We start from the raw sequence: 245,965 nt of genomic DNA, 5'->3' as shown, positions 1-245,965 counted from the left end.
TGATTAAAACTATCCAAACTGAAGCATAGAAAAAAAAAGTAAAACTAAAACATAAAAGAGCATAAGACATAAATACAACACACATGAAAGATCTATCATAATATAAATATGGTTTGAGAAAGAGAAAATTAGGAAGAAGCAATATGTTAAGCGATAAAGACCAAAACTTTTCTGAATCTAACAAAAGACATCATACTATAAATTCAATAAGCTCAGCAAACCCAAAACAAAATATAGACAAACGAGCCACATTAGAGTACATCAGAATAAGATAGTCAGAAACCAAAGGCAAAGAGAAAATTTTAAAAGCACCATAGGACAGCCAGGTGCAGTGGCTCACACCTAGGATTACAGAATCCTAGCACTTTGGGAGGCTGAGGCAGGAGGATTGCTTGAGCCCAGGAGTTCAAGACCAGCCCGGGTAACACAGCAAGACCTCATCTCTACTAAAAATCAAAACAATGAGCCAGGCATAGTGGCGTGAGCCTGTGATCCCAGCTACTCGGGAGGCTGAGGTGGGAGGATCGCTTGAGCCTTGGAAGTTGAGGCTGCAGTGAGCTGTGATTGTGCCACTGCACTCCAGCCTCGACAACGGAGAGAGCCCCTTTTTCAAATAGAAGTAAAGTACCACAGGAAAGATGTATTTCCTTGAATATTTACCCTCACCCTCATCCCTAGAAATAGCAGCTGTTATCTACTTTTGTTTGTTTTTGAGACAGTTTTGCTCTGTCTCCTAGGCTGGAGTGCAATGGCATGATCTCAGCTCACTGCAACCTCTGCCTCCCAGGTACAAGCTATTCTCACGCCTCAGCCTCCCAAGTAGCTTGGATCACAGGCATCTGCCACCACGCCCGGCTAATTTTTTTTTTTTTTTTTTTTTTTTTTTTTTTTTATAGCAGAGACGGCATTTCACCATGTTGGCCAGGCTGGTCTCGAACTCCTGACCTCAAGTGATCCTCCCACCTCAGCATCCCAAAGTGCTGGGATTACAGGCGTGAGTCACTGCACCCAGGCTTTACTTTGTTATTTTAAAATTCCTTCAAGTCCTCCCTTACCTCCTTAGTGGTTAACTACCATGTTTCCTTTTCTCTTTTTAAAAAATTTTCTTTGAGAGAGTCTCACTCTGTTGCCAGGCTGGAGTGCAGTGGTGTGATCATGGTTCACTGAAGCCAGGACCTCCCGGGACCAAGCAATCCTCCCACCTCAGTCCCCCAGGTAGCTGGCACTACAAGCATGGACCACCACGCCTGGCTAATTAAAAAAAAAATTTTTTTTTTTGAGATGGAGTCTTGCTCTGTTGCCCAGGCTAGAGTGCAGTGGCATGATCTCAGTCCACCTCCCAGGTTCAAGCAATTCTCCTGCCACAGCCTCCCAAGTAGCTGGAACTACAGGCATGCGCCACCATGCCCAGCTAATTTTTGTATTTTCAGTAGAGACAGGGTTTTACTATGTTGGCCAGGCTGGTCTCGAACTCATGACCTTGTGATCCACCTACCTCAGCCTCCCAAAGTGCTGGGATTATAGGCATAAGCTACCTCGCCTGGCCAAAAGATAGAAGATTTTTTTTTTTTTTTTTTGGTGGATTCTCGCTCTGTTGCCAAGGCTGGAGTGCAATGGCACAATCTTGTCCACTGCAACCTCTGTCTCCCGGGTTCAAGGGATTCTCCTGCTTCAGCTTCCCGAGTAGCTGGGATTACAGGCGCCTGCCACCATGCCCAGCTAATTTTTGAATTTTTAGTAGAGACGGGGTTTCATCATGCCACCCAGGCTGGTCTTGAACTCCCGACCTCAGGTGATCATCCCACCTTGGCATCCCAAAGTGCTGGGATTACAGGCATGAGCCGCCGCGCTTGGCCAAAAAAAAATGTTTGTTTTGTCAAGTCAAGATCTCCCCATGTTGCACAGTCTGTTCTTGGCTCAAGCGATCCTTCCTCCTTGGCTTCCCAAAGTGCTGGGCTCACAGGTATTAGCCACCACATTTGGCCAAGTCCAAGCTTTCAACTGCACCAGCAGATACAAAATAAGGTTTTCAGGTTCTGTCTGCTGTTCTTTCCACGGAGGCTCACTGCTGGGGACAAACTGGGCTCCCGGCAAAGAGCCCTTCCCACTGACTTCCTCTTCTGGGAGAAGAAAAACAAGAAGGACAATGAAAAGTGGGACAAGCTCAGCTATTCCTACCATCTCTTCCCACCCCCTGAATCTCACCACCGAACAAGCAGCTGCAAGAGAAAAGGACCGGCCTTGTCTCGCAGGGGTCCGTCGTGCAGAGGGTGGGCTCACGATGCCAAGGGAGAAATATGGTGGTAACAGCATGGACTGGACCTGGGTTGGGCCCCAGGCACTGGCTTTTATTTTATTTTATTTTATTTTTTTTGAGATGGAGTTTCACTCTTGTTGCCCAGGCTGGAGTGCAATGGTGCCATCTCAGCTCACTGCAACCTCCGCCTCCCAGGTTCAAGAAATTCTCCTGCCTCAGCCTCCTGAGTAGCTGGGATTACAGGCATGCGCCACCATGTCCAGCTAATTTTGTATTTTTAGTAGAGACAGGGTTTCTCCATGTCAGTCAGGGTAGTCTCAAACTCCTGACCTCAGGTGATCCGCCCGCCTCGGCCTCCCAAAGTGCTGGGATTACAGTTGTGAGCCACCACACCTGGCCTGGCACTGGCCTTTTAAAGGGCAAAGCCATCCAATCCTCCAGGAAAACATGGGGAAGGAGAGTTCCAACATTTCCTGAGCACCTCCATGTCCGGCACTGAGCACATTCCATCTGTTCTCTCATTTGCTCCTGACATTGACCTAGAAGGCCTGTCTGACGTTAATTCGCCCTGGAGGCCTGAGGATGGTGTCAGCCTGCAGACTGCTGCTGTTTCTCAGCTCTCTTCTGCCCTGCTCGCCTCCCTCTATAGTCCTCAAGGCCCATCTGCAACCACTATCCCATCCATACCTGAGGTTGCCCTGGCTCTGACCCTTGCATGACATTTGGGAGCTGCTCTAATGCCACCTTCTGGCTGGTACTAGAAAGACGAGGACCTGGCCGGGCACAGTGGCTCACATCTGTAATCCCAGAACTTTGGCAGGCCGAGGGGAGCGGATCAACTGAGGTCGGGAGTTTGAGACCAGCCTGGCCAACATGGTGAAACCCTGTCTCTACAAAAAATGCAAAAATTAGCCAGGCATGATGGCACATGCCTATAATCCCAGCTATTCGGCAGGCTGAGGAAGGAGAATCACTTGAATCCGGGAAGCGGAGTTTGCAGTGAGCCAAGATTGTGCCATTGCACTCCAGCCTGGGTGACAGAGCAAGACTCTGTCTCAAAAAAAGAATAAAGGAAAAAAAGACGAGGACCTGGTTGTGGCTTCAGCCTCTCTGACCCAGGCCAGAGGGCCCAGCAATCCAGTTGTACATTGTCTGATTGGTTGGTTGATTGGTTGGTTTGCTCCCTGCCTTGCTGCAGAGAGGACCTCAGGCAGCTTCCGAGGATGCGCGATACACAACCAGAGCAGAAAAAAAGAGTAGGGGGAAAACAAGAAAGTAGCACAAGGGTGGGAGCACAGAGGATCCAGGAACAAAGCTAAAGTGCAGAACATAAGGATCTACTGTGGGGGAAACAGACCACAGACTCAGGATTTTTTTTTTTTGAGATGGAGTTTCACTCTGTCACCCCGGCTGGAGTGCAGTGGCCTGATCTCTGCTCACTGCAACCTCCACCTCCCAGGTTCAAGCGATTCTCCTGCCTCAGCCTCCCGAGTAGCTGGGATTACAGGCGCACACCACCACGCCCAGCTAATTTTTGTATTTTTAGTAGAGACGGGGTTTCACCGTGTTAGCCAGGCTGGTCTCGAACTCCTGACCTCAGGTGATCCACCCACCTCGACCTCCCAAAGTGCTAGGATTACAGGCATGAGCCACCATGCCCGGCCCGGATTTTTTTTTTTCTAACTTCTTAATTTTATTTTATAAAGAGAAGGGTCTCACTGTGTTGCCCAGGCTGGTCTCAAATTCCTGGCCTCAAGCTATCCTCCCACCCCAGCCTCCCAAAGAGCTGGGATTACAGGTGTGAGCCACCTGTAATCCCGGCCAACTCAGGTAATTTTGAAGATGGCTTTTATGGTCTACTCGGGCACAAAGGAATGCGGGGAACATCCACCAGCCATGGCTGGGTGACAACTCATGTTCGTTCTCAGCCTATCAGTTTTACATGTTCTCTTTATAAATGATTTCACACACACACACACACGCACACACATACATACACTCACCACCTCCTTCTGGAGCTCATGTTGAGATGTACAGGGGAGGGAGAACCTTGTAACACAGATTTGAAAAATAATTCAGATATGCATCTTAAAAACAAGGAGAGGCCGGGCGCAGTGGCTCATGCCGATAATCCCAGCACTTTGGGAGGCTGAGGCAGGAGGATCACCTGAGTCCAGGAATTTGAGACCAGCCTGGGCAACATAGTGAGACCTTGTCTCTACAAAAATTTAAAAAGTTAGCTGGGTGCAATGGTGGGTACCTGTAGTCCCAGTGACTTGGGAGGCTGAGGCGGGAGGATCACTTGAACCTGGGAAGTCAAGGCTGCAGTGACCTGTGACCAGGCCACTGCACTCCAGCCTGGGCAACGGAGTGAGAGCTTGTCTCAAAACACAAAACAAAACAAACAGAGTTTCAGTAAACAAAATAAAGTATTTATGTGAAAAAAGATTCAGATACACATTTGAAAAGACAGTATTCTTTTGGAAGACAAAGGGAATATGATTCTGAAGGAGTGAAACATGAAGGATATTTCTGTTGGTTTAGCTTGTAACTTTTGGGCCATGTGGCATGACGTTCTTTTGCTATGAGGGGCTGTATTCCCTCATCACTATACTTTTGCCACACATTGACTTTAAGCTTCCTAGCAAGTGGTGTGAAAAGGGAAATGTGGCCACTTACACAATGTCCAAAGTCTAGGAAGGATGACAAACCAATTGCTTAAGAGAAGCAGGACGCTGGTACTGAGATAGGAATAAGGTGCCCCTGGGCCCAGTGGAGGGTTCCAGGGGAAGATGACAGAGCGGAGGGTGAAGAATGCCCTTGGTGACAGCCTTCCCATCACGCCAATCCAAAGACAGTACACCGCTTCCAAGGAGGCCAAGACCATGTGGGCTGCATGGCCCACTCTCTGCTGGCCTAGCCTTACCCCTGGAGGTGTTTAGACTATCAAGATACAGACCCTATCTCTACAAAAACAACAATTATAATTAGCAGGCATGGTGACACACACCTGTATTCCCAGCTAATTGGGAGGCTGAGGTGGGAGGATTGCTTCAGCCCGGGAGGTTAAGGCTGCAGTAAGCCATGATCATACCACTGCACTCCAGCCTGGGTGACAGAGTGAGATCCTGTCTAAAAAACAAACAAAAAAATCCCCCCCACACAAAACTATCAAGAGGGTTGGTTCCCCTTCACAGGACTTGATTTTTTGATTTATGGGACTCTGTGAGTACTTTGAGTTTGTGGTCCCTGTGGAAGCCTGGGAACTGAGTCTTTCTCTTAAGCCCCGAGCTGTCTGGAAAGGTACAGTCTCATTCATCTGCCTTCCAGCATCACTAGCTCCAGGGCTCCTCCCTGGAATGGAGGCCTCTGTCACCCTGCCTGGGTGGTCCTGCTATCAGGACACTGTGCCAGGCTCCGGTGAGGGTCTCAGCCCCATAACCACCGAGTCACTGTCTCAGGCTCTCGGTTCCTTCCAGGCTGTGGTGAGGTCCCTCTGTTTTGGTTTGGCTGAGGTGGTTGAAATGAACAGGACTGCTCCTACCAGCTCACAGAAGGGGAAGTGGATGGCACGAGCACAGGTAGGGCAGCCAGGGAGCAGAGATTCTCTCAACACCCCCAAATCTCCAAATCAGGGTGCCTTGGGATGCAAATGGCAAAAATCCCAAGCTAACCTCGAGCAAAAGAAGGAAGAGGAGGAGGTATTGGCTTATGCTGGCTTCAGGTACTGCTGGATCCAGCACTCCATCTTGCTTCCCTCATCTGCCTCCTCCCTGCTCATTCAACCTCTGGCTCAATCCCACCCTCTCAGCTGCCAGTGAGCAGTTTTTCTCTTCTTATCAGTTCTAACCATGGTCCCAGCCAGACACAAGTCTCACTGAGCCAGATGAGGTACCCGGCCCTTCTCTGAACCAATCACCACAGCCAGGGGGAAAGAATTACACTGATTGCCTAGGTCTGTGTCTCCACCCACTTCTAGGCAACTCAATCCCCTAGACTAAGGTTTTAGGAGTTCCTTATGGAAAATGGACATCCAGAAGAGAGGCTGATAGGCAGAGACAGATCCATCCTTTCTATCCAGGAAGCCCAATACCGGTGGGCTCCCAGAGCCAGGGAGCTGGTGGGGGGCTGAGGTGGGCCCTGCAGGGCTATGGCATTCTGCTTCTCTCCTGTGCCTTTCCTCTCCTTTCTTTGGTGGCCCTTCTATTTCCCCTCCTAGTCCCTAGTCTGCCAATATGGAGACCCAAGTCACCCCAGGGCCAGGTGACACAAGCTCATGGAATCAGTCCATCTGGGTTTGAATCTTGGCTCTGTGTTTCTTAGCTGAGGGACTTGGGACACTTCACTTCATCCATCTGAATCTCATTGTCCTCCCCTGTGAAGTGGGCCAGGACAGGGCCACCCTCGTGGGTGGTGGCTGCCAGAGCTTCATGAGATAAGGCATTAAGAACACTTAGCAGAAGCTGCTGTGGAAAACAGTCTGGCGGCTCCTCAAAAAGTTAAACATAGAATTACCATATGATCCAGCAATTCCACTCTTGGCTATAGACCCAAAATAATTGAAAGCAGGGACTCAAACAGATGTCTGCACACCATCATTCATAGCAGCATTAGTTACAACAGCGAGAAGGTGGAAATAACTCAAGGTCACCAACAGATGAATGGATAAACACGATGTGCTAATATTGACAGGGCTCAGGGCAGGATACCCCCAATATGGCATCTTGGCTTTTTTTTTTTTTTTTTTTTTTTTTTTTTGAGAAGGAGTCTCGCTCTGTCACCCAGGCTGGAGTGCAATGGCATGATCTTGGCTCATTGCAACCTCCGCCTCCCCAGTTCAAGTGATTCTCCTGCCTCAGCCTCCCCAGAAGCTGGAATTACAGGTGGCCGCCACCATGCCCAGCTAATTTTTTGTATTTTTAGTAGAAACGGGGTTTCACTATATTGCCTAGATTGGTCTCAAACTCCTGACCTTGTGATCCACCTGCCTCGGGCTCCCAAAGTGCTGGGATCACAGGCGTAAGCCACTGCGCCAGGCCCATCTTGGCATATTGACTATTTCAAGCTGAAGGAATTTGAGAAATGGCATGTTCAGGAAAGACTTTCTGACCTTCCCCTGATCAGGTCATAAAACCCACTTGTGAGAGGTGCCCTCTCTACCCGGAGGAAAGGAGCCTCCTAAACTCTGAAGATGAAAGGATGTCAAGAGGAATCTGAATGAACAGGCCTCAGTAAATTTCCCCTAGCTGATTACACTCAGCTCTTTGTCTATCCCATTCTTCCGTGACTTTCTGCTTTGTCGAACCTACCATAAAACCAGCCTGGGCAACACAGTGAGACCCCCATCTCTACAAAAACACAAAAATTAGCTGAGTGTGGTGGCACGCACCTGTAGTCCCAGCCACTCAGGAGGCTGAGGTGGGAGGATCACTTGAGCCCAGAAATTCAAGGCTGTGGTGAACCATGAGTGCGCTACTGCACTCCAGCAGACAACAGAGCAAGACTCTGTCTCAAAAACAAAAACAAAAAAACCTAGCATAAAAACAGTCAGGTTTAATGGCTTCTTTGTGTCTTCATTTCTTTATGAAAGCTCCTGTATTACATAGAACTTACATAAAACTCATATGAAATAAATTTATATGCTTTTCTCTCTTTTTTTTTTGAGATGGAGTCTTGCTCTGTTGCCCATGCTGGAGTGCAGTGGCGCAATCTCGGCTCACTGCAACCATTGCCTCACGGGTTCAAGCAATTCTCCTGCCTCAGCCTCCCAAACAGCTGGGACTATAGGCGCAAACACACCACCATGCCTGGCTAATTTTTGTATTTTTAGTAGAGACAGGGTTTCACCATGTTGGCCAGGCTGGTCTCAAACTCCTGACCTTGTGATCCGCTCACCTTGGCCTCCCAAAGTGCTGAGATTACAGGTGTAAGCCACTGCACCTGGCCCTGTTTTTTTGGGACAGGGTCTTGTTCTATCACCCAGGCTGGAGTGCAGTGGTGTGATCTCGGCTCACTGCAGCTTCTGCCTCCTGGGTTCAAGAAATTCTCCTGCCTCAGCCTCCTGAGTAGCCGAGACTACAGGTGCCCGCCACCACACCCGGCTAATTTTTTATATTTTTGGTAGAGACAGGGTTTCACCATGTTGGCCAGGCTGGTCTCGAACTCCTGACCTCAAGTGATCACCCTGCCTTGGCCTCCCAAAGTGCTGGGATTACAGGCATAAGCCACTGTGCCCGGCCAGTCTCTCATCTTTAATATATACATACACACACATACACGCACACACACACAGACATATAAATTCGTCAGGGTTCTCCAGAAAGACAGAACTAGTAGGATACGTGTGTGTATGTGTGTGTGTGTGTATACATATATATATATATATGAGTTTATTAGAAAGATAAACTTTCAGTTTAAAAATCAGGAAAGTCCTGGGCAAGGCGGAGTGCTTGGTCACCTGGCCTGCTGCTCAACTCTCTTGGTTTCCCAGTTCCACAACTCAGCAGGATATTGGTTTGGTTCAGCTCATTTTTCCTAGCCAAGCCACTCAGGTCACTAACAGACCTGCAAGGGTGTCCTTGGGGCAGGGGCTCATGCCTGGTAGGGGGCCTAGGGTCACGTGGTGGGGCTTCCCTTTGAAAGGCCTGTGGGTGAAGCAGAAGCAGAATGGCTTCAGGGTAAGACCCCACCTGGGAAGGTTGGTGGCCACTGACCTCAAAGCTAGCACTTTGGAAAGCAGCCCAGTGGTGAGAGCAGGGGGACATCAGGCTTTCAATCTGCCCAGCTCAAGCCTGTGTTCCTCAGCCAGGTGCGGTGGCACCTGCCTGTGGTCCCATTTACTTTGGAGGCTGAGGCATGAGGATCACTTGAGGCCAGTTAGAGACCAGCCTGGGCAACATGGGGACACCCTGTCTCTACAAAAATTTTTGTAAAAATTATCTGAGAATGGTGGTGCATACCTGTAGTCCCTACTACTGGGGAGGCTGAGGTGGGAGGATGATATGATCCCAGGAGTTTGAGGCTGCAGTGAGCTGCTACACTCCAGTGTGGGGGACAGAGCAAGAGCCTGTTAAAAAAAAAAAAAAAAAAAAAAGGCCAGGTGTGGTGGCTCAAGCCTATAATCCCAGCACTGGGAAGCTGAGGCCAGCGGATCACTTGAGGCCAGGAGTTTGAGACCAGCTTGGCCAACATGACAAAACCTTGTCTCTACTAAAAATACAAAAATTAGCCGAGCATGTTGGCAGGTGCCTGTAATCCCAGCTACTTGGGAGGCTGAGGCAGGAAAATTGCTTGAACTGAGGCGGAGGTTGCAGTGAACCGAGATGGCACACTGCACTCCAGCCTGAGCAACAGAGCAAGACTCCGTCTCAAAAAACAAAACAAAACAAAACAAAAACATGCTCCAATTCGTTTACCGGTCCCTTCCCCCACCCTCCTTTGCCCTGATATCACAACTTTGCCCAGAAAGGACTCAGAGACCCCGCCCCTGTACTTGGGCGTGACAGTGCCCTGGTGTGAGGGGGCATCTTCCGCTGACCACCCGACTGACCCCATCCTCTGGTCCCTACTGTACGCTGTGAGTTACAACAGTGACCATGACCATAGGGCCTACTATGTGCAGGGTGCTCAACAGCCCTCACATAAGTGTCACAACAGTCCTGGAAGGTCCCTCACAAGCGAGGAAACTGAGGCAGGAGCCACGAGATCACTGGCCTGTCTGTGGCTGAGCCAGACTTGAACCTGGTCTGTCTGACTCCAGAGCACGTGCTTTTTCCGACACTTCCTGCCCCCCAGAGTCACCCCACTCCGGAATCCAGGCTCTGGGATCCCAGGGCCTCAGGGACTGGGCACCCTCCCCCCAACCACCGCCGAGGAGTGGGCGTTTCTACAGCCTTCTCCGTGGGCCTGCGACCCCCAGTGCGAGGGGAGGGCCGCTGGGGGCTCTGGAAACCCCCTCTTCCATGGGTGGGAGGCGAGGGGTTGAGGCGCAGCGCTGGGCTGGGCCCAGGCCGGCTTCGCCCACACCTGGGATGGAGGCGGAGGCGCTCCGGGTGTTCTGCAGGCGGGAGGCTTTCCACCCCGCTGGCCCCTCACGTCGGCGCATCCTCATGGGATCCTCACGAGGAGCGAGTGAGGTGGGCTCCATTCTTACTCTTTCCCCTGGCAGGAGACGAGCAGAGGCTCGGACTCCACAGGTGGCGCGTGGTGAGTAGCCAAGATGAGCTCAGGCAGCCTCTCCAAAGCAGGGGCGCTAACCCGGCCACCTCTCACACCCTGGCCCCCTGCCGGCCCTCTCCACCCCTGCCCGGTCCCTAAGGCCACATCTCTCCCCCGTCCTCGGCCAGCTCAGCCCAGGCCGTCCCTCCCTATGCCCGCCAGGGGGAGTGCGAGCTCCTTGCAAAGACCTCAGGAGGCCGCTGGGAAGGTCTGGACAGGCCAGGAGGGGCGGGAAGCAGGTGGACCCGCGGGGCGGGGACCGGAGCCGCTGGGAGGCCGCCCAGCTTGACGTCCTGCTCCTGCCCAGGCCTCGCCAGGCCCCGGCCCTCTGCAGGCCTCAGTTCCCTTGTCTATAAAATGGGAGGTGGAGCCCTCGGGAGCAGAGCTGCTCACCTTTTAAGAGCATGTGAGTCACCTGGGAATCTTTTTAAAGGCAGATTCTGATGCAGTGGATCTGGGGTGGGGCCTGGGAAGCCGCATTTCTAATGAGCTCCCAGGTAAGGTCCATGCTGCTGGATCCTGGATTCATCTCTCTTTTTTGTTGTTGTTGTTTTGTTTTTTGAAACGGCGTTTCACTCTGTCGCCCAGGCTGCAGTGCAGTGGCGCGATCTCGGCTCACTGCAACCTCTGCCTCCTGGGTTCAAGTGATTCTCCTCCTTCAGCCTCCCGAGTAGCTGGGATTACAGGCGCCTGCCACCATGCCTGGCTAATTTTTGTATTTTTAGTAGAGACGGGGTTTCAGTATGTTGGCCAGGCTGGTCTCGAATTCCTGACATCAGGTGATCCACCCGCCTCGGCCTCCCAAAGTGCTATTACAAGCTTGAGCCACCGCACCTGGCCTCTGGATTCATCTCTAAAGGACCCGCCAGCTCCGATGACAATTTGTTTTTTTGGGTTGAACGAGGAAGACCTGCCTGTGTCCCAAACCCTTCTGAAGAAGTGGCTGTTCATGTGGTCATTAACTTATTCCCTCATTCATTCATTCAACAAGCATCCTCTGAGCCTCTGTGACAGGTCCTGCCTGGTGCCAGGGATATAGAAATAGACAAGATCCTGTCCTGCCCTTGAGGAACTCATGGACACAAGAACCAGAGATTAGCACCCAACGTGATCAGTGCTGGGGGAGAAGAAGCCCAGGGCAGAGGTGCGAGAATACCAGAGGAGCCCCTCACTAGACGTGTGAGGAGGTCAGGGAAGGCTTTTGGGGGAGAAGACCCCTCCCCCTCACCCTCCTTTGTTTTTTATTTTTGAGAAAAGATCTTGCTCTGTCACCCAGCAATCACTGCTCGCTGCATCCTCAACCTCCCAGGCTCAAGCTCAGCCTCCTGAGTAGCAGAGATTACAGGTGAGTGCCACCACCCGGCTAATTTAAATTTTTTTTTTTTTTTTTTTGTAAAGACAGATTCTCACAATGTTGCCCAGGCTGGTCTCAAACTCCTGAGCTCAAAGGATCCTCCTGCCTTGGCCTCCTAAAGTGTTGGGATTATAGGTGTGGGCTCCACCTCCTCTTGATGAATGGGCAGAAGAGCACCAGGCAAAGGGGAGGGGAGGGAAAGGGTTTTCCAGCAGAGGAATGGGCATATACGAGGCCCTGAGCAGAGAAAGCCAGGCCATGGGGGTAAAGTGGTTATGCAGTGAGAGGGGCTGCACACAGACACACAAGAACACATAAACCCCTCACACAAAGCAAACACACAAACACACCAGCACATACATACACCCCCTCAGAGGTGCAGATGTGGGTAGGAAGCTGCACCCTGAAAGAGAAGAGAGTTCTTATTCGGGAACTTCAATGAGCTCCGATTGGAGTGGGTTGTTGTAGGATGGTTTCCTTAGCAACCCCCTGCTTTCCTCCCCAAATACTCTCCAAGGACCGCTTCCAGGGCTCTTTCAGCTCCACCGCTGAGGCTCCCCTGGCTGCCAAACTCCAGAGTCTACCCCTGCCCCATCTCCCTTCTCCACTCCCATCCTCAACTCCGGGCCCCCAGCTCTGAAGAACTGATCCCAGGGAGTGTCCTGTCACATACGGGCCCACTCTCATCCCCACCCCTCTCTGCCCCTGTCGCTACCTGCTTTTCCCTACCCCTGGCCCCATGCTGTCCCTCCAGCAACTTTGAGAGGCAGATCTGATTTGCGCCTTTGTTTTTGTTTTTGTTTTTGTTTGAGATAGGGTCTTGCTCTGTCACCCGAGCTGGAGTGCAGTGGTGTGATCTAGGCTCACTGCAACCTCCGCCTCCCAGATTCAAGCAATTCTGCCTCAGCCTCCCAAGTAGCTGGGACTACAGGCTTGTGCCACCACGCCCGGCTAATTTTTGTATTTTTAGTAGAGATGGGGTTTCGCCATGTTGGCCACGCTGGTCTTGAACTCATGACCTCAGGTGATCCACCTGCCTCGGCCTCCCAAATTGCTGAAATTACAAGTGTAAGCCACTGTGCCTGGTCTAGGCCACTGGTCTTACTGTTTGTTTTCTATTTGTCCCACTTACATGGTTATTTTTCTCTCTTTTCTTGCCTTCTCTTGCCAGCCTACACCAACGTACCCAGCAAAAAATACTCTTCAAAAACAAAGGTGGCCTCTTCTAGAAGATCTGATTTTATAAAAAGAAAAAGAAATTTTTTTTTTTTAAATTCAAGTGAAACCGAGACATTTCATACGAATAAAAATGGAAAGAATTTATCACCAGCACGTCCCCATCAAAGAATTAGCAAAGGGTGATTTTCAGGCAGGAGAAAATGGATCCCAGATGGAAACTTGGAGATTTGGGAGGAAATGAAGGCCAATGGAGAGAGAAAATATTTGGTTAATCTAAACAAATATTGTCTGTATAAAACAATAATAATTAGGTCTTGTGGAGTTTGAAATATATAAAGGATTCAAATAGCAGATGGTAACAGATGACAATAGCATCCAAGTCAGGAGGGGGTAAATGGAGTTTTAAGTGGTCTAAGCTTCCTGCATTTCCCTACGAGCAGTGAGAGTTTGTCTGTAGCAGACTTTAATAAGTCAAGGATACGCATTATAATCTTTAGGATAACCACTAAAAGAAAGGAGTACTAACCAATTAATAAAGCAATGCCATGGATTAATTAAAAGTACTGTATCAGTCTGGGCTTGGTGGCTCACGCCTGTAATCCCTGCACTTTGGGAGGCCGAGGTGGGCGGATCACTTGAGGTCAGAAGTTCAAGACCAGCCTGGCCAACATAGTGAAATTCCGTCTCTACTGAAAACACAAAAACTAGCTAGGCGTGATGATGGGTGCCTGTAATCCCAGCTACTCAGGAGGCTGAGGCACGAGAATCGCTTGAACCTGGGAGACGGAGGTTGCAGTGAGCGAGATCGCACCACTGCACTGTAGCCTGGGTGATAGAGCAAGACTTTGTCCAAAAAAAAAAAAAAAAAAAAAAAAAAACCCACCAAAACAAACAAAAAAACCCATATAATCCATAATAAGGTGAGAAAGGAGGGAAAAATATTTTTTTAAAAGAAAGTTCAGGGTAATTAAAATGTTCTTAAATTGGACGGTGGGCACACAGTGTCCCACTTCAACCTGATTCATATACTGCACGTATATTAAATAATTTTTTTTTTCCAGACGGAGTCTTGCTGTGTTGCCAGGCTGGAATGCAGTGGGGCGATCTCAGCTCACTCACTGCAACCTCCGACTCCCCAATTCAAGCAATTCTCCTGCCTCAGCCTCCCGAGTAGCTGGGATGATGGGCACATGACACCACGCCCAGCTAATTTTTGTATTTTTAGTAGAGATGGGGTTTCACCATGTTGGCCAGGATGGTCTCGATCTCCTGACCTCATGATCCGCCCACCTCGGCCTCCCAAAGTGCTGGGATTACAGGTGTGAGCCACCAAGCCCAATCTAAATAAATATTCTTTTCTCCGAACTCCACAGTTGATAAAAATGTTTAAAAAGCAAAGCAAGTGGCAGAACATTAGGCATATGCAATATGACCTCATTTGTGTGCGTGTGAATATATATTTGTGTGCGTGTGAATATATATATATATATATTCTTTCTGTTGAAGAAAATCTGGGCTGGGCATGGTGGCTCATGCTTGTAATCCCAGCACTTTGGGAGGCTGAGGCAGGAGGACTGCTTGACCTCAGGAGTTTGAGACCAGCCTGGGCAACAGAGTGGGACCCTGTCTCTACAAAAATAATAATAAAAAAACTACCTACATATGGTGGTGCGTGCCTGTAGTACCAGTTACTTGAGAGACTGAGGTGGGAGGATTGGTTGACCCAGGCAAGTGGAGGCTGCAGTGAGCCATGACCGCTCCGCTGCACTCCAGCCTGGGCGACAGAGCGAGACCCTGACTTAAAAAAAAAAGAAGCCAGAAAAATAATCTGAAGCCTGTTTGCCAAAATGCAATCAGAGGTTGTGGTGGGATGGAATTCTGCAGGGAAGCTGCCCATGCCTGCCTTTTTCTATAGTCCATGGAGTTTGCATGTTGTTTTCAGTAAGTATATTATTACTTAATAATTACAAGTCACAAACAGGCCGCAAATATGTTTCCGTTTTGAAAAAATTAATTTGAAACTATGTGATGAGAATAGGATCGATGGCTGCCGTGGGGTCCCCAACGCCTGCCGATCCCGCGGTGTCCTCCGCTCTCCCCAGCACCAGCACCTCCAGCTGAGCGCCCCGACCACCTGCCGTCGTGACCCACCTCGCCCACACGGTGGCGCTGCGGGGACGGCCCAGCCTCTCCAGGCTCCGAGGGCAGGAGACCGTCGTGGCAGGGAGGGGGCGGCGTGTCTTCGGGAACTGATTGATTTCTTTGGCCTCCCGCCGACAGCCTTACCAGGTGGCATCCGGAGCGCACGCTGGCAGCCAGTCAGTCGCCTCCGTGGGTAGCTCCGGAGCATTCACGCGGTGGTGCCGCCCAGCCCACCTCGCCCCCCGGAGTCAAATGGGCTCGTGTCTCCCGGCGACAAGACTGGATTCCCAGAGCAGGCTTGGAGGGCTCTCAGGGCACTTGTTAGGACAGGCTTGGGGCCTGCCTCCAGAGGACCTTAGGTTCGGGTCCTTAGGGGAGTGCAAGCCGTGTTGACCCACCTCACACGTCAAGGGAACTACAGAGGAGGGAGAGGGGGGTCTTGCCTGGGCCCCTCTGGGCTGAGGTTGAGTGTTTCTGATCTGTCTCTGAATTCTCCCACAAGCAAATCTGAGCAAGCCACTCCCTGCCTAAGACACGCAATGGCTCCCTATCGCCCTCAGGAGAAGGTCCAAGTCCCTAAGCCTGACTCCTGAGGTTCCTTACCACCGCCAACACCCAATGATCCATCTCACTTAATCCCTTCATTCCCTTCAACCTGTCAGGCACTTTCCTACCTCTGAGGTTCCCACATGCCATTCCCATTCACTCAAACACCTTTTCACTCCTTTTTCTTCTTGGCTAACTCTGACTCATCCTTCAGACCTATAGTTTAAATGTTGCCTCCTCCCGGAAGCACACCCCGCCGCCCAGCCCCCAAATGTCCCCCAGGCTTCCCTTTCTCAACATCACATGGAGTCTCGCTGTGTCACCTAAGCTGGAGTGCAGTGGTACGATCTCTGCTCACTGCAACCTCTGCCTCCCAGGTTCAAGCGATTCTCCTGCCTCAGCCTCCCAAGTAGCTGGGATTACAGGTGCACACCGGCTAATTTTTGTATTTTTAGTAGAGACGAGGTTTTGCCATGTTGGCCAGGCTGGTCTCGAACTCCTGACCTCAACTGATCCTCCTGCCTTGGCCTCCCAAAGTGTTGGGATTACAGGCGTGAGCCACCACGCCCTGTGTTCCCTGCTGTATTTTCAGTATCTAGAACGGTATCTGGCATGTAGTAGACCCAGATAAATATTTGCTAAATAAATGAATGAATGAACAAGTGCCTCCTTCACCAGACAGTGAAGATTTAAATGGCAGACACATGATCGTACTCACCACCATAGCCCGAGTACTTGAACCTAATCAGGGCTCAGGAAATACTTGCTGAATGCATGGGCAGATGGATGGATGGAAGGATGGATGGATGGATGGATAAACTGTCCCCAAGGGCTTCTACCAAGACAGGTACCTGGCCCAACTTTGCAGGAGGAGGCAGGTCTGTCCACCCTGGTGATGCCTGAGCCCTAGAGTCTCCTAGGGGCATCTGAGACACTGAGGTCTCAGTTCCTGACCACCCCACAGGACTTCCCCAGGTCCCAGAGGGTTTGCAATGCTTGTTCCTGGCAGCAAGACAGGAAACTGCTACAGGATGCCACGCTGATCCAAAACTTCAGTTCTTGTGCCCTTTAACACAGCACTTTTGCTTCAGAGAATCTTTTTGACTAAAAGGCTGGCAACAGTGCACAGAGTTAGAACCGCATGTTGTAGGGTCACAGCAGCATGGCTGGTAATTGCCTAGAGAAGGGAGCAGCCTGGATGCCCAATGGTAGGGGACCACCTGGGTGCAGGGTGGCACAGCCTGCCACGTGATGCTTGGTGGTCAATACAAAGATCAAAGAGGATGGATCCAGGTGCTGAGATGGGAAGACACGGGGGAGTTGCTAAGTGACAGAAGCATGTCACGGAACCACCGTGTGGAATGAGCTATGTGTGGTGTGAATAATGAAGCTTGTGGGTGCGTGTGTGCCCATGTGTTCATGTCTGTGTGCATTGGAAAGGGGCTGAACTCACAGTCACCCACCTGGATGGGGAGTGGTCACCCCTGGATGGGGAGCAGGATTTGAAAGGACACTTCCACTGACTGGCTTAGATACTTTTTTTTTTTTTGAGATGGAGTTTCGCTCTTGTTGCCCAGCCTGGAGTGCAATGGCACCCTCTTGGCTCACTGCAACCTCTGACTCCCAGGTTCAAGCGATTCTCCTGCCTCAGCCTCCCTAGTAGCTGGGATTACAAGCGTGCACCACCACGCCCAGCTAATTTGTGTATTTTTAGTAGAGATGGGGTTTCACCGCATTGGCCAGGCTGATCTCAAACTCCTGACCTCAGGTGATTCACCCGCCTCGGTCTCCCAAAGTGCTAGGATTACAGGTGTGAGCCACCATGCCCGGCCCTTTCCTTCTTTCTTTCTCTCTTTCTTTCTTTTTGGAGACAGGGTCTCACTTTGTCACCCAGGCTAGAGTGCAGTGGTGTGATCTTGGCTCACTGCAGCTTTGACCTCCTGGGCTCAAGCAATCCTCCCCGCACCTCAGCCTCCTGAGTAGCTGGGACTAAAGGTGTACACCACTTTGCTTGACTAATTTTTGTATTTTTGGTAGAGAAGGGGTCTTGCTATGTTGCCCAGGCTTGTCTCAACCTCTTGAGCTCAATGGATCTGCCCGCCTCAACCTCCTAAAGTGCTCAGAATAGCACCTGGCCGTTTTTTTTTTTTTTTTTTTTTTCCTTTTCTTGATAGAGTGGCTCACTCTGTTGCCCAGGCAGGAGTTCAGTGGTATAATCATGGCTCACTGCAGTCTTGACCTCCCGGACTCAAGCAATCCCCCCATCTCAGCAGTCTCCTAAGTAGCTGGGACTACAGGTACATGCCACCACACCTGCCCGACAAATTTTTTGTTTGTTGAGACAGGGTCTCATTATGTGGCCCAGGTTGGCTTTTTTTTTTTTTTTTTTTAAGAGACAGAGTCACCCAGGCCTTAGAAGACAGTGGCACAATCATAGCTCACTGTAACCTCAAACTCCTGGGCTCAAGGGATCCTCCTGCACACAGCACACCTGAGGCTAACTTTTTTATTTTTTGTACAGATGGGGTCTCACTATTTGCCTAGGCTGGTATTATTATTATTATTTGGAGATGGAGTCTCACTCTGTAACCCAGGCTAGAGTGCAATGGTGTGATCTCGGCTCACTGCAATCTCCGCCTCCCAGGTTCAAGAGATTCTCCTGCCTCAGCCTTCCAAGTAGCTGGGACTACAGGCACACATCACCAAACCCGGCTAATTTTTGTATCTAGGCTGGTCTTGAACTCCTGGCCTCAAGCAATCTACCTGCCTCAGCTTCCCAAAGCTCTGGGGTTACAGGCATGAACATACACACAGGGCCTGTTTTCACATTTTTAAATGGTTGGGGGGAAAAATCAAAATAATACTGTACTGTTTTATGACACAAGAAAATGACAGGAAATTCAAATTTCAGTGTCAACAAATAAAGTTTTATTGGTACACAGCCATGCTCATTCATTGACATATTGTCTATGGCTGCTTTTAAGCTACAGTGGCGAGTTGAGCAGTCGCATCCGTGACTACATGGCCTGGAGCACCTAAAATACCACCTGGCCCTTTACAGAATAAGTTTGCCAACCCCGACATATAATATATTGCTTGGGGCCAAACAGTAGCTCTGTGGCCTGTCTGGCTTTTTTCTCTTGTGTCCACCTATCCTAAATGCCCTCTCTGTCACTGGGAAATTAGCTACCCTAAAGGATCCTTTCAAACCATCCCCTCCACCAGGTGGGCTCACTTTGCTGATCCAGCCCCCTCCTGGCTGATGCCTCGGGTGTCCCTCCCCACCCTCCCAATCCCCGTCTGAGTGGAGAGCCTCACGGGCAGTGACTGACTGATTCATCTCTGTGTCTCCAGCACTTGGCATAGTCTCTGGTGAAAGTTTGCTGAATTGCATAAACTGCTGTCATTGCCGGGTTGGTGAAATGCTTCCAAGCTTCTTGAGGTTTATCCTGACTGGCCACAAAACCTGAAAACTAGCCAAGAAGCATGGGGAAGGGTGGCTGGGGAGGAGGGTCAGGTGGAATGCAGAGAGCTGAGCTCATGTGGGGAGTTCTGATGACCTCAGGGGCTTCCCTGGGGCAGAATCACTCCCTGTGACCACAGAGAATAAAACTAGGATGAGAGATTAGTTACTGAGTAAAATGGATGTTGTTCGCCTGATGGATACCCCATAAGTATCCCTGACTTGACCACTACACAATCTATGCATGTAACAAAATTGCACATGTACCTCATACATTTGTACAAATGGAAACAAAAAAGAAAAGCTAGGGCGGGGTGTGGTGGCTCACGCCTGTAATCCCAGCACTTTGGGAAGCTGAGGCAGGTGGATCACTTGATGTCAGGAGTTCAAGACCAGCCTGGCCAACATGGTGAAACCCCGTCTCTACTAAAAATACAAAAATGAGCCAGGCGTGGTGGTGTATGCCTATAGTCCCAGCTACTCAGGAGGCTGAGGCAGGAGAATCGCTTGAACCCAGGAGGTGGAGGTTGAAGTGAGCCGAGGTTGTGCCACTGCACTCCAGCCTGGGCAACAGAGCAAGACTCTGTCTCAAAAAAAAAAAGGAAAAAGAAAAGAAAAAGAAAAGCTAGGACCAGGATTGCCTGGAGGTAGGGAGTTCCCCATTTGAGGAGGTAAGCAAGCGGAGTTTAGATCAAGGATGTCAGGAGATTGCTGCCCTGTTGGAGGGTTTACTGGATGAGATCTCCAGCTGCTTCCAACACAGAGCTCAGGAAGCCTGGGGTTCTCTTGGATGATGGCCAGGCCCTTGTGCCTCACCAAGGCCAAGCTCTGGGGGCTGGGAAAGGGGACAGAGGGCCCTATTCCTGCCAGCTGCTGAAGATCCCACTCCATCCACACAAGCCTGTGTCTCATCCCTGCCTTGACCTCCTACAATTGTGTGCCTGCTACGGGAATCCAGGGAACAGCTTCCTGGAACACGAGGCAGAGCCGTGGGACCCAGCAGCCAACACATCTCAAGTCCAGCCCCACAGTTCATCATGAAACTGATTGATGATTTCCAGGAACTTTGAGGACCCTAGACCATCATCTCCGTCCACTCAGCCCTGGAAATCCCCCAACTCCAGGCATTTATTTATAGCTTGCCTTCTTTCCTGGAAAGGTTTGAGGTTGTTTAATAATTCCACCTCACATTTGTGCGGCACTAGGAGGAGGCCACAGGGCATTGTGGTTGAGAGTCTGGGCCCTGGAATCAGCTGTGTGTTGGGGGAGGGAGTGCCAAGTTATTTAACTTCCCCAGCCGCACCACAGCGGAGGACTCAAATTTCTAACCCAGCCCCAAAGCGTGGTGCCTGTCACATCCTCCCTCTGTGAGGCTGATTAGCCACTTCCTCCTCTGAGCCTGGGTTTCCTTGGGACAGTCGGGATTCCCTGAGAGGACGTGGGAACTCACGAGGACCCTAGGCAAGCACACACATGGGGCAGCTGGCTGTCTGTGGCCCCTGCTTGCCCTGGGGAGCCGATGACAGGGCCGCCGGCAATGCACCCTCGTCCCCTGGGGCTGGCTCAGAATTCCTAAGGCGGTGCCAACCCTTGGTTCAAGGCCTTTAGATGAGTCAAGAAAGCCTCTGTACAACAAACCCCTGTGACATGAGTTTACCCATATAACAAATCTGCATATGTACACCTAAACCTAAAATAAAAGTTTGCAAAAATAATAATAAAGCAGAGACCACCGCCTCCCTAAATGCGGGGGCTGGAGAAGGGCGGTTGTGGGAGGGGCCCGGGATGTAAGGTGAGACCACCAGGGAGCAGACCAAAGCCTGGCTCAGACATTCCCTCTTTGAAGGCCCCTTCCCACCTCCACACCTCCCTGCCACCCCCACCCAGACATACTTCTGCCCTCCTTGGCTAAGAGGCACTGGGTGTTTACTTGGGGCGAATAATGACTTCCTGTCAGGCGGACTTGGATTCAAACCCCAGCTCTGCTGCTTCTCAGCCCCTTGAACGCCTCTCAGTTTTCCTATCTGTGAAATGGGGCTCAGAAAACCTTTTTAGAAGGTTGATATATGAGGTGCATGGAGAGTACCAGGCCTCTCTGAGTACAAGACCCTCTGGTCTCCCTCCTCCCATTCTGGCCCCCGGGTACCAGCCCTGAATGAGAAGTGGGGAGGACCCAGTCCAACCAGAAAAGCATTAAGATGCAGGGAGAGCCAGGCGCGGTGGCTCACGCCTGTAATCCCAGCACTTGGGAGGCCGAGGTGGGTGGATCACTTGAGGTCAGGAGTTTGAGACCAGCTTGGCCAACATGGTGAAACCTTGTCTCTACTGAAAACACAAAAATTAGCTGGGTATGGTGGCCTGCACCTGTAATCCCAGTTACTTGGGAGGCCGAGGCAGGAGAATCGCTTGAACCTGGGAGGTGAAGTTTGCAGTGAGCCGCGACTGTGCCACTGCACTCCAGCCTGGGTGACAGAGAAGGAACCCAGTACCTCAATAAGGGCTCCTGGATGGAGTGCATACAAGGCGAGAGGGACTGGGGAAAAAAAAATAACAACTCAGCCAACGCTTAGTCATTCCACAGATACTTTTTTTTTTTTCTTTTGAGCCAGGGTCTTGCTCTGTCACCCAGGCGGAAGTGCAATGGTGCAGTCATGGCTCACTGCAGCCTCAACACCCCAGGCTCAAGTGATCCTCCCACCTCAGCTTCCTGAGTAGCTGGAACTACAGGCGTGTACCACCAAGCCCGGCACATTTTTGTATTTTTTGTAGAGATGGGGTTTTGCCATATTGCCCAGGCTGGTCTTGAACTCCTGGGCTCAAGAGATCCACCTGCCTCAGCCTCCCAACATGTTAGGGTTACAGGCATGAGCCACCACACCCGGCCAAATATTTTATTCAATACATGTTTATTGGGGGCCCACTGTGCTGGGCACAGTTCTAGGTGCTGGGGATACAGCCTGGAGCTTCCATGAAAGCAGGGGCTGGAGAATGATACACAAATAAATATATAAATAATGTCAGGTGGGATCTGAAGGGCCAGGAAGAAAACTAAAGCTGGGACAGGGGCGGACAAAGCAATGGGAGGGGCAGGGATGCAGGGGTCATGATATCTTAGAGAGGGTGATCAGGGGAGCCTCTAAAGGAGGCAGCATATGGCCAGGACCTGAACATGGGGGAGGGGGCTCTCACCCCAAGCAGAAGAAATAGAGGGACCTGTAATCCCAGCATTTTGGGAGGTGGAGTTGAGCAGATCATCTGAGGTCAGGAGTTCCAGACCAGCCTGGCTAAAATGGTGAAACCCGTCTCTACTAAAAATACAAAAATTAGCCAGCCATGGCGGCACACACCTGTAATCCCAGCTACTCAGGAAGCTGAGGCAGGAGAATCACTTGAACTTGGGAGGCAGACGTTGCAGTGAGCTGAAGTCGGGCCACTGCACTCCAGCCTGGATGACAGAGCAACACTCTATCTCAAAAAAAAAAAAAAAAGAAAAAGAAAAAAAGAAGAAATAGGGAAGCCCTGAGGTGAGATGCACCTGGCAGTGCAAAGAAAAACTGGGAGGCCCGTGTGGTTGGGGGAAGGGGGAGAGGGAGAGGGAGAAAGGAAAAGGAGAGAAGGGAAAGGAGGAGAGAGGGAGGGAGACAAGGAGAGAGGGGAAAGAGATGGGAGGAGGGGGAGATGAGGTGGTGGGCAGATTTTGCAGGGCCTGGCAGGCTGTGCTATGGGCTATGGATTTTAGATTCACTGAGCACCTCCTCTGGTCCAAGTTCCATTTTTTTTTTTTTTTTTTTTGCGATGTAGTTTTGCTCGTTGGCCAGGCTGGAGTGCAATGGTGCGATCTCAGCTCACCGCAACCTCCACCTCCCGGATTCAAGTGATTCTCCTGCCTCAGTCTCCTGAGTAGCTGGGATTACAGGCACCCGCCACCATGTCCCGCTAATTTTGTATTTTTAGTAGAGACAGGATTTCTCCACGTTGGTCAGGCTGGTCTCGAACTCCCGACCTCAGGTGATCCGCCACCTCGGCCTCCCAAAGTGCTGGGATTATAGGCATAAGCCACCTCTCCTGGCCCCAAGTTCTATTTTAAGTTCTACCTGAATTAACTCATTAGTTCTCCTAATGGCCCTCCAGGCATGGCCTATTTTTATCCTCGATTACAGATGAGGAAACAGAGGCACTAAAGAGTGAAATCACTTGCCCAGGGTCATCCAGCTGGAAAATGGGGAGCTGGGATTTGGACCCAGGCAGGTTGATGTCAGATCCTGAGCTCCAAATCACTAAGCTCTGCTACCTGTCCTCGGGGTGAGAAACCCAGTCGGGAGGCACCGGAGCCAGAGCCGACGCCGGATTCCAGCCCACGTGGGTCTGGCTAAATGGCTAGGGTCCGTGTCCTGCAGAAGTGGTGCTGGGTTGAGGAAAGTGCCCCCGCCTTAGGTCAGTCTCCACCCTGGCTCCGAATCTCAGGAAGAGTAAGACATTCTGAGCCCTCTATGGGTTCCATTTGGCCTTCAATAGCAGGATGTAGCTAGAAAATCAGTGGCTTACTCATTGGCTTACATCTGTAATCCCAGCACTCTGGGAGGCTGAGGCAGGCAGATCCCTTGAGGCCAGGAGTTTGAGACCAGCCTGGCCAACATGGTGAGACCCCATCTCTACAAAAAATACAAAATTAGCCAGGTGCAGATGCGTGTGCCTCTAATTCCAGCTACTTGGTAGGCTGAGGAATGAGAATTGCTGGAGCCTGGGAGGCGAAGGTTGCAGTGAGCTGAGATTGCGCCACTGCACTCCAGCCTAGGGCACAGAGCAACACTCTGTCTCAACAAAACAAAACAAAACAAAAATCAGAACTCACAGCAGGAAAATAACCTGAAAGCATACACAGCCAGGCTGTCACACATTTGCATGCCTTGATACACAGTAGTGCCACATGCCCGTCCTCCTCCAGTCTGCCTGATGAACTCCTCTTCATCCCTCATAGTCCAACTGGGCTGGCCCCACCTCTGCAAAGGCTTTCTGGATCCGGCTGAGCAGATCGCTCCTCTCTCATGCTGCTCCTTTACCCTAGACCTGTCTTCTTACAGCTTTTAGGCCCCTGGGTTTTGGTTTCAATTATTCCTTTGTGTCTGGCTCCCCCATCTCCACCCAGCCCAGGCCTTGGCAGGGGCAGAGGGGGTGAGTGGGGCAGATGCCACGTCTTGCTGTGCCACCCTCACTGGCCACATCCTCCCCAACAGGGCAGCCAATGAACAAGCTGGCCACCAGGTGCTGCTGTCTCTCCCTGATGCCCACTGAAGGACCCTGGTCCACCCACTCCCTCCTGCTGACATCCCTCCACGCAGCCAGACTCGAGGGGCCAGCTGCCACCAGTGACTCCTCAGCTCCTTCCTTTACATGGAGTGACAGGTCATGTCTGGAACCTGGGAATTCCTGCTGCTGCTGGAACAGGATCATGTAGTGGGCTGGTGGGAGCTATGGCTCCCAGAGCTATGCCCTCTGTCCCCACCACTCCACTGAGCTCTGATCCCGCAGCCAGTAGTGACCTGCCGGACATCGCCACATGTCTGTCTACATTTCTCAAACTTATCGTCACCACAGCAGAGTTCCCTCTGCCCAGCCCTACCCCTCTCCACCCAGCCTCTCCCAGCTCCATGGACCAATCCACTTGCTCAGGCCAAGAGCCTCAGAGTCTGCCTGGACATGTTTCTTTTCTCTTCCTCCACATCTGTCAGGCTGTGCGTGAGGTCCCCACATATATCTTTTTTTTCTTTTTCAAGACGGAGTCTCACTCTGCCACCCAAGCTGGAGTGCAATGATGTAATCTCAGCTCACTGCAACTTCCGCTTCCTGGGTTCAAGTGATTCTCCTGCCTCAGCCTCCTGAGTAGCTGGTATTGCAGATGCCCATCATCACACCCAGCTAATTTTTGTATTTTCGGTAGAGACGAGGGTTCAACATGTTGGCCAGGCTGGTCTTGAACTCCTGACCTCACGTGATCCGCCTACCTCGGCCTCCCAAAGTGCTGGGATTACAAGTGTGAGCCACCGTGCCCGGCCCCCACATGTATCCTGAATCTGTTTACTTTTCCCCACCTTTGCTACCAACACCCTGGTTGAGGTCTTTCTCCTTAGGGACCACAGCAGTGACCCACTGGCCTCCTGCATCCTCTTTGGCCACTCCTCCGGCCACCTTCCCCTTGTAGCCAGGGAACCTCTCATGTCACTCTCCTGCTTCAACCTGCAATGGCTCCCACATCCCCTGGCCCACAAGGTCCTTGGAGAGGTGGCCTCTGTGACCTTCCCCTCTTCTCCTGGACTACTCTTCCAGCTGTTCCCAGCCCTGGCCATGCTGGCCATTGTTCCTACCCTCCTGCTCAGCCAGCTCACTCTCACCCCGGCTTTGCAGCAGCTCTGCCCACTCCTGGATGCTCGGCCCCTGAACTCTGCATGGCTGGCTTCTGCTTGCCTGGCAGGTTGCTGCTTGGATATCACCCGCTCTGTTGTGCAGCCCCCATTTAATTCTCTGAATAGCACTCCTTTCTACCAGACAGCGTGCGTGTCTCCCCCCAGCTAGGGTGGAAATTCAAAGGAGCAGGGACACCCACCATCCCAGGCCTTCTACAGGGCCGGGCACAAAATCAGACTCAACAACAGCTGGTGGAATGAATAAAAGAACAGAGGGGGCTTGCACGCGCTTTGCCGCCACACTGGGAATTTTGCAAACACAGGCGCCTTTTGACCCAGCAAGTTGATGTCTAGGGTTTTCCCCTAAGGAGATCAGTAGACAGATGCGCACAGAAGTACAGTCAAGATAGTCCTTGCAGCGTTGCTTGTCATCATGACTACTGGCAGCAACCTAGGTGTCCATCAATAGGGGATTGGCTCAAAGCAGGTGTGACACAGCCAAAGGGTGGAATGTTACGCAGCCACTAAGTAGATGGGTCTCTTATCACAAAGGGAGGGAAGCAGAGCCTAGTGCCCGATGTTCAACACGATTAATCCCTGGAGGGTAGGAGCTCTGGTTGTACTTAAACATGTCTAATTCATAACAAGAGGGAAATGGATTGGGAGGTGGGAACTGTCAGGGTCATCCAAGTCTGTACCTTGACTGGTGAAGAAAGTGAGGCCCAGGGAAGCAAGACCCTCTCCCTAGGTCACAGCACTGCCTGGAGGCACAGCCAGAGTTGGGGTCCAGATCTTCTTCCCACTACTTCTGCTCTCAGCAGTTTCTGGGGGTACAGCCAGCCGAGTGAAGGGTGCATCCTGAGCCTCCATGTAGACCCTCAAGTTGAGTCCTTTCTTTTGGAGCCTCAGTTTCCTCATCTGTAAAATGGGCCCATGTTCTCCCACGCTTCCTTTACGAAGCTGTGGAGATGATAAAATTTGTATGAGGAAGAGCACTGCCCTTTACTGAGTGCTTAAGACACACCCAGACCTGCCCTAAGACTTTGATGCACATTACCCCATTTCATCTGCACAATAACTGTCTGAAGTAAGGGCTTGAGTAGCCCCATTCTGCCAACGCGACTCACAAGAGTTGAGTAACTCACCCAGTGGCACCCAGCTAGTTGGTGGCAGAGCCTGGATATAAATCCAGATGGTCAATTTCAGCCCCATCCTGCTAACCACCACATTCTATCTGAAAAGAGACCACGTGTGCATATGTACAAATGGACACGCAGATCCCCTGGGGCCTTGGAGGACTAGGGAGACCTGGACCTGAATCCATCCACTGGCTAGTGGTCCAAGGACCTGATTTCCCCCTTCTGCCTCCTCAACCCCCCGTCTGCCCTACCCACTGATTAGAGCCAGGGAGCCTGGTGCCTGCAGCTAGCCTGGGTAGGGCCAGTCTCCCTGTAATTAAGGCAGCGGGAGGTTGGGAGCTGGGATCCCTGTCATCCGAGGTTGGGGAGGAGGGGTGACGAGTGACTGAAGGAACCTCCCTGTAGCCAGGCCAACCACGTCAGCAGCCACTGGCTGCTCTGGGCAGCAGTAGGTGGCCAGGAGCAAGCCCGGTGGGTTCTTACCTCCCTGCCACCCCTGGCCTGGACCCTCCTGTTAGCCTCCTGCCTTCACTCCCTGTCTCCCTGTATCTCCCTTCTCTAAATGTCTCCTCCACCCCAGCACCAGAGCCATGTCTCCAAAAACCAGGTCACCAAGGCTTGGCTTCTAGTGTTCCAGCCATGCTGTGGGGATAGAGGATTTCTCCTGCTTTCAGAGCAGAGCGTTAAGAAGGCTGCGGGGAGCCACTTGCAGGAGCTCCCAGGCAGCCATTGAGAAGGAGGTCATTTCCCTGGAACAAATGCCTGCTGGGGCTGTGTGTCACCCTCTGGAACACACCCACACCCCCAGGCTGGCACTCCAGGCCCTTTCTTGATCTAGCCCAAACCTGCTTATCAGCCCTGACTTCCTCCCAGTCACCTGTCATTTCCATTGTGTGTTACCTTCTTGCCTCCACGCCTTTGCTTGTGCCATTCCCTCTAACTGGGACGCCCTCACTTTTCCCTGCTTGGCCCATCAAATTCTGCTCTTCTTTCTCTGCCCAGTTCAAACACCTCCTCCTCTCGGCAGCCTTCCCTGGTTGAGCCCAAATGAAGCTGTCTCCCATAAGCCCACGGTACTGCCCTGTGGCCTGGGTGGGCTTGTGGGAGAGGAAGATGCAGATTTTTTTTTTTTTTTGAGATGGAGTCTTGCTCTGTCACCCAGGCTGGAGTGCAGTGGCACAATCTTGGCTCACTGCAACCTCCGCCTCCCGGATATAAGTGATTCTCCTGCCTCAGCCTCCCAAGTAGCTGGAATTACAGGCACGCATCGCCACACCAGGCTAATTTTTTTGTATTTTTAGTAGAGATGGGGGGGTTCACCATGTTGGCCAGGCTGGTCTCGAACTCCTGACCTCAGGTGATCCGCACGCCTCAGCCTCCCAAAGTGCTGGGATTACAGGTGTGAGCCACCACGCGCCTAGGAGATGCAGATTGAATGCAGATTGATTGAGATGCATCTTTGTCCTCCCCACCATCCCAGCACCAAGGCTGTGCACTCTCTGGGGTCCAGACCTGCCCTGGTGGTCACTCACAACTGTGGCCTTGGTCAAGTCACATCACCTCTCTAAACTGCATTGTCCCCATCTGTAAAATAGGAGAACTAGAGTTTCTCCTGGAAGGGACCATAGTGAGGAATGTATGAGACAATGTGGGCAAATACTTGAAATGGTGCTCACCTCTGGTGCCTGCTTAATAAATAGCACCCAGGGTTCCTACAGCTGTGGCCGTGGAGCCTGCATCTCCCTCTCCCCTGGTGGTCTGGTGGCTTCCCCTCTTTTACAAGGTCACCAGGGAGGCCTTCCCAGGGGACAATCCAGATCATGTCATTCTCACAGACCCTCCTCCAGGCAGGCCTGGAGTCATCCCCAAAGGCTCTGTCCAACCCACTCCTGCCTCTCTCCCTGGCTCCCCCGTCCCATCTCTCACCAGCCTCGCGTCATTTGCTCTACTCCAACCACCTGGAACTTATTTGGGGGGCACTGAACGCCCCACGCACCCTTTCACCTCAGGGCTATTGCACAGGTCACTCCCTCCTTCTGTACCTGGCTAACTCCTTCTCATCCTTTAGGCCCCAGCTTACGTGCCCATTCCTCCAGGAGGCCTTCCCTGACCACCTCTTCCATCCAGGTGAGGCGCTCCTTCTCTGTTCCTGCAGCTCTTGCACCACACACTGCGCTGCAATGACCTGCTTTCCTGTGAGCTCCAAGAAGCCAGGCACTGTGCCTCGCTCCCTGCTGCAAACTCAGCACCGGGCACGGTGTCTGGTGCAGACTAGATGCTCAAAAAATATTTAGTGACTAACTGAATGGATGGATGAGTCAATTTCTGCATCCCCCACACTGCGGGAAATGTCTGTAGAACAGATTTGAGTGGGAGGTTCCAGCAGGGCCTGGGAGAAGCCCTTGGGGTTTGGGCACTGGGGGTAAACAGAGCAGACCCCCCAACCCCTCCCCTGGGGGGCTGGGCTCCCCGCTTCCTGCAAACCCCCTGGGCCCCAGAGCCGGCTTCCAGATGCTAAGCCCGTCTCAGCCTCACCTCTTAGCTTTTCCATCTGCACAGCCGGGCCAGATCCCCGCAGCCAGCATCACGGGCAGCCAGGCCAACCGTCCCGGCGTCTTCCTATTTTAGACATCTCGCTGCCTCAGTCCCTTCTAATGTTTCCAGCCAGGCTGCGGGGGGAGGAAAAAGAGGTTACTGCTACTTTAAATGTACTGTATGAAGGCGAGGGCTGGAAAGGGGCCTGCTTGCAGGAATACCCAGTCATCTAGTTGGAAAAGCCGCCAGATGGAATACAAAAGGAGGAACCCAGATGCTCATGGAGACAGCCTCGGTTCATAAATCAGGTGGGGCCAGGGGCTGGGGGCCCACACGCCATGGAGCCCGACTCCCTTCTGGACCAAGACGACTCCTACGGTAAGACGGTGCCAGCAAAGTGCAGAGTTGGGGGTTTCAGCCTCTCTGCTCAACAGACTTTTCTCTGCTATAGGAATCTGAGTTGAAGCAGGGAGGCAGTCAGGCATCTGGGCACTGTCTGGTCTTGGGACCCATGGGTGGGCATGGGTGCGTTGGGCTATGAGACTCAGGGCTGGAGGGTCCCTGGAGCGGGCAGCCCCTCAGACTCCAGGCATTGACAAGGTCCAGGGGAGGGAGAGAGAGTTTCTCAGCTGCTTCTGTTTTGCTCCTGGCCAAGAAGGAAAGGAAGGAAGTTTTGCAGCCCCCCTGCCTGTCTGCCTGCCTCGCTGTTCGCCAGGCCTGCCCTGTGCTGTGGGGAATTCAATTAGTGCGATCCTGCGGATAAATATAGATGGAAGAGGCAACAGGAACATACCTTGTAATTAAAGGCCAGGGCTCATGCTGAAAGCACTCCCCGTGTGACAGGGCCCCAGTGGCTGCCACCGGAGAGCTGCCCAGGCCACTGGAAGCTCTGCATGCATTATTGGGGAAAAGTTGCTCGGGACAGAGCCCATGCAGAGTCTGGAAGAGGGATTTATAAGACTCGGAAGGGTTCCTTCGTGGCGGTTTCTGCAGGCCTGGGGCTCCAGGGATGCAGTAACTCAGCTCCTGCACTACTCAGCCTGGCCAGAGAGCTCACATTTGGCTGGGATGCCCGGCACAGCCTGGCTGTCTCTGGACAACCAAGGAGGGACGCAAGAGTGCAAGAGTGTGGCCGAGGCACCGAGGCTGGTCATGGGGGGGTGGGGCAGCAGGTTTTGGGACTCAGCAGGGAGAAGTCCTGTTGGCCTCGGAAGAGGTGGTAATTGCAGGGCGACCTCATCCCAGCTTGGGTCAGGTCAGCCTTCCAGGGGTTCAGGTCCTCCTGAGACCACAGTTCTACTAAGAAAACCAAGTTCTTGTTTCTCCGGACTTTCCCCCACCCCATCCAGGCCTGGCTGCCTGGCACAGATTCAAGGCCAAATTTCCTTCCTCCTGCAGGAGCTCAGCCCTTTCCAAGGAGAGGGGCCCTTTGCCACGTTTGGAGCTGCAGCCCTCAGGGAAGCTTGGCAAGGCCCAGCCCACAGACCTGGCATCTTTGGGCCCGGGGGACGGGGGGGGCAGTTGATGCATGCAGAGTGACCTCCATGTGCCAAGCCCTGTGTCAGGGTCAGGGATGTGTAGGAATGAGGAACTCAGTCCTAACAAATAGTTGGTGCTTAGTGAATGGAAGGAGGAGGAGAATACAAAGGGAGGAGAGAGGGAAAAAAATAGGGAGAGCAGCCCTTGGCCTGGAAGAGCTCCCAGTCTAGAATGGGAGACAGACAAACGATCCCAGACTAAATTCAGAGTGATGCGGTCCTTGGGGAGGCCAGGGGCAGACAGCCTGAGGGTGTGGGACAGGCCTGCCTGCCTCCAGAGCTGTTCACTGGAAGCTTGGCATCGGGATGCGTATGGACTCATTGGATGTCTGGATGCTCCCCTAGGGAGGGCACTGACCTTTGAAGAGGCAGGCGAGGGGATGGGAAGGACCAGCCCCAGCCAGGGATATCTCAGGAACCCACAGTCCCCACTTGCTGTCCTCCAGATTTGCTAGTAGCAGCCTCTGGGCTGGGCAAGGCTGGAAACTGAGGCTGCCTCCACCCTCATGGAAAGGCCCCATGCACAATCAGCTCCTTGTCCTGGCCTGTCACGAGGCCGGTTGCTGATCTCCTGGAAGCTGGCCAGGCAGGGAGGTAAGGGATTCAAGAGGAAGAGGAAAGGGACAGAGGGGGCCTTAGGAAAGGGACAGGCAGGCATGGAGTGGAGCCCAGGCTCTCTGGGAGCAATCCCAGGCCCAGCTGGAGAGGGGTCTGGCTTTTCCAGCCAAGGTCTCCCACCCAGCCAGCCTCAGGGGTCCAGGGCTGAAGGAGGCCATCCTGGGTCAGGGCAGCACAGGAAAACTGCGGTCTCAGTGAGTCACTTCCCCAGTCTGAGCCCCGGTTCTACATTCATCAATTTAACAATTACTTTCAGGTTCTGGACTGGGCTTTGGTGTTCAAGAACAAATCAAACTTTGTGACTTTCCTAGGCTAATCTGAGAGAGATGCAGGGGCACTGATGGGGGAAGTCAAGGCGTGTGGAAGCCCTAACCCTATACTTGGAATCCAGAAAGGCTTCCTGGCAGAGGTGACTCCTCCACTGAAGAAGTCAATGATTCCCTCTATATTGGTCAGCTCAGGCTGCTGTAACAAAATAGACAAGGTGACTCACACAACAAAGATTTCAGAAACAGAAATTAAAACAGAAGGCTGGGCGCAGTGGCTCATGCCTGAAATCCCAGCACTTTGGGAGGCTGAGGCAGGTGGATCACTTGAAGTCAGGAGTTTGAGGCCAGCCTGGCCAACATGGTGAAACCCCATCTCTACTAAAAATACAAAAAATTAGCCAGGCGTGGTGGTGCATGCCTTTAATCCCAGCTACTCGGGAGGCTGAGGCATAAGAACCACTTGAACTCGGGAGGCAAAAGCTACAGTGAGCCAAGATCACGCTGCCGCACTCCAGCCTGGGCGACAGAGAGCGAGACGCCATCTCAGAAGTAATAATAACATTTTGCAGTGATGTGGTCAAAGATCACTGCAGCCTTGAACTCCTAGGCTCAAGGGATCCTTCTGTCTTAGCCTCCTGAATAGCTGTGACTACAAACATACGCCACCACACCTCACTAATTAAAGTTTTTGTGCATGTGTGGAGATGGGGTCTTGCTATGTTGCCCAGGCTGGTCTAGAACTCTCGGGCTCAAGCAATTCCAATGCCTCAGGGTCCCAAGTGTTGGGATTCTAGGCGTGAGCCACAGCAGTCAGCCCTTTTCTCTCTCTCTCTTTTTTTTTTTTTTTTTTTTTTGAGATGGGGTCTTACTCTGTCATCCAGGCTGGAGTGCAGTGGTGCAATCTCAGCTCAATTGCAACCTCCACTTCCCAGGCTCAATCCATCCTCCCACCTCAGCCTCCCGAGTAGCTGGGACCACAGGTGCACAACACCATGCCCAGCTAATTTTTTGTATTTTTGGTAGAGACAGGTTTTCGCCATGTTGCCCAGGCTGGTCTCGAACTCCTGAGCTCAAGTGATCCACCTGCCTCAGCCTCCCAAAGTGCTGTGATCCTTTTGTCTCTTCTTATAAGGACACTAATCCTACTAGGGCCCCATCCTTATGACCTCATTTAACCTTAATTACTCCTTAGAGGCCCCATTTCCAGACAGAGCCACACTGGGAGTTCAACATATGACTTGAGGATGGGAGGGATACACATGTTCAGTCCACAACACCCTCCTTTTTTATTGAGACAGGGTCTCACTCTGTCACCCAGGCTGGAGTGCAATGGCATGATCACAGCTTACTGCAGCTTCGACCTCCTGGGTGTAAGCAATCCTCCTGCTTCAGCCTTCAGAATAGCTGGACTACAGGCATGCACCACCATGCCTGGCTAATTTTTGTATTTTTTGTAGAGACAGGGTTTGCCCACGTTGCCCAGGCTGGTCTCAAACTCCTGGGCTCTCTCAATCTGCCCGCCTCGGCTTCCCAAAGTGCTGGGATTACAGGCATGAGCCACAGTGCCGGCCTGGCTTCTGGGACAGGCTGCTCTCGGGGTTTCCTCCCATTATCTCTGGCTGGCCCCTTCTCCTGGGGCTCTCTCTCCTGCTGCTGCCCACAGGGTCCCTTTGCCAGTGCCTGCCTCCTCTGCTCCTTCATGATTGAACTCTTCCTCCTTCACCCCTCACTCCCTCGCTTCCCGCCATCGGATCTGACCTTCCTCACGCCCCCAAGCTGTCTCCCCTCAGGGCCTTTGAGCATCCTTCCTCTTTCTCTTCCCTGAGCTAATTCCTCCTCCTCTTCCCAGTATCAACTGAAAAGTCACCTCCTCAGAGAAGCCCTCCTTAAACCATGTTCCCCCAATGCATCACTCTCATAGCCCCTCTTTTCCTTTATGGACGTGTTCATATGTGCACTACACATTATTGCATGCTGATGTGTTTCACCTGCATCTCCCGTGAGTCTCTAAGCAATCTGGATCCCCAGAGCATAGTTCTCCACCTGGCAGGAGTAAGCATCCAACAAATGCTTGTTGAATGAGTGAGTGAACAAATGCAGTTGGTGCAGGCAAAAAGGCAAGGAAAGGCATTCCAGGGCAGAAGGAACAGCAGGTGCAAAGGCATGGAGACTGGTGATGCTTTGGAGCATTCTCTGATACTTACAATCTTGGTCAGGGGTTGGCAAGCTGAGCTCCTTTAGGGGGCTCAGGAACATTGATGGGGATGGGGAAGGGTTGGGAGCTGCAAAGCTGGGGGTGAGGCTCTGGACATCTCTCCCTGCTTCAAGCTGAGCAAAGCGCCTTTCGTCTAGTGAAGACCCCAGTTCTGATTGCATCCATCAGGTGTTCAGAGGCTGAAAGGGTTCAGCCATGGCATGCTGGGGGATCCGCAGCCACTGGCACTGAAGTTCTGGAGGCCCAAGCCTCTTAGCAGGCAGGACTGAGCAGAGCCCTATTGGGTGGTCTGGCGGTGGGAGCCCCTTAGAGCATGGCCAAGAAGGGCTCAGACACAGCTGTAGTGAGGAGCAGACATAGGAGCAGAGGTTTCTTTTACAGGACAGTCAGAGGCAGGAAGGTGAGGAGAAGGGGAGAGCTCAGAAACTCGGCACTAACCCCTGCAGAGCCCTTGTGATTGGCCTTAGTTTCCCTAGGTGTAAATTGGGGTGACGGCCAGACAAGATGTGACTGTCCCCTCTGGTGCCAGCCCCTTGGAGCTGTGTGAAAAGTCCAGCTCAGAGAAGCATGTCCTTTCCGTCTGCCTTGTGATTTCCAAAGAAGGGGGCAAGACGGAGGCCTGGCAGTGGCCAGCATAAGAGAAAAAGTCCTGCCCTGCAAAATATGCTTTCTCCGGGTTCTTCTGGAGTCCTGCTATTTCTCCACTTCGTGGGTACCGTCCTCCTACCAGGACAGCTCCTGGTGCTTCCTCCGCCTGGGTGTGTTTTCATTGTCTGCTCACCGGCCTGACTCCCACATGAGACTATAAGGCCCTTGAGGGCAGGGGCTGTATCTTGTCTGCCACTGGGTTCCCAGGGTGCTGCACAGCACTGGTCCTGAGAAGGCACTCAATACATACTCAGTGGATGAATGAATGAATGAATGAAGGAATGAATAAGTGAGTGAGAGTGAGTGAATTAATGAGTGGCATGAGCTGGATCCTGCCCTTAACTTGCTCTGCATCCTTAGGCATCCTCCCCGACTCTGGACTTCTGGTTCCTTAGCTGTCAGCTGAGGGTGCTGGGCCCCATGCCCCAAGAGAGCAGGCCTGCATCTCATCCCAGCTCTCTCGGTTATTGGGTGGCCTGGACCAAGTCCCTGCCCTGACTTAGCCTCAGCTTCCTCATCTGACAAATGGGCAGACTCAGCCCTGCCCTGCCTGTTTTTCAGGCGGTCTTGGAGCTCCGGAGGAGTAAGGAGGCAAAAGAGTGTGAGGCTGGACACCTGTCAGGGGAGTCTGTGACTCGTACAGGAGGGGGGGTTGGGCTCAGACAGCCCGCTGGGATAAACCCTCCAGAAGCGGGTGGTTGCTTTCGATATCATGGAGGTGGAGCAGGCAGCTCAAAAGCTCAGAACTTTCCATTTCTTCCTGATGACAACCAGCATGGGCATCTACCTCAGGGTTGTTGGCAGATCCCAGCAGAGAAGCAGGTGGATGTGAGTTTGTAAACTTCCAAATGCTACTGCTGTAATAACTGTTCGGTAAGCACCTACTCCATGCCAGGATCCAAAGACACTTTATCTACACTGTCTTCTGTTTTGGTTTGTTTGTTTGTTTGTTTTTGAGATGGAGTTTCGCTCTTGTTGCCCAGGCTGGAGTGCAATGGCGCAATCTCGGCTCACTCCAACCTCTGCCTCCTGGGTTTAAGCGATTCTCCTGCCTCAGCCTCCCAAGTAGCTGGGATTACAGGCATGCGTCACCAAGCCTGGCTAATTTTGAATTTTTTGGTAGAGGCGGGGTTTCGCCATGTTGGTCAAGCTGGTCTCGAACTCCTGACCTCAGGTGATCCACCCGTCTTGGCCTCCCAAAGTGCTAGGATTACAGGCATGAGCCACCATGCCCAGCATTTTTTTGTTTTGTTTTGTGTTTTTTGAGATAGAGTCTCACTCTGTCGTCCAGTTTAGAGTGCAGTGGCATGATCTCGGCTCACTGCAACCTCCACTTCCCGGGTTCAAGCAATTCTCTTGCCTCAGCCTCCTGAGTAGCTGGGACTACAGGCGCGCAACACCAGGCCTGGCTAATTTTTCTGTTTTTGTAGAGATGGGGTTTTGCCATGTGAGCAGGCTGGTCTTGAACTCCTGACCTCAGGTAATCTGCCCACCTTGGCCTCCCAAAATGCTAGGATTAGAGGTGTGAGCCACTGCATCTGGCCTACATTGTCTTCTGAATCCTTGCAATACATCTGGTGGGTTGCAGTTAGCCTTATTTTCCAGATGAGAGAATTGAGGCCCAAGGAGATTACGTGACTGGCCCTGATCACGCAGTGAGTGCACTGATTTGAACCCAGCTTTCTCCAGCTACAAAGCCTGATATCTTTATTTTGCTGCAGTCCTGAAAGCCATTGTGTGCCAAAGCTGCCACCTGGAGGCCCCTCCCTGTGCCTGTGGAAAATCCTCTCTCCCGGGGAGCGTTCACTGAAGCAGCTCAGAGATGTGGCAGGAGCCATGTCAGCTCAGCTGGCCAAGGCGAGAGGCAGACTCAGCTGTGGGACAGGGATGGTCTGAAGAGAGGACAATTTGAGGCCAAAATAGCCTAATGTCATCAGGGGGCCTGATATCATGACTCCCTGGGCCTTCCTTTGAGAGGCAGAGGGATTAGCTTCAACTGGTGACAGATAGATAATAATTGTAAAAAATAACAGCTATGTGTCCAGCCACTGGCCTCCCATCCATCGTCTCGCTTCCCCTGCTTAGGCCTGCCCTCCCTCTGAGGCCTCCTCCTGGCTCTGCCACTCGGCTCACTCAGCAGGTGCCAGCCAAAGACCTGGGCTCTCATCGAGCCTCCATTTCCCTATCTGTGAAACTGACACCAGCCTAGCCTGCCTGGAATGGGGAAGGGACGCCAGAATCTAGGTCCCTTCCATCTTGTTCGAGGGCTCTGTCCTAGACCCGGCTGCCTGGGCCTCAGAAAAATGAAGGAAGAGAAGCCACATTCATACCTGGAGCCCTTCTGTAAGTGAAAAAATTAGGCCAAGGAGGCAGAGCTGGGGTCCTATTTATGAGCATTTACTGTGTGCCTGGCTCACTGCTAAATGTTCTCCACTGACTCCTCACAGAGGAAGGAACAACCCCACAGCTCAGTGGAGACAGTCAAGGCTCAGAAGGGCCCTGCCACGCAGCGAGTGAGGAACACTTGTGATTCAAACCCAGGACTCCCAGGATCCTGTGTGCTTTCTCCACTTTGGGCTGCTCCCACCACCCCACTGGGTCTCCTGGCCCCCAATCCAGGGCCCTTTCCCATGCCCAGGGGGGCCTCGGTTCTGCTGGCCAGCCATGCGGGGGGCTTCTGAACTTGCCCAGCTGGGCAGCTGGATGAGTGGTAGAGCCACACGCCCCCTCCCCTTGCCCTGAGACTCTGGGAAGAGGCGCAATCAGGAGGAACAGACAATAAACAACAAAGAGGCCAGCTCGGGAGGGGCTTAGGTCATTTCCACACACAAGCCTGAGCAGCTGGCCTCATAACAAGGTCAGGGGCTGAGGCTGCAGTGGGGGTTGGCTGGTGAGGAGGGAGCCCCTGTGCCTGGAGCAGGTCGGGGAAGAGCCAGGATAAAGCTCAAGAGAGAAGAGTTGGTTTCCCCAGAGAGAGGGACAGGGAAAGGGAGGGAGCACCTGTGTGCATAGGACGCGGACATTTCACTTCCCATAGGCTCCTGGAGAGCCCCTCCTGAACTGTACTTAACAACCCCAGGCCTGGGCTTCTATCTGCTGCGCCTCCGTGTGACCTGTGAGCCAGGCCAGTTGATTCTCAGAGCCTCGGAGGGATGGGGACAGCAGCAGCCACCGGGCAGGGCTCCTCTCTTGTGAGGACTAAGCAGGATAGATCCTTCCTTCTTCTGTGGTCCTGGACAGCCACTGCCTCAGGCTGGCTCCTCCGCCACGGGACCTGGTGCAGAGTCGAAGATCTTTAAGTCAATCTGTAGCATGATCCGGGTCCCCTAAGCTTTCCTATCACCGAATGTGTTTCTCGGTATATTGTTCAATTCCTGTTTTACAGAGGAAGAAACTGACACACTCGCTTGAGTATCGGTCCTTCAAGTAATGTGGCCTGACTCATGCTCAGGTTGCTGGATGGCTGCCACAGCCCTCCTTATTCCAAAGAGGCAGGTGGACCCCACACATCAGGCCCAGTGTGTCCCCAGCTTCCCCTCACTGGCCTCCCTGGGCTGACTGCAGGATATCCAGAGTCTAGCCCTCTGCTCCCACTGCCCAGTCTGTTCCTTCTGCTGGGTGGATACGCCCTGGGCTGCTGAGCCCACCCTGGGCCTTCCAAAGCCAGAGCTGTGGTCTTCCCAGCTGGGATTCCTCCCAAGGTCTCAACTCTGGAAGCCCAGGGAGGCTGGAACAAATAGCAAATGGCCAAGGTGTAGGGAGACCCAAGGGGAAGGGTCTCTTGAGGTCCTCCTGTCCATTCTCTGTTACATCATGGGAAGATGGAGGTCAGAGAAGATGAAACCAGGCCCACTTACGGTCCATGCTACCTCCTAAGAGGTCCAGAGATCCACCCCGACTCTCCATCTCCAGCCTCCACTTCAGGCCAGGCCTCACCTTGGACACCTGCGCAGCTGCCTTGCCTCTTCCTGGGGCTGTCCATCTCTACCTGTCCCCCCAACTCATCCTTCGTGCACAGCCAGAAGGGGCCACTCATAGGCATTCAAAAAACTTCACAGGGCCCACCGCTGCAGCAGGATAAAATCCAAACTCATTAACAGAGCTTAACGCAGTTCATGGTCTGACCCTGCAGATACACTTCTGCTCTCATCTCCAAGCCACACCCCACTTTCTTGCCACTCCCATCATCATGAATTAATTTCTGCCTTGAATCTTCCTCTCTCTCTCCCTTACCTTTGCACTTGCTCTTACCCCTGCCTGAAACACTCTTTCATCTTAGCCTTCCCTACTACCCCTCCAGCCTGGTCAATCCTGCCCATCTTGAAGTCTCAGCTCAGGTCACCTCCTCCAGGAAGCCTTCCCTGACTAGCTTGTTCGGGCTGCCTAGGCTCCCTGGGCTTTCTGCTATCCCACTGCACTTTGATGAGTAAAGTCCATTTGCTTTACTGCTTGTCCCCATCTCTGGGCTGTGAGCTGCTTGGTGAGCCACAGTGAAAACTTGGAGGGGAGGCTGGGTGGGTAAAGAAAGAAGTCAGGATAACCCTGATCTCTGGCCTGTGTGGCAGGAGATGTTGGTGTCCACACTGACATGGGGACCTGGGTGGAAGGGCAGATTCTGGGGGGGAAGGGGAAACGATGTTCTGGGCTTGCTGTGCCTGAAGGGCCTGCAGGGCCATCCAGTGGCTATCTCTAGAGAAGTTGGTGACGGTCACCTTTGAGAGAGGCCTGGATTCCAGAAGGGAGGGAGGGGAGCTGCTGGGGCCTTCCCAGCGTGTGTCAGAACCACTCCCTTTCCCAGGCTTGCAGAAGCCCTCACTCAACTGCCCAACCAGGGTCCTGTCACCTCCCCCAGGAAGCCAGCCTGGCCCTGACAAAGCAGTGCTCTGTTCTCCCCCTTGACCATTACTCGCCTCTGGTCTGAGGACATCTCTCGGGCTCTGCCTTAGAACTCTTCAAGGTGGGAGCCACATCCCTCCATGTCTTGTAGACTCCACATCGCCCAGCACAGGGACAGACACAGAGAAGAAGCTGCATGGACAAGGAGCCCTGCCCCCTCCCCTGGACACAGCCCCAGCCAGTGGGATTCTGGGGAAAAGAAAACACAAGTCTGAGGAGCTTTGGGTCAGATTGTCTCCGGAGAGTCGGGGAAGAGGCGGGTGGAGGGGGGGTGGATTTCTGTCCAATCTGGAAGCCTGTGCTGGATGGCCGGATCGCCAGCACCCCAGGCTCGAAGCGTTCCAGCCGGTGACCTACATTCCCAGGGCGCCTCTGTGTGTGCGCACACGGGCAGGCGTGCGTGAGTGCAGGAGCTCCACGGTGTGTCTGCCAGTGGGCCTCTGTCTCGGCAGGCTGTCTCCTCAGGAGCCCGTGAGTGAGCACGTGAGGGCGTGGGGGGCCCACACTCCCGCTCTGGGGTTCCACAGACTGCACCAGAAAGAGTTGGTCTGTGCCCTAGAAAAGCCACGGCCAGGGACTGCAGGGACTGACATGGCTGGGGGTGGCTGTCCCACCCGCAGCCCTGCCCAAGACCCTCTCTCTCTCCTCCCATGCTCTCTCTGTGACAAATGGCCTCACACTGCTCTTTGCTAATGGTGGGGTGTTAGGCATGGAAAATGGAGGGCACAGCTCTTAGGTGGCGGTGGAGGGCAGGGACCTCAAACAACAGCCCGAGGCAGCCAGAGGTCAGTAGGGTGGGTGGCTCAGCAGAGGGAGCAGGCACCAGGCTCTAGGCCCTGCAGCCTGAGGTCAGGGCGTCACTCAGGGGTCCTTGGGGGCTGTCCCGGGTCGGGATCCTCCTGCCTCCAGGCGGGGGTAGAGGTGGAGATCTCTCCCTCCTGGGAAGGCCTGTGCTTGACTGAGAAGCTAAGCTGACTCTATGGCCCTGAAGCCAGGGCACCAGGGAAACCGGGGGGTGGGTGCCCTGCTCAGAGCCCCTTTAGTCTCTCCTTTGCCAGTTCTGTGGTGGGTGGGGTAGGGGTGGCTGTCCCCCAAACCCTTCTGAGCCTCTTCTTTCAGACTTGGTCCCTGACAGCAGGGAGGGGATGGGTAGTCCTTTCAGAGACTCTCTCTGGGTCTATCTCTGTCTCTGTCTTTCTGTCTCTCTATCTCTGTTCCTATCTCTCTCAGTCTTTCTGTCTCAGTCATCTCTATATATCTCTCTGTATCTCTGCCTCTCTCTCTCTCTTTCTCCCTCCTGCTGGGCTCCCCCTGCTCCTCTCTTCCCTCCTCTCCCCCTAGTGACTCCTGCAAAGCTCCCCTTCCCCAGCAGAATGGGGAACACAGACTTGGCTGAGGGCCTACCGTGCCCGGCAGCAAGAGAAAAGTGAGGCTCGAGCCCCCGACAGCTTCTCCGTGGCCCTTCCAAGCCCCGGGGGATTTTTGCTTCAGTTCTCCTCTCCCTCCGTCAATTCCCTAGCTGAGGCCAACCTTGGTCCCTGGGCTCTGCACCTCCTGCCCACCCTCCTGCCTGTATGAGGACCCCCCGCATCGACCTCCCTTGCTGGCCCTTTCTCCGGCCCTGCAACGGGCCCAAGTCTCTCCCATCCCATCCTCACTGCCTCATCCTCTCCGGCCTATGTCTTTTTTTTTTTTTTTTTTTTTGAGACGAAGTCTTGCTCTGTCACCCAGGCTGGAGTGCAGAGGCATGATCTTGGCTCACTGCAACCTCCATCTCCCAGGTTCAAGCTATTCTCCTGCCTCAGCCTCCCGAGTAGCTGGGATTCCCAGCCCATGTCCTTCTGATCTCTGCTTCCCCACTGGCATTGTGCAACTCAACACCACTCCCTGCCCCAAAGCTGCTCTGAACAGGCCCACCAATGGAATACCAACTGCAGAATCCAGGGCTTTCTCTTGGGGCACCATCTTACCAGTCCTCTCGGGTGAGGCTCTGGTTGGGGGTAGGTCAGGGCAGGGTCCCTGGAGCCCCGCACCATCAGATCTCTGCCCCTTACCAGGGGAAATGATGTAACTTCTCTGAATCTCAGTTTTCCCACCTGTGAGATGGGATGGTTACCCTGGTACTCCTGTCACAGGTTATTGAGAGGAGTAACAGTGTTCATGCTTATTTAAAAAATTCTGAGAACTGATCTAGCAGAGAATGAGGCCTCAGTTGATCTTGGCTGTAGTTATAATCATTTGTGTTTGCCATTGCTTGAATCTCTCTCCTACCCCCCCACCCTGAGGACCCCACAGTCTCCTCTCCTGGGTTTCCTCTCGCCTGTCTCTTCATCCCCTCTCGGTCTTTCCTGTAGGCTCCCAGCTAAGCCACCAGATGACCAGGCCAGGCCCTCTGCAGTCCCCACCATCCCTCCTCACATCTGTGTGTCCTCACACCCCTGCCCACTGCAGGACCAAATCCACCTCTGCCACCCACACCTTTGCCAGCCCCTACCTGGACCTTCTGCCTTGCCGGTACCACCCAGACCAGGGGACCTCCCCAACATAGGCTCAATACCCTCCTCCTCTGTGCCCCTGACCGGTTCTGCTCAGGGCTCTGGGGGCAGCCCTGTCACACCTTATGGCCTTGTCCATCGATCTGTCAGTCCACGTGCCTGTCTCTGCCACACACCTTGGAGCTTCATCTCTGTGGCCCTGGCACTTTCTGCTGCATATTTGTTGAATGAATAATGAATGAACGAATGACTTGATGCAAATCAAAGTACTTTGCAAGCTATAAAGCGCTCCTCCAATCAATGCCACACACAGTGGGGTATTAAGGAGCACTCAAAGCCTCCCGCAGGACTTGGCCTCACCTTGCCCACTGCACCTGGGTCGGGGGAAGGAAACCTCAATCTTCCAGAAAGTTCTAATCCTTCATCTGCCTCAGGATCATTCTGGGTAGGAACGATGCCCAGCCTCACCCTAGAGATTTGGATTCAGTTTAGTCTAAAGGAGGCCTGGGCGATGGAATGTATAAACCCCTCCTCCTTTTTTCCCTCCTCCCCTGCCCCACCAGGTGACTCTAAGGGGCAGCTGCTGGAATTGGAGGAGGATTGTTGGAGCCCTGGTCTTTGCTCCCTGCCCAGGTTCACTTCTTTTAATTTGTGCCTTCTCTGTGCTAGCTCCATGCTGGGTGCTAGAGGGGAAGCATGCACCCAGGGAGGCATGAGGCTGGGTCTCTGCTTTAGGGAAGAGCTTAGAACAGGCACTCAAGGCTACAGTGACATCCCAGGGTGGAGAGACCTCTAGGGGTAGGTGGGAAGGAGAAGATGCTGACCTTAAACATAACCAGAGACCTAAGGCCAGGTACAGTGGCTCGTGCCTGCTATTCTAGCACTTTTGAGAGGCCAAAGGAGGAGGATCGCTTGAGATTAGGAGACCAGCCTGGGCAACACAGGGAGAGCCCATCTCTAAAAACAAAGCAAAACAAAATACGGAGGTTGGCCTGGTGGATGGAGGTAGTGAACAGGCAGAGGGAACCACAGGGGAAAGGCCTGGAGTTGAGAACTACAGAGTAGCCCATCTAAGAACTTTTTTTTTTTTTCTGAGATGGAGTCTCACTCTGTTGCCCAGGCTGGAGTCCAGTGGCGCGATCTCAGCTCACTGCAAGCTCCGCCTCTCAGGTTCACGCCATTCTCCTGCCTCAGCCTCCTGAGTAGCTGGGACTACAGGCGCCAACCACCACGCCCAGCTAATTTTTTGTATTTTTAGTAGAGACAGGGTTTCACCGTGTTAGCCAGGCTGGTCTCAATCTCCTGACCTCGTGATCCACCCACCTTCGCCTCCCAAAGTGCTGGGATTACAGGCGTGAGCCACCGCGCCTGGCCGCCCATCTAAGAACTTTGAGTGATTCAGTGAGGTTGTACCCCAAAATCCAGGTGCGCAGGCCTGGAGAGGTCAGCTGGGCTGGGGTAGCGGCCTCAAATGCCGGGATCAGGAGATTGGGCTTTACCTTGCACTGGGAGGAGCCATGAATAGTTTCAGGCAGGGGAGGAACAGGGTTGTGCTGGGTCTTCCTGGAATTGCTAAGACCCAAACCACCCCTGAGGCAGCTCAGGTGAGGCTGGGTGGCTGCCCACCTCTGGGAGCTCACAATCCCAGCAGGAGAAGCCTAGCCCAAGGAGGGAGGCCAAGAAGACCCAGAGCCAAGGGGGTAGTGGGGTTCCTGGACTGGCTACCCTCGCCAGACCTGCTCAGCCTCCAGTTCCCTGTTTTGTGGCATTAAAGGTCTCCATCCCCCAATGTCCTTGGCAGCCCAGTGCACGCTCAACTTGTGGGGGAGCAGGAGGAGGGCAGCTCTGACTATCTTCCTTGCACCTTGCACCTTCAGGAGGGGAGCTGGTCAGACTCTTAGGGAATAAGAGAAAGAGAAGGGAAGGTGCATGAGCATTTTGTGCCGGAGCTCATAGAACTCTGGCTGGAAAACGTAGCCCCATTTTACAGGGGAGGAAACTGAGGCACACAGAGATTTGTGATTTGTCCCTGGTTGTACTACCAGGAAGTGACAGAGTCAGGATTTGAACTCTGGTCCTGCTGGCTTCAAAGCCTGCGTGCTTCCCACTGTGTGCATCCCTGCTCTGAGTCTGCACTGAGCAGCCCACGTGCCTAGTCCTGCTCCAGGGAGAGGCAGGAGAGGCTGTGTGAGAGCTACAAGGAGCCTGGGGTCTCTGCTCACCTCAGCAGTCCCAGTAAAGTAGGCAGGAACCACGGGAGAGATTTGAGCAGAGGAGGGACAGGTCCAAAGCTGCAGCCAGAAATCGCCTGTGCTCCAGCCCCTGTCCCCAGCCCCTCAATGCCAACTCCCCATCCTTCAGCTGACCCCGGGCTCATTAAGTGCTAGGAAACTCCACCAGCAGCGGGTGCAGGGCTGAGGGCCAAGCTGCCGGTCGGAACAAAAGAGCTTGTGTTTGGGGATAGGACCTCCCCCTCCTTCACCACGGTTGGGGGCCGTGGGGGGAAGTGAGGACAGTCATCTGGGGCCAAGAGGGGCTGCAGGGCTGGGGAAGGGGCTTGTCAGAGCCAGGATTCAGATAGAAAGGGCTGAAAGGGGGTTGGAAGCTAATCTGCCTGAGCACCTCAGCACAAACGGGCCATTTTCAGAGGGCCCAGAAATCAAAACATCCCAGCTGGGGGAGAGCAAGCTTTGAACTTTTCCTGACTCGTGGTCCTGGGGGTGAAGAGGTCAGGGACTGCCTTGAGGTGGGGGCCAGGCCAGGGTGGGATGAGCAGCCGGCAGCCCAAAGCCCCCTTCCTTCTGTCCCCATGCTGAGTCTCAGAGGGAACCAGGGCTGCTCGGAGCATTCAGAGGAGGGTGCGGGCTGTGGGGGGTGAGAAGGAAGGGAAGCCCCATTTTCACTGTCTCCTCACCCCCAACTGTGGGCAGCCAGGTGTGCTTCTACATTGCAGGTCTGGCCCCACATCCCCTGCTGCAAACCTCCACTGGCGCCCCCATGACCCTCAGGATCTGTTCCCAGCTCTGGAACAGGCTCTCCAGACCCCTGGCCACTGGCACCCTGGGCAGCTTACCTCGTCCCACTCCTGATAGCCCCCCAATGACCACTTTATGCTTCAGCCAAATCTAGCTGTTGACAGCTCCTCAAACGCTTGGGCTGGCTAAGCCTCTACAGTTTCCATGACTCTCTTCTGAGCCGGAAACACCTGCCTCCTCCCTACGTGCATTCATTCCCACCCCCGAAACGGGACAAACTCCTACTCACATGCTAGTGCCCTTTTGCTCACCACTGCCTCCAGAAGCCTTCCCAGCCCCTGTGAATGAGTTCTTAGTGCAATGGTGGCCACAGTCACTGCAGGATGCAGCTGTCTCCAGGTGAAGGCTCTGCCCTGGGGGCAGCCCTCATGTTTGTCTCATTCCCCTGTAGCCTTAGGCTTGGGACAGAAAGCTTGAGACCAGTAACCAGCGAGCATTTGTTGAAAGAAGGAGAAGGGGAAGGAGAAGGAGCCATGAAAACAGAACAAAACAAAACATAATTTTAGAAAAGGGAGAAGCTGGCCGGCCGCGGTGGCTCACCCCTTAATCCCAACACTTTGGGAGGTCAAGGTGGGTGGATCACTTGAGGTCAGCAGTTCAAAACCAGCCTGGCCAACATGGCGAAACCCCGTCTTTACATAAAATACAAAAAAATTAGTCGAGCATGGTGGCAGGCGTCTGTGGTGTCCCAGCGACTTGGGAGGCTGAGGCAAGAGAATTGCTTGAACCTGGGAAATGGAGTTTGCAGTGAGCTGAGATCACACCGCTGCACTCCAGCCTGGGCAACTGAGTGAGACTCTGTTTAAAAAACAAGAAAAGGGAGAGGCCAAGAAAGAGAAAACAAATGGGTAACAGGGGTAGGGGAGGAGCCGGCTCTTCTGGCCACTGAGGAACGTGCCAGAACAGACAGACTGCACACCCTGAGCATCAGAGCAGATACTATTTCTCTGTGGTGAGACCCCTGGACAGCTCAGTGCCCCAGAGGCAGGGTCCTGGGCACAGGCTGGCTTTGCTGGCAGGCCCCTCTACAGTTTAGCCAACAAGGCGGGACAGCTGTTGGGGGGATGGGTGGGGGGTCCCAGGTGGGCATTTAGCTGCCCGCATAGCACTTCGGCATCACCTGCCATCCGTGGATCCCAGATTCCTGTCTCTAAGAGCCCCAAGAGCCTATAGGCTCTGTCTAGGCCAGTGGTTTTCCCGTTGTGTCCAAGGAGAAGCTCAGAAGTTGGCGTGTAGGAGACACTTCCTTCCTTGAACCCAGCTTGGACTAGAGCAGCTCACCAGCATCCGATAGAATACAAACATTGACGCCAGGCATGGTGGCTCATGCCTGTAATCCCAGCACTTTGGAAGGCTGAGGTGGGAGGATCACAAGGTCAAGAGTTTGAGACCAGCCTGGCCAACATGGTGAAACCCTGTCTCTACTAAAAATACAAAAAATAGCCAGGCGTGGTGGTGCACGCCTGTAATCCCAGCTACTCGGGAGGCTGAGACAGGAGAATCACTTGAACCTGGTCCTGTGGAGGTTGCAGTGAGCTGAGATCGTGCCATTGCACTCCAGCCTGGGCGACGGAGTGAGACTCTGTTCTAAATAAATAAATAAATAAAAACTTTTTTGAGATAGATTACAGGTGTGAGCCACCACGCCCAGCCTCAAAATAATAATCATAATAATAATACAAATGTTGGGCTTGCCTGAAAATTTTCATTTAAATGACGGTTCTGGATCACTCGAGCCCAGGAATTTGAGGCTGCAGTGAATTATAATGTGATCACGCCACTGCACTCTAGACAGGGCAACAGAGCAAGACCCTGTCTCTAAAAAAAAAAAAAGTAAATAAAATGAGAGTTCCATGGCTCAAGTAGTTTAAAGAACACTGGTCTAACCTCTTCCCCTTGTAAAGACTAGAAGACAAGGCCTAGGGACAAACAGGTTTCATCCCAAGTGCCCAGGGAGGACAGGGTGACAGAGCTACCTCTAGCTCCTGGCCCCTCCTGCTGGACCACACAGCCCTCTGTTGAAAGTATAAACATATGAGGGAATGATCAGGAATCTGAAAGTAGGTTTTGTTGGGTAACAGGGAATAGCAACAAAGGACACTTAGTTTCTGGGGCAAAGGGTGGGAAGTAGGGAAGAGGACCAAAGTGGGAAGCAGGGCGCAGAGTGGCTGGAGGGGGATTTGTGGGAGGACAATCACCGTGCACTTACTTAATTAATGATAGCTAGGCTGCTGCCAAAGCCATTCAAAAACATGCCATAAATTTCCCAGCTTTGGACAAGGCAGCACTAGGTTTATTTTTATTTATTTTTACTTATTTTTAGAGGTGGGGTCTTTCTGCATTTCCCCAGCTGGAGTGCAGTAGCTATTCACAGGCACGATCCTAGCCAACTACAGCCTTCAACTCCTGGCCTCAAGCTGTCCTCCTGCCTCAGTCTGCTGAGTAGCTTGGACTACAGGTGTGTGCCACTGTGCCCAGCAGCACTAGGTTTAGAATCAGAATCTCAGGGTTCAAGTCCCAACTCCTCCATTTATCTACTCACTGCATTGAACTTGGCCAAATCAATGACCTCTTGAGACTCAGTTTCTTCCTCAATAAAATGCGGCCAACAACACCTCTGTCCCAGAATGGCGAGGGGTCAATGAGAGCACAGAGTCGAGGCTGAACAATTCCTGGTGGGCTCAGGATTCTTCCTTGCATAGGAACTTGGGGAAGGTTCAAATCCCAGCTCTGTTCCTTACTAGATAGATATGTGATTTGAGGCAAGTTTCTTAACCTCTCTGCCTCAGTTTTCTCATCTGCAAAATGAGGATAATAGTAGCATCCACCTCCCTCACAGGATGTAATGAGTTGATACGGATTAAAGCACTTAGAACAGGGCTGCACGAGGGTTTGTTATCATTATTTGGACTCTATTAATAACTGCAAAGATTAGGTCTTGCCAAGGAGAGATGGTAGAAATAGAATAAAAGAATGCACAAGATTGGCTGGGCGCAGTGGCTCACGCCTATAATCCCAGCACTTTGGGAGGCCAAGGCAGACAGATCGCTTTGAGCTCAGGAGTTCGAGACCAGCCAGGGCAGCAAGATCCCTGTCTCTACAAAAAAAATACAAAAATTAGCCAGGCATGTGGTGCATATCTGATGTCCCAGCTACTCAGGAAGCTGAGGCTGGAGGATCACATGAGACCAGGAAGCAGAGGTTGCAGTGAGCTGAGATCGTGCCACTGGACTCCAGCCTGGGTGAGGGTTAGGGATTTTAAAAAAAAAATTAGAATGGGTTAATGAATGAATGTAAGAAAAATTAGGGTTCTACCAGGAACCCTAGTTACGGATCTAACTTGACCCAGTCCTAACCCATCAGTGGCTTCCAGTCGTTCCTCTGGGCTGGGAGCCCACCCTGGCTCCCTGTCGCTGGGCCTCTCCCTGCATTTTTCTGCACACACGTAGAGGTAGGCTACCATTTCGCCCCTAGATGACTTTGGGTGATAAAGAAGTAACTTCAGCCTCCTTGAATTGAATCTTCTATCCAGAACGTGTAACAAACCTGGAAATTGGAATTGCCCTGAAGCTGATTATTCTGGGAGGGCACCTCCTGGCATTAAAACTAAATTAGATCAAGGTACCTCTGTTATTAGCAAAATAATTCCCTATGATTACCGAACACAACCATGAATCCTGATGGCAGATGAACTTCAGGTGACTTACTTGAGACAAATAACTGTGCGAAAATCACAGGCTCATCGAATCGCTTCTCTATAGCGTTGCAGTTGGGTAATTAATGCTAATAGTTATAAGAAATCATCCTTTGTGGTCTAGGATTGGGAGGGCTTGAGACGGAAACGTGAGTGGCAGATATTACCTGCTTCCAGTTGGAGAGACTGGGTGCCATGTTTGGGTCCAAAATGGGCCCTTTGCAGGGAGCTGGTTTGTCCCCTGTCTACAGGGGAGAAACCTGTTATGCAGCCTGAATTGCAGTGGCCTGGCACCTTGGGAGGCTGAGGCAGGCAGATTACTTGAGCCCAGGAGTTCGAGACCAGCTTGGGCAACACAGCAAGACTCCCTTCTTTACAAAAAAATACCAAAATTAGCCAGGCAAGGTTGTGTATACCTTCAGTCCCAGCTACTTGGGAGTCTGAGTTGGGAGGATCGCTTGAGCCTGGGAGGTGGAGGCTGTAGTGAGCCATGATTGTACCACTGCACTGCAGCCTGGGTGACAAAGTAAAAAAAAAAAAATTGCAGTGACCTCATTAAGCATCCCTTTTCAGATCATCTTAATACAGGAAATTGAATTTGTCCAAGTTCCACTGTTGGGCATGGTAATTCCAAGAAGCAAGTTAAACTGTAAAAGCTCAGGACCTCTGAGTCAATTTGATTCAGCAAACATGACTCTGTGCCCACTGGGTGCCAGGCAGTGATCTAGGCACAGGCAGGGAGGGTGTCAGCATTCAAGGGTGTGTGTCTGATGCTTTCTTAACAGTCTCTTGTCCCTTCAGTAAACTGATGAAAGAGACAATATTGTGCCCATTTTAGAGACAAGGAAATGAAGGCTCAGAGAAGCGAACTGGTGCTACTGCTGATAATCAGTGGAGATAACTACTTCCATCCACCCACAGGGAATGTAGATCTGGGAGACTTCCTGGAAGAGCGGATTTGGGAAAGTGCAGTGTAGGCAGAGGAAACAGCTTGAGGAAAAAACCCGGAGGCAGGGGATTAAAGTAGGGGTTCAAGAATGGGGTTGAGGCCAGGTGCAGTGGCTCATGCCTATAAATCCCAGCACTCTGGGAGGCCGAGGCGGGCAGATTGCTTGAGCCCAGGAGTTCAAGACCAGCCTGACCAACATGATGAAATCCTGACTCTACTGAAGAGACAAAAATTAGCCAGGCGTAGTGGCACATGCCTGTAGTTCCAGCTACTTGGGAGGCTGAGGTGAGAGAATCACCTGAGCCTGGGAGGTTGAGGTTGCAGTGAGCCAAGATCTCATTACTGCACTCCAGTCTGAGCAATCAGAGTGAGATCCTGTCTCGAAAAGAAAAAAAAAAAAAAAAATAGGGTTGAGAGGGTAGCTGAAGGTCAAGAAACAGAGGGCCTCAAATGACCAATTGAGGGTTTGGACAATGGGGAGCCACCAGAGGTGGTTGAGTAAAGGAGGAGTAAGATGGAACCTGAGAATGCCTGGGTGGGAGTGTGGGAGACCCACTGGTAGATAAGGCTGCTTCCAGGGAGGGCGCCAAAAGGGGATAAAAAAAATGGGTAGTTTTTTCAGTATAAGTGTGTCCCAAATATTGCATAGGATATACTTACACTAAAAAAAAATTCATTGTTTATATACAATTTACATTCACCTGGCATCTTGTATTTCATCTGGCAATCCTACCCCCATCTCCTCACATCAGTGCCTAGCTGGGTTCTCTGCCCATGATGACTTTCCCCTGTGGGCACACAGCCTGGTAAACTCCTATCCATGCGTTGAAGCCCTGAACTCCTTACCACTGCTGTGGCAATAATTATCATGCACTACAGTGATTACTTTCTTAGGTAATTGTTTTACTATCTACCCATCCCCTTAGCAGCAAACCTTACTTCTGGCTGCATAGGGGAAAAAATGTCAAGACCGTGAGTCCTTCCATTTCCTGACCTCCTCCCCACCCCAAGTTGCTTCCAACTTCTGCTTCTGTCTCAAGAGGAGCCGGCCTCTCCATCCTTCCTGCAACCTTTCCTGATCCCTTGAGATCAGGCACCTCTTGAGATCAGTACACCTCTCTTACTGGCAGCCCCAAAATCAGACATTCTGCTGGGTCATTCCCACCAGCTGGGCACCTAGCGAGTGCTTCCCGTCCTCCTCATCCCTAGTGGGGTTCCCCAGGAGCAGGCTCTAAGAGGTATTCGTGCATAGGAGATCCATCAAGGGCTGCTCTCCGGCTCAACACCTGTGGAAGGGAAGGGAAGGGGGAAGGGGGAAGGGTGAAGGGGGAAGGGAAGGGAAGAGAAGGGAAGGGAAGGGAAGGGAAGAGAAGGGAGCAGGACTGGGCAGAAGGAGGAACTGAGCTTCCATGCAGTCAGTGCAAGCCTCAGCCCACCCTACACCTGGAGCTGGGATGGCCCTTCAGAGTCATCCTGAGCTGTGCCAAACTTTTATGACCCTGGGTTGGCCAGTCACTGGATGTAGGACACCCCAGGAAGGAGGTGTCACCTCTGGGGAGCTGGCTGTCTTCAGCAGAGGCAACCCTCAAGAGCTAAGCACTGAGGGACTACTTCTAGCAGCCTCCCAGCATGGCCAACATGGTGAAACCCCATCTCTACTGAATACAAAAATTATCTGGGCATGGTGGTACACACCTGTAACCCCAGCTACTTGGGAAGCTGAGGCAGGAGAATCACTGGAACCCGGGAGGTGGAGGCTGCAGTGAGCCAAGATAGTGCCACTGCACTCCAGCCTAGGTGACAGAGCAAGACTCCATCTCAAAAAAAAAAAAAAAAAGAAAGGTGGCAGATCTTAAGCTGGGTCAGCTTCCTGTCTGGCTTGGCCGTTTGCATGGGACAAAGTGCCCCAGTGGCTAATGTCCATGTCACCAGGATAATATTACATTGTCCAGAGAGAGCTGAACCAAAGAGGATTGGCACATTAGCTCAGAAAATCTCATTGGAACCCTTGAAGTACATGTTGTTCTTTTCCAGTGACCATATAGCCCTGTCAACTTTATATATTTGTTAGCTTGTACAACATGTAACATTAGCCAATTCATCGTCTAGAGTCTGAACCATAAGCAATTTGCTATCCTGTATGTTGCCTTGATAGAAGAACTCGACCAGTGGACATATGTGGATTTTGCAGATATAGTGCAGACGATGCCTTTGGCAAATCACTCCAGACACATCCCTTGGGGAAGGTGCTGCAGGCTCTGTCGCCCCTACAGATGGAAGCTGGCAAGGCAAAGACGGGTCCAGATTGGAATCCCTGGGCTACATGTGAGAACAGACTGGAGGGAGCCAGAGAGGATGGGCAGACAGAGAGGAGGGTCTATAGTTCTAAAGTGTTGTACAGCGCCTCACCCAGGGGGTGGGACAAAGGACAGGAGGAAAGAGCACCAGAAGCACTAACTTCATGCATATTTTTGACCTTCTCATCTCCTGGGCCAGCCTCCCTGGGTGTGTTTTTGTTCAGAACTGGAGAACGCTCCTGAATTTTTTAAGTAATTGAGACAGGGTCTTGTCTGCTGCCCAGGCTGGAGTGCAATGGCATGATCATAGCTTATTGCAGCATCAAACTCCTGGGCTCAAGAGATCATCCTGCCTCAGCCTTCCAAGTAGCTGGGACCATAGGCGTGCTCACCACTGTGCTTGGCTTCTCTTGGAATTTTATTGTTGTTGTTGTATTTCTTGAGACGGAGTCTCACTTTGTTGTCCAGGCTAGAGTGCAATGGCGTGAACATGACTCACTATAGCCTTGACCTCCTGGGCTCAAGTGATTCTCCCAACTCAGCCTCCCTAGAAGCTGGGATCACAGATGCATGCTACCATGCTCGGCTAATTGTCTTTTCATTTTTTTGTTGAGATGGAGTCTTGCCATGTTGCCCAGGCTGGTCTTGAACTCTTGGGCTCAAGTGATCCTCCTGTCTTGGCCTCCCAAAGTGCTGGGATTACAGACATGAGCCACTGTGCTCAGCCCCCTGGAATTTTTGATCAGCCTCCCACTTTCTTTCTTTCTTTATTAGTTTTATTTTATTTTCTTTTTCTTTTTTCTTTTTTTTTCTTTTTTTTTTTTTTTTGTGACAGAGTCTCACTCTGTTGCCCAGGCTGGAGTGCAGTGGCATAATCTCGGCTCACTGCAACCTCCACCTTCCAGGTTCAAGCGATTCTCCTGCCTCAGCCTCCTGAGTAGCTGGGACTACAGGCATGTACAACCACACCCAGCTAATTTTTGTGTATTTATTAGAGATGGGGTTTCACTATTTTGACCAGGCTGGTCTTGAACTCCTGACCTCAGGTGATCTGCCTGCCTTGGCCTCCCAAAGTGCTGGGTTTACCGACGTGAGCCACCATGCCCAGCCCTCCCACTTTCATAGTAACCTGATCAAGTTCCTTCCATCCTCCCCTGCAAACAACTTCCTCTTGACCATAGTCATATAACTGCTACCTGTACCAAGAAAGGAGCCATGTATTTTGCCACTATGATCTCATTGAATCTTTATAATAACCCCTTGTGATAATCTCTAGTCAATGTTGGCTGTGTAAACCCAGCAACAGGCTCAGAGGGATGTAGTAGCATGCTCTAGGTCACACAGCTGGCAAGTGGGTCAGCTTGGATATGAATGCAGCATTTTTTTTTCTTTTTGGAGATGGAGTCTTGCTCTGTTGCCCAGGCTGGAGGGCAAATGGTGCGATCTTGGCTCACTGCAACCTTCACTTCCCAGGTTCAAGGGGTTCTCCTGTCTCAGCCTCCCTAGTAGCTGGGATTACAGGTGTGCGCCACCATGTCCAGCTAATTTTTGTATTTTAGTAGAGATGAGGTTTCACCATGTTGACCAGGCTGGTCTTGAACTCCTGACCTCAGGTGATCTACCCGCCTCGGCCTCCCAAAGTGCTGGGATTATAGGCCCCGAGCACTCTTTGACTTTGAAGTTCACATTCCCATCAAGAACACTCAATGAAGACCAAGCAGTCAGTCCAGCAGGTGGTGGGGTTGCTTTTTCCTTTTGACAGTTTAGAATGATCCCTTTTGGTTTCTGAGTTTTTGGGTCACTCAGTCCTTTTCTTCATTCAATAAACCTTCCTGAGGCCAGGCCTCGTGCAGGTGGTGGGGCTGCAAGGTTTGTGACCTGGAAGAGCTCACAGTCTGCTCCAGGACACAGACCCATAGCAAGGTGCAACAATCTACAATATGATAAATATAGACGGTGGAGTGGGTGGGTTCTGTGGGAACCCTCTGCTTTCCATGGGCTGGAATGCCTGAGCTGGATTATAATAGGAGAAGTAGGCACTGACTGGGTAGAGATAGGGAGGACAGGCATTCTAGGAAGAGTAAACAGTGTGTGCAAATTCCTGGGGCATGATAGAGCTTGGTGAACTTGGGAGACCTGGTTGTATGGTGGTGCTTGGGTGGGGGCAGTCTCACCTGACTGGGACTAGGGTGTGAAGGACCCCAGTGAAGATTGCAGACTGGGCTATTCATGTTCTTAAGATTTACTGAGCACTTCCTCATGAGCCAGTCTTTGTGCTAGGTATTTCCCAGAAAGGATGACCAGGTTATTAAAATAAGGAAACTGAAGTTCGGAGTAGGACTGGGTTTTATGTGGCCTCCCACCATGACTCTCTGCACCTTAAAAAAAAAAAAAAAAAGTGATGAAGAATAAAACAAACACTGTGTGTCTCCTATCCTGGTCAAGAAATAAAACCTAGCATGAGCATGGTGGCTTATACCTGTAATCCCAGCACTTTAGGAGGCTGAAGCAGGAGGATCGCTTGGGCCCAGGAGTTTGAGACCAGTCTGGGCAACATAGTGAGACCTTATCTCTACAACAAACAAACAAACAAACAAAAATTAGCCCGCCATGGTGGCGTGTGCCTATAGTCCCAGCTACTCAGGATGCTGAGGTGGGAGAATCCCTTGATCCTGGGAGGTTGAGGCTGCAGTGAGGTATCATTATGCTACTGCACTCCAGCCTGGTTGAAAGAGAGAGATGCTGTCTCAAAAAAAAAAAGAAAAGAAGAAGAAGAAAGAAAGAAAGAAAACCTTACTAAGATGTGTGAATGTGTGAAGCTCCTTCCTATCGAACATCTCCCTCTATCCAGAGGTAAAAACTTTGCAGAATGGTGTATTTATCATTCCTCTGAATGTCTTTATACTTTTTACCATATCTGTGCATTCCTATGGAATATATGGTATTCTGTTTGGCATGTTTAAAGAATCTATACGAAGGCTGGGCATGGCGGTTCATGCCACCAGTCACATAGTTTGTGGAATTACAGGAATAGAACTTGAAGCCAGGGTAGGCACAGTGGCTCACATCTGTAATCCCAACACTGTTTGGGAGGCTGGGGCAGGAGGATCGCTTGAGCCCAGGAGTTTGAGACCAACCTGGTCAACATAGAGAGACCCCTCTCTCTACAAATAAAAAAATTAGGCCAGGCACGGTGGCTCATGCCTGTAATCCCAGCACTTTAGGAGGCCGAGGCAGGTGGATCACCTGAGGCGGGGAGTTCGAGACCAGCCTGACCAACATGGAGAAACTCTGTCTCTACTAAAAAATATAAAATAATACAAAATTAGCTGGGCATTGTGGCGCATGCCTGTAATCTCAGCTACTCGGGAGACTGAGACAGGAGAATCTCTTGAACCCAGGAGGCAGAGGTTGCGGTGAACTGAGATTGCGCCATTGCACTCCAGCCTGGGCAATAAGAGTGAAACTCCATCTCAAAAACAAACAAACAAACAAACAAAAAACTAGCTGCATGTGGTGCCACTGCACCTGTGGTCCCAGCTACTCAGAAGGCTGTGGTGGTAGTATTACCTGAGCACAGGAGTTCGAGGCCGCAGTGAGCTATGATAGCGCCACTGCACTCCATCCTGGGCGACAGAGCAAGCCTCTGTCTCAAAACAAAACAAAACTATATGAATGATATTATAGAAATTTGATCTTCTGCAACATGTTCTCCCTCCCCTTATTTGAGATTTGAGATTCATAATGAATTTCTAATCATTTATTTTTGCTGCAGTATAGGATTTTGCTGACTACCCCACAATTTGTTTATGCATTCTTCCTCTGTTAGGGATGGAGGCTGTTTCAAATTCCTTACTAGTATTATCATTATTGCAATGAGCAAGAGGTTCTCTATGTCAAGACTCTGGGTCACTGGGGTATGTGCACTTCAACATTTCTAGATGCTGCCAAATTGTTTCCCAGAGTGGCTGTACCCATTTCCACTCCTGCCTGCAGCACAGGACAGTTCTCCAGACTCCAGGTCCCTACTGTCCCACTTCTTTGTTTTTGCACCAATCTGACAGGTGTGAAGTGGCACTTTACTGGGATTTTGTTTTATATTTCTCTGATTACTAGTGAGACTGACCATCTTTGCATATGTTTATTGGCCATTCATGTTTCTTTTTCTGTGAATTGCCTGTTCATATATTTTGCCCAATCTCCTATTGCCTCTTTAGCAAATTGGTTTGTGGAAGGCCTTTGTATATTTTGGATATTATGTTGTAAATATCATCTTTTGATAAACAGAAGTTTTGAATTTTAATTAAATGTATTGATGTTTTTCTTGATGATTTATGCTTTTGAGGTCTTAAGACATCCTTGACTATCATGAGTTTTTTTTGTGTGTGTAAGTTTTCAGTACACCTGGAACTGATCTTTTATGCATGGTGTGAGGTAGGGATTCAGCTCATCTTTTTCTAATATGGACATTCTATCGCTCTAGCACCATTTATAGAAAAGTCCACCCTTCTCCCACTGACCTGCAGGGCCATCTCTGCTACATATCAAGTTTCCATACCTGTATGGGTCTATTTTTGCAGCCTCTATTCTAGTCCACTGGCCAATTTATCTACCCTTGGGCTAATACCGGATGCTGTGATTGTACATTTTGGGGTCCTTAGCACCTCCTCTCTCGAATTAGAGGAGTGCTAGTGACTTCCTGAGAGTAGAAACTTGTGTTCACCTTTGCAGCTCTCTCATCACGTTTTACATGAACATCTACATAATGCTTTTGTTTACAAAAGGATTTCTTGCATACTATCTCTTGGAGTTCTAAAACTCCCTTTTTGCAGAAGATAAAACTGAGGCAGAAGGTAAAACTGAGAAGATAAAACAGAGGTGAGATGATTTGCCAAGGTTGCACAGCCAGAAAGTGTTGGATTAGGGGTTCTATAAGATTTCAAAGCCACCCTGTGCATCCATCGCATATGCTCCGAAGACTTCCACTGACCCTGGTATCGGATTTCACTCCTTCCTGCCTTCATTCAACAAGTAGCTCCTGAATGATGACCGTGCCAGCTTCTGGCGGGTGCTGGGGCTGAGACCCCATTTCTGGGAGGCTCTTCCCAGTGCTGGAGACCGGTGGGAAGGGTGAGACAGTAGATGGACATTTTATGGGACATCGTCTGCGGCTTGGCATCAGCATCAAGTCGCGCCAGGTTTCAGAGCCAATTTAAAGAGCCCCATTTTTGGCGTGCAGTTGGGCCCAGGCGCTGTCTTCAGAGAGGACGCTGGCTTCCCCCTGGAATTACAGGCGTCCTCCCGCCCTCCCGCCTCGAGAGGCAGGAATGCGAAGGATCAGCTTTCAGCAGAGCTCCGGCTGCCGGCTGCCGTTCGGGGAGTTCACCGTGCAGGCCCGTCCCCAGCGGCCGAATTAACTGGTTCTGTCTGTACGACTGGGAGAGCAGCTCTCGCTAAAAATAGCGCCCTGCCCAGCTCGACCTGCGAGCAGCCGTTGGATTCTGAGCCGGGACAGCTCTAGGAGCCGGGAGCCCTGCACACCCCTCACCCCGGGCCTGGCCCGGGACCGACCCCGGAGGCGGAGGCCGCGGGCACCGCGCTGGCCCCACAGGTGCCGCGGAGGGTGGCAGGCCCGCTGGCCGAGGCACTGCCGAGGCCGTCCGAGATGGGAGCCGGCGGTGCCTCCTTCCGCGCCCTCGCCTGGGCCTCCCTGCCCCTGCTGGGGCCTCCAGCCTGCGCGCTCTGCAAGGACACGCTCTGCTGCGGAGGTAAGGCCGTGCGCCTCCAGGCGCGCCCTCGCCCTACCCGGTCACTTGCCCGGGGCCTGTTTCTCCTCCTTGGCCCCAGATCCGCGACTGGCGGCAAGGTGAGGACGAACACAGGCATCCGCGTAGGGCTGGGAAAAGGAGGCAGGAGCTCTCAGCAAACCCACCTTTAGCTGGAAAACGTCGCTGTCCCGCCACCACGGTCCGAAAAGCCTTCGCCCCGCTCTGGCCTCAGTGTGCCTATCTGGGAAATGGGTCAATAAGATAGTCACGCTTTAATATTCAGTCACGCTTGCTGAAGCGGGTCGCAGACGTTCGCGGGACGTTCCCTCCAGCCAGCTGGAGTCCTCGGGAGTTTCTGTTGGTGGGAGTGCTGGGGTGCCTTCCCTGTGACACCCCGCACTGTCCCTTCCAAAGCTCTAGTTCCCCCCATTAGTCCCCGGCTCCTGAGGTTGGAGATCCACGCAGGGCGCACATAAAAGTTTAAGGGGTCAGCGGATGCGGGAAGATTCTAGCGGGAAGGGGAGCTCTAGGGTGGAAGAGGGATAAGTAAAGCAAAGTCGCGGCCCACTCCTCGGTCCCGTACCCTCATAGCGCCGAAACGGAAGCAGAGGTTATCTCTGGACTCCTGGAGGCCTGGGGACTCCGGGAGGGGAGGGGGCGTGTGGTCCCGCCGGCATCTCGGGCCCGCACCAGGCTGGGGAGCGTGTGCTCGGAGCGGAGGGCCTCGGCTCTGCCCAGTCCGGCCTGGGCGGGGCGGTGGTGGGGAGGTCGATTGACCAAACAGGTGCGCCCCCGCCCCTCCGCTCCCCGCCTGCGCTGGGTCCCGGGCCTGGCGGGCGGAGCTGTGGGCGGCTGGGCCTGCGATTGGCAGGGCTGGGCAGGCCGGGTGGCCGCGGGAGCCCGGGAGCCGTAGAGCGGCGGCGCCGGGGGAGGCGCGGAGCCGGCCGTAGCGCGCTCCTGCCTGGCCAGCCGCCTACTCCGCCCGCCCCGCTCCACTCGGCCCAGCTGGCGCGAAGGAAACTTTCCTGCAGCCGCCCGGCGACACCGCGACTCCGCCGCTTCGCAACCCTGGCCCTGGGCCGCTCAGGCTCCGGAGCCTTTGGGATGGCAGCGCCCAGCGGCCCGGCCCGCGCGTAGAGGTAAAAGCTGGGGGCCGCGGCTCAGGTGGAGGGGGGCTCGGTGGTTTGCCGGGATCCGAGCGGCATCCCGGGTTCGAGAGGATCCGGGGGCTCCGATGCGAGGTGTTGGGGTAGGGGACTGAGGAATGGGCGGCGACTTTGCTTTATTTACCCCTCTTTTCCCCTACAGTCCCCTCTCCCGCAAGGAAATCTGCGCGATGCATTGAGCCTTTAAACTTTCCTGTGCGCCCTGCCCAGATCTCGACCGCCGGGACCCAGGGCTAGCGCTGGGTTCTTGGGAGAGTACAATACAGGGGATCGCGAGGAAGGCGCCCCCAGCTGGGGCCCGCGGGCGGCGGGAGTTGGGGGTGGGGGGTGCCAGCCTACCGATCCCCAAGGCTTCCAGCGGTCTCCCAAACTTCAGACCTTCCTCAGCTCACCCTGGGAATTGGTGATAGGGCAGCCAACCAAACCTCTCTATCCAGAGCCAGGCACCCCCTGGGGCACCCAAGTTTTGGGTGTTTTTGTTCAATCCTAGCCAATCCTAAATTATCAGGGAGGCGATTGGCAGGGCTGGGTCGTTGAAGTGAGGTCTCTTTTCCGTTTCCTGGGCTGCTCTGGACCCCACCTTCCGTGAAAACACCTTGGGCTAAGCAGAGTGGGAACAGGGACCAACGCCACCTGCTTCCAGTGCTCAGCCTGGTGGGAATGACTGCAGGGTGTTCTGGTCTCAGGATGGTCCACTCTTGAGCTATCTGGTGTGAGCCATATGGAAACTCCTCTCCCTCTGGCCCCTTCTGCTATTAAGGAGGGAAATTTTACCTTAATTTTTTATTGTGAGTGGGTGAGTAGGTAGCTTGTCACCAATAAGGACCAACCTTTAACATTATTCCTCCCTAATGTTAACTCCTTTCAGTGTTTTACTGACCCAGGACAGAACACCTAAGAGTAAAAAAATGGAACCAAACACCTAGCTCTGGAGCCCAGGGAATCTGGGTTCCAACATCAGCCCCTGCTGCTCACTAGCTGTGTATCTGTGGGCAGGTTTCCTAACCTCTCAGAGCTCAAGGGCCCCGTCCAAGGGGGATATAGGGAGGTTTTTTCTAGGTGAGGCGTGGAAGGTGCCTGGCTCGTAGGACAGCCATCTTAAGCAGCCGATCTATACCCTGGAGCTTGTGCCCTCTTGCTGTCTGAGAGAGCCAGCATCCTCATGCCTCAGTTTCCTCTCCCCCAGAAAGTTGGTAAGGACCAGCCCCTCTTAATCAGCCCTTTTGAGAAAAGTGCACAGATGCACACACCCACAATTTTAGTGGGTTTGTAGGCTCAGGTTTAAACAGCCTCACACATTCTTATCCCTGCAATGAACTATTCAGAATGTACAAGGCTTCTGTCTATCTTGATCTTTCCCCCTTTCCCCACCCCTTTTAGACACCTGGAGGTAACTATTGTAAATGGCAAGGAAGAGCAAATGAACTAAATAACCAGCATGATGGGGAAAAGGGCTGACCTGCAGAACCTGGCCCAAAGTCACCTTCAAGATCACCTGGCCCTCCTATCCCCCCATTCTTCCTTCCCTGGTGCTGTGTCCCCACTTGGTGAACATCTAGTCTTTTTTGCTAGGATCCTCTAGTGACGGTGAGTTCACTAGACAGTTGGTTTCATGATTGGGAAACTCTTGGTTTCATGATTGAGCAACATTCTTCCGGTTTGGGACAGAAATCTTTGTCTCTATGACTTCTATCCACTGGTTCTGGAATAACCCTTGGGGCATCTCTTACTGTCTCAATTATTCACTGTGGTCCCCTGGTGCCTGGCATTCTGTTCCGTCCCTTCAGCATTCAACACACAGGCACTAAGGTTGGTAATGATCATAGCACTATTTATTGAGTGTTTATTATATGCCAGACCCTGCCCTGAGGACTTTACACATATTATTTTCTTGCACCCATAAAACAAACCCATGAGGTTGATTATTTTCTTATCCTCATTTTGCATATAAGAAACAGGTTTAGAGAGGTTAAGGGACTTACCCAAGATCCTACAACTGGTAAGGGGCTGGCTGGGCTGTGCACCAAACTCAGCATCTGTATCTGTCTTTAGAGCACATGCTTCGCTTTTGATCCTTGCTTGCATACATGCCTTTGTGTGTGTGTGTGTGCGCGTGTGTGTGTGTGCTCCTGGGACTGGTGTGTGCCAGCAATGCTTTTATCACAAGCACCTAGAGCACCTGTTAAAATGCAGATCCCTCATCTCTACTCCAGGCCTGGGATCTCCACTTTAAACCACCCGCCACTCCCACTCCCCCCCAACCCAGGCCATTTTCCTGCAGGTCACAGTTCGAGGACCATAGCACTAAGGTACTCTTAGGAAGAGAACGTGGAATATAGTTTTCAACAGATCTGAATTTAGTCTTGGCTTCACTCTCTGGAGCTGGTTACTCTTTCTTTCTAGGGCTTTCTCCCAACTTAAGATGGGCATGCTGTTCCACCCACTGGTGGGTGGAATGGAGCAGGCCCTTGGCTGACGGGAGCCCTGGTGAAGTTTCTCCTGCCACAAGTGGGTGTACTTGCGGGCAGACCTGTGGCACCCCCAAGATCACTGGCCTCTGCTTTCTAGGATTGGTGTGCCTTAGACGAGGCCCTCGTGCTCAGGTTATTATATTTTGGAGACAGGGTCTCACTCTGTCATCCAGGCTGGAGTGTAGTGGTACTATCATAGTTCACTAAGGCCTCAAACTCCTGTGCTCCAGTGATCCTCCCACCTCAGCCTCTTTAGTAGCTGCGACTACAGGCACATGCCACCATGCTCAGCCAATTTTTAAATTTTTTTTGTTTTGTTTTGTTTTGTTTTTTGAGATGGAGTCTCCCTCTGTCACCCAGGCTGGAGTGCAGTTGTGTGATCTCAGCTCACTACAAGCTCCACCTCCTGGGTTCACGCCATTCTCCTGCCTCAGCCTCCCAAGTAGCTGGGACTACAGGCGCCCGCCACCACACCCGGCTAATTTTTTGTATTTTTAGTAGAGACAGGGTTTCACTGTGTTAGCCAGGATGGTCTTGATCTCCTGACCTCGTGATCCGCCCACCTCGGCCTCCCAAAGTACTGGGATTACAGGCGTGAGCCACCGCGCCTGGCCAATTTTTTAATTTTTAGTAGAGATGAAGTCTTGCTATGTTGCTCAGGATGGTCTTGATCTCCTAAGTTCCTGATGCTCCTGCCTCAGCCTCCCAAAGTGCTGGGATTGTAGGCATGAGCCACTGTACCCAGCCTCTGCTCTGTTTTTTCACCCAGAGTGGTGAGGACCCTGGAGGGGTTGGCAGAAACCTCTCCCTCCCCTCAACACCTTCTTCCTCCATCCTCCTACTGTGGCCTCTGGCCCTCCCAGCCAGAAGGTGCTGGGCCTGCATCTCGTGGGGAGAGGAGCGGGGTGGTTCTGTTGTGCGTCTATCTATGTTTTCAATCTCCATCCCTTCCCTTGGAAGACCGCTCTGTGGGCCATTGGGCAGCTTTGGGGAAATGTCTGGCCCGAGGCTGCCTGGCCTGGGCTGACTCACTAGGAGAGATACAGGGTAAAGGAATCGCCTGCATAGACCCCAGCTGTATCACAATTCTGGCCTACCACCTGTGCTGTAGACAGGGTGCTTGTTCTGCCTTGGACCTATTTGATCCTGCTGAAAGCACAAATTATTAAACACCCATTTTATGAAAGAGGTCACTGGAGTCCAGGAAACTGCAGTGACGTGTCCAAAGCCCTAATGTGTGTATGTGGGCAGGGGAGGGAGTGGTGATAAGAGTCAGGACCTAAATCCAGGTGCCTTGACAATAAGGCACTCTGGCCTTTTTTGCAGTCTTTTTCATGCCTCACTATTTTTCTGCCCTATCTGGTTGTGGCTTTGGTGCCAGAGCCCTCACCTGGAAGCTTGAAGACCTGGGCCACGATCAGGCTGTGTGATCTTGGGCAGGGCTGGTCATCTCTTAAAACGTTAGGTTTCTTTTCTGTAAAGGGGCTGAAGGTGGGGCTTTTTGTCTAGATCTTTGAGGTTCTTTCCCACCTTGACATTTACAAGTTGGGCTCTGTCTGCATTTCCTGTCTGGGTTTCTAGGGAGAGGTATTCATGATGGGCTCAGGGCATGGGTGAGGGGTTGAGTTGGGCTGGAGGGCAGAGTGCTCCATGGGAATTACTATGAAAGGGGCCAGAAAGGCTCTTATGGGAATGGTGGCCAGTGGGGCCAGGACACCTGGGGGCAGTCCAGAGGGGGACAGGTAGTGGAGGAAGCCCAGGGAAGGGGGAGGTCACTTACCTTAGAATTACACAGTGTTTTGCACCCTGATCCTTGCAAGAAGGTGACGGTGGGAATGACCGGGGGTCAAGGGCAGGAGCCAAGGGGGAGCGTGGGGGCACTAGGGCCAACCCCACTGCAGGCCCTATCAGCCCTGGGTAGTCTTGACCAGGAGACAAGGGGGACATGTGAGAGCCTTGTCTCCCTTCCAAGCCATCACATGTCTCTCCTCTGGGCTTCCTCAGCCTTTCCTGAATCTGACCTGAACGGTTCTAACCTCTCCCTGGGGCGAGCAGCTGGCTGAGGGGGTCCAGCTGCCTGTTTCCCATCCCAGGTGGGCCTCCAGCAACCCAGCTTCCTACAGTAGCCCTTAGTAACCACAGCCTCTGCTGGCCATTTACTGTCATGTGAGTGGCTTCCTGTTAACCACGAGATCAAAGCCAAGCTCCCTGGCCTGGCAAACACGGCCCCATGTCTGGCTCCAGTTTTCCTCCCTGCCTCTTCTTTCTCTGCTCTTCAGGTTTTATGTTGCCTGGACTTGGCCTGTGACTTCCAGAATGCCCTTTTCTCTCTGCCACTGCTTACTGCCCAAATTCTTCCTGCCCCTCTGGGTGTAGCACCAATTTCACCTCCATTTGTTCTCATTGCCCCCGTAAGGGTGAGCTGTTCCTCCGGGCTTGTAGCTCTTTCTTACTAACTGCCCTGCTTTGCCTGTCATTGTCCGCTGCCTGTCCCCCGTGATGGGCTCTGGGCTTTAGAAATTGCTCTAGTGAATGCCCTAGTGAATGCTTGGAAAGCTTTGTAGAGTTGGACTAGCTTTGAATCAGGCATGATTTTTCCACTCCTGCTCCAACTGCCGTGCCTGCACCCCCCTCCTCAACAGAGTCAAGTGGAGAGCCTCGCAGTCTGCTCTGGGCAGGGCTGGCTCTAGCAAGGGACAGAAGAGAGATGCCTTTGGTTTGCAGAGAACTTCTCTGCCTCATTTGGATTTTTGTTTTGTTTTGTTTTGTTTTTAATTGAGACACGGTCTCCTTCTGTCGCCCAGGCTGGAGTGCAGTGGCGCGATCTTGACTCACTGCAACCTCCGCCTTCCAGGCTCAAATGATCCTCCCACCTCAGCCTCCCAAGTAGTTGGGACTACAGGTGCTCGCCACCATGCCCAGCTAATTTTTGTATTTTTTGTAGAGACAGGGTTTCCCCATGTTGCCCAAGCTGGTCTCGAACTCCTGAGCTCAAGTGATCCACCTGCCTCAGGCTCCCAAAGTGTTGATTACAGGCATGAGCCACCATGCCCGGCCCCATCATTTGGATTGTTCTTGATCTGCTTCTTAAAAAAAACTTTATTCTGGCTGTGTGGCATCAAGGGGGACCGGCCTAAAAGCAGGTTAGGGAAAGCCACCTGTCAGTGTCAGTCCCCACCTGCAGGCTGAATTTCAGGTCTCAAATGAGAATAGCCAAATTCACCTGCTTCTTTAGAATTATTATTGGTTTTTTTTGAGACAGGGTCTCACTCTGTCACTCATGCTGGAGTGCAGTGGCATGATCTTGGCTGACTGCAACCTCCACCTCCTGGGCTCAAGTGATCCTCCCACCTTAGCCTCCCTAGAGTATCTGGGACTACAGGCGCTTGCCGTCATGCCTGGCTAATTTAAAAATTTTTCTTCTTGTAGAGATGAGGTCTCACTATATTGCGCAGGCTGGTCTTGAACTCCTAGGCTCAAGCAATCCTCCCACCTTGGCCTCCCAAAGTGCTGGGGTTGTATGCGTGAGCCACCGCACCCAGCTTCTTTAGCATTTTCTTAAGAGTGTTTAAAAAGTACTTGTGAAGGGCCTGTGGGGGTTATTGGGATTGTGTCGGGGGCCCACAGACATGGTCCCCACAGACATGGACATCGAGGAGTCACATAACTGTTCTGGGGTTGCACAGTTATTTGTGGCCAGAAAGTCCACAGAAACATCTGTCCCTGAGTTCAGAGAGGGCTGTTGAGCCTCAGAGGCCAAAAGGGAAAGAAAAAAATGAGGATCAAAAATATATACTAAGGTTGGGTGTGCTGGCTCATGCCTGTGATCCCAGCAGTTTGGGAAGCCAAGGCGGGGGATCACCTGAGGTCAGGAGTTCAAGACCAGCCTGGTCAACATGGTGAAACCCCGTCTGTAATAAAAATACAAAAAGAAAAAAAATAAATAAAGAAATTAGCCGGGTGTGGTGGTGCATGCCTGTAATCCCAGCTACTCAGGAGGCTGAGGCAGGAGAATTGCTTGAACCCAAGAGGTGGAGGTTGCAGTGACCTGAGATGGCACCACTGCACTCCAGCCTGGGTGACAGAGTGAGATTCTGTCTCAAAAATAATAATAATAATAATGTATGCTACAACACAAAGCATTTATATCACACTTTCTGGTGTGCAAGGTGCTTTCTGCAGAGGGTCCCCTCCCAGTCCCTCTGTGACTTTCTGCTGAGGAAACCAAGGCTCTGAGGAAACACAGCTCAGCTCCCATGGCTGGAAGGATGCAGCTCAGGACTTCCCTGACTCCCCTCACTCCAGGTCCAGTGCTCACGGGCAGGGCTCAGAGTGGCTGTTGGAAGGACGCTCTCCTTATTGACGGCTCCCAATTCAGAGTGAGGATTTTTTTTTCTTTGACATTCTTGTGTTGGAATCATTTTCCCTGTTACCATCATTGGATGAGTGTGAACTCAGGCAGTGGGGGGTGAGGGAGGTGGGACCAGGGAGAATGGCAGCATTCTTTGTTTTTTTTTTTTTTTTTTTTCTTGAGATGGAGTCTTGGTCTGTTGCCCAGGCTGGAGTGCAGTAGCGTGATCTCAGCTCACTGCAACCTCTGCCTCCTGGGTTCATGCAGTTCTCCTGTCTCAGCCTCCCGAGTAGTTGGGACTACAGGTGCATGCCACCACGCCTGGCTAATTTTCATATTTTTAGTAGAGACGGGGTTTCACCATATTGGTCAGGCTGGTCTCAAACTCCTGACCTTAAGTGATCCACCCACCTGGGCCTCCCAAAGTGCTGGGATTATAGGCATGAGCCACCATGCCTGGCCGGCAGTGTTCTTATGAACGTAGCGAACACCTGCGCAGATGGGTCAGGGGACCAGGTCAGAGATCTCTGTCCTGAAGTAGGAAGCCCCCTCTCCTTGTAGGTGACAGTGGCTGATACCTAGTAAAGACTCATCTTGGAGTGAGGTCTGATGGATGCTAGGGTACTGGAGGGAGAGGAGAGAGATTGATGATGGTCTGGTTTTATGTTCACATACTCCTATCATTCCTTTGGGTTTTTCTTATTTTTTTGAGATGGTGTCTTGCTCTATTACCCAGGCTGGAGTGCAGTGCCACAATCATGGCTCACTGTAGCTTGAACTCCTGGGCTCAAGCAATCCTCCCATCTGAGCCTCCAAAGTAGCTGGGACTGCAGGCAAGCACCACCATGCCCAGCTAATTTTTTTATTTTTTGTAGAGATGGGGTCTTGCTGTGTTGTCCAGGCTGGCGAACTCCTGGCCTCAAGCAATCCTCCCACTTAAGCAATCTTCCCACTTTGGCCTCCCAAAGTGCTGAGATTACAGACATGAGTCACCACCCCATCGTTCCTTTGTTACTTCCTGTCCTACTTACTGTTGCCTTATCAGTTTATCTGTCTCTGCCCCTGCCCCTGTCCTTAGACAGAGGCATCCTAGCACAGGTGCCTCATGGTTTTCCCCTCTGGGTGACCCTGGAGCAAGACCAACCTCTTAAGAGGGGAGGGGAGGGAATGTGAATAAGTAAATAAATAAGCAGATGAATGAGGGACTCTTCTCAGCATCTTTGGTGACCCTGTCTGACTATCACTGGCTGTAGAATGTGTGACAACTGAGTCTACCAGGCAACGGCTGTTTGCCGGGAGCAGCAGGACCCAGCCAGAAGACATAATGGAAGCAGGCCCTGGCCAGAGCAGGGACCTCAGAGCCTTTCCCGGCAGAGGGAACGCCATCAAAGCTGGCGCTGCTTCCGGGAGGAGAGAATTCCCAAAAGGCTCTGTCAGCCCCTCTGATAGGGATCTGCAGGGTGTGTGAGAGATTTGTTTTTCAGCCAGGATGTGGGGAGTTAAAAATAGACACCCTAATCCCTTGAGTTCGTGTCACACTTGACGCTGTGCAGAGCCCTATGGCTCCATTATCTCACTTGAGTGGCTCGGCAGCCTTTGACATGGGGAGAGGTTGCACTGCCCGCTTTATAAATGAGCGTGTGGAGGTGCGTGCCCAATTTCTTACTTGAGACTGTACCCCAAATTCAGTGGCAGAACCTGTCTGATCCTCAGCCCCTGAGGTCTGTGTTTTATATTCTTAGGAGAAGCCAGATGAGAGTCAACAGGCTCCAGGAGGGAAGCGGGTTGGTGGAAACAATAGGGGTAGATTTTTAAGCAAAGCAGCAAGGATGGCAGGGAGACTAAGAATGAATTGAGGTCCCAGGGAGCAAAGGCTCATGATGGGCTTGGGGAGCAGCCGAGGACTGTAACTGGTTGGAGCAAGAGTTGGGGGGGTAAGGTAGTGATGGGAATAAAGCAGAAAAGTACCATCAGGACCCCAAATCGAGGACCTAGAATGCTATGATAAGGATAGTGAACATAAAGCTATAGGCAATAGGGAGCCATTGAGGATTACAGAGCACAGTAGCTTCCTGCTGTAACAACCATGCATTGCAATGATGTGCTAACTGGCTTTGCTGTAGGTATTACTTTATGGTGTTTGACAGAATATATATTTTTTAAACCCTCAGAAGACACCTGTCCATCCTGACCTCTCCTTATGGAACCTTGCATCGTGCTAGGGGGAGCACCCTGTTTTCTGCTGCCTCTTGGTTTGGGGAGGAGCCCACTCTGGGGCAAAGTCTGTAACTAGGTTTCTCGGCTTTTTCTAGTTTTTGTTTGTTTGTTTGTTTGTTTTTGAGACAGCGTCTCGCTCTGTTGCCCAGGCTAGAGTGCAGTGGCGCAATCTCGGCTCACTGCAACCTCTGCATCCCAGGTTCAAGCGATTCTCCTGCCTCAGCCTCCCTGGTAGCTGGGACTACAGGTGTGTGCCATCACGGCCAGCTATTTTTTTGTGTGTTTTTAGTAGAGACGGGGTTTTGCCATGTTGGCCGGGCTGGTCTTGAACTCCCGACCTCAGGTGCTCCGTCCGCCTCGAACTCCCAAAGTGCTGTGATTACAGGTGTGAGGCACTGCGCCCAGCCTTCTAGTTTTTAATCTAGGTGCTCCTGGTTGTCCATCTATCTGTCCTCCCCATGGTGGGAGGAATTAAGTGACAGGGAGGAGGTAGTGGCTGAAGTTCTAGCCCGACCTGACTCACTGAAACTTTTACAGGCTGTCTAGTGCATCTGACACCCTGCCACTGACAAGCTCCCAGACCACCAGGATCAGTTTTCTCCACTTCTCACTTCCATCCCTCCCGCTTTGGGACCCCCATTCGGCTTCCAACTTCTCCAGGCATCCTGCACTGATTGTTCCAGCAACACTGACCTTTTCTGTACATTTTAGTGCCCATGGCCCTCTAACTTGTATGTTTATTAACTCTTTGCTCCTTCCCTAGCTAGGCCAAGGCCCCTGGTGGGCAGGACAGGAGCTAAGCAAGATGTAAGCTGGACAGACCATTGGAAATCTTCTGGTGCAATCTATCCATTTTAGAATTAGGGGGATAGAGGCCTGGGTTTGCCTAAAACTTCATGACAAGTTCCTGGCAGAGCTGGGATTCAAACCTGGATCTCCAGGGCTATCTTGGTCCTTGGCTGCAACATCACCCACTTCTCAGAGCCACCCTGCTTCTCAGCTCCAAGAGCCAAGAATTCCCGGCTCTGCAAGAATCCCAGTTTTGCAGCCTTGGCTCCTCCTGGGGCTGGGAGCCAGCAACGCCAAGCCTGCAGGTTCCCAGAGAGGGCTCCTGGCGTCGGTGTGGCTTAGTCACAGGGATGAGATCACTACTCACCTCTGGATAGGGGAGGATGCCAAAGTTTGGGAACTTTCACTCTGAGCCACTTGATTTTGTGTGTGTGTGTGTGTGTATAAGAAAAACAAACCTGTTGGTTGGGACTTTGTACTTGGCTCATGAACTGTGGGCTTGGGGAAGCTGCTGAGCCATGATAAGCACTTGTACTGTGCCATCTCACAGCTTCCCAGGATAGTGGCTCTGTGTTAGGAAGGAGCTTGGACCAGAGCCAGAACCTGGTGTTAGCATTTGCTCTGCCTCACATTGGCTGTGTGACCCTGAGTACGGTGCATGGCCTCTCTGGGCTGTAATGATAATACCTAGCAGCTCACACTTTCTGAGTACTTCCCATGGACCAGCCACTCGGCTCATCAGCCCATTTAGTTCTCACAATAGACCTGTGAGATCCTGTTTTCACCTCTGTTTTGCAGATGAGGAAACTGAGTCCCAGAGAGGAGGAGTGACTTGCCTAAGGTCACCCAGCTGGGAAGGGCAGAGCCAGGGTTTGAATGCAGGTCTTCCCAACTCCAAAGCCTCTCGTGTCAGGCACTCTACTGCCCTGCCCTCTAGCTGCAGGGCTACCTCCTAAGGGATTGTGGAAGTGTAAGTATGGAGAAACCAGGTGTAATTAAGCACGTGAGGGGTGGGAAGGTGATGGATGAAGGGTCTTTTTCTACACTGATATCGTTCTCCGTCTCCCCACTGTCCTTGAGTAGTGCTGTCCTTGAATAGTCAGAGGGGGGCGCAGAGGAGAGCAGGTACAGCGGTATGCAGGCTCCACGAGAGGAAGGGCATATTTGAAGATGATTTCACGGACCGCCAGTCCTGGGCCCATCTCTTTCCACCCCCTGTAGGTCACTGGCTTTGTGAATGTTGATTGTAATTCCTTTCCCATCCTCCCCTAGAAGGTATCTTCAAGGCAGGGGCTTGCTAAGGGATTTCCTTTTGAGTGGAGTGACCATAAGATTTGTTTGTTTGTTTGTTTGTTTGTTTTTGAGACAGAGTCTCACTCCATCACCCATGCTGGAGTGAGTGGTGCAATCTTGGCTCACTGCAACCTCTGCTTCCTGGGTTCAAGCAATTCTCCTGCCTGAGCCCCCTGAGTAGCTAGGATTACAGGTGCCTGCCACCACGCCTGGCTAATTGTGATTTTTAGTAGAAACTAGATTTTGCCATGTTGGCCAGGCTGGTCTCGAACTCCTGACTTCAAGTGATCTGGCTGCCTCAGCCTCCCAAAGTGTTGGGATTACAGGCATGAGCTGCCATGCCTGGCCTTGACCATAGGTTTTGATTCAGATTTGGAACAGAAATCTGTTGATGGCCACTGAATCCTGGGCTTGGAGTAGGAGCTAGGGGAAGCACCAAGTAACTCGTTCCCACCCCAAGGAAGCTGAGTACAGCAGACAGGCTAAGGGTGTGTGTGTGGTCTAAGGTCCATCAGACAGACCTGGCTTTGGGTTCTGGCTGCTCTACCTACCAGCTGTTTGACCTTGGACAAAGTTATCTTATTTCTCTGATCCTCAGTATTCTTAACTATAAATTGAGGATAATAATACCTATTTTTTAGGGCTGTTATTATATTATTATTATTTTTTAATTTTTTGAGACAGGGTCTCACTTTGTCGCCCAGGCTGGAGTGCAGTGGTGCGATTTCGGCTCACTGCAACCTCTGCCTCCTGGGTTCAAGTGATTCTCCTGCCTCAACCTCCTGAGTAGCTAGGATTATAGGTGTGTGCCACCACAGTCAGCTAATTTTTGTATTTTTAGTAGAGACAGGGTTTCACCATGTTTGCCAGGGTGGTCTCGAACTCCTGGCCTCAAGTGATCCACCTGCCTCGGCCTCCCAAAGTGCTGGGATTACAGGCATGAGCCACTGTGCCCAGCCTAGATTAAAATTATACATGCAAAGAAAGAACACAGTACAGTGTCTGCACATCATAAACATTTAATAAATGCTACAGTTTTGTTATTACTTATTATTTGCATTATTATTACTGATGGTCTTCTTAATGCACTTTATAGCAGTCTTGGGATCCTCTGGCCATACCCCTTTCCAGAACTTACTGCCTTTGGTGAAGGTAGTTCTGGGTAGGGGAAGATCTGAATTAAAGAGTCAATCTACCAGCCTGGGAAACATAGGAAAACCCTGTCTCTACAAAAAAAAAAAAATTACCTGGGGCTGGTGGTGTGTGCCTGTAGTCCCAGCTACTCTGGAGGCTGAGGTGGGAGGATCGCTTAAGTCTGGGAGGAGGTTGAGGCTGCAGTGAGCCGGAGCCATGATCATACCACTGCACTCCCACTTTGGTAGCAGAGTGAGACCCTGCCTCAAAAAAAAATTATTATTTTTAATGTGAATGATTTTTCTCTTGGAGATACACAGGGTCTCAAACTGGCCAAAAAAAAGGTGTCTGAACATGGGTTTTTAAGGGAGCTGCTTTGATCAATAGAGAAAGGGGATAATAGAGAAAAAGATTTCTTTAAGGTGCTTGAAATTTATCTTTTGCATGGTATCCACAGTCCCCGTGAGCTTGTTTCTGCTGTGTAAGTCACCGGGGTGAGTGTTTGTTGAAGCAGGCATGCGGGGTGAAGGTGGGGCAGGGCGGAACTCCAACAAGTCTCAGCTGCTGCTCCTCCCTCTCTCCTTTCCGAGAACCGCCAGGGTCCTCCTTAGAGAGAGAGCCTGCTCAGCCTTTGGGGAAGCCACAAATTGGTGAAGTTGCTGTAGACAGCAGTGTGTGTGTGTTTGTGTGTTGTGTGTATGTGTTGGTGGGGGGAGGTAAGAGGTCAAGTGGGTTTCCCAGAGGAAGAAAGGCTAGAGCCAGGCCCAGGAGGACAACTGCTCAGGTTTCTGCAAACAGGATTGCAAAATCACTTTTCCCGAGCTTACCCAGTTCTCCATCAGAGTCTTGCAGCCAGGTCAGCTGGGAGCCCCCAAGCTTGGCAGTTAGGACACTTGGGGAGGTGGGGGGAGGGGGGATGTCAAATCCTGCCTCAGTTTCCCCATTTGTCCTGGCTATTCCTAGAGCCCCATTTATCTAGGCTATGCTTTTGGACAGGAAACAGAGGGATGTGGAAGGAGAAGATGCAGGTTTGGGATAAGAGTTGAGTCTGTCACTTCCCACTGTGTGCCCTCAGGCAGGTCCTTCTGCAGCTGCCTGGGCTCCTCAGTGTTTTGAGGCTTCGGTGAGGTAATGTGTGTAAAGCGCTTAGCACAGAGCTGGCATGAAGTAGTGTCTGTAATTATAAACCACTTTGGCCACTGTTGTTTTTAGCTTGGGACCCACCTTACCCCGACCTGACCGCCCTCGCCTCTTGCCTTCCCTGGAGTTCCTGTTTGTTGTTGACATCCTCCTCACCAACTAGCGCAGGGATTTTTAAAGTATTTATATCCTTGCTGGAATTTCTCTTTGCATTGTTTAGTTAATTACCAAATTGAATTACGGCAAATAATTTCACTTCCTTTCCAGTGCTAGGGCGGGAAGTGGCCCGGTGCCTTTTTTTTACTGTGATTGAGATGATTATTGAGATATCTGATGATGATGATGTCTCCTTCCCCCGAGAGGTTCGCTTCCTCTTAGATCAGCTCCACTGGCCCCATAAATCAAGGCAGCAGCCACGTGCTTGGAACATAAATCTTGTCGAGGATGTTGATGTGTTCGGCCACATGTGGTTTTTGGTGTTTGGGCAACTTCTCGCAAACTCGCGGAGGGATAGTTGAAAAGGCTCCCTTTAAATACAGAACAAATGACCTGTGCACTTATTGGAGAAGTGCTGGGATAGTTGAAAAGACTCCTTTTAAATATTCAGAACAAATGACCTATGCACTTGTTGGAGAAATTCTGTCCAATGGCATACAAATTAAAAATCAAGGCACAGGGAGAAGGCTTCAGATGGCAAGAAATCAGTGGCTCTTCTCCGCAGCTTGATAGTGTTGATGGTGTTGGCTTCTGCCCTGTCCCTCATGGCTCTAGGGTGGAGAAGCAGATTGGATAAAGACATGGGGTTGAAACTGATGTGCTGGGGGGCTTCAGATCCCTGCCCTGCCACTTAGTAGCTGCGGGAATTAACTGCGGCCACTTAATTTTCCTGGGTTCTAAAACAAGGGATACAAGATAACCAGCTTCATAGGTCTATGTTGTAATAGTTTTGCTTCACACAATGCCTGGCACATGGTAAGCACTGGTAAGTATGCCATTACTTTTAACACAGGGATCCTCATCATGTTCTTTACCCAAAGACCCTTCCCATCCTACCTTTCTAGCCTTGACCTCCTTCTTGCAAGATGATAACCAGGACCTAATGTGTCCAGGACTCTCCCACCTCTGCACTTCTTTCTTTTCTTTTCTTTTCTTTTTTCTTTTTCTTTTTTTTTTTTGAGAGGGAGTCTCACTCTGTTGCCCAGGCTGGAGTGCAATGGCATGGTCTCGGCTCACTGCAACCTCTGCCTCCTAGGTTCAAGTGATTCTCCTGCCTCAGCCTCCCAAGTAGCTGGGATTACAGGCATGTGCCACCATGCCCGGCTAATTTTTGTATTTTCAGTAGAGACGGGGTTTCACTATGTTGGCCATGCTGGTCTCAAACTCCTGATCTCATGATCCACCTGCCTCGGCCTCCCAAAGTGCTGGGATTACAGGCGTGAGCCACCACGCCCGGCCCCACCTCTGCAATTCTGTTGTGCGGTTTCTACTATTTGGAACATCCCCTATTTGGTCTCTGCCCATAGAATCCTTTCTTTTTCTTTCTTTCTTTTTTTTTTTTTTTTTTTTGAGATGGAGTCTTGCTCTATTATCCAGGCTGGAGTGCAGTGTTGCGATCTTGGCTCACAGCAACCTCTGCCTCCCAGGTTCAAGCGATTCTCCTGCCTCAGCCTTCTGAGTAGCTGGGACTATAGGGGTGCACCACCGCGTTCGGCTACTTTTTGTATTTTTAGTAGAGACAGGGTTTCGTCATGTTGGCCAGGCTGGTCTTGAACTCCTGACCTCAGGTGATCCACAAGCCTTGGCCTCCCAAAGTGCTGGGATTACAGGTGTGAGCCACCGTGCCGGGCCTCTTTTCCTTTCAGAAGTTATCTCAAGCACTGTGCCCTCCATGAAATTTCCTATGGCCCCTCAACCTTAACTGCCTTAGTGTATCCTTGTTACGCCTTATGTCTGCAATAGTTGTCGGCCCAAGTATGTTCCATGGAATGGTAACCTGGTAAGATGCTTTGTAGAAAAGAAGGTTAAGAAAAGGCTGCTGAATACTTTATGTACCTATTTTGTATAGTACCAATCCACATGAACAATTTTAAAGGTTCTGAGAAATCCTGCAGTAAAGAAACCTGCTGAGATTTGTTTACTCCAGAACTTTCCAAACCTCTGACTGTAGAACACTTTCTTCTTGGAATGCCTATTGATAAGCTTTGCGACACTCCTGGAGAGGTGGCGTTGTAGACATCTATATAACAGTTTGATGCTATCTCCTCTTATAATGAAGGAAACCAAAGCCCAGAGAACTCAGTGACTAGCCTCAGGTAAATCCCAGTGTCTACCACTCCATCACCTCTTGGGTCAATTGGCAGGTCCTTTATAATGAGTGTCCAAGGCTGGGTGGCAAGGAAGGGCTGGACATGGTAGCCAAGGACCTGCTTTCAAATAACTTTCTTTCTTTCTTTCTTTTTTTTTTTTGAGACAGTCTCACTTTGTTGCCCAGGCCAGAGTGCGGTGGCACAATCTCAGCTCACTGCAACCTTGGCCTCCCTGGTTCAAGCGATTCTCCTGCCTCAGCCTCCCGAGTAGCTGGGATTACAGGTGCGCACCACCATGCCCGGCTAATTTTATATTTTTAGTAGAGACAGGGCCTCACCATATTGACCAGGCTGGTCTCGAACTCCTGGTCTCAAGTGATCCACCTCCTTTGGCCTCCCAAAGTGCTGGGATTACAGGTGTGAGTCACTGTGCCCGGCCTCAAAGATCTTTTGGCCTTGTCGAGGTGGCGAGATGGACATATGGAATAGAGACAGATTAACTGCTAATCTTGTGTCCCTGGGCCCATGTGTAACAGGAGCCTTGGGACCCTGTTGTGTCCCTGCCCAAGAAGGGACATGAGAGTCAAATGTCCTTTGAGAACCCAGCCCTGTCCCTGGGCCTGGGACCCCAAAATTCGACCCCACCTTCCTCCCACCCTGATCCCTGGGGATTCCTGTGGCCCTATGTGGTTGCCTCCTGCAGGATGCAGGCGAGGGAGGGGCGGGAAGGCTGCAGGGAAGAGAAGAGCCTTCTGTTTATTGAGGCACAGCCTTCTCCTGCCTTTCTGGGGGAAAATGCTCTCTTTTAGAGTCCTCTTTTTTATCTGAAATTCTCTGGGGAGCAATTACCTGACAGTGGGAATTATCTGCCGTCTTTATTCTAGTGCCTGTCTGCCTGAGTTCCTTCTTGGAGTAATTGATTTTGGTAATTCAGAGCTTCTGAACGTTTCTTAGGGGAAGGTGTGGGTGCAGAGGCAGGGGGATACCCACATAGGCGTTTTTAAAGGCGTTGGCGGCTAGCGGCTCTGCTGGTGGTGGTTGGTGACAGGGATGGAACAGTATTTTTTAGCTTTGAATTTTTCCCCACTTATACGGAAGGTGTGTGGGTTGCATGGGAGCGCTCCTGCCTGTGGAACTGGGGCGGGTTTGCTGAAGGGAAGTAAGGAGTTGAAAGGCAAATTGTCAGGTCTGATGGGCTTGATCACTCTTCGCCACAGGCAGGTCAGTCCTGAGTACCGGCCCTGGCCCGACCCTGGCCCTCACCGTCAACCTTTGGTCTGCCAGGGAGCCTGGGAGGTGGCAGAAACTCCTTGGAGAGCCTTTAAAGAGAGCAGCGGCTCCCAGTTGGCTTGACCTTTCTGCTGGGCAGACCGAGGTACTGGCTCCAGACCCTGCTGCCCCAGGCACTGCTGTCCCCTGGGAGAAGAGGGCTGGCCAGGGCACCTGGCTTAATAGGGGGACAGAGAAGGTCATGAAGGGTGGACCTCAGTGTGAGGGGCCTGGGTGACTGGAGAGGTTTATCTGTTCCGTGAATAAAAAGGGAGTAGGGTGGCCAGGCACGCTGGCTCATGCCTGTAATGCCAGCACTTTGGGAGGCCGAGGTGAGCAGATCACCTGAGGTCAGGAGGTCGAGACCAGCCTGGTGAAACCCTATCTCTACTAAAAGTACAAAAATTAGCCAGGCATGGTGGCACGCACCTGTAATCCCAGCTACTCAGGAAGCTGAGGTGGGAGAATGCTTGAACCCAGGAGGTGGAGGTTGCAGTGAGCCGAGATTGGGCCACTGCACTCCAGCCTGAGCAACAGAGCAAGACTCTGTCTCAAAAACAAAACAAAACAAAAGGGTGAGGGGAGTAGCGAGTAAATTTGCTCCTAGAAATGCTCCCCTAGCTAATTCCCCAATTTCAATTGAGTGAATACTCTGGATGTGGGAGGAAGAGCTTGGACTAGAAGCTTCCTCAGGCTCTCTCATCTCAAGCGTTCTGTGGGAGGGACAGCCCAATACAGCGGTTTCCGTGGAGTCTCTCTTCTCTGCACCTCACCCAAGGGAAAGGAACCTGTGGGGCACTGGTTTGGGTCCAGCCCCAGAGGCAGCCTGTCCTTTGTCATAGTGACCACCCTCCCCACTGAGGTCTGGACACTGCAGCTCCATTCCATGGCCTTCGGCCTGGTGTTACTTGGCGTTTTCATTCCTATTTTACAGATGAGGAAATCGAGGCCCAGGGTGATTGGTTCACACCATGAGTTAACAGTGGGGCAAGGCCTCATACCCAGTCTCCTGATAGCTGGTCCAGGATTCCTGTGAGCCTGAATGGGGGGTCAGGAGCTCATCAGATGCCCAGTGGAAGAGCGGGGTGCATACTCACATGGGAGGGGAGCTGGTTTCTCTGGTTCCATCGTAGCTCTTAGCTGGATTTTCAACTCCATGGCTGGTTACTTGAGTCTATGTTTAATCACCTGCTAGACTGAGAAGCCCCTAAAGGACAGGGACCTTTTGTCACATTGGGATCACCTTTTGTGGCCAGCTCAGTGCTTGCATGAGGTCAGCCAGGGCGCTTTAGGTACAAGACAGAAGGCCCCCCTCAAGCTGGCCAGAGTGGAAGGGATTTTATGGGCTCACCTACCTAAAAACCCAAGGAGGCCCAAATGGATTACGATGGGATTATCTGTCTGTCTGTCTCTCTCTTCCCATTTCCCCCCAGTTCTGGGTTCAGTTTCTCCACTGAGCTGGGAATGGGGAAAGGGGAGTCCCCAAGGGAAATGAGGGTGCTGGCCCCAGAAGAAGGAGGGAGCAGACACAGGCAAAAACAACAAAAGCCTCATAAACATACAATGTGCATGTCATGAATGGTAAATTCAATGGATTTTTTTTTTTTTTTTTTTTTTTGAGGCAGAGTCTCGCTCTGTTGTCCAGGCTGGAGTGCAGTGGCACAACCTCGGCTCACTGCAACCTCAGCCTCCCAGGTTTAAGCGGTTCTCCTGCCTCAGCCTCCTGAGTAGCTGGGATTACAGGCGCCTGCCACAATGCCTAGCTAATTTTTGTATTTTTGGTAGAGAGAGGGTTTCGCCATGTTGGCCAGGCTAGTCTCGAACTCCTGACCTCAGGTGAGCCTCCCAAAGTGCTAGGATTACAGGCATGAGTCACTGTGTCCAGCCAAATTCAATGGATTTTTGTAGAAACATTTTTTTTTCTCCCAAAAGGAATTCACGCTGTAGGCGTGACATCCAGGTGCACATCAGCTCCTATAACTAAACAGAGCAAGCCCTGTGCATTGAGAAAGATTCTGAAACCACATCTTGGCTCAGCAGAAAAGAGCATCATAATCGGTTTAATTATTTGTGCCTTTGCCTTGGTGGTGGGGGTGGCGGGGCAGGGGCTGTGTGTACGGCATCCCTAATCTGGTCCCAATTTTGGTGTTGTAGAAGTACTTTTAAGAGTTGAAAACAATTGGATTGAACCTAAATGATGTTGCAAGATTTCCCCAAACCTTAAAGAGCCAACTATATGTGGTTGGGAGCCCTTTCTGACCGGCTGTGATTCCATCCTAAGGACTGACAGATAAATTATTATGTGGAGGCCATGATGAAGGGTGATTGTTGGAAGGTGTGGCTCTTGGCACTCTGATGGCTCCAGGGAGAGCTTCGTGTCCTTTGTATTGTTTTGTTTTGTTTTGAGACAAGATCTCACTCTCTTGCCCAGGCTGGAATGCAGTGGTGTGATCTCAGCTCACTGCAACCTCTGTCTCCCAGGTTCAAGCAATTCTCATGCCTCAGCCTCCTGAGTAGCTGGGACTGCAGGTACGCGCCACCACATCCCGCTAATTTTTGTAATTTTTGTAGAGATGGGGTTTTACCATGTTGCCCAGGCTGGTCTTGAACTCCTGGCCTCAAGTGATCCTCCCATCTCTGCCTCCCAAAGTGCTAGGATTACAGGCGTGAGCCACTGAGCCTGGCCTTCATATCCTTTAACTGTGACAAGAGTGAGCTGCATGGCCCCTGCCTGTGCTAACGGTGTCAACACATATTTATTCAGTGCCTACCATGTATCAGGCACAGTTTTGGGGCAGATTGAGATAAATTTATCCCAGATTATATGTCACACTTCTGAAAGAGGAGATGTTGGAAAAGGAGGTAACTCTTAAGATTTTTTCCTAGTTGGGCCTTGGTAAGAATTGAAAATGTCCTTACACTTGGGTGGAGTATGTTGTGATCCCAGTAATGATTTTCGGGAGCACGTGTAAACCACCTCTGGTGTCTGAAATTCCACCATTAGTGATTCATTCCTTTGGGGTAAGCATTGCCGTTTCTATTAATAGCTTAGGTATTAGGTACTAATGGGATACTAAATAGAGATCTCATTCATCGCTAAGGCCTCCTTAGGTAGGAAGTTATTCTTTGTTTTTTCTCCCATGACAAGGCCCTAAGAAGAGAACCCCTATTTGGGTGGAAGTGGAAATGGAGTTAAACTGGGATACAACATTGGGTTGGTGGTGGAAGCCAAAGTATGTGCATTATAAGACGTGGTGCCTGCCCCACCCAGAGTGCTAAACTTAGCAACAGTCAAAAATTGTCATCATTGAATCACTTTTAGTGGTCATTGTTCTCCAAGTTTGGATCCTGAAGGCAGAACAAGAACTAAAGGTCCTTCCCGGCTCTGACCCCCTGCTGCAGCCTTCCGGATCCAGCCGCTCAAATGGGCGGCTCCGACTCCCGCTGCCTGGGCCAGCTGCTGGAGGAAGTTGCTGGAGCCCTGGCCAGGCTCCCCTGCCCTCCCACCCTTCCCAGCTGGAGGTGTGGCTGTTTGCTTCCACCTGTTTACTTTCTGGCTTCTAGCAGCTCCTTCCACACTGAAAATGCCAGCCACTGACTGGTGCACAAACGCCGACCATCCCCCTGCTCCACATGCAGTGTGGTTAAAGGTGTGTGTGAGCTCTGGAGTCTGAATGGGTTTAGGATGAGGCTTGACCTGCTGAGTAACTGAGCTGCTCTTTGCTGACATTCCCATCTGTAAAATGGGATAACAGTGCTAACCCCAGTAGGTTCTTGGAAGTATCAGTGAGGTAGCTAATACATATCAGGTCCCTGGTTAAAGACCTGGCATGTAAAAGGAGCTCAATATATGTAAACTTTGATATTATGTTATTGCTTGGGGCCTTGGCCGCCACCCTGGGGGGGTCCTGCCCCTCCAGCTGCCCTCTCTTGCCTTCCCAGACACTGTGCTCTTCCGGTGGCTCAGATGTTTCTCTATTGAGACTTCTCTGTTGACACCGCCTGACCCTCTGAGGTCCTACCCCGGGTACCCTCCTCACCTACCAGCTCTCACCTGGGAGCCCCACCCATGCCCAGGGCATTAACAACCCCTGAACCTGGGCTACTCCCAACACAGTCTGTAAACCTCCCCTGAGCTCAGATGGAGAGAAGTGCTTTTCACTGGCTGCTCTAAAAGCACATCAACCAGCCCAACATGAAAGGCCCTTCCTTTCTCCTAACAACCACTTCCTCTCTCGCGTTCACCTGCTCCCCCAGGTCCCAACTTTCCTCTTTGAGGGGAAGACCGCACTGGCCAGCCCCTGGGACAGGGAACCACACCCAAGCGTTTCCTTCCTTCCCTTCCCTTTTTCCTACCTGCAAGTCTGGTGGTTCCCCTTGGGCACCATCTCCTACACCCCATCCCTGCCCTCACTGCCCATTAGGGGACAGCCCAGCCACAGCCCCTTCTGGTGCAGCTTCCTGTTTTCTCCACGCTGCCTCCAGGGGGAGTCCCTGGACCTTGGTCTGAGGGGTCCCTCCCCTGCTCAAGGTATAATCAAGTCCCTGCTTGAGGGACTCCCTATTTTCCCTGAGATATAATCCAGACTTCTCAGCTCGGTTTTCAGGGCCCTTCTTCCAAATTCCAGTAGGATCCTCCTTGCCAACAGTTCCTTCCTATGTGCCCAGGAGCTCAGCTGACTGAACAGCCCACTCCATGGCCTCTACCTGTTAGACTGCCTTGCCTGTGTTTCTCAAAGTTCCCCTGCCTGGTGTGCCTTCCCCTCAGCCCGGTGCCTGCCTGTGGATCTGATCACATTCACAAAGCCTGCAAGGGACGTAGGTCCTCGTGCAGTCCAGTCCCCTGTCTCCCATCAGAATATCATGGCTGTTTGTATTTCTTTTTTTCCTTTTTTTTTTTCTTTTTTTTTTTTTTTTGAGACCGGTCTCATTCCGTTACCCAGGCTGGAGTGCAATGACACAATCTTGGCTCACTGCAACCTCCACCTCCCAGGTTCAAGCATTTTTCAAGCAATTCTCCTGCCTCGGCCTCCCAAGTAGGTGGGATTATAAGAGCATGCCACCACACCTGGCTAATTTTTTTGTGTGTGTGTGTATTTTTAGTAGACATGGGGTTTCACCATATTGGCCAGGCTGGTCTCGAACTCCTGACCTCAAGTGATCTGCCTGCCTTGGCCTCCCAAAGTGTTGGGATTACAGATGTGAGCCACCATGCCTGACCCTGTTTGTGTTTCTTTTTCTTTTTTCTTTCTTTTTTTTTTTTTTTTGAGATGGAGTCTCGCTCTGTCGCCCAGGCTGGAGTGCAGTGGCGCGATCTCAGCTCACTGCAACCTCCGCCTCCTGGGCTCAAGCGATTCTCCTGCCTCAGCCTCCCGAGTAGCTGGGACTACAGGCGTGTGCCACCACGCTCGGCTAATTTTTTGTATTTTTAGCAGAGATGGAGTTTCACCGTGTTGGCCAGGATGGTCTCGATTTCCTGACCTTGTGATCTGCCTGCCTCGGCCTGCCAAAGCTTTGGGATTACAGGCGTGAGCCACCGCACCCGGCCCCGTTTGTGTTTCTTACCCTCCCCTTGGCTCCTTCCATAGAAGCAATACTTTTTGCAGTCTGGGAATCTCTGGGGTCTACAAGAGGGGGATCTTGCCTTCTAGGAAAACTGCCTCTCAGGGGCAAGATGGCTGCCTCCAGAAGTGTGTGCTTTGAGGAGGCCAGGATGGGGACCTCCAATACCTGACACAGGGCAGAATTCTATTCCTTGTGACTCACTGTCTCGAAGGTTACGTGGGTTTTGTCAGATACGCTGGGCTCCATGGCCGGGAGCCCTCCACTGCCCTCGTATCGGGGCTCTGCTTTCCTATCTCTCTGTCGGGAGGTAAGATTTCTACTTCTCAGGGCTGGGGCTGCCGGGTGGATTGAGCAATGGTGTGGGTGAAAGCAAAACAGAAGTACACAAACTAATAATTAACAGATGTCAATTGTTAATAGCTGAAAAATACCACCACCACCGCACCCCCTGCCCCCAGGAGGGAGGACAGCAAATGGTCACTTGATCCCTTGGAGGAGATTATTTCACAGCCAGCTTGCGGCAGGTTTGGCCAAGACTGTGACAAGTACTGTGGGGTTTATGGGCAAGGGGGATGGGAATAGTGCCATTGCCAGGGCTTTGACTTACTTTGATTCCCTTGTTTAATGCTCACAGCCTTAAGAGTCAAGGGCAGAGGCATTCCTGAGAATGAGCATGTGGGTGCCTGGGGGTGTGCACGTGGGGCGCCCTGGGTCCCATCTGCCGAATCTGAGCCTTGCGCCATCTCTCTTAAGCAAGTGAGATGCTTACTTAAGAGAGCAATTTTGCTCTCTTTCTCACCTCAGTTTTGCAGATGACATTGGCTTGACATGCCTGAGGTCAGCCCCAGATTGCCAAGCCAGGGTCCTCGCTGTGACACGGCATGGCCAGTCCCTACCCTAGACCCAGGTCGCAGCCCCACCAGATTTAACATCCAGGGGTGGTGCAGGGCCAGTGGGGACTTTACCTAGCTTGAGAGGCCTCCTCTTTGAGGCAGGGCAACCCCAAGGGTAGGTTTTAAGCTTTCAGGTTTAAGAGTTCAGTTTTGTTGTTGTTGTTGTTCTTTTGGTGGGGGGTATAGGGTCTTGCCCTTTTGCCCAGGCTGGAGTGCAATGGTATGTTCACTGCTCACTGCAGCCTTGACTTCCTGGGTTCAAGTGATCCTCCCACCTCAGCCTCCAGAGTAGCTGGGACTACAAGCATGCACCACCACACCTGGCTAATTTTGGTATTTTTTGTAGAGATGGGGGTCTGGCTATGTTGCCCAGGCTGGTCTTGAACTGCTGGGCCTCAAGTGGTCCACCCACCTGGCCTCTCAAAGTGCTGGGATTACAAGCATGAACCACCATGCCTGGCCAGGGTTAAGGTTGTTTTGTTTTGTTTTGTTTTTGAGATGGAGTCTTGCTCTATTGCCCAGGTTGGAGTGCAGTGGTGTGATCTCAGCTCACTGCCACCTCCGCCTCCTGGGTTCAAGTGATTCTCCTGCCTCAGCATCCTTAGTAGCTGGGATTACAGGCACATGCCACCATGCCTGGCTAATTTTTGTATTTTTAGTAGAGATGGGGTTTTGCCATATTGACCAGGTGGGTTAAGGTTTTGAGTTTACTTCACATCTGTAAGCTGCTTCTCTCCTTCCTTTGCCTCCATGTTTGTACATTTTCTAATGAGAGAAACCATCCATTTGTTCTCTCACCTGCCTTGGGCCCAGCCCAGTTAGTTCTGTCTGGACTGCAGTTCCCACCCCTCAGCCCCAAGACTTGGAGGTACCTTAGATTCACTCCTCTCCTAGTGCCACCAGCTCACTACCTACCTGTGCACCTGTTGGCCCTGGCTCAGGTGTCACCTTCTCCATGAAGCAGCTTTTCCAGGCAGAGTCTATGGTTGTCTGTGCCACGGACCCAGTGGGGCTGCCCAGAGGCAGGAGCTGGTGTTGTTCCTGGTGTCCCCAGGACTGACCAGGTTAACACCTGGCAGCTTGTAGGAGTCACAGAGGTTCGTGGCAAGGAGGAAGGCACGCACCTGAGGAGCAGGATGGAGTGGTGGCTGAGATTGCTGAAATAGCCTACGGCCAAATCCAGACCATGCCACTTACAAACCAGCCTTGGACAAGTCAGATCACTTCTCTGAGGCTCAGTTTGCTCATCTGTAAGATGGGGAGGTAAAAATACAGTCATGTGCCACATAATGATATTTCGGTCAAGGACAGACTGCATATATGTTCGTGGTCCAATAAGATTTAGCACCATATTTTTACTGTATTTTTCTATGTTTACATACATGAGTATTTACAATTGTATTGCAATTGCCTACAGTATTCAGTACAGTAACATGCTGTACAGGTTTGTATCCTAGGAGCAGCAGGCTACCCACCATCTAGCCTAGGCGTGCAGTAGGCTACACCATCTAGGTTTGTGCAAGTGTACTCTATGATGTTCACACAACAACAAAATCGCCTAATGATGCATTTCTCAGGACATATCTCCATCATTATGCAACACACAACTGTACCTACCTTCTGGAATTACTGAGAAAGTTAAAAGACAGGAACGTACGTGAAGCATTTAACACAGTGCCAGGCACGTAAGTCTCAATAAGTATTCATTTCTGTTGTGGGGATTTAGGGGGCTGCGAGAAGAGCACGCTGCTATAAACAGGCCTTCCTGGGCCAGGATCTCGGAGGCTAAGCACTCGCACTGCCTGCCCCATCCAGGGCATGGATGAGGGGCTGAGATGGGGAGGGAGGGGCCCTGCTTTGGCAGTCAGCCCCTCTGTGACGTGTCCACATAACATCCGTAGGAAGTTATTGTTTTTCCCCATATTTTACAGAGGAGGAAGTAGAGGCTCAGAGAGAGAGGCTCAGAGAGGTGAAGTCATTCACCCCTGTCACACAGCTGGGAGCTGCAGTGCCAACATAGATGCTACCAAAGTGGCTGGGCTTTTTTTTTTTTTTGACACAGAGTCACTCTTGTCGCCCAGGCTGGAGTGCAGTGGTGGGATCTTGGCTCACTGCGGCCTCTGCCTCCTGGGTTTAAGCGATTCTTGCGCCTCAGCCCCCGAGTAGCTGAGACTACAGGTGCGCACCATCATACCTGGTGAACTCTTTTTTTTTTTTAATTTTAATTTTAATTTTTACCTTTTTAGTAGAGACAGGATTTTGCTATGTTAGCCAGGCCGGTCTCAAACTTCGGACCTCAGGTGATCTGCCTGCCCCGGCCTCCCAGAGTGCTGGGATTATAAGCGTGAGCCACCACGCCTGGCCAATGGCTGGGCTTTGAATCTCCCTTTGGCAGTGAGGTTTGGGTTCTGCAGTGAGTAGGTTTTGGAGTTTGGGCTGATGGGATGGCAGGATCAGGAGGGCTTTCTGCTTTTTTTTTTTTTTTTTCCCAATGATGCCAATTCTGAACTGTTGCTTCCTGGGGCACCACAGGCAGGGAGTCTGGGCCAGTCTGGCCTTCAGCCCTATTTGCTGTGACCTGTATGGTGTGTGTTTATTTTAATATGTGATCTAGTTGTCTCCATTGAACAATCAGGATTTTACATCCAAATCTGGTAGCTTCTTGTAAACTTGATCTTCCGGCCATCGTGGGCCCACATTCCAATAGGACAGTGTGGGCTGGAGTGTGTTCCCCATTTAGCCTGCCTGGCCAAGCCTGCTTCTCTCCTTTCCTTTCCCTCCTGGCTCACACTGGCATTTGCGTTTGTGATTCCTGAGCCAAGTGGGCTATAGGGCTGGGGCACACATGGGGTGTGGGCCCTGGGAGCCCCCTCTGAGGAGCTCCCTACTAAGAAGGGCAGGCAGAATTATGATTCAAGGCAAGATGAGTGGCCCCAGAGAGATGTCTAGACAGTGCTTGGGGCTTTCAGAAATGTTAATGTGTTCAGAGGAGGGCATCCAGTGACTTGGCACACGTTTAATGAGCTCTTGCCTTGTGCCTGGCACTGGGCATCCCTGGAGGCTGCAGAGATATATTCAGGACACAGACTGTCCTCAGAGAGCCTGTGTTTCTGGGGGTGAGGGCATCCAAAATGGGCTTTCATGGAGCAGGATATTTGTATTGGTAAAAATGAAGATGTGAGGCACTCTGGGCAGACAAGATAGTGTAGACCAAACTTCAGACGAGAAACCTTTTTTTTTTTTTTTTGAGGTGGAGTTTTGCTCTATTGCCCAGGCTGGAGTTCAGTGGTGCGATCTTGGCTCACTGCAACCTCCACCTCCCGGGTTCAAGTGATTCTCTTGCCTCAGCCTCCCGAGTAGCTGGGATTACAGGCACCTGCCACCATGCCCAGCTAATTTTTATAGTTTTAGTAGAGACAGGGTTTCACCATGTTGGCTAGGCTGGTCTCAAACTCCTGATCTCAGGTGATCCGCCTGCCTCAGCCTCCCAAAGTGCTGGGATTACAGGTGTGAGCCACCGCGCCCAGCCAGAAGAGAAACCTTGACAGCACCCCCTGGTTTGAGCTTTCGGAGAGTGGCTCTTGCTCAAGAATGACGAAGGCACAGGAAGATTCAACCTGGAGAAGCACTGACTTTGGAGGAAAAGGTTCTCTTGTGTTTTGAATTTCTAAAGACTTTTAATCTATTTTTTAAAAAATAGCCTTTATTTTTTAGATCAGTTTTAGGTTCACAGCAAAATTGAGCAGAAAGTACGAGATCCCATCTACTCTCTGTGCTCACACAAGCACAGCCTCCCCCACCATCAACATCCTGCACCAAAATCTGCTTCTTAGTCTATAAAAATGGCATGTCATGATTTTGTTTATTAAAAATAAAATCAAATATTATAGACTGAAAACTAAGCCTTTTTTCTTCATCCCTACTCAACACACACACACACACACACGCACACACACACACAGAAGCATATGTAAGAATCTATCCACCCGGGAGATCATCCCACACATCCTGAAGTATCCCGTGCATCTTCACCTCGAGTCCATGGTGTCGGTATACACATTTCCACCTCGCGCTGCAGAACGGTCACACAGGATTCCATTTTCAGGAGAGACTATAATTTATTCAACCAGGCCCCCTGTGACGGACACAGACGTTGCTTACAGTTTTGGTGCTTTTTTTTTTTTTTTTGTCTGCTGCTTCAAACCGGAGTGCATAAACATCCTTGTACATCTGTTCTTACATGCCTGTGAGAGTTTATCTGAAGGATAGCATGTAGAAGGAGAATCTATGAATTTAAAATGGACGTTTATGGATTTTTAACTTTTGATCCATGTTGCCTACTCACTCTCTGCAAAGACTGTGGCTGTGTACTCTCCTGGCAGCAGGATGTGAGAGTCGGTGGGTCATGATCTTCCTGTGTATGAAGAGCGGGGCTGGGCTAGGGCTGAGGCAGAGTTGGGGTGGGCCCCTGGCAGCAGAGTCTAGCCAATGCGTGGGAGGCCTTTGGAGGGCATTTTTCTCAGTGCTGCCTTGCACTTTCATGCACATGTATATATCCATAGAATAATATGATTCTGTTTAAATTTCTTTTTTAAAGTCATGTATCGTTCTGCAACTTGCTTCTTTCGTTCAGTAAGATATTTGGACACATTTTTCTAATTCAGCTGTAGAATTCCACCTCACTGTCTCTATCTGCTGCGTAGAACTTTCTGCAGTATGAGATTGACTTAGCCACCCCTCCGTGGGGGTTCTGCTTCAGGGAACATCCTTTGTGGGTCTCGTCAGGCTTGGGTGCCAGCATCCCTCTGTCTGCAGGAAGCACATTTATGAGGAAAGTGGTCATTGCTAAGAACGACACTGCTGTTATTCCTGCCACGCACCTGGAGCAGAGGTTGTGGTTCTTGCCTTGGCCTTGGCCGTGGGCCTGGCCCTTCTCTGAGTTTTCTCAAGCTCCATGTGGGTGCAGTGAATCTGCTGACTTTGTTCCTGGAGCTGAGTGGAGATGCTGGCTCAGGGCTTCTCCTAGCTCAGAGAGTGGCTGTGATGTGATTCCTAGCCCCCCTTAGTCATCCTAGCAGACTGGATTAGGTGGGCACACCCCCCATCCTAGTGATCCTGAGGCAGATGCCCCCCTGCCCAGGTGTGAACAGACTCTGCCTCTGGGTGGAAGGTTGGCACAAGCCATGGGGTCACCCATTTATCTTCTAGCGAGATCTTCCTCCAGGTTTAAAAGAGACCCTGTAGGGCACCTGGTCCTGGCTATGGTTGTGGTGGTTGGAGGTGATAAGGAGAGAACTTAGGGGCTGCTGGTGGCCACTGCTGACAGCTTCTGCTAAGGGTGGGAGGCACTGGAAGACTTTTGAATCTGCAGAGTGTGGGCAATCAGGGAAGGCTTCCTGGAAGAGGTGGGACTGGGCCCAGTGGGAGTTTTAGAATGAAGAGGCAGTGTCTCTGGGCTCCAAGGCAGCCCCTCGGCAGGGGCAGGGGAGGGAAAGCGGGGCATGCAGAGGGCCTGGCAAACCTTCTTTAGAGAGGCTCTTTGGCTACCTGTGGTTGCAGGATGACCACTTGATGTCCAGAAAGCTACTAAAGGGGAGATTTGGAACTGGACAGACTGGGCTCAAACCCTGACTCTGTTGTTACCAGCTGTGCCAGTCACTTACCCTCTCTGAGCCTCAGTTACCTGGTCTGTAAAATGTAATGATAACAGTTCCTTCTTCACAGGGCAAGTGGGACGGTGGCTTGAGCTCCTGTTTGGAGAACTGTTGGCACCGACCTGCAAAAGGTGACAGGTGTGGTCACACCTGAAGGTAACCCAATCACTTGGGCCTGGAGTGATGGCTAGAGTTGGCCATGGTGTCTGGGTGAGGCCAGAGACACTTCCCTAGTAGAACCCCCCAGACTCAGTGATGGACCCAAGGTGCTGGTGAAGGCGACAGAAATGATGGGATAGATTCCCTTTCACTCTTGGGTCCCACCCCAGGGGCCCACCTCGGGGCCCTACCTGCAAAAAGCAATCCCTCAGGGACATTGGACAGGTGAAGAGGCTTTGAGGGCATGACCCAAGTTGGAAGGTGCCCTGGAGTACCTGGGGAGAAGGAAAGCCTGGCCGGCTGATGGCAGAGGGTGGTGGGGGTGACAGCCAAGCTTCAGGCTTGGTGCTTCTCTCAGAAAATGCGGCCATAGATGATGTCCCCAAGCAACATTGGGTGCGTCCTCATGGCGCCCTTTCTTCCTGGGTAATTAATGGTGCTCTCATCCCCCTGAGAGGGTGGTGGTGGGTATGGCGGGCTGGCCGGGCAGGCGCCGGGCAGACAGTCAGAGCCCACTCCAGTCCTCCTCGTCCATTTATTACCTGTCAGCTTTGCTCTTTCTGAACATAAAATAAGTGCCTGGGAGGCGGCCAGGGCCCCTGAAGCCCCGAGCTGGGCTGTCTGGGGCACTCTGGCTCCAGGGAGTCATTCCCTGGAGGCTTCTGCTAAGCTCACCCCACTGAGGGGCTTCAGATAAGCTGGGACAACCAGGCTGTGGGCACAGGCTGGGTTCCTCTGTGATGTCACTGAGGCAGGTGGGTGGAGATGCAGGACTGGAGAAGGTCAGGGCCTCGGCAGCCAGTTAGAGGCCAGAATTTGGGTTCTGAGACAAATCCTCCTCTTTTCCCTTAAACCCCCGCCTCTCAGCCAGGGCTTCTTAACCAGGGCTTCCGGGACCCAGTGAGTCTCAGGATGGACTCCAGAGTGTCCAAGAACTGGAATAGGAAAAAAAGAATCCCACTGTTATTTTCAAGAACCATTAATTAGAATTACAAATGGTAATTCCTGCAATTATAAATGTAGATGATCAACCACAGTGGCATTAGCCATTCTACGATGTTGCAGAAATCATAGGAATTGCAGAAATTCTCATGTCCTATTATTGTGGACCTGATAATAGGACATGAGATACCCAGTTGTCATGGGTATCCTAAAATAACATTTTTGTTCACCGTACTTCAAAATTACAATAGTTATTAGCCCCAGATCTTGTTCTCTAAGGCATTAATAAAGAAGCACATATATTGCTATAGCATTAAAAATATTTTGGGAGGTGGAGGCAGGCAGATCACAAGGTCAGGAGTTTGAGACCAGCATGGCCAACATGGTGAAACCCTGTCTCTACTAAAAACACAAAAAAATTAGCCAGGCGTGGTGGCAGGTGCCTGTAAGCCCAGCTATTTGGGAGGCTGAGGCAGGAGAATTGCTTGAACCTGGGAGGTAGAGGTTGTAGTGAGCCAAGACTGTGCCACTGCACTCCAGCCTGGTCAACAGAGCAAGACTCCATCTCATAAAAAAAAAAAAAATTTTTTTTTTTTGATAACCAGGCATGTGCCACCACACCCGGCTAATTTTTGTATTTTTATTTATTAATTTTTAATTTTTATATATATTTTTGAATGGAGTCTTGCTCTGTTGCCCAGGCTGGAGTGCAGTGATGCAATCTTGGCTCACTGCAACCTCCGCCTCCCGGGTTCAAGCAATTCTCCTGCCTCAGCCTCCCGAGTCACTGGGATTACAGGTGTGCACCACTACACCCAGCTAATTTGGGTATTTTTAGTAGAGACAGGGTTTCACCATGTTGGCCAGGCTGGTCTCGAACTCCTGACCTTGGGCAATCCACTCGGCTTGGCCTCCCAGAGTGCTGGGATTACAGGCATGAGCCACCGCGCCCGGCCTGTTTTATGTATTTAAAAACATTTTTCTGAGAGGGGGTCCTTAGACCTTACTAGAGCCCAAAGGGCCCATGGCACCTAAGAAAGGTAAAGGGCTCCTGCTGAGGCCCAGGGAGGGGCCCTCACAGGCTGGGGGCTACCCCATGCTGACAGGGATGAGGTGTTTGACTGTCGAATGGACTGAAGTCTGCACTGGGCAAGGCTGCTCTTTGTACCCATCTCTGTGCTGGCCTTTGGGGGACAGCAGCTCCTGGTGAGAGAGGACCTTGCCCTCCAGGAGCTCCTGGCCTGGTTATGGGAGGGGGCAAGGCACACAGACAGCTGAACAGCTCCCTGCACTGTCAGGAGTTCAGAGGAGAGAGAAGTCACTTCCACCACTGGGACCTGATTGACCATCCTGGGAAGGCTTCGTGGAGGAGGTGGCATTGGATTTGGGCCTTGAAAATTTTGACGTAAGAGACAGGAGAAAGCAGGTCAGGCCGAGAGGGACCAGACTAAGCAAAGAAATGGAGACCAGAAGGCTGGGGCATGAGTGGGGCCCAGGGAAGAGCAGGGTTCAACTGGAGGGTACGGGAGAGAGCAGAGGGAGGTGGGAATGGAAGTCCTGAATGCAAGGCAAAGAAGCTTGCAGCCCGATGCGGTGGCTCACATCTGTAATCCCAGAACTTTGGGAGGCCGAGGCTGGCGGATAACGAGGTCAAGAGATCGAGACCATCCTGGCCAAAATGGTGAAACCCCGTCTCTACTAAAAATACAACAATTAGCTGGGCGTGGTGGCGTGTGCCTGTAGCCCCAGCTACTTGGGAGGCTGAGGCAGGAGAATCGCTTGAACCCGGGAGGTGGAGGTTGCAGTGAGCTGAGATTGTGCCACTGCACTCCAGCCTGGCGACAGGGCAAGACTCCGTCTCAAAAAAAAAAAAAGAAGCTTGCGCTCTGCTGTTGGCCCAGGGAACCATGGCAGGGCTATCAGCAGGGAGCAGGGCAGGTTTGGGTTCGAGGACAGACCCTCTGGTTGCTGTGTGGAGAGACGATGGGAGACGATGGGCAGGAGGCTGGGTGGCCATCGTTGACACCTTGCAGTCATCTGATGGGGAATGTGGAGAGCTGAACTGAGCCCAGGGTCCTTGTGGGGACAGACAGGGGCCGTCCCAGCCATGGAATGAGGTGGAAGGTCAGGAGGCTCAGACCTCTGGGGCTGGGACTGACCGCCTGGGTTTGAATCGTGGCCTCTGCGGGTTACTAGCTGCGTGGCCTCGGGCGTGTTTGTTACGCTTGCGAATTAATTTGCTCATCTAAGACGCACGGTGATAGCAGCACCTGTCTCGCAGAGTTGCTGCGGGCGTAAAATGTGACAAGGCATTTAAAGCTCAGCACAGTGCCTGGCACAGAGTAAGCTCTGGACACGCCATAGCTCTGGTTGTGTTTATTACCGGTGATAAAACAGATGGGTCCTGGTGACCCAGTGGACTGGAGGAGATGCAGGGACAAACGCGGCCAAGTCTGAAGTTTCAGATCAGCACCAAAGCCCGGGTCTCTGCAGCTGGTATCTGAGCACAGACCAGGTCTCCAGGTGCTCTCTTCCCCGCTGACCCTAAGGGCTGGGGCCAGGACACCCCCTCCCCTGCCCTCACCTCCTCTGCCCAGCTTTCCCTTAGCAAGGCCTCCTCTGGCCCCTCCAGCATAGACTCCCACCCCCCAGGAAGGGTCAAACACAAACTCCATCTCATTCCAACACCTGGTGCCGTCTAACCCCGTTCTTTTCCTCCAGGAGTTCCCAGGGTCAGGAAGGTGCAGTGAATGAGACAGGCCTCAGAGAGTGACACTGGGAGCTCCACTTGGGTTTCTAAGTCTCAGAGCAGGAAGTGTCTAGACCAGCGTCCCACTGTGAGTGAGCGCTGGAGCCTCCCTGAAGAGGGATGCCGTGGGCAAGGTGGTGTGACAAAGGTGGGGTCTTTGAACGTGGGATTTTGCAGGAGCAGCTTCACCTCTGGGCCTGCTCACACTGGGGCTGATACTTGGGGTCCTGGAATTCCATATGCACTTTCCCCTAGACCCTTTCGGGGGGCTCCCCAACCCTGCTCAGCTTCCCTCTCTCCCAGACTGAGGGGTTCCAGCTGCTCCGGGCAGTGGGAGCCCACTGATGCCGGAGAATAAATTTGCTGTTTTGTAGAGCATGTGGATGCGTATTTGGGGGGCTTAATCTTCTTAATAAATTGTTCTCAAATTGTGCACTATTAAACTCCCGAAAAATTCATGAGCACGCTGGGAATAGAGACCTCATCGGGAAGGTTTGACATGAACAATACAATAAACGCAGCTTCTAAATTGGGTCAGGGAAGCCTTCGAGGCCCAGAGAGAGGACATTCCCACTTGACCCTCCCCAGGCCTATAAATTAATCATGTGCACAAAGAGGGCCTTGTTCTCTCTTGTCAGAGCCAGGGGTTGTGTCTTTGCCCACTGACCCCACCCCCCCTACCAAACCACCTCTGCTGCAAACAGAGTGCCTGGTGAGGCCGTTCAGCGTCTGTGCTTTGTTATTCCTGTGTCTCCAAAGCAAGGTGGGTGTACGTTTCAGCAAGAGAGATGTAGGTTAGATAGGAGGAAGAACTTCCTGGCTGACTGTGGGGTGGTGTGAAATCCTGGAATGGGCTGCTCTGGGAACTCGAGGAGACTCTTTTCATTAGGCTTTTAAGACCTGGCAGGCTCTATCCCCCTTGGTGCTCTCAGACCATTGCCCAGAGACAGCAGTGACCAGGACAGACATTGCCCCAGGGTTTGGCCACAGGAGCTGGCCTGGATGTGCCTCATTCTGGACCATTGTGGGAGATTTAAGGCTCAGCTAAGGGGACATCAGGACAGCATCCTCCAGGCCCAAACCCTCACCATGGTCTAAGTACATGGCATTTGGATAAGGGAAGTCAAGTTAGGTCTCTGCCATGGGTCTGGGGCTGCTGCTCTCTTCCTCAACACCCTCAGCCTCTTGGAGTCCTATTCAAAGGCTTGGCCCAGATGCCACCTCCTCTGTGAAGCCTTTCTTGATTTCTCCCTTCCCTGTCAGTCAAAATTAGTTACTTCCTCCCTTGTGGTCCCTCTGCCTTGAGCCCTTTTTCGAGACTCTCTGTGGAAGCCTATGTGTCCCACCAGACTGTCAGCTCTCTGAGGACAGGGACTGTGTCAGAGCCCTCTCAGGACACAAAGGGACACAGTTCTTGAAGGGTCCTCCAGAGACCATGCCATGACTTGCATTGGTTTTCACATGCCAACTCCTAGGAAGGGTCCCCTATGCACCCCGGGGTAGGAGCTGAATGGCCTGGCTTCCCAATGACAATGTGGGAATCCTGTGCTTTTAAGACAGGAGTAGGGCCAGAAAGAGGAGAGGTGGAGGAGGCAGAGGCCCCGGCCGGCCACACTTGACCCCGCCTTTACTCTCTTAGTTCTGACATTTCACAAGTCTTTGTTTTTTTCTGAATCTGCTCAAAGTCCTTCAACCCTGCAGGTCTTTGGAGGAGGGTGAAATGGCCACCCTCAGTGTACACAGGAGCCCCACCCTGAGCCAATGTGGCCCCAGGTGTCCCCTTGTGCCTAGAAAGTAGCCTCACTCCAGCACAAGCCTGGGCAGGTGCAGCCTCGGTGCGCGGTTTGGAAGGGGTGACGCGCAGGTCTGAGAATGGGTGGGCAGTGGGGGTGGAGTTCCCTGTCAGCGCCAAAGAGGAAGCGGGGAGGCCCTCGTGGGAGTGTGGAAGAGGAGCACCTTTCTCTGGGGAGAGCACTTCCGGGAGATGTAACTGGGTAGCCTACCCAGACCCCTGGCCCTGGTGGTCTAGCCTCTAAAGGAAGCAGATGGTAGCAATAGGAGAAGGCAGTGGACAGCCCTATTGGTCCTGCCCCCGCCCCAGCCACCACCTGTGGCTAGGCTGGGAGAAAGCTGCTCTTCCACTCCCACCCTCACCCCGTGGGCTCGGCTGCTCCCTGCTGACTTGCACCTCAGAGGCACCCCCAGCCCCCTCAGCCAGAACAGCCAACACCAGGCAGGTTTGATGCCTGATACCATGGGGCCCTGTGTGCCAGTGCGGCCCACCCAGCCTCAGACCTGTGTATATGTGTGTGTGTGTGTGTGTGTGCGCGTGTGTATGTGTGTGCATGTGCGTGTATGTCTATGTGCGAAGGGGAAGCTTGGCAGAGGGTGGCTATGGCGTGGAGGGGGCTGGAGAGGCCAGGCCTCCGTGTGGCCGGTCAATGCCTCAGGAGGTCAGCAGGGGGAGAAAGAGAGCCATGTGTGGGGTCAAGGAGACCCCGGGGCTGTTCATTGGACAGCACTAATTCAATGCCTAAAAATAACCTCGGACCTGGTAGGGCACTTCAGAAATTTCCAGGCTCTTTCAGACCCCCCACAAACTCATTTCAGCCTCCAACATCTTGTGAGGAAGTTAATTCCATCCTTATTTTACCACCAGGAGCACGAAATTCAAGAGTAAATCTGTGAAGGGCTCACAGTTAGTTGGTGGTAGAGCTGAAACTGGAACTCTGGTCTCTCTGGCCGTAGGTTCAGGGCCACCTCCTGTGGACCTACTGTGTGCTTAGCCCCGTGCAGGGCCTGGGCATGGAAACGGAGTGAAGGAGGCACTGGCTTTGCTGCCAACATGGCCTGTCTGCAGGGAAGAAGGCCACCTGAGAGAGAGGTTAGGAAGCACCAGGGCAACCACAGGAAGGAGGGGCGCTGAGATGGGAGCGAGGCCTTGGACAAGAAAGGATATCCAGAGCTAGAGAGGGTGGGGCTTGAGGGTGGAGGCCATTCAAACACAAAGCACTCTGGGTGAAGACAAGACAGTGGGGAGCGGGTTTCGGCCCAGCCCCACGCAGAGCCTTAAAGACGCAGCCATGGGCATCCCCTGCAGGGCCTGGCAGGCAGTCTGCCCAGGAGAGTCACATTTGTGGGACCCTGCTGCAGAGGACCTTCCCAAGGGACAGTCCCCTGTTTAGATGTCTTTTTGGGGGTGGGTCTGGGGGATGGAGTCTTGCTTTGTCTCCCCAGGCTGGAGTGCAGTGGCACGATCTCGGCTCACTGCAACCTCTGCCTCCTAGGTTCAAGTGATTCTCGTGTCTCAGCCTCTTGAGTAGCTGGGACTACAGGTACACGCCACCATGCCCAGCTAATTTTTTGTATTTTTTTTTAGTAGAGATGGGTTTTGCCATGTTGCCCAGGCTGGTTTCGAGTTCCTGAGCTCAGGCAAACCACCTGCCTCGGCCTCCCAAAGTGCTAGGATTACAGGCGTGAGCCACGGTGCCCAGCCTCAGATGTCTTTTGGGGGTGGAACCAGGGCTGCACTGCAGAGGTCACCCCCCCACCCCTGGCCCTGTCACTCTCCATCCTCTTCCTCCTGGCCAGACCTCCTGCTCTGGCCTGCTTTTATTCTCCTTTTAGCATAAGATGGCAAAGTGACTGAGAAGAAGGAAACAATCAAAGGAAGAGAAGTGGTTGCCACGGAAACTATAAAGTGGAAGCAGAAACTTTCAGGAGCAGGAGGGAGGAGGGAAGTAGACCTGGTGGCTGGGTGGGAGGAGAGGCAGGAGGCCTGGCCTGGGCTAGCCTGGAGTGCCCCTACGCCCAGTCCTTGCTGCTCTCCCCAGCTGAGCAACGCTGGGATCTGTGCTCTCGGGAGCAGGAGGGCTGTCTGGTTTCTCCCAAGCCTGGGCAGGAGGTGGCTGGTACGAGAGTGAGGTAAGCAGCTTGGCCTGTGGGTGCATGGGGCTGAGGAGGAGCCCTGTCTTCTGCCCAGATCCCCACATTGTTCTGAACTGCCAGTCCCATGTCAGCCTGGAGGAGTCTTTGCATGTCTTTACACCACGTCTTGATTCCTCCGTTCTAACAAGCCAAAATGACACGGTGCAGGACTGGGCAGTTTACCAGGCAGCTTCCTGAGTGCAGTCTCATTCAAGTCTTGTGACAGTTCTGGGAGGATAGTATTCAGATTCTACAGAGTGGGGAGTTTGGGCCCAGAGAGGTTAGGGAACTTGCCCTAGGTCACAGAGCTGAGAACCCCCAGGGGTAGGATTTATCCCCTGGACTGTCAGATCCTAAAGCCTTGAGCTCTCTTTTCCTTCTGGACACTTTGTTTTGTAATGCAGGGCTCTGCATGAAGCCATGAGTTCTCTGTAGCCTCCAGCCCCTTCTCATCCTTCATTCCAGTAAGACTTTCCCCCAGGGAGCTGCTATTTGCTTCCTGGAGGAGCCTAGGGAAATTTAGTGTCTCTGAGGCTTGATTTCCCCATCTGCAAAATGGGCATAATAGCACCTTTTCCCTCTGAAGGCTTTTGTGAGGATGCAATGAGACAATTCAAGTCAAGCACTGGGTGCAGTGCCTGGCACAGAGGATACCCTTGAACTCTCTGCTGGCTGAGCCTAGCAAGCACCCGTGGAGTGGGCAGGGCTGGGGCAACCTCCCTATATTTCAGAGAAGCCACTTCGTCTGTGAAACGGTTCCGATGGGTTCCTGCCTTGCTCGGGGAATTGGAAAGGTAGATTGAGATCATGGCTGTGGAGCCTTGAAACCACTGAGTCTAGTGGGGGAAGAAGCAGGGTCTCCCCTGCTGTAAAACTGGCCACTAGAGCTCCAGTGGACATTGAGACGTCTCAGCCAATGGTCTCTCTGTTGGAGGAAGGGAGGGGAGAGGGATTGGGACCCTGCCCAGTTAGCCCCTGAGTAGGAGGCTCACACCTGCTGAAGGTTTGGGTCTGAAATGACCCCTTGGAATTCCGCGTTGCCTGCCCCTGAATTGCAGCCAAGCTTTAGATTTCTCCCGGGAGAGGCCCAGCGAGCCAAATGTATTATTAAATGGCAGAGAGGCCGAGCGCTGCCTGTGAAAGATAATGGGGGAATTTATATGATGGGCTATAAATCACAGAATGAGAAGCCCTGCAACCTGTGGGGAGGAAAATTAAGAAGTCCTGAGCAGTGACTTGTTTGGGGTGGGGGCGGAAGGCATTTGGCCCTGTTTTGCTGTGAGCCTGGCAGGTTCATGATGCACGAGGCCCAGGGGTCCGAGGGGCTCTGATGTGCACACTTCCTATGTACTCAGTGGTGACACCTCCCTCCCCCAATTGGCAGCTGCTGTGTGACAATGCCAAGCTGGGCACTGGGTTATGACCTCAGGGAGAGCAGTGTGCCAGGAGAGACAGATGTGAGATGAATCATCAAAAAATATGCAGTCGGCCCTCCGAATCTATGGGTTCTGCATCTGTGGATTCAACCAACCGAGGATTGAAGGTAGAAGAAAATTGCATCTGTACTGAACATGTACAGACTTTTTCTTGTCATCATTACCTAAACAATACAACTATCTCCATAGCATTTACATTGTATTAGCTATAAGTATTCTAGAGATGATTTAAAGTATACAGGAGGGTATGCATATGCTATATTTTAATGTCAGGGACTTGAGCGTGCTTGGATTTTGGTATCTGATTGGATTTTGGTATCCTGGATCCAATACCCCTGGGATACCGAGAGATGCCTGTATGGCACTGCACAAAGCAGTGGGCTCCCTGGAGGAAAGGCGCAGGGAGCTCAGAGAGAGTGTTGCAGGAGGGCTGTGGAGGAGGCGGTGAATTGAGAGAGGGGAGTGGTGGTTTTTCTGGAAAGGAAGAGTGAATGCGAGTCAGCCAGGTGGCTCAAGAGAGCTGTGGCAGGGAAGGTGAGCCAGAAAGAGTGGCCAAAGGCCAGCAGGGCCAGCGCAGCTAGGGCAGGGGCTGTGTTTCAGATTTCACTCTGGCTGTTTTATGGAGAACCACACTGAGGAGGCAGCGGAGGATTTGGGGGGACAGTTCGGGGGGATGGAGGTCCCCAAAGGTAGAGATGGCGATGCCCTGGTTCTGGGAGATGTCAATGAAGGTGATGAGGTGGACAGCCTCAAGCTGGAATTTGGAGCTCAGAAGAGCCCATTTCACAGAGCAGGCTCCAAGTCTACAAAGCCAGCCCCATGTCCTGTATCCTAGGAGGTGGGAATCATGGGAGCAAAGACACAAAGGAAAGAAGCAGTGAAGGGCTGGGGGCCAGGGTGGTTGGGGAAGGGATAGGAGTAGGGTGTGGTAAGAGGGAAGATAGGAGTAGGGCTGGGGCCATATCCACTGACCACTATCCTAGGCTAGGACTAGAGTCAAGGCTGTGTGGGATTGAATCCTGTCTCTGCCACTAATCAACTCTTGTGCCTGTAAAATGGGAGAGTAACAGGATTCACTGCTTTTGGTCATTAGAAGGACTTGCTGAATTGACACTGCCTGACAAAGGGGAAGCACTAAATTGGGATTAAGTATGCACTGAGTGGCCTTGGGCAACTCTGCCCTCTCTGAGCTTTGCTTTCTTCTAGCAGGTCTCTGCAAACCCTCTAGGCCAAAGTCCTCTAATCTCCCTGTGCTAGCAGTGTGCAGCTCCCGAGGGTGGTCAGAGCACAGCGGCAAGCTGGCTGTATTGCCTTAGATGGGACCGTGTCCCTCTCTGCCCTGTAAGGGGATACCATGCCTATCAGAGCTGTAAGGGGATATTTTAATCAGCCCAGGACCTGCTGAGGTCAGAGGGCATAGGGACCAGAACAAAGAATGCCAGTCACGGCTGCTGCCTAGCCCTAGATGACCTGCTGGGCCCCAGAATCCAGACCACATGGGGAGCCTGCGGAGGGAGGTGGAAGCTGGGGGCCTCACTGTGGATCAGGGACTGTTCAAACTGGGTGTTCTCCATTTTGGGCCTCAGTTTGCCCATCTGTACCATGAGGTTTATAACCCCTCCCTGCCTGCAGCACATGGGGTGCTGAAAGAAAGGAACAGGCTGCAGTTTGGACAAAGCAGATTCAGGTCTTTATTGGGGGCTGTGGTCTCAAAGCCTGAGAGAGAGCAACAGGTGGGCGAGTGAGGCTCAGTGCGGCCCACGGATGACCTGCTTTGGAATCACCTGTGGGACCACTGCCCGCTGATGAAAAATGCAGACTCCTGGGCTGTTCCCCAGACTGGCTAACTTAGACTCTGCCCGGTGGGCCCAAGTGTCTGCACTTTAACCCACATCCCAGGGGACTGGAATGTCTCAAAGTCCAAGATCTGAAGTTCTGGGCATCCCCTTCCTTGCATCAGGGGAACAGGGGCCCAGAGGGCATGGGGTAGGCTGGCCCAAGTTGCTTAGGAGACTGGAATCCTATGCCATGCCACTCAGGGGTCCTTCCTGTGCATCGCCCCAGGAGCCCTGGGAGTCCTGGGTGATGCCTGGGGCAAGGGGGACTTTATCCTAGGGCTCCATAGCCCAGCAGGGGGCAGCGCAGATCAGCACCTGCTGAGGGCTCCCCGCTGCTGTGTGGGCCTGGGCTGGGCAGTGCGGATCTAGAAAGAGCCCACTGTTCCGGAGAGGTAGGTGTGGGCCTGGGTGGGAAGATGGGCCTGTGTGTGCATGGGAGCCTGTGTCAGGGGGGCAACAATGAGAGAGGGAGCACCAGGAGGACACAAGAAATGTGACATCAGAGAAAGCAGGCCCAGAACATTGTGAAACTTCCTTACAGCTTCCCGGGACAGAGGCTGCAGGGGAAGAGGAGAGGGCATCTGTTGCCCAGGCTGCCTCCCTAGGACTGTCAGTGGGATTGGGGTGACTTCAGGCCTCCCCACCTCCCCCCACACCATGTCCTCTGGGCTTTTAAATGAGGATCAATCAGAGGTCAGCCCCTCCCCAAGTTCAGCATCAGAGTCAGGAGGGACTAGGGGCTGGGCTGCAGGCTAAACTCCAGCCCCAACTCTCCAATTGGCCCTTCCTTACTTTGCCTGTTACAGCTTCCTCTGCTGCTGGGAACCTGTGGGCAGGCCTATGGTGTGGGGTGGGGCCAGTCCTGAGCCTCTGGACCTCTGACTTGAGAGTGGGCTGACCACTAGATCTCTTGAGGCCTTCTGCAGTTCCCAGTTGTGGGAAGGCAGCTTCACTTTCATACTTTCTCAGGGCAATGGGGGGCTGGTTTGGTAGTGAGCTCCCTGTCACCAAAGGTATGCTAGACAAGACTAGGTGAATTTTTCTTCCTCTTAAGCCTTTGGTGACAGGCTAAAGGGTGGGTCCTGGGCCATCCCCTCTTTATACCCCATCTGTCTGTTAATCATTAATCGCCAAGAGAGCTCCTCCTGGGATGGGGTGACTCCCTGGCTATGGGGGATGCTGATTTCCAGGATGACCTTGAACTTGTTTTTCTTGGCCCCAAACTTTCTGCTACTTCCTGTTTGAGCAGGTGCAGAAATTATAGGGGCCCAACCCTTCCTTGTTTTCCTGGTAGAATTTCCAGACAAAATGCTCTTCCCAAGATGGGGGCAGAGCTGGGATTGTTCTCACTCCCAAGGGGATTTGAGGAATGAGGATGGCAGAAGCTCCATTTAATTCCCACCTACCTGGCCTTAGGATGCCAGCTATGGGCTAGGTGGGATCCTCAGGAAAGGCCAGTAAATGTGAGAACCGTGGCTCTGGCAGTGCTTGCCTCTCCTCTAACACCAGCTATGGCTCCCATTTATGTTCCAGATTGGACACAGAGGCTCTGAGTGTCAATACCCAATGGCCTTGAACACCCACCCAGGCCAACCCCATTTTGTAGGAGGGGAGGCTGGGGCTGTGAGCCAGAGGAGCCTTGTTCAAAGGCACATAGCAAAGTGAAGGCATTTACTCATCCATCCATTCATTCACCGAGTGCAAACTCTGTGCCAGTTCCTTCACGGTCAGGATTTGCACCCTGGCCTGCTGACCATCCTCAGCTGCCACTCAAAATAAACTTTCCAGCCTGCCATCCATGTGTCACACCAGGCCTCAAGAGGTGGGTCACTTGTTCCTGGTCCCACAGCCAGCCTGCCTGCCTGCCTGCCTGCCTGCCTTCTTCCTTCCTCTTTCTTTCTTTCTGTCCATTTCTTTCCCTTTCTTTCTCTTTCTTTCTTTCTGTCTCTCTTTCTTTCCTTTCTTTCTTTCTCTCTCTCTCTTTCTTTCTTTCTTTCCTTCTTTCTTTCTTTCTTTCTCTCTCTCTCTCTTTCTTTCTTTCTCACTTTCTTTTTTTTTGACAGGGTCTTCCTCTGTTGCCCAGACTGGAGTAGAGTGACACGATCATAGCTCACTGTAGCCTCAACCTCCCTGGCTCAAGCAATCCTCTCACCTCATCCTCCCAAGTAGCTGGGACTACAGGCACACACCACCATGCCTGGCTAATTATTATTATTATTATTATTGAGACTGAGTCTCACTCTGTCGCCCAGGCTGGAGTGCAGTCGTGCAATCTCAGCTCACTGCAACCTCTGCCTCCCGGGCTCAAGCAATTCTCGTGTGTCGGCTTCCAGATGGGATTTCACCATTGCTGGCCAGGCTGGTCTCGAACTCCTGATCTCAGGTGATCCACCCACCTCAGCCTCCCAAAGTGCTGCAATTACAGGCGTGAGCCACCACACCTGGCTTTTTTTTTTTTTTTTTTGTAGAGACAGGGTCTCACTGTGTTGCCAGGGCTGGTCTCAAACTCCTGGGCTCAAGTGATCTTCCTCTCTTGGCCTTCCAAAGTGCTGGAACCACAGCTTCTTTTCTATTTAAAAAAAAAAAAAAAAAAAAAAAAGAACAGGGGCTTTGAGCCCAGCTCCCTTCATGCACCTCGTTCATCACACATTTATTGAGTGCTATTCTATGCACTGGGCATATGGCTGTGAACTGGACTCACAAGGTGCCTGTCCTCATTAAAGTCTGGGGAAACAAATTAATGAACATCTGAATACGCAGATTAGATAGTTTCAGGAAGCGCTATGTGGAATAAAATAAAACAGGGCAATGGGATATCATGGAGAGATCGGGGCAAAGGCACTTGAGATAAGGGGTCCAGGGAAGGTCTCTGAGGGTGTGATATTTGAGCTGAGGCCTGAATGACAGGAAGGAGCTGCCCATCTGAAGATCTGGGGTTTGTGGGAATGAGGCAGCAGGAACCGGAGATGCAAAAGCCCTGAGGTGGGACCATGTTTGGCACATTCAGAGATTGAAAAGTTATCAAGCTGAGTCCAGAACTATCTTAGCCAGTGGCTCCCCAAGAAAGCCACTAGAAAGCTCTTTTAAGAATATAGATTCCTTGGCCCTACCCATCAAAATCTGGATTCAGGGATGCTGGGAGTGGGGCCCTGGAATCTGTTTCTGAATGCTCCCAATGTAGTTAATGGCATCCAGTCCAGCCCCACACCTGTAAGCCTGCCATATGGAGCCATCCCCTTCTTTCATTTTTTGCAGAGGGAGGATCAGAGAGGCACCGTGACTTATTCAAGGTTGCACAGCCACACAGTGACAAATCTAAGCCTCAAGCCCAGATCTCCCACCAGAGTTCTGCCCTTACCACTTCTCTTCTTCCCCTCTGGAGAAGCTGCCTGGGCCTCACCCCAACTTGGATCTATCTCCCTGTCTATTCTCCCTGATCTCACCCCTCACATAGCCTGCTCCCTAGTCCTCACTGTATCCTCTGCTCCAGCCTCACCATCCTACCCACTGTCTCCAATACATGCTTTGTTCATTTCCACCTCTGGGGCTTTTCTCATGCTGTCTCTCCCTCCAAGAATATACTTTTCTGCTCGCTACACAGTCAACTCCTACTCAGCCGTCTAGCTCCATGCCAGTGTCTCCTCCTCCAGGCAGTCTTCCAGGACTTCTCTCTTCTCCAAATTCTCTCAGTGCTGACTCCAGGTCAGATAGGCTCAGCCACTTTTTTCGAATGTTGCCATCATCTCTCCCACTGTTGCTAAGAGCCTGCTCTGGGCTGGGAGCTGTACTGATCAGCTCTGGACTGTCCTCTCAACCAATCCACAAATTAGTGAGAAAAGAAATAGCCAAGGCTAGGCATGGTGGCTCAAACCTATACTCCCAGTGCTTTGGGACAATAAGGTGGGAGAATCACTTAAGGCCAGGAGTTCGAGACCAGTCTGAGCATCATGGCAAGACCGTGTCTCTACCAAAAAGTTAAAAAATTAGCCAGGCATGGTGGCACACACGCCTGTAGTCCTAGCTGCTCGGGAGGCTGAGGCAGGAGGGTCACATGAGCCCAGGCATTCGAGGTCGCAGTGAGCTATAATCCCACCACTGCATTTCAGCCTGGGCAACAGAGCGAGACCTTGTCTAAAAAAGAAGAAGAAGAGGAGGAGGAAGAAGAGGAAGAGGAAGAGGAAGGGGAAGAGGAAGGAAACAAGGAAGGAAGGAGAAGGAGGGAAGGAAGGAAAGAGAAGGAAAGAAAGAAAAGAAAGGAAAGAAAGGCTGGGCACAGTGGCTCATGCCTGTAATCCCAGCACTTGGGGAGGCTGAGGCAGGTGGATCACCTGAGGTCAGGCGTTCGAGACCAGCCTGGCCAACATGGCGAAACCCCGTCTCTACTAAAAATACAAAAATTAGCCAGGCATGGTGACACACGCCTGTAATCCCAGTTACTCAGGAGGCTGAGGCAGGAGAATTGCTTGAACCTGGGAGGCGGAGGTTGCAGTGAGCCGAGATCGAGCCATTGCACTTCAGCCTGGGCTTGCCGAGACTCCATCTCAAAAAAATAAAAAATAAAAAAAGAGAGAGAGAGAAAGAGAGAAAAGAAAAAGAAAAGAGCCAGGAGGGGAAGCTGCTTGTCAGTTTATACGCAAGGCTTTGATCCACTATGTTATTTGACTCTTCCACAACCTCACAAAATATTCATATACCCCTTTATACCTTAGGAAATGGAGGCACAGAGAGGTGAGGCAGTGATCTGGGGTCACACAGCGAAGAGGGGAAGGCTCATCACTCCAAATCCCCCACCTGAATGGGGGCTTCCTAGGAGCTGACTACAGGGCCTGTTCAGCTGTCCTCCTCTGTGGGCTCTGCAGGAGTTGAGCAAGGCCCTCCCCTGGAACCCAGGCCAGTGCCAGCCATGAAATGGTTCACAGATGACCAGGCAGGCCTGCTTGAGAAGGGAGGGGGCTCCCTGACCTCACACTGGGACCATATGCCACCCCCTCTGGTTTCCCAGTGGGTGGGGAGCTGTCTGGGCCCTTACTGAAGGGGGAGGAAGAAGCCCAGAGACCTGGAACCTCAGCCCCAGGCCTGGGCCAGGGAGAAAGGAGGGGCTGTGGGCGTCACTGGGGCCCAGGGCCCACCTGGAGCTTGGCAGCGTTTCTGGGTCAGGGCAGGGAGAGGAAGTACACAGAGAGAGTGGCTCCAGGCTTGGCCATCTGGGCTGAAATGCCGGCTGCTAGGGTTGGGGTGAGGAAGGAGGGCTGGGGCTGGGGCCTGGAGAGTGGATTAGTCTCCCCTGGGCCACAGGATTGGAGCCCTCAACTTCAGGGCAGCCAGTATGGAGGGGAAGCCCAGGGCTCCTGTGGGCAGAAGGCAGCAGGCATTCTGGGAGAGGTGGTCCAGGCTCTCGACGGTGAGAGGTGGTCTTGGCGGCTGTATTTGGGTTCCAAGGTGGAACCCACCCTAATCCCCAGCCCCATGTGACCTTGGGTGAGTCGCTCCCTCCCTTGGCCTCACTTCCCCATCTTCAGGAAGGGATGCTGCCCCACCCTGACTGCTCTGTGCTGGGATGAGAGAGCCAACCAGACCCTCAGTGATTGCAGAGATCCCAGTTTGCCATGGGTTAGGGAGGGTCCTCTGGGTAAGCAGCTGATTTTGAGGGCCTCAGCTTCCCCCGTTCATCAGTTTCTCTCAAGGTTCCTTCTACCTCGGACATTCCGGGGCTTTATGACAGGCTGTTGACGTGTACGAGGGAGATGTGCATGTCCTCTTCTCTGGGCTTCTGGAGGACTGGAGGGGACCTGTAGGTGGCCCTTTGGGGAATGGGGAGATTTTTAGATCCTGATGGAATCTCTGGGAGGTGAGCTGAACAGAGCTGTCTCATCTCCATTTAACACGTGGAAACCTGAGACCCAGAGGTATCACACGGTGACCCCCTCTTAGAGTTCCGGCCTGTCCCGAGGGCTCTGCCCTCGGCCCAGCCCTGGGTGACTTGATTGGAAAAACACTCACACTCCCCGAGGCTCTGTCTGTGTGTGTTCAAATGTCCACGCTTGACTGGTCCCCCACTTCCGCCTGTGTTGAGAGGGGCAGAGCCATCCAAGCCTGGGGTCATCTTGTCTCTGACTGCACCGTTTTCTGCAAACGATGTCATTAAATATATCGGTGGCTTTTGGGAGGAAGTCTGGGGGGCGGTGGCAGTGGTGATCGCCTGGCTAGCCTGGAGTGCTTTAGTGTGACCTCTTGGGGCTTGTCTTTGCTTTTCCCTGAATGGGGTGACCTGGCCCCAGCCTCCCCCATCTTCCTAGTGAAGATCCTGCTCCTGGTCCAGCCTTATTCCCAGATGAACAGTGGATGCAGGAAGTCGTCATTGCCTGCCAGACAGGCCACCTCCTGGGGCAGAGGCCATGACCTTAACCACAAGTGTCCCGCCACCCCCCCCACCCTGACCCTCTGTCCCCCCCACCCCCACCCCTGCCCAGAGCTCCAGAGACTGAAAGGTTGAGACTGTCCTGGGAGGCGGATGTGTGCAGGCCTGCCTGGCTGGGGACTTCCCCGGTCACCACCACCCACCCTCATCCCAACAGGAAACCTGACAGGTCTGAGCCTTCCAGACACCCATTGTGTGTGGCCTAGTGTGGGCTCCGATGCTTCCCCTGTCAGGACTCCTGTCGCCCCTAGCCTCCTCCTGTCCCTTGACAAAGCTGGCTATTAAAGAAAGTTCTAGACTGTTTCCACTCCCCCGTCTCTGCATTCCGTACTGCTCAACCTTATGATCGTTGCTCCTTTCAGCCCCCTGGGTTCAAATCCTGCCTCCTAGTGCAAGCCCTGTGACTTTAGGGAACTCACCTACCCTCTCTCTGCCTCTTGACATTTCTTCTGGAAAAAGAAATAACCATCTGCCTCCTAGGATTATTCTGAAATTAAATGAGATGATGTGGGTAGAATGCTGAGAACAGGATCTGGGACACAGTGCATGCTAGATGCAGTTCAGCTACAATGATTAGGATTAAACCCAAACTCCCCCCTCAAACAAACCTCTTGAGGTCAAACTTGTAACCCTCCTCTGTTAAGAAGCCTTGGGTTTCTGTGGTGCCCCACGCATGAGCATCTCTCCTTCCCTGGGGGAGGCTGGTGTTTGAAGATAACTGGTTGTGGTTGCTGTTATCATCCCCCCTGTACAGAATGGCCCATCAATGAAGGCTGTGCTCTTCTGTTTTGTGCTTAGCTGCAGAAATGGGTGATCTGTCTTAAGATTGGAGGAAAAACTATGCTTTATGGGCAATTTAAGGCTTTTCAAAGGTAATTTTGGCAATATGCTTTTTTTTCTCTCTTTTCTCACTGACTTCAACCCTGACACCGCAGAGGGACTCAAGGCTGCCTTGGGCTAGCCTCCCTCCCCTGCATCTGGTGCCCCTGCTGACCGAGCCCTGGCCTGGCCCATGATGTACCTGGACTTTCAGCCCAGCTCTGATGCTACCCACTGCTTCTTTTCCAGCAGGGATGCTGATGGTTTTCTGCCTAGAGGGGAATTTTTTGGGTCCATCCCTCCCTGGTCTTCACAAGTAGCCTCCTGTGTCCCCATTACTCAAACTGACTAGTGGGGTATACCAGGAGCCAGGAGGGGGGTGTCTCTCCTTGGAGTCAGAGTAGACTTTTTTAAGGAGGGGGTGCTTCAATTTGCAATTGCAAAAATGTATATATACACACACATATATATACATATACACACATATATACATATATATACCCATATATATACATATATACCCGTATATATACGGGTATATATGTATATATATGATGGAATACTACTCCGCCATACAAAGGAATGAATTAATGGCATTCCCAGAAACCTGGATGGGAATTGGAGAATATTATTCTAAGTGAAGTAACTCAGGAAAGGAAAACCAAACATCATATATTCTCACTCATAAGTGGGAGCTAAGCTATGAGGATGCAAAGGCAGAAAAATGACACAATGGACTTTGGGGACTCAGGGAACAGGTGGAAAGGGGGTGAAGGATAAAAGACTACAAATTGGGTTTAGTGTATCCCAAGTTACTGCTCGGGATATGGGTGCACCAAAATCTCACAAATCACCACTGAAGAACTTACTCATGTAACCAAATGCCAACTGTTCCCCAAAAACCTATGGAAATAAAAAATTTTAAAAATAAAAAAATGAGGGGATGCTTGAGCTGGGTCCTGAAGGGTAAGCAGGAATTCACCAGGTGGGTGCAGAGGGAAGAGCTTGGTGGCAGCGGTCCAGGTCCCACCAACAGGGCGAAGACTGGTGATGGGATAGAGTGTCTGGAGGATGACCAAGGGGGCTGAAATGGGTTGGGGTACAAGTGGGAGGTGGTCGCTTTTTGACACAGCTTGGTCTCTGAGAGTTCGCCTTGGGAGGCTTTTGAGTGGAGGGTAAAGGTGCTGGTGGTGGGGTTAGGTCAGATCTGATTTAGCCAGCCCTAGTACCCACACCCCTACTTACTTTTTATTTATTTATTTATTTATTTTTTATGATCATTCTTGGGTGTTTCTCGCAGAGGGGGATTTGGCAGGGTCATAGGACAATAGTGGAGGAAGGTCAGCAGATAAACAAGTGAACAAAGGTCTCTGGTTTTCCTAGGCAGAGGTCCCTGCGGCCTTCCGCAGTGTTTGTGTCCCTGGGTACTTGAGATTAGGGAGTGGTGATGACTCTTAAGGAGCATGCTGCCTTCAAGCATCTGTTTAACAAAGCACATCTTGCACCGCCCTTAATCCATTTAACCCCGAGTGGACACAGCACATGTTTCAGAGAGCACAGGGTTGAGGGTAAGGTCACAGATCAACAGGATCCCAAGGCAGAAGAATTTTTCTTAGTACAGAACAAAATGAAAAGTCTGCCATGTATACTTCTTTCTACACAGACACGGCAGCCATCCGATTTCTCAATCTTTTCCCCACCTTTCCCCCCTTTCTATTCCACAAAACCGCCATTGTCCTCATGGCCCGTTCTCAATGAGCTGTTGGGTACACCTCCCAGACGGGGTGGTGGCCTGGCAGAGGGGCTCCTCACTTCCCAGTAGGGGCGGCCGGGCAGAGGCGCCCCTCACCTCCCGGACGGGGCGGCTGGCCGGGCAGGGGGCTGAACCCCCAACTCCCTCCCGGACGGGGCGGCTGCCGGGCGGAGAGGCTCCTCACTTCCCAGACGGGGTGGCTGCCGGGCGGAGGGGCTCCTCACTTCTCAGACGGGGCAGTTGCCAGGCAGAGGGTCTCCTCACTTCTCAGACGGGGTGGCCGGGCAGAGACGCTCCTCACATCCCAGACGGGGCGGTGGGGCAGAGGCGGTCCCCACATCTCAGACGATGGGCGGCCGGGCAGAGACGCTCCTCACTTCCTAGATGGGATGGCGGCCGGGAAGAGGCGCTCCTCACTTCCTAGATGGGATGGCCGCCGGGCAGAGACGCTTCTCAATTTCCGGACTGGGCAGCCAGGCAGAGGGGCTCCTCACATCCCAGACGATGGGCGGCCAGGCAGAGACGCTCCTCACTTCCCAGACGGGGTGGTGGCCGGGCAGAGGCTGCAATCTCGGCATTTTGGGAGGCCAAGGCAGGCGGCTGGGAGGTGGAGGTTGTAGCGAGCCGAGATCACGCCACTGCACTCCAGCCTGGGCACCATTGAGCACTGAGTGAACGAGACTCCGTCTGCAATCCCGGCACCTCGGGAGGCCGAGGCTGGCCCCTACTTACTAAACTTGCATGTTTCCAGGCCCCATCCAGACCCACTAAATTGAGTGTCTTGAGGGAAACTCAGAAATATGCCTGTTCACTGAGTGAAGGTGATTTGGGGGCTGCAGCCCTGTCCCCGCTAAAGCAGCACATGGGAGAGGTGGGAGCTGGGCCTATTCAGGAGCCCCTCTGGAGGTGGGAGAATAAGACCAGACCTTTAGCCCTGTAGGTACTGAGGCTCTCATGTTGGCAGCGCTGGAAAGTCCGATCTGTTGGTCTGTCACAGGAAGCAGTGGTAGCAATGGTGGTGGTGGGCACTGGAAGCAGGGCTTCTCCTGTTCAGAGAGAGAAAGCCACAGGGGCGCCGGGGGTGGGAGCAGATGGGGGGCCAGTTTCCCAGCAGGATTGATTCCAGGTCCCCTGCTGGGCTGTACAGGGAGCGGCCTTTAACTGCCCTGTTCCTGGGCCAGGAAGAAGGAAAAGGAGCCTGGGCTCTTTCTCTCCTAGCTCCTGCCCTGCCCCCTTCCCACTCAGTACCCGGAGAGTACCTGCCCCAGGCCCGTGGAGATGCTCGGCTCAGCTGGTTGGCGATGCCCATTCCCGTCCCAAGGGCAGAAATGCACAAGCTTCCTCCATTTCACTAGCTGACCCTCCTTCCTCCACAAGGCAGATGGATTGGGGGTCCATACGTTCTCCCTATAGGTAGGGAAACTAAGGCACAGAGAAGGACTTGAAAAGCTGAAGTGGGGAGACCATGCCAGACCTTTGGAGCCCAGCTGTGCTTACAGATGAGGTCCTGAGTTCCAAGTTACTGCCCCCTCTCCCCTCCACGCACACTCCTCAGACTTCCTGTTGGGGGCCCAGGCTAAGACCACTTGCCCACACCACTGATAACAGTGAGTTGATTGTGAGCCTCCGGTCCCCTCCAGGGAGGGCTGGAACCTGGCTGATCAGAGGGTTCCTGCTTTGGGAAACAAAATGGGCCAGATGAACTCAGGCCCTGGGAGCAGGACCGTTGCCCCCGTCCTGAGTAGGACTTCCTGGGAGTCCCTCACCCCCAGAACCCGTGGACCTGGCTACGGAGGTTAGTCATGCCTGGAAGTGCCAAGATGTGGACAGGTGGTGCTCAGAACCCCACCTATGTGAGGAGGCACTGAACTGGGTTCTGGCAGTTTGGCCAGAGGAGGATGCATGCTAACAAGACCCCCAGCTTGCCTGGGGACTGAGTGACTGTGTGTGCGCTCTGTCCAGGGGCTTCTTTTTAGAGACGTTCCTGCACCATGTCTGCTGTTGAAAGGAGATAGGGCAATGCCTCCAAGCTTGTCTGACCTGCAGCCTACCGGCTGCATGTGGCCCAGGATGGCTTTGAATGCTGCCCAACACAAATTCATAAACTTTCTTAAAGCATGATGAGGTTTTTTTGTGTGTGTGGTTTTGTTTTTTGTTATTTGTTTTAGCTCATCAGCTATGGTTAGTGTGAGTATATTTTATGTGTGGCCTGACAATTCTTCTTCTTCCAGTGTGGCCCAGGGAAGCCAAAAGATTGGGCACCCCTGGCCTAACCCAAAGGAGGCTAAGGGTGTCCTCTTGGGCACCCTGGTTTTCCATCTTCCTGTGGGATTGGCCAGTATTCGGGGAAGAGGGGACCAGGGCAGCTGATGGCTCTGGACTCCTCAGACTGAGTTTGGTGGAGTAACACCCCTCCTGCCCCTCCCCCCTGGTCAGGGAAGGCGCCTGGCTTCCAGCTGTGAGACAGGCTCCGCAGGACTAGGGGCCCTCCCCGCGGGCTGAGAGCGCTAGGGAGGGGGCTTCCCCTGTGAGGTGCAAAACCCGGCCTGGATTTCTGCCCAGACGGCCCCGCCCACTCCAGGGCCCCACCTTCCCCACTGTTCTGGAGGAAGATCCCCTAGCCGGCCTCAGGCACTTGCGGTGACTCACACCCCCCACCCCTAAGTCTGAATGTTGAGAGCCCCAGGCTAAGACCACTTGCCTCTGCCACTTTCCATGTGACTGAGGCAAGACCTCCTTGCCAAGGCCTCAGTTTCCCCCTCTGTACTTCAAAGGAGGCAGCTCAGGCAGGTGTCTTAATAATTTAAACGACGAATGTTGCTAAAGAGATAAGGGGCGGGGAGAGAGAGAGATCACTGTGGGCCATGGTTAGGGAAGGGTGGAGGAGCTGGGTCCTGAAAGGGTGGACTTTGGTCGGGTGGAGAAAATAGCCAAGAAGGCAGTCCCTGCTGGCAGCACAGCAAAGAGAAGTGAGAATTAGGGGGAGCAGAGGTGAGGCTGGAGGGGACTTTGGTTGGGGCAAGATTATTTGGGGTCCAAATAACAAGGATGTTTAGACGTATTGCCATTGTGCTCTGGGGAGCCACGGAAAGCTCTTGAGCTGAGGAGTGACTTGGAGAAAGTTTTTCAGCCAATGCAATAGAGGGAGTTGGCACCTTTCCTTCTGCCACCCTGAGTTTCTGGTGCCTACAGTAGGGTAGGGATTGTTCTGCCCTGCCTTCAGTGCTTTGAGTGCTTGAAACAGCCACCGTAATTTTAATTACATAAAAATGATACGTGTATCAGACGGGACAACCTTTAAAACGTAAAGAAGAGGCAAGTACCCTGCATCACAGGGGAGTCTTTCAACCTGGCTGGGCTAGGGCCTGCGGAGCAGTGAGGGTCGTTTCTCAGCCCAGCGAGCCTGGGGCAGGAACGGACCCTAATTGAAGGTGACCGTCCCCAAGCATGCGTCCTACCCCGGGCTCCGGAGAGCGCACAAGCAGGTGTGCACCGTCTACCCGCGCTGGCGGGATTGGGTGCCTGGTGCGCCCTCAGGTCGACGGTCGAACCCTCGGGGCCGGGGGTGGGAGCCAGAACCCTCGGGAGGACCCGTCTGGGGTCCCGGGGAAACTCCGGGCCGCCTCGCCCCGCCGATTCCAGGCCGGGATTTCTCCCGCACTGACTTTCCGGGCCGGTGCCAGCCCGGCCTCCGGGTCCCCAGCCCCCGCCGCGGGGCCGGCTGCTCGGGGAGCGGGAGGGGGCAGGAGGCGGAGGAGGAGTTTGAGCGACTTTGTGGGGCAGCCAGGGCCTCGGCGGGCGCTCGGGCGAGCGCGGGAGAACGCGGGGGCGCCCGCCGGGCTGTCCGGAGCGGCCGATGGGGCCCGTGTGAGCGCGCCCAGGCCCGGCCCGGTGCCCGGCGGGCGGCAGCATGTCCGCGGGCGGCAGCGCCAGGAAGAGCACCGGGAGGTCCTCCTACTACTACCGGCTGCTGAGGCGGCCCCGGCTGCAGCGACAGAGGAGCCGCTCCCGCAGCCGGACCCGGCCTGCCAGGGGTAGGCGCCACCCCGACCCCTGACCCCTAGACCCTCTTAAGGCCACTAAGCCACCTGATGCCCTGGGATGCTAGGGACCGGGATCCTCCTTCCAGCCATTTGCCGGGGGTTTCCTCATCCGCCCCTTCCTGAGTCTGCCGGACCCCCCATTCCCCCAGCTTCTGCTTAGTCCTCCTCTCGCCGGGGGAAGCCGAGGCTCTAGGGTCTCCTCTCAAGCCAGGGACAGGGAGAGGGGAGCCTGGAATCTTTCTCCGCATCTCAGATCAGACCTCCTACCCCACTGTGCCTCAGTTTACTCAGCAGCCGGGCAATAAAGTAACCCAGGGTGGATCTGAGCTTTCCCACACCTTGCCTTCCCAGCCCAGGCCGCGGACTTCTTTCTTCCCTTTCCAGGAACTTAACGGGCTCCCCACCTCTTGGGTGCTAGGACAAGTGGGTGGACCTCAGGGAAGGAACCGTGACCCCTCGAGCGGGTGGGCGCCAGCTCCTTTGCAAAGTTTCTCTCCATCAAGCTCAGGAGGCAGGACGAGACGGAGGGGGAGGTGCGAGCAGCATTTTCTTTTTCCAGTAACAGGATCCTCGGCTGGAAATGCGTGTGATCCCGGGGGCTGCGTTTGGGCGGGTGGGGGCCGGGACTTCCTTCCCTGGCTGAGTAGGAGGGAGGGAAGCCCCTGGGAGGAGGAGGCCTTCAAAGGGGCTCTGGGGAGGCTGGAGTCCTAGGCAGAGGTTCAAGCCCACCGAGGGTGCCCGTGGGGTGGAAGGGAGGAGAAAGACGGCGCCTTAGCAGGGACCTGGGCCGAATTGACACCATCAGGTTATCTTGAAAGTGGGAAGCCGGGCCCTGTGCCAACAAATGCCATGCAGGGAATCTGGTAGACCAAGAGGGGCCACATTCCCACCCTGCAGGCTGCCGTTGTGTGACCTGGGCTGAGCTGCCTCTGAACTTCAGTTTTCTTGTCGGTGTGAGGGTAAATGAAGCAGGCAGGTAGTGTTCGTTTGCTTCCACCAGAATGGGGAAGACTTTTCCCACAGTCAGGTCTGAGTAGCGCTGTGCAGTCCAGGGCTTCCTCAGGAAGTAGTGAGTTCCCTGTGCACAGAAGGGTTCAAGCTGAGGCTAAGTGTGTGCACAGGTGTGTGCTGGTAGTTCAGTCCTCAAGGGTCTCTCAAAGCTTGCAATCCCCCCACTCCTGCCTTTCCTGAAGTCTTAGTAAGTACAGAATTAACAGTACTAAGTTACTTAGTAAGTACAGAATTAACAGTACTAAGCCTTTAGTACTCCTTAGAGGGAGCACTAAAGCCTTTAGTACTCCTTAGAGGGAGCACTAAAGCCTTTAGTACTCCTTAGAGGGAGCACTAAAGCCTTTAGTACTCCTTAGAGGGAGCACTAAAGCCTTTAGTACTCCTTAGAGGGAGCACTAAAGCCTTTAGTACTCCTTAGAGGGAGCACTAAAGCCTTTAGTACTCCTTAGAGGGAGCACTAAAGCCTTTAGTACTCCTTAGAGGGAGCACTAAAGCCTTTAGTACTCCTTAGAGGGAGCACTAAAGCCTTTAGTACTCCTTAGAGGGAGCACTAAAGCCTTTAGTACTCCTTAGAGGGAGCACTAAAGCCTTTAGTACTCCTTAGAGGGAGCACTAAAGCCTTTAGTACTCCTTAGAGGGAGCACTAAAGCCTTTAGTACTCCTTAGAGGGAGCACTAAAGCCTTTAGTACTCCTTAGAGGGAGTACTAAAGCCTTTAGTACTCCTTAGAGGGAGTACTAAGCCTTTAGTACTCCTGGGGAAGGCTTTATCTCAGTGGTTCAGGTTTTGGTTCTTCTATCTCTGTCCTATTTAATTCTGTACTTGCTAAGACCTGGAGAAAGGCTTAGTACTGTTAATTCTGTACTTACTCCCTCCCGCTGGACTTGGTCTGGGATACCGGGAATCTGGGCTCAAGCTTTGTGACTTTGGGCAAGTCATTTCCCCTTTCTGAGCTTAGTTTTCCTGGTTGTAAAATGGACCTGCCGTATGTGGAGGATTCAGTGAAGAAACTGAGAAATGGGAGCTTTGAAAATGCCCAGTACTGTTCAGACCACCCTAGGGCCTCTCCTTCTGCACCCACCTCACGTCACCTCACCCACCCGCCCCTCCTTTGCCTCAGAAATGCCCTGTGTGACCTTTTCCTCTTCTCACCTCAGCCCAGTTCCATCCCTGACTGTAATGGGAGTCGCGCTCCTGCTCAGCTGACCTCCTGCTCAGCTGACCAGGCAGGGGATAATCAATGTGTCAGGGGCTGTCACCTGAGCCCCAGCTCCCAGACCCCACATACACAGGATCACTGCTTGTGTCCCAGCTTGAAGGAGCTCACAGCCTGCAGAGTGGGGAGGAGACTGTCTCTGAACAGAAGTTATATCTAGGGAGATCAGGGAGAGCTTCACAGAGGAGGTGACATTTGGATGGGATCTCACAAAATGGATAGGGTTTCCCTTCGCAGAGGGAGTAATTGAGTCAGATCTGGGTTCAAGTCTCAGCTGTGCACACAACTATTCTACAGCCAGTTACCTCTCCAAGCCTCAGTGACCTTGTGTGGTTAATGGGGCTAGCAGTGACAGGGTCATGTGAGGGCCAGAAGCCAGTGCCTGGGACTAAGGCTGCAGCTGAGGGTGAGCTACTGTCTTCTCTCTGGACAGAATGAACAGACTGCGCAGTCAGGGAGAAGGAAAACGGCTTGGGTATTGAGAATAGAGTTCCTCCTGGGTTTGGGGAGGGGAGTGGATTGGGAAGGGGGCTGGGTGAGTGGGTGGAGAAGAGCAGGCAACAGTAGTTTGGATTTGATAAAGGGCCTTGAACTTTGGGAGGCCAAGGCAGGAGGAATCCTTGAGCCCAGGAGTTCAAGACCAGCCTGGGCAACATAGCAAGACCCTGTCTCAATATTGTTTTTGTTTGTTTGTTTGTTTGTTTTTTTAAAAAAAGAAGGCCTGGAGTGATGAGGAGTTAGTTACAGCTGCAGCCAGGGTGTAGGGTGGAGGCTGGAGGCACCCTGTCCTCCTCCTCCTTGGTGGGAGGCAGCTAGGGCAGCCATTGCCCTCCCTCCACTAAAGCCTCAGACGCCTGACTCTGCCCCAGAGCCACAACCACCACCTGAGGGCAGGGCCCCACCCAGGGAGAAACTCAGGCTGAGGAAGCCACCCTGTGCCCTTTGAGCCAGTCCCTTCTGACCTTGAACTTCAGTCTCCCCATCCACATGGGGGCTTGGTCCCATGGTGTGGTAGCATCAGACCTCAGAGGAGTGGGTGGTGCCTAGCATCTCAGCCTGGATCAGACTCTTGCCCCCACACCCTTTCTGGCCTCTGGCACTAGCAGAGAAGGAAAATGACCAAGAACTCAGGCTGTGTATTTGTTCAGAAACAGAAAAATGCAAGGAAGAGTTGGTTGCTGCCAGGTTCTGCAGGTGGCCAGGCTGGGGGAAGGGAGCAGGGCTTTGTCCCTGGTAGGGCTGTGAGTGAGGGACAGTATCTGCAGTCTCCCTAGTTTGACCAATAAGGGACTTAGGTTCTTCCCTTTTCTGGGCTTCAGTTTCCCCATCTGAAGGATGGGCAGAGTGAGACCTGCTGTGGTGGGGGGTAGAGCACGAAGCTGGAGGGTAGCTGGAGGTGGGGTAGAAACAGTGACCTTCGGAGGGTGAGGGCCATTTGCATTTTCCCACTGTGTCCCTAACTCCACTTGAAGGCTGGGCATGTCCCATGGTTTTGGGGGGATCCTTTCCCCAGAAGGGTATCATCAGCAAGGTGCCTCCCCACCTAGTCACACCAAAATCAAGAAAAGTTTTGTCTCTGACCCCTGTGTTTCCCCAGGGCTGCTAGGAGAAACAGAAATTTTCCTCTAGCCCTGGATAAAGTTCTGACCCATTCATTCAGCCAGTCAGCTCCTCTTAAGCTGGGCTTCAGCTTGGGTGCAGGGGCACATGCAGATGAATCACATGTGCTCCCAGCCCTTGCCAAGCCCCCAGTCTGTTGGGGAGGCCAGCTTGTGCACTAGGCACAAGTCTCTTTCTAGGGGACAGAGCAGTGGTTAGTGGGAGGCAGGGGCTGTAGTTCCAGCTCAGCCGCGGACTGGTTGCATGACTGGGCACATCATAGGGCCTCAGTTTCCCCATCTGTCGAGGGGGGTTAATCTTGCTCTCCTGCCTCTTGGAATGCCTATACCCATAGCCATGAGGGGTTTTGATTATGTTGTTCATGTTTTCATCTGAGTTTTTCTAGGGGTCCAGCCACCTGCCAGGCCCTGTTTTTCTCTTGAGATGGTCAGGTCCTCCTCCGTGCCTATACACACCCCTCTTGCATGCCTCTGTATCTTGCCCGCGTGGTGGGAGAGGATGGTTTCATACAACTGGTTCCTAACCAAGAGAACAGTTAGGTAAGGACCTGTGTGCCACCATGGGGGGTGGGTAACTTCTCAGGGGACCCTGGCTTTTTTTTTTTTTTTTTTCTTTTTTTGAGACGGAGTTTAGCTTTTGTTGCCCAGGCTGGAGTGCAATGGCGCGATCTCAGCCCACCGCAACCTCTGCCTCCCGGGTTCAAGCGATTCTCCTGCCTCAGCCTCCCGAGTAGCTGGGATTACAGGCATGCACCACCACACCCGGCTAATTTTGTATTTTCAGTAGAGACGGGGTTTCTCCATGTTGGTCAGGCTGGTCTCGAACTCCCAGCCTCAGGTGATACACCCGCCTCGGCTTCCCAAAGTGCTGGGATTACAGGCATGAGCCACCGTGCCTGGCTGGGACCCTGGCTTTGATAAGGTCTGCAAGAGGCCTCTGGGGCAACAGCTTGAACTTCATGAGTTGGGCGAGCCTGAGAACAGCCCTGAGGTGGGGGGGTTTTGTGGTTCCCCAGTTTTCAAATGTTCCCTGCAAGGGCCCTAGGCCTGGCTCTCTGCCTCCACCTTGGATGACACCTGTGAAATCATTATGCCCTTTTCTGCCTTGTCTCTTCTTCTGTTTCTGCTGAGACACAATCTCTCATTTGGGGCTTGGCCCTAGCCTTTCCAGTCCCTCCTCTCCCTTACATACCTCAAGGATTGGGGAGCTCACTCCCTCTCAGGTTGTGTAATGAGGGTGAAAATGGCTCCTTTTTGTTACGGCTCCTGTGTGCTGCGTGCCTGCTCCGTGCCTGGCAATGAGCTCAACTCTGAACTTGCCTTGTCTTATGCAGTGTTCAGAACAACACTGTGAGATGGATACTGATACTATCCTCATTTCATAGGTGAGGAGACTGTAGCCCAGAGAATGAAAGCTTTGCCCAAAGCCACACAGCTCAGAAATGGTGGAGCCCAGCTCTGCCCACCTCCAGGTCCTGAGATTCACCTTGCGATATCCGTGGGCAGGCAGACCTTTCTAAGGTCAGGCCCTGGCTTTGAGAAGGCCACTTCCCTTCACAGCCAATGACTTCACTGGGTGTTCATGGCAATTGTCTCTCACAGTCTTGGTCAAAGCTTGGGAGGGAGGCAGGGGAGTGGCCCCGTTGGCATCTGGTTGCCTCCTCCACCTGCCTGGGATAGCTCAGGTGGGACCTCCCCGGCCTGCCCCTGCCCCCTGGATCCTGCTGTCATTCATGTCCTGCCAACCATGCCCTTTCCCAGGGCATGCGACAGGTCTCAGGGCCTCAGCCATGTTTCTCCACCAAAGCCCTTAGTGCTGAGGGTTCAGAGTCTGGTGTGAGGTCCCTGGAGCCTGGCAGACACCTGAGGCCTAATCCCCAGAGCTCTCTAGGTCCTCGAAGGAGGCCACAGGCCCCAGTGAATCTGCTGGAATGTCAACCTCTTGCCCTTGCCTTTGTCCTTCCTGACCCACCCTCATCACCTTTAATAATCAGGAAGAGAACAGCTCCCTTTCACCAAGCTGAATGTGTGCCCGGCCCCATGCCAAGAGCTACTCCTGATTATCTCATGTCTCTTCTCAGTTCTCCAATCCTCCTAGCAGGTAGGGGTTATTGTTGTCACTTTCCTTTGCCAGGTGGGAAACGGAGCTCTGGGTGTGATATTTCCTCTGCATTTTCCTGTCGGGGTGGTGAAATAACTGGTTTGAACCCAGGCCACTGGACTCAAAAGCTCATGCTCAGAAGCCCCAGGGCTCCCTCTAACTTTCTTGGTTGCTGCAACTCAGAGAGCGCTGGAATGGACGCAGGGCATGCTCCTCGTCTCAGTGGTTCAGGTTTTCGTTCTTCTATCTCCATCCTTCTATTTAATTCTGTACTTACTAAGACCTGGGGGTACAGGGAGGGGCTTGGAGCCTATTTGCCCAGCTACTGAATGGGGAGGTTGGAGAGATGGATACTTATGGCTCCAGTACCAGGAGCCAACTGTTCCCCTTGACAACTGGGGAAACTGAGGCCCACAGAGCCAAGGCCACTTGCCTGTGGTTACCTAAAGATGTTAACAAGAAATCCGGGTCTGGAACTCAGATCCCTTTGTATCCTGTTTCGGTGTCGGTGTAGTTTGTTGCTTTCCCTAAGATGAGCCCAGATAGGGAAACTGAAGTGCCTGGGCTCCTGGTTGGGTCTTCTGTGGGGAGAGAATGGCGATTCAACTCCCGTGTACTGTTGAACTTGACACAAACACGCTTACATCCCAGGCTGCATACGTGTTTTGCTTTAGAAATGACATGAAGCCTTTTGACTATTTTTAAGAGAAAGGCAATGGCTGTGATATTTCCCCTGCACCTCCCTCTCGGGGCCACTTGGTTAAATGTCAGGAAAGGGAGAGTATTTCCTGGTCAGGAACATTCAGAGCTTGCTGGGAGCTGAAGTTTTGTTTTCCATTAAGTAGGTATTCGGGGAGTCTATTTCCCTCTGCCTCCTCTGTTTCCCTGGAAGCTTGCGCTTGACAGTTGCAGGGAGGAGGGGTTTGAGAATGAGCAGCCGAGATGCCCACGTATCGCGTGCCCGCTCTAGGAGTGGTGGGGTGGCTATTTTTAGCCATCCCGATTCAGTAGAGGCATTTCAGCGTTTGTTCAATATTTAATTATCCATCTGAAATTGGCCCATGTGGCCTTCAGTTTGGAAGCAGCTCTCTGTGCTGTGATTTCCCAGTTGCATAAATAAGGAAGCAAGGGAATCTCAACAGCCCTCCAAATAATAATAACGAAAAAAAAAAGTAGACTCGATACTCAGCAAAGACAGGCTTGGTTCCTCGGTCTAGACAGACCACCTGTATGTTAGCAGAGAAGCGCCACCGAGGACGCCCATCACGCCCTTGGAAATGCGGCGGTGCTCAGTCTCCGAATCTCAGATCCACAACTGCCTGGGTTTTATTGGGGATGGGTTTTCCTCCCTTCGCCAGGTTCCTGTGTTGACTTTGACAGCTGCTGGGTACCTGAGAGGTGGTTTGGGGATTTTGCTTTTGGAAGCCTTGTTAGCTTTTATTTCCCTCTTCTCTTCTCCCTGACAGACAGGAGAGTACTATCGGCATCTGGGCTGTGCTATTTCTTTTTCCTTGGCCTTTGGAGGCGATGTGCCGACATAGTTGTGAAATGAAAAAGGCAGAGCACAGGGAGGGAGATGTTGGGGCCATAAGGCTCTGCCTTCCTTCCCCAAGCCCCTGGCTGATGAGGGAGAGAGGGGAGAAGAGGAGAGACTGGGGCCCAAGGGTGCTGGGCAGTCGGAGATGACTCCTTCCTACTGTCCTGCTTGGCATGGGGATTTGTGGACTTTGGGTTCGGAGACTGGAAACCAATAAATTGGTAATCTGGAATAAGCTTGGTTTTCTATCCATTTACACCTCTATTCTGGGGACACAGAGTTTGGCCTAGGAGCGTGTACAGAGTCCTGACTAGGTCATAAATGCTGTGTGACTGCAGACAAGTCACTGAACATCTCTGGGCTCAGAAGCACAGGTAACAGATAGATATGATGCAGCATAGGGTGTCATTATAGGCCAGGAGAATTGTCATTATTAGCTGTTCACCCAAAGTCTGAGGGGTTGCTTGCAAATCAGTTAGGGCTGATCTAGAAAGAAAACGTTTGGGAGGCCGAGGTGGGCGGATCACGAGGTCAGGAGATTGAGACCATCCTGGCTAACATGGTGATACCCTGTCTCTACTAAAAATACAAAAAAATTAGCCGGGCGTGGTGGCAGGCTCCTGTAGTCCCAGCTACTCGGGAGGCTGAGGCAGGAGAATGGCATGAACCCGGGAGGCTGAGCTTGCAGTGAGCCAAGATCACGCCACTGCACTCCAGCCTGGGTGACAGAGCGAGATTCCGTCTCAAAAAAAGAAAAAAGAAAAGAAAAAGAAAGAAAACATGATGCCAGTGGGGACTGGACCCACCTAGGTGGTTTCTCGGCATCCCTACCCTGAGAGGCTGCCGCCATCTGAGGTCTCACTGGTACTTGTTCAGAGCAGCAGAGCTTTAGCGAGCCACCTAGTATGTGTGACCTGGGTGCCAGGGGCTGCCACAGCAGATATAGCCAGCCCCTGCCCTCGGGAGCTCAGAGGCCAAGGGGAAGAGTCTTGGCATAAGGTTAGCAGATGGTATGACTGGAAAGGTAGGCAGGGCCTTGAGTGGTGAGCAAAGAGGGGAGAACAGCCCCTGGCAGGCCACTGGGAATCAAAGGAAGGATTTTGAAAATAACAGGAATGATAACAGTGATCTCCATGTCTTGAGCACTTACACAGCGCCAGGGGTTCTTCTAAGTCCTTTACATGCATCCTGCCTTAAATCATCATTCTCCCAGGTGGTGTTATCAGCTCCACTTTCTAGATGAGAAAACTGAGGCTCAGACTGGTTAAGTGACTTGCTCAGCATCACCCAGCTACTGAGTGGCAGAGTCCAGGATGTTTAACCCTCACTATACTTACCAGAGCTGTGATTTAGGAAAATAACTCTTAACAACCCTCAAGCTAGACTGGTATGGTGCAGAGAGAAGAAAGTGGGAAGAGGGAGCAGGGAGGCCAGTCTGCTTCCTGGGGAATTTGAAGGAGGCCGGCAGGTGCAGGATGGGGGAAGGCAGAGGGCAGGTGGAGAGGAGCTGGGAAGTTTGGAAGGGCTGACACAGGAGAGAGGATGCCGCCATCTGAGGGCCAGTGCTGGGCTCCTGCCACGATCTCTCCCTGGCCTGCGGTGAAATGAGGACTGTAAGGGCATTGCAGCGAGTTTCCCATAACATCCATTTCACTTCAGTAACCCATTTTGATGCCTCTTTTTTATTCTGAGATGATGGTCTTTGGATTCTTTGGGGTTAGAACATTCCTTTTATGCAATGCATAAATGTCTAGTATGCACCATACTGAATGGTGTTCATTTTTTTTAAACATCTATATTTGGCAAGAAAAGAAGTCAGTGGTTCTGTGTTGCCCACCCTCATATTATGCTACTTCATAGTTTTTATTTATAAACATTGAACTAGTTCCTGGAATTCTCACAGGATGGTAGGCTGACACCCACGAAGGAGAAGTCCAGGGGTCGTCCTTACAGCGAGAGGAGTGGGAGCTGGTGGTGGGATAAGGTGGTGGGATAAGGCCCTTGGAAAGGCGTGAAGAAGGGGGAAGATGAGGGTCAGTGAGGGCTGGGGTGGGGGGTGCCCGGCAGGCTGTGGACATGGCTGATGGGCCTGCCTTGGATGCTGATGCTGCAGGGGTTTTGGCACAAGACTGGGCAAGGGGCTTTTCAGGGAGCAGCTTCAGGAGAAGGCGAGAAAGGTGCTGGAGCCTGCAGGGGATCGATTATTTGGGGGAGAGGAGGTGTGGGGTGCAGAATAGGACAGGATTGGAGAAGTTTGGTGAAAATGGGGGTGCAAGAGAAGCTTGGATTTCCCATTAACTGTCAATACAGTCATGGTTCCACCTGGTATCTAGAAACCTGTTCACAATTGTAGGTTTAGCAGCAAACAGGGTGGGGTAAGTGTCTCTCCCCATCAGCAGCAGCCTCTGAACTCTCCTGGGACCCTGAGCTTCAGAGAACCCAGGCTGTGGCCCCCCTCCCCCACTTTGGCAATGCTGTCTGCAGAGGGAAGGGCAGGTTTTACTAGCACAGGGAGTGCTCCGGCTCCTGTGTGTCGGGGAAATTCTGGAAGAGGCTCTCTTCCAGAAGTTATGGAAGGTCCCCAGGAGACAGACCACCAGTTTGGGCCAAACCCCTCCATCTACATGAAACAACAACAACAACAACAACAATAATAATGTTTACGGCCAGGCACCATGGTTTATGCCTGTAATCCCAGCACTTTGGGAGGCCAAGGCGGGAGGATCACTTGAGGCCAGAAGCTTGAGACCAGCCTGGGCAACATAGTGAGACCCCATCTCTACAGAAAATTTAAAAATTTTTTGTTGTGGTGGCACAGGCCTGTGGTGTTAACTGTTTAAAAGGTTGAGGGTGGAGGATTGCCTGGGCCAAGGACTTCCAGGTTGTGACAACCTATGATCGCACCACTGCACTCCGCCCTGGGCAACAGAGTAAGACCCTGTCTCGAAAAAAAAAAAAAAACCCAACTCCTAAGATTACAAAAAGCAGTAAATATCTATTACAGAACAGAAGAAAATAAAAATCACCTTTAATCCAGCACCCACCAATAAGCTCTGGGATCACTGGGGGGTTATTTCCAGCCCTTCCCCTTCTTTTCTTTAAGTTTTTGAAAATTCTAAAATATTCTAAAGTAGAACAGAAAAGCATAGAAAATAATATTGCAGACACCCACCTCTCAGGTTGAACAAACCTTAACATTGCCATACCTGCCTCTCTTCTCTTTTCTTTCTATCTTTCTTAGAAATAGAAATGATTCAGGTCCAGAAGGAGTCAGGACAGTGTGGTCTACTGGCCAAACCCAGCCCCTCATCTGTTTCTGTATGACTTGTGAGCCAAGAATAGTTTTTACATTTTTAAAGGGTTGGAACAAAGAGTCAGAAGAAGGAGAACATAGGGAGTTATATGAAATTCAAATTTCAATGCCCATAAATAAAGTTTTATTGGAACACAGCCATGTTCATTCATTTGTGTATTGTCTATAGCTGCTTTCACGCTACAGTGGCAGAGTTGAATAGCTGAGACAGAGACCATATGGACTTGTAAGCCTGAAATATTTGCTATCTGGCCTTTTATGGAAAGTTTGCTGATGCCCAAGATACAGCTAAAGCCACCTACTCTCTCTCCAGACATAACTGGCCACCTAAAGGTGGTGGGTATCCTGCCTACATGTGCTTTCTGCTTTTACATAGAAGCCTATGCTTCCAAGTGTGTCGAATTGCATTGTGTGTTTAAAAATGGATATGGTGAAATTGCACATGGCAGAGAGGAGCAAACACATATGGACACCCTGAGACCTCCTTAGTTTCCTGAACTCCAGCAGCACAGAGTAAATGCCAGCTCTCTGCCAGCCCTGGAATGGGCCCTGCAGATGCAGAGAAAAGAATCGTGGGAAGAAAACTCCAGAAGAAAAAATGGGGAAAGTGACACTGCCGACTCAAATTACTAGAAATCCTCAGAAAGTAAAAAAGGAAAAAGAAACTCAGGGTTGAGAGAAGACTTTGGGCCGGTGAATTCATCCTTGGAGTGTTCAGGAAATCCAGAGATTTTTGGAAGGCTGGGAATTCTTTGGAAGTGAGGCGTGTCTGGAGATAAGGAATAGGAAGCATGGGCTGTCAAAAGCAATTGTTAGGGAGCTCAAGTAGAGAAGCAAAAGGAAAACCTGGGGACAAGGTCGACAGATGCTGAAAACCTTGTAGGATTTATACTAGGCTACACCAGACTATTAACGCGGCCAACCAGAGACCAACAAGGGAGCAAACCCTTGCACTGTCCTTGCGGAAGGGCCCTACCCAGCATCCTGGGATGTAACTGGGAAGGATGTGTCTCATTAGCACCTCTGCCCCACCTCTGGAATACCAGCTCCAAGCCAAACACGTCCCCTCTGAGGAGCTGCTGTGCCCTGCCCCCGAGTGCTCTATGTTGAGGATCCTCCGGGCAGGAATGGTGGGCTGGATGCTGAGCCCTCTACAGTTGTCCCCATGTCTCTCTCCCACCAGACTCCACTCCCCAGCAGCAGTGGGCAACCTCCTCTGATTCTGAACCACCTGAGCTTAGAGACCATTGGAACTCGATCCCAGTTCCCTTTAGGAGACAGCAGGCTATCATAGTTCCATGGCCTCAGGACACTGTACCTGTACCACCTCCAAACTCAACATCATAAAACCAAAACGTGAAATCAACATCCCTCATCTCTTTCTGCCAGGTAGCTGGGACTGAGCTGGGCCCTGGGGACATAGAGAGAGGCCAAGGGCCAGGCGCGAACTCAGCTTCCTGAGTCACTTGGGACCACTGTCTTCTCACTCATCTCTGCACAGTGCCATTCCTTTCCCACATTGGGGCAACCCTTAGATTCAGAGATAGCCAGGCTTGAATCCTGTTTTCAACGTTTCCTAGCTGTATGGTCATGGTTTGAACTTCAGTTTCCTCTGATTAAAGGTGGAGCTGATGTTTCTTAATTCAGGAGTCGATTTTAGGATAAAAATACAAGTACGTGGCACAGTCATTATCTCTCTTAGATCTGTTTCTCCACATTTCCTGGTGATCCATTTTTATTACATAGAGACAACTAGTTGTTTTAGAACTATTTGTTGAAAAACATATCTTTTCCAGCATCAATTTACCTCGGCACTGTTTTTGAAAATCAATTGCCCATGTATGTATGGGTCTATTTCTAGACTCTATTCTGTTCCATTGATCTGTATGTCTATCCTTATGCTAATACTACCCTGTTTTGTAAGTTAGCTATGTTTCAAGACCAAAGTACTTCTTGAGACCAGGTAATGTAAGTCCCCCAACCTGTTTCTTCTTTCTCAAGTTTGTTTGGCTGTCTAGGTCCTTTGGTTTGCCATCTAAATTTAAAATTCATCTTGTCAGTGTCCTCAAAATTTTTATTTTGGATTTTGATTGGGATTATGTTGACTGTATGGATCAGTTTGGGGAGAAATGTCAACTAAGCAATACTGAGTCTTCCAACCCTTGAATGTAGTATATCTCTTTATTTAGATCCTTAATGTCTCTCAGCAGAGTTTCTGAGTTACTAGTCTCTTATGTGTTAAGTTTATTAAGTATATTTTTGTGCTCTTGGCTAATCACTGAAGTGGCTGAGATTTTACTTTACTTGCAGCTAACAAGTTAAACAGGTAGTTTCATGAGTGCTGGCGGAAGACACGAGACACCTGGGTCAGAGACAAAGGACTCTATGATCCATGGCATAGCAGACAGAATAAGCTTCAGGTTTATATCAGTTCTCCTTCCCGCTAACTTCCTAGGGCTATTGTAGAACATAAAATCATCTATGCTAGAACATAAAATCATGATCTATTCTAGAACATAAAATGATCTTCTTTGTAGCTTTCCCAAATTATAATCTCATGTCCCCTACAGGATCTTATATACAGTCTGAGTCAACTGTTCTAGAGGCTAAAAATTACACAAAGGACTGAAATTCAGTTTTGCTTTAGTATCAAATCATTAAATTAGAACTTTGGAGATAAGTTAAAATTTGACTTCCAAGTTGTCAAATACAGAAAGGTAAAGAAAGTTTCAAAATTATATGGAAAGCCAGTATGTACACACTTAAAACCTTATGCCTGTTTATATTTGTTAGAAAAAATAAGCCTGTTATTTCATATAGCCATGTTGTTCTAATTTAATAATATAGATTTCAAATAAACATGGGTTGGACATGGTGGCTCATGCTTGTAATCCCAGCACTTTGGAAGGCCAAGGCTGGAAGGAGGATTGCTGGAGGCCAGGAGTCGGAGACCACCCTGGCCAACATAGTGAGACCCCGTCTCTAATGAAAATAAATAAATAAAAGAACAAAAGTGCAGAACATTACTAAGGTGGAAATTTGGGGGGAAAATAGTTTACAGTTAATGAATGAAATGAAAAATAAGATGAATTAAATAATACATGTGGATATTTAGGTTTTGATAATCATGGTTCCCTCTGGAGTGCTATAATTAGAATTTATATACCCTAAAGAAGTATTACTGATGTACTTAGTACCTATACTAAAGGTAAAATACACAGAGTGTGGAGTGACTGTATGAAAGGATAACATGTGTACAGATGTGAAAACATCTCCAAGCTATATTATGAAATAAGCAACCAAGGTATCCTATATTTTTGTGGTTTTCAAGCTCTATCGCATATGTCTTTTGATAAAAGGCGCATTATGGAGAAAGAGCAAAGCTTACCTTATATGGGAATAAGTGTGATATTTCTAAAAGGAAGCTCTTCTCTTTCATTAAGGCATTTGTAGATTTGAAAGAGGAGAGATGGGAGCCCTTGAAAGTCCATAGTCCTGAATCAGATGATGATCTGAACCTCTATCTCTCTATCTTTACTTTAATGTAACTAGAATATGTTGAGCCTGGATCCATGGATGTATTAGTGCCTGTGGCTGCTGTAACAAATTACCACAAACTTGTAACTCAAAGCAACAGAAAGTTATTATCTTACAGTTCCGGGGGACAGAAGTCTGAAATCATTTTCGCTGGGCTAAAATCAAGGTGTCAGCAGGGCTGTATTCTTTCTTGAGGCCCTGGAGAAGAATCCATTTCCTTGCTTTTGCCAGCTTCTGGAAGTTGCCTGGTTCCTTGTCTCATAGCCCCATGTCACTCCCACCTCTGCTTCCATCATCACATTGCTTTCTCTGACCTGCCTATCTCCTTCTTGTAAAGACCCGTGTGATTATTTTAGGCCCACCCAGGTATTCCAAGATAATCTCCTCATCTCGACATCCTTAAATTAATCACATCTGCAAAGTCCCTTTAGCCGTAGAAGGTGACATATCACAGGTTCTAGGGATTGGGACGCATGGTTCCTTGGGGAACATTATTCTGCGTAGCACAGATGGGTAAGGTTTAGTAACCTCCAAGCAACACCTCTCCTCCCTGTCCCAGAGAGGCGTGCCTAAAGGCTGAGCTAGAAAAAGTGTGCAGTGGTATGTTCTCAATCATAAGTGAGAGCTGAACAATGAGAACATGTGGACACAGGGAGGGGAAGATCACACACCGGGGCCTGTCGGCGGGTTGGGGGGCCAGGGGAGGGAGAGCATGAGGACAAATACCTAATGCATGTGGGGCTTAAAACCTAGACAACAGGTTGATGGGTGCAGCAAACCACCATGTCACATGTATACCTACGTAACAAACCTGCACGTTCTGCACATATATCCTAGAACTAAAAGTAAAATTAAAAAGAAAAAGTGTGCAGTGGGAGCCAGGAGAGCTGCCAATTTATCAATGCATTATTTCAGCAAACTCTTTATCTGGCTTCATCCCCCATCCCCAGCCCCAACACACACACACACACACACACACACACACACACACACACTTAAATAGACGTACACAGAGGCATAAGCTGGACAGCTCTTCGTCTGGAAAGTTCTAACAATCTGAAGATTCCATGACTTGTTGCATGGTGTGTTTTGTTTGTTTTTGAGACAGAGTCTTGCTCTGTCACCCAGGCTGGAGTGCAGTGGTGCCATCTTGGCTCACTGCAACTTCTGCCTCCCGGGTTCAAGCAATTTTCCTGCCTCAGCCTCCTGAGTAGCTGGGATTACAGGTGTGCACCACCATGCCTGACTAACTTTTTGTCTTTTTAGTAGAGACCAGGTTTTGCCATGTTGGCCAGGCTGGTCTCGAACTCCTGACCTCAAATGATCCACCCACCTTGGCCTCCCAAAGTGCTGGGGAAAAGCACTTTGGGGTAAATTACGGGCGTGAGCCACCACGCCCAGCCTGCATGGTGTTTTTTACCTTTGGCTTCCTGCTCAGTTCACCTGGCCCCTCCCTTGGGGAGCACTAGCCAGTTCACTTTCCACGTGGGAGCTATGTTTCCCCACCCACAGGTATGTTCCTGATTCCTGATCTTTGGACTTCTCTGATCCACTTTTTCTTTCTTTCTTTTTCTTTTTTCTTTTTCTTTTTTTTTAGACGGAGTTTCACTCTTGTTGCCCAGGCTGGAGAGCAGTGGCAGGATCTCGGCTCACTGCAACCTCTGCCTGCCAGGTTCAAATGATTCTCCTGCCTCAGCCTCCTGAGTAGTTGGGATTACAGTTGTGCATCACCACACCCAGCTAATTTTTCTTTTTTTTTTTTTTTAATACAGATGGAGTTTTGCCATGTTGGCCAGGCTGGTCTTGAACTCCTGACCTCAAGTGATCTGCCCACCTCGGCCTCCCAAAGTGTTGGGATTACAGGCATGAGCCACCACACCCGGCCAGATCCACTTTTTCTAACTGGCCATTTGTATTAGTCTGTTTTCACGCTGCTGATAAAGACATACCCAAGACTGGGAAGAAAAAGAGGTGTAATTGGATTTACGGTTCCATGTGGCTGGGGAGGACTCAGAATCATGGCGGGAGGTGAAAGGCACTTCTTACATGGTGGTGGAAAGAGAAAATGAGAGAGATGCAAAACCAGAAACCCCTGATAAACCCATCAAACCTCATGAGACTTATTCACTACCACCAGAACGCTATGGGGAAACCGCCCCCGTGATCTAAATTATCTCCCACCGGGTTCCTCCCACAACATGTGCGAATTATGAGAGTACAATTCAAGATGACATTTGAGTGGGAACACGGAGCCAAACCATATCACCATTTGAGCTGTTGTTGATTTTTTTTTTTTTTTTTTTTGAGATGGAGTCTGGCTTTGTCGCTAGGCTGTAGTGCAGTGGCACGATCTCCACTCACTGCAACCTCCGCCTCCCGGGTTCAAGTGATTCTCCTGCCTCAGCCTCCCAAGTGGCTAGGATGACACGCATGCATTACCACACCTGGCTAAATTTTTAACTTTTCTTAGAGATGGTGGTCTCGCTGTGTTACCCAGGCTGGTCTTGAACTCCTGGCCTCAAGCAGCCTTCCTGCCTTGGCCTCCCAAAGTGCTGGGATTACAGGTGTGAGCCACTGCACCCAGGCTGTTGTGGATTTTAATTTGTTTTGTTTTGTTTTCTGATTTTGTATTTTCTCTTCCTTCTATTCTTTTCTCTTCAGATGTATTCATCGAGTACAATTTGTGCTGAGTCATATCACCTATTTATATTTTAATTTTACTATTAGTTTTGGGAAGTCTTAATTATTTTTCATTCAGGAAATTGTACAGTCATCTGTTTCCGTTCATAGCCCGTCCCCTTCTCCAAAGAGAACGTCTGATAACAAGTTTTTGGCTACTGTGTAATATGATATTTTTCTATGTAAGTGCATGCACACGTAAACAAAGTAAAACATCATGTTAATCACATAGACAGCAAATGTATTTCAGCTTAAAGGGTCCATAGTAAGCCTTACTTTTTTTTTTTTTTTTTTTTTTGGAGACAGAGTCTTGCTTTGTCACCCAGGCTGGAGTTCATTGGTGTGATCTTGGCTCACTGCAACCTCCACCTCCCAGGTTCAAGCAATTCTCGTGCCTCAGCCTCCCAAGTAGCTAGGTTTACAGGCATCCACCACCATGCCCAGCTAATTTTTGTATTTTTAGTAGAGACAGGGTTTTGCCATGCTGGCCAGGCTGAGTGTTGGCCAGGCTGATCTCGAACTCCTGGCCTCAAGCAATCTGCCCACCTTGGCCTCCCAAAGTGCTGGGATTACAGGCGTGAGCTACCGCACCCAGCCAGCCTTACCTTTTATTTTGAAATAATTATAGATTGACAAGCAATTGCAAAACCAGTACAGAGAAGTCCCAAAAACCCAGTTTTCTCTGATGGTTGCATTTTACATAACTATAGGACGGATCCTCCAGCTGCAGTTGCCCTCTAGCCAAAGACCCACCAAGAGCACACCTGTAGTTGAATAAGTTGCATTTATTACTCATTGCAATGAGGGAGAGCACGCACCATGGGGCATCTCAGAAAGAGTGTGTTAGGAAGAACCTAGTATAGGATCTGGGTTTTGGTTGGGTGACTTGGGGGAGGTCGAAGGGAGTGGGATTCACACTAGATGAATTGCATCTGCTGTCAGAAGGCAGAGGCAAGTCTATAACTGTGTAGCTTGAATCCTATCTCTAGGGAGAGGAGGCTGGCATTGGGGGCTAAAGCTGTGACTGGTAAAGTAGCAGCAGTCACTGCTTTCAGCCAAGAGAGGGTGATGATTGGTATTTTGTGGGTGGCACAGTGACCTTGTCTTTATGGGTTACTTCAACAAAAATTAGGTAGTGACCTTGTTTTGTCTCACTTCATCATGGCCTCAGAGTAACCTTGTCTGAGGTGTCTTTTGCGATTATGTCTAAAAGGAGAATAACGTGGTATAGCCGTGAATGCCAAGCCAGCTTCCCGATGTCAGGGGCTTTTATTCCAGATCTTTCGTGTACATTGGTACCATGCCTGCGTATAGTTCTCTGCCATTTCATCATGTATGTAGATTTGAGTAACCACCACTGCAGTCAGCATCCAGGACTATTCCATCACCACGAAGATGTCGCTTGTGCTCCCCCTTTAACATCACACCCACCTGCCTGCCCCACCACCATCCCTAACCCCTGGCAACCACTAATCTGTTTTCCATCTCTATTGCTTTATCCCTTTGAGAATGCCGTGTACGTGGAATCATACACTATGTGACCTTTTGATACTGGCTTTCCTCGCTCAGCATAATGCCCAGGGGATCCATCCAAGTTCTCGTGTGTATCAATACTGTGTTTCTTTTTTAGGGCTAAGTAGTATTCCATAGTGTGTGTATTTGTTTTCTATGACTGCTATAACAAGTTAAAATTTAGCGGCTTAAACAACACAGGTTTTTAATCTTACAACCCTGCAAGCCAGAACTCTGGCATGGGTCTTGCCAGACCAAAATCAAGGTGTCAGCAGGCTGCGTTCTTTTCTGAAGGCTCTAGGGAAAAACCCATTTCACTGCTAATTCCTTGCTAGGGGAATTCAATTCCAAGTGGTTGTAAGACTAAGGTTTCTGTTTTCTTGCTGGCTATCAGCTGAGGGCTGTTCCCAGTTTCTAGATCGAGGCCACCCACATTCCTTGGCTCGTGACCACCTCTGTCTGTGTCAAAGCTGGCAACAGCAGATGGAGTTCCTCTCAGGCTTAGAATTTCTCCTGCCTCTTTCCTCATCACATTTCTCTGACTCACCTTCTTGCTTCCCTCTTCCACATTTAAGAATGCATGTCATTTGGCCGGGCACAGTGGGTCACGGCTGTGATCCAAGCACTTTGGGAGGCCAAGGCTGGCGGATCACTTGATGTCAGGAGTTCAGGACCAGCCTAGCCAATATGGTGAAGCCCCATCTCTACTAAAAATACAAAAATTAGGCTGGGCGTGGTGGCTCAGGCCTGTAATCCAAGCACTTTGAGAGGCCGAGGCAGGAGGATCACGAGGTCAAGAGATCGAGACCATCCTGGCCAACATGGTGAAACCCTGTCTCTACTAAAAATACAAAAATTAGCTGAGCATGGTGGCACACACCTGTAGTCCCAGCTACTCGGGATGCTGAGGCAGGAGAACCGCTTGAACCTGGGAGGTGGTGATTGCAGTGAGCCGAGATCGTGCCACTGCACTGCAGCCTGGCAACAGACTGAGACTCCGTCTAAAAAAAACCAAAAAAACAAAACAAAACAAAGAACAAAAATTAGCCGGGCATGGTGGTGCATGCCTGTAATCCCAGCTACTCAGAAGGCTGAGGCAGGAGAATTGCTTGAACCCGGGAGGCGAAGGTTGCAGTGAGCTGAGATTGCACCACTGCATTCCAGCCTGGGCGACTGACCTAGACTCCATCTCAAAACAACAACAACAACAACAACAAACTCATATCATTAGATTATTCTCACCTCGATAATTCAGGATGATTTCCCATCTCAAAATCCTTAACCTCAACCACATCTGCCAAATTCCTTTTGCCATGTAAGGCAACATATTCACAGGTTCTGGGAATTAGAGTGCGGACTTCTTTGGGGGACCATTATTCTGCCTTACTCATTCTGGATGCAACACAGTTTGTTTAACCACTCATCTATAGAAGGATGTTTGGTTGTTTCCAGTTTTGGGGCTATTAAAAATAAAGGTGCTGTGAACATTCTTGTAAAAAAAATGCTATATAAGTGGATTACACACCATTTCCTTTTGCAACTGATTTTTTTCACTCGACATCATATTGCTGAGTTGTATTCATGTTGATCTCTATAGCTCTAGGTCCTTTGTAGTGCCATTGTGTTCCATGTGAATAGTGTCCTCCCTTCCTTGCTGTGTAATGTTCTATTGAATGACTGTTCCCCTATTGGTGGACATTTAGGTTGCTTCTAACTTTTTGCTGCTACAAAGAGTGCTGCGGTCAGTATCTTTGTGCAGATCTCCACGTGTGCAGGATGAAGCAGTTTTCTTGACTGGATGAGTAGGAGGGAAGGTTCTGGCCCTAGCACATATGTGTTGTCGGTTCCTACTGGCTATTGTGTAATTGTTCTTCAAGCCCTTTTCACTCCAGCAGCAGTGATGAAAGTGTTCTGTGCATCTCTGCCAACATTTGGAGTCGCAGTTCTTTTTAATTTCTAGACTGGTTTCTTTTTCATTTCTTTTACTTAATTTCTTTTAAATTCTGGACTGGTCTAGGACCTTTCCAAAAGGTATGAAATGGCATCTGAGACTTTTAATTTGCATTTTCCCGATCACTGCTGAGGACACAGGGACACCCCTGTCCAGCACCTCCTTGTTCTACACTCTTGCCAACTTCTTTTCTCCTGACGTTAGCGTTAAGAGGTTGCTGCCTCTACCTGCTTTTAAGCATTAAGATCTGGGCAATGCAACCCGACAACTGAAATTTGGTGTCTTGTCTGAAATTACAGGATGTTCCTCAGGCCGCCGTGTTTCCATGGGAACAAGTAACAGTCATCCTTCATGATTAGGTGGTATCCATGGCAACCAAGCCAGCAGCATTTGAATGAAACTGATTTTATTTTATTTATTTTTTGCAAACACATGAAGGTTAAAATGCATTTCTCCAGCTGTGGCTTCCAAGAATAGGAAGACAGCCTGGTAAATGGAGACCCTTTCCACCTCCTAGAGGAAAGGGGATCCAGGATCAGCTGGTCCCATGGCCTAATTTTGCAGACTAGGTGACCGAGAGGTCACATAGAAGTCATGCAATGAGTTTGAGCCAAGGAGGAAAGACTGCTGGATCATGCTCGAAGGTCTGGGGCGCACTCTTAAGAGATCGGCTGGGTCTCCCTTCCCGTGATCTAACCCTAGGAATGCCACTTTCATACTGTGTGATCTTAGCAGATTCACTTCACCTCTCTGGGTTTCTAGTGGCACCAGCTGTGGTGCTAGACCTATGGGACCATGAGGCCAGGCCTCCCAGTGTCTGTTTGCCCAAATTAGAAAAGATTTGCTGCAAAATGAAAGGCCAAAGGCAGCATGCTGGGGCCTAGGACCCCAAGGCTGAATCCCCAGGGTCCAGAGTTAGAACTCAGGATCAGTTCCCTGCCTTCTTTTCCTGTGTAAAATAATAGAGGGCGTGTGTTTGTTTTTACTTGGTTCCAAGGACTGGAGATGACCACTGCTCTTACTCTCTGACTCATTGGATTGATGAAATCAGCTCAGAGAGAGAAAGGGGCAACCATGGAGTCACACAGCAGAGTCAGGGTTGAATCCAGGCTCCTGGTGTCAGCTTGGCTCCTCACCCGACCCCATGCTCCATGTCCCCTCCATCTTCGCTGGGGCTGGAAGTGTGGGTTTGGGGGCAGTTTAAGGGACTCTCGGCATATACTCTTGCTTCTTCCCTGGAGGACTTTTAGAGGTAGTCACTTTTGCTTCTCAGAACTTCAGTTTCTACATCTGGAAAATGGAACTCACTATAGAGCTGCCCAGGTTGTCCTGTGGGATTACATTTGAAAGGGTCCAGAACATGCATTCTCAGCAGGGGCGAGATTGCCCCTAAGTAGGCAAAAAGTTGGTCCTTGGGCTAGAAGATGAAAAAAAACCTTTCTGTACAAAGCCCAGTATACACACAGTACATAAAAGATACTGTATGTCTGTGATATTAAAATTTTATGGAGGGGAAATTAGGAAAAAAGTGTCTAAGAAGATTTTTAAGGGAGAGTGACAATGAAAAAACATTGAGAAACGTGGGTCCAGAACCCAGCGATCCATGTCTTCATTAACTTTGTGTTTAGAGCTTGCGGCAGGTGGCTGGCTCCGTGGGGAAGGTGTGTGGGGTGTCAGGTCAGGAGAGAGCCTGGCCTGGCCCAGACTCTGCCCTCGATGTTCAGTGTGACCACGGGCACATCACAGCTCCTCTCAGGGCCTGGTTTCCCCATCTGTGGGTAAAGGAGGTCCCATCAGCTCCATGGGTGACTCCCAGGCAGTTGAGCTCCCACCTGGTGGATCAATTCGGGGTCTGGAGAAAAGCAGGTGGTGCCTCAGACTATGGTGATTAGAGGAGCGTTTAATAGAGGGGCTGCTTATGAAGGTGTGGGCAGGCCTTGGGAACCACAGGGGCAGTGCAGGACCCCAAAGCTAGGGACAGCAGGGGCTGCTTCCCTGAGGCCCCATGGAGGAGGGGAGAGCATGGTTGCTGGGAGGCAAAGGTCCAGAAGATAGGGTCATCCCGATGGTGGCTGGGACCTTCCGTGGAGGAGGCAGGCAGCCCAGACGACTCTCCCTCCTCCCCTCATCTCTTGCCAGGGCTCCTCTTTGGCCAAACCACATGGAAGTTGAGGGTCTAGAAGCTCAGATCATAGAGTCTATACAGGCCAGTGCCCTGGAGCAGAAGGCAGTGCACAGAGAGGTGGAGAATGGAACTAGGGACCACACAGGAGATACCTGGGAAGGTGCCCCAGGTTCCCCTCCAGTTTCGTATGGAGTGCAGGCCTTGCCCTGGGTGTGGGCTGGGAGACTGGAGAGGTCAGGGAGGAGAGCCAGCTGCCCTGTGCAGGAGGGAGAGTGGGCACCTATCCTCCGGCCACCTGGGATCCTTGCTGGCCTTCCTAGCTTCTCAGGTGGAGGGGTGTAGCCAGGGCTTCTGAATGGAAGTTAAAGACTTTTGGGAGCACTCTTTGCTATAGACCTGTTGTTGAGGGATCACACACACATTTCTTTGCTTCTGGTCTCAGCTTCATCAGCTGTCGAATGGGAGATTGGACCAAGCAACCTCTGAGAGCTTCCTGGCCCAGACCCAGGAGGCAAGAGGCAGGATTCTGGGCATCAGTGTTGGTCTCAGTGGAAAGACATCCTCACTGGGCACCCAGTGTTCTACCAGGGCACTCCATGCACCTCTTGCCTGGAGTGGTGAGGGCCCACCTACCCAGGAAAGTGTAAAGCTGTGGCCAGGGGTGGTGTGTGTGTGTGTGTGGTGTGTGTGTGTGTATGTGTCAGGAGAGGGAGGGTAGTTCCTGGAAGCTCCAGCTGCTGTTGTCCCGGTGATCCCAAGACCCCTGTGGGGCAGCCTGACTCTGCCAACCAGGTTTCATAACTGCAGTGGGTACCCCGTGTTTGTTGGTTTGATGGAGGCATCTTGACTAAGCACTGCAGGGTGCCTGGCTCTGGGTGGGGGTGGGAAACAGACAACCCATCTTCCTGCCGAGACGCCAAGTAGCAAGTCTGCAGGGCTGACTGATGTGCGGGGTTGTGAGTCATCCTGCCTAAAGTGAGCTGGGCGCCCCCAGCATTGCCCCAGAGCTCAAAGGATGACAGTTGCCGCAGGAGGCCATTCCAGGGAAGAGAATTCTAGGGAGGGGGAGAGCATAGGTAAAGGTGTGGAGGTGGGACATTCCTGCATCGTGGCAGGTACAGCAAAGAGGGTTAGCAAGAACAGAAGCCAGAGAGTGTGTGAGGTAGAATGGCTTTCGGTGCCAGGGTGAGGAGTCCCTTCTTTCTGAGGGCATTGAGGGCATTAGAAGCAGTCGGGCTTAGGGTCCTGACTGTGCCTGGCACTGCCCATCTCCCACTTCTACCGCTTTCCCTAGAAAGGTGGCTGAACCTGGGGGTCTGCCTCTGGCTAAGGTTTGCATCCTGAGACTAAGCCCTGAGTACCTCCTATGCGTTGGCCCCTTGGCTGGGTGTTGGGACCCATGGGACTTAGGGCTGAAGGAGCCATGGACTCGGTCCAGATACACTGGACCCTCATTCCTGTTCTGGTGCTCAGTAGCCCTGTGACCTTGGGCTGGTGACTGCACCCTGAGCCTCAGCTTCTGCTCTGGTCATTGGTAGCTTGGCTGAGTATAGCAGATGGGACACAGGTTATGGGTGACAGCCTCCCAGAGGGAGGTGGCATGTGCTGTCACAGAGGACAGGAGGGTGCTCCAGGTGGGTGGTGCGAAGGGGTGAGAGATGAAGGCAGACAGGAGAGCACGGGAAGAATTTTCCTAGCAAAACCTCCAGAAAGAGTGGTTATCCCTTGGCTGTGACTAGAGAGATTGTGGAGGAGGAGGTCCAAGGAAAGTTCTAAGCAGGAAGCACCGTGCGGGAACAGCAAGGGCCATAAGAGACGGCGCCAGGCTGAGGATGAGCCATGTGGGAAGGGAGCTTTTCTGGAAGAAGTGCCTGGGGCTGGATGGTCTGGACCTGGTGTCAATGCCTGCCCCAGGCCTGCCTGGAGGTCAGCGGGCCTGAACCAGTCTCAGGACAGCTTTGCCTGCTTGGCCATGAGCCAAGGCTTAGGATGAAGCCTGTGCTTCTGTGGACTCCTGTCCATGTGACTGTGTGGAGGGAATGGCCTGGAAAGCACACAGCGCCCCAGCATCCTGTTCTGCCTTCTGGAAAGCCTGCTCCTTGTGTGAACCCCATGTCATCTGTCCTGTGTGTGTGTGCGCACGTCCCCTGCTCAATATGTACCTGGGGTGGGTCTGGGAGTATACACATTGGAGTATCTGCATGAATATAAACATGCACATGTGTTTGTCTGGGCATTCCCGTCTCACTCCACACCCCTGTGTGTTCACACCTACCAGGGAAACCTCTGCCCTGTCCTTCTTCTCCCTTGCGAGTCAACAGGTCTTTCCCAGGCACCCCCCACGCACCAGGCTCCATGCAGGGTGCTGGGGAGGTGGAGATGCAACCAGCTTAGGCGTAGGTGTTAGGAGTTCTGCAGACACACACACACACACTCACACACACACACGCACACACACTGCAAATGAGAGCGTTGATAGGAGACTCAGGTCTAGTTATTGCTGTAGGAGCCAAAAGCGAGGCAAGAGCTGGAAGTAGAGGGGGTCACCCAGGACCTCCTCCAGGGCCTGCAGGATGGACCAGGCTGGGGAAGGGGAGCAGGAAGGGAGTCCTCTGTTGGGGGCCACCTCTGTAGCAATGGCAAAGAGGCAGCTGGTGCCACGCTATTGTGGGTGAACCAGTGAGGAAAGTGGCCAGGTTGGCAGGTTGGACAGACTCAGGAGGTTTTATGTAGGTGTGCTAAGGCCGTGACTAAAAGTTTTCAATGAGCTGTCACCATTTAAGAGTCAGAATACTTCGTATTTTGAAAAACCCAGATTATCAGCCTCTCTTGAACCATGGCAGCTATGGCTGCCCTGAGCCCCTCCTTGTGATGTAGCAGTAACCAATTAGCGCCGAGTGGCTGGCTGCTTTCCTGGATTCTGGATTTCCTGCTGGCCTCTGTAGGCCTCCCAAGTTTAAAGCCTCTGGAAAATAACTGGAAGCCAGAAGTCACAGATTCTCATGTTTGAAAAAACGTGGGGGCTGACATAGTGGCTGAGCCCTGTAATCCCAGCACTTTGGGAGGCCAAGGTGGGAGGATCGCTTGAGGCCAGGAGTTTGAGACCAGCTTGGGCAACAAAGGAAACCCCCATCTCTACAAATTTTTTTTAAAAATTAGATAGGTGTGTTGGGGTGTGCCTGTGGTCCCAGCTACTTGGGAGGCTGAGGCAGGAGGATTGCTTGAGCCTAGGAGTTCTAGGCTGGTTGAGTATGATTGCATCACTGCACTCCAGCCTGAGCGAAAGAGTGAGACCCTGACTCTAAAACAAACAGAAAACTTGAGAAGTCATCCAAGCTCCCCAAGTGTGGCATCCCAGGAGATGGCTCAGTTATCTGTCTGCTTATATGCCTCCAGTGACAGGGAGCCCACTACATTACAAGGAGTGGGGGTTTTGGGGAACCTTTCCCCCCGCTTCTTTTTGAGACAGAGTCTCACTCTGCTGCCCAGGCTGGAGTGCAGTGGCACGATCTTGGGTCACTGCAACTTTCGCCTCCCGGGTTCAAGTGATTCTCCCACCTCAGCCTCCCGAGTAGCTAGGACTACAGGCACACAACACCACACCTGGCTAATTTTTGTATTGTTAGTAGAGACAGGGTTTCACCATGTTGACCAGGCTGGTCTCGAACTCCTGACCTCAGGTGATCCTCCCGCCTCGGCCTTCCAAAGTGCTGGGATTACAGGTGTGAGCCACTGTGCCAGGCCTTTTTCCCCCCTTTTTAAAAAAGTGCGATAAAATATGTAAAACATAAAAGTTATCATTTTAACTAGTTTTAAGTGTACAGTTCAGTGGCATGAAGTCCATTTGTAATGTTCTGCAACCATCACCACTATCCATTCCTAAAACTCTTCATCACCCTTTACAGAAACTCTGTACCATTAAGCAATAACTCCTTGTTCCCCTCTCTCATCAGCCTCTGCTAACTTCAAATCTGCCTTCTGTCTCTACGAATTGGCCTCTTCTAGATAGTTCATATAAATGGGATCATACAAAATATGTCCTTTTGGGTTACTCAGCATAATGTTTTCAAGGTCCATCCACATTACAGCTTAAATCAGAACTTCATTCCTTTTTAGAGCAGAATGGTATTCCTTTGCATGTCAATACCATGTGTGTGTGTCCATTCTTCTGCTGATGGACCCTTGGGTTTCCACCATTTGGCTGTTGTGAACATTTGCATACAGGTATTTGAGTACTTATTTTCAATTATTTAGGGTTATACCCAGGAGTGGAATTGCTGGGTCATGTGGTACTTGTATTTTTAATTTTTGGAGGAACTGCCAGACTTTTCCATAGTGCCTGGACCATTTTCTAGGGACCGGTTTGTCTGTTGTCCTGACTGGGATGGGAGTGGCAGGAGGCCCTAGCTGTGTGGCCTTGGCTGTTCTTGTTCAACCTCTCTCTCCTCCTCTGTTGGCAGAGTCGCCTCAAGAAAGGCCGGGCTCTCGGCGCAGCCTGCCTGGCAGCCTTTCCGAGAAGAGCCCCAGCATGGAGCCCTCGGCCGCCACGCCGTTCCGGGTCACGGTAACTATCTCTGCGTCACCAACACCGCCACTGCCACCACCATCACCACCTCGCCCGGGGTGCTGCTCTGTGACCCCACGGCCCCCCTTCCTGGAGCCTCATGGACCCGGAGAGCATCCGGCCTCCCTTGCTCTAGGTATCCGATCCCTCAGCTGCTCCCATCTCCGTGGCTCAGCCCTGGTCCCGGGGGCCACATGGGGGGGTCCCATCCTGAGAGGGAGGGGGCAGGTGGAGGACAGACAGCACCGAAGGCTATGGGGCCCAGCGCTGAGCTGGCCCGGAAAGAGAAGAGGCTCTTGTTAGTTTAGATAAATGTACCCTTGAGGGCACACACACACTGTGCTTCTGCAACCCCGAAAAGATGCACTATTTTTGTTTCCATATATTTTAACACCTCTCATGGCATACCATAATTTAAATCTTTCTTGGTGGTACATAAAATAATGCTATATATTATAACTGATGATGGCTTAGAACCGACAAAACACAGAATATATATCATAGCTATTGAACTGAGTGGTCCCCACCAGCACACAGACTTTTTAAAAATTACAAACCTAAACAACTTTATGGAAACAGAACCCAATGACCCTTAACGTCTGACTGTTCATACCCTTCTGCATTTCTGCATGTACACACACACACACACACACACACACACACACACACACACCAGAGTTCTGGGTCCCTTCACTCCCTCATTCAGGAGCATTACTGTGTGTACCTCTCTCCAGGGCTGTGCCAGGCACCAGAAACGCAGCGATGACATAGACACATTCCTTTCTCCAGGGAGCTCAGGTCTGTAGGGCAGGTGGATGTTGGATGGTTTGTTCATCCATTCATTCACTCATCAGTTATTCTGGCATGCCTGCTGTGTGCAAGCAGAGGAAAGAAGGTTCTGGGCAGCGGGAACAGAGAGTGTGCAGGCCTGGCTGTCACTGGAGAGCATCATATAGGGGCTCCAAGGGAGCTGGAAGTGACTGGCTATTCCCAGTGGGTTGGGAGGGGGTCCCACGGGAGCTAGCTTTTGAGCTGCATCTTGAAGGGTCCGTAGAAAATGGCTAGGCAAGGACAGAGACAGAGAAAGAGGGACTTCCGGGGAGGGAGAACAGCAGTTGCAAAGGTATGGAGGCACCCTAGAAATTTCCTGTGCTTGCCATAGGGCTGGCTCCTCATCCCTTGGGCATCAGCTCAGATATCAGCTCCTGACCACACCACCTCAAGGAAGCCCTCTTGCTTTTCTGCCATCACAGCAGCCTGCTCTTCTGTTTCCTAATACTTAGTGTCAGCATGAGAATGTGAGCTCATAAGGTCAGGGGCTGATGTGTTTGTGGCATGCAGAACTGCTTGGTGGAGCTGGCGTTGAGGGGATCTGGAGGACAGTGTAGGAGGTGAGGCTGGGAGGCCTGGCCGAGTCAAGGTCACGTGGAACCTCTAGTACCAGGCCAAAGGGATGGGGCTTTCCCCAGGGCCACTGATTCTCTCCACTGCCAATATGTTATAAAAATGCCTTAAAAACTAGTTTATTGTCCTTCTTTAAGATTTCAGTCCATTGGGCCAGGGCAGGGCCTGGGAATCTGCATTTTAACAAGCTTTCTCCAGGAGGTGATTCTGAGTCCCCAGCTGGGGGTTGAGCCCGTGGGCAATGAGGAGGAAGCCTGCGCTGAGACGATTCAGGGTCATGGCCCTGAGTTTGGCCAGGGGGTCTCAGGAAGCTGGTCTCCAGCCTGCAGGGAGCGCGCCTGGAGGCTGGGACAAGGGTGACCCCCATCAGCTGGAGCGAAGGCCAAGTTCTGATCTCTCTGGATCCCTGGGGCCACAGCAGGCAGGGTGGGCCTTCAGGGGAGCCCTAGGGAACGATGACTAATAATAGTTAGTAATAGTAGCCGCCTCCATTGATGAAGTGCCTACTGTGTGTCAGGCACTGGGCTCACTGTCCTACATCCCTGATCTCTTTTTTTTTTCCTTTTTTTTTTTTTGAGACAGAATCTTGCTTTGTCGCCCAGGCTGGAGTGCAGTGGTGTGATCTTGGCTCACTGCAACCTCTGCCTCCCGGGTTCAAACAGTTCTCCCACCTCAGCCCCCCGAGTAGCTGGGATTACAGGAGCCTGCCACCACCCCCAGCTATTTTTTGTATTTTTAGTAGAGACGGGGTTTCACCATGTTGGCCAGGCTAGTCTCGAACTCCTGACCTCAGGTGATCCTACCACCTCGGCCTCTCAAAGTGCTGGGATTACAGGCATGAGCCACCACGCCCAGCCTACCTGATCTCTCTTCATCCAGGAGACACACCTACAGCTGAAACATTCGTTACCCCATTTCCCAGGTGAGGAAACAGGTTCTGAGAGGTAAAGTCACTTGCTGCCCAAGCTCCAACTGCTACTAAGTGGCGGAACCAAGATTCGACCCCAGGTCTCTGTGACTCCAGGGCATGAAGCACACCCATCCTCAGGCTAGGAGGCGGATCCATCGCCCCACACCCCCCCCAGAACCCCATCAGCATCGCTTTTCTGGCTATTTCCCTTTCCTGAGTTGCTCTAATAGGGGTTTTATCACACCTTAAAGTTTTTATAATTTGCAGCTCTTTAAGTGACAGCTAGGACCAGTGTTTTCCCTGTAGTGGTGTCTTCATTCTGTCTCCCAGGGTAGAAACCACCTTCAGTCAGAGCCAGCCTTGGGAATCTCGAGCTGCCTGGGACTCAACTCACAGTCCCACCTGCCCGGTTAGGGTCTGCAGGATGGAGAGCGTGTTCAAGGTGGTCGTTTTGCCCACTTCTCATGGCAACCCTCTAGGGGAGGCACTATTAGTGTGCCCATTTCACAGGTGAGGAAACTGAGGTTCAGAGGTGAAATTCTTTAGCTGGTGTCACTCAGCTCCTGAGTCAGGACTGCCGGACATCTACGTTTTGTGTCCTTTCCTGGGCACCTTGGTCCTTAAGGGATGTGATTTGAGATTCTCTTCTGGGCTGGGTGCTGGGAGCTGAGGGGACTAGAGAACTCAGAGGTGGGGATCTGGGTTCAAATCCCAGATCTTCCATGACCCATGTGATCTCAGTAGCCACTGAGCCTCTCCGAGCCTTGTGTTCTTGACAGTAAAATGTGGAATGACAGACTTTGCTTGGACTGTGGACTTGGTGAATGTGGTCGCCCAAGTCTGACCCATGGTACGTGTTTCATGGATGAAATCCATCATTAACATCCAAATCGGGTTTCCATTGTTGGCTGTAAAACATCAGTAAAGATCTAGGAGGGTTGGAGTACAGGCAGAGGACAAGGTGTTTGGGGGAAGGCCAGTGTCCCCTGGCCTGGGCCTTGGGGACAGTCCTTCACACAGACCCTGTGCAGGGCCAGAAGCACCCGCCTCCCTCCCCTAGCCCGTAGCACACACTTGCTCACTTACAGGCTCCCAAAAGCTACGTCCTCACGTGCTCAGCTGACTTTTGCTCTGTGTAGACCCTCGAGGGAACCCAGGAAACATGGTTTTGCCTCGGGGAGGCAGGGGAGATGCCACAGGATGTACTGGAATAACTGCCACCTTCACTGCCATTTCAAACCCAGATGGCGGGCTGTCAGCATCTCTTACAGGGGTGCTCCTTAGGGAGAATCAATGAGTCACGGTGTAAGGTCTACAAGGCTCAGCCTGTCCACCTTCTCCATGGAAACTGAGGCCTGGGAAGGGCTTGTCAGAGGTCACCACCCAGCTGACAGCGGTTCAGGAGCCTGAGTTGTTTACACCCTCACATGCCACCCCTCCTCGTTTTGTGAGTCAGCCGAGGACCTGCAGCCACTTTGTAGGGCATTGAAGGCTTAGTGCTAGTCCTGCCCCTGCCTCTTGTAGACTATATGACCCTGGGAGAGCCTTAGTTTCCCCTTTTGTGAAATGTGGGGGATGGACTTTGTAAGGCAGCGTACAGTTCAGGCATAAATAGGTGCTTAAATGTTCTGGTGCAGTAGCTAAGAGAATGGGCTCTAGAGAGTTCCCCGACCCAGGTTTCAGGCCCTGCACAGCCTCATACCAGCTTTGTGGCTTGCTCAGGAGTGGAACTTTTCTGCCCATCTGGGACAACTCCCTCCCTCCTATAGGGAGAGTTGGGGGGTAGGGGAGTGGCTCTCCAGGACCACACAGTGCTACGAGGCTGGCATGTGCCCTGCAAGTTATAGGGGGCCCTGAATGAGGATGGGGGAAGGGGCCTGGGAGTAGATGACCAGAGAAGCTTCCTGTGCATCTGTGGCCATCAGCTCTCAGGCTCCTGAGATTCAAACCCAGGTCTGTCTGCTCTGTGCCAGTAGTGTCTCCTGGAAGGGAAGGAGGGAAGGGTGGCAGGCAGCAAGCTGGGGCCCTGGATCTGCATAGACCAATGGTCAGACTGGGTCTGGGGGCTTTGCATGTGCCCACCCAGCTTCCCCAGGCCCTGGACCCCTTAGCAGCAACAGCATGCTGTTCTTTCTCTCCTGCCACTCCATGGCAGAGGAGCCGTGGTTTGATTTGGGAGGCAAAGAGCTGATGACTCTTCCTGGTCTCCCCACGAGCTCCTTAGCCTGCCCCCTTCCCCAGCCCCAACCTTCCCTGTTGCGGGCTGGGTCCTTCCTCCCTCCCTCCTTCCTCTGCCCCCACCCCCCTCCCATCAACCTTGAGGATGGCTGGCAGGCCCGGGGTGTGGGAGGTGGCAGAGGCTCAGGGAAACTTGACAGCCAATTGATTCCTCCTCGGGAAGTTGAAAGTGGAGAGTCATGTTTGAAGGTTTAGCTGAAATTAGGTCTCAGGGCTATTTTTTGCGAGATGGAGAAGGAGAAGTGTCAGGGAGGGGAAGGCCCAGGGGTCTGGCAGAAACTGCAGATAAACTCAACATTGGGTTGATTATGGATGCTTCTAGGAGCAGGTCTTTGGTTTCTTTCAACAACTCACTTTTATTGGGTGCTTGGTTGTGCACACCCTGCATAGGATGCTGTGACAGAACAAGGAACAGTTATCTCTGGCCAGGAAGGACAGGGAAGAATTCTCAAAGAAGGGACTCTTGGGGCTGGGCTTTGAGGGGTGTATAGGAGTTCGTCAGGAACCAAGGGAGAAGAGTATTTCAGTTAGTGAAGTGAATAGAAAGAAACAAGCTAATGGCCCTGTGTGATTGGAGTGCTGGATGGGTTCAGGGCCTGGAGAGAAGAGTGAGAGACCTTGGTGGGTGAGCTAAAGCCTTTGGACTTTCTCCTGCAGGATACAAGAACCACAGTGGATGATGGCTGTGAGTGGAGCTAGCAGTAGACCTCTGAGCTGTGGACCTCAGGTTTTCCAGCTGCTCACCCCTTTTCTCACTCCTGTAGCCTCCCTGCACCCTCCCCATGTTTCAGCTGTCTTTCTGTCACACAAACTCAAGAAACAGGCATGTGAACACAAACATGCAAGCTAGTGGGTGACCCTCCCGCCCATGTCACCATGGAAAGGCTGTTGGAAATTAACTGGTTCAACCCTTCCCTATACAGAGGAGGGACTGAGAATCATAGAAGGGAGGGTCCTTTCCTGAGGTCACACAGCATGTCGAGGGTAGGGCCTGGAGTTGAGCCCAGGTCTCTGTCCCTCTCCCCCGCATCCAGTGGTCCTCACCCCTTACTCCTTCCTGTCCTCTCCTCCCAGCACCTGGACATCAGCCACCCCGTCTGAGCTGAGCCCTTCTCCCAGCCCCCATCACATTTCCTGGGAGGAATGGGTGTTCTTTGGTCCAACTGCCCTCGGAGCCCCATGACAGCTCCTTCCCGCTCATCTGCACACTGCCCCCTCCTGGCCACCAGGCCCCAGCCCCAGCTGTAGAGGGACCCGAAGTTTGGGCTGAGGGCTGCCTGAAGGAGGAATGCATGACTTCAGGTCCAGGAGGGGGCATTCTCTGCTCCCTGCAGAGTCGGCCCCGCTGCCCCCCATTTGTGCCCCTTCCAAGCTACGGAGGCTCCGGGTGGCTGTTGGGGTGGGGAACAGAAAAGCCAGCCAGGCTCACAAATCAGACAAGCCAGATCTGTCCCAGGGTATATGGGGAAACTGAGGCCTGGAGAGGAGCAGCTTGCCCAGGATACTTGCTGGGGCTCCCTCCACTGGCCCAGGCTGCTGTGGGTCCATCTCAGATGGTCGTTCACTTGGGACATATTTATGTTTGTGGCCCATCAACCAGCGGAGGGATGTCAGCCACGCGGTCCTGGCTGTAACAGGGCGGTAGTGCTGGACCCCTGGGTGGGGTCCCACCATGGGCGCCCCAGTTTTCTCCTTGAAGTATGAGGAATTTGCTTAGTTCCGCTCTGTGAGTCAGTCTCCTGACCCAGCATCCGGCGTGTATTCAGCGGATGGGCGGGGTGGTGGAAGAGCAAACCCTGCCCCCTCCGCCCCCTCCACCCTCACTCCCTCCATCCCTGCCCTTCACGGAGGCTGATTGGTATTAAACTATTCAAACCCAAAAGGAACATTACTGTCATTTTGGTCTGTGTCTGCCTTCCGCGGGGGGCATCCCCCTTTTCTGCAGAGGGAGTGTTGGAAGGTGGGACTCAGGAGTTGTCCGGGGTGGCCAGGGTGTGGCAAGGATGGTCTTCGGGGCAGAAGTCTGGGGACAGGGGGTCTTGGAGCCTCCTGAATCCAAGACCAGGCTAGTCTGAGGCCTGGGACAGAGGTGGGACTGCTGCAGTATTGGTAGGGTTGGGAGGCTGTCACCCCACCCCATTAATACACAGGAAGGTGGTTTCATTAGCTCCATTTTAGTTGAGGATCCCAGGCTTAGGGAGGAGAGAGGCCTGGCCTCAGCAGGTCTCCAGCTGGTGGGTGGTAGGGGCAGGAGCCCAGCTCTGGTCTGCGAGCCTTGCTGCGGTGTGAACGAACTTACTTTCTTCTCTCCTTTTACCTTTCTTTATTCTTTCTTTCGATAAATTTGCCATCACCACCAACTATGTGTCAGGGCCTATGCCAGTCATTGAGGATACAAAGAGGATGAAAATGTAGTTGCTACCTGCAGAAATACAGAAGGGCCAGCGGGGCTTGGTGAAGTAATTTCCAGGCAGGTGAAGGGGAAAGGACATTCCAGGCAAAGGCCAGGACATGGGAAACAGCATGAGCAAATGACAGCAGGAACTGAGAGCAGTTTGGGGGCTGAAATGTGAGGAAGTGGCTGGAATGGAAGAGACAAGAGATCCATGGCAGTGAACAGAGCAGATGGGATCTAAGGCCATATTAACAGGAGTATGAGGTCCTCAGCAAGGGAGGTGAGGTGGGCCAGAGTAGGCCAGAGCAGACATGGAGTGCAGCATACTTGACCAGGCTAGGAGAGTCTGGAGCTCCTTCAGTGGGCAGAGACCAAGACTGGGTGGGGATCCAGCATGGGGTTGGGGGGACAAGCAAATTGCTTTTCTCAAGCAGGTTCTCAGGAGCCTGTTCCAACCCCCCCCAACATCTGTGCTCAGAATGCCCTTGGGCAGGGGTAGGGGGAAGAGCCCACTTCAAGGATCCCTGGAATCTCCTGCCTCATCCTGGCAAGTGGCAGCTGGCTTGGGCAGTGTGAGTGGGGAGGATGGAAGTGAAGGGAACAAGCCAGCCTCAGTACCCCCTCCTCTTCCTGCTCTGGGGTCTTCCAAATACATCAGAAGTCCATCCCTGTAAATTCCATTTCCCCAGCCCTGCACTTAAGCCTGTTGTGCAGCATGGAATCAGGTGAACTGGTTCCCATTAAGGTGTAAAGGCCACCACCCCAATCCCTGCCAGGTTCAGTAACTGGAAGGTGGAATGCTCTCTGTGGGGGCCTTTCTTCCTCTCTTCACACCCACTCAGGGTCTTGGGGTACAGTGCTGGCCTCTCCCAGGGATAGTCCCCCCAACCCAAGGATGGAGCAGGATTAGAATCTTGGCCACTGCTCCCTTCTGTAGGATGGCTCAGGCAAGTTGCCCCACTCTCTTTCCCTGTCTGTAAATGGGCAGGAACCCCTCCCCACAGAGTGGCTGTGAGGGCTCAGTGCCTGGCACAAGGCAGCATTCCCCACACCTGTTCCCTTTGCTTGTGTGAGGGGTGCACCTCCACCCCACATTTCCTCCAGAGCCCCAGGTAATTGGGCAGACCCCTCCCCCTTCCATACCCTTCCGTCACGGCCCCAAAGCAACATCACCCCTGACTGAACTTCCAGGGCTCAGCCCTGGCAGTAGAAGGTGGAGAGGGGCTGGAGGGGTTCCTAGGGGACCAGAGACCAAGTTCTTAGGTGGTGAGTTCAGATGGAGATGGAGGTGTCTGCGCAGGGTGGTTTCCTGCCAGTTGGGGGCAGCAGAGGGTAGCAAGTGGACTTCTGGGTGGCTCCTCCCAGTGAGTGTTGAAGTCCCAGGGGTTTGTGTGTCCGGGGCCACAGGGAGCCGGCGCAACAAGGTGTTAGCTGGCTAAACAAGGTGTAGAACGCACTGCTGGGGGCTGGGAGCAGCTCAGATCCGGGAGCACCTGTCAATGGCTGGGCCTGGCATGACTGGCTGTGCCAACTGGGCCTGGGTTGACCAGAAAGCCAGGGGTTCTGAAAGGGGACCCTGGTCAGGGACACTGGATGGAACAGGGTCTGGGGCTGAGACAGCTGTCCACCAAGAGGAAGGGCACAGGGTGAGGTGGACCAGCATGTGATCTGTCAGGCAGGGCTGCTGCACTGTGGTCACCAGGTTGGGGCCAACAGATACTCAGTCACTGCCACCCTTTGATGGGTTATAGGCACCTGTTCCACCTACCACTGCTTTGAGAGGGGGTAAGGCGGGCATTGTGGGAGAGGCAGGGTGGTGGTCAGAGATTGCACTCCAAGTCCCACTGGCCTGGGTTCGAATCCCAGCTCTACCACCTCTGCTGTCTGTACGATGGGGGATTTTGAATCCTGTTCTGCATAGTACTCTGAGTCAGGCCCTGTGCTGAGCACTTTCTAAGTATTGTCTCATTTAATCCTTATAACTCGAGGCTCAGATAACACAAATCTCACTCTTAGAAGGTGACAAAATCAAGGCAGATGGGGAGTGAAGAGATAGCTGAGGATGGCTCCTCTCATGGGCCTGGATCTTGAAGTTCTCACAGCGCCTGGACCATAGCATGCAGCCCAGTCTTTGCTAGTCAGTGCTGTTTTTCTCTTCATCTTACGGACGAGGATGTTGAGGCCCAGAGAGGGGAGGTGCATTGTCCTGGGCCACACGGCTTGCAGGGACAGAGCTGAGATTTGGACCCAGGCCTCCCCATCTCTCTGCCTTATCTTGTCCTGCCCCTACTTTGAGCAGGCCTGGCCCTAGGGGTCAGACACCCCTGGGATAGGAGAGAACTGCTCTCCTCTTGCCATCCTGCCCTGTGGCCCTGCAGGTCCTCCCCTTTCCTGGGAGGTGGGGGAGCCTGCATGTCAGGGGCAAGGCTCAGACGCCTTCATTTTCCCACCTCCTCATGCTATGAAAATGAAACGATCAAGTGGTATTTTGGTGGGATTACAGACATAATTATATCTGAGTTGTCAAGCGGCAATTGTTGTTTCCAAAGCCAGGAGGCCCTCTGTGGAGGTGGCAGCAGTGACATCTGTTTCTAACACAAGGCTCTGCATCGGGATGAGTAACTTCTCCTGTGGAATTGCTTAAAGAACGTCTAAAACGAGCTGAGCTTGTTACTCCCCTGCTCCAGCACCTTAGATGGCTCCCAGCAGGGTGGGGGATCCAGCTCCCCAGCCTGGCATTCAAGCCCCCCAGGCTGTCCCAGCTTCCATGCCTTTGTGTGGGCGGATCCTTCTACCCACAATTCCTCCCCATCTCTCTCTGTCTCCAGAGCTCACTAGTGCCATCCAGGGCTCTGTCCAGGTTGCAGAACACCCCATCTGTACACGCTCCCTCACGGACTCTGTGACTTCATGATCCATCACTTCTGTCTCTCCCACCAGACGGTGGTCACCTTCTCAAGGACAGGGACTGTTTCTGATTTGTCTGAACTCCCAGCACTGGGGCAAGGACTCACCTGCGGCAGGCTCATGAGGGGCTTGTGGAATGAAGGTGCACGAGACAGAGAGAGACAGGGAGTAAACGAATTAAATGGAGTAAGCGCAGGGTGAGCAGGGAAGAGGGTGAGCCGTGACCTCTCCACTTCTGCCAGCCCCCACACTTCTGCCAGCCCCCACACTGTGTGTCTGAGGCCAGAGTGGTCCCCTGCCTTGGGAGGACAGGTCAAGACAAGTGACCCAGCCCACCAGAGGCCAGCAAGGACACCAGCCCTTGCCTTGAAAAGTGCCGGACGTGGTGGCTCATGCCTGTAATCCCAGCATTTTGGGAGGTTGAGGTGGGTGGATCACCTGAGGTCAGGAGTTCTAGACCAGCATGGTAAATCAGCATGGTGAAACCCTATCTCTATTAAAAACACAAAAAATTAGCCAGGCGTGGTAGTGCATGCCTGTAACCCCAGCTACTATGGAGGCTGAGGCAGGAGAATAGCTTGAACCCGGGAGGTGGAGGTTGCAGCGAGCTGAGATCACGCCACTACACTCTAGCCTGGGTGGCAGAGTGAAATTCTGTCTAAAAAAAAAAAAAAAGAAACTGACCTTGACTCCACCCCATACCCATGGGCCTTCTGAGGCCAGGACTCCCAGGTGAACCTTGGCCCGCAGATGGTAAATCACCCAGGAGAAATAGCCTATAAAATCCTCTCCCAAAATGGTGCATTTTGTATTCTGTAGTGAAAAGGGCTTTTAAAAGCACTGCTTACTCGGGTGGATTTATGGAGTTTCCCCCACCCCTCCCTCCCACTAGTGTTTACTGGTCCTCAGTCCTGGAGCTCCCTGGGGTCCTGTTTTTTCCTTGGTGGCTCTTGGTCCAGGGAGAGAAACAAGATAGCATCTCTTTCCTGCCTTGCTGCCCTGGGGCCACCCGGGCCAGCTGGGTGCCTGGAAGTGCAGGGGAATCCTACCCAACAGAAGCTCCCTGTGGCCCAGCGCAAACCTGAAAGTCCCACCATTAGTGCCCCTTTGTCCCCAGGAGACTCCCCCCCATATGTTGTCACCTGCAAATGGGTCACCAGGGAGGCACAACAAAGCTGGAAAGAATTCAGAGATCAGCTAGACTAATCCCCGCATTGTACAGCAGGGAAACTGAGTCACAGAGCAGCTTAGGTGCTGGCTCAGCGCCTCAGTCTGGTAATGGAATTACATGAGAGCTTTAGCTCTGGGGCAGCCTGTCTGCTGTGTTGAACCCAGCTCTGCCGCTTCCTGACCGTGCGGTGCTGTGCAAATTAGTTGCCCTTTCTGAACTTCTGTTCTCCCATCTGCACACTGGGTTGTGAGAATTAAAGAGAAGTCATGGGAAGCTCTAATACAGTGCCTGAAGCTTAGACAGGGCTTACTAAATACATCTGACTAATTCTCAGCAGCGTGTTGGAAGAGCCCTCATTAGTATTAATAGCAGAGCTGGGTTTTGACCCCAGACTTGTAGACTCCAAACGTGGTTTTCTTGCCACTCATGCAGTGCACAGAGCACAGGATAGGGGAGTTTTGCTGGGGAATGAGCACTAAAGTCAGCAAGCCCCGGGAGGACTGGCTGGGACCTCAGTGATAGGACGTGCAGGCAGGCGGAGATAGTATAGACCCTGCTGCAGGGGTGTAACCTCCTGGTGGAATCGGCTTCCTTGCAGCCACGAGGCCCTGGGTATCCAACTCCCCACCCCTTAGCCAGGGCTGGCTGAGAGCTTAAAGAGCTGATGAGGTGTTTGTAGCCATCCAGACCTCTGGGACAGGCTTATTATGCTAAGGCAAGTGTCAGCTGGAGGATTTATGGGACAATGAGTCACTCCCTGGCTGCTCTGGGTTGTCACATCCCAAGCTGAGACCTTGGGAATGCATAACTGGTTTCTGTTCGCTGATGCCCGCCTAATCCTGGGCACTGGCAGGTACCAGGAGGGCTCTGCTGACGTCCTCAGCTCCCCTCCCAGCTTCACCTTTACCCTCTTCAAATCTGGGCTCCCCTCTTTTTCCTCCGTTAGACTCTCAGTGTTCCTTAGGGTTCCCCTTTACTTGGGTGTCCTCTGCCCTGGGGAAGGGATTACAAGCCCAGGCTCAGGTGGTGGTGTGTAACTTGGAGGCTAGAGGGAACTGTGATAACTCCAGGGGCCTCCCAGGGCAGCCAGACTCCCCGCTGTCCTACCTCTACACCTCTGCTTATGCTGTGAGTCTGCCTGGAATGCCTGTATGTGGCTATCCTGCCCCAGCCAATCTCAGCAAGCCCACCTGCTGTCCCACCTTCAATGTTTCTAAAATGCTGTCAAAAGCTGCCTCCTCCAGCAAGTCTGCCCAGATTGCTCCCAAGTGAAATCCTTTTAAAGAGCCCCACAGAGCACTTTATCTTTTTCCTTTTACATCATTAAATATTTGTGAATTCATTCAAGAAATATTGAGAGAATACCTGCCAGGCGTCCAGCACTGGAGACCCAGGTTGCCATGGCCCCTGCTCTGGAGGCTTGACAGTCCAGTATGGGGTGGGGGAGGCACTAAACAAACACACTTATAATTGCAACTGTGGTAAGTCTACAGGGAGACCTGGCCTAGTGTGGGGACATCAGGGGAGGCCTCTAAGAGAAAGACTGAGGAGGTACCTGAAGGGTGTGGAGAGCCTTCCTTCCCAGGCAGGAGGAACAGCCCAGGCCCTTCTGGCTAACGGCTGGGCTGGTCTCTGGTGGTCAAAGGAAGTGAGAGCAGTGAGCCGAGATCGCGCCACTGCACTCCAGCCTGAGGACAGTGAGAGACTCCATCTCAAAAAAAAAAAAAAACAAAAAACTATGACAATGAAAGTGATCATGACCGCAATGATAGCAGTTCGTATTTATTGTATGCAGGGAAATGGGCTAAGTTTCTTCCATGCGTGATCTCACTGAATCTTCACAACTACCTTGTCCCCATTTTACAGAAGAGGACACAGGCATAGAAGGTTAAGTCATGAGCCCAAGGCCCCAGAGCCATTAAGTGGTGGAATCCCCTGCTCTCACCCTCTTCCGGAGGAAGGATGAAAATTATTTACATTTTACCTGGGGATTCCTAGAGATTGAATTACCCTTAGGACCTAAAGAGGTGTGTCAAACAGTGGAATTTCAGGTGTGCTGATGGGCAGGAGAAATGTTTAGGGCAGGGACCTTCAGCTCTTGCCAGGGAACAGAACTCCAAAAGTCACAGGTTCCGGGAGCTGTAAGCTGTAAAAACGAGCTTTGAGTGTGAGAGAAGCAAACAAGTTGTCCTCAAAGACTGCCACAAAGTGAAGCCCTGCGAGAAAAGCAGGGGGAGTTATCTTGGAAGCCGTTAAGAGCTGTTTTCTTGCCTTGGTCCTGAGATCTGGGCTCCCAACTCTGGAGCTTCTTGGGCCACTTGCCCTTCCTGTCCTGGTTGTGAATGTGAGCACCTGAGGGCCAGCGTGTTTAGCTTGTGTGTCTGCACAATTCTGCGGGTGCCTGATGATAGCTGAGTACATGTGTATATTTATTGGCTTATTTCAGTGTATTTGTATGTTAGCTTGTATGTTTCATGGCTGTGTATGTGTGTATTCGTGTGTGTGCTGATCAATGTGTATGTGTTTGTGTGTGTCTGTATGTGTGGTGGTACTGGGGTACTTGTATGCTTACACATACATTTCTTTGTGGGATGCCTTTCCTGTGTGCATTTGTATGCATGCCTGTCCTTGAACTTGTGTATGTTTCTGGCCCTGTATATTTCTCTATGAGAACATGTTTAAGTGTGTCTTTCCAGGCAGTATTTTAACTCAACAGTGACCCTAGAGTGTCAGGGTCCAGCCTCTTCCTGGGGCTTCCCTGAAGGCTCTCAAGGCCTATGAATTGGTTTTCTTTGTATGACTTAAGTAGTCTGGCTAACTTCTCCAGGCGGAATATGTGGCGATCTCAATGGTATGAGATTGTAGAGGATTCTGTGGGCATAGGGTGGCCTGTGAGTAGGTGGCCACCAGGAAGGCACCAACTTAATCCCAGCTTAAGGTGCCTCCCCTCTTTCGCCTGTCACAGTGTCTGACATTCCATTAGTGAGTCATTCTCCAGCTGGGACTCTCTTTGATGGTGCATACCCTTGAGGGGAGGAGGCCAGAGAAGCCCGGCAGCCTGCTGAGGGTAGAGACCGGGGAACAGGGAAGGGGAGGGCAGGAGGAATGGCGCATCTGAAGGATTTGGGCAAAGCCAGAGAATTCCCTGATGCCGTTAGTGCCTAGCCTGGGGCGGCCCAGGCACCCTGACCCTGGCAGCTGCTCTGACTTTATAGAATCATCAAATATCAGCGCTGGAAAGGAGCTTGGTGATCACCCAGTCTAGCCCCTAGTGTTGTAGATGGGAAGACTGTGGCCCAGAAAGAGGAAATGTGGGCAGACTGGGAGGTTCTTGAAGCGTGGATGCTGAAGATGCAAAGAGCACTGGGCAAGGAGCAGGGGACCCAGGTTCTAATGGCTCTGCCTGGTGACGCTGGGCAGGTCCCACTGCCCTCTGGGCCTCAGATGTCTCCTCAGTGTCACTGGCCTGGCTGCCCTCTGTGGGCCCTCCTGACTCTCACTCTGTGACTCTGGAAGCAGGACCCCCACCACCCCCAGCCCTTTTCTAGTGCCCCCACCAGCCTGCCGCGGTGTCAGGTCGGCCTGCCAGCTCGTGCACCCAGCATCTCTCCCCTCCTGGAGCCGAGAGAGGTGGCAGGATCTGGATGGGATCTTCTCCTCCCTTTCTTGTTTATTTAGATGTGCTTTTGGCATTCGGGCAAAGCCCCAGAAAGATAATGAGAGACATGCCTGTCAAAACAGTCTCCCTTCTCCAAGGCTCTCTCTTTGGGGATGGGCCTTAGAAACTGCCATGGGAGGAGCCGGGCCTTGGTGGAGGGAGGGCCCACAGGGTTCTGCCTCCATCCTGAGTACTGTCTTGGGGTTCCCCAGTGGGCAGCTGAGGGCTTAACGGGTGACAAAGTTCTGCCAGGCCCACATGCCCATCTGCAGCAGCCCAGGTCAGTCTGTTGAAAGGGGAGAGGGTGATGAAGACAGGCCTGGAGGAAGAATGCAAGGACAAATAGATGCTGGGCTTGGGGGAAGGAACCCGCCCTTGATTGAGCACCTACTATGTGCTAGGCATGTTGCTCAGTGCTTCGTATTCAGGTGAGAAGCAGTGCCTTTGAGACCATTGGTGATGTGGGGCTCCTGAGTGTCCAGGTGGCGGTGCTGAAATGCAGATCCCTGGTTCCCTAGGGGCTGCCCCCTCGGCTGGGAGTGAGGCACAGACAAGGACAGCACTGGGCAAGGTTCCCCTCCCTGGGGGTGGGAAGCCTCCAGGTCTTCACTGGGAGCCCCTGTGGGACAGCTCTGCACTCGGGGAGTGAGCGGGCCTCCCTTTCTTCCCTCCCGCCTTGGCTTTGGTCCTTGAGGCCTAGTACAGTGCCTGGGGCTGAGTGTGGGGAGGATGATCAGAGCTGTCTATCTGTTTCCCTATATGGGGGAGTCCCCACGCTGCCCATCCCAGGGGCCAGAACTCTCTTGGTTACAGTCCCAGCTCTGCCACTTTCAGCAGGTGACTTAACTTCTCTGAGCCTGCATTCCCCCACCCGGAAATCCAAAACATCCTGAATTCTGAAGCTCTTATCCTCCCAAGGATTCCTGATAACAGGCATTGGGCGCTCCTAGGCATCCTCTCCTAGGGTGGGGGTGATTCGTCAGAACAGAAGCTTGATTGCTGGTAATATATCATCATCATCATGTGGAATTCATTGAAATGAGTGAATGAAGAAATCATGTGTCTTGAATTCTGAAAGGCCTTTGAGACAGTCGTTCAGGACCTTCTGGAGAAGCAGCAGGGTTGTGGGCCAGATGTCAGGATGGTGGTGTAGCTCTACTCCTGGGGTAGTAGAGCTGCTTAAGAACTTGGGTCCTTCCAGCCAAAGACCCCCCAGGCCTCTGACCCCCACTCAAACTGCCCTGTGCTTTGGTCAGTGATATGATGGAAGCCTAGGGCCTAGGGGATCAGCTGGCATAGGAAGGGTGTCCAGATGGGCAATGGGCCATCCACAGAGGGGGCGGGGCTACACAGCTATCCACGCCCAGCCGTCAGGGAATGAGCTGGGGAGGTGGCACGAGGCAGCAGCCTTGTGCAGCAGCCTTGTGCAAAAGCCCTGGGGCCTTGGTTGACCTCAGCGTCGTGGCACAGCTGCCTGACAAGTAGATGGGGACATGGGCTGCTTTAATAGAGGCAGAGTGCCCCATCTGGGGAGGGAGCCGCGGGTCCCCGCAGACTGTGTCGGCTGCTTGCTGAGCTTTAGACATCAGTCCTTGCTCCAGTGAATGAAAGCTGAGGCCTCCACCTGAGCAGCCCTGCCTGCCCCGTGCACTTTGGACATTGGGAGTCTCTGTGAGGTTGCTTTAGGAAAAAAAAAAAGTGCTTGTTTAAAAGAGTTCAAAACTACCAAACTGGATGACATTCTGCGGCTCCAGAATCATTTTGCAAGCATGTTCATTCATGTCCCTGTCCCCCTGCTGGGCGGCCCACAGCCTCCTTGGAGAGCCCAGACTGACTCCCACCCTTGGTTGTCATTTATCCACTGGGGCAAAAAGAGGTGGTGGTGCTCAGCCAACATCAGTATTGGTTGCAATAAACCTACTACTCTTTGTAGTTGCTTAATAGTTACTGTCTTTCTGGCGACATTGTACCTCATTTCATCCTTCCCAGGTCCCATAAAGTAGGTATCATCATCAGTTTATTTTACACATAGGGACACTGAGGCTCAGAGAGGTCCAGTAATCGGCCCACAGCTTGTCTGAATGAAGATTTGAGGCCAAGCAATGTGAGGGGGCTAGAGCTGCCCAGTGGGAATGGTCAGCAAGCGTGGGCTCCTGTGGTCCAGCGCCATCTGCAGGAGAAGTGGGATACAGCCAGACCTTAGGGGGTGTGGCTAGGGGGTCAGAGTCTGTCACTAGGCAAGGGAGTGATTATGGGGACCACCTATAATCTTTGCAGATGAGCTAGGCCCGACACATGTCACTACAAACGGAGTGTTTTTAACAGTCCTGTACATATATATGGGAATTGCACATGGCTTTTGTTGAGCACTTACTGTCTGCTACACTCTGAGCCTAGAGCTTTATCAGTTTTTCGTTTTTGTTTTTGTTTTTGTTTCTTGAGATGGAATCTTGTTTTGTTGCCCAGGCCGAAGTGCAGTGGCCAAACTTGGCTCACTGCAACCTCCACCTCCTGGGTTCATGCAATTCTCCTGCCTCAGCCTCCGGAGTAGCTGGGATTACAGGCTCGGGCCACCACGCCCGGCTAATTTTTGTATTTTTAGTAGAGACGGGGTTTTGCCATCTTGGCCAGGCTGGTCTTGAACTTCTGACCTCAGGTGATCCACCCGCCTCAGCCTCCCAAAGTGCTGGGATTACAGGCGTGAACCACCATGCCTGGCAACTTTATCCACTTTTATCTGCCAATTTAGTCCTCACTGCAGCCCCCCACCCACTTCACAGAGAGGCAAGGGGCCTTAGCTGTCTTCTCTTGCAGTGAGGGGTCTGTGGAGCTGGGTTTGACTTGGTTCTTAGCCACTGGGCTGTCAGTGGGCTCCACTGCGGTCCCGGAAAGTGGGTATCAAGAACCCTGTTTGACTGAATGATTTGCCCACTGCCCCTCAATTAAAGGTTGTCTTGGGTCTAGAATAAGAGTTTCTGACTTGAAGACCAGTCAGCCCCTCTTCCCAAGTTAGGGGCGGTAGCTGCCTCCAGAAATCAAGTCCCAGGAGCTGCCTCTGAAGGGACAGCAGAAAAGGTTTGCCTCCCTTCATCCGGCGAAGAGGGAGAGGACGCCCTTGGCCCTCCACCCCCATGAAGGAGAGCAACAAGCTGTGTGGCTGGGCAGAGCAGAGCAGAGGACTGGAGTCCACGGTCCTTGATTAACCTTGCTTTGTGATCTTGGGGAAGGCCCTTCCCTACTCTGGTCCCCAGTCACCCTGTAATACAGCCTTTGCATCTGAGTCCCCTTCTGGCAGTGGCTTTCCAAGATGATGAGTATTTGTTAAGTCTGTCATATGCAGGGTCCTGAGCTGAGTTCTCTGGGGGACACAGGTCTCTAGGTGGATGTGTGATGTGATCGGTGGGTGGGTCAACGGGAACACTCTCTGTTCCCTGGAAGAATCTCTTTTCCTATGATCTGAGCTCCCTGACCTCTTGAATATCCATATACTGCTCACTCCATAGTGTTCATGGCTATCTTGGCCACTGTGTCTAGCACATAATGGCTCTCATTAAGGTGAAAGAGTGAATATGACAGGGTATTAGGAGTCCCCAAGGTCATTGTCAGTTTGGGTGGGGGAGCTACCATTCTGAGTAGGCTTTAAGGAGGAGGCTGCTTGTCAGAGGAACATTAAGTAGAGTCACAGGGGGTGGAGTGGGGAAGAGGAAGTGGCACATGTGCATCAAACCTCCTAGACGGGAGAAAACTTTTTTTTTAAACTCAGAAATAGGATAAAGCCATCAATATTGCTCCAGAATGAGCTACCTAAATTGTGAAACATGCTTCTTTGTTCTTCATACCTCAAAATTGCAAAAATTGTGAAATTTTCATCAGTGTAGAAAATAAAAACCAAGAAAAGGTACAAGCCCATTGGGATAACTTGCTTGACCACAACCCCTGAGAGAAGAGAACCCATCCAAATTAGCCAGGTGCAGCCCCCTCTCCTATAGCTGGCAAGAGGCAGAGGTTGGGAGAGCTCAGAGCTCACGCAGAGGTGCAGGCCTCTGCCTCCATGCCATGTGTCCTGGAGAGCCTAGTGCTCTCCTGACCTGCCACCGTTTGGGGTCCCTCTGCATTAAGCATTGCCTTGTCTATGGGTCATGCCTCTGGAGAAGGGTCCCTCCTGCAGCCCCTAATACCTAAGAGATATTTGTGGCGGCTGATTAGAATACCCTGATGGATAATTCCAGGCTGCAGAGGTGAGAGGCATTTGGACTCCACTGCCTGGGATGTCCTTCTGGTGAGGTAGCATTTCAGCTGGGCCTTGAAGGACACGCAGAATCCCAACAGGTGGCCACAGGGGTAGGTCTCCTGTGGATATGAATGGCTGAGGAAGGAGGAAAAGGCAGAAGGAGAAAGATAGGAAAAGGGAAATCTTGAAAGCTCTTGAATTAGCCAGGCCCGGAAGCTGGGTGTCCTTGGGTGAGTCACTTTACCTGTCTGAGCAAGCTTCTTCATTTGCAGCAAATGTTTTTCTGTCATTTTCTGTCTGTGCGGGTGACATGAGATGACTTGTACAGCCCATGTTTGACCTTGTCATGTTGAAGATGGACAGATACAGCCCAGGGCCTGTGCCAAACATCCACTGCTCCTCTTGAACACAGAGAGGGCTGCCAAACTGACCCTTTATTTTGCGATGGATGGAATGTGGTATTTGGATTAGGTACATTAACCTCAAATTAAATTAATATCCCACTTGCCACCTGGAATTGAGACTGGGGTGGGTGAGCCCCCAGAACCCCCCCCTCTTTAGAGGACTCCCCCTCCTCCAGTTTTCCTCTCCCTCAAGCTGCCTGTAGTTTCCAAGCCCGGCAGGACCCAGGCTGTGTCCCCTGGGGCCCCCACATCTATCCCGTCACCTGTAAAGGGAAGATTGGTTTGACCTGTGTGTATTGAACGCCTGTCTCCTCTGTCTCTTCCATTAGACCAGGAGCTCTTGGGATGGGGGAGGTGGGGGATTAAGCTCTGTTTTCAGTCAGTGCAACCTGGTAGGTGGATAAATGGCGTGAATAAGGTTCCCCAAATCTTGAAGCTTTTAATGGGGATACTCAGCAAACCCTTCAGCCCCTCGGGCCCCTCCCTGAGCTGAGCACTAGGGATCCCGTCCCCCAAGGTGGTTGTCCTTGCTGGGGTACATACAACGGTTCCGGGGAGGGGCCCCACCCTGACATCAAGCTACTGCCGCTCTGGGAAGGAAAGTCGCCCGGAATCGGGGTCTAGGTGGCCAGGGCACTGCCAGGCGCAGGCCAGCCGGCGCCTCAGCCGACCACGCGCCCGCTCTCATCGGTACCACCGGGGGCTGGAGAGCAGCGACCTCGCAGCGGAGGAAGGCGCTTTGTCAATCCCCGACGGGGTGGGGGGGCGTGGATTCCTCCAGGTGGGTGTGGGGGGTGTGACCTCGCACGGGGAGGACAAGCTCGGAGGCTGCAGGGAGGTGAGCGGGGCGGCCGGCCCTGGCGGTCCCCGGGGGTCTCCGCCCCTCCGCAGCCCCGCCCCCTCGTCCCGGTACTCCCCCTCGCCCCGGCGCCCGGGGGGCTCGGGCAGCCTCGGCCGCGGTCGGCGCGGCTCGGCTCGGCGTCGCCAAGGCAACAGCGGCTTAGGGGGCGGGGGCGACGTGGCGGGCGGGGTGGGCTGGGCCGCGCTGCGCGGGCCGGGCCGTCGGCGCTCGGTCGGCGGGCGGGCGGCGCGGGCCGCGAGCTGCTGGGGCCGAGCCCGAGCCCGGCCCGCCCTCGGCCGCGCGGCCGCCCAGCAAGGGTGCGGGTCCCGCGCGGGTCCCGGCCCGCCGCCGCCGCGCTAACCCCGCCTCCCCTTCCCCCTCTTGTCCCCCCGTGCGCAGGGCTTCCTCAGCCGCCGCCTCAAGGGCTCCATCAAGCGCACCAAGAGCCAGCCCAAGCTGGACCGCAACCACAGCTTCCGCCACATCCTGCCGGGGTTCCGGAGCGCCGCCGCCGCCGCCGCGGACAATGAGAGGTGAGCCCGCCGCCGCCGCCCGGTCCCCCGCGCCGCCGCCCCGGGCTGCGCCCCTGAGGACGCGGGGACAAAGCGCGAGCCCGGCCCGGGGCGAGCCACAGGGCGGTGGGGGGACCCCACGCCGCCTGCCGGGAACTTATGGGGCTACCTCGGCCGGACTAGGGGGCCCGAAGGGAGGACCCTGTGCCTCCCTCCGGGGTTAGGTGAGTAGAGGAGAGGAGAGCAGAGGGTGCCCGCGGCGGCCCGGGCGAGGCCGGGCGCGAAGTCCCCTCGCAGGGAAGTCCTGCCTCGCCTGTCCGAGGTGGGCATTGTTTCCTGGGCCGTGCGGTGCCCGAACCGGGGACGGAAGTGGGGCCTCTGCCGCCAGGACCCATCCCCCTGCCTTGGGAGCCCCTGGGTATCAGATACAAAAGGCATTTTCGGCCGGGTTTGGCCGAGACCGGGCGCTGCCCGTGGTGAGGGGAAGGGTGAACATCTGGAGGGGAGGAGCAGGGGGCTGGGCCACTTAGGGGGCACATCTGCTCTAAGTAGGGCGCGTGCTCCGCTGGGGGCTGGCGCTAGCAGAGCGGGCAGTGCCCAGGCCCTGAGCTGGGGGCACAGCCTGAGGCTGGGGAGCCAGGGCCATCTCCTCTCCAGCCTAGGCAGCTGCTTCTCTCCCTCCCTCACCTCTCCACTCTCAGGGGTGTCTCCTGCTTTCTGTTTCCTTCTCCTGGGCCAGCCGGGAGCAGGTGTGGAAATTCCGCGGGGAGGTGGCTGGTGGGGCAGAAGGGGAGAGGGAGGAGGAGGTGGTTCAACCTGCCGGGAGACGGGAGACGCTGGCCAGGGAGCAGGCTTCAGCTCGCAAGGGCAAGCCATCCTGTCCTCCAGGGGGCACTGGGCGGACACAGCCTCTCAGGGCCCAGGTCCTCCTCGAGTGGTGCCAGCCACAGGCACCTTTCCACTTAGGCACAGGCATGGCGATGGATTCCAGTGCCAGTTAGAACATGTCCCTGCCCAGCCTGTGGAGGTGAAAGTAGGGGCAGGCACCGAGGAGCCTTTTCAGCATTCAGCCCGAACGTCTCAGACCACTGGCATCTGCCTTCGTAGGGCTGTGTCCGTGTTGGCACTCCCTGTAGGGGAGGCGTAGGTAGCATGAAAATGTCTCTCCCCTCCCCCTTGGTTCTAGCGGGCAGAGGAGTACAAGTTACAGCCCAACTCCTGCCCAAGGTTGAGTGACTGTTTAACTGACCCCTAGCATCTTCCTGGAGAGTAACCCTCCCACCTCCCAGTAGAATGGCTAGACGTTTAATTTCCATCGTCCCAGAGCCGCGCTCTCCAGTGCATCCTCACCACTGCCTGCAGCTGGTTTCCTGCCCCAGCTGCCAAGCCCAGCCTGAGGCGGGACCCTCAGCCTTTCTCTGATGGCCCTGGTGCCCCAGGGGACCAGGCGTGCCCTGGCAGGAAGATGCAGCCAGGCCAGAGCTCAGCGCTGGGTGCAGTCACTGCGTCTTTGAAAATCTCGCTTCCCATCTTTGTTATTGTCTGGGCGGCAGGCCACCGGGTTTGCTGCCTTCCTCCCTCCACCGGGCCCCTGCCTTCGGCTGTCTTCCCCAGGAACATGCCCTTCTCCGCGCTTTCCTTGGCGGGGGTCAGGACCCTCTGCACCCGCATGCGGGGGCTTGTGTACGTACCCCGTTTTGTGTGCATGTGGTGGTTGTCCGGGGAGCAGGAGAGACAACAGGCAGTCCGGCCTCTGAGTGTGTCTGCTCTCCCGGGAGCAGGCGGCATGCATGTCATGTTTACCTCCTTACAGCGGGAAGCCTGTACCTAGAAGCCGGCAAGTGTTGGCTGGCCACCCTAGCCAGAGGTCGGGGCATGGCCAAGACGACCTCGTGCGGGTCCTGCCCCACTTGGCCTCAGGTCAGCCTTGCCACATGCTGAAGGGGCGCAGAGTGGGGGTTGGGAGTGAAACTACAAGCCTGTTTCTGGAAACGGTAGGAAACGGTAGCGGTTGGAGCAGAATGTCACTGGCAGCGGTGTGGAATTGTCTTATTAATTTTCTAGAAACAAAATCTGGCTTGGTGGCTTCTCTGGCACAGGAAGGGAGCCTAGATTTCCCACGGACAGGCAGAAAGACTGGGTTTGAAATCTCTCTACCCAGCCTTGGAGCTGAAATAGGCTTTCCCAGTACTGGGGTCTCCTGATTTGCTGCTTTGCTTAGGAACAGATTCGTCGGCTGCTGCTGGGATGGATGGGCAGAAATTTCTCTGGGGCTGTCCCTGGAGTCATCCTATTTGGAGTTCAGTGAGTAAAAACAACTATGGTGACCCCGCCCGCCCCCCAGCTCATGGCCAAACCTGGATGAGTGGAGCGGTGCCTCTCCCTGCTCTGATGTGGTGTGGTTGTGCTGTTGAAGGCTGGGAGGGCAGGATGGGCTGTCTTTGGCTGGGCTTAGCAGCAAGGAAGGGTTGTGTCCTGGCTCCATGGGACCCCCACTGGCTGCCATGCCTCTGGCTGGGGAGAGGGTAAGTGCCAAGACGCTAGCCTCAGTGAGTGGGTGGGACACGAGTGGGAAGGACGGTGGGGGCTTCTAGGGTGTCGAGCGGGAGCCCTGGTCCCCATGGCCTTCCTGTGTAGATGAGCGGCACAGGGCACTCTGGGGCGGCCACTTGAGTTCTGACTTTGGATGAATCTATCTGGTTTATATGGCTGCTGAAGAGGCTTTGTTGAATGCTGTCTGCGTGCTCCGCAAGCTGCTGTATTGGGGAGGTGGTTTTTTTGCGCTGGAATTCTCTCATCTGGAGGTTGGAAACCAGTTGGTTCTGTGCTGGGATTTTTTTGGCTCCCTGGAAAAGGAGTCGGTTTCAGGGGTGGGGATGCCGAACCTGGCTGGTTGGGATTGAGGGTTGCTATCTGGTTGTGAGGCTGGGGTCAGGCCAGGCAGTGCTTGGTTGGCACAGCTGGGCTCTGGGGGCTGGGGGCTGTAGGACAGGCTTGAGCCTTCGGACTTATTCTTCTGAAACGGCCTCAGGGGAGGTTGCCAGCTGGTCTCCACAGTCTCTGGGTCCCTCAGACACTCATTTCTTCTTCAGAGGCTTTGGCAATAAGCACCAAGGACAGGTGATCATTTCTCCTGGGTAACAGAAATACATGCTGCTTGGAGCGCTTTCCAGGTGAAAGGTGTGCCGGCAAAAGCATTTTCATTTTGCACACTGGAAATGCTGCTGCTTCATTTACAGGGCTGTTTTAATGTTGGTAAAAGTGATATAGAGGATGTGGTTCTGTCAGCCCAGAGGATAATTTCCAAGTCATTCATTTATTTATTAATGTTACTGAGGAGCTAGGAGGGTCAGTTGGCAATATTATGCTTTCCTCATTCCTTCTCTCTCCTGATGCTGTTTCTGGGTGACTCTAGCCCTCCACACCTGCTGGGAATATGCTTCCTTTGGCATGCTACCTGTCTAAACTTACCACAGTAGTTACTCTAAAGTGTCTGTACCCCCATCAAGCTCTTCCCAGTCATCCTGGTGCAGAGCTTAGCTCATAAATGCAGGCAGCTCTGGGGCAGGTAGGCAAGGCTGCTATGTGTGGAGTTAGGGATCGATTCCCCCTTCCAGAGTATGTGTGTGCTGGCTGGCGTTCCCACACCTGAAAGTTACTAATGGTGGAATTCCAAGTGATAAGGGACTAGGGAAGGAGATACAGTACTTGGATGTTGGGGATGGCAGCTTCCAGGGACCCTCACCTGGACCTGGGTAGGCAGGAATCAATTCTGCCCCTTGTGGTGAGACAGTCCCTGGAGGAGGGAGAGTGAGGAAGGTTGATGAGGAACAGGGGAAATGGAAGTTAGGGTCTATTTTCCTGCTTTAGTTGCTGACAGTAAGTGCAGGCAGGACTGGGCACCCAAGTCTGGTGTTTCTTGCCCTTGTTCCCTCCCCTACTATAGACAGGGAGGGCCTGGTCCTTTTTTGGGGGACTAGTCTGTCTAGTGTGGTGATGTCAAGATGATAGTGCAGTTTAGACAATTGCCAGGAGTCATGGGATGTATGTGATCTTTGGATTTGAAGCCAAGCATTCCTGGGGCAAGTCACGTAACCTTTTGCAGCCTCAGTTTGCTCATCTGCAGAATGGGCATCATGATAATCATGTTGTTGAAGACATTAACATTAATACATTTAGCACACTTTTCATAGAAATTGTCTGGTTCAGTGCTGTTTCCTTAGCATTTAACACTGGGTCTTGCGCATTTCTTAAATGTTTCTAAAATTTAATTAAATAATGTGTGAAAGAGGTTAGATTAATATGTCATAGGTTTTCAGTTAATATTGGTAGGGTTAAGTCACCTCGTCTTGGTAAGCCTCAGTTTTCTCATCCACAGTGTGGGAATAATAAGCAATCATGTGGCCTCATCCTGAGGTTCAAGAGGTAATAGATGTTGCTGTGCCTGGTAAGGTGATTCGAGCTTAAGATGGGTCATTATTGCCTTAAACTTAAGAAACAGCCATTATTACCTAGAGCACAGGATGTTTTCCTAGGGATTCCTGCTTACACCTGGGAAAGCAAAGCTCTCATGTGTGTTTTAATAATCAGTTTTAAAAGTTCATTGTTCCATCTTCTGTTTGGGTCATACTTGTTTTTAATCATTTAGGCATTTAGGTTATGTCTAGGTTTTCTTTATTAAAAATGACACTGGGATTTAAATCCTTGAATATTTATCTTTGCCTACATTTCTGATTTTTCCCAAAGGATAAAGTCTTAGAAACAGAATTACTAGGTCTAAAAATATGAAGAGTTTGAGATTTTTCTTAGAAAAATGTCACCCACCAAAATCCTGTAATAATTCATACCCTTCCCCAGTGATTTTTGAGAGTGCTTACCTGTTTCCTCACACCCTTCAAAACATTGGATGTCATCATTAAAACAGTCTTTATCGTTTGGATAGGCAGAAAAAGGGCATTTTTTTGTTATTTGCATTCATTTGCTTGTTGGTGATCGAATAGTGCTTTCCTGAGTTTCATGGCCAGTGGCAGTGCTTCTTTTGAGACTTGTCTATTCCTGTCCTTTGCCTGAGTGTTCTGACAAGCCTCTTGCAGGATTCTTGGTTGCCCTGTTTGGTCTTCCTCAGCTCTGAGAGGTCCCATGTAGGTGGATCCTACACGTCAAATGAGCCTCTGCCTTCCAAGAGGTATGACAAGGAATTCATTAATTACCTGTAAGGAAGGCTCACCTGGCTGTCCCCTCCTCCTCCCCCTCCCTTCTTCTTTCCACCTTCCTCCCATCCTCTCCTCTCCATAAGGAAATCAGGTTTAATTCCTAATCCCATCATTCATAAGGAGGCCCTGTATTTACACAGCACTTTAAGAGGTCTTCTGCCCTGTAGGGTAGGTAGGCAGTGAAAAGGCTGCTCTATGGCCAGGAAAACTGAGGCACACAGTCAAAGGCATGGAGGTGGGGCCTATGCAGAAGCCAGGCATTGGAACCAGATCCCCTCTCAACTGCAGCATTGTACTTGAGCCCCATGGGCACCTTTGGGGGCAGGGCTGACCGGCCCAGGAGCACATGATTCTGAGTCTCATCTCTAGAGAGGAAGGGGAGAGCCACAGAATACGACCTGGACATATAGAAGAATCAATTTATTTTTTGCTTTCTCATTTTTATTACTCTCCTTTAGATCTGGAGCTCCCTTGTGTACCTTCCCAAGATCCGAGCTGGGCAATATTTTTAGGAACGGTGGAAATTAGCTAGTGAGAATGGGATCAGCAAGGCTGGGGTTTCAAAGGCTGGAGAAGCCTTTCTTTGCACAAGCATATGTTTGTCTGTGTATGTCTTTTGTATGTGTTGCAAGTGTGCACCTGTCCTCATGAAGGTGTGTGTACATTATATGTTAATGTCCTTATACATGTCTGTGCATTTAATTGAGTTAATACAGGTGAAGTATTTGGAACAGTGCCTGGTACATCATATGGGGTGAGACTGTATAAAGTTGCTGTTTTGGGAGGCCAAATGCAGGCAATTGCATATGATTCAATCTATGTGTTCAGGATAAGTGTTGGCTACTATTGTTATTATCGTGTGTTTTCTTCTTGGGTATGCATCTGCCAGTTGTTTGTACATGTCTGTGTACGTATACCCTGTTGTGCCCATGTGTATAGTGTGTTCTGTGAGCACTCACGTGCATACCTGTGTGCATGTGTGCACTTTCTGTCTGGGTGCATGGACACTGAGCTGGCCGGTGTGTGAATAAGCTCCCCACCTTCTTGGGGAGAACTTCCCAGAGAGCAACTCTTTGCCTCCCCTCTCACCTTCGGTTACCAGGCAGAGCCCAGGCCCAGGTGCCAGGCCTGACAGGTGCCATGGGACTGCTTTCATTCTCCTCCAGGTAGCCCTGCCTATTGCCAGGCCCCATATTAGAATATGCAAATCGACTCTTTAATGGAATTCCTTTGCAAAATATTACTTGAACCAGTAAGTTAATTACCAGGCTCTAATTAATGGCTATTTTAGAAGGCCACAGAACAAAACTGGAGGAGATCATAAGAGACCAAAAAGGCAAGAGGGAAAAGCATCCAGCTCCCCCAGTCGGCTTGGTGACTCCTTCCAGGGTGGCAGGGTGTGCTTAGCTTCTCTCTGCTCTGAGCTGCCAGTCCGCTCCCTTGTGATGATTGGCTGTAGGTGAGTGAATGCTCCCCTTGCACGAAGAACCTCTGGTGGTTCTAGTCTCTTGGCCATCAGTGCATCCATCTGCGAGGTGTGTCCAGGGCAGCATCTGCCTGGGGATGGAGTGAGAATGTGTGGATAGCAAGCCTGGGCTGAGGTGGGGCTGCACCAACCTCAGAGCAGCCGGGTGACATGCCCAAGGCCTGGGCTGTGGGAGGGACAGTCACTGGCCACTCTGTTTTCCCACCCCTCCTGGGGCCTGTGGGCTATCGCTGCAGGGAAGCCGCCCCCCAGTCAGAGCCTGGGAGCCTGAGGCAGCTTCTCACAGCCAACTCTCCACCAAGGGCCCAACTCCCTCCCCTCCACTTCTCTCTGAGTTCACGGTGGAGTCACCTGTGGCCCATGTGTGACGTGAGAGCTTGCTTGCACACCCCTTCCTTGGGCTCTTGGTCAGGCCCTGCCTCTGTGTGACTATGGGCAAGCCGTGGTTCCTCTCTGCCCCTCCTTCCACTCATCCATCAAGAGGAGTGATTGTACCTGCCCACCTACCTCAAAGGGCTGGCTGGAAACTCGCAGGAGATTTTAGTGATGGAAATGAAAGGGGAGTTTCCCCTCCCAGCTGGGGCATGCCTGTGTTACCATCCCCTCCTGAGATAGAGGTCGTCTCTGTCCTCTGTGAGCATGTGGCTGTCCTCCCTTGTGTATACAGGCCATGCCACCTACCACCTGGGCATGCACACATGCACGTCCTTGTGGAAGCCACCAGTGTGCAGCAGATATCCCCTCTGGGCCACAGGGGCGATGGGGTGAAAACCTACGGGAGGGAGAGGGAAACAGGGTCCATCCCCACCCACAAAGGTTCCTGGCACCCTGCCTGAGAATTGGGGGAGGGGTAAGAAGTGATCCCAAGGCTGGAGGTCAGGCCCCATCTTGAGGGTTGCCCAAGTTGACCTCCCTTCCTCCCCTCCCTGTGTTGGCTTAGGAGGCCTGCGTTCTGCAGACCCCTAGGGTTATCCCCTTGTAGACCTCAGCTGATGACAGTGCCTTGGCGGTGGGCTGCTTGGAGGCACTAACAGAGCACTTTGCGCCCTGTGCCAGAGGCATTTAGAGTTGGCCTGTGAGTAACTGAGTGTGCTTAAATTTTTTAAGAGGGATGGACCGGTGGGCAGCCTGAGACTGAACTTTTTAGAGGTTCCGCAAAAGGCAGCCTGAGTAGGTTTTTGCCACCTCCACCCTTCTGCCGCCCCCCTCAGTTTTCCCATCTCTCAGGTGGGGCTAGTGGTACATTACTGCATCAGATGCTCTGCCGAGTGAGTTACTCCTTAGCACAATGAGATCCCACCTCCACTTTTCAGTGGGCAGCCCCCACGGGGGACCAGAGCAGCCCTTCTCCCTACTGTCCCAGGTAACCATCACCTCCTGCCTGTCGCCCTGACTTTTCTGGAACAAGCAGGGCCCTTGTTTTCAGGCTGGGCCTGATCGTAAAAGAGTGCACTGGGGAGAGATAGAGATGGCACCAGGGTAGCATGGGCCCTAATTTGATGCGACGTTGTCATGGGGAGTTTTCATACCAAGGGCAGTGAATTAGTGTAGTGTCTCCCTGTGCCCAATGTCTAAGGGGAAGTTAATTTCATGCTCTGCCTTTTTGACATTCATAATCAGAACGTTGTATTGCAGCTGCAGATTGTTAGCAGGTGAAGGATGTATGAGCCTCAACAATTACTGTTTCTGGCTTGGGAGGAGATTGATTAATAGATTGTTCCCAGCCCCACCCCCTCTGCTTCTTACTCCCGTTTGTGCTTTCTTTCCCTCTTTCCAACTTCACCGCATTTCGTCAGGAAACTAAGTGGCTATGACTAAATCCCTACTCTTGTACTAGAAACCCAGGGCAGAGGAGGACCTATATGAGCAGGAATTGCCTAGGACACCTGATAAAATGCAGATTCTTGGACTCCACCCCAGACCTTCTGAATTATACTCTCTGGGTGGGGTGGTCTTGCTTCCCCAAAGTTTGCTCCTTTTGCAGAGGGGCAGGCATTGTGCCCCAGCTGTGTGCTAGTGACTTGCCTAAGCACTTCCTGTGCTGTATTCTTACTGATTTCTCATAGCAAGAGGGCTTTTTGTTTCCCATTTCACAGGTGTAGAAACTGAAACCCGATATGTGAGTGGCCCAAAGTCACACACTGGAGGAAACCCAGTAACCAGGCAAGTCCATTCTCTGGTTGATGTCAAGATCCCACCAGTAGCATGTCATGTCCTTTCTCATTAAGGCTGTGATGCCTTTTGAAATAAACCCTCTCCCTCCTCAGAGGAGTAGCAGTAGCCCCCTTCTGTGCTTGCACTAGGCTCCCATTGTGAAAAGCTCCTGCACACCAGTGCCCTGGGTCTCCTGAGGGTGCTTGGAACAGTCAGGGCATTCATGACTGATCTGCATTTTGCAGCTGTGGTGGGTGACGCTCAGAGAGGTGAAGGGGCAGAGGCAAGGGGAGCTGGAACTTGTCTCCTAACTCCAGGTCCAGTGCTCAGCCCACCTGTGCCACCAAGGCCTGCTCTTCTCACTGACTTCCTGGTTGCAGGTGGGGAAACTGAGGTTCAGGGAAGTGTACCCATTTACTTAGGATTGAGCGAGCAGCAGTAATGCAATTCAAGGTCCGCCAAGTCAAATTCCACAGGACAGGACTAGTCAGCATTTTAGGAGTGGATCTTGTACCCTTGGCTCCCGCCTGAGAATGGAAGTCTTCCAGACCCCTTGGAAGGTCTCGGCTCAGGGAAGAGAATGACTGTCTTTGGAGAGACTAGGCCAGGTGGGGTGGGCTGCACTCCCAACTAAGGAGGCCAGGCACCTGCTAGGGTAGTGGGAGGTGATGGGGGATCTGCGCCTGTGAGGTGGGCAGCTGGAATCTGAACCTAGGGCTGCCTTACTCTAAAACCCCGTCCCCCACACCGCCAGTTGCCATGGAGGTTAATAGCAGGCGTTCCTGAGTCAGTCTCCCAGAGCTGGTCCAAGGCCCAGCTCCACCAACTGCTTCCCTCTGAGCTTGAGATTCTCTATTTCAGTAAAGCAAAAACAAAAACAGAAACTAGTGTCTCGGGGCCCAGGATTCCTGGCACAGGGCTGGCCCAGTCTTTCCTGGGCTTTGGTTTACTGCATTCAGGTCATGAAGCCCCTGGAGCTGCTGGAGAATGGAGCCATCGTAGCGGGGGGCAGGGGACAGAGATGCCTTTCATCCTGCTCTGTTCATGGCAAGCTGCTTCTGATGCTGTGATAGCCCCACCCACTGGCCCACCCACTGCCCATGAGTGGCCACTCAGGATGGGCCAGGCTCTGTGCCTGGTGCTTTCTCGTGCATTTGCTCAGCTCATTCTTACTATAGCCCTTTGAAGGATACGTGCTATTACTGTCCCCATTTTACAGAGAAGCAAATTGAGTCACAGAGAGACTGAGCAGCTTGTTGAAGTCCTACAGCTCATAAGTGGCAGAGCTGGGTTTCAAACCCAGGCGGTTGGCTTTATTATGTAAGGCCCCCTGTCAAGCACCGTTCTACATAGCCTGTGCTCATGTGCTCTGTTTCACATTACGTGTTCTGTCAGTGATCACATTGATAAACCACCTGGTCACTTAAGAAGCACCCGTGTGGCAGGCATTATGCATGGTATGTGCATCATCTCTGATTTTCTTGACTACCCTCATTTTATCCTTCCCCCATTTTACAGGTGAGGAAACTGGCCTTAGAGTATAAAATCACATAGCCAGGATTAGCCTCAGGTTACCTTTAGAATCTAGATCTCTTTGTATCCACAGCCAGGGCCCTCTCTAGTATATTAGCTGACATGGCTGGGCACATCCTATGCGCCAGGCCCTGCTCTCTACACTTCACTGAGCTGAACTCACTTCACCCTCACAGCAGCCCGTGAGATATATACTGTTGCAGTCCCTGGTTCACAGCCAAGGAAGCGTGAGTTGCATGGCCAGAAATGGCAGAGCTGGGATTAAACCCAAGCCGTCTGGCTCCCACATCAGTGTTTTTAACCACCCCACAGTACTGCCCTCTCCCTATCTTACAGGTGAGGAATTTGAGGTTCCAAGAGGTAAAAGTCACTTGCCCTGAGTCGGACAGCAGGTGAGTGGCATAGACAGGATTTGCATCCAGGTCTTTCTAGAATGTTTTTCTGTCTCCCAGGTGAGAGAATGTGGCTGCTGCCAGGCGGTTTGGAAGTATGTCCCAAGGGCACCAGGGGCTCTGCTGGGGGCTGCTGTGGGTGCCCAAGTCCTGAGGTGGTAGGGGTGGCAGTGGAGGCAGGCCTTAAGAAGGAGTCATCAGGATGTGAGGGCAGGCTCGGCTCAGTGACTGCCCCTCCTATTTGCAACTTATCACTTATTCTCAAGCGTCTTTTTCTGTGGCTCCCCCAGGGTTCTGGGCTCCCACACCTCTTTTCACCTGGGCAGAGCTGATGAGCTGTGGCTGCGTTTGGATCTGTTGACTTATAATGCTGGGTGAGGTGGGGCAGGTACAAGAAGGGGTCGTGGCTAGGCTAAGTGGCCTTCCATAGCACTTCCCTTCCTCCAAGGTCAGAACATAGAGGTGACTTCCATCACTACCCAGGAGGGTGAAGGCAAACAGGGTGATGATGATGGTGGCCAGGGACTCCCCCACCAGCCTCTGCTCAGGATCTGTGGGAAGATGGGTGAAGCTGGCGCTGAAACCCCCAGCCACCCCAGGCAGTACTACAGCAGACTCACCAAGGGAGTTGCCTATTGTGCTGCAGGCCACACTGCCCTGGTGTCACCACCTTCTGTGGACTGGATGTGACATAGGGAAGTGGTAGTGCCAGGGCCAGATGTTCTGCCCGGAGCCCATCCAGACTGCCTGAGATGGTCTTGCTCAGTTGCCCTAGGATCATAAAGTCCACGAATTTGATGGTTGTTTATGAGGATAGTTAAAACCTACTCCAGAGAGTTTCAGAATTAAGGAAAAATGGAGCTGGCCCAGAACTTAGTCTTAGAGTCTGTACAAGCCAGGGGTGCACTTGAAAGGCCTTGTTGTCTTTCGTACCTCTGCTGCTTATTGTTCAGAGCACCCATAGGAGTGTTTTCCCGAACTGGGTTCCATGGAACACATTCTTAAAGATGTTAATGGGCGTTTGCGATGAGAGAATTCCATAGTCCAAACAGGACTGGGGAGCAGTCTGTCCAGAGTTTCTCAAACTCAGTGTCAGAGGTTCTTGGAGGTGAGACTTGATGTTTTACTCCAGTGGGGTGATTGTGTGCTCAAATACATTTTACATCCTCAAATTTTGCTTCCTCATTCTTGGGAAATCATTTGTGACCCAGGAGATGAAAGGCCCTGAGAGGTCCTGCAATGAAGAAGTCAGTTTTGCTTTGTTTAATCCAGGGTTTCCTGTCCCCCAACCCCAGGAGCAGCTGTTAACATCTGTGGAGCAGTTGTATTTTGCAGAACATTATTTGGTAAACATTCTTTTGAGGTGTTATGTCTCCTCAGAAGCATGTTTTGGAGGAAACTCTGGAAGTGTTCCCTGCCCTTAGTACCTGCAGGAGTAAGCCTTGAATGATGGCATTGCTGGCTCAGCAACAGGTCACTACCTGTTTGAAAAAAGTCATATCTATTTGAAAAAAGTCATCCTAGGTCCTCAATATCATTCCTCAAAGCAGCTACCGGCTCTCCTGTGTGTGGGATGGGGCCTGGCTCTGGTCAGAGAGCCTTCTGTGGGGAAGTGGTTTGTCTGGGACCAGCCTAGGCCTAGGGTGTAGGGGTTTATTCCCCTTTTTGCAGGCTGGGTGGCTTCCATGTACCTGGCAGCTTGGGCTCTGGGCCTCCCCATCCCCCTCTAGACTCCCTCTGCAGAAGGCAGTGGTCAGGCAGAGGCTGCCCACAGATTTGCATAATTGCACCGTCTCCTGAATAATTAATAAAGCTCTGTCCTTGCTGGGAGCAAAGTCTGCACCGTTATGGATGGGTTTGCCATGGATAGGTTTGCCGGAGCTCTTCCAGGGGAGCCGATGGTTCCTGGACTCCTCTGCTTTTCCTGGCATGGAGCCCCCAGAGAGAGGAGAGGGCACTGGGTTGGGGGCTGGCTCTGGTGTGTCCACATGGCTCCCATAGCATGATAAAGGGCAGGTGAGGGGTAGTGTGTGCTTTCTTCCAGGATCCACACATTGGTTTTCTAGCACACAAATGGTTTAGGATTCTTGTTCTTCTTGCTTTCTGTGGTCCCACTAACCCTTTTTCTCTGAAGTGTGATCAGCTGTTGTGGGGCTTAGCCCTCTTTTCTGGCAGCCCAAAGGGAGCAATGCTTATGCAGCGGGTAAGAGCAATGAGGGCCAGTTTTCAGACAAGTAGGGGAGGGGGAGGTATTTCTGCTTGGGGCCCTTCTTCAATCCCTCCCAGTTTCTGGGCTTGTTAAAGTCGGAGGTAGCCTGGGAGTGATTCCTATTTGAGATTTCTAAATAAATCCCTTTTGATGGTGTTTCATTGACGTGAATTTTCCCTCTGATGCATGGCCTTGTCTCCCTTTCATGCTAGAAAGGAGAGTAAGGGGTGGGCCTGCCCCCAACATGTGGTTGACATTGGGGAGAGTCCTAGAGTCTCGCCACTCCATGAGTACTCTTGAAAGGCCTTGCTCCAAACCTTCTGTAGGAGTATTTCTTAAATGGGTTCTACTGAACATATTCTTACAGATGTTAATGGGTACTTGGGATGAGGGAATTCCACAGTCCAAACAGGTCCAGTGAACCAAGTCAGTCAGTTTCTTTAATGCCTGGCTCCTTAGAGGCTTTAATGTGCCAGCGTGTGTCTGAGCCCCTGGGAGGGCGTACAGGATGCTCTGCTTCCCATCCACACCGGCACTCCAGAGTGTTGGCACATCTCCAGCAATGGGGAGCTCTTTCCACCTGGAGCGGCCCCTGCCCTTGGAGGACAGTGCCAACTCTTGTAAACTTCCCCCTTTGTGGAGCTTCCCCAGGCAGCATTTATGTGGCACCCTGTCATTCCCCACATGGCCCTCACACCAGCTAGGAAGGTGGCAGGGCAGGGATTATTCCATTTTATAGATAAGGTAACTGAGGCCCAGAGCGGGTAATTGTCTCACCCAGGGGCACATAGAGTTGATATTTAAACCCACGTCTGCCAGCTGGGCCTTCAGCTCTTTCCTCTTGGCCACCAAGAAACCATTTGCTCCCTGGATAGATGTCAGTATGTTGGCTGGGGTGGGGCCTTAGGACCTGTTGCTCTGACAGCGCCCTTCCCAGCTTGCTTGGAGTGTCTAGAGGGTGGAGGCAGGAGTAAGTGAAAGCCTTCCTTCAGGGTTTCCAAGCTGTGGGGCCTGGCTTTGGAGCCATTTGTAGACAGGGGCCTAAAACCGCCAGATGCCTGCTTATCACACCATTCCCGACTCTCACCCTTTTCCTTCTCCTGCCCTCTTGTTGTAGGGTGGGGATGTTTGAGGTGCCCCAGAAACTGGGTATGCACTCAACTTTGGCCAGTAGTGGTGGTGCAGGGGTGAAGGAGCAGGGCAGGGGATTCCAGCTGGCTTGTCTTTCTCCAGGCCTTCCTGAGAGTTACTGGACAAGCTTGGTGGATGGCCAGGGGAGCCTGGGGTGAATTTGTTCACAGCAGCTGGGCTTAGAGGCTGCACCGGGGCTGAGATGTGACTTCAGGACTCAGGCCAACTGTTTTATATCTTAAAAATCTTGGGTTATACCATACACCATGAAAGGTACTGCATTGCCACACCTGACACTTCCATTCTGGTCCCAAAGCAAGCCACACGGGGGCTCTCTGATGAACAGAATCTTGCTCTGCTGACACATGGACCCAGATCCAGATCCGACGCCCTGACTTCCTCCATGATCTGGGACAAGTCACCTAATCTCTGAACCTCTGTCTCCTCATTTTTAAATGGGCACCATGATCGTGGTGCCTACCTCCCAGGGTTTTGAGGTCTACATGGGATCATGTTACATGGTAATTTGATCATATTCTGTCATCACACACACGTACTCACATTCTCACACACCATGCTTTTGCTTTTTTGTTTGAGATCCCACAACCTGCCAGCACATCCAACCCAGTCTTCCCAGGGTCCACCTCATCATATATATAGCAAGAGATGGCCCAAGACACATGAAGTGATGTTTGTGCTGACATTTCTCCCACTTAGAAAATCAATATTCTGTGGTCTGCCTAATTGCTCTGTTGCTGCTAAATGAGTCATTATGGAGGGAAAATAGCAAATGCATTGTGAGATTAATGGGAGAAAATGGTTGGCAAATGACTTTGGTTTGCTTCGGAAACTCTGAGAAGGTGTTACTACGTGAAATCTGCAGAGCCATGCAAGGCCGAGTCCTGAGCAGCAGGGAGACAGGCAGGCAGCTATTGGCGCTGTGAGCCTCCCTTTTAGGGCGGGGCACCGATTCAAATATTATAGAGGCTGGACTCAGGAGTTACTGAGTGATGAAGTCAGGAGCCAACAATGGGACAGGTGCTCTGACAGCCTGGTCTCAAAGAAGAGGATACTCTTCAGTTAGAGCCAGTTACGTGCCAGGCATGGTGCTAAGCTGAGGGATGTAATGGTGAGCAAAACCAGCCCCAGCTCCTCCCCTAGTGGAGGACACAGGCTGAAGTGCAATTGTCCTACAGGTGACTGTGTAATTGCAATTAAGGCATGTGTCCTGAAGGCAGTGAGAGCCCAGATCTGAAGGGTTTCATCTGGTGGGGGTGGTGGCGAAGGCCTCCCCGATGACAAAAGGAGTAAGCTGAGCTCTCAGGGAAGAACCTTCTGGGCAGTGGGAGAACTTGTGCAGTCCTGGTGGGTCTTATAGGAGGGGCTGCCACGGGACTTGTATGGCCTTAACCCTCCAGCCATCCTAAGAAGTGGATATTTCTCGTTTCACAAGCGAGGAAACCAGGACTGAAGGTGGTTAAGAGACTTGCCAGAGGTCATAGAACCCTTAAATGGCAGAGTCCAGATTTGAACATGGGGAACCCATGCCAAGGGGCATGCCCCGTTGCTCCAGGGAGCTGGCCTTGGCACTTGCTGCCCTGAGGGTGTCTCTTTAGCTAGGGTTAAGGACCTTGCTCCTGCAGGGCAGGGGGCTTCATGGTGGTTGCCTGAGAGTCTTTAGAGAGAGGGTTATAGGACTCTAGAAAGGGGGAACCCTCAACAGCCACAGCCAGGCCTCTTTGCTTTCTTGGGTCTTTGCTTCCTTTTAATGACAGCGTGACTTGGGTAGTTTTCTTTTTCTTTTTCTTTCTTTTTTTTTTTTTTTTTTTTTGAGACAGAGTCTTTCTTGGTAGCCCAGGCTGGAGTGGAGTGCAGTGGCAGGATCTCGGCTCACTGCAAGCTCCGCCTCCCAGGTTCACACCGTTCTTCTGCCTCAGCCTCCCGAGTAGCTGGGACTACAGGCACCTGCCACCACACCCGGCTAATTTTTTTGTATTTTTAGTACAGACAGGGTTTCACTGTGTTAGCCAGGATGGTGTCGATCTCCTGACCTCGTGATCTGCCTGCCTCGGCCTCCCAAAGTGCTGGGATTACAGGCCTGAGCCACTGCACCCGGCCATGACTTGGGTAGTTTTCTGATGATCAAAATGCCAGGTCAACTAGTGACTCCTCTTTCAAAAGGCTCTGTAAATAACACACTTCTCTCCCCATGAAATGGGTCGGTTTATTCCCTGCCTCTAATCCCAGCTGGACTGTCATCAGGTAGGGCCTATCAGTTGTCTGCAGAGGTGGGTGGAGGTATGGTCACCTGAAGGTGCTTCTAAGGAAGGTGCTTGTGAGTTCTTGTAAACTTCCCAAGGTTTCAGGAGTGGCAGCAGCAGATAAGGAGAGTCCAGGCATTTCCTGTGGGCATTATGAAGGAGCACCAGAGGCATCCCACTTTGTCTTGGTGCCTGGTTGTAGCTGAGCATCATAGTGCCATGAGAACCTGGTAAAAAGATTCTGGAGCCCCACCCTGGGAGGGTCAGGGTCACAGGTCTAAGGGGGGCTCTGGAATCTGTATTCCTGACAAGCCCCAGGTGATTCTGAGACCCACTCAAGTGTTGAGATCCCCAGTTAGCAGCTCTGGATTCTTCCCTCTCTGAGAGGGTCACAGGCCTCCAAGGGATGGTGGTAGTGGAGTATACTTTTATCTTCCTGGGCTGGATGTAACACTGCCTGCTGCCAGCTCGGGAAGCCAGGCCACACTGTGCCCATAGGGCCACATGTAAGGCAGAGCCTGGTGCTCAGCTGAACCCCAGGTGAGGCAGGAACTTGGCCTGGGATGCTTTGCTACTGCTATTGTCCGGAAACTGAGTTTCATCCCAAACTCAGGTCTGACTGGCTGTGCCCTGTCCCTTGCGAAATATAAACTGCGGCCCTTTCTGGCGAGAGGCTAAGTGTTTATGTGGGCTGGTTGCAGAGCCCAGCTCTTTGTCCTGCTCAGGTTCCATTTCCAAAATAATTCTGCTTAGTTCTTCACATAAACAGCAGGGCCCTTAGAGACTGGCCCTGAGAGTATAGAGGGGATCCATCCCCGTCCCAGCACCCCAGTGTGCTGCCAGGAGACACCAGTGGGCATCCTGGGGTTGGTACCCGGTGTTCTGCTTTCTGCTCTTGCTCCTGCCTCCTTGGAGGCCAGGAGCCACATGCCTGAGGCCCAGGAATGTGATGGGGAAACAAGTTTCCCAGATTGGCCAAAGACCAAGATGGGAGCCATTGGGCCAAGGTAGGCGTGGTAATTCAGTGCCACACGTTTCCCATGGTCAACCCTGCAGTCACTCTTCCCGCTAAGTCAAAGTGTCCACTTTGCTGTTGTCAGGTTATTTGGTGAATTTCTGTAGCCTCTAATGATGAGTAGTGAGTGGGAACTCTGTCTCCTTTGCTCCTAGCATCTACCAGGAAGACTGTTTCAGCGAAGGCAAGTCTCATACGGAGCTGGGCCTTGTGCACACATGTGTCATAGCAAGCACTCATGAAGATGGGCCGGGGTCTCTTGTGAGCCTGGGGCAGCCCCGGGGGAATCTTGCCCTCAGAGAAGCACTTTTCACCATAGATTCACCCCTAGGTGATGCTATGCAGTCCTCATGGTAGGAATTACCAACTTCCACATTGGCTCAGGGACCAGGATCTTCTAAGTGGTGGGACTTCGGGTCAAGCAGAATTCTGGACTCTGAGTGGCTTCCTAAGAGTTGGCCTGCTGCGTAGCCTGAATCTCAGGGCAGGTACAGGATGGCGGTGCCCACAAGCCGTTTTTATCCAGCTAGCTAAAAGCCACTCATTGTACTAGCAGAAGCATGTTTCTACACATGAGAGGAAACACTGCATCCTTTTCGGTGCAGTTTTACAGAAAACTATTTAACGCGCTTGCTGTAGCTACCCCTGGCACGTGGATCCTGAGAATCCGCCCCGGACAGATTCACTCGGGTCACACACGTATTTATCACATGGTGTGTAATTGACCTTAGTATGTGTGCATATGGACAGCATACCACGTAGCAGTGCCCTGGGCATTCTGACCTGCCCCTCCTGGCGTGTTTACTCCTCTCTACCCATAGTTCTGGCTGCCGTGCCTCACCCTGCCATGTGGCAACCACATGCCGGGCACTGAGAGGAGGCCCGGGTGAGAGTCCGGTCAGGGTCCTGCCTTCCTGGGAGCATTCTCCTTTGAGCACCACCTCCTTCTTCTTTCTCTCTTCCCCTCCCCCTCCAGTCCTGGACTTCCTGCTGTTCCTGGTCCAGGGGGAGGGCAGGTACCACACAGTGATGGGTGTCCTGCAAGCTGAGCCTGGGTTGTTGAAACTCCTGGCCCAGAAGCCTCTAGCCCCCAGCCAAGGTCTCTGTTTGGGCCGCGTTATGACAGTCTTGTTTCCGGCATGTCAGGTGTGACCATGCCTTCTGTCTCGATGGCTTTCCTTGCTGGTGGTCTCCCTGTGGGGCTGCTGTCCTTATGTATCGAGGTTTCAGAATGGCCAGGCTCTTGGTGGGGAGGCCCTGGATGGACATGCTGGTGGCCCAGGAGAGAGCGACCCATCCTCAGTCCCTCTGCCTGTGAAGGCAGACTCTCCTGCCTGCCCTGGCAACAGCTCTGCGCCAGCCTGTCTGTGTGGCTGCCGGCAGCCGCGGCTCCTGACTGGCTGCCTTCTCCCAGCTCCCTCACGCCCTCCAAGGCTCACTCACTCACTCACTGGCTGCTCGCAGCAGCTCAGGCAGTGTTCAGGCAGATGGTGCAAGGGAGGCGTGGGCGGGGGTCCTCGGACTCTGCTTGCACACCCCCATGTGTGGGTGAGGTCACCCCCAAGGGATGTCATCAACATACGCTGGGATGGGCTTGGTGCCATTCAAGATCTATCTGCAGGGACAACAAAACCCGACTTCGAGGTCTTAACAAGTCCCTCGGGAGTCTCCAGACTGGAGTCCTTACACTGCATCACCCACTCCCCTGAGCCACCAGGCCCTGGTCTCCTCTCTTGACCCACAGGACACTGCAGGCAAATGCTGGGTTGAAATTCCAGCTCTGCCGCTTGTCAGCTGTGACTTTAGAGAACTTAGCTAACTCTGCAAAATGGGGGATAGTATCAGTTCATGGCATTGTCAAGAGGAATAAATGGGATTTGCAGCTAAATGCTTAGCAGCACCTGGCGAAGAGCAAGCGCAGGAGATGAGTTAACCGGGATTGTGTCATGGAGTTCCCCGGCTCGTGTTGTGTCCTCTCTCTGGAATGCTGCCTTCTCTTTCCCCTGTGATTCCTACTTCGATCATACCTGTCTTTCAGATCCTAGCTCCTTCTGCCTAAAGCTGGCTCTGCTCCCCCTCCCCCAGTCCTGGGCGGACTTCAAGGCCTTCACTTTGCTCCTCATTTTTTGTGCCTGATTTCTCTGCTTCACTTTTGGGTCCACTCCACCTGGTAGCAAGGGGGTGCTTCATGAGGGCACTGGATGGGATCTCTTGACATATACATGTCCTGCCCTCACTGGTAGAACAAAGCAAGAATCTAGCTCCTTCATAGCTCCTCAGAACCTCCGGGCAAACCTGGCTATGGTCCCCTTACTCCCTGCAAAGTGGAGCACATGACCAAGCCCATTCGCAAGGCCTTAGGATGAGAAGTCATAGTGATCCCTTTACAGATGGGCAGCTGAGGCCAGGAATGAGGAGGGGATGTACCCAAGGACACGTAAGAAGTTGGAGACCCTGGCCTGCTGCTTCTGTGCCTCTCTGCTGGGGGTTGGGGAAGGAGTCGGGCCATCTCTCAAGGAATCCGGGAGGACTTCACAGAAGAAGTGACAGGAGTTAAGGCTTGAAAGAGGATGGGTTCATCACATAACCAAGGCAGGGAAGGGCATTTAGGCAGAGGGAACCCCATGAGCCTAGTGCTCAGAGGATGAAAACCTTACTCTCTTCCTGGGACAGTCATTGAGACTGCAGTGAGAGGTGGGAAAGGGCCTGGAGCATCGGGAGAGTGAGAAATCATTGGGAAGGGCAGGAGCCAGCATTAAGGAGAGGCAGAGATAGAGAAGGTGAGCTGGTTAGAGGCTTGGCCCAGACCCGTGTATGTGCCAGATTAGACTGGGGGAGGGAGGGCCCAAGGATAAGCATCCCTTTGTGCCAGGTGCTTCATCTCTTAGTGCTTACAGTGACCTGAGAGGTGTGCTTGTTTTAGAGATGGGGAAACCAGATGCAGAGAGGTTTGGTGGCTTGACCAAGGTCTCATGGACTAGTAAGAGGCAGAGCCAAAATGTGAACCACCAGCAACATGACTCTCAAGTCCTCTGGTGGCCACCACCTGTTTGGGATGGGGTGGCAGCTCCTCTCAGGGCAGGGGCCCTGTAGTCTACTCCCCAAGCAGGTGTGGGGGCCACTAAGAGAGTGTATGGCCCACAAGGTTCATTGTTAGGTCCTAGGCATGTGTCCAGGTGCACATAGACACCTTCAGTGAACCGGATTGTTCACCAAGCCTGGCAACTCTCTTCAACTAGGCCCTATTGGAAAATGGGTAGGATGCCAGGCAGCCTACAGCTGGGCAGCTCCAACTCTGGCCTCTGTTGCCCAGCAGCCAAAAGGTGGGGCTCTTGTAAGACCTGAGCCCCTCACCCCGTGTCTGGGTCCCGTAGCATTTCGGTCCTTACTTCCTTGCAGTTCTCAGGGTGTGGCAGTTGTCTGTGTGCCTCACTGAGTGGCAGATCTCCTGTGGACCGGGCCCAGGCCTCCTCTCTGGGCCTCTGGCACCTAGCATACAGCCTGGCCCAGCACAGGTGCCCAGTAAATGTTTGTACCATGAACGATACATTGAGCACCTACTGCGTGCCGGGTGCTGTGCCAGGCCCTGGAATAATTAACTTCGGCATGGCACTTTATGATTCACAGAGCTCCTCCCAGTCCCCTTAGGAGTCTGATTGTCTCAGATCAGGTATTTATTTCCCTGTTTTCCAAACGAGGAAACTGAAGCTTAGGAAGAGGAGGGCTGTAGCCTCAGGTCACATCTGTCAGCCAGGGAGGGGCAGAACCAGCCCCAGCCACTGCCCACTCCCTGCTCCCTGGGCAGTGAGCACACCCTGGAGGCTGACAGCTGTTTCTTTCCAACCCCTGCAAGCAAGAGATAGAGCACCCTGGCTGGCAGGGAAGCCAGGCCAACAGAGAATCCGTATCCCAGGAAGCAGGGCTCCTGGGGGCTGCAGTAGGCACCTGGCTCATCCTCAGGGCTCCACCCAGCAGGAGCAGGGGCCTCCTCTTCCACTACCAAGGACCTGGTTGCTGGGGACAATTGTCTGTGTCTGGGGTAAGTCAGAGGCAGGAGAACAAAGAGAACCCTTCCTGCCAATGCCACTCTGACCTTGAAAACCCTGTGGGGTTTCATTTACTCGAAAGAAAAAGGGAAGAGTTGGTTACCAGCTTCAAAGAGGGGCAGACCTCCTGCAGGCGAGCATTGAGGAAACCTTGGCTTTGTGAGTTATTGCTGCCAAATTTCTCCTTTTCAGTTTAACAGAAGTCCTGGGGATCACTGTCCATGGGCTGGGGAGGAATCCGGCCACCTTTTTTAGAAGGCAGGAAGGTGCCAGGATCACTGCTCTTACTTTGGTTGGGCTCTAGGTGGCACAGCTTCTGATGTAAAGATCAAATAACAATAGGGAGATCTGGATGCAGCCTGAAGGCTCACCCCAGTGTCTTGCTGCAGGTGTGCCCAGCTGTGGGACCAGGACCCCGGGAAGGAAGGGCATTGTTCTGTCCCTGCTGTGGGAGTCTCTCAGGGAAGCAGCATAGCACTCAGGAAATCCTGGGCACCGTGAAGGGCTGTGTATTTATTCCTTATTCCACAAACAATAAGCAAGTCCCTGCTGTGTGTCAGGCACTGAGTGGGATCCTGGGAGAAGGATTGATGTGTTGTGGGTCCTGCCATGTCCTGCCTGCTGTGACAGTCCACCACTGTAGTGGCATCTGTGTCCATCTGGAGAGTACATGTTCTGCTAAGGGGGGCAGCAGCCCCTGCACCATGGCACTGGGCATTTGGTGGCAGGCCTTTGGATTTATAAGAGAAGCCAAAAATCTAGAGGTTTTTTTGTGACATTTTAAAATTTCACATCTTTAAATGTTGGCATTTGATTCAAAACTTAAAAATGTCAACACTGTGTGGGCTAAACAAAACATGAATGTTGACCAAATACAGCTCATACTCTTTAGTTAAAGACCTTTATCTTAAAGGTTGGATAAAACCCAGATGGGCAGAGGGCAATAGGCAAGGTCTTCCTGGGGAGGGGGCACCTGGACAGAGGGGTGGTGGTGGGAATCTGCCTGAGCATTTTCAGGGCAGCTGGGAACTGGGAAGTGAGGGGCGGAACTGATGGGGCCCCGCCCAGTCATGGAATCCTTGCATGTCCTGGACGTGCAGATATGCTGCAGGCCTGACCCAGGCTGCCCTGAGAGCCTCCAGCTGTGTCCATCCCTCCAGTCAGCAGGGTTTACCCAACACCGTCACATAAATGAGGCTTTGGCCAGGCAAGAGCTCAAGGAAGAAGGGTCATGAGTATTTAAGAGAAACCTCCAGGACACACGATCCTGATCTCCAGGAAAGCTATGGAATGGGGGCTGTCTATCTCTCCGTTGTCCATGCATGCATGTGACCTCCCCTGCCATTTGCATTTGCTCTCCTGCAGCTCCTTCAGGTTCTGGGCTGGGCCAGGAGGGCTTTCGCAGGAACACCTAAAAACCCTTGGAAAGGGGCTCTTCCTTTCTCCTCTTCCTGTTCCTCCCCTGCAGGAGTCCTGCATTGTTCAGAGGGTTTGAACGGCTCTGGCCAAAGCCTGTTTGGGTGTCTTCCTGTTCGGGGCCTGCAGTTATGACTTCTCCCTTTTTCTCAGTTTCTCCCTGTCTGCCACTCCCCCCCATGATCCATATTTGAGTTTCTTCTAAATGATCACCTGCAGAAATGGTCCTTCAGATTGTCCCAGAGATTTGCCCAGGAAACTTTCATTGAGCCCCTGCTGTATGCAGGGCCTTGGGCCAGAGAGGGGACTGAAGCCCAGGGCTCCCACTGACTGGTAGAGTAGACAGCCACACAGACAGCCAGTGGGTTTGAAGAAGAAACTCAAGTGTGGATCATGGGGGGAGTGGCAGACAGGGGGAAGAAACAGAAAAAGGGAAGTTATGACTGCAGGCCTACCTGGGAGGCTGAGGCAGGAGTATCCTTTGAGCCCAGGAGTTTGAGTCTAGCCTGGGCAATATAATGAGACTATGTTTCAAAACAAGATAAGTTAAAAAAATTGCAAGTATAGAGTACCAAATTCCAGGCACTATAAAGCAAAAAGTAACAAAACTATGCCACTCCCACCATAGAATCTCTTACTCCACCAAAAGCCACGGTGGACTGTTGGTCGGGGACTTTTTCTGCAGACTTTTTTCTGTGGCCAATGAAATGATCTTATCCACGTCCCTGTGCCTGGAACAGGCCACCCAGCATACTCCTGCTTCCTTGGCCTGCAGAAGGACTGAGGGAGCCTAGCTGCCATGGCCCAGAGCCCTCTCTCCCAGCATCCACAGCCTTTAGTCCCATAGCTATGGTGCTGGGTGGCCCTCCATGGATGGAGTCTGTGGCTGTGGAAGGAAGAGGGCATGGTCTTTTCCCAGCAGTGCCACACAGACTCAGGCCATGGGCTGCCTCAGCCAGCAGAGAGGGAGGCAACAAGCAGGCTGGCTGGCTGAGGGCTTCGAGAGCACACAGGGCTCCCCCAAGGGATCCTCGGGATTGAGTTATTTCTGTTTTTGCTCACCTGTGCCTGGCCCTGGGGACAGAGACAGGAATCAGCTGCAGTCCCTGCCTCCCTGGAGGAGCTCCCAGTCAGGTGGGAGAGGTGCCTGCCACCCCTGATGAAACTGTCTCTACCTCAGGTTCTCCCTGCTGCTCAGAACAGGGGACAGCCAGGAACCAGGTCCAGGGAGGAGTGTGGTCTGGGCTCAGGGGAGCCCTGGAGGAAGTGGATTGTAAGCTAAGATTGGGAGGAACTCTCCCCACCCTGGTTTCACCTGATGGGTCTTGCAGCACCTCCTGCTCAGTAAGCAAAGAACTGGATGGGAAAGAACTGACATCTGTGCAATGCAGACACTTGGAGCTGTTGTTTCATTTAGAGTACAGTGTTTTCCCCTAGAGGCCCTGTGTGGATGAAGACACAGAGCTGGTTGAGGATTGGGCCCAGGGCATAGGGTGGAGAGGAGGGTGCATGGTGAAGATTTGTCTACTTAGGCTGGTGAGCCCACTCGAGGTGGAGCACTGGCTTAAGGCACCTTGGCCCTGCCCACTGCTGCTGGGGGACCTTGATCAAGGTACTTCATCATCAGTCAAATGGGGCAGAGAGCCCTGCCCACCTCCCAGGGCTTCTCTGAGAGTCTGCCTGACAGTCTTTCTGCCTTGGGAGCAGCAGAGCCTGGGCCCATGTTGGGGATGATGAGGATGTTGATGGTAACGAGGATAGTGACAGGGACAACATGGGGGATTGTTTACTGAGGATTCCCTCATGCTGGCGCTTGAGGTGACACACCCTCACTGTGTGCTGTGTGTCCTGCCGTCATGGCTCCCCACTGGACCCTGCACCGAGCCCTAGACTTGCTCCCCTTTCAGTCAGTTCTCTGCCCAGGACTCAACTTGTTATGACTCAGGTTCCTTCCTGTGGACCCTGAATGGGGAGCACCTGACTACCTTTCCAGGTGCACTTCCCCCACCCCTCCCCGTTCCCTGCCCCACGAGTGCTCCAGCATACATCTTTGTCCTTGTTCCCTCTTCTTCTCTTCCTGGAACATTCTTTGTTCAGATACCTGTGTGGCTTGCTGCCCCGCTTCATTCAAGTGTGAATCCAACCACCCGGTCAAACACAGCCCCCTCCCATCCTCTAGCCTGGACCTGGCTCTGCATTTGTCTCTAGCTGTTGAGTTCACCTGATGTTGTTACATACTTCGTGTACTTTTCCCACACTCTAGACTGTACGCCACATGCAAGTAGAACATGTATGTCTTGTACCCTGATGTGTCTCTGGCACCTAGAATGGGGCCTGACAGAAAGTTGGTGAATGAACAAACATTTAATTGTACCCCATAATGTGGACACATTGCTGTCTACATTTTACAGATGGGGAAACTAGACTCAAAGAAGAGGTGGATTGACTAGCCCAACGTCATACAGCTGCAACGGGACAGAACCAGGATTTTAGCCCAGTGTCTGTGGCCTCTGAGCCCTGTCTCAGCCAGTAGACACTCCCACCTCCCCAGAATCTAGGATGGACAGGAATGGGAGGGGGCCCAAAAAGGTGGGTAGGATTTTACCCTGGGGATTGAGGGGTGAGGCCAAGGAGGGGGTGAACCATGAGGGTCTGAGAGGGCCAGGGGCAGGTCGGGGACTTCAGTGAGGGTCAGGACAGGGAACCCTTGCAAGACAGTCTCTGAGGAGAGCACCCCCGGCACCAGCCACTCCCAAAGACCAGCCGCCTCCAGGCTTCTTGTGCTGGCTTTGGTTCCTGGCACGATTTCTGTTTCCCAGAGGAGCTCAGGCCTGGCCCGGCTTCCCAGGGTGGAGAAACACATGGTGAGTGAGTGTGTGTGCGCGCGTGTGTATGTGTGTGTGTGTCCAGCCTTGCTGTTTGCGTTGTCGTCACGTCTTCTTAATCAGCCTATTTCTGGGAGCGATGACTTCATCTCCTGTGATTCTCGACACAGCCATTGTCAGGCATCCATGGAAAGATTGGGCCTGGCAGTGTCCATATTCCCCTAACGAGCCAGGTTGGGAGAGCCAATTGGCGGGCCCTGGTCTGACCTGGCTCGGGGGCTTATGGTCAGGTCTATCTCCAAGAGACTCTACTGCCCAGGGTCACCCTTAGATTTGGCCTCTTTGACCCTGGGGTACCCAGTGCAGCAAATTCCAGCCATTGTTTCCTGTGTGCTTCCTCTCTGTACGCTCTGCTGTGGGCAGGGGGCAGGGGACAGTCACGCCAATCTCTGCCCTCAAGGGCTCCTGCTGTCTGACAATGCAGATGGGTCAACAGACCTCACCTTAGAGGGTCTGTGCGTGAACAGAGAAGGGAGTGAGGACTCTACCAGCGCTCAAGGAAGGCTCCACTGAGTTGGTGGTTGGGCCACAGGGTGAAGGTGAAGGTTCCCTTGAGGGAGGGAAAGGGCTTTTGGGCATGCCAGGTAGTTGGGTATCACTGGGCACGGGGCGGCTATGTGTTGGGCCTGGAGAGTGCAAGGAATAGAGGGGAAGGTAGCAGGAAGGCAGCAGGGTATGGACTTGATCCTGAAAGTAGCTGGGAAGGATTTTAAGAAGAGATGGGACCTAGATAGATCAGCGATTTTAGAAGCAAGTCCTTGGCTGTGTGTAAGGGTAGGTATGGAAAGGTGTGACACTGGGAAATATATACAGTATTTGGTTTCTTGGCACACGACTCCTGAAATCCTTAGATTCTTTAAAGTGATGTCTACTTATTTGCTAATGAGTTGACTGATGGCTGGCAGCCCCTAGGTGGCTTCAGAAAGGGGTCACAGAAAAGACCAAGGCAGGATTAGAGGGTTAGAACTTTCAGCCCACCCCATAGCCCCTGGGGCAGGGAGAGAGGCTGAAGGTTAAGTTAGTCGCCAATGGCTAGTGCTTTAATCAATCATGCCTATGAAATGAGGCTTTTATAAAAACCCAAAAGGACAAAGCTTGGGGAGCTTTCAGATAGCTGAATGCTTGGAGGTTCCTGGAGGGTTCCTAGGGAGGGCATGGAAGCTCCACGCCCCTGCCCACATACCTCTTCCTATGCATCTTTTCATTGGTATCCCTTTATAATAAACTGGCAAACAGAAGTAAATATTTCCCTGAGTTCTGTGAGCTGTTGCAGCAAATTAATCAAACCCAAAGAGGGGGTTATGGGAAACCCAGTTGATAGCCAGTCGGTGGGAAGCACTGGTAAACCAATGCGGGGCTTGCAATTGGCATCTGAAGGATGGGGGGATAGTCTTGGGGACTGAGCCCTCAACCTGTGGATCTGATGCTATCTCCAGGTAGATAATGTCAAAATGGAACAAAATTAGAAGACATCTGGGCTGGTGTCTGCTGCCCAACTAATCGCCTGCTTGGTGTGTGGGGACAACCCCTCCCGCCCCCACCACATCTGGTGTTGGAAGTATTCTGCTTTGTGAGAGTATAAAAGGAAAGGGGAGAAACTGAGTTGGGTTTTTTCTACAGAAGGTGTCTGGGACAGGGAGGAAGAAGCTGGCGACTGAGGGCTCAGCCCTGTATTCCCCTTTATCTTCAAGGGGAAGGGTCTCTTTCCCCACCCTACTCCCTCATACTGTACTTCAGGAACTGGTGCCAAGGCCAGCTGAGCTCAGCCAACTGCCAGGAGCTCAGTTCCCCACCTTGGAATGCTGGTGGGCTGGGGATGGGAGGTGGAGAGGAGTAGGGATGTGGGGTGGTCTCTCAAAAATATTGTGCTGGACTTACTGCAGGCTTATGTATAGCTTTGCCTGGAGGCAGGGGGACAGTTGAATGAGTGCCAGCAGGATAAAGCACTCTGAGGGGTGATACCTTGTGTCCTGCTCTTGGCCTGGACACTCGTTACCCCCTCACCTCCATTCCCCATCTGGAGATCCCTCAAGCCCCACCTTGGAGCAGAGACACTGATGTAACAGTTCAGGCTCCTGAGCTGCACTGCCTGCGGTGAAGCTGCTTCCCAGCGTTGTGGCCTCTAGCAGGTGACTTGCTCTGTAGTGAGTTTTAGTTTCCCTCTCTGTCAAATGGGGACAAAAAGTGTAACCATTTCCTAAGATACTTGTGAGGATTAACATATGTTTTAAGAGGGAGGCTTAGCAGAGTGCCTACACATAGAGGCGCCAGCGTGCCTTAGCATGGCAGTGGGGGTGTGGCAAGGGTGAGGGCAACTGTCTTCACCATAATTGCCAAGGCTCCCTTAGGATTCAAAAAGCCAGGGATCAGAGGAGTGAGGAGGTGTGATGGGAAGGCCCAACAGGAGAGCCTGTTTGGCGGAGCAAGAAAGAGACTGGGCCCTCCTCTCCACCACTCTATGACCTCATCTCTCTGAGCCTCAATTTCTTGGCCCAAAGAAATGGTGAGAAAAGGAATGTTGGGGGCCCCCACTGCAGGGGCAGGTGAGGAGCTAATGTATCTGTTAACACTTGTGTATTTCCTTTTCCCTCAAAGCCGAGAATCAGCTGCTTGCCTCTCTCTTGGGCAGGCATCCAGCAGGGAAATGCTTTGAAGGAAGCCTAAGCTGAGGGTAGCCAGGCTCTCCCACCTCCATCTCCTTCTCCCACACAGGGCTGTCTGCCTTCTCCCTTGTCCCTGAGCCACCACCCATCATCCTTTGCATGCCTTCATTGTTCCAGCTGCTCAGTGTTGTCTTTTTTTGTAAGAAAACAGTCCAGTTCAGCAAACATTTCATAAGCACCTGTTGTCTGCCTGGGTCTTTTTTGGGCTCAGGGCATACAGGGGATGGTTAAAGTATCAACCCAGCTATTATAGGGGAGAATATTATGGAATTGTTTTGAAAGATCTGAATGCAAAAGCAGCGATCCCAGGGCAGGAGGCCCTGGGTTCTAGGCCCTTGTTCTCCTTTCTTCCTGTGGGACCTTGGGCAACTCATGGTACTTCTCTGAATCTCAGTTTCTTCAACTCAAAACCCAGGTCAGTCTGTTGATGCCCCTGGTTCTAAGAGGCATCCTGTGATCAGTTTTGGAGCAACACCCTGTGGGCTCATCAGTTAGAGAGGTCTGTGGGAACTGCAGTTTCAGGCCATAGTGAGAACAGCAGACCCCAGAGGGAGGAGTCTGATCCAAGTTTGAGTCCCATTCCACTGCAGCTTTTGCTAGTTGCGTTAATTTGGGCCCGTTCCTTAACTCAAAGACTGGGTTTTCTCAGATGTAAGGTAGGCATTGTGATATGCCTGCCAATAGGGAACTCACGGGTCATATTAATGCTACTGAGATCCTGTTCTCAGATACAGGGCCTGCTCCATGCCAAGAATACATACCCAACCCTCCAGAGCTCCTTGTATCAGAGAGGGGCATTAGTGCCCAACTTAAGAGGAGCCAGTGAGGGTGGGGAGGCCTGCAGCTGGCCCAGGAGCTCTAGAATGACCGCAGGTGGGCTGGGCAGGGGCTTCTTGATTTCAACATGCACTAGTGTGGAATTCTATCTAGCTTTATGAAGAAAATGTTTGCTAATGTTATTAATAGTGTAAATGAGATTTGGGGAGGGGGGGACAGCCAGGGGAAGGGGTTATTTAAACACACTTCAAAGAACACCCTTCTCCAGTATTTAAGCAGCATCATTTGCATATGTAATAATTGTGCTAATTATAGGTGGCCTCATCTGTTAACGACAAGTTTGCCTGGTTGAGTTACATTATTGTAATCACCCAATCATAATTCTCTGGCATGCTTTTCACTAAAGATAACAACAACAATAGTAATAATGCCTGTCATTTTTTAGTCTTTTGCTCTGTGCCAGGCTTCCTCCCAGGTACTTGACAGTCATCAGCTCATTTAATCTTCACAACACCTCTGTGTCCCAAAGATTCTTATCTCCTGTGTACAGAGGATGAAACTGAAGTGCAGAGAGGTTAGGTAACCTCCCTGGGCTCACACAGCCAAGAGCCAAGGGGGAAATGCCAGCTCACAGGCTCTTTCCACTGGCTGGCACTACTTCTCTGGGGACACTTGACATGTGTTCTCACCCTTTATCTCTAAGCCTTCTCTTTCTCATTTGCTCCTCTCAGAAACCCACATTTTGCCGAAGAGGAAGCTGAGACCCTAGGAGAGAATTTGGGGCTGGGCAGGAGGTGAGCCCAGGTCCCCTTAACTTTATGACAAAACCAGCCCCAGCATACCCACCTGCCTTCCTGCAGTAAGGGATGGGGGGCAGCAGCTCCTCCATGTTCTCCTCTGAAGTCTTGAAGGAGTCCAGCCTTGAGGAGGAGGGTGCTCCTTACCTCTGCTATCAAGCGGGGTAGGCCTGGCCTCTCCATCAAAGAAATTATAAGTAAACAGGTGGGAGGACTCTAGCACACCATTAATTGCTTTACATACGTTGTCATTAAATCAGAGATAGTATATGGATGGCTGGTGGCCAGATGTAGCCCACAAACAGGTCTCATTTGGCCCGATGGGGTGGAAAGTTTTTGTTTTGTTTGTTTGTTTAAAATCAGTCACCAACACTAGAACATTTACCTTAAACATTCACCTGAAAATCTAGGTTTCTGGCTTCTATTTTAAGACAGATGTGGCTTCAGTGGGCCTATATTCCCATAGGGCAAATAATTGGTTTCTTCAGTTCACCTCAGACTCCTTTTCTCCCTGGAAGGCTCCTCCCAGCAACCTTGGGAGGTGTGTGGGTGTGTGTGGGGTTATAGTGTTCCCATTCTGCAGATAAGGAGCCTGGGGCCCGGAGGGGACCAGCTGGGCCACTCCACAAAGCTGTTGGTAAGGTCAGGACTTGAACCTCCATCCTCATCTCCACGCTGTGTGGTTCTCACTCCACCTTGCTGCCTCCCAGCCATGTCCAACCCCCACTGGCCGCCAAGGAAAGAAAGAAACTTTTCACAGGCCTAATGACTCAAAAATAAGCAACAGTAAGCCTGAAGAACTGTTCCTATCTCCCTCCTCTCCCTTTCCACCCTTCCCGAGGCCAGAAGGGACATGGGAAACCTATTCATTTAAACTCAATTATTTTCTCGAAGACAGAACGGAACTGAATTGGGTCAACGGCTATATTTGCTGTGCTCAGCTGTTTTCCTGCAACAGCATCACCCACCGGGTCTGTTGCTGGGCCCTGCACTGCCAGGCTCACCAATTATAGCTCCATATTGGTAGCCATTCCTTGGGAAGCTTGGCTCAGGAAGAGAGGAGTCAGTGAATAGAACCTATCACCCTCTCCTTTTTCGCCCAGCAGGCTGCAGGAGCAGGGTCCCTGGGCCAGTGTGGGTCCAGGCTCCGTAACTGTGTGGTCAGCACCTCCAGGGACCTAGGCTTCAGGTATTAGACATTTAATGTCCAACACCTATCTGTAGGGGAGGTGCATCTGCAGCAGAGTTTCTGCAGATGAGGAAACTAAGGCTTAGAGAAATGAAGTGCTTGTGGGAGAAGCAGACCTTAGAGTCAGGCACACCTGGCACTTTCTAGCTGTGTGACTGGGAGCAAAGAACCTGACTGCCTTGCTCCTCTGATCCCACCTGTAAAGGAGGCATAATTTGACATACCTCACAGGGCTGGGCTGTCCTGTTGTAGATGGGTTGCAGTGTACATGCCAGCAGCCTGTCCAGGGTTAACCCTCCTGGCAATGAGAAGTGTGCACCATGTGCCAGGCACAGAAGTTGGTGGGGACACAGATCTCTGAAGAAGGATATGCTTGGACATCGTTCTCTCCAGATACCTTTTCTGATTCCCTGCTCCCAAACTGGAAATGCTCCTGCAGTCTCTCTAGGTCCCCTGTTGGTCCAGGCCCTGCCCTGGACACTTTTCACCACATCTTCTGGGCCTACAGCCTGTTATATATATTTTTTTGTTTGGTCCTAATATTTGTGTAACTTCCCCTCTCTACTAAACTGCCAGTTTCCTGAGGACAGACCGGGTGTCTTGTTCACCTGTTTGGCTCCTGGTGTCACTTCCTTCCCAGCTGGGTGGCCTTGGACTGGTTGTTTAACCCGGTGCACCTGTTTTCACATCTGTAAAATGGGAACAGTGATCTCTCTCCCTCTGGCACATGTCATGGCAAGGAGGTTAATATCACACATGGCAGCACTATGCCAGATGGCTGATGGAATGGAGTCTAGAGAAACATTGGGAGGAAACCAAAGCAGAGGCTGCCCCTCTGCCCTCCTTGAAGTAGGGAGTATCTAAGGAGGCGAGGCATAGTGGTTATAAATGCTGTCTTGTTATAGAATTGCTGTCTGGTTACATGGGGAAGTGGGAACAGAGTGGTGGCCAGTGGGCCTTTCCTTGTCTCCTCCAGCTTCTTGCTGCAGAGTGCTGGGCTTGCCCCAAGAATGGACTGCTCTGGCCTCACGGTCATCTCAGATTGCCCAGTGGGGCTGGGGCTGGGGCTGGGGCTGGGGCTGGGGCTGGTTGGGACCTACCCACAACCACTGACCTCCAGGTGCCCGGGTTACAGTACCTGGCATTAGATCTCTTCTTTTGGGGTCTGGGTGTAGAGCAGGATCTCCCTGCGCTACCCCACAATATTATTGCTGATCTCAGGGTTGGGGAGTGTTTAGGGAGGCTTGAGTTCCCTGACCTTTCAGGAAGCATGCATGTGAACTTAGGCCTCGGACCTCGTGTAGACATGGTGTGGTGATGGCTGGGCCCTACTCTGGTGGGGTGGACGCAGGACTTGGGGACTAAGCAGCAAGTGACCTAGCCACAGACACAGAAATGGCTCTGGTGGGAGCCCAGAGTGGCACTGGACTCTCTGGGGGGCCAGGGCTGAGGGGACTGCCCAGGTTGATCCCGGCGTCTTGTACAATAGAACCAGCAGTCACAGGCTCATAAACTGTAACCGTCCTCTTTCCGTTGCCTCTTGGTAGCATTCAGCCCCTGGCACACTATGCTGGGTGTTGCCTAGTACTTGGCACTGTGACAACCAAGAAAGAAAAATGCTGACCATGTCTCACTGCTTGTTCGAGTAAATTTACTCTATATTTTTTAGAGATGTCGCATGGGTGGGAATTTACTCCCACTAAATGTTTTGATGGAAACATTACATTTTTGGAGTGAACATGTGTCAACATCACTGTGGAGAAAAGGTTCCAGGATTCTCTGCCAGCCAAAGTCATCACCATAAGACACTGGTTGGGGGCCTGGCAGGCGGAGGTGATGCGACCAGGCTGGTAGTGGGGCAGAGGTAGCCAGATGGGTAGGAGTCTGCCTGGCTGGTCTGGAGGGAGAAGGGGATCTGAGCTGGGGGAACTGAATAGGTGGTGAGGAGGAAGGGAGTGGGGAGGCTGTGGGCTGACGACGTACATTAACCACCCACACAGCTCAAAACTAGGTGAGTGGGGAGCTTGAGGGGCAGGAACAGCGAGCAGAGGCTCTGAAGTGTTGAACACTGGCAGCTCAGACCCGAGGGACAGGCTGGGGCCAGATTGTTGAGGGTCCTAGAATCCCAGCTCCCACCAGTAACTAGCGATGTGAGCTTGGGCAACTTTTCCAACCTTTCTGTGCTTCTGCTTCATTTTTAGTAAAATGTAGCATGGATACCCACAGCTTATGGCTCTTTGGAGAATTAAAGGAGATAATGTCTGTAAAATACCTAGCGCTGGGCCTGGCACATAGCAGGTGCCAGGACACGTTTGCTGTTTGTTGGTGATGATAAAGCCACACAAGTATAGATGTACTCACATAAATTAACAGCTGGTGCACTGAAACTACTTCCTGAGTTGGCCCTCAATCTAATACCAAGTTTGTTTTCTCACCTTCAGCTAAGTACAACTGGTCTCTTCAGAAGCCCTTGTGGTCTCTTGTACCTTGTGGTACAACTGTGGTCTCTTCAGAAGCCCTTATTCATGAACAGCCAGGCCCTGGGCTGACTTTGCTACAGGGCATCCGTCTCTGGCCCTGTACCTGTTTCTGTCCTACAGACGGATCCTGGGGCAGTTGGTGGGTTTTCGCAGCACCCTCCTTTAGAAAGAGCCTCTGTCGTCTGCTCAGTCTCTAGAAAGAAGAGATGTCTCCTCTCCTAGGATGCATGCATCTCTCCCCACGGGATGTACAGGCGTTGCCTGGAGGTATTCCTTGACAGTCGTGGCCCAGACTCTCTTGTCATTCAAAGAAATGGGAAGCTTTTTGAGGTGGGAGGGTTTCAGACTCCCCCAGAGAGCCTAGCCCAGTTGCTGAGGACATCTTCAGATCTGAAAGAAGATAAGACAGGAGCATCCTGAGCTCTGGGGAGAAGACGGCCTGCAGTGTGTGTTTCTCCATCACTCACGTATGGAATCCCTTAGGCCCTGAGAACCAGAGATGAACAGACCCCAAGGAAGGCCTGGCAGGGCAGGCAGCAGTAGCCAGGAGAAGGGAGTCAGACCAGGAATTCAGGCAGAGAAAGGGAGAGATTGTGCACTTTCCTGTGCCCGGGGCCACTGGGAAGGCTTCCCTCAGGTGGGGGCAGTTGAGCTGGGCCTTGAAAGGTGAATGAAAATTAGAAATGGGGGCAGGAGGGGAGCCTCGTGGAAGCAAGTGTGTGACTGTGAGAAAGGCGGGGCATGCACTGGGAAGAGTAAAAAAGGAGGCGGGGTTTGTGACTGTTCTCTGTGATAAGCTCCAGGTATAAAGGTGAGGAGTGTGCAGGGACAGGTAGGACCTACTGATGGGCGAGGCCCAAGGCTCTGGGCTTGTTCTGTGGCCACCGGAGATGCTGAAACCAGGAGTGACTGGATCAGGGCAGCCTCTGAAATTCCCCCAGCTACACGTGGCCAAGAATGGTCACTGTGTACTCTGTACTTTTATGTGTTACTAAAGATGTTGCTGAAAGGAGCCTGCAAGCGGTTATGCAGACCTCTGAGCAGGGGCTAGGAAGGAGGGCACAGAGGAAGCAACAGCAGACAGCTGGTGAGGGTGGGAGACCCACTGGAGATGGACATATTCTGACCCTCAGATGCAGGCTCATTTCTTGTTAGCTCGTGACTCCTTACTATGAGAGCTGTCATGCAAAGGAAAAGGCCCTGTTATGGGGCCCTGTTTTCTTATAACAAGATATTATAACAGTGGGGATGACTCAACAAGGGGATGCTTCTTGCCTGAGGGAAATCTAGGAAGGCTTCCAGGAGGAAGGAGTATTCAGATTGAGGAGGGAAACGAGGGGACTAGTAAAAGGTGCAAAAACAGTTGTCTAGGGGTGAGGCACACTTTCAGATGTAGTTGGGTCAACTTGAGCAAATGACTTAGCTATTCCAGACTTGATTTCATCTATAAAGTGGTCACAGTATCTGCCTTGCCTGTTTGTTGCCATGATCATGAAATCAGTGGGAGCAGACCTGGCTTGGAGCCTGCACCCTGGAGGGAGGTGGTGCTCAGAGGATGCACTCTGCTTTCGCCTTCCTTGTTGGTTTGGCTGCTCTGGAGCCAAAGGGGGCTTCTCTGGCCCCAGGACCTCTCTGAGACTCTATCTTCACCTCTCCCCTGCTAGGAAATTTTATTAAGACATTGGATAAACAGATGACAGCTCTGAGGGAAAACTTCTCAGAAGGAAGGGGACAGGACACTAAGTGCTCTTCTGGCTGGGAGCCTTTTAGGCAGTAGGGGGAGCTGGGTAGCTCTTGGGGCTTTGGTGGTGTGGACTGATGCAAATGTGGGCAGACGGGGTGGTGTTGGATCGCCTGGCCTGTGTGCACAGCAGAGCTGAGCCTGGAGCCTAGGGCCCAGCAGGGGATGGAATGAGGGACTTTCCAGGTTGGGGGCTGCTGCTGGGGACACAGTAAAACCTCTTCACCAGTCCTGCAATAACCCCAGACAGTATCCTGCTTGCCGGTACACAGTAGGTGCCTGACACAGCCTGCAGCTTAGTAGGAGCTCAGTAGTTGTTTGCTAAAACAGTGGCGCAGGCTGCAACTGCCAAGGACTGACCTGGGGTCTGTGATGCCTTAGGGTGGAGGATGCGAGGAGCTGGGCAGGACCTAGGTGGGACTCCAGGGTGTGGCACTTGTTCTCCCACTGGCTTCTGTTCATATTTACATCGGGAGGCTGTGCAGCCTCGGGTTCCTGGCCTCAGCTGGATTAGCACCTCTTGCTGGTGGCTGTAAGGGAAGGAGGTGTGACGGTATGATACCCTGCATGTGGTAGAGACTCAGTAAGTGGATACCATTGCGGTGGCTTCTCTGGTGGGATGGGAAAAAGGGTGACCCCAGGCAAAAATACCTGGTTGGCTGGGTGTGCCTTTCCCCTAGGGGTTTTTGTTTCCGTGTTTAAATGACCCAAGGATGAATCTCCAGGCCAGCAGGTGGGGCAGGGGTTTGTCTGCCCCCAGGCTTCTGGGCGCAATTGGGAACCTGGGCAGCTCACACAGCTCACCAGCCTGTCTCCTCCTTCCCTGCACCCGACCTTTCCCTTCTGTCCTGCCGGACTAGCCGGGTGCTTTCCAGAAGAGAAAACCCGGGACTGCTGCCTGGGAACCCAGTGCCCTTCTCAGCTTAGGCTGTCTAGACCCAAGTCGGGGTGGGGAGTCGGGTTAGGGGATCATGGTAGGCAAACCCCTGGCCTTGTCTGGACCTCAGTTGTGTTCACTTGTTAAAATGTTGGAATGGAAATGTGGGGAAGGGAGAGCGTTTGCCTTGGTTGGGTCTCTGGGCTGCGCTGGTCTAAGCCCGACGAACCCGGGGTGGGGCCAGCGGGCCAAACTGGAATGCGCCGCGAGAGCCGGGCCGCGGGCAAGTGAGGGGCTGGCGGGGCCGGTGGGGACCCAGACTCGCACGAAGGTGGGGAAGGAGTTGCAAGGCAGAGACCCCCGAACCCCTGCTCCAGGGCCTGCGCGTCCCGCCCGCCCGGCGTGCCGAAGCGCAGCGGCGGGTCGCTAGCGGGAAGTGGCTGCAGCTGGAGGCAGCTGGCCACGGAATGTCACCCGCTGCCGGGCCTGGGAAGGGCTGGGCCTACTGCTGTGGGGTGGGGGGTGGGGGGCGGGTGGGAGGGCCCGGAGGGCTGGGGCTGGGGCTGGCCGCTTCCGGGCTGGAGAGGGTTTGGGGCGTGGCACAGCCCGACGTTAGTCCGGAATGCTCTGGGAGCAGCGCTCGGGGGAGGTTACCTTGGCGCGCCCCCAAATCTTTTGGTTCCCCCGCTCCTGCCTTCCACTGCTCTGGCTGACCTGGCTCAGACCAGCTTGAAAAATGCATTCATTCATTCAATACATCTGTCGAGTGTCTACTCTGTGCCAGGCTCTGGTTCGAGGTGTGCTGGGCTTACCGGGGCGTGCAGGTCCCTGTTCTCGTGGACCGGACATTTTCATGATGGGTAAAAGACAGAAACAAACAAGATGACTTCAGGGTAGTTCTGTGGAGAAAATGAAGCAGGGTGATAACTTGGGAGGTGGGAGTTGCCCCTTTAGCTAGAGAGATCAGGGAAGGCCTCTTCCTGGGACGGGACTTTGGGTCTGAGACCGGAATGAGGAGGAACCAGCCTTGCCCACGGAATGGCAAATACAAAGGCCCAGAGGCGGGGCTTGGGGCAGGATATGACCTTGGGCGGAGTCAGTATATTAGGGGAGGAGCCTGTAGGGACGGCTCCTCCCTCTTTCTTGACCCAGACCTCTGTGCTCTGGCCTGCACCGTGCTCTGGCCTGCACCCTGCCCAGAGGCCCCTGGAGGGAGACTTGCCATGGCTGGAAGCGATAGTTTGCTTTCAGGAGTGTTTCTCGTCTTCTTGGACCTGGAGGTTGTGCCATGTGGTTACCTGTATGGAAGACTGTAATTTTCCACTTGTTTCCTGAAGGACACGGAAACCTTTAGATGTTGTCATCACTGTGTTTATTTAAGTCATTTTTGAAATTTCAGCTTGGAAGACACAGATTCAGCACGTGCCTTTCGGGAAGGGGAAGCCCTCCTAGGCTCACCTCTTAGATGCCGGCCCGGCCGAGAGGCCCCCTAATCTGTCCAGAAGAGCTGCCTGGGTGAGCACCACCCTTGGGAATGGGCCTCTGTGGCCTTGGACTTCTTAGTGACAACTTCGGCAAGATCCTGGGCCGGGCCGGAGGGGCTGCTCACTGGAGACCTGGCCATCTTCGGAAGCCAGATCTGGCTCCAGAGCCTCGGGGGTTGCAAGTGCCCAGAACCAGGTCAGCAGAGAGGCCTGCGCTCCCGCCACAAAGGTCTGTTTGAAGTCCTGTGGGAGGGAGGACAGACACCACAGGGAAACTTCCTCCCTGGTGGGTGGGTCTCCAGGGTGGGTCTCCAGCCAGGTATGGGGTCAGACAGGCTTTGGTTGGGCTGGAGGGTGAGGAGCTGTTTCTCCAATGAGGCCTGGTCCCAGGACTGAGTCCTCAGTGGGCAGGGCTTGTTGGCGTGCTGTGAAAGTGCAAGGCTTGGGGGACTGAATGGGGGACTCCCTTGGACATGGGAGGAAGAGTGAAGGTGGGGGCTGGGGTTGCTAAACTGGTTCCTCCTCCAGGGAAACAAGCCCTGCCCTCCTGGAGCTTCCAACCTGGAGGTGGGGAGGTGGGCTGGGGGGAAGCTTTAGGGCGCAGCTCAGAGAAGGCCAAGCAGGCAAGGTTGTGGGGCACCTGGAAGGTGGGCGTCCAGCGGCCTGGCTGCTGACCCAGGCTCAGGGAACCAGCATTTGGTGGGTGAGCTATGAGGAACGGGCCTTGACCCTAGGCTGCGGGGCTAATGAGGGCCTTTAGCCAGAGGCTCCCAGCACAGGTGAGGGGGAAACTGCCGGTGCCCCTGTGCCTTCGCGCTCTCCCAGCCCTGCCTCTCTGAGACAGATTTAATAATCCACGTCTGTCTCTCTCTCACTCTGTTAGTATTGCAGGAGGGAAGCTTTACTTCTAAAACTTTTATTGATCCAGACACTAATAAAAGTAAAGGGTTTTTTTTTCTTCTTTCCTGCTAGAGCAAAGAACATCAGATATCAGAGCCCTAAAACACAAATTTGTTTTCCTCCTCCCTAGATCTGGGAGGGAGGTGTGGGTTGGCCTTGTTCAGATCTAGCCTCTTCAAGAAGCCTCCCTAACTTCTCAGGCCTGCAGTCATCCACCTGTTCCCCAGCAGTTAAACGAAACTGCCACATGTGCCTCTGTCTGACCCCAGAAGGCTGGGCTGTCACAGAAGCTTTCCTTCCCACCTGAGGTCCCCAGGGTTAGGGAGAGACGCCATGGGAGGCATTCAAGACCTGGCTCTTGATTTCTTGTGTCTCTCAGGGTTTGGGGTTTGGTTCTTTGGCTGCTCTGGTCTTTGTTTTTGCATCTTGATTTCATCAGGACTTACTGAGCTCTTATACCGTGTCAGACCCTCTCTTAAGACACAGAAATACAACACGTAGAGCTTGGCCACACACAGCTTACCTTGTGATGGGAGAGGCAGATAAGAAATAAGCAGAGAAACAAAGTGATTCTGCTTTGGGGAACATAGTGAAGTTCCCCTACTGAAATGTGAGTCAGGGAATTTCTGTCTGCTTTGTTCAGCACCTGTCTTCCCAGTGCCTAAATAGTGCTTGGCACATAGTTTGCACTTAAATATTTGCTAGCTGCATGAGCAAGATGCTATGAAGGAAACAAGCCAAGTGTTCCACTAGGGAGTAATGGGGACAGGGCAGGACCTGTTGTAGATGGAGCAGTCAGGGAAGGATTGAGTTGCAGAAGATGCCAGAAGCCTGCCAGTTTGCTGTTAGAGTGTGCTGGAGCAAGAACTTCTAGCCTAGGGAGCAGCAAGTACAAAGTCCTTGAGCAGGAAACAGAGACTTTGGTGTGTGTGGTGGGGGGCGTTGGGTGTTGCTGGATGAGGTCAGAGAGTAGGTAGGTCATGACTGCCAATGTCTTTCACCTGGGTAGCAGTTCAGATTTATTCAGTGCAGTGGGGAGTAATTGAAGGCTTTTAAGGTGAGGAGTTCAGTAATCTGATTTGCATTTCTGAAGGGTCCCTCTGACTCCCCTGGTAGGGGTAAGGGGAAGCCCAGTGGTTGGGGAGGCTGCCCGGACAGCAGGCTGCCTGGGGAAGATGGAGAGGAGTAAACAGGTATGAGGGATTTCAGAGGGGGTAGCAGCAGGATTTGTGTTGGATTGGATTCCAAAGGCCAGGGAAAGGAAGGGCTCCTGGCTTTGCTACTGAGGCTCCACGCTGGACATTTGAGACGTGAAGCTCCGAGAGGTGTCCCAGAGGCACTGTCAGGCAAGCATGGAGACACATGGGTCCGGAGCTCAGAGGAGGATAGGGCTGGGGATACACTTAGGAGTCGTGAGCATGCTGGAGGTATTTCGAGCTATGGGAGTGGAAAGAATCACCAAAGGAAAGTGTTGTGCTAAGGAAGTGTCTCCGAAACAGCCCTGAGGAGCTCCAGCACCGGGAGGAAAGGAGGTGAGGTGCTAGCAGCCTGTGAGAACAGAGGAAAGCTGGAGCAGGGTGGCCTGGGTTCAGGGGGTAGTAAGGCACAGAAACTGGTTGACTTTGGCAACATGAAGGCCTTTGGTGTCCTCAAGGAGACCCAGTGGGGTCGGAACAGACAGGTGTGTTGAGTAGGAAAAGGAGGTGAGAAGGTGGCGGGGACAGCAGTGAGCAAAGAAGTGCGTGAGGACCCAGCCGGCCCAGAATGTTGAGGAGGGGAGGGCCAGGGAGGGGCCTGAATGTTCTCTGTCCACAGCGTAGGTTTACCAGCAGCAGCTGACCCAGTGGATCTCAGCCTGGAGATTCTGATTCAGGAGCGCCGATAGGCCCCCCACAGTGATCTTTCCCAGCTCTCTGAGCCCTCTCCACCCACTCTCTGGAAGGCTTGCTCACTGTGCCCTGTCACGTTTTTGGACTGAATGCTGAGTCTGTTGACCCTGTGTTCCCCCCGTCAGCCCCTTTCCTTACCCCAGTCTCTCTGGGTCCACGGCCCCTAAATAAGAGTATCCTGGAGCCTGGCTTACCTCAAGTGTCTTTCCCAGAGCAGAGCTAGACTTCCTTTACACCAAGGGTATTTCTCTGGAAGGCTCCTTTATGTGTTTGGCTTCTGGAGAAGTTTGAGATGTTTTACACAATATTTTGGTGGCCAGGAGCTCTAACCCTCACCCCCAACAACCCTGCCCCAAGACTTTTTGCTGGCTCTGGGGAGGGTTCAGAATGCATCGGCTTGAGGGTGCAGGGTTGGCATACACAGCTGGAGATAACATAATGTCTGCGAGACGCCTGGTGGGTTTCAGTGTCTGTTGAATGAATGGCACTCAGATATTTGAGTTTGGGGTTCCCAGTTGCTTTGTTAAATGCTTTTCCTGGTTAACCAGTGTTTTTACATCTGTTATCTGCAGGGGACAGTGTATTACCTCATTTTATACATGAGGAAACTGAGACTCAGGAAAGTAAAAGGATTTGTCCAGGGTTCCACAGTTGCTAAATGACATGACCAGAATTGGAGCCTAGGCCTGCAAAACCCCCAAATTGGGCCTCTTCTTACTGACTAATCCTGGGGGTGAGGTAGTAAGGGTGGAGGTTAAGGCACCCAGGTCTCCTACTACCTCTCAAGAATAGTGGCCAGATGTTCTGCCAGGGCTCCAAGACATTCCTTCTGCCTCCCACCCACCTGTTTCCTCTGATGCTGGACACCCCCTCCTCTCCCAACATGCGCACCAGATGCATTCGGCTCCAGGAAGATAGGATGAGGCAAGCCTTGAACCTTGTCAAACCTTGGGGATGCTTGCGGCAAAGCCTGTAGCTTTTGGGGAGGCTATTTCTGCAACAGGCGTGTAGGGTGGCCCTATGGCTGATGCAGAACTCCCCATAGGTAAGGTGAGCTCAGCCGGATCACATGCCATGACCACATGTGAGCATGGAAGACAAACCCAGAGAGGTCTGGAGGCAGGGCCCCTCCCGGAGAGGCAAAGCCACTTATGCTGCCTCCTGACAGCCTGTGTGGCTTTAGGCTCTCGCTTCCCTCCTGCTCTGCCCCTCCTACTCACCCAGCAGACTTGCTTAGTCTGGGCTTGGGTAGCCGGGACAGGTTGTTTTCAGGCCTCAAAGGATTTGGGCCACAGCCCAGCCTTTCTCAGTGTTTCTCACCTTCTGTCCTTGTCTCCTTATGGGACGGAGCAGGCATCTGGAAGGTGGCAGAGGGGTGGTCCTGCCTGGAAATCACTGAGGGTCCTTTTATAGAAAGAAACAGGCTGAGAGAAAGAAATGACTTGGCCACAGTCACTACCCAAGAGGCTAGTTTCCTGTTTGTGCCTCCAGCTATCCTGGGGCAGCTTCCTTCACCCCAGCTGAAAGCAGGCTTTTGTTACGCGCTCACTTTCAGCCAGGCTTTGTTCTGTATCCTCTCGGCAATCCTATGAGGTAAATAATATTATGTCCATTTTTGAGGAGGAAACAGAGAGGCCTAGGGAGGTGACTTAACCTGTCCAAGACCACACAGGTTACAAGTGGCAGAGTCCAGGTTTGAACATAGCCTGGCTTCAGAGCTCATTTTCTTTACCATCAGGCTACACATTCTGAAACTTATTTGGCTTCCAGGCATCACAGAAACAGAGTGAGGGTGCTAAATCCTTGAATGACTCAGCCCCTGTGGAGTTGGACCTGAAGACGCCTCCTGGCCTTGGCTTTTCTGACCAAAGATAGCCACACTGGGCAGGGCACGGTGGCTCACGCCTATAATCCCAGCACTTTGGGAGGCCAAGGTGGGTGGATCACCTGAGGTCAGGAATTTGAAACCAGCCTGACCAACATGGTGAAACCCCGTCTCTACTTAAAAAAATACAAAATTAGCCAGGTGTGGTGGCCCATGCCTGTAATCCTAGCTACTCGGGAGGCTGAGGCAAGACAATCACTTGAACCCGGGAGGCAGAGGTTGCAGTGAGCTGAGATTGCGCCGTTGCACTCCAGCCTGGGCAACAAGTGTGAAACTCCATCTCAAAAAAAGAAGATAGCCACACAGCACCTACTGTGGGCCCAGCCACTCCAGGTGCCAGAATGGCCCACGCTTCTCTGAGGGTACCGTAGACCAGGTGCTGAGATGCAGTCAAGTCTCTCTTCCCTTCCTCTCCCCATCCCACTCCTATTCCAGTAACTAGGCAGGCCCTGCCCACCCTTGCCCCAGGAGAAGCTCCACTCTTGTGGACAGTGGAAGGGCCTCGGCCAGCTTGCCTGAGTCCTGGGCTCGGAAGGACGGTTGCCTGCATCTGCCTTGGTTCCCTGCACCTGCCTTTTCTTCCCCGCATCCTCCCTCTGACTGCCCGCTTTTCTCTGCTTTCACCTTCCCCTAGTGTTCCTCTCCTTTCGTGTTGTGTCAGAAGCCATGATTTCCAGTCTTCTCATCTGGAAGATGAAGGAAAAGATAGACCCGACCCCACAGGGTTCTGAGGCTCAAACTGAAAGCCTGGTGGTGGGGCACCTGTGACAGGTGAGACTCCTCATCTCGCCCCCTTCTTTCTTCATCATGAAGAAGAGACACTGGAGGATGTGGAGCAGTTGGGGCCTGTGGTCCAGGTGGGATGGAGCAGTCAGGGCCTCGTGGAGGGAGCAGGTGGGAGGAATACTCTGGCTGGGATGGACCTCACGGGGTGTGGCCCAGCTTTGCAGCTGACTTGCATGAAGTCCTGGCGAGCTGGGGAGGAGCCCTTGCACCCTCAGCTTCCTCATCTGAAAGATGGGGCAATGGTAATGCCTGTCTGTGGAGTGGTGAGGAACAAATGAGACTGGGCCACAAAGTACCCAGTGCTGTGCCCAGCACATAGTGCCCAAAGAGGGCTGCTATCCCATCTCTTATTCCTGAGGTTTAGCTTCCTTGTTTTGTTTTTGAGCTCTTTGGGACCTTCGTGGACTTTGAATTTTTACTATTGTTCATTGTGTCTAAAATCTTCCTCAGAAGCCGAGGGCCTCTAACCTGATCATGAATTTTGGAGTTTCGTTTTTTGTTTTTTTTTTCTTTCCTGTTTCCTGTATAGGAAAAAGGGACCTGTACCTTTAAGACCCCAGCAGGCCCAAGTAGGACACTGGCCCTTTAAAAGCACATTACAGAGAGTTGGAACATAGCCTTTGTTGAACTAGCCATGATTAGTCCCAGCGGACAGGGCTGGAGTGGCATGTCTGGGAGCAGGGCGGGGCTAGGCTGGCCGGGGCCAGCCAGGAGCAGCGGACAGCAGGAAGGCTCGCCCGGCCACTCGGCTTCCCGAGCCTGGTGGCTATGCTGAGGGATGGTGAGTGGCCTGAGCGGAGCTTAGAACAGGAGAGGCTGGGAAAGCCAGGAGGGAGGCAGCCTCAGAGCCCAGGGAGACCTGAATGAGCTGGGCGGCAGCAGACACCCTCAGTGAATGACTGTCACAGGAGCTGGTCCCAGGAGGGACTCCGGAGCACCCTGGGATGCCGTCTCTGCCCCTCTACGCAGACATCCACTGCCGGCCCAGAATGTAGAAACGGTTAGGAGGGGCCTGCGAAAAAGCGGGACACCAAGAAGAGCACTGTTGCTGTTTTTAGTTTTTAAAATAAGAGGAAGCCCAGTGTGAGTTGCTCTGTCCCCCAGGCGCGGTGTCCCCTGTGGTGTGCTCCGTTGAGAACTGGGAAATGCCAGGGACTGCTGACAAGTTTTCTGAGCTGAGGAGCTTGGCCTTTGCTCTGAGTGGCCGAACCTTTGGCTGGCTGGGTGGGGCTGCACTGGGGTTTGGGGGCCATGGTATCTCTGCCCCAGCTCCTCAGCAGAACTTTGTTTTTTCTTCTCCCTTCCTGCTTCCACTCCCTAGTCCATGGGGCCCAGGCCCACTGGGTGGGGTGGAGGCGGGTGGGAGACTGGGAAGACTGTGTCTGGGCCAGGAGTGTGTTTTGGCTCTGCTTGAATATTTGAAACAGTTGTCAGAAGCCAGATCACTTTGGTGTGGTAGCGTCTTTACTGGGCAAGTACCCATTTCTGAAAAAAAGTCAGAGGAAGGATTGGGCTTGTTACAGCCAAGTCTCAGTGTAGGTTGGTCCTAACCGCCTTCATTGCCACGGCTGGGGGCGGATGAGACTGCCTGCCAGTAGGTGTCCTCACTGTTTTACAGACAGCCACCCAGGAGGTGACAAAGGCAGGGCTCAGTACATTTCTGGTGACCCAGGCTTCCTGTAGTTACTTAAAAGTTGGTCATAGGATTTTTGTAGGTTTGGTGAAAACCTGAGGCATTGACGGGCAGTGAAGAGAGTTTGAAGTTAGAGCCGAAGTGCCAGGTGTCCTGTTCCACCCTTGTGCCTGTGAATCGTGACCTCAGGCAAGCTGTTTGACCTCTCTGAGCCTCTGCTTCAGAGCAGAGGGCATGTGCATAGGCGCAAAACCTGGAGGGAGTTGTCAGTTCTGGGGGAGGCTTTGTGGAGGTGGTGGCCTTTGAGCCAGGCGTAGACGGATAGGCTGCTGGAGTGCAACCCCTTGAGCAGAGGCGTGCAGTTTAGCATCATGAGCCAGATAGGGCCAAGCAGGGCTGGCATGGCTGGGTTGGGACCTGGAAACGTACCTTGGGAAGCTGGATTTTAAGTATGTTGCTTTCTCAGTTGGAATCCTGTGGGCCAGGTGGCAGATGACAGGGCTAGCTTAGCCTGGAGTCAGCCAGTGTGGAATGTGGGGGAAAAGGGCAGACGGTGAAGTCTGACACACTGGCCTTGGGAAGCCCCTGGAGGTGTCAGAGCCTCATTCTTTGCTGCAGTTAGCTGTGTGAGGGTCAGAGGTGCAGAGACAGCCCTACGTGCCCTTCCCAGGTATGTGGGCTCACTGTGGTGTGGTGGGTGAGCAGGTACTTGAGAGCCACAGGTGGCTTTGGTGCATGGTCACTAGCAGCAGGAGGAACTCACCAGCCACACTCCTGGTTTTCTTTGACATGGTGTCTGAGTTTCTGCCCGTGCCAGTGGCCTGGAACCCTGTGGCTTACTGACAGCCACTTTCCTGCTGTCTTGCTGCTGCTGAACACTCCTGGTTGTCTCCTGCTAGTTACAGCCTGAGAAGCAGCTGCTCTGGTGCCCCACGCAGACTTCCAGACCTCAGGCTTTGGGAGGAATGGGCAGCTGACATCCCTAGGCCCATAGCCCCACATGCTCCTGCAGACATAGTGGAGGCGCTCAGTGGCTGTGCTGGTGGCTGGATCAACTCTGCCCAGGATTGGGGCGGGGCGGGGCGGGGGTTGGGGGTGGGGTGCCTTAGCATGATACATCTTCAGCAAATTGTGCCAGGAGGCAAGGGCAACCCACTTGACGGGGTAGGATGCTGAGGTGCAGGAGAGGCCCATCCGAGGTCCACACTCCTTTGGCCCAGTGCTCCTTCCCTTCACATCTTCACCTCTTCTGTCTCTCTGAGCTCAAGCTGCCAACAAGGAGGGAGCCTCTGTCCCAAATGGTGGCTGGAATTGAAGAGATAGCTGAGCTGGAGTGACCACTGGGGCTGGAGTCTAGGGTGCCAGCATTTGTTCGTAGATTTGTCCATCTCTTCTTAAATGGGGGTCTTTCAGATTCCTGCTTAAAACGGCCTGTACTCTGGAGCCTGCTCTTGAGGTAAGGGGGTAGAGCAGGTGAGGTGGTCTGGGGTCAGTTGGCAGAGGGGCTTTTTGAGAGCTCAGCTGTGGGGGGAGAGTCAGGAAGGATCTGCTGGGCAGAGTGAGAGACAGATCTTGGAAATGTCCTGGGCCCAGGAAGAAGCCAGGAGCATCCAGAGAAGTGCTGGCAGGAAGGGCGTGCGGGAAGGGACAGAATGCCCCGGGAAGGCAGTCTCAGCCCAGCCTGGATGGTCATGGGGGCAGCCAGGGCTGGTTACTGAGGCTGTGTATGGAGAGCTCGCTGCAGGTCAGTTGAGCCCTACAGCCAAAGGTGGTGGTGTCCCTGTTTTCCAGATGAGAAAACTGAGGCACACAGGTTAATTAATTTGACCAAAGTCACAGAGTTTTGTGTGTGTGTTTTTAGGGAACCATGCCTGCTTACCACCTTCAACCAGCATAGTGCCAGGAGCTGGGGCTCTGCGGACAAATGGCTGGTCCTTGGTTGAGGCAGGAAACCTGGCCCTCCAGGATGAGGGAAGGAGGCCATCCCTAGATCACCCCAACATGAATGGCCCACCTGGTCCCAGGAAGTAATGTGGCATGGCGCCCAGGTCTTGGGTGGAGGAGATGAGATGGAAGAAGATGCTGCCTCTGCCCCCGCATTCTAGGGGGGGCCCAGCATGAGCTAAGGAGGGCTTCCTGGATGTGGAGAGCTGGGAGGAATTAGATAAGCCAGAGGGGAAGCACTTCCTGGAGAATGGAAATACTCGCTTTTCAGCTAATTTATTCTTTTGTTTCATTATCATTTCCCACTTGGGTCTTGCATCCCCAGGGCCCTGAGGTGGCTGTTGGAGGTATTTATGGTCCCGGGTGGGGTGCAGGGACCAGTTAGAAACCAGTCCCACTCAGGCCATGATGCATGGGTGTGTTCACATGTGAGGAGGAGCCAGGCACAGACTGAGCTCAAGGAGAGGGAACGCATGGGTCAGGGCCTTGAAACATTCTCAGGAGTGGTGCCTAGTGGAGAGATGGGGGAGGGCAGTGGGCTAGCATGTTTGTGGTGGGCTCTAGAGCTTGGGAGCTTTAGAGTTGCTGCAGTTGTGGCTGGGGTTGGAGCCCCAGGTGCTGTGCAGGGAGGTTGGGCTCTTTTCCTGGGGCTGGGGGTAGGGGGACTGTCACTCTCCCTAAACTTTCTGAGCAGCCAGGCTAAGCCTGATAGTTTTTCCTACAGGCCAGGGAGGGCTGCAGGGTTGTCCCTGCTCAGAAGCAAGAGGGGCAGGGGCAGCTAGCCCGCAGCTCACTTCTGATTTGCCCACCACTCACCCTCATCAATGAGTGTTCCTTAGATGCTCTTCTTTTTTCTTTTTTTTTTTTTCCTGAGACAGAGTCTCGCTCTGTCGCCCAGGCTGGAGTGCAGTGGTGCTATCTTGGCTCACTGCAAGCTCCACCTCTCAGGTTCACACCATTCTCCTGCCTCAGCCTCCCGAGTAGCTGGGACTACAGGCGCCCGCCATCACGCCCGGCTAATTTTTTGTATTTTTAGTAGAGATGGGGTTTCACCGTGTTAGCCAGGATGGTCTCGATCTCCTGACCTCATGATCCACCCGCCTCGGCCTCCCAAAGTGCTGGGATTACAGGCGTGAGCCACCGCGCCCTGCCTAGATGCTCTTCTTTTAAAATTCAGGGCACTTCGCTGTTCTGCTGAGGTTTATGAATGTTTAAAAACTGCTTTGCGGTCCCCAAAGTAATTTGACAAGTCTGACAGCTATTGATTAAAAACCCGAAATTATTCAGGCTGCAGGATGACTTGGGGGATTAGATGGAAAGTTTTTTGTTTCTTCTCTCTCTCTCTGCACCCCTCCTCCCCCGCAAAAAAAAAAAAAAAAAGAAAGAAAGAAATAAGATGTGGAAAGGTAAATGTGTTCCTGAATGTTTTTTGAAAACTCCATTAGGCTTGCACAGTTTATACGGGGAGAGGATGTTGAAGGCTGCCTCTCATTCAGGAGCCAGTACCAGCGCCCTCTCGAATCCCTGGTCTCTCCGGAGCTTTGGCCCAAGTCACCCCAGGCAGCAGTGAGATGTTGCTATTACATTATTACAGGTGATGGTAGTGGTGTTGGTAGCAGTTGTGATAGTTTATGGTCCCTTATGTTCTAGGGAGTTGACGTAGGGTTTTTGTGGCTTTCTCTGAAGTAGCTCAGCGTGTGAGGAAATGGCACCTAGAAGGGGGAGGAAACTCGTTCAGGGTCTGTGATAGACCTTAGATACAGCTGGGATAGAGACCAAAGACTCCTTCAGGGAGAGGAACGGGCCATTGCTGGGGTGCTGGGCTGATTGGATGCCTGGCCTCCAGGCCTGACTCACTGTGAGGTAGGTGCCAAGAGTGTCCCACAGAGGGTGACCAGGCCATTAGAACCCCAGCTTTCACTTCTGGACCATGTGACCTAGCCAGGCCACTCCCTGTCTCTAAGCCTCAGTTTCCTCTTTAGAGAACGTCCTAAAGCTTCCATTGAGCCTTTTGGATTAACTGGCTCATGTATTGCCCCATGAGCCAGGGCTTGTGGGACCTGAGCTCGAATACCCACTCTCCCTTTCTTCTGGGGCAGTGCTGCCTTTTGTGCAGAGTTGTTGGGAGAAGGCCATGAGATGATGTTTGTACTTTGGTGAGAACACCTGCAACTGGCACATGGTAGGTGCTTAGTAAGTGGCTGTTAGGTCCAGGCTGCCACAGTATCATTCATTTAGTCAGCCTATATTGGGCACCACAGGACACCAGGCCTCACAGCAAGCATGAGCTGTCCCATCCTCCTGTTTTGGTTGCAGGGTGTGGACCCTCCTCTGCCAGCTCAGCCCTGTGTTGTGGGGGGAAGCACAGGCTCCCAGGGGTGAGGGCAGAAGGCCACGTGTCTCCCTGTCTCACAGCCCAGGGCGTTCTGTGTGTATGGGGGCGTCACAACTGGGTCTTGGTGACTGCTAGGACCTACCCCTTACCTTGGCCTGAGGGAACCCTGGGTTGAGAGGGACCACGCCTCTGGGCCCTGTCATCCCTGGAAGACTTCCCAGGCAGGGCAGCCAACCTTTCTGCCTTTTTAGGACAGGCTCTGTCTCCCCAGGGCCCTGGGAGCCACCAGGCGGCTGCATTCCTCTCCTCTCCCCTGGGATCCCAGCTGGGCCAGGAGTGAGCACTGGCCTTCTGAGCAGCCGGTTCCCAGGCCAGCGGGGCAAGGCTGGGCTTGGGGAGAGAGCTCTGCTGGACATGCTAGGCAGGGCGCTGCCCTGTTTATGTCCTGCCGTTTGATTCCCAGCAGGTCAGTGCATTCATTGTGACCATGTCCAGACTCTCTTTTTTTCCAGTGTGGGCAGACGCTTCTAGCACAGCCTCTGGACCTGCCTGGCTATGACAGGCAGAAGCATGATTGGCATGTTCTGACCTGATGAGGCCTAGAGAGTCTGCTGAAGTCCTGACTGCAGAACCATCAGGTCCTGCCAGCCTTTGGGGGGCACCAACTCTGTGGAGACAAACCTTGTCCAGGATTTCTCTTCCTTCCAGACCTGGTTGGGGTAGTGGACAGTGGCTTGGGACCACACAGGCTGGTGGGCTGGAGACTGGGGCTGGAGATGGCTGTGCTTGGGAGTCCCAGGCAGAGGGGCTAAAGGGGCCTCCTCACGGGGGTCTACTGCCCACTGCTAGGCACACCTTCTTCTCCTTTCATTTCGCCTCAGGAAATGAAGGGCTTTTTAAAGAAATTTGAGGCATCCCAGAGCATTTGGGCAGATATGATTGATCCCCATTTTGCAGATGGGGAAAACTGAGGCATGGAGAACGTAAAGAGTTTGAGTCATCACGGGACAGGAACAGGAAACAGCCTGGGAAGTCCATATCTTGTCACTCCAAATTGTCAAAAGTGTGACCTATCCCAGAAATGTCAGCCTTGATAGCAGTGTATGCATCGTTCACCAGTGTTGTTCATGGCTGTGTCTCCAGCTTCTGACATCGTGGCTGGCAATGAGGTGGGCGAATGGAACAGACCAAAGAGGCATGAACAGTTACGAGCAATGGATGGGAGTCACTGACACCCCTGCCCTCCTGAGCCTCCCGCCTGCATGGTCTCATTTGATCCTTAGAGCAACCCATGAGGAAGGTGTGTCGTTATCCTCACTACGGATGGGGAAACTGAGTCCTAGAGAGTCGAATGACTTAAAGTATCCAAGGTTGTATATTTCATAAGGAATAGAGACTCGGTTTGCTCTACAGCCAGGCACCCTTGACACTAGGCCCTCTGTCTTCCTGCCCGCTCGCAGCTGCAGGTGCATTTCTGTAGCATTCACTTGTGTGCGTGCGCGCGCGCGCGTGTGTGTGTTTAATCCCAGGGCCCACTGCACTGCCTGCCTTTGTGTACTGCCCAGCCCATTACCCTGCAGCCCTAGCCATGCAGCATGTCTTAAAGGGGCCCCCGGCTCCTGCTTGCACACTTTCAGAGACAGGGAGCCCACTCTCTCTAAAACCAGACGAGCCTGGCCCATTCAAGGACAGCTGTGACTGAGCTGGAAGTGGCCTCTCCTGGTCCCAGCCTTGCCCTTTGGGGCCACACAGGGCAACTCCCTCTGAGCTTTCGAGATTTGGAGGGTGACCCTGAGCCCCTTATTTTCCGACCAAACAATCCCACTCTCAATTCCCCCCACCCAATAGTTGGGAACACCCTTGCTGTGTCAAGTAGGGATTTTTAATTACTGTAAGTTTTGGTTTGGGGTCCTTTCCCTCCTTGGAATAATGAGTTTGCTGAGCTTCTGTGTCACCGACCTTTTAAGGGAAAAAAGGATCAGAGTTGAAAAACAGCTTGTGGGTTGGCTGGAACACTATCAGATAAGGCTAGGCCCCAGGAACCAGGACAGTGTCCCCATTGTTCTGCCACCAGCCCTCACAATGAGCTGCTGTTGGGCCCTGGCGCTGTCTCTCATAGCAGCTCCCCGTGCCTTGTGCCCACGTTTCCTGGGCCCTGGGCAGGGGCTGCCCTATCCCTGTATCCCCCGGTCCTTCCTTCCCCACCTGGAGTGAGTGGGTCACAGCTAGTGGGTTAGCTGGCTGTGGACCTTTCCCTGCTGCCCGGCTGCTGTGGACCTTTCCCCCTGCCCGGCTGCTATGGACCTTTCCCTGCTGCCCAGCTGCTGTGGGCCACCCCTGGACGATGGAAAGGCCAGGCCAAGGCTGGTGCAGTTAGTCTTGAACTCCACTGAGCTGGGTTCACATCTGACTCGGCCACTTGCTATGCCTGTGATCTTGGGCAGGTCACCTCAACTTTCTAGGTGCACCTTTTTAGTCCTGACAGGATTGTCACGAGAATTAAGTGGAACAGGTGGGAGATTGTGGCCCTGAGCTGGGCTTAGGTAGCGTAGTGTGAGCTGTCTGTCTGGAGAGACCAGGGACCACTTTGTGGTGGTGACATTGGGCTGGCCCTTGAAAACTGAGGAAGGACTTTGTTTGGCAAAGAAGTGGAGGGAGAGGCAGAATGGACAGGCTCAGGAGACTGCTTGGACATGGACCCCTGGAGGATAAGAGTTTGCAGCTTTGTCAGGAAGTAGCTGGGGAGGAGAGTCCAGGTCACTTGTGCGAGGGGCCTTTCAGGAGGGCTCGGACACCAGCTTGAGGCATCTGGGACTTGATTATCTTACAGGCCATGAGGCGAGAGAGGAGGGACAGGAGTGAGGCCATGCCAGGCGGAGTGGCTTGTTCAGTGGAGGGTGCTGCTTTGGTCTAGACAGGAGAAGGCCAGTGGAACTCCCATTCCCCTCTGCCCTCCCATGCCCTGACCAAGCTCCTCTGTAGCAGCGGAGTCCAGGGCAGGTCACCCTAGCCATGGCCTTGGCTGTCCCGTGTGTGACCTGGGTGTCATGGTGCACCTCCTTCCTGGGAGCAGTAAGGATTCCATGCCATGGAGGACAGGTAAAGGGTCTCTAGTCCCTGGAGCACTGTCATGGGGCTAGTGATCTGCCATGTTTAGAGGGGTCTCGGCTGGGGCCGTGGGGAGCAGTGTGCAGCCACAGAGGGTAGGATGAGCCTCCTAACCTTGAGAGGGATGGGGGAAGCGGCCCATACTTGGACAGAGCAAGGGCAGGGGCATTTCCCGGAGACTCTGGAATGAACATTGGAATGCTGCTCTTGGGACTTGGCCTTGAACAGGCAGCTGCCCTGACGACCCACCCTCAGGCCTTCTTTGTCCCTCCTCCAAGGGAACAACCACGTCACCAGGGTTTGCAGGCTGAGGGAGGACTATCCTTATCCCCACTGACCTCCCGTTCCCTCTGAGCTTAGCTGACCTTGGCTGCTGGTGTGTTGGGGTTTTGGTCCAGGAACTCTAAGGCTCTGGACCTTGGAGCCAGCCAGACCCAACTCTACCCACAAGGAGCCCCCTGCCTGACAAGGAGCCAGTTTTGTGACAGACTTTCCCAGCACAGCCTGGATATGGCTGTCTGCCCAGGGAGCCCAGGAAGGCTTCAGGGAAGAAGGGGCACTGAAGCTGGGTGCTGAAGGTTGGGTAGGAAGGGGAAGGACAGCATGTGCCTGGGGCCCTGCCTGAGACTCCTGCTTCCTGGGATGGAGGGGCCCAGCAGGCAGGCCGCTGTGAGAGTGGGCCTGGTCAGGTGGAGCAGGGAGGTAGATGCCAGCCAGTGGCTCAGAGTGCCAAGTTCTGGGGCTGGCATTGAATCCCGTGTGGTCTCAAGAGGGGATCCCTTCACCCCCACAACTCAAAGGGCTGGGAAATACCTCCCCGTGAAGGCGCTGTCTTCACAGCACTTTCAGCATGTGCCGGCTGCCAGTGTTTTCTGGGTGAAGCAAGCCTCCTTCCTCCTTTTTCAGATGAGGAAATGGACCCAAGAGGTTTGGGTGTCGCAGCAACACTAGATCAAAGATGGGATGCTGGGGCACATCTCTTGCCCTCCCTGGCAGGCCTCAGTTTCTCCCCTGTAAAGCGGGGTGAGGTCAGCATCTGCCTCTTGGGCTCGTGGAGATTCTGTGAGGTGACTTGTGTGGTGGTTCATGTGACGCATGGCCCAAGGTAAGCCCGGCCTGGGGACGCCAGCTCCACCCTGGTGGGAGGCAGGCAGTGTGGAGCCCATGCCCTGGTTTGAGACCTGCTTCTGTAGGTAGTAGAGGTGCCACATCCTGGCAGGGTTGTTGTAAGAAGTAGCTCAGACCTGGGCCGTGGAAGTGATTTGCAGGGGTGGAATCCCCATGTGAAGGCCTTTTGCCCTCCTTGGTGCCACCTCGCCTAGGGGACCAAAGCTCTAGTCTCCAAGGACCACAAGAGGTCAGAGGGGAAAGCCGTCATGAGACTGAGCTAGGCACAGGGTCGGGAGGATGCCGTGGGCCATGCAATTGGGCCACCTTCTCTTCCACCCCAGCCTTGGGCAGCAGAGAGGGACTTGACCCGGGGCTGGGGGACGGCAGAAGCCCTGAATACAGGGGCATCAGCCCCCAGATACCACACCACATAGGGCAGCTGTGGGCATGACTCCTGGACTGACCTGGTTCCCATCCCAGCAGGGGGCCTTGGGCGGCTCAAGTAACTGCTCCTCCCTGAGCCTGTCATACCTTTCTGTAAAATGGGTAGATGAATACTCCTGGCAGGGCTGTGTGCTGTTGAAATATGAAAAAAGGGATGTGCAAGTGACCAGCTGGGCGCTCACCCTGTGCTGACTAGAGGTGGGTGCCTACAAGCATCCCTTCCTGGGAGTGGAATGGGACTGAGGTAGAGACCAGTGCCTGCTCCCCTCCTTTCACCTGAGCGTCCCGGGTAGGGAAGCTGAGCCTATCCCTGCCCCTTTGGAGCCTGGGCAGTCTTTGGTACCCATCTTCTGCCCTGCCTCTAATGCGCTGCTTCCCTAGCCTGGCAAGGCAGAGGCTGGAGGTGAAAAAGGAAGTCGCCCAACAATGCCAGCATGGGATGAAGCCAGGGTAGGGGAGAAGCCTGCCTTGGGTGACTGATGGAGCAAGCAGTCCCTGCTGTGAAGTGGCCAGGGACTGCTGCAAGCACAGGACAGGGCTGGCTTCCCAGAGAGGTGGTTCTTGGGCCTTGAATTGGTCCTGCTGGGTTCAGGAAGTGACCGAATGACCATTTTTCCTTCCTTAGCCCCCTCATCTTATCAGCTACCACCATGGGCACACCCTGGCAGGGTCACAGCAGACCAGCTCCCTCTGGGCCCAGATGAGGGAGGGACCGAGGACACTGTGTGTCAGGGCCTGTAGACTCCAGGCTGGTCAGGAAGGAAATGCATAGGAACGTGAGTGAGAGAGTACGGGTCCACTGGCCCTGCCTCCACCACCCGCTTGCTGTACTATCCAGGAAGGAGTAGCCTGGGAGAGCTTGCGGGAACCACTTGGGGCCTCCCTGGGCCTGCCCTGCCCCTATTCCTCTTCCTCCCAGAGAGCTTGGGCTGCAGGGATGGATGCAGCCTCTGCTTTACATCCCACCCCGTGGAGAAGCTCCCAGGGAAGCGGGGAGGGTCATGGCTGCCCAGGTAGGCCGGGCCAGTCCAAGGTGTCTTAAGGGCCTTGAGCTTCCCTACAGCCCTCTCTTCTGCCAGGATCCTTTCCAGGTCAGCCAGAGCATGCTTGTGGGACATGGTGGGGAAGGAAGGGGAGGGCTCTGCAACCACAGACTCCAGGATCTGGCTGTTTTGGGGTCTGGCCTGGGCCTGCTGGGCTCCTGGGGTTGCAGGACCAGGGTCTCCTTGGGTTTCCCTGGGCAGGCCCAGCCTGCCGAAGCATGCCTCGCCTCTCCTCTCCACAGCCAGCTCATTCATGCGCCCCAGGCAGGAGGTGGCCTCAGCTCACCAGCTCCCCGCTCTGTACTTCCTGGGTCCCTACCCCACCCTCCCTGGCTCCCAGCATCCTTACCTGGCAGAGATTTTCCAAGCTGGGCCAGAAAGCAGCCCAATCCCAGCCAGTGTGACTTCCCTACTATCAGGCAGGGCGTCTCTTCCACTGAGGTATGAAGCCCCATGTGGGAGGGAGGCCTGGAGTCCACCCTGGGAGGTGGGCGGCTCAGGTGGAATCTCAGCCCAGGGAGGGCAGGCCCACCCACGGCATTGGTCATTGCCGTGATGGGGAGGAGGCCAGGCCGCTTGAGCAAAGCCTTGAGGGATTATCAGGAGAAGAGGCCTGTTCCAACACAGCGGTGTGGCGGTGTGATGTGGTGGTGTGGTGGTGTGGCGGTGTGGTGGTGTGGCGTGGCAGGTAGGCCAGTGCCCCTTTGTGAACTGGACCTCCCAGGGAAAGTGCCTCAGAGGAGCAGAGGCACATGCTGGGCTTGTCCATGGGCTTAGGCCACAACGGGAAGCCCCAGGTGGGAGTCCTTGTGGGAGTTGGGGAGGGTTCCCCCCTGTCTTGAACTTGTCTCACAGTTTTCCTCTGGCTCTGCCCATTCCCTCTGCTTTCAGAGGCCAGCTTCGTGCTGGGTGTGGAGAGGCAGAGGGAGCCAGTTGACTGGGGCTTCTGGGCTGGCCTCTGTGGGGTATCTAAGGGTTGGGATTCCCTCAGCAATGACTCCTTACGGCATCTAGCATGGGACTCCATGTTGGGGAGGGCTCTTATGCTCAGAGGGCTGTTGCCATGGAGATGTGGAGCTTGGGGTGGGAGGGTGGCTACTGTCAGCCTGAGTCCCTCTGAGCAGGGCTCTTCCTGCTCACCTCTGGATTCTTGAGCGCCCATGGAGTGGGCCTCAGCCCGCTGACCCGGGGCAGTCGCAGAAATGAGTGTACAGGGTATGCACCCTACAGGGAAGTGTCTGGTGGCTCTGCCAAGCTGCGAGCCCCTCAAGGTCAGGGACCAAGCCTCAGCATAGCCCAAGATAGGGGTCTTGGTTTGGCGAGGCAGGGAGAGAATGATGGACTGAGCACTTGGACCATTGGAACCAGGAGCCAAAGGGCATAGGGCGTTGGGGGTAGGAGGTCCATGTGGGCTAAGCCTGGAGTAGGTTTTTCACTAACCCCAGGGTTTGAGCCCTGGACACAAGCAGGGCTCAGCTTCTGCACCAGAGATGGTCTTAGCAGGCCCAGCCTGTCCTCACGCTTTTCCTCTGTCCCACCGTGGGGGCTGGGGGCTCTAGGAGGACACTGCTCTGTGCTGCTGACTTTGGAGAGACTTTACCTAACCCTAGAGCAGGTGTCATCTGCGGTGCTTTCCCTGTGATGCACTGAGGAAACAGGCTCAGAGGAGAACGATTTCCCCAGGGCCACACAGCAGGGGAGCAGCGGGCCCAGGTCTGGTCTGCGTTTGGGTGCCGGGTGGCATCAGCCCTGTGCTCTTTGTGCCTGTGTCGGAGCCACTGACCTGGGCCCTGAGTCCCAGCATGGGGACCCCGATGGAGTGTGTGTCTTGGGTACTGTGCAGAGACTGCTGCATCCCTTCTGCTTCGAGACTCGCCTCGCTGTCCTCATCTGTAAGATGGGAGCAGCAGGGTCCCTGTGGCTTCCCCTCGTGTGGGTCTGCTGGTGTGGGACAGTGTATGAGGAAGGGCTGTTGGCAGTGGTATGCTGGATAAATGTTGGGGCAGAGTGACTGCTCAGTCTTGGACAAGGACCAGTGCAAAAGAGAGGGGAAATGGGAAAGCGCCCAGAACTGCAGACAGCTGCCTGGGTCAGGCGGGCTTTCCTTGGGTCTCTAAGACTTCTCAGGAGCCAAGCTGGCCCAGGACCCGCAGGCTCACTTGCAAATATTAACCCCGGAGTGGCTCCTAATCCTCACCTTCTTGCTCTCTGAGAGGCTGAGCCCCCAGCCAGACTCCTGCAGTGGGGAGGAGGTTCCCACCAGTCTCTGTGACAGCCCTGCCCCCAGATCTGTCTTAAGACAGAAAGGAGAGAGAGTGGAGAGGAGTGGCTGCCTGCTGGAAGGGGCACGGCCGGGGCAGATGGGTGGGACATGGCAACCAGCTTGACCCGGGCTGCGGGGGCCCGCCTGACACACCTACTGCTACCCCAGGTCCCATCTGATGCCGAGGCTGAAGGAGTCTCGCTCCCACGAGTCCCTGCTCAGCCCCAGCAGTGCAGTGGAGGCGCTGGACCTCAGCATGGAGGAAGAGGTGGTCATCAAGCCCGTGCACAGCAGCATCCTTGGCCAGGACTACTGCTTCGAGGTGGGTCCCATCACAGGGGTTGGGGTGGACACCCCATCTTCTCCTGGCCTGGCTGGTCTCCTCCACACATCCTCCTGGAGTCCAGTCTGCTGTGGCCTCAGCAGGGGCCAGGGTCTTGGGGATAGTGGCCAGGCTCTTGGGGACAGTGGCTAGTATTTACCGATAGCTTTCAGCTCCTAAGAGACCTAGTGGAGCTGGGGTGGAGGCTGTCCTTCCTACTCTCTAGGTTCTCTGGAAATGGGCCAGCACCTGTTCTCCATGCTAGCCTGAAGCTGCTGGGGCCCCCAGTGGATGACAGTGAGTAGGGGAAAAGCCTGAATTTCTTAAGCACCAGAGCCCATGTCTTAGAGCCTGCTCACCTCCCAAATGCAGTGTGGATAGCAGAGAGTCTCCCCTTGTCTGGGCCTGTTTCCCACTGTGAACAATGAGAGCCCAAATCTGTCCTGCCCTGGCATTCTGCGACCTGAGGTTTGGATGCAGAGAGCCAGTGACCCACCTGGGGATGACCTGTCCAGTCCCTCATAGGAAATGGGGGATCTGAGGCCCAGAGAAGGCACAGAGACATCAGAGGTCACACAGCAAGGCTGAGACCAAGCCGGGAGCAGGGTTACTATTGTTGCAGGTGTTCCTGGGAGTTCCTAATTGCTTCTGCAGTTATTCATATTGCTTCCTACCAGTTTCTGGGAAGATTCCTACCCCCAATAATCATGCATAACTAGGAGAGCTCTCTGGTAGAGGAATGAGCCTGGTAATGAAAAGCAGCCACTTGGGGACTAGTGTGACAATCTCCTGGCACCCCCAGCCCTGGGGAAAAAACAGAATGGTGCCTGGCACCTGCCCCATACCCTGTGCCCACTGGGGACCATTTCTGGTTCAGGACTCCTGGCCAAGCCAGGCTTGATCTGGGTTCTGACTTCCTTGCCAGGGATAGGGTGAAGATGGCCCTGTCTGCTGGTTCACAGCAGGGGGTTCTGTGGAGGGTGCAGGCCCTCGAATGCCGTGTGAGGAGTGCGCTTCCCCTGCAGAGACCCGGGTCTGCTGCTGGGGACAGTGGAAACACACAGCAGGAATTGCCCGGACTGGCTCCCTTACCTGGCAGGAGATGTCTAAGCTGGACCAGAGGTTGAGTGAGAGTCAGACAGAGAGGGAAGGAGAAGGGTCAGGGACCGGGGACCCTAGGGCCTGGCACATCCAGACAGTCCGAGTCTCATTTCTCCAGTCTGGCATAAAAAATATCAGGCTTATATTACCATTGTTGTCACTGCTGCTTGACGGAAGAGAACCCTCAGAGTTGTCAGCTGAGGACTGAGGGGATTCTGGTACCTACCTTTAGTTGTCTCCTTGGTTCTTGTGGTTCTGCCTTTAGGGAAAGTACGCTCGGGTTAAGCATTGCCCTCTGACCTGGGCAAGGTCTTCGTTCCTTCCCTCTTCCCACCTCAGGGAGAGGGAGGTTAGAGTTAGGAAGATGCTTTCCTATTGGACAGAGGGCACTGAGGGACGAGTGAGGAGCCTGCTCGTGCAGGATGGGGCCACTCTCCGGCTGCTGACTTGCCCTGGGACAGTGGCTCTCAGTGTACCACCTGCAAAACATGAAGTAGAGGCGTCATATGAGCCTTGTCCTGGCTCCTTCCTGAAGCTGTGATGCAGACCTGATGGCCAGAGTCCCCTGAGCCTCCAAGGTCTTCTTCCATCACTGCCTGCCCTTGCTGTGGTCCCTTCCCTCATAACACTGTCTTGCCTGCTCCCCACAGGTGACGACGTCATCAGGAAGCAAGTGCTTTTCCTGCCGGTCTGCAGCTGAGCGGGATAAGTGGATGGAGAACCTGCGGCGAGCGGTGCATCCCAACAAGGTAAGCCTGCGCCCCTCTCACCAAAGCATGGGGGATTGAAGGTAGGCTCAGATAGGAGGAAGCAAGAGAGACTATCTCTGTGGTGTGGGCTGGGATTGGGGGTGGTCAGCCTGCATGGAGGCAGGGCCCGAGTGGACAATATTGGTGGACTCTGAAAGAGACGTTTGAGTTGACCAGGTTGAGACAGGTGCTGTGTGCCTCTGTTTTCTAAGCTACACATTGAGGCTGGGCTTGGGGAAATGAGTGCTGGACCCTGGGGTCCTTCTGCTGGGACCCCTTGTCCCTACTCCCCAGCCCCTGGCTGAGTTCTGCTCATCTTCCCCTTCCACCTTAGATGTCTGCCCCTCCTCCAGGTGAGGACCCCTGTCCCAGGCTGGTGCCCTCTGTGTTCCCACTGCCCCTGGGCTCCCCCATTAGGTCCTGGGAGCCCCCACTGTAATCCCTGCTTCTGTATCTGTCTCCCTAGCCGACTTGAGGGCTTGACCAAGTCCTGGTCACCATAGCCATCTCTTAAGTTACAGTACAGACCAGCATATTAAGGAAGAGTTAATAATAGCATAGTCTGTGATGTGTCAGGCGTTGTGCTGGCCTCTCTCAGTCTCGCCCTCTATGAGATGGGGGTTTTACCTTAGTGCCGTTTCATAGACAAGCAACCCAAGGCTCCAGTTAAGTCACTTGCCCAAGGTGAGTGAGCTTCTGTGAGGTCGACCAGAGATCCAGCCCTTGTCCATCATGCCCTGCCTCATCCTGACTTAGGGCCTAGGCGCCCGCTGCCGCCTCCACCTTCAGAGCTCCTCCTGGGTCTGAGGACTCTCTCAGGCTCTGGGCTGGTTGGGGGTTGCACGTGGCACCCCCAGCTGACCACCCTGGACCCCCGTGCACATACAGGACAACAGCCGGCGTGTGGAGCACATCCTGAAGCTGTGGGTGATCGAGGCCAAGGACCTGCCAGCCAAGAAGAAGTACCTGTGCGAGCTGTGCCTGGACGATGTGCTCTATGCCCGCACCACGGGCAAGCTCAAGACGGACAATGTTTTCTGGGGCGAGCACTTTGAGTTCCACAACTTGCCGCCTCTGCGCACGGTCACTGTCCACCTGTACCGGGAGACCGACAAGAAGAAGAAGAAGGAGCGCAACAGTTACCTGGGCCTGGTGAGCCTACCTGCTGCCTCGGTGGCCGGGCGGCAGTTCGTGGAGAAGTGGTACCCGGTGGTGACGCCCAACCCCAAGGGCGGCAAGGGCCCTGGACCCATGATCCGCATCAAGGCGCGCTACCAAACCATCACCATCCTGCCCATGGAGATGTACAAAGAGTTCGCTGAGCACATCACCAACCACTACCTGGGGCTGTGTGCAGCCCTCGAGCCCATCCTCAGTGCCAAGACCAAGGAGGAGATGGCATCTGCCCTGGTGCACATCCTGCAGAGCACGGGCAAGGTGAAGGTGCGTGCAGGCCCCTCGGCTCCTGACACAGGCTGGGCGGCAGCGCTGGGTTACCTGCCCTTGCTCACATCCGTACATTTCAGGCCTAACAGAGGCCTTGGAGGCACCGGTCACTACCAGAAGGGCTCCCTAAACCCAAAAGTTCTATCGTGGGCTGGGGGTTTTGTACTCCTCCTCTGTGGCTGGAGCTGATCACTGAGGCCTGTGTGGAGCCAGTGGATGGGATTGCAGCTGGTAGTGAGGGAGTGGGCTTGGGTTGAGGTGCCTTCCACCACTGCTGCAGAGGACCGACCCCCTGAGGCGCCAGGGGAACAGGCCGGGTGGCCACGGCTCTCCCAGCACACAGATCCCACAACGCCACCAGCCCCAGTGAGCCAAACACACGTCCCCTGTGGGGTATGGAGTTCGGCAGACCTCCCCAGCACGATGCACAGATGAGCCTCCCTCACAGCTCTACCTCACCCCACACTCTCACCCAGACACACAGATTGTCACACAGGTAGACACAGTCAAAATTGTACTATTCGAGGGTTAGCCAGCCCCACCCCAGAGCCTCACAGAAGCGGGAATCATCTGAGACCCACCCAGGCAAGTCCTAGTTCAGGGCCAGAGGTGCTCAATGTCCATCTCCATGACCCCTTTCACCTTCCGCTCCCGAAGATGGGCCCAGCAGCCCACCATGCAAGCCGTGCCTCAGCCCCACCTACCCGGTTTGGGGACAAATGGGCTCCTGGACCAGGGTGCCCCTAGGAAGGCAGTAGAGCATGGTCTGTGGGCCTCGAAGGCGACCTTCTCTCTTTACATTTGCCACCTGCCATTCAGGAAGCTGGCCAAAGAGGGTGGGAAAAAGGGGCTGGACTTGAGGCCTCTGCAGCGTGGATGGACCCTGGTGCTGGGCTAAGGACTGGGCCTCTGCCCTCTGGACAGTGGCGTGTTGTGAGCCAAGTGGCAGGTGGCTGAGGGGCACCCTGTGTCAAGGTCCTAGGCCCTTAGCCCTGGGTCGGGGAGGCACAGTTGGGAGCCATACCCCAGGGCAGAGGCCAGGGCACAAGACTCGTGGAGGTCCCTCACCCTCTCACCTGTTCCTAGAGGCCCTGGAAGGGGAGGCCATGGCTGGAAGCCTCAGCAGCCTCTGCAGCCCCCCCTCCCTCTTGCACTTGCTGTATGCTGCAAGTGCAGGGCTGGGGCGGGGACCTCCTCCCCATGGACCCGTGATGGGGAGCAGTTTTCCTCTGTAGTGCTCAGCTACCTTCTCCCCCAGCCTTCAGACTTGGCTGGCTAGGCTGCACGTTGGGCCAGCTCTGGCTGCCGCGTCCTTAACATGCTGGTCAACACTGGGGACGTATGCTGGGAAACGGAATGAATCAAGGACCCATGGGCACCAGAGAGGGAGTGATGGGGGCTGCAGAGGCTGCATTATTTTCTGCAGTTGTGTCTGATGTTTCAGTACCTGGTTCCCAGGGCTGGGCTGGGGCTGGCCTGGGAAGCGGATTCCTCCCTGAAGCAGCCTGAAATGATAGGTATGTCCAGGTGCTCGTGGAGGGAGGTGAAGTCAGGGCTGCAGCCAACCCCAAAGGCTCTCAGTGGGATTGGGGAGCAGTAGATAGAAGCATAGAAAGTAACTTGTGCTGCTGGGGTGACAGGTACCTAAGCCCCCACCCCTGGAATACTTGGGAACTAGCCCCTCTTCCGTCTCCACGGCTAGAGGAGTAACGGAGTCTGGGAAGCAAGGGACTTGGACCAGATCTGGCCCCAGGTGGCTATGTGGCCTTGGACAAGTCATTTTCCTGCTGTGTGTGCATTGGTTTCCCCCTTATTGGGTCCTGGCTCTCAGGAAGTTCTCATCCCAGCACTGGGGCCTGGCTCTCATTGCAGGAGTTCAGGAAGGCTGCAGTCCTGAGCGGGAGCCCTGGGGGAGCCCCGGGGGAGATGTACCTCTGACCCTTGCTTTAGTGTATTCAGAGAATGAGACCCTGGAGGTCGCCTGCTGGTCAGGAAGGGGTCCTCAGGCCACATGATCCCCAGGAAGCCAATGACAGCTTCCCCTTTGCCCCTGCTGTCCCTCTGTGCCTCTGCTGTGCACCCTGGGTTCCTGTGTCTAGATCTCAGTTCTGTTTTAAAGGACCCCAAGGTCGTGCATGTCGGAGTGAGGGATTTCTTGAGCACAGATGCCTGGGTCCACCCCTCCTGGGCACCTTGCAGGCTCTGTGCTAGGTGGCCCCCTGCCCTGACTGTCACCCTCCCTTGAAACTATGACAGTTTTTCCTATCTTCTTCCCCTCCCCCAAGCCACAGGTTAGTTGTGAGCACAAGGAGGTGGGGGCTTCTGAGGGAGGGTGTTAGTATCTGCATGGTTGCTAGAGTAGGGGGAAGGTGTGGGTTCGGGCTCCTGTGCTGGGGTTTTCCCACAACACTGTGTGTGGGACCTGATGGGCCTGGGGCTGCTACCCTGATTGCCAGGTGGGCAGTGGCGCCTCCACCTTCCCTCTCCAGCCAGTTGCACATCACTTCCTGCTCTCACCTGCCTGAGCATGGTGGCTCACGACCTCCCCGGGCAGTGGGGCTGCACAGAAGGCATCTGTGTCTGGTGTGGGAGCCCCCACCAGAGTCATAGGTGGATACTGATGGCCATTCTTACCATGAGACAGGGCAGCCTCATTTGTCCTCTTTGGCACTGATGGTGCGGGGAGAGGCGAGTCCTGCTGTGGTCACCAGGCCAGGCCTGATCAGGGCTGTACATGGAAATGAGTCCATTCTCTGTGGTGGTGGGGGCTTGTGGCTCCACGTGGCATGCTCTCATTCAGGCTGCCTCCTGAATGAGTAGACCCGGCTCTACTGTCACCAGTTCTAGGCTCCTACCCTGGCTGGGGGCCCCTGCCCTGCCCACACTCCCCAGCAGCCCCCAAAGGTGGGCACACTGTTCTCCGGGACCCCCGCGGCTTGGTGATGGAACAGCCTCAAAATGCCAGGACTTCTCTGGCTAGGTCTGGAATCCTAGGGCCCTCCATGCCAGGCCAGCTCAGGTCCTGCTCTCCCCACCTCCTGCCTCCCCAGGACTTCCTGACAGACCTGATGATGTCAGAGGTGGACCGCTGCGGGGACAACGAGCACCTCATCTTCCGGGAGAACACACTGGCCACCAAGGCCATTGAGGAGTACCTCAAGCTAGTGGGCCAGAAGTACCTGCAGGACGCCCTAGGTAGGGAGTGGGCCAGCAGCAGGGCAGAGGGTGGGGCAGGGCCCGCCAGGTCCTCACTCCCCACTCCCTGCCCACTTGTCCATAGGTGAGTTCATCAAAGCGCTGTATGAGTCAGATGAGAACTGCGAAGTGGATCCCAGCAAGTGCTCGGCCGCTGACCTCCCAGAGCACCAGGGCAACCTCAAGATGTGCTGCGAGCTGGCCTTCTGCAAGATCATCAACTCCTACTGGTCAGTGCGGTGCCCAGGTCTCCCCACCCTGTCGCCTTCCCCATCCTGTCCTTCAGTGTCTGGCACCCGCAGTGTGCCTGCTGCTGCCTGGCCCCTGAGTTGTACTAACTTGCCAGTCCCCTGGCCTAGTGCCTTTTGAGCTCTCAGGTGGGGCAGCGTTCAGCATGTTGCTGTGGTTTTGTGATGGAAAGAACTTGGACACGCCAGTCTGCCGTCTCTGGTGATGAGGGAGCGCCCTTCATGTGCCGGGGGCTATTGTGGGTGCTTGGGCTGCAGCGGGAGTGAGACTGGCAGGCCCTGTGTGGGCCCCCACTTGGGGTGGGCGGATGGCTTCACCTGAGGCTCCTCACCTGTCCGTGGGAGCTAAGGTGCTCATGTCACAGCCTTGTGATGGGGCCAAGCAGGGGCACGTTGGGGGCCTGAGCACCAGGCAGGCCTCTTGCTGGGACTAGAGAATAAACAGAAAGGACTAGACTTTGAAGTAGAACGGGGTCTGCAGACTCTGCCAGCCCCAGAAAGCAGCAGGGCATGCAGCAGTGGGCTGCTTAGACAGGCCCCTCAGCAGGACCGGAATCAGTCCCGGAGAAACTTGCGGTAAGGCCGACTTCACGGCCACCAGCCTGCTCCTGGGATATATGTGTGTGATGGCCAGCCAGCCTGGTGCCGAGTATAGCCTCGTTCTGTGGTGGCACACAGGACTGTGCGGGAGGGCCTTGCTGTCAGCCCAAGCAGTGGGTTCATATTCACCCCAGAGGAGCTGCCCAGGTTTAACCTGTGTCCCCCTCCAGCTCAGGGCTTACAGCCCCTACCCACCCAAGCCTCCGTCCACAGCCTGTTCTGACACCACTCTCTCCCCGGCCTTACCTCACTCCTTGTTAGGTTCATCTCTTTCACTCACCTGCACCTTCACCTGCATACACTCCTGCCTTTCCTGCTCCGAGGCCACACCTGGTACCCTCTGTCGCAGCCCTGATCCCATCAGGATAGGGTTGTGCCTGTGCCTAAAACATTTCCTGTGAATGCTGGGGCACCCTGGGGGCAGGTGAGCCCACCACCTCAGGACTGGGCACACAGGAAGGCCAGAGAAGTGTTTGCTGCTCCCCAAGGACAAGAAAAGGCAGGGGGAATGGGCAGGCCAGGAGGGTTGGCACCCAGGGCCTTAGCCCCTGGGCTATACAAGGTGCTTGCCTGGGCCAAATGGGCACCTCGAGATGGGCCACAAATGTGCAGCTTTCCACACCCCTGGGCCGGTGGAGGAGAGCGACTGTAGGGCCTTGAACTCTGGGAACACACTTCCCATTCCCAGCTGGGCTGTGCTTTCCCCCTCCCCCTCTTCCAGGGGGGCTGGGCATGTGACTCAGGGAAAACATATTTGTGGACAGTGATTTTCCATTTCCTCTTTCTGGCATTTATCAGAGGCACCTCTCCATTCTGGACAAGGCCATTGATAGATGTCACCACTCAACACCTGCCCCCTGTCCAGTTCTGTGCCAGGCACTGTGAGAGCCACGGCTAAAGGTGGCTCACCTTCATTCCCCGCTAGGTGTGCCCTTGATGGGTCAGCCAGCATGCATTGCAGGAGAGCCTGCTGAGCAGGCTGCTGGGCCTGTGGGGGAAGAAATTTCAAGTTGGTCAAGCCTGTTGTAGCCTTGGGGTTTTAGCCTTACGATGGCTCTGTGAGCTTGGCAGGGCAGGGCAGGCCTTGCTCTCAGTTTAGGGGAGAGAAAACCCAAGCCTTCCAGGAGGGCTAGGGCCTTGGTCAGATCACCCTGAGCTCATGGCAGAGCCAAGTGTAGACTGAGTTCACGGACCACTGGGGCCTGGCCTGCCCCAGGCTGGGAGATGCATCTTTTAGGGAAAAAAGATAGGAAACCTACTTAAGGGTTGGCCAGGTGGGCCTGACCATGGCAGGCCAGGATGCCCAGTGGAACCAGGAGCCCCATTGTCTAGGGCCAGCTCTGCTGGCTTGCTCCATCACCCTGGGGCAGTCACTACCTCCCTTTCCCTCCCCATGTAGAGAATGGAGAGCTGTGTTCTCCCACCGTGTTCAGGGGTAGTCCCATCTTCTTGATCTTTCTGAGCTTTTAGGAAATCCCGGATTCCTATCACATTATTCAAGCAAAGGAAATTAGTCTCAAAGCCAGTGATGGGAACCCAAGGAATAGTGGTCTATTCCTGTTTTCCTCACTTCCCCCTAGACCCAGATGCCTGCTGTTTGGGTTGAAAAATGAAGTAGACACTGGCAGAGAGGTGGGGAGGGCCCAGACCAGAAGCTGGAGAGGTGGTTCAGCACTGGCCCTTGGCAGTTAATTCCGGTTAGGACGGAGAGCCAGCTCCTCATGCCTCCTCCCATCCCACCTGCCCGGCCCTTCACTGAAAACCCACTGCCCGATGGGAGCCTGGGTCTCCCTGCTCCTCCTCATGCCTGGGCACTTGCTCCAGCCACCCTATATTGACTGCTCTCCCCAGATGGCTGTGTCCTCAGAGCTCAGACAGCGGGGCTGACCTCACGCAGCTGGCGGGGTAGAGCCAAGGTTGGAATGCAGGTTCCTGCTCTGTGCACTCCTGTCCTGGGCCCCTGCCTGACAGCCAAGCCCACCTTTGTGTGTCCCTACACAGTGTCTTCCCACGGGAGTTGAAAGAGGTGTTTGCCTCGTGGAGGCAGGAGTGCAGCAGTCGCGGCCGGCCGGACATCAGTGAGCGGCTCATCAGCGCCTCCCTCTTCCTGCGCTTCCTCTGCCCAGCCATCATGTCGCCCTCACTCTTCAACCTGCTGCAGGAGTACCCTGATGACCGCACTGCCCGCACCCTCACCCTCATCGCCAAGGTCACCCAGAACCTGGCCAACTTTGCCAAGTGAGTGCCTCCTCCCTCACCAGGCAGAGTTGGGCAGGGCTGGTGTCCACAGGGCAGGCCCTGGGGGTGTTTCTGCCCCCAAGCTGAGCAGAGACCATAAACAGGCCCTGCTTTTGTCCCTGTCATCCTCAGTACTTCTCCTTCCCGCTTTTTAAAAAATAAAATCTCCACACCCTGTCCTTCTACTCAAGGTATATGTCATTTTGGTATGTTTCTTAATTTTTAAAGGTGACAACATGAGACATTTTTTTCCTTCTGCTTTTTTGAATTAATGTATTATTATAAGGATTCTCACATATCCCTTAACATTCATTAAGCCCTGTTTTGAAATAAATGACTAATATTCATCCAAGGGGGACTGGCCCATATTTCCTTAACCCATTCCCTGTGCTTGGGCACTTGGGTTGGGCACCACCATCCTGGTATCAGGCTATCAGGATGTCTTTCTTTGCTGATAAAGCACTATTGGTGTTTTTGGCTGCATCCTTAGAGCAAGTGGGCAGAAGTAGAAGGGCTGGGTCGTCTCACTGTTGTTCATTCTCAAAACGTGGATTGAGCCCCATCCTGGGGCCATCTGTGTGCTGGGCTCTGACGGCACCAAGATGAATCAGTCCTGGTGGCGCTCAGCACTTCAGCCAGGGAGACGTGTGGAATGAGCAGGAGAGCAGTGATAGACACACACGAGCCTCTTAGGAGGGCTCTCAGCTTGTTGGGAGAGGAGACAGGAAAGCCTCCAGGGTGACATGATCCCCCAACTGCATGTCAGGGTGAGGCGTTCATTGTCTCAAGAGGAGCAGAGGCTGGGCATCCCAGGGAGGGCCATGCACTGTGCCAGGTCAGGAGAAGCGGGCGATGAGACCTAAGAGGACAGCAGGGACCTGAAGGCCAGACAGGGCTGTGGGAGCCACCAGAGGGTTTTAAACAAGGGAGAGGATGGCCTTCCTCTGTTCTGGATCCTGAAAAGCTCACCCTGACAGCAGTGGGCAGATGGGTTGGAGGGAGCAGGATGGTAGCCAGGAGACGTGAAAGGAGAGCATAGCTGTGGTTCCAGCAACGATAGCAGAAAATTCGCAGGGAGGGGAGCGGGTACAGGAGGCAGTGGCTGCAAGGGACAAGGTTAGGGGTGATTAGAAGGCAAAATCAGTGGGCCGTGCCATTTGGGAATGAGGAAGAGGGAGGAGTTGACAACTGCTAGAGATTCTGTCTCAGGTGTATCTGTATGGGTAGTGGGGTCTCCACTTAGGGTAGGGAGCTCAGGAGGAGGGCATGGGTTTGGGTGATGATGATGACTTCAGGTGTGGCAGGCTGAGTAGGAGGGACTCCCAGGGGAGGTGCCTGCAGATATATTAATACATGCCTGAAAGCTCATTGGGAGACCTGGGTTGAGCAGGGATTGAGCATCATCTGCATACCAGGGCAGTGAAACTTGGAGGAAAAGCGGAAGGACACTGTTAACAGGCAGTGTATGGGGGACACAGAACATTCCAGGTCCTGAGATAAAAGGTTCAGAAAAGGATCGCTGGACTTACCATGAGCAAGGAGGGCCCTGGTGACCTGGGTCAGAGCATATTCAGCTGACTTGGGGAGTGAATGGAGTGGGAGCCTGCCATAGTGGGGAAAGCGGGTGGTGGTGTCCAGTGGAGGGAGTTCCTGGGCAGGGCCTGCCTGGGCCCAGTAGTGCTCACCCAACTGCCCTCTCTCCAGATTTGGCAGCAAGGAGGAATACATGTCCTTCATGAACCAGTTCCTAGAGCATGAGTGGACCAACATGCAGCGCTTCCTGCTGGAGATCTCCAACCCCGAGACCCTCTCCAATACAGCCGGCTTCGAGGGCTACATCGACCTGGGCCGCGAGCTCTCCAGCCTGCACTCACTGCTCTGGGAGGCCGTCAGCCAGCTGGAGCAGGTGCCTGTTGCCGTGGGGCGGAGGTGGGGCCAAAAGCTGCCATCAGGCTTTTAGTGTTCCCCCTTCCAGAGTAACCATGGAGGGCAGAGAGTTTGCCCATGTGGCATGATCAGGCCAGGTCCTGTCAGAACACACTGGGGATCTGTGGGCCCCATTTTCTCTGTGGGCAAATGCTGTGTTCACTCAGCAGTATCTGCCAAGGCTGCCCCACTCTGGGTACTAGAGCTGGGGTGTTCCACATGCACTCAGCCTTTAGTGGACAAGCGCCACTGTGCTGCCTGCCAGAGCATGTGAGAAATAGAATTGGATCGTGAATCCGCCTGTATGAAGAAGATGACTCAAGACCCTGTACCTCCACTTGTCCAGCAGGAAGTCAAAAACCTTTCTAGGATTGCCCTTGACCATCAGTTGACAAGGTTACTCCCTAGACACCTCTGACACTGCTGCAGTCACCTGAAGTGAGCCCTCCCTAGCCTGAGACTTCACTGACCCCCAGCCTCAGCCCACACAGTGAGCAACTAGTTCTTGGACTTAAGGGCTGGGTCTACCAGGAACTACTTCCTGAATATCTGTTGCTTTCTAGGGCTCCAAGGGACCACCTTACTTTTGTAAGGTGCTGAAACTGGCCTGGAAGGCCCTTCATGCCTCCTGGTCCCATTCCCTAGAGGTGACCGCTCAGAGCACTGGTATGCAGCCTTCTGGACGTGATCTGTGCATGTGTAAGCACACACACACATGCAGGCGCACACACATAGAGCTCTTTTCCTTTTTCAGTTTGTTTTAAAGCAAGAACATACTGTGTATGCTGCTGTGTGCATTTCTTACCACTGTGTTGTGGGCCTCTTTGCTTGTCAGTGCAATCTGCACCACCCCCAGGGACTTTTTAATGACTGCATTGTATGAATGCTATTTATTTCACCAGTCCCCTATTGATGGACACTTAGGTTAGTCCTGACTTTTCACTAGAAATAGGTCCTGTTGCAATCAAAGGCCATCATTTTTGCTCATTTGTATCCACTTGCCTTTGGCTGTGAGAGACACAGGAGGGAGAAATGGAAATGAGGGCCGAGACCCTACATTCCACCTGTTCCAGTCCCTGCACTGCAGCCAACACTAGTCACTGTCACTGCCACCACTTACCTTGCCCCTGTGCTGTCCACGTATCTGCACAACCAGGCAGGAAGAATGGAAGGTGATCAGTATTGTCACATCGGTGATAGGGTGCAACAGGGATTTAAAACTCAACTGTTTGCCTCTCAATTGCGTGCTCTATTGCCTGCATGAGTTTTCACACTTTGTTTTCTCACAGAGACCTCTGTGGAAGCTTGTGCATAAACAGGTGAAGGCAGTGTCCCCAAAGCCTAGAATCCTCTGCCCCTTAAGTCCTCTAAAGCGTGCCAGCAAGGTTCAGATGGGTTCAGGCACTGCCTTCTGCCTGACCAGCACCTGAGGGTGCCTACAATGTGCCTGGACCATCTCCACTGGGGCTCAGGTGCCAAGGTGGGTCAGACCCCAGCCCATCCCATGGAGTAAGTGATGTGAGAGGGGCTGTCACAGAAGCCTCTGGATGGAGAGGTGGAGGTGTGGAAATGCTGGGATTCCATGTGTGCTTTCCTCTCTGCGGAGGCACCAGGGCAGGGCAAACTGAAGGAGAGGCTTGCACTAGGTCAGCGTCTCCCACTGTGGGCCTCCTACTCCTGCCCCAGAAATGTCCGGGAGCTGGTTAAAAATGTAGATTTACCGATTCCTGGGCTCACCCCCCTCCCAGACCCAGTGGCTCTGACTGGCAGCAGGTGGGGATCTGCACTTCTGACAGGCTCCGTGGTGGTTTTGAGCCATAGTGGCTGCAGCACATACATCCTACCCGTGTGGTCCCAGGAGGTCACACCTGCCTCTTGCTGTGCCTTTACAGAGCATAGTATCCAAACTGGGACCCCTGCCTCGGATCCTGAGGGACGTCCACACAGCACTGAGCACCCCAGGTAGCGGGCAGCTCCCAGGGACCAATGACCTGGCCTCCACACCGGGCTCTGGCAGCAGCAGCATCTCAGCTGGGCTGCAGAAGATGGTGATTGAGAACGATCTTTCCGGGTAAGAGCTGCCAGGCATGTTGGGTGTGGTGGGTGCGTGTGCAGACTAGGCACAGCCCTTCTGTAATCTCAGATGGGGAAAGAGGATGCCTACATAGTGTTTGTAAAACAAGCCTGGCAAGACTTGAGTTGTACGGGTCCTAAGTGGTGAACCTCCATTTGGGAAAAATCAGGGAAGCCTTCCTAGAGGAGGTGATGCTATAGGTTTGTTTTGTTTTGTTTTGTTTTGTTTTAGGAAAAGTAGCATTTCCATTGGTGGAAAAGGCATTCTAGATAGAGGGACAAGCACAAGCAAAGACATGATGTGTCAGAGAATAATTACTGGTCCCAAATACCCCCGGCATTTCCAGATCCCCTGATATTTGTTAAAAATACACATGTTCCTGGTATTTCCTGAGCCTGAGTCAGAATCTCCAGAAGTGGTGTTTAGTTGGGGGTGTTTTCAATAGGAATTCGGTGGCTCTGCCAGGCTTTGAGGCTGGGAACAGCAGAAAACATAAAGTGATGCTGAGACCCAGTCCTGGGGTCTGCTCTGCCTAAATAAGACACACACATGGCAGAGTGGGAGGCAAAACGTTCTTGTTTAAGTCAAAATAGAGACATTTCTATCAGTTCATGTTGAAGCATTTCTGCTCTACCCCTACTCTCCCCTCTCCTGCCAGTGATCCTTCTTACCCCAGCGTGTGAGGCCGCAGCTGTAGCAGCAGAGTTGGGAGTGTGGTCTCCCCCAAGGTGGTGGCAGGGCAGGCTTTTAAGCAGGGGAGGGTGCTGAGATCAAGAACCTGAGGTTAGGGGAGCCCAGGAGGGGCCAGAGATGCAGGTCCACTGAGTCTTGCATTGGGTCTGTTCAGTGAGTGTGCCAAGCGAAGACAAGCAGAGTCACATGCCAAGAGTTTGGAGTGGGGGGTGCAGTAGACAGCCCTTGAGAGGCTGAGAGGCAGCCGGGCCCCCACTGCTCTCCGTCTTTCCTGGCTCATCTGCTGCTCTAGCCAGTTCTCCCAGTCCCATGAGCACTGCAGCCCATCTCAGGGAGTGGCACTTCCTCTCCATCTGAGGCTAAGCCAACCCATTCCCCATTCCAAGCCATATCAAGCCCCCCAAGTCCTTGCAGCCTTCAGTTCCCCCCGCCCACATTCTTCTCTCCAAAGCCCCCCTGGACCCCACCACAGTTGTGCTTTCTTCCAAGGAGCTAGCTTCTGGGGAGGGGCCAGGGAGAGGCCAGAGAAAAGCGTAGAATGAGGAGGAGGCCAGGGCAAGTGCAGCCCTCCCCCCAAGTCATGCTCTCCACAGAGCCTGCTCTCATTCCTTGTTTTTGCCAGGAACTCCAGCCCCCGCCTGCCAGTCAAACAAGGGAGCGGCAGCAGGAGGCTGGGCAAGAGGAGGTTTCACCGGGCCCCCACTTCAGTTACCAGTCTGATTAGGAACAAGAGGGAAGAGGCAGAGGGAACCCAGTGACTCTGAAGTTGGGGTTCTCAATGCAGGATCTGTGGATAGCAGAGAGCCACTGAGTTGTGGCTTAGGGCTTAGCTAAGGAGGAGTTTTCCAGAGCAAGCCAGGCCCCAGTACCCATTGTCCCAAGATGCAGCTGAACAGGGAAGGGGTCTTCCAGGCAGCGCGGCCTGAAATGTGCAGTGCTGGCCCCTAAAGAAGAGGTTCTGTGCAGGAGCAGCCGCCTCAGCCTCTGGTCCCCGGATTCTCCCACTCCTGCCACCCCAGCGCATCCATCTCCCCAGCACTGGCTCAGGCTGCCAGGCCCCGGCAGGTTGGCGGGTGCTGTCGGTTTGGACCCGCCTTGGCTGCACTCACAGTTCTTCTTTTCCCCTTCTTTCCCTGTGTGTGCTTGTCTCCCTGCAGTCTGATAGATTTCACCCGGTTACCGTCTCCAACCCCCGAAAACAAGGACTTGTTTTTTGTCACAAGGTCCTCCGGGGTCCAGCCCTCACCTGCCCGCAGCTCGAGTTACTCGGAAGCCAACGAGCCTGATCTTCAGATGGCCAACGGTGGCAAGAGCCTCTCCATGGTGGACCTCCAGGACGCCCGCACGCTGGACGGGGAGGCAGGCTCCCCGGCGGGCCCCGACGTCCTCCCCACAGATGGGCAGGCCGCTGCAGCTCAGCTGGTGGCCGGGTGGCCGGCCCGGGCAACCCCAGTGAACCTGGCAGGGCTGGCCACAGTGCGGCGGGCAGGCCAGACACCAACCACACCAGGCACCTCCGAGGGCGCGCCAGGCCGGCCCCAGCTGTTGGCACCGCTCTCCTTCCAGAACCCTGTGTACCAGATGGCGGCTGGCCTGCCGCTGTCACCCCGTGGCCTTGGCGACTCAGGCTCTGAGGGCCACAGCTCCCTGAGCTCACACAGCAACAGCGAGGAGTTGGCGGCCGCTGCCAAGCTGGGAAGTTTCAGCACTGCCGCGGAGGAGCTGGCTCGGCGGCCCGGTGAGCTGGCACGGCGACAGATGTCACTGACTGAAAAAGGCGGGCAGCCCACGGTGCCACGGCAGAACAGTGCTGGCCCCCAGAGGAGGATCGACCAGCCTCCGCCCCCACCCCCGCCGCCACCTCCTGCCCCCCGCGGCCGGACGCCCCCCAACCTGCTGAGCACCCTGCAGTACCCAAGACCCTCAAGCGGAACCCTGGCGTCGGCCTCACCTGATTGGGTGGGCCCCAGTACCCGCCTGAGGCAGCAGTCCTCTTCCTCCAAGGGGGACAGCCCAGAACTGAAGCCACGGGCAGTGCACAAGCAGGTCAGTGCTGCTAGTCAGAGGGCAGGGCTGGGCACTTGGGCCCGGCTGGGGCTGTCATACCCCATACCATGCTCCTCCTCTCGGTCATTTCACCTCCACCCTCACCCAGCTGCCATCCCATCCCACCAGCCTGCCACATGCGCCACCACCCCCTCCCCCTGGCTTCTTCCTGAATCCTGTGAACCAGGGACACTGTAGCCTTGGGGAACTCCAGGCTCCTCTGTCAGTGCCCCTAGGGGCAGGCTGGGGTCAGAGAGAAAGAGGAGGAGAGTGCATTCATCTTCGGTTCCAAGCCTGTTGAAGCCCCCACCCTGCTCTGCCCCCACACTCCCCTCCCAAAATGTTTTCACAGGCTGGACAGGCCTCCAGGCACAACCACCTGGAGCATGGATGACCCTGTCACCCAAAGGCTGCAGGCAGTGTCTGGAGTGGAGGTGCCTTGGGCTGACAGCCCAGCCTGGCCCTGTCCCCCACTCAGTGCAGCCTGCCCCGGTGCCCCCAGTGGCAGGGTCACTCACTGTCCTCTTGGCAGCAGAGTGTGGTACTCAGGAGGCCACCTGGCACCTGTCGGCTCTGCCTTTGGCTGCCGTCTGAGAGACAGTTCCCGGGTGGGGACTGCCTCGGTAGGCGCTCAGTCAGCTGGAGGTCCCCTCTCTTCCCACCGTGTCCCAGAGTTGCTTGTCCTTGTGGCTCACCTGGGCCACTCCAGCCCCTCCTGCTTGCCCTCCACCTCCCTGCAGCCCCTCACAGCTGTGTTTCATTGTAGGGCCCTTCACCTGTGAGCCCCAATGCCCTGGACCGCACAGCCGCTTGGCTCTTGACCATGAACGCGCAGTTGTTAGAAGACGAGGGTCTGGGCCCAGACCCCCCCCACAGGGATAGGCTAAGGAGTAAGGACGAGCTCAGCCAAGCAGAAAAGGTAAAACTGGACCCTGGCAGCTCGGGACAGGGCGGGGCTGCCTCCTGGCAGCAGCTGGTAGGAGTCTCTCCCCCAGGTCCCCCAGCAACGGGTGCTGCTGTCCTTGTGAAGGGCCCGTCACCTCTGAGCCCCTGTTCCCTGTGAGAATAGCAGTCAGTGGGGTCTGGAAGAAAAGCAACAAGAGGGATGGATTAGCAGCTTAGACCTGAGGCTTCCCATCTGCAGATTGGAATCACCAGGGAATTGTCTTGGATACAGACTCCTGGGACCTCTGGGAAGGCTCCTTAGCCCAGGCAACTGAGGCAGTTGAGCTTCCTGAGGACCTGGGGGTTGAGGGCTGAGGGTGCCCAAGTGACACATAGAAGCCCCCCTGAGGGAACTTGGTACCTGAGGAGGCAGAGGCATGGGTCCCCAGGATGGCTGGGAGAGCCACCCCAGCCTGGCCCCCAGGGCTTGTGCCTGCCCACGGCCTGGCTCTTCACCCCTCTGGTCTCCACCAGGGCCTGGGAAAGAAACAGCAGTTACCAGCATGGGGGGTGGGGTCAGGCTGCCATTGAGATGTTTTCTTCCCCACCCCTGGGAAAAGAATCTACTCTAAAAATGAAACTCTCACTCTGCCACACACTCTGCCATCTGCTGGGGCAAGGGGATGCTTCATTGGTCTCCCAAGCCTTCCAGCTGTGGCAGCTGCTCTGGATCTGGGGGTAGTTTTTGTCTCCTACTGCCAGCTGCAGTCCATGTAGACGGAGGAACCAGTGCAGGCCCCAGAACGGCAGGCGCTTCTCCACTCCCCTCTGGATGCTCTCGCCCCCCTGGGCCCCAGGAAAGCCTGTGGCAACCTCTCAAGCAAGGGTATTGGGGTCAGAATGGCAGAACTCCTTCTCCCCGGCCTCAGGCGAGGCCCGTCTCCATGCTGCATCCTGCCACCGCCACCATCCCCGGTCCGCTACATCCACCTGCTTTCACCATAGTTACATGAAGGGGACCAGGGGACAGGGAACACAGTGCTCCCAGAGCCAGAGTTTGGCTGGGGAGCGAGGAGGACTGGCCTCACTCCAGGCTTTTTGCATCCCTGTGTCCTCATGGCGTCTGGCCCCTCTCGATCCCGGCGTTGGCCTTTCCTCGCTCAGCGCAGAGCACCTGACTCCTCTCTGCAGCCACACCGCTTCCCAGCCTCGTCCACATCCCTGCTCCTCCCTGATGGTTGGGGTCTGTGCTGGACTGAGGCAGATCCAGAGCCTGGACCACCTGCCTTTCAATTCTCTCTCTCTCCATTTCCTCATGCCACTGCCACCCCCTGGCTTTAGATTCAAACAGAGGCTGGGAAGCTGGGATCTTACCCTGCTAGTCAGTCGCTCTTCATGCGACATGGTCACCTTGTCTGGGCCTCAGTTTCCCCTCCTGCAGAGCTCCCACCTCTCAGGGTGCTGTCACATGTCCTTCATATATCCAAGGGTTTTTTAACCTTTGTCATATAAAAGTTCAAAGCCCTAGTTACACCCTCAGTCCTGGGACTTGGGTCTAAGTCTTCATCCCCGCTGTAGCCATACAGGTCAGGCTGGGAGCTTGGAGTGGAGGCCCCCGGATGGGGCACAGGCATGCGTCTGGCTGCAGCCCCCACCAGCTGGGCTCCTTGGGGGGCATCTCCTTGCTATGTGAAGTGGGCGGGTCACAGCCACTGGGGCCTTTCAAGTGGGGCTCCCTCCTACCCTTCCTCCCACTCGGGCTGACGAAGCTGTGCTCTCTGTGTCCTGGGTGCTGTGCCCGTGGATGCTGCCCTCCTGGTAGGACCTGGCGGTGCTGCAGGACAAGCTGCGAATCTCCACCAAGAAGCTGGAGGAGTATGAGACCCTGTTCAAGTGCCAGGAGGAGACGACGCAGAAGCTGGTGCTGGAGTACCAGGCACGGCTGGAGGAGGGCGAGGAGCGGCTGCGGCGGCAGCAGGAGGACAAGGACATCCAGATGAAGGGCATCATCAGCAGGTGGGGCCCACACCTGCCTGGCCTGGCCACAGGCACAGGCAGGGCAGCCATTGCTGCCTTCGAGGAGGCCCCTGGTCGGGGAGCCTCCTCAAAGGATAAGCTGAATGTGGAGAGAGGAGGGAAGAGAGTGTCTGGGCAGTGGGAGCAGCGTGAGCACAGTCCTGGAGGCAGGAGGTGGCCTGGAGGGTGGGCAGCCCACGCAGAATACAAAGCTGGGGATGAGGCTGGACCAATGACAGCTGGCTCCCGACGGGCCTGAGCCCCTACAAGGAGCCACACCATCTTAGTAAGCACTCTCAGGGGCGCTGAGAAGCTGGATGGGGGGTGCCAGGAAAGACAGGGAGGACCCCAATACAGGGTAAGAAAAGTGGGAATGAGCCTCAGTTACGTATAGTAGATGGAGGTGGAAGACACAGCATAGCCCCCAGATTCCTACCAAGAGTGTCTGGGTGTGGGCGTATCAGGGTACCAGTTACTGAGCTGGGAACTGTTAAGAGGAGTGGTTTGAGTGGGGAGGGAGAGGGGGATGGTGCCAGTCTGATATCCTGAGTTTTAAGGGGCCTGGGTTATCTGGGAAAGGGCTTCAGAGGAACAGCGGGTTTTAATGCTGACTCTCATCTTTTTGAAGGCTTATGTCAGGCCCCATGTTGGTGCCTCCATCTCTGTCTCTGGCTCTGCCTATGGGTAGGGCATCCCTACCTTGGTGTCAGGCAGGGAGTGCAATCAACCCCAGGGTCCCAGTCGTGGAGTTTACTTCCTTCTCAGGCACGGGAGGAGAGACAGTGTGTCTTGTTTGAATTGGCCTGGTCTAAGACCCCATCAGCTGGACAGACCAAGCAGGTGTGCAAGAGCCAGGAAGGCCTCTGCTCCATGTTTCGTCTATGACATAAGCCCTTCCCAGATTCCTCCTATTTAGACCACCTGTTTCTCTGTTCCTGACTGTTGTTTGCTTCATTTACTTGTAGTTTTGTTCATTATGAAATAGTTAACATGAGTGAAACCAGGGTGACTAGAAACCTGCTGTTCACTTGTTCTCCAGCTCTCCTCTTGGCTCACCTTGTGTGTGTTTCCAAGAATGGAAATGCTTTTCAATTTAACTGCCTTCTCTACATTGTGTGTATTCTCTGATATTTGCATGTTCTGAATTCAGAGACTTGCTTAACACGTTCGTTTCTACTAACCAATCCTGGAATATTTCCTCCTTAATGTAAATGTCAGTTAGGTAGATAGTGTTCAAGTATTCCATATCCTTACTGGCTTTTCTATTTCTCCCTTCATTCCAACTGGTTTTTGCTTTATGTACACTGAAACTATTCTTAGGTGCATATACATTTAGGCTGTTTATGTACTATTGTTGAATTAACCTCTTTGTCATTATAAAATCACTTTCTTTATCCCTTGAAATATTCTTTGCTCTGAAATCTGCCTTGTCTGCTATTAATGTAGCCACCCCAACTTCCTTTTGATTCGTGTTGGTATGGTATAGCTTTTTTTATCCTCCTGCTTTTAACTCATTGTCTTGGTCCATTCAGGCTGCTATAACAAGATACATTAGACTGGGTAATTTATAAACAACAGAATATGTATTGCCCTCAGTTCTGAAGTCTAACATCAAAATGCCAGCAGATTCAGGGTATAATGACTCTCTGCTTCATATTATAGTGCACTGTTCCTGTGTTCTCACATTGTAGGGGGTGTGAGCAAGCTCCCTTGGGCTTCTTGTATAATATAAAAGCACGAATTCCATTTTTGAAGGCAAAGCCCATATGATGTAATCACCTCTCAAAATCCCTACCTATTAAGATAATCAATCACCTTGGGGGTTAGGTGTCAACATATGAATTTAGAAGGTGACACAAACATTCAGAGCATAGCACCCATCTATATATATGAAGTGGGTTTATTTTACGGGCACCATACTATTGGGTCTTGCTTTCGTCTAAGTGGTTCTGCCTTTTTATTGGAGTGTTTTGACCATTTACATTTAATGTAATTATTGATATATTTAAATCTGTTGCCTCGTTTCCTATTTGTACCATCCGTTCTTTTTTTCCTGCCTTCTTTTGGACTATTTTTTTATGATTCCATTTTGTCTGCTATTGACTTATTAGCTTTATCTCTTTGTTGCTCTAGGGCAGGGATTGGCAAACTTTCTACAAAGGAGCAGATCAAAAGTATTTTAGGCTTTGTAGGCCATATGGTCTCTATTGCAACTGTTCAGCTCTGCTGTTACAGCAGAACTATTTGTGTGAGATGGCTATTTACAAAAACAGGCAATGGTCCAGATTTGGCCCTCACCCTGAGGCTGTAATGACAGGGAGTCTGTCATTGTCTTTGTTCCTCTGTACTTTATGTATCTGTTTTCCCTGGCTATTTATAAGATACTTTTTTTTTTTAAATCACTGGTTGTCAGTAGTTGGATTGTGATGTTCATTGGTGTGGTTTTCTTCTAATTTCTTGGGTCTTGGATTTGTATGTCTGCAGTCCCACCTCCCCCCATTTCTTTCTCTGGGATTCCTAGCACACGTGCATTAGGCTGACTCATTTTGTCCCGTATCTCACTGATGCTCTGTTATCTTCTTTCTTCATTTTTTTTTCTGTTTCTTGTCTTTGATAGTTTCTAAGACTATGTCTTCAAGTTTGCTAATTATTTCTTCTTCCGTGTGTAACCTGCTATTAATCTGATCCAGTATTTTTTCACTGCAGATAATTATATTTTTCACCTCTTAGAATTTCATTTTGCTTTAAATTCCATCAGTTTTAATTCTCATTGTGCTTTTACTTCTGTTTTCTGAAACATGTAGAATGTATTTATAATACCTTGTTGTTTTCATGTCCTTGTCTAATTCTATCATCTGTGACATCTGAGTCTGTTTTTACTGATTTATTTTCCGCCTGCTTATGAGTTTTCCTACTTCTCTCTGTATACTTGGTAATTTTTGGTTGGATGCCAGGCATTGTGAATCTTACAGTGAGGTGCTGAATGTTTTTGTGTTCCTTTAAATCCTTTCTGGGGGCTTTATTCTGGGAGACAGTGAGGTTACTTGGAATCTGTTCAGTCCTCTCAGGGTTTCCTTTTAAGTTTTGTTAGGCTGCGTCCTGCAGAGCCTTTAGTCTTGGCCTAACGTGGCCCTGCTCTGAGGGGGTTTCCTTCCCCGGGTCCTCTGTGATTCCCAGTGTTAGTGCGTCACTGCACTCTCACTGGTACAACATGAACTGCTTCTGCGATTGTTTTGTGTTCTCCTTTCTGACGGTTCTTGCCTAGCCTGGTAATTTTCTCATCTGCATGCAGATATTATTCAGTCAGAGACACAAGGGGAACCCCCACTCGGGAGCTATGTGGAGTTTCTCTCTGCCTCTTGCTCCTCTCTGGCTTCTGCCCTGCAAATCCCACACCTTGACCTTCCTGACCTGCTTGTCTCCTCAACTCAGTGAGGCTGCTGACTCCGCCTTCCCTCTGCTTCCAGGCTGTTCACTGGGCTCGCCTTGTTGGTTTCTGTTCTCCTAGAAATTATTGTACTGCATTGCCTGTATTGTGTCCATTTTTCTGGTTTGTTTGGTTGGTTGGTTTTTAATAAAGAGATGGGGTCTCGCCATGTTACCCAGGCTGGTCTTGAACTCCTAGTCTCAAGTGATCCTCCCTCCCTGGCCTCCCAAAGTGCTGAGATTATAGGCGTGAGCCAATGTGCCCGGCCCTATTTGTTTTTAAGACAAGAGAGTAAATACAATCTCCTTCCAATCTAATTTTCCTTAATAAAACGAATACCCTCCCGCCACCCCACCCCCAGCACAAGCTTTCCTCAGAGTGATACCTTCCTGTACTGGGGAACCTGCCCCGGAGGGTCCCCCCCGCCACCACCGCTCCTCCCAGTTAGTGCTCCCTGAACTGCTGCCCTGCTGCCCCCATTACAGTCCCGTGCAGAACCGGCCCCGGCACAGTGGCTCCCTGTGTGTCTTCTGTGAGTGGGCTAAGTGCTTGCCCAGTGTGCGGTGGCTGCTCTAGGCTGGAGGAATCAAGAGGGCAGGGATGGAGAGAAGCCTTGGGAGTGGAGGGCTCATCTAAGAGTGTGTGGAGCAAGGAGAAGGTAGGCTGAGGCCAAAGCCCTGTGGACCCCCATGTCCAGAGGCAGACAGGACAAGGCATCTAGGAGACAGGCAGACCCAGAGAGTGTGGGGTCTCAAAGCCAAAGGAGAGTGGGAAGGTGGGAGTGCCCAGCAGTGAGAGTGTCTCAGGAACCAGCCAGGTGGGGCCAGGAGGGCTCCCAGGCAGGGAGCAGCAGGACGGAGCCAGCCTCCTGCCCACTGAGCTTCTGCGGGTGCTATGTCCCCCAGCTACTGCTCATTATCCTGCCTGCACACCTGTCCTTCAGATGTCTCCTACCGATGTGCGACCTCCCAGCCCACCCTCCAGGGAACGTCACCGCTTCCTGCTCTTTGTTCCAGGGACCTGAGCTTTCCACTAGCGCAGCTGCTCCGTGCAGGGTGTAGTTAGTTACTCGTGCCTCCTGCCTTGTGAACTTCTTGAGGGAAAGGACTAGAGTTCATTCATCTTGGCACCTCGAGTACAACTTCGTGAAGATGGCGGGGGCAGGGTGGAAAAAGTTCTAGAGCCTTTCAGGGCCTTCGTCTTTCCACCACCTGCCTAGCTCTAGGGGTTTGAAGATCTAACGCCCATTTCCACCCATCTTGGCTCCTGGAAGAACATCGGGAAAGGGGCAGCCCAGGGGCCTCTGGGGCTTTAGGAGCAGCGAGTGTGGGATGTGGAGGTGAGGAAGGAGGCCCAGCAGTGTCAGTTGCTGGGAGTCGGCTGGAGGGCCTCTGCCCCAGGCAAGTATGGGAGACAAGTCTCTGACCCAAGGAGGGGCTCTCCTAGTGTGTCCCTGCTGTGTGCGGGGGTGATGGGCTTGTTCTCACACCCTCCCCACCTCTGCTGCCTCCAGGGCCAGTCTGACTGTCTCTGTCTCTGGCTATAGGTTGATGTCCGTGGAGGAAGAACTGAAGAAGGACCACGCAGAGATGCAAGCGGCTGTGGACTCCAAACAGAAGATCATTGATGCCCAGGTGGGGGCTCTGGCCCTTTGGTCAGCCACAAGAGTTAAAGGGCCTGGGATTAGGAGGGGGTGACTAGCCTCTCCATCCTCAGTCGTACCTCACTGCAGACACTGAGGGGAATAAGAAACCAGAATCTGCCCTGAGAAGTCAGACCTGTGGTCTTAGTGGGCCACAAGCTCACTAGGACAGGCTGTGAAAGGAGAGAGGCAGCTCCTCCCCTGCCAGGGCTCTTGGCGGGCATTGTCTTTCACCAGGACTGCTGACCAAAGAGTGGAGGGCAGTGGGGGTAGGAGTGAAGGCAGGCTGGTCAGAGGGAGCAGTGGGGCTCTCGTTCACAACTATGGCATCCAGGCTGCATTGAGGGGAGACGTGAAAGGCTCTCTGGCCCCAGCCTCCTTTACTCAGGGCTGCACCGCTTTCCTTTCACTCGCCCAGGAGTAGGCTGGGCCTTGCTCAGGCTGTAAACTGCACAGACCAGGAGCTGTGACCTCTGGTGTGTCACGCATACACATGTGAGCAAGGGTGCGTGCCTTAGGGGCCGCAGGCAGCCCATAGACAGCACTAGAGCTGCTGCATTTGGGCTGATAAGCAGGCAGCAAGGCTGTGTCCATGATGCTGCAGAGGTCTCTGCCCACCTTCTCTTGCCAGCTGCTCACAGCCCGGAGCCTGCCTGCCACCCTCATCTCCAGGCCACCCCCTTCCCCGATGCTTGTCGTAGGTATACACGGCCCTAAGGAGGCCCCTAAGGAGCCTGTCCCATGACCCCACCCTCACATCCCCGTTGTCCACAGGAGAAGCGCATTGCCTCGTTGGATGCCGCCAATGCCCGCCTCATGAGCGCCCTGACCCAGCTGAAAGAGAGGTACAGCATGCAAGCCCGTAACGGCATCTCCCCCACCAACCCCACCAAATTGCAGATTACTGAGAACGGCGAGTTCAGAAACAGCAGCAATTGTTAACCTGCCTGAGGAGGGAGGAAGCTACCCAAGGAGAGGGGGACTATGGTGGCCAAGGGCAGGGTCTCGGCCTGGGGAGGCACCCACGGTTGCAGCCCCAGCGTGGGTGTCAGGAGGCCGAGCCTCCCCTCCCTGCCGCTGTCCAGGAGGCGGCCGCAGAGGGAGCCACCAGAGACTGAAGCAGCGTGAGGCGAGGTCACCAGCCGCTCCCTGTGGGGTGCGGGCAGAAGAGACTGCACGCTGGGGAGTGGGGACAGCCTGATGGGGCAGGGGGCCTGCCAAAAATATGTCTGTTGGTTCCTGAATGTGGTGTGTCCTTGTCCTCCTGGATCTGGCCGAGTGCATGTGTCCCCACACCCGTGCCAGGGAGGGGGCTTCCTGGAGGGGGGATTCAAGGGCTAGGGGCCTACACCTGTGGCTTCCCCTCGCCTCCTTGGGGGGCCCGGGACTCCCTGGCAGCCAGGCCCTGTCCTGTGGGACCTGGCACTTGGCGGATCAGTTGGCAGGCAGGAAGATAGGAGGACACAGAGCAGGAGGTCAGTGTCCCCTGCCTGTCTCCATCCGAAGCACCTGCCACTGCATGCAGCCTGTTGGGACCTTCCTGGCTGTGAGGAACTGAGGATTCCTACCCACCCCCTCTGAACCTGTCCCCAGAGCACCACCTGCCACCTTCTTCCCTGCCTTAGTTATATTGCCAGATAGACCCAGTGAGGGCCATGGCTTTTTCTTGTGAGCTCTTGTCCCTGTGGGGAGGACCCACGGCTTCCCACACCTCCCACACAGGCCCAGGCTGATGCTCTAGGGCTCCCAGAAGCCAAAGATCTGGGCGGATCTGGCCAGATGGCTCTGAGCACTGTATCTGCCTTCTCCTGGGGCCCAGCACACCCAGGGCACAGTGGTCCTGTAGGGAGTGCCACCTGGTGCTCACCCTGAAAGAAAAGGTGATCCTTCCTCTGAGTGATGGTTTAAAAAAAGATTCTAACGCCTGCAGGCCCTGAGAAGGTGGATAACTGTGATTTTTTTTCCTTTCACAGTATGCATTAGAAACAAAAGCCCGCTTGCTCGCTTGCTGGAACACAGGGGCCTTTTAAGTTGAGCGTGCGCACTGCATGGGAAATAGCGGCCCTGGAGGATGTTAGACTTGCTCCCTCTCCAAGACAGCAGCAGCCTGCACCCGCCCCGTGTGTGTGGCCGGCCTCGTCCTCACCCTTCCCGGCCCCCGGCCAAGGACCCAGGCGCTGCATACAGGGGAGGGGCGCACCCCACAGCTGGGGCCGGTTTTCCTCAGCTCTAGGCTGTTCTGTAGCTTATCTGCCCCTCCCCCACTTTCAAGACAGATGAGCAGGAGCTTGGGTCTCTCTCGGCCCCTGTCTGTTCCCAGCCCCTGCAGATTCCGAGCAAGGGCCCTGGGTAACAAGGGTGGGAGTGGGGCCTTTGCCAGCAGAGCCAGGGCAGGGCGAGCTGCAGGAATCACCCCTCTGCCCCTGCAGCTGGAATGTGCCACAGAGGCCCCACCTGAAGGGTGGATGTGCTGGAGGGGTGGCCCAGAGCCATACTGCGTCCACCCTGAGCTCGGGGACAGGTGACAGTGGCTGCTCTGGGAAGGGGCTCTTAGATGTAACCTACAATTCAGTTAGGCTAGAGACAGATGCTGGTGGAGGAAGGGCTGGGCCACCAGGGATCACAGACCACAGGAAGATGGGAGGTGGGAGCAGAGGCCCTGCCCCCACCCCTTCCTGTCTCACTCCTCTGTCTTGTCCCCACCCATGCGCCTTCGTGCCTGAGACCAGGGTGGCCACACAGGCAGGGCCTGGCTCCAGTCTCATCCTCCCATTGCCCAGTGAGCCCTGCTCTTCTCTCCCCAGCCCCCTCCCACCGCTGCCTCGTAGAGTGACCTCGGACAGAGCCCCCCTAGCAATACAGGGAGGCTCCTGGGGCCTGGACAGGCGGGCTCGGAGGCTACCCGCTGTGGCCGGTGCCAGCTGCCCTTGCAGGGTGGGTGAGCTCTCAGGCCGAGAGCCTTATTTACCTAGTGCAAAAACTGTAAAAGTGTACAGACTCTTCACAGATTTTTATCTTAATTGCAAGTCTGCCGATTTTGTAAATGTTCTTGGTGTTTGACTGTAATGTAACTATCTCACCTAATGGTTGTACATATCCTTTGGTCCTGGTGCTGCCGAGGGCTGGCCGGGACTGCTGCTCTCCCAAGGGTTTTATTTTATTTCTGAATCTAGAGAACAGTATTGGGCAGGAGGAAAAGGCTTGGTGTCTGCGGGGGGTGTCTTCCCTGCCTGTGGCATTTGTGTGTTGGCTTTGCAGCTGCTGTCTGAGTAGTGGCCACTGGGGTGCCTTCACTGGGCCAGTCAATGGGGGGCTCCTGCCCAGGCCACAGAGAACCTGAGTTCCCGGGAGCTGGGCCCTGCCTGCAGCCAGGGCTGGGGTTGCCAGAGGCCCTGGAAGGAAGGACAGTTCCTGCTAGGGAAGAACAGCCCCGGGGCCCCCTGGTCACCGAGACTCAGCCTCTGCTGGAGAAAGCCATGCCCTCCCTGCTAGCACAGAGGCCTGACTGACTTTTTTGCTTGACTTCCATGTTCTGGGTGATGGAAACTGCCAAACCTCCTGTCAGTGAGGACTCTTTCCGACTGCCCAGAAAGTGGGGGTGGAGGACCGAGGCTACAGCTCCACACGCCCCGGTCCCCCAGAGCATCTGCCCCAAGTACACCTCCCCCTGCGCCCCGCACGACTGCGGGAGCCAGACTGCCCAGGGAAACAGCCTCTCTCTTTTCTACACACTCAGCCACAAAGCCCCCCAGCTCCCACACCGCGTCCCAGCTCCCCTCTTTTGTAAGTATGTGAAAAGGAAAAAATGCAAACGTTGGAGTTTGGGCTGGAGCTCCTCCCTCCAGCTGCGACTTTTAACTATGTAATAATGTACAGAGGAAGCTGTTGGTGTTCTAAGACTCTGTGTGGCTGTGCAATTTCTGTACATTTGCAATTAGAAATATTAAAGATTTATTTAGCTATTTTAAGCCCGACTCGTGTCTCCATTCAGCTGTGTGTTAAGGGGTGACCCTGAGTCCGGAGCGGACACTGTCCTTTACCAAGGGGACCCCAGTATCTGGTTCACTCTGGTGGCAGTCGTGGGCAGGGGATACCCCTAAAGCCAGTGGTGGTGGTCTGGCCAGCTTGGCTCACTGGGTGATCTGGGATTGCCCCCTCCTCCTCTGGGTTGAGGGGTCTCTGCACCAGGGAGTAGAGCAGTTGTCCTCTTAAAGGCTCTTCTCTGGCTCTGATACGTTTGGAAGAAAAGTCTGCTGGTCCCACCACCTCCTGGGAGACAGGGTGGTCCCAGCACCTTCACTGCAGCACACACTGGCTCTTGCCAGGCCCTGCATTGAGCACTTTCTCATCCACTGAAATCTGGCTCTGGGAGGGAAGAGACCAGGGAGAAGAGGTGGGCCCAGGTCCCAGCAAGTCATGGCAGGGCTGGACTAAACATTTCCAAGC

At 53.0% G+C, this 245,965-nt stretch overlaps 1 protein-coding gene and 3 long non-coding RNA genes across 19 annotated transcripts; 2 read left to right on the top strand and 2 right to left on the bottom strand.

Moving 5' to 3' along the window:
* The first annotated feature begins 29,471 nt into the window (after positions 1 to 29,471).
* Positions 29,472 to 245,487, top strand: DAB2IP (DAB2 interacting protein). Of its 16 annotated transcripts, none has more exons than XM_016961576.4 (17): positions 111,722 to 111,978; positions 139,048 to 139,151; positions 159,710 to 159,843; positions 217,080 to 217,233; positions 218,985 to 219,083; positions 219,972 to 220,526; positions 223,580 to 223,724; positions 223,810 to 223,954; positions 226,574 to 226,810; positions 228,515 to 228,716; positions 230,629 to 230,807; positions 232,727 to 233,549; positions 234,316 to 234,468; positions 236,257 to 236,450; positions 241,424 to 241,511; positions 242,294 to 242,364; positions 243,493 to 245,487. In XM_016961576.4, the coding sequence occupies exons 1-17, from the start codon at positions 111,855 to 111,857 to the stop codon at positions 243,500 to 243,502; spliced, it is 3,417 nt and encodes a 1,138-aa protein (XP_016817065.1). In that variant the 5' UTR covers positions 111,722 to 111,854; the 3' UTR covers positions 243,503 to 245,487. The 16 variants fall into 16 exon arrangements, with proteins under 16 accessions (XP_016817063.1, XP_016817061.1, XP_016817078.1 ...); XM_016961575.4 differs by having other exon boundaries at positions 111,723 to 111,978; positions 232,661 to 233,549; XM_016961574.4 differs by lacking the exon at positions 111,722 to 111,978 and adding an exon at positions 29,472 to 29,611 and having other exon boundaries at positions 232,661 to 233,549; positions 242,294 to 245,487.
* Positions 76,895 to 88,784, bottom strand: LOC134807720 (uncharacterized). The gene is made up of 4 exons (XR_010148867.1): positions 88,338 to 88,784; positions 87,933 to 88,025; positions 83,165 to 87,058; positions 76,895 to 76,998 (listed from the first exon to the last, which is right to left on the bottom strand). It is a non-coding gene; the product is annotated as an uncharacterized LOC134807720 (long non-coding RNA).
* Positions 104,663 to 105,675, top strand: LOC134807722 (uncharacterized). The gene is made up of 2 exons (XR_010148869.1): positions 104,663 to 104,802; positions 105,233 to 105,675. It is a non-coding gene; the product is annotated as an uncharacterized LOC134807722 (long non-coding RNA).
* Positions 155,835 to 159,413, bottom strand: LOC134807721 (uncharacterized). Its single transcript, XR_010148868.1, has 4 exons — positions 158,757 to 159,413; positions 158,310 to 158,497; positions 158,013 to 158,200; positions 155,835 to 156,004 (listed from the first exon to the last, which is right to left on the bottom strand). It is a non-coding gene; the product is annotated as an uncharacterized LOC134807721 (long non-coding RNA).
* Positions 245,488 to 245,965: the final 478 nt, after the last annotated feature.

Source organism: Pan troglodytes, chromosome 11 (assembly GCF_028858775.2).
Source record: "Pan troglodytes isolate AG18354 chromosome 11, NHGRI_mPanTro3-v2.0_pri, whole genome shotgun sequence".
Taxonomy (NCBI): domain Eukaryota; kingdom Metazoa; phylum Chordata; class Mammalia; order Primates; family Hominidae; genus Pan; species Pan troglodytes.
This window is presented reverse-complemented; position numbering and strand designations above follow the sequence as displayed.

What these genes read in the sequence shown, in the direction of transcription:
- DAB2IP (XM_009457213.5), top strand. Translation starts at nt 111,855, where the DNA reads ATGTCCGCGGGCGGCAGCGCCAGGAAGAGCACCGGGAGGTCCTCCTAC. An exon ending in GTACCTGCAGGACGCCCTAG is followed by an intron (nt 223,725 to 223,809) that starts GTAGGGAGTGGG and finishes ACTTGTCCATAG; the next exon opens with GTGAGTTCATCAAAGCGCTG. An exon ending in AGCTCAGCCAAGCAGAAAAG is followed by an intron (nt 234,469 to 236,256) that starts GTAAAACTGGAC and finishes CCCTCCTGGTAG; the next exon opens with GACCTGGCGGTGCTGCAGGA.